The following is a 288358-nucleotide window of genomic DNA, read 5'->3' on the forward strand; positions in this document are numbered from 1 at the left end:
AAAGGAAAGAAGTGATAAGGACAGGGACAAAAATAAAAATCGGAAGTAGGACACGGATAGAGAATACAAGGACAAAAGAAACGTAATGATAAAAAAGACACCGACAAAAATGAAGACAGGTTCACATAAAGGGGTGGGAGTGTTTGTGAAGGAGATATATAGAAATAAAGAGGGGCAGAGACACGGTTGGGCAGAGATGGAGAGAAATAAATAGAGAGTTATTCAGACAGAAGAGAAAAATAAAGGGAGAAAGAAAGCAGGTAAATATATATCTGTAGAGAGAGAGAGAGAGAGAGAGAGAGAATGCAAACATGGATGGAACGAGAGAGAGAGACATTGATAAAGAATTATAAAGTGATAGCAGCAGGGTGGTTAATAGACAGACGAAGTCAAACCAAATCAATTAAAGACTGAGGGATAGACAGAGCACGAGAGTTTCAGACATAATAAGACGGTAAGAGGATGAGAAAAAGAGGAATGGAAAGCAAGAAGAATAGAAAACAGCAGAGAGGAGAAGAAATACAAAGATTAAAGCCGAGATAGAAAGAAATGGAAGAAAATACAGAAACAAATGCAAAGGAAAGAGTGAGAAACAAACAGATTGAAACAAAGACATGTGAAAATGGGAGCGGGAAGAAACAAATAGAGAGAAAGAAACAGTCAAAGTAGATACACAGAGAGAAATAAAGAGTGAGATAGACAGGGGCAAACAAAAAGGGACAGGAGGAAGCGGAGACAGAGGTGAAAGAGAAAATGACAGATGAAGTCAGAGAGAGAGAGAGAGACAACGAGCGAGAGGGACATGGAGGCGGTCGTAAAAAAAAGACATAGGAGGCAGAGAGAGAAGACAGGCAGCGTCGTACAGACACAGAGAGAGGCAAATAGTAAAAAAAAAGCCAAGAGTATAGATAGGAAAAGATAGAGACAAAAACAGCGGCAGAGAATTAAAAATTAAAGTAGAAATAACAAGATAGGAAAACACACAGAAAATAAATGGAGATGAACGATATACACAGAAAACAGACACAATGAAAGACAGACCAATATATGAAATACAGGAGGTTCGAGTCAGGAGTGAGAATAAAACATAGAAAGTATTAAATATACAAACAAACTGTGTAATCAGCCTGGAGGATGAGTGCTGATTCGCAGAACAGCAGCAGATAAAGTCAGTGAGACAATTAATGTTTCCTTTTTTCTGGGTTAAACTCTTTTCAATTTAATTTTGACAGTTCTAAAGATGATGCCTGGAGGCTGCACAATAACGTCACTCAGCCTTGTGTAACTTACCCGGCCCATTATTTATTGCGGGAGTTTCCCAGATGCGCTGTGCAGTAAAAAAAATCATCTGTTAAACGAAATCCTGATACTAAATCGGCTTCAGCATGTCTGGAGGAAATGGTCTCTTCAAAGGTGGACGGGCTTTTAAAAGGATTGTTAATGGCCCATTGTAAAATACATACAGCAAAGGATAACAGCAAGAAGAACAATCCCAGGAGCGTTGGAGGTAGTTTGAACACCTGCCGACTTAACTTGGTTGCATTGTGGACCCTCAGAGAAAACAAGTGAAGTGCCAATCAATCGTGGCTCTATTCGTACGAACCTATTGTTGACAAATCACCGACCCAGCGGTTTGACTCTGTGTTAAAAAGGTCTTTAAAAGCTGACCAGAAGGTGAGTGCGGAGAGGCACAGATCCACCAAGACTGCCCCGACTTCACCTTTCGCTTCCTGCCCGCACCACCACAGCTGTACTATTCATGACTGTTCGCTACCACACAGCTTGGTGCCTCGATGCAGGTTTACAGATTGTCTGTGAAGCAGATGACCTGGCGACAAGAGAAAGACATGCGACTCTACAACGGTATCCCTCAAAATACCCAGAATCTTCCCGGCAAGCTTGAGCCAACCATCAGGATAGAACTTTCGTCCTGGGATTAATCGAAGATCGACATTTGATTTCCAAACGGTTATGCATTTTGGGAATTCAGAATGTATCGTTTTATTTTTGTTGAAGCGATTCTCAATCAGGCATAAACCCAAGATGTTGTTAACATTCGAATGTCAATTTTCCCAATGTATTAATAATAAATTATTGTTTTCTTTGAAAGCCTTTGTTTGTGCCTGAAGCTCTTTCGGGGAAAAAGCCCATTAAATTAAAAATAAAAATAAACCACGTGGAGATAAAAAACCATTGCCCCAAATTAAAGTGTAAAATCACATTGCAGCTTTTTGCTCCTCCCTAGTTTTGGTGGAGAATGCGGTCATCCTAATTTTTCACATCATAATGTTTTTGTTTCTTAACTAGAAATCTTAATTTTGATATCCTGAGATATCTTATTTTGTAATTAAGGATCAGGAGACGGAGAATACAATTTTGAGGCATTCTGTGACTTTTAGAAAAGCAATCAAACTGATTTGACTTCAAATGGCAGCTAAGACACTGCTAATTGAAGCTGAAAGTAAAGCTTTAATGTACAGATATGGCGACTTTAAAGAGGAATTTGAGATTTGGAAAGACTCTTTCCACAAATTGACAACAGAAGCGAAACATGGGCCCAACTCCAACGTAGAAAATGTTGAGGTTCCAGCAGAAATTTTGACCAACAAAAAAAAGGATTTGGTCGCATGAATTGCTAAATGGGGAGCGCTTTGAAATTTTATGAAGTGGTTATTAATATCCCAGACAATAGACCACGAATCGTTACCAGATGAAAAGGAGAAATTGGAAAAGGGAAATTGCTGGTTTAACAGTAGAAGTGTTTTCTCCCCTTCCATAGCAACACCTGCTGATAAGAGGAATAATGAATCTTTAACGTTCACTGTATTGAGAGTATTGGGACCTGTCTAGGAGATATAGACAAATCAAGAACACATTAGGTTCCAAATGAAAAGTTACATGAATCCAGGTCAAAGGGCGAGAAACATTTGTCCGAGTGCTGCAAGTTGAATAATTAAATACAATATTTAGAAAAACGGTTGTCCCATGAATCATTTATGGGGCAAACAGTCCGTATTTCAGAAGCAGAGAATAGTGACTAAGAGGAAAAAAGCGTTTGTTCTTCTGGAAGCTCCAGTGATAGATCTCTGCCCATATCTTCTTCTCGTTTCCGGGATCAGAAAATAAATGAGCGCACAGAATCAGTTGTGGTAATCCATGGGGTTAAGCATAGGAAGAGTGTAAGCACATTAACAGTAATGAATAAAATAATGGCACCAATGAGTGACAAGTCCCAGAGGACCAGGAGGTTGCCATCCCCGGGACTTAAAGGAAGTAATTGAGAATATTGCAGATGCCTTAAATATAATCTTGCAAAGTTCTCTCGATTCAGGAACCGTTCCTTTAGATTGGAAAATTGCACATTGCACTCCGCTGTTTCAGAAAGGTGAGCGAGGGAAACCTGGGAATGATAGATCAGTGAGCCTAACATCAGTTGTCAGGAAATGACGAGAGTCGCTAATTTAGGATGGAACTACTAAACATCTTTAAAATTTCCAGCTGATCCGAGAAAGACAGCAGAGATTTGTAAAGGATAGGTCATGCCTGACGAACCTGATTGAATTTTTGAAATTGTGACTAAAGTGTTGGACAGGGGAATGTCGATGGATGGTGTTTATATTGTCTTCGAGAAGGCATTCGATAAAGTCCCTCATAAGAGACTGTTCGCTAAAGTTAAAGCCCATGGAATTGAGGGCAAATTATTGACCTTGTTAGGGAATTGGCTGAGCGGCAGGAGACAGCGAGTAGGGATAACGGATAGTTTATAAAATTGGCAGGATGTGAGGAGTGCTTTACCGCGGGGACCTTTGTTGGGACCTCAACTGCTCACTGTATTTATTAACGAATTAGATGACGGGATAGAGAGCCACATATCCAAGTTTGCTGATGACACAAATATTGTAAGCAACGTAAATGGAAGTATAAAGTACTAAAGATATTAGTAGATTAAATGAATGGGCAAAACTGTTGCAAATGGGTTTCAATGTAGGCAAACGTCAGGTCATCCACTTTGGAACTAAACAGGATAGATCAGAATATTTTATAGATGATAAAAAGCTCGAAACAGTGGAGGTCCAAATATACTTCGGGATCCATGTACATCGATCATTAAAATGTCATGGTCAGGTACAGAAAATAATCGAATAGGCGAATGAAATGTTGGCCTTTATATCTAGAGGACCAGAATACAAGGGGGTAGAAGTTATACTGCAGCTATACAAAGGCTTGGTTAGACCACACCTGGAGTTCTGTCTTCAGTCCTGGACACTGCACCTTAGGATGGATATATTGACGTTGGAGGAAGTGCAGTGTAGATTTAAAAAATGATAGCTGGACTACAAGGGTTAAATTTCGAGGAGAGATTACACAAACTAGAGTTGTATTCCCTGGAATTTAAAAGATTAAGTGGTGATTTGATCGTAGATTTCAAGACATCATGGGGAACTGATAGGGTATATAGAGAGAACCGATTTCTGATGGTTGTTGAGTCTGGGAATAGGGGACATAGCCTGAAAATAGAGAAAGGACTTTCAGGAGTGAAGTTCAGAAGCATTTCTACTCGCAAAGGGTGATAGAAGTTTGGAACTCTCTTCCACAAACTGCAGTTGATGCGAACTCTGTTGTTCATTTTAAATCTGAGATTTATAGATTTTTGTGAACCAAAGGTATTAAGGGATATTGGGCTAAGGGGGCTATTTGGATTTAGGTCACAGATCAGCCACGATCTCATTGAATGGCCATGATGTGGAGATGCCTGTGATGGACTGGGGTTGACAATTGTAAACAATTTTACAACAACAAGTTATAGTCCAACAATTTTATTTGAAATTCACAAGCTTTCGGAGGCTTCCACCTTCCTCAGCTGAATGTTGTGGAAATGAAATCCTCGAACCCTTCGCATTTATAAATCACAGAACAATACCTGGTGATTACAGACAGTCTTTCCAACTGCCCGTTGCCAAGGCAATCACAGTGTGCAGACAGAGAGGTGTTACCTACAAGGCCACCGAATATACAAACAACCAAAAAAAAACAGAGAGAAAGGCAGAAACATAGAGACATCCGGAAGGAAGAGAAAGACAGCAAATGTCCCGTCACATTAAAAACAGATAACATTTGTTCGCTGGTGGGGATCCGTGTCGCGTGACATGAACCCAAGATCCCGGTTGAGGCCGTCCTCATGGGTGCGGAACTCGGCTATCAATTTCTGCTCGACGATTTTGAGTTGTCGTGTGTCTCGAAGGCCGCCTTGGAGTATGCTTACCCGAAGGTCGGTGGCTGAATGTCCTTGACTGCTGAAGTGTTCCCCGACTTTGAATGGCGGAAGAGGCTCGAAGGTCTAATTGGCCCACTTCTGTCAATATGTTTCTATTGGCACTTTAACCAACTACACCACGCAGCGAAATGACGCTCTCACAATCTCGTTGAGCTGCAGTCTGTGATTCTCCACCTGTTGTTTATGAATGAATGAATTCGTCAGTTTGTGTTTCTTTTTTCGTGAGCGGGAGAATTTTCGAAATGTTTTGAAGATTGCCCAGTAAATCATTCACATAGACTTCTCCCCAACTTTGTACGAGTGCATTAATGTGAGAATCACATCCATCGTTCCCCAAACTCGTCCGCTAAATTTTTAAATGCGACTGTGTTTATTGTGAGGCGGTTCGATTTATCCAGACACACATTTGGTATAAAGGTAACGGTGACCCCGACGTAATTTTAACGTGCAGCGTCCAGATCTGAATGTGCTACCTTATTGCCTCGAGGTCGTTGATGGTCAGTTCGCCCTTCCTGGCTATGGAGATATTTGAGGCACCGTTTCATAAATACTAGCTTTGTGATATATAAAGACTTTCAAATCTCCACCAGCTCTTGCAGGGTGTGATCCAGCCTTGGGAAGTAGAATTCTTTTTCAGCGCCCATATCGTGCTCGTTTCAGCCGCCTTCTGTTGTGAATAGGAGTAAAAGAATGCAATGGAAAAAATAACGAGACGAAAGACACACAAATCTCCATGTGGTTTCCAACCCAGGGTATTAAAAGAAACAGACGAGGGCATTGTAGATGCTTTAATCATGATCTTCTACATCTCTCTTGATTCAGGAAGTTTCGTCTTGGATTGGAAAATTGCCAATGTCACTCCATTATTTAGGAATGGTGAGAGAGATAAACTAGGAAATTATACTCTATTTGTCTACCACCTGTTATGGGGAAGTTAATTGAATCTGTTAGTAGAGACAGAGTGATTGAACATTTGGACGAACATGAACTGATCAGAGAGAGCAAGCATGACTTTTTAAAGGGTATGTCATGTTTAACGAATCTAGTTGAATCGTTTGAGTATGTAACCAACGTGGTAAATAAGGGAGTGTCTGTTGATGTTATTTATATGGCATTCCAGAAGGCATTCGTTAGAGTTCCTCAAAAGAGACTGTTAACAAAAATGAGAGTGCATGTAATTGGAAGGAAACTATTGACAGGGATAGCGAATTGGTTAAGATGTAGATGATATAGAGTAAGGATAATGAGTGTGCTTCAATTGGCAGGATGTGACTAGAGGTGGTACCCACAGATTTGAGAGGGGGGCCGCAGCATTTCACTATATTTATAAATAACTTAGATGAAGGAATGGAGAGCTAGACATCCAAGTTTGCTGACGATGCCAAGTCAGGTGGTACAGTAAATAGTGTAGATAGGAGCTGAAATGTGCAAAAGGATATTGGTAGATAATTACGTGGAAAAAACTGTTTTGGATGGAGTTCAACATGGAGAAGTATGAGGTCATCCACTTCGGAACTAAGATTGATAGATCGGAATATTATCTAAATGACGAGAAGCTAGGAACTGTGGATGAGCAGAGGGAATTGGGGGTCCGAGTACAGAAATCATTAAAACCTGGTGGACAGGGACAAAAGATAATAAAAAAGACTATTGGAATGTTGGCCCCTTTCTCAAGGGGGTTAAAATATAAAGGGGTGTAAGTGATGTTAAAGTTATATAAAACTCTGGATAGACCACATCTCGAGTACTGTGTTCAGTTCTGGACACCGCAAATCAGGAAGGACATACTGACCTTCGAAGGGGTGCAGAGCAGTTTCACCAAAATATTACTGGGGCTAATAGGGTTAAATTTTGAGGACAGAAAACACATACGATGCTTGCATTCCCTTAAATATTGTGGTGTTTAAGATGATTAAAGGAGTTGATCGTGTAGATAGAGAGACAATATTTCCTCTGGTGGAGAGTCAAGAACAAGGGGGCATAACCTTTAAATTAGAGCCAGGCAGTTCAGGGTTCATGTCAAGAAATAGTTCTTCACACATAGAGGACTAGAAATCTGAAACACTCTGCCCCAAAAAGCTGTTGAGGCTGGGCCAATTGAAAATTTCACGACTGAGATTGAGAGATTTTTGTTTGGCAAGCGTACGACGGGTTAGGGAACCAAGGTTGTAGATTGAGTTAAGATACAGGCCAGCCATGATCCAATAAAATGATGGAACAGGCTCGAGGGGCTGAATCACCTACTTCTGCTCCTACGTTGCTATAAACATTAGAGTTAAGGTTTGCGTTGGGGTGAACCTAACCGATTCACACACACCCACTCTTCAATATAAACCTCACACTCATTCATACCCATACTTCATTTATAAACGTCATACTCAAATGTATACTCCGATATTTTATAAAGCAAAAGCGCAGTCATATCCACATACACAGTTTAAAACTTCCCCGGGTCCTGTTTGGAGCTCTCACGAAAGTCTGCACACTGAACGGTTAACTGATTTCCAGACGCTGTCCGCAATGCTTTGTTTTGGATTTGCTGCCTTCCGCTGACGGCAGGCGATTAATTCGAGCGCGATATCGCCCCGAGCGGCGAAAGCTGCTTCTGACGGATGTCTCCGTCTCCAGGAGCTGGACGGGATTGGAAAGCTCTTGTGTCACACGAAGTGCCTGAAGAGCCCATAGAAACTTGAAGGTCATCAGTGCGCTGACTACAGCCTGAGGTTCAATAATAGCGTGTCTGGCATCAACTTAAAGGCGCTGTGTTGGAAATAGGTTGGGGGTCACAGTTTGTTTTTGGAGGAAACTGAACCGAAATCATTCAAGATGGCAGATTTTCTTTGCTGCATCATAATAAACAATATCTTGCTATAAATTTGTCACATTAGTTCCCCAGTGTCAGAAGGAGAATTCTCTGATCTCCTCATTTATTTCGTATAAGAAACAAACACAAGCAGGCGTCTTAAATTAGAATCAACTCACACATTGACACAGATAAACAGAGCGAGAGACACTGGCAGTATCGGGAAACCTGCCGGAAATAGGCAAGAGAAGCGATGAGGATACTCCTCAAACCAACCTTCTCTGCTGTGCGGTAGCTGATCGATCTCGGTGATTTGGCGCCGTGGTTTAGCTGGTCAAAGCACTTGTTTAATAAATAGGACATCCTGGGTTCGCTTTATCGCGGGGCCTTTTTTGACCTCAGTGATATTTATTCATTGTGAATTTAAGGAAAAAATATCCGAGGGCGCGATTTGTAATAGTTCGGGAGCCAACAAGGTAAGGATTCTGGAATTACTGTGTGTAAGCGCCCCTTCATTGTACAACAGGCATCTCATAGAATGTGTCCAGAACACATTTCACCGATACTGCTCTGAATGGCTGATTTTACAAACTTCTTTCGTTACAACCAGCAACCCATCTCCTACTCAAGGGTGCGAAGCGAAACTGGTTTCAAAGCCGTTTTCGATGTTCAGCTTTTATCTGCAACGTGCAATTGGTAGAAACTATTTTACAACATATCTTAGTATCAATGAGAATGTCAGGCACGGGACGTTAGGGATGGAACCGCCTCTTACAATAAATACAAAGGATAATCGATTACAAAGAGAAAAAGCCAATCCAATCTCTCAGTCTCTCTCTCTAGGTCACGTTCTCTATGAGTGGGCATAAACCAGCAGAAGATAACAGAACAGTTCAGTTTGTTTCATTTTCCTTCTGGTGAGTACAGTTGAAGAGAATGGTCGCTCTGTTCTGCTGGACAAATAACCGGAATGAGCAGTGTATCTGGTTCCCACGGTACCCAGTGAACCATCCACGTGTATATCTGATATTTACACTGATAGCTTCCTCCCGCACTAATTACAGGAAACTTTTGTCTCACGGTTCAACCACACTTCAGAAGTCCAGAAACACAAAGAATGGTAAACGCCTCCTGATGATGTCAAATAGAGATGAAAGAAGTTTGCAGGTTTAGAGAATCATAGAATGATACGTTCTTACAGAACAGAACGAGGCCCTTCGTCCCGTCGGGCCTGTGCCGGTTCTTTGAAAGAACTGTCCAATTTAATTCCACTTCCCAGCTTTTTCCACATTGTCCTGCAAATTAGTCCTGTTGAAGTACATGTCCAATTGCCTTTTGAAAGGTCCTATCGAGCCTGATAGGAACTTTCAGGTCATGCGTTCTCGATCTTCATAACCCTCCGTGTGAAAGAATCGCTTCATTTCCCCTCTCGTTCGTTGGCCAATTATTTTAAATCTATTACCTCTGGTTACCGATCCACTTGCCAAAGTGAACACTTTCTCCCTACTTGCTCTATCAAAACCCCTCATTATTTTGAATACCTCTATAGGTATCCCATAACCTTCTCTGCTCCAATGAGAACAATCCTAGCTTCTCCAATCTCTCCACATAACTGAAGTCCCTCATCGCTGGTATCATCCTGGAAAACCTCGACTGTGCCCTCTCCAAGACCTTGACATCCTTCCTAAAGAGTGGTGTCCAGAATTGTACGCAATACTCCAGCTGAGGCCTAACCGGTGTAAAATAAATGTTCAGCAAAACTTTCTTGCATTCATACTCTGTGCCTCCATTAATAAAGCCCAGGATCCCATATGTTTTTTACAGCCTTCTCAACTTGTCAACCTTCAAAGATGTGCACACATATACCCCCAAATCTTTCTGTTCCTGCTCGCCCTTTAAAATTGTACGATTTCATTTATATTGCCTCTCCTCATTCTTCCAGCAAATGTCTCACTGCACTTCTCTGTGTTAAATTACATCTGCCATGGTTCCACCCATTTCACCAGTCTCTCTGTGTCCTCCTAAAGACTATTACTGTTCGCCACATTGTTTACCACGTTTCTGAGTTTCTTGTCTGCTGAAAACTTTAAATTATATACTGTTTACCTAAGTTCAGGTCAATAACATACATCAGTCCTGGATCATAATGTGTCACTGTCTGTTTAATCTTGGTGTCCTGTCGTTCCGGATCATTCTGTATCTGTTGAAAATGGGTCTGCCGTCAGTGCCGGATCATTCTGTGTCTATGTCTGTTTAAAAGTGGTGTGCAGTCAGTGCCGGATCATTCTGTGTGTATGTTTTTTTTAAAAGGGATGTGCACTTAATCCCCCATCATTCTGTGTCGATGTCGATTTAAAAGGATTGTGCAGTCAATACCGGATCATTTTGTGTCGATGTCTTTTAAAAAGGTGCGTTCTCAGTCCCGGATCATTTTATGTTTCTATCCATTGGAAAGGGATGTGCAGTCAGTCCCGAATCATTCTGTGCCTGTTTAACGGTGGAAGAGCGATCAGGCTGGAAAATACTCAAGGGCACAGGGAGCAAGCAGGAGCGAGGGGCTCGATGCAGGCTTCATGCGGGGAGAATACTGTCTTTGGAGTTGATGGGTTAAATGCCCTGTTCGTCTACCTGGCACATCCTGTCAGCGGAACTCACATGTTAAGCCTTTCAGTTGGGTCCAAGTTCACAATCTTGTGATCTGAAAGATAAATAACTGACAGCTTAGTCCACCTGTCAACTGATCAGCAGTCATACAGGATGGAAGCAACTTTTCCCAGGATATTTTCAGAGACCGGTCAGTCCCCGTGTGTGTGATGATAAAATGCAGCAAACTCCTTGCCAAAACTGATGAAATCGCTGCTCTCGGCCCTTGGAGTCCTGGTGTTGAATTAATCCATCACTGCTTGAAGTGGGCTCGGTGGATTTGAGATCAATTTAAGTGGTATATTAAAGGGCACGAGGAGGGAACAGGAGAGAGGGGGCAGATTTAGAGCTCCTGTGGAAGCAATAGTGGGGGTGGAGTTAACCATTAAATGTCCTGCTTTTGTACCTGGTACAATCTGTCAGATGAGCTCATGTTTCAAACCCTGAAGTGGTGCCAAAAACACAACCTTGTGATCTGAAAGATAGAGAACTGCCAACTGAGGCAAGCTGCCAACTGATCCACCGTCATACAGAAGGGAAAGTCCTTTTACCAGGATCTTTTCAGAGAGTCACTCCCCTTTTATGTGATTATAAATACAGCAAACTCTCTAAGACCAGATACAAAATTTGTGAACTCCAGCCGTCTGATCCTGACTCTGAGGAACTCAGCGGAAGATGGCGAAAGTTCTAATTTTGGTATTTGTATTCCTGGTGCTGACTCAGTCCATCACTGCTCGACATCTGTTCAGTGGAAGTGTTACAGGTATCGGATCTTCTTTCTTTGAAAAAAGTAAGTTTATTTGATCTCTCAATACCAATTTTTGTTTAAACTATTTTATTCTCTGACTGAAGCTCACGGTTTGATTGCTTAAATGAACATTATTGTAATATTGTAACAATGAATGAAGAATTTAACCTGAACCAGTTCCACAGGAAAATCGTCCGATTGTTCAGTCGGTACCTGAGCGGGGAGTGGGAATGGTGGGTGTTGTGTGAGGATCCAAACAGACCAAGAATTACAGCACAAATTACTGGCCAGTGCCGAGTTACCGGATCTCAGCCGGAGAATTGACCTGTTTGGGAAAGTCTGAAATTGGCTTCAGTACCCAGGTACTGTGGAGGGGGAAACTCACAGTTCCTGCTCCCGATCAGTGTTCCCTGCTGTAAAATGTGAGTGTGCGGACGGGAGCTTCTTCAGTCCCTTTCCCCCACACTCGCTGCTCAGACCCACAGACAAAGAATCGTGAATTGGGATCGATACTGGAGGCGTCAGAGGAACCGATCCCCAGAGATGAGTCAGATTTTCATAACATGAGGGGAGGGGATTGGATCAAAAGGGTTTCAAAATAGGTTTCTGAATTCGAATAATTCTGCAGCCTTCATAGAGATCAGGATATGAGGACACTAAATACGTGGACGAGTCAAGCGGTGAAACTATCAATTTTCAGGAGCCGGGTGTCAGTTTACCTCAGTTGGGAGTTGAGTGAACAAGTTAAGGGTTGATGTCCCACTCCAGTACATACAGCCCAGCACTGGGGGAGTGCAGCACTGTTGGGGGTGTGATCTTTTGAATGAATCGTTAAACGGAGACCTTGTCTACCTGTTCATGGGGCAGGAAACACTTGGTCGCATTATTTGAAGAGCTGGGAGTTCTCCTGGTTTCTTGGACCAACATCACTCTCTCAACTAACATCACCAGAAACTCCCTACACTGTCAAATCTCATTTGCTGTTTGTGGGACTTTGCTGTGAGCAATTTGGTTACAAAACAGTGTCGGTACTTCAGAAATAATCCTTTGTCTGTGAAACTCTTCGGGCCCTTCTGTTAACGGGAAAGGCTCCATATAAATGTTAGATCATTCTTTTCTTTGTCTCTAGTCTCAGAAAGCGCGAACGGTGGGCTCCATTCTGTGGAAAAACTATTGGGCTGCCCTTGAGAACAAAGAGCGAGTTTCAACAGGTCGGGGAGGGCCAGTGTGAGGTTTAATGAAGTACAAATGAGCTGAGGTTCATGTGTGGTCCAGAGTCAGTCCCAGTAACACGGACAGACTAAGCTTCATGTTTTCTCATTGTTCTCCCTCCCTCTATGTCCAGAACGGTCAATTAATTAACTCTTCATTTTGGATTTTAGTTGCCAACGACAGATGCAGCCGTCTTGTAGGAATGTGTCGTATAGGATCCTGTCACACAAACGAGGAGACTCTGCCGAAATTCTGCGGCGATGGGTTACAATGTTGTAGACCGAACGAGAGAAAGATCCAGTGATGGATTCTCACCAGCCCGAGCTCTCCAATTTCTCACTGAATGAAACCTTCCTTCACGGGGAGCAGGCTCTATTTGATTGTGTAGATCCCACAACCCCTGACCCTGTATTACTGCTGTCTGAATAATGGGCTGTACTCAGAAATAAATCTCACTGCATTGATCACAGCTTCATATCCGTGTCTTGTTTCTCTTTAGGATCATTGTGTCCGAGGATGGGGTGTTCAGGGGTCTTATCAGGCTGCGGGAAGATGTTGGAATTGTAGGTAATGGGAAGAGGAGACCACAGCAGGGAATCTCTGAAAGTGCCTAATCACACATTCAGAAAGTTACTGAGATAAGACAGGTGTCCCAGAGTGTCAGCATTCTGACCGTTCAAGGTTCAAGATTGGAAGGAGACGCGCATTGCATCAGGCCCATCAGATTGTTTGATCGGACATTGAAGCGGGAGCTTTGCTCTGAATCCAACCCGTGCTGTTTCTGCCCTGGGAATGTTTGATGGGACAGTGTAGAGGGAGCTTTATTCTGTATCTAATCCATGCTGTTCCTGCCCTGGGAGTTTTTGATGGGGGCAGTGTAAATGGAGCTTTACTTTCCTTCTAACCCTTGCTATTACCTGCCCTGGGAGAGTTTGATGTGTCAATGCAGAGGGCGATTGACCAGAGACCCATGTGTCGCTGGCAGTATAACTCGATGCTGCTGGATGAACCTGCTCTGACATCAGTAACTCTCTCAAAATCAATACTTATTGAGCAAAATTTTATGGGTTCAAAATCTGTGATTATAATCCAACAGCGCTCTTATTATAGAAGAATAAATATATAAGAAATATTTAACTGTGCACGGAAGCAGGGATAAAATCTGTTCCACCTTCTGTCTCTCTCTCTCTGCCTCTGCCAAATCCCTCGGTCTCGTTTTATCTCACTCTTTCCCTCTTGGACTTATTTTATTTCTCTCCATGCTTTTCTTTCTCTGCCTCTGATTTCTCTGCCTCTGTTTATTTATCTCTGGCTCTGTCACTCCCTGCCTCGTTCTCCCTCTTTCATTCACCTTTACGGGGATTCTCTTTTTTTTCTCTCAATCCCTCTCTCTCTACCTCTCGCTTATTTCACTCTGCCTCGTCTCTCTTACACTTCCTGCCTTCCTCTCTTCTCCATCTCACGTTCCCTCTTCTTGCCTCGATCTCATTCCCCCTCACTCCATCTGTATCGTCCCTCTTTCTTCTCTCTGCCTCATTGTTTCTCGCCACTTCTGTCGCTTTCCTGTCTCTCATTCCTCTTTCTCTCTCTGCCTCATTCCCTTCCTTTCCATCTCTGCTGCTATACCTTCGCCCCTCCTTTCTATCTCTCTGCCTCATTCTCACTCTCCTACCCTCTCCTCTCTCTCTATCTCTCTCTAAGTCTCTCTCTCTCTCCCTCTCTCTCTTATTTTCACCTGTCACTGTTTCCTATCTGTCTTTCACTTACTCACTTTCTCTCTCTCTCCGTGTCTTCTTTCTCAGTTAAGAACCCGAATGCATCAGGACTATCCCAACACAAGCAATTTCACACTGATCCCAGCCTGTACTCTGAACACATTGCATGAGCTGATCACAGCTTCTGCACCCCTAGTTCGCAAATGAGCTGCTCAGGATGTGCAAGGCCCACCAGTGGCCTGGGGTCCTGCAAGATTTTGCCATTGCTCGAGAGGGAAGCCTGCTTTTGGTTCTAACTTCTGCTGCACCTCTGCCTCCACATCTCATCCAGCCTCGATTCCTGAACTAAATTTATTACCTTCCATCTTCAAGTGACATATACACACTCTTCTTTATCCAGGAAATATCGATGCCTCTGATTTGCTTCTCTCTAAATCTTCTGGACCTTGTTTTTCCTTATTTTTGACAGTCCGTCTCTGTAACTGAATCTGTTTGTGCTTTTTCTAATTTTGATCTGAAATTTTTGAATAGCTGGCAAGCAATACCTGCTATTCTGCGAAGCGTATTTCCACAAACAGAGATGAATCTAGGGAGCCGGAATCAACCTTGTGAACCTTCGCTGCACCTCCTCTCAGACAAGTATGTCTTTCCTTAGGTAAGGAGACCAAAACTGTACATAGTACTCCAGGTGTGATCTCACCAGTGCCCTGTACAATTGCAGCAAGTCCTCCTTACTATTTTAACCCAACCCCCTTGCAATGAAGGCTAACATACCATTTGCCTTCCCAATTCAATGTCATACCTGCATGCTAACTTTCTGTGATCCATCTACAAGGACACCCACATCCCCTTTAAATCCCGATATAAGCACACGAGGGAGAAATGAATCGAAGGGGATGCTGATAGGGTTAGATGAAGTAGTTTGGAGGAGAGATAGGACAGGATTTAAAGTTCAAAATTGGTTTAAGGCCAATTTTACTAAGCTGAGAAGTGATTTAGCAAAAGTGGAATCAAAACAGCTACTTTAAGGTAAGTCCGTTTCGAGCATTCGGAGCCATTAAAAGGGGAGATTCAAGGGTTTCAGAGTAAACGTGTTGCCACAAAGATAAAGGATGAGACTGCCAAATCTGGAGCCTCCTGGATGACAAGAAGGATACAGGGAAAGATAAAGCAAAAAACGGAAGCTTATGTCAGACACCAAGAGCTCAATACTGCAGAAAGCCTTGAGTGGTATAGAAAGTGAAATTAAATTAAATAGCTGAAATTAAAAAGGAAATTAGGAAAGAAAAGAAAAATACCGGCAACTAAAATTAAGGAAAACCTAAAAATGTTTTATAAATACTTCAAGAGCAAGAGGGCAACTTAGGAAAAATACGGCCTATTAGAGATCAAAAAGGTAACCTATGTGTGGAGGTGGAAAATGTGGGTATGTTTCTGAATGAATACTTGGCTTCTGTCTTCACAAAGGAGAGGAATGATGCAGGAATTGAAGTTAAGGAGGAGGAGTGTGAAATATTGGATGGGATAAACTTGGCGACATAGGAAATATTAAGAAGTTCTGCATTTCTGAAAGTAGATAAATCACTAGGCCCGGATGAAATGTATGCCAGGCTGTTAAGAGAAACAAGGGAGGCAATAGCGGAGTTTCTGACCATCATTTTGCAATCCTCCCTGGCTACAGGTGTGTGCCAGAGGATTGGAGGACTGCTAACGTTGTACCATTTGTTTGAAAATGGAGAAAGAGATAGATAGAGTAATACATCCAGTCAGTCTCACCTCGGTGGTGGGCAAATTATTGGAATCGATTCTGAGGGATAAAATGAACCGACATTTAGAAAGGCACGGGTTAATCAAGGAGAGTCAGCATGGATTTGTTAATGGAAGGTCGTGTCTGATTAACTTGATTGCATTTTTTGAGCAGGTCAGAAGGAGGGTCGATGAGGGTAAAGCGTTTGATCTCGTGTACATGGATTTAGCAAGGCTTTTGACAAGGTCCCACATGGCAGATTGGTCAAAAAGTACAAGCACATGTGATCCAAGGGAGAGTGATTGATTGGATCCAAAATTGGCTCAGTTGCAGGAAGTGAAGTGCAATGGTCGACGGGTGTTTTTGCGACTAGAAGGCTCAGTGCTCGGTTTGTTGCTTATTGTGGTATATATTAATGGTTTGAACTTGAATTTGGAGGGCTTGAACAAGAATTTTGCAGGTGATAGAAAACTTGGCCGTGTCGTTGTCAGTGAGGAGGAAAGCTGTAGACTGCAGGAAGATATTAATGGACTCGTCAGGTGGGCAAAAAAAGTGGCAAATGGAATTCCATGCAGAGAAATTTGAGATAATGCATTTGGGAAAGGCAAAAAAGGCAATGGAATAAATAATAAATGGGAGGATATTGAGAGATGTAGAGGAAGTGAGGGACCTTGGAGTGCATATCCACAGATCCCGGAAGGTAGCAGGATAGGTAGATTAGGTGGTTAAGAAGGCATATGGAATACATTCCTTCATTAGCCAAGGCATAGAATATAAGAGTAGGGAGGTTTTACTCGAACTGTATAAATCATTGGTTAGGCCGCAGCTTGAATACCGCGTACATTTCTGGTCACACATTACAGGAAAGATGTGATTGCACAAGAGAGGATACAGAGAAGATTTACAAGGATATTGCCAGGGCTGGAGAATTTTAGCTGTGAGAAAAGATTGGATAGGCTGGGGTTGTTTTCTTTGGAACAAAGGAGGCTGAGGGGAGTTTTAATTGAAGTATATAATATCATGATGGGACTAGATAGATTGGATAGAGATTACCTATTTCTCTTAGCAGAGATGTCAGTGCCAGGGGACATAGATTTAAAGTAATTGGTAGAAGGATTATAGGGGAGTTGAGGACAAAAGATTGCACCTGGAGGGTGGTGGGGGTCTGGAACTCACTGCCTGAAAGGGTGGTGGAGGCAGAAACTCTCAACTCATTTAAAAAGCACTTGGATGAGCGCTTGAAGTGCCGTAACCTACAGGGCTATGGACCAAGTTCTGGAAAGTGGGATTAAGCTGGATAGCTCATTATCGGCCGGCACCGGCACAATGGGCCAAATGATCTCCTTCTGTGCTTTAACTTTGTATGATTCCATACCTTTATATTTGTGTTTGTGTGTGTCTGTGTATGTGCCTTGATATATGTGCATGTGCCTCTATGTGTGTATATGTGTGCATGTGCCTTTATTTGTGTGCATTTGCCTGTTTGTGTATGTATGAGTATTTGTGTGTATGTGCCTTTATGTGTGTGTATGTGTATGTTTGTATGTGGCATTATGTGTGACGCCCATATTTGTCTGTATGTTCCAGTATGTGTGTGTATGTGCCTTTATTTGTTTGTGTGTGTCTGTATGAGTGTATTTGTATGTGCGTTTATGTCTGTGTGTGTATGTTTGTGTTTGTGCCGTATGTGTGTCTGTGCCTTTATATGTATGTATATGCGTGTATATGTGTGTATGCGCCTGTATGTATGTGTATGTGCGTCTGTGACTTTATGTGTGTGTATGTGCCTTTATGTGTATGTATGTGCCTGTATGTGTTCGTATTCGTGTGCATGTGACTGTATATGTTTGTGTATGACAAAAGTGCTGCTCTCGGTACTCAGAATCATGCTGCTGACTGCTTGAGAGGGGCGGGTGGAAGAGAGACCAGACTAGGTGAGATATTAAAGAATTGAGCAGCGAGCAGGAGAGAGAGATCAGATTTATTGCTGCATCAAGATCAGAGATGTTTCAGGCCTATGTTATTAGAACATAAGAACATATGAATTAGGAGCAGGAGTCCTGCCCGCTCCCTGTAACACCTAATTATAAGAACATAAGAAATTGAATTATACAATGTTTCAGAGTTTAGAGATGTTTCAGGCCTATGTTGTACAATGTTACAGAGTTGAGAGATGTTTCAGGCCTATGTTATACAATTTTACAGAGTTTAGAGATGTTTCAGGCCTATGTTACACAATGTTAGAGAGATTACAGATTTTTCAGGTCTGTGCTATACGTTGTTGCAGAGATTACAGATGTTTCAGGCCTATGTTGCACATCTTCATAAATTTCTACCCTCCAGCAGTTTCTTTGAGAGGCAGCTGCAGAGATTCGGTTCCCGTGGACGCCAACTTTGCAAATTGATCTGAAAGTGCCAGCAGCTCTTCTCGGAACTGGCCGGTTAGCTCAGTTGCTTACAGCACTGAAAAATCATTTTCACGTTGGTGCTGTGAGTCCCGGATCATTCTATGACTGTTTAAAAGGTTGGGGCTGTCAGTCCCGGATCATTCTGTCTCTGTTTAAAAGGGGTGTACAGTCAGCCCCGGATCATTCTGTGCCTGTTTGAAAGAGGTGCGTTGTCACTCCCGGATCATTCTGTGCCTGTTTGAAAGGGGTGTGTTGTCACTCCCGCATCATTTTGTCCATGTTTAAAAGAGGTGTGTTGTCACTCCCGGATCATTCTGTGCCTGTGTAAAATGGGTGTGTTGTCAGTCGCGGATCAGAGAATCAAATTGCTGTTCAGAGCCCGAACCCGTGGACGGCTCTATCACACTGGAAATCACAATCAACTGAGGTGAACTGGGGCATGAAAAACATTCAATTACTGAAACAAATACATTAAACAGGAAGTATTGATCCTGAACAGAAATACGGAGGTCAGAAGAGCCTGTCGCTAAGGCAAAGCAGTTATGAAGGGAGATTTTAATTTTCACATAGACTGGGACATAAGGGCAATACATTTCTAGAGTACATCTAGGACAGTTTTATGAAACAATATCATAGAACTGAGAGATGACACATGTCAGGAAAGAGAGAACAAGCTGGGGCTCTTTTCTCTAGAAAAGAGAAGACTGAGGAGTGACGTGATAGAGGTCTTTAAGATTAATGACGTGTTTGATAGGGTAGACGTAGAGATGTTTCCACCTGAAGGGGAGACCAGAACCAGGGGTCATTATTATAAGATCGTCACTAATAAATCGAATTGATTCGAATAATAAATGCAGGAGAAATTTATTTACCCAGATGGTGCTGAGAATGTCAAACTCGCTCCCACAAAGAGTAGTAGAGAGGAATAGCAAAGATGGATTTAAGGGGAAGCAAGATAAACACATGCGAGAGTAATATCATAAGAACATAAGAAATGGGAGCAGGATTAGGTCGTATGGCCCCTTGAGCCGGCTCCGCCATTCAATCAGATCTTGGCTGATCTTCTGCCTCAACTCCACTTTCCCGCCCGATCCCCAAATCCCTTGATTCACCTAAAGTCCAAAAATCGATCAGTCCCAGCCTTGAATATTCTCAACGACTGAGCATCCACAGCCCTCTAGGATAGAGAATTCCAAAGATTCGCAAACCTTTGAGTGAAGAAATTCCTCCTCATCTCAGTCGTAAATGGCTGACCTCTTATCCGAAGACTATTCCCCCTTGATCTACACTCGCCAGCCAGGGGAAGCAATATCTCAGCATCTATCCTGTCTAGCACTCTCAGGATCTTATATTCTATTTTATATGTTTCAGTGAGATGAGAAATTAATAGAAGGACATGTTGATAGGGTTAGATGAAGAAGGAGGGGAGGGGGCTCGTTTGGAGCATAAACACTGGAATGGACCTGTTGGGCCGATTGGCCTGTTTCTAAGCTGTATAGTCTGCGAAATCCTGGAATGTTAACATACATTCGGCCCTTCATACCTGTGCTGGCTCCTTGAAAGAACGGCCCAATTTAGTCCCACACCCCAGCTATTTCCCCACCACCCTGCAAATTGCCTTTTGAAAGTGCCGTTGGAATGTGGTTCCACCGCTCTTTCAGATGTTGCATTCGAGATCTTAATAAACCTCAGTGCAAAGTGTGTCCTCATTTTGCATCTAGATTTTTTGCCAATTAATTTATTATCACAGAGAGGTGAGGTACAGGGAGAGAGAATAGAGGGCAAGAGAAATAGGGAGAGTGGAGACAGACAGACAGAGTCGAGGTAGAGCGATGAGGAGAGAGAGACAGACAGACAGACATAGAGTAGGGTGAGAAAGAGAGATAGTAGAGAGAGAGAGAGAGATAGAGAGAGAGAAAAGAGGATGAGACATAGAGTAGAGGAAGAGAAGGAGAGCACAGAAATATAAAAAGAGACAGAGGGGAAGAAAGAGAAAGACAAGGGGGAGAGTGAGAGAGACCGACAGAGAGAAAAGAGAGAGAGATACAGGCACAGATAGAGAAACAGGGGAGAGATAGACAGAGAGAGCGATAGACGATGACAGAACGAGTGATAGAGACTGGTCAGAGAGAGAGTAGAATGACAGAGAGAGAGAGAGAGACAATCAGGATCACAGCATCACATCTGTGATCTCTGCGGAAGGCGCAGGCTACATTCCGGCCTCTGTTGGTAGATCTCATCGGGTGTGGGACTGACACCCACACACAGTTCATGGGAGTGTTGATGGAGCTTGACTCTGTCTCTAACCTCTGTTGTACCTGCTCTGGGAGTGTTGAAGGGGCGGTGTAGGAGGAGCTTTACTCTGTATCGAACCCGAGTTGTTCCTACCGTGGTTGACGGTTGTTTTTGCGACTGGAAGGCTGTTTCCTTTCGGGTCCAACAGGGCTCGATAGTAGGTGTCTTGCTTTTTGTGGTATATATTATTGATTTGGCCTTGAATGTGGGGAGCTTGAGCATGAAGTTTGCAGATGATACAAAAATTGGTCGTGTGGTTGATCGTGAGTTGGAACGCTGTGGAATTCAGAACGATATCAATGGACTGGTCAGTTGGGCAGAAAAGTGGCGAATGGAATTCAATGCAGAGAAGAGTGAGGGAATGCATTTGTGAAAGGCAAACAAGACAAGGGAGTACACAATAAATGGGGGGATACTGAGAGGAGTAGAGGAACCAACGGACATTGGCGTGCATGTCCACAGATCCCTGAAGGTAGCAGGACAGGTAGATCAGATGGTTCAAAAGGCACACGGGATACTTTCCTTTATCAGCGGAGGCATAGAATACAAGAGCAGGGAGGTTATGCGAGAACCGCATAAAACTTTGGTTAGGCCACAGCTTGAGTACTTGCTACAGTTCTGGTCACCACATTACAGTAAAGATGTGATTGCACTGGAGAGGGGACAGAAGAGAATTGCGAGGATGTTGCCAGAGCTGGAGAATTTTAGCCAATAGTAAAGATAGAAAATGCTATTTTTTTTCTTTGGAACAGATGTACAATAAAGCTCCGTGAACACTAACACAGACATCTTCAGAGTGGGGTCTGTGTTCAGAATGGGGTCAATGTTCAGAGTGGTGTTTGTTCAGAATGGGGTCTTTGATCAGATTGGGGTCTGTGTTCAGAGTGGGGTCTCTGTTCAGAATGGGGTCTTTGTTCAGATTGGGATCTATGTTCAGAGTGGAGTCTGTGTTCAGAATGAGGTTTGCGTTAAATGTTTGTCTGTGTTCAGAGTGGTGTCTGTGTTCAGAGTGGATCGGTGCTCAGAGTGATAAAGGAAAGTATCCCGTATGCCTTTTGAACCATCTGATCTACCTGTCCTGCTACCTTCAGGGATCTGTGGACAAGCACACCAAGGTCCGTTGGTTCCTCTTCTCCTCTCAGTATCCCCCCATTTATTTTGTACTGCCTTGCCTTGTTTGCCTTTCAATGGAGTGTTCCGAGTTTGGACAGTGTTCAGAGTGGGGTCTTTGATCAGAATGGGGTCTGTGTTCCGTGTCGGATCTGTGTTCAGTGTCAGGCTTTGTTTATAAATCGATACCTCAGACGAATTTATAAAGGATTCAACTGCTTGCAGAATGGGTGAGAGTGCGGCTTAAAAAGATAGATGGAGGCAAAGCTCTCTGAAGAAATTGGTTTTAAAGCAGCTTTTGAAGGCATTTGATCGTCACCTTAGAATCACTTTACCAATTTAGGGCTTATTAAGGATATATTTTCATTAATGGCTCTAAATATTTGAGGGTCTGAATTCTGCACAGCAATATTATCAGAGATATTTAGTTCTCAGCGGTTTCCCTCATGTGAAACAGGTACCTGTCTCACAGTTTGTTCCGGACACAATTTTGTGAGAATTGCGCCTTCAACAAAACAGAATTCTTCCTTCGCCCTGAACAATCTCTGTTCCGTATGAAGATATATTCAGTCGATGAGGTGGCTTTGTTGCTAGAAATCCGAATTAAGGAATTAAGTTGAAAACTGACCAAAGTGATATACTTACAGATAAAAGTAACTAAAATGGGGAAAGTAAAAAGCAGATTTACAGCATAGTTAGAGAAAGAAATAACGTGGAGGAGTGGAAGATTCGATGGCGAAGAGAAAGTGGGAAATGTAAATGACAAATGTAATGTAACAAAGGTAAGTGGAGCCATGGAGGGTGAAGGCGAAGTGAGGGGAGAGGAACAGCATCGTCCAGATGTACTATAAAGCCTCCTGTACACTAACAAAGACATCTTCAGAATGGTGTCTGTGTTCAGAGTGGATCCTGTATTCAGATTGGGGTTTGTGTTCAGAGAGGGGTTTGTGTGCAGAGTATGGTCCTTATGCAGTGGGAGTCGGTATTCAATGTTAGGTTTTGTTTATAAATCGATACCTCAGGATACTTTACAAAGACTGCACGCAAAAAGTGTGAGAGAGTGCAGAATAAAGAGAAGTTTGAGGAAATGCCCTTTGAAGAAATAGTTTTTAAACATTCCTTTGAGGGCACATGATCGGCAGCTCAGAGCAACTCCGCCAATTCAGGGAATTATAAAGGACAACGGTTCAAACAGCGAACTTGATTACAATTCCTCCCACCCCGCTTCCTGTGGGTTCTGTTTCCAGAATAGGGACACTGTTCAGAGTGGGGTCTGTGTTGAGAGTGGGGTCTGTGTTCATAGTGAGGTTTGTGTTCATAGTTTGCTCTGTGTTCATAGTGGGGTTTGTGTTCATATTTGGCTCTGTGTTCAGAGTGGGGTCTGTGTTCAGAGTGTGGTCTGTGTTCAGAATGGGGTCAATGTTCAGAGTGGTGTTTGTTCAGAATGGGGTCTTTGATCAGATTGGGGTCTGTGTTCAGAGTGGGGTCTCTGTTCAGAATGGGGTCTTTGTTCAGATTGGGATCTATGTTCAGAGTGGAGTCTGTGTTCAGAATGAGGTTTGCGTTAAATGTTTGTCTGTGTTCAGAGTGGTGTCTGTGTTCAGAGTGGATCGGTGCTCAGAGTGACAAAGGAAAGTATCCCGTATGCCTTTTGAACCATCTGATCTACCTGTCCTGCTACCTTCAGGGATCTGTGGACAAGCACACCAAGTTCCGTTGGTTCCTCTTCTCCTCTCAGTATCCCCCCATTTATTTTGTACTGCCTTGCCTTGTTTGCCTTTCAATGGAGTGTTCCGAGTTTGGACAGTGTTCAGAGTGGGGTCTTTGATCAGAATGGGGTCTGTGTTCCGTGTCGGATCTGTGTTCAGTGTCAGGCTTTGTTTATAAATCGATACCTCAGACGAATTTATAAAGGATTCAACTGCTTGCAGAATGGGTGAGAGTGCGGCTTAAAAAGATAGATGGAGGCAAAGCTCTCTGAAGAAATTGGTTTTAAAGCAGCTTTTGAAGGCATTTGATCGTCACCTTAGAATCACTTTACCAATTTAGGGCTTATTAAGGATATATTTTCATTAATGGCTCTAAATATTTGAGGGTCTGAATTCTGCACAGCAATATTATCAGAGATATTTAGTTCTCAGCGGTTTCCCTCATGTGAAACAGGTACCTGTCTCACAGTTTGTTCCGGACACAATTTTGTGAGAATTGCGCCTTCAACAAAACAGAATTCTTCCTTCGCCCTGAACAATCTCTGTTCCGTATGAAGATATATTCAGTCGATGAGGTGGCTTTGTTGCTAGAAATCCGAATTAAGGAATTAAGTTGAAAACTGACCAAAGTGATATACTTACAGATAAAAGTAACTAAAATGGGGAAAGTAAAAAGCAGATTTACAGCATAGTTAGAGAAAGAAATAACGTGGAGGAGTGGAAGATTCGATGGCGAAGAGAAAGTGGGAAATGTAAATGACAAATGTAATGTAACAAAGGTAAGTGGAGCCATGGAGGGTGAAGGCGAAGTGAGGGGAGAGGAACAGCATCGTCCAGATGTACTATAAAGCCTCCTGTACACTAACAAAGACATCTTCAGAATGGTGTCTGTGTTCAGAGTGGATCCTGTATTCAGATTGGGGTTTGTGTTCAGAGAGGGGTTTGTGTGCAGAGTATGGTCCTTATGCAGTGGGAGTCGGTATTCAATGTTAGGTTTTGTTTATAAATCGATACCTCAGGATACTTTACAAAGACTGCACGCAAAAAGTGTGAGAGAGTGCGGAATAAAGAGAAGTTTGAGGAAATGCCCTTTGAAGAAATAGTTTTTAAACATTCCTTTGAGGGCACATGATCGGCAGCTCAGAGCAACTCCGCCAATTCAGGGAATTATAAAGGACAACGGTTCAAACAGCGAACTTGATTACAATTCCTCCCACCCCGCTTCCTGTGGGTTCTGTTTCCAGAATAGGGACACTGTTCAGAGTGGGGTCTGTGTTGAGAGTGGGGTCTGTGTTCATAGTGAGGTTTGTGTTCATAGTTTGCTCTGTGTTCATAGTGGGGTTTGTGTTCATATTTGGCTCTGTGTTCAGAGTGGGGTCAGTGTTCATAGTTTGCTCTGTGTTCAGAGTGGGGTCTGTGTTCAGAGTGGAGTCTGTTTTCGGAGTGGAGTCTGTGTTCATAGTTGGCTCTGTGTTCGGAGTGGATTCTGTGTTCAGAATGGGGTCTGTGTTCCGGGTGGGGTCTGTGTTCAGGGTGGGGTCTTTGTTGAGCGTGGGGACAGTGTTCAGAGTGGGGACAGTGTTCAGATTGGGGAATGTGTTCAGAGTGGGGAATGTGTTCAGTCTCAGGCTTTGTTTGTAAATAGATATCTCAGATTGCTTTACAAAGAATTCAACTGCGTGCAGCATATGAGACAGAGAGAGTGCGGGTTAATGGCACGAAATATTTTAAAGCCTGAACTCCGCACAGTACTTTTATCTCAGGTATTTAGGTCCCAGGGTTGAATGTTCATAGTGTTCCCCTCATGTGACAGAGGGTAGTGTCTCTTTTTCTTCTGGACACAATTTTGTGAGAATTACGCCTTCAACAAAACACAATTCCTCCTTCCCCCTCAGCAATCTCTGTCCCTGATGAAAAATATATTCTGTCGATGAGGTGGCTTTGTGGTAGGAATCCAAAGTAAGGACTTAAGTTGAAAACTGACCAAAGTGTTATATTTACAGAGAAAAGCAAGTAAAATGGGGAAAATAACAATCAGATTTACAGCATACTTAGAGAAAGAAATGAAGTGGAGGAGAGGAAGATTCGATGACGGAGATGAGGGAGAAATGTAAATGAAATATGTAATATTACAATCGTGTGTGAAGCCATGGAGGGTGAAGGAGAAGTGAGGGGAGAGGAACAGCATCGTCCAGATGGACAATAAAGTTTCCTGCACACTAACAAAGACATCTTCGGAATGGAGTCTGTGCTCAGAGTCGGGTACATGTAGAGAGTGGGGTCTGTGTTCAGACTGGAGCCTGTATTCAGATTGTGGTCTGTGTTCAGAGAGGGGCCTCTATTCAGAGTATGGTCCTTATGCATTGGTGGTCGGTATTCAGTGTCAAACTTTGTTTATAAATAGATACCTCAGATTACTTTACAAAGGATTCGACTGCTCGCAGATTGTGTGAGAGAGTGCGGGTTAAAGAGAAAATGGAGGAAAAGCCTTTTGAAGAAATAGGTTTTCTTTTGCGTCCACATGATCGACACCACAGAGCAACGCTGCTAATTCAGGGACTTCTAAAAAATACCGGCTCTCACAGCTACATTGATAACACCGCCTCCCACCTCGCTTCCTGTGAGCTCTGTGTACTCAGGGTGGGGACAGTGTTCAGAGTGGGGACAATGTTCAGTTTCGAACTGTATTCAGTGTCAGGTTTAGTTTGTAAATAGATATCGGAGATTGCTTTACAAAGAATTCAACAGAGCGCAGTATATAAGGGACAGACAGTGCGGGGTAAGGAGATAGGTGGAGAAAATAACATTGAAGAAATAGATTTTAAATCGGTTTTTGACGGCACTTGAATGGCACCTTATAACAACTTTATCAGTTCAGGGACTATTGAGGATGTATTTCATTACTGGCACGAAATATGTTCGGGTCTGAGCAAAACATAACAATTCTACCTGAGATCTGTTGGTCCCAGGGGTGAGTGTTCGGAGTGTTTCTCCTCGTGCGACAAAAAGTCCTGTCTCACAGTTTGTTTTGGACAGAATAGTGGTTGAATTCGAACTTCAACAAAACAGATACCTCCGTTGCCCCTGAGCAATCTGTGTCCTTTATGAAAACGTATTCTGTTGATGAGGTGACTTTGTTCCTTTGTATGCAATTCCTTTGTATGCAATTCCTTTGTAAGCAATTCATTTGGAAAAAGACGAAACGATTTCAGTTACTGGGTCAGGCTGGTAAAATGGGGGGAAAAAGCAGATTTAAAGAAGATTTACAGAAAGAACTACAGTGGAGGAGAGGAGAATTCGGGGATGAAAAGGAGAGGGGAATGTAAATGAAATATTTAATTTTCCAAAGTGGGTGGAGCGACAGGGGTGAAGGAGACGTGAGGAGAGAGGAACAGCATCGTCCACACGTCCAATAAAGCTCTGTCTACACTAACACGGAAATCTTCAGAGTGGGGTCTTTGTTCAGAGTGGCTTCTGTCTCAGAGTGGGTTCTGTGTCAGAGTGCGTTTGTTTTCAGAATTTGTTCTGTGTCAGAGTGGATTCTGTGTCAAAGTGTGTTCTGTGTCAGAGTGTGTTCTGTGTCAGAGTGTGTTCTGTGTCAGAGTGGATTCTGTGTCAGAGTGTGTTCTGTGTCAGAGTGGATTCTGTTTCAGAGTGTGTTCTGTGTCAGAGTGTGTTCTGTGTCAGAGTGTGTCTGTTTTCAGAGTGGCTTTTGTGTCAGAGTGTGTTCTGTGTCAGAGTGGGTTCGATGTCAGAGTGGGTTTTGTGTCAGAGTGGGTTCGATGTCAGAGTGGGTTCTGAGTCAGAGTGGGTCTGTTTTCAGAGTGGGTTCGATGTCAGAGTGGGTTCTGTCTCAGAGTGTGTTCTGTGTCGGAGTGGGTTATGTCTCAGAGTGTGTTATGTCTCAGAGTGGGTTCTGTGTCAGAGTGGGTTCTGTGTCAGAGTGGGTTCTGCGTCAGAGTGGGTCTGTTTTCAGAGTGTGTTCTGTGTCAGAGTGGGGTCTGTCTCAGAGTAGGTTATGTCTCAGAGTGTGAACTGTGTCAGAGTGAGGTCTTTGTTCAGAGTGGGTTCTGTCTCAGAGTGGGTCTGTTTTCAGAGTGTGTTCTGTGTCAGAGTGGGTGCTATGTCAGAGTGGGTCTGTGTTCAGAGTGGGGACTGTGTTCAGTGTCAGGCTTTGTTTGTAAATAGATTACTCAGATTGCTTTACAAAGAATTCAAATGCGTGCAGAAGCTGAGAGAGAGAGAGTGCGGGTTAAAGAGATAGATGGAGGGAATAACTTGAAAGAAAATGGTTTGAACCGTTTTTTGAAGACACTTGAGTGGCACCTGAGAGCAACGTTACCATTTCCGGGGCGAATAAGGACATCTTTCAGTACTGGCACGAAACATGTTAGGCTCTGAACTAGAAAAAGCAATTTTTACCTGAGATCTTTAAGTCTCAGGGGTGAATGTTCAGAGTGTTTCTCCTCATGTGACACAAGGTCCTGCCTCACAGTTTGTTTCGGACAGAATATTGGTTCAATTCGAAATTCAACAAAACAGATCCCTCCGTTCCCATGAGCAATCTGTGTCCCTTACGAAAACGTATTCTGTTGACGAGGTGGCTTTGTTCCTTGGTATGCAATGTAAGCAATTCAGTTGGAAAAGGACCAAACTGTTTCAGTTACTGAGTTAGGCTGGTAAAATGGGGAAAATAACAAGCAGATTTAAAGAAGATTTGCAGAAACAACGAAAGTGGAGGAGAGGAGAATTCGAAATGAAGGGGAGGGGGAATTTAATTGATATATACAATGTTGCAAAGGTGGGTAGAGCCACGGGGGTGAAGGAGAAGTGAGAACAGAGGAACAGCATCGTCCAGATGTACAATAAAGTTCCGTCAACATTAAAACAGGTCTTCAGAGTGGGGTCTGTGTACACAGTGGGGTTTGTGTTCAGAGTTGGATCTTTGTTCAGAGTGGGTTCTTTGTTTAGAGTGGTGTCTTTGTTCAGAGTGGGGACTGTGTTCAGAGTGGTGCCTGTGTTCAGAGTGAGGTCTGTCTTCAGAATGGTGTCTGTGTTCAGAGTGGAGTCTGTGTTCAGAGTGGGGTCCATGTTCAGAGAGGGGTCTGTCTTCAGAGTGGTGCCTGTGTTCAGAGTGGGGTGTATGTGTTCAGAGTGAGGTCAGTGTTCAAAGTGGGGCCTGTGTTCAGAGTGGGGTCTGTGTTCAGAGTGGGGCCTGTGTTCATAGAGCCTGTGTGCAGAGTGGGGTGAATGTGTTCAGAATGGGGTTGGTGTTCAGAATGGGGATTGCGTTTAGAGTGGGGTCTGTGTTCAGAGCGGTGTCTGTGTTCAGAGTGAGGTCTGTGTTCAGAGTCGTGTCTGTGTTCTGAGTGTGCTCTGTGTTCAGAGATGGCCTGTGTTCAGTGTTGGGCCTGTGTTCAGAGTGGTGTCTTTGTTCAAAGTGGGGTCTGTGTACCGTCATTGGTCTCTGTTCACTGTGGGATCTGTGTTCAGTGTCAGGTTTTGTTTATCAATCAATAACTCAACATAATTTATAAAGGATTCAACTGCGTGCATACTGTGAGAGAGTGCAGCTTAAAGAGATAGATGGAGGCAAAGCTCTCTGAACAAATTTGTTTTAAAGCAGCTTTTGAAGGCACTTGCAGACACCTTGCAGCCTCTTTACAATTCAGGATATATTAAGGGCATCTTTACATTAATGGCACTAATTAGTTCAAGGCCTGAACTCCGCACAGTAATTTTATCTCGTGTATTTTGTACCCAGGGGTGAATGTTCATAGTGTTCCCCTCCTGTGACACAGGGCGGTGTCTCATAGTTTGTTCTCGATAAAATTTTGTGAGAATTACGCCTTTCACTCTGAAAAAAGACACCACTCTGAACACAGGTGCCACTCTGAACACAGACCCCACTTTGAATACAGACCTCACTCTTAACACCGACACCCCACTCTGAACACATGCTCCCAATTCTGAACACAGGCACCCTTCTGAACAAAGACACCACTCTGAACAAAGACAGCACTCTGATCACAGACACCACTCTGAAAACACATCTACCCCACTCTGAAAACATGTACCCCAATCTGAACAAAGACACCACAATGAACAGAGGCCCAACTCTGGACACAGACCCCATTCTGATGATTTCTGTGTTAGTGTGGGCAGAGCTTTATTGTACATCTGGACGATGCTGTTCCTCTCCCCCTGAGCAAGCTTTGTCCCGTATGAAAATATATTCTGTCGATGAGGTGGCTTTGTTGCGAAGAATCCAAAGTAAGGAATTATGTTGAAAACTGACCAGTGTTATATTTATAGAGAAAAGCAAATAAAATGGAGATAACAAAAAGCAGCTTTACCGCATCTTTCGAGATAGAAGTAAAGTGGAGGAGATGAAGATTCAATGACGAAGAGGAGGGGGAAATGTAAATGACATAAGTAATGATACAAAGATGGGTCGAGCCAAGGGGGTGGTGCGGGGTAAAGGAGAAGTGAGGGGAGAGGAACAGCACCGTCCAGATTTACAATAAAGTATCCTGTACACTAACAAAGACATCTTCAGAATGAAGTCTATGTTCAGAGAAGGGCCTCAATTCAGACCATGGCCCTTATGCAGTGGTGGTTGTAATTCAGTGTCAGACTTTGTTTATAAATAGATACCTCAGATTACTTTACAAAGAATTCGACTGCACGCAGAATGTGGGAGAGATTGCGGGTTAAAGAGAAAATGGAGGAAAAGCCTTTTGAAGAAATAGGTTTTCTTTTGCGTGCACGTGATCGGCACCACAGAGCAACGCTGCCAATTCACGGACTTATAAAGAATACCGGCTCTCACAGCTACATTGATTACACCGCCTCCCACCACGCTTTCTGTGGGCTTTGTGTTCCCAGAGCGGGGAAAGTTATCAGAGTGGGGACAATGTTTAGTTTCGATCTGTATTCAGGACCAGAATTTGTTTTTAAATAGATATCGGAGATTGGTTTGCAAAGAATTCAGCAGCGCGCAGAGTGTGTGGCAGGGATAGTGCGTGTTAAGGAGATAGGTGGAGAAAATAACATTGAAGAAACAGGTTTTAAATAGGTTTTTGACGGCACTTGAATGGAACCATAGAACAACTTTATCAGTTCAAGGACCATTGAGGATGTATTTCATTACTGGCACGAGACATGTTCGTGTCTGAGCAAAACATAACAATTCTAACTGAGATCTGTTGGTCACAGGTGTGAAAGTTCAGAGTTTTTCTCCTTATGTGACACAAGGTCCTGCCTCACAGTTTCGGACAGAATATTGATTGAATTCGAAATTGAACAAGACAGATAGCTCCGTTCCCCCTGAGCAATCTCTGTCCCGCATGAAAATATATTCTGTCGATGACGCGGCTTTGTTCCTTGGGATGCAAAGTAAAGAATTCAGTTAGAAAATGACCAAAATGTTACAGTTACTGAGTCAGGCAGGTAAAATGGGGGAAATAAAATGCAGATTTAAATAAGTTTTGCAGAAAGAATTAAAGTGAAGGAGAGGAGAATTCGGAATGAAGAGGTCTGGGGAATGTAAATGACATAAGTAATGTTCCAAACCTGGGTGGAGCCACGGGGTTTGAAGGAGAAGTGGGGAGAGGTGAAAGTATCGTCCAGATGTAAAATAAAGCTCTGTCTACACGAACACAGGAATCTTCAGAGTGGGGTCTGTGTTCAGAGTGGGTTTCTGTGTTCAGACTGGGATTTGCGTTCAGTCTGATGACGATGTGTTGATTAGACTATATGTTCAGAGTGGGGCCTGTGTTCAGAGTGGGCAGTATGCATTCAGAGTGGGGCCTGTGTTCAGATTGGTGTCTTTGTTCAGAGTGGTGTCTGTTTTCCGTGTCGGATCTGTGTTCAGTGTCAGGCTTTGTTTATAAATAGATACCTCAGACTAATTTAAAAAGGATTCGACTGCTTTTGAAGGCACTTGCAGACACTTTAGACCCTCTTTACAATTAAGGACATATTAAGGGCATATTTACATTCCTGGCACTAAATATGTTAAGTCCTGAACTCCGCACTGTAATTTGATCTCTTTATTTAGTTCCCAGGGGTGAATGTTAATATTGTTCCCCTCCTGTGACACAGGCCCGAGTCTCATAATTTGTTGTCAATACAATTTTATGAGAATTAAGCCTTTAACTGAACAGAATTCCTCCTTCCCCCTGAGCAATCTCTGTCCCGTATGAAAATATATTCTGTCCATGCGGTGGCTTTGTTGCTGGGAGTCCGAAGTATGGGATTAAGTTGAAAACTGACCAAAGTGTTATGTTTACAGAGGAAAGCAACTAAAATGGGGAAAATAAAAGCAGATTTACAGCATAATTAGAGAAAGAAGTAAAGTGGAGGAGAGGAAGATTCGATGAGGAAGAGGAAGCGGAAATGTAAATGACATAACTAATGTTACAAAGATGGGTCGAGCCAAGGCGGTGGGGCGGGGTGAAGGAGAAGTGAGGGGAGAGGAACAGCATCGTCCAGATGTGCAATAAAGTTTCCTGCACACTAACAAGAAATATCTTCAGACTGGGGCCTGTGTTCAGAATATGGCCCTTATGCAGTTTCGGTCTGTATTTAGTGCCAGGCTTTGTTTGTAAATAGATATCGGAGATTGCTTTAAAAAGAATTCAGCAGCGTGCAGAATGTGATGGACAAACAGTGCGGGGTAAGGAGATAGGTGGAGAAAATAATTTTGAAGAAACAGGATTTAAATAGGTTTTTGATGGCACTTGAATGGCATCTTAGTGCAACTTTATTTGTTCAGGGACTATTGAGGATTTATTTTTATTACTGGCACGAAATATGTTCGGGTTTGAGAAAAACATAACAATTCTACCTGAGATCTGTAGATCCCAGGGTAGAATGTTAGGAGCGTTTGTCCTTGTGTGACACAAAGCCCTGTCTCACAGTTTGTTTCGGACAGAATATTGGTTGAATTCGAACTTCAAAAAAACAGATACCTCCGTTGCCCCTGAGCAATCTGTGTCCCTTATGAAAACATATACTGTTGATGAGGTGGCTTTGTTCCATTGTATGCAAAGTAAGCAATTAATTTGGAAAATGACCAAAATATTTCAGTTGCTGTGTCAGGCTGGTGAAACGGGGAAAATGAAAAGCAGATTTAGAGAAGATTTACAGAAAGAACTAAAGTGGAGGAGAGGAGAATTCGGGGATGAAAAGGAGAGGAGAATGTAAATGAGATCTGTAATGTTCCAAAGGTGGCTGAAGCCACTGGGGTGAAGGAGAAGTGAGGAGAGAGGAACAGCATCGTCCAGATGTACTATAAAGCTCTGTCTGCACTAACACAGAAAATTTCAGAGTGGGGTCTGTGTCCAGAGTGGGGTCCGTGTTCAGAGAGGGGCCTGTGTTCAGAGAGGGCCTGTGTTCAGAGCGGGGCCTGTGTTCAGAGTGGTGTCTTTGTTCAGATTGGGGTGCATGTGTTCAGAGTGGGGTATATGTGTTCAGAGTGGGGTATCTGTGTTCAGATTGGTGTCTGTGTTCAGAGTGGGGTATATGTGTTCAGAGTGGGGTATATGTGTTCAGAGTGGGGTATCTGTGTTCAGATTGGGGTATCTGTGTTCAGAGTGGGGTATCTGTGTTCAGATTGGTGTCTGTGTTCAGAGTGCTGTCTTTGTTCAGAGTGAAGTCTTTGTTCAGTTTTTCTTCGTTCAGATTGTGGTGCCTGTGTTCAGAATGGGGTGAATGTGTTCAGAGTCGGGTGTATGTGTTCAGAGTGAGGTCTGTAATCAAAGTGAGGCCTCTGCTCCGAGTGAGCACTGTGTTCAGAGTCGGGTGTATGTGTTCAGAGTGAGGTCTGTAATCAAAGTGAGGCCTCTGCTCCGAGTGAGCACTGTGTTCAGAGTCGGGTGTATGTGTTCAGAGTGAGGTCTGTAATAAAAGTGAGGCCTCTGCTCCGAGTGAGCACTGTGTTCAGAGTCGGGTGTATGTGTTCAGAGTGAGGTCTGTAATCAAAGTGAGGCCTCTGCTCCGAGTGAGCACTGAGTTCAGAGTGGGGTGTATGGGTTCAAAGTGGGGTCTGTGTTCAGAGTGGTGTCTTTTTTCAGAGTGAGGTCTGTGTTCAGAGTGGCGTTTGCGTTCAGTGTGATGCCTGCATGTGGAGTGGGGTCTGTGTTCAGAGTGGGGTTTGTGTTCAGAGTTGGGCCTGTGTTCAGAGTGCTGTCTTTATTCAGAGTGGGGTCTGTGTTCAGAGTGTAGTCTGTATTCTGATAGGTGTCTGTGTTCCGTGTGAGATCTGTGTTCAGTGTCAGGTTTGTTTATCAATCGATAACACAGAATAATTTATAAAGGATTCAACTGCGTGCATACTGTGTGAGAGAGTGCAGCTTAAAGAGATAGATGGAGGCAATTCTCTCTGAAAAAAATGGTTTTAAAGCAGCTTTTGAAGGCACTTGCAGACACCTAACAGCCTCTTTACAATTCAGGATATAAAAAGGGCATCTTTTCATTACTGCCACTAAATATTTCAAGGCCTGAACACCGCACAGTAATTTTATCTCGGCTATTTAGTTCCCAGAGGTGAATGTTCACGGTGTTCCCCTCATTTGACACAGTGCGGTTTATTATAGTTTGTACTGGATACAATTTTGTGAGAATTCAGCATTTAACTAAACAGAGTTCCAACTTCCCCCTGACCAATCTCTGTCCCGTATGAAAATATATTCTGTCGATGAGGTGGCTTTGTTGCTTTGTTTCTTTGTATGCAAAGTAAGCAATTCATTTGGAAAATGACCAAAATTTTTCGTTTACTGAGTCAGGCTGGTAAAATGGGGAAAATAAAAAGCAGATTTAAAGAAGATTTACAGAAGGAACTTAAGTGGAGGAGAGGAGAATTCGGGGATGAAGAGGAGAGGAGAATTGAAATGACATATGTAATGTTCCAAAGGTGGGAGGAGCCACGGGGGTGAAGAAGACATGAGGAGAGAGGAACAGCGTCGTCGAGATGTACACTAAAGCTCTTTCTATAAGAACACAGAAATCTTCAGAGTGGGGTCTGTGTTCAGAGTGTGTCCGTGTTCAGAGTGGGGTCTGTGTTGTGTGTGAAGTCTGTGTTCTGAGTGTGGTCTGTGTTCAGAGTGGGATCTGCGTTCAGTCTTGGGTCTGTGTTCAGAATGGGCTTTGTGGTCAGTGTGGGGACTGTATTCAGAGTTGGTTCTGCTTCAGAGTGGCGCTGTGTTCAGAGTGGGGAATGTGTTCGCCTTGGGGTCTGTGTTTCGATTGGGGTCCGTGCTCATAGTGGATTCTGTGTTGAGAGGAGGGACTGTGTTCACAGTTGGATCTCTGTTCAGAGTGAGGTCCGGGCTCAGAGTTGGGTTCGTGCTCAGAGTGGGGTTCGTGCTCAGAGTGGGGTTCGTGCTCAGTGTGGGGTTCGTGCTCAGAGTGGGGTTCTTGCTCAGAGTGGGGTTCGTGCTCAGAGTGGGGTTCGTGCTCAGAGTTGCTCAGAGTGGGGTTCGTGCTCAGAGTGGGGTTCGTGCTCAGAGTGGGGTTCGTGCTCAGAGTGGGGTTCGTGCTCAGAGTGGGGTTCGTGCTCAGAGTGCGGTTCGTGCTCAGAGTTGGGTTCGTGCTCAGAGTGGGGTTTGTGCTCAGAGTGGGGTTCGTTTTCATTGTGGGGTCTGTGTTCTATGTGGTGACAGTGTTCAGAGTGGGGTGGATGTGTTCAAAGTGGGGCCTGTGTTCATGGTGGGGTCTGTGTTCATAATTGGCTCTGTGTTAAGAGTGGGGAATGTTTTCAGAGTTGGGTCTGTGTTCATTGTCGGTCTTTGTTCAGTGTCAGGCTTTGTTTGAGAATAGATCTATCAGATTGCTTTGGAAAGAATTCAACTGCGTGCGGACAGTGAGAGAGAGTGCGGGTTAAAGAGAAAGATGGAGGAAATACCTTGGAAGAAAAAAGGTTTTAAACAGTTTTTTGAAGGCACTTGATTGGCACCTCAGAGCAACTTTACCATTTCCGGGACTAATAAGGACATCTTTCATTAATTGCACGAAATACGTTAGGCTCTGAACTCCAAATAGCAATTTTACCTGAGATCTTTAATTCTCAGGGGTGAATGTTCAGAGTTCTTCTCCTCATGTGACACAAGGTCCTGCCTCACAGTTTGTTTCGGACAGAATATTGGTTGAATTCGAAATTCAACAAAACCGACAGCTCCGTTCCCCCTGAGCAATCTCTTTCCCAAATGAAAATATATTCTGTCGATGCGGTGGCTTTGTTCCTTGGTATGAAAAGTAATAAATGCAGTTGGAGAATGACCAATATGTTTCAGTTACTGAGTCAGGCAGGTAAAATGGGAAAAAATAAAACGCAGTTTTAAAGAAGATTTGCAGAAAGAACAAAAGTGGAGGAGAGGAGAAGTCGGACTGAAGAGGAGGGGGGAATGTAAATGACATCAGTATTGTAACAAAGGTGGGTGAAGCACGGGGGTTGAAGGAGAAATGAGGAGAGAAGAACAGCATTTTCCAGATGTACAATAAAGCTCCGTCAACATTAACACAGGAATATTCACAGTGAGGTCTGTGTCCAGAGTGGGGTCTGTGTCCAGAGTGGTGTCTGTGTCCATAGTGGGGCGAATGACCAAAATGTTTCAGTTACTGAGTCAGGCAGGTAAAATGGGAAAAACAAAAAAGTTAATTTGTAGATGATTTGCAGAAAGAACTGAAGTAGAGAAGAGGAGGTTTGGGGAATGAAGAGGTAGGGGGAACAGAAATGACATAAGTAATGTAACAAAGGTGGGTGGAGCCACGGGGGTGAAGGAGAAGTGAGGAGAGAGGAACAGCACCGAACAGATGCACAATAAAGCTCCGTCAATACTCACATAGAAATCTTCAGAGTGGTTTCTGTGTTCAGAGTGTGGTCTCTTCATAAATTCATGTGACACAGGGCGGTGTCTCATAGTTTGTTCTGGATACAATTTTGAGAATTGCGCCTTCAACAAAACAGAATTCCTCCTTCCCCCTGAGCAATCTCTGTCCCGTATGAAAATATATTCTGTCGATGAGGTGGCTTTGTTGCTCGGAATCCAAGTAAGGAATTGAGTTAAAAACTGACCAAAGTCTATTATTGACAGAGAAAAGCAACTGAAATCGAGAAAATATCAAGCAGGTTTGCAACATACTTAGAGAAAGTAATAAAGTGGAGGAGAGGAAGATTCGATGACGAAGATGACGGGGAAATGTAAATGAAATATGTAATATTACAATAGTGTGTGAAGCCATGGAGGGTGAAGGAGAAGTGAGGGGAGAGGAACATCATCGTCCAGATGTAAAATAAAGTTTCCTGTACACTAACAAAGACATCTTCAGAATGGAGTCTGTGCTCAGAGTCAGGTCCGTGTCGAGAGTGGAGTCTGTGCTCAGAGTGGAGCCTGTATTCAAATTGGGGTCTGTGTTCAGTGAGGGGTCTGTGTTCAGAGTGTGGTCCTTATGCAGAGGTGGTTGGTATTCAGTGTCAGGCTTTGTTTGTGAATAGAGACCACAGATTACTTTACAAAGAATTCGAATGCACGCAGATTGTGTGAGAGAGTGCGGGTTAAAGAGAAAATGGAGAAAAAGCCATTTGAAGAAATAGGTTTTCTTTTGCGTCCACATGATCGGCACCACACAGCAACGCTGCGAATTCACGGACTTACAAAGAACACCGGCTCTCTCAGCTACATTGATAACACCGCCGCCCACCCCGCTTCCAGTGGGCTGTGTGTTCCCAGAGTGGGGACAGTTATCAGAGTGGGGACAATGTTCAGTTTAGATCTGAATTCAGTGTCAGGCTTTGTTTGCAACCAGATATCGGAGATTGCTTTACAAGGAATTCAACAGCGTGCAGAATGTGAGGGAGAGACAGTGCGCGGTAAGGCGATAGGTGGAGAAAATAACATTGAAGAAAGAGGTTTTAAATAGGTTTTTGACGGCACTTGAATGGCACCTTAGAACCAATTTATCAGTTCAGGCACTTTTGAGGATTTATTTTGTTACTGGCACGAAATATGTTCGGGTGTGAGCAAAACATAACAATTCCAAATGAGATCTGTAGGTCCCAGGGGTGAGTGTTCAGAGTGTTTCTCCTCATGTGACACAAGGTCCTGCCTCACAATATGTTTCGGACGGAATATTGGTTGAAGTCGAACTTCAAAGAAACAGATACCTCCGTTTCACCTGAGCAATCTGTGTCCCTTATGAAAAGGTATTCTGTTGATGAGGTCACATTGTTCCTTTGTATGCAAAGTAAGCGATTCATTTGGAAAATGACCAAAATATTTCAGTTACTGGGTCCGGCTGGTAAAATGGGGAAAATAAAAAGCTGATTTAAAGAAGATTTACAGAAAGAACTAAAGTGGAGGAGAGGAGAATTCGGGGATGAAAAGGAGAGGAGAATATAAATGAAACATTTAATGTTCCAAAGGCGGGTGGAGCCACGGGGGTGAAGGAGGAATGCGGAGAGAGGAACAGCATCGTCCAGATGTACCATAAAGCTCTGTCCACACTAACACAGGAATCTTCAGAGTGGGGTCTTTGTTCAGAGTGTGTCAGATTGGTTCTGTATCAGACTGGGTTTTATGTCAGAGTGGGTCTGTGTTCAGATTGGGTTCTGTGTCAGAGTAGGTTCTGTCTCAGTGTGGGTTCTATGTCAGAGTGGGTCTGTGTTCAAAGTGGGGACTGTGTTCACAGTGGGGTCTGTGCCAGAGTATGTCCGTGTTCAAAGTGGGGACTGTGTTCACCCTGGAGTCGGTGTTCGGAGTGGAGTCCGTGCTCAGATTGGGTTCTGTTTTGAGAGCGGGGACTTTTTTCACAGTGGCATCTGTGTTCAGATTAGGCTCCATGCTCAGAGTGGCGTCTGTGCTCAGAGTGGTGTCCATGTTCTTAGTGGGGTCCGTGTTCAGTGTGGGGTCCGTGCACAGTGTGGCGTTCGTGCTCAGAGTGGGCTCCGTGTCCAGAGTGGGGTCCGAGTCCACAGTGGGGTCCGCGTTCAGAGTGGGGTCAGTGTTCAGAGTGGGGGCAGGGTTCAGAGGAGGGGCAGTATTCAGAGTGGTGTCTGTGATTTTTGCGGGGATTGTGTTCAGAGTGGGGTCTGTGTTCAGTGTCAGGCTTTTTTTGTAAATATATATCTCAGATTGTTTTTCAAAGAATTCAACTAGGTGCAGAAGGTGAGAGAGAGAGAGTGCGGGTGAAAGAGATAGATGGAGGGAATACCTTGGAAGAAAATGGTTTGAACCGTTTTTTGAAGGCACTTGAGTGGCACCTGAGAGCAACTTTACCATTTCCGGGACTAATCAGGACATCTTTCATTACTGGCACGAAACATGTTAGGCTCTGAACTTCAAATAGCAATTTAACCTGAGATCTTTAAGTCTCAGGGGTGAATGTTCAGTGTGTTTCTCCTCATTTGACACAAGGTCCTGCCTCACAGTTTCTTTCGGACAGAATATTGGTTGAATTCGAAATTCAACAAAACAGATACCTCCGTTGCCCCTGAGCAATCTGTGTCCCTCACGAAAACTTTTTCTGTTGACGAGGTGGCTTTGTTCCTTGGTATGCATTGTAAGCAATTCAGTTGGAAAAGAACCAAACTGTTTCAGTTACTGAGTCAGGCTGGTAAAATGGGGAAAATAACAAGCAGATTTAAAGAAGATTTGCAGAAACAACGAAAGTGGAGGAGGGGAGAATTCGGAATGAAGAGATGGGGGAATTTAATTGAAATACATAATGTTCCAAAGGTGGGTGGAGCCACGGGGGTGAAGGAGAAGTGAAAAAGAGGAACAACATCGTCAACATTAAAACAGGAGTCTTAAGAGTGGGGTCTGTGTCCAGAGTGGGGTCTGTGTCCAGAGTGGGTTCTGTGTTAAGAGTGGGGTCTTTTTTCAGTGTGGGTTCTTTGTTTAGAGTGGTGTCTTTCTTCATCGTGGGGTGTGTGTTCAGAGTGGGGTCTGTGTTCAGAGTGGGGTCTGTGTTCTGAGTGGTGTCTGTGTTCACAGTGGGGTCTGTGTTCACATTGGGGTGTATGTGTTCAGAGTGGGGTGTATGTGTTCAGAGTGGGGTCTGTGCTCAGAGTGGGGGTCTTGCTCAGATTGGGGTCCGTGCTCAGAGTGGGGTTCCTTCTCAGAATGGGGTCCGTGCTCAGTGTTGTGCTCGTGCACATAGTGGTGTCGTGCTTAGAGTGGGGTCCGTGCTCAGAGTGGGGTCCTTGCTCAGAGTGGGATCCGTGCACAGAGTGGGGTTCGCACTCAGTGTGGGCGTCGTGCTCAGAGTGGTGTCCCTGCTCAGAGTGGGGTCCGTGCTCAGAGTGGGGTCCGTGCTCAGAGTGGGGTTCGTACTAAGTGTGGGGGTCGTGCTTAGAATGGTGTCCGTGCTCAGAGTGGGGGTCTTGCTCAGAGTGGGGTTCGTGCTCAGAGTGTGGTCCGTGCTCAGAGTGGTGTCCGTGCTCAGAGTGGGTTCCGTGCTGAGAGTTGAGTTCGTGCACAGAGTGGGGACGTGTCCACAGTGGGGTCCGTGCTTATACTGGGTATGTGTTCAGAGTGTGGACAGTGTTCAGAGTGGGAACAGTGTTCAGAGTGGGGTCTGGGTTCAGAGTGGGGACAGTGATCGGAGTGGTGTCTGTGATCATAGTGGGGCCTGTGTTCAGGGTTGGGTGTCGGTTCAGAGTGGGGACAGTTTTCAGAGTGGGGGCAGTGATCGGAGTGGTGTCTGTGATCATAGTGGGGCCTGTGTTCAGAGTGAGATCTGTGTTCCGTGTCAGGCTTTGTTTGTGAATTTATATCTCTGATTGCTTTACAAAGAATTCAACTGCGTGCAGAAGGTGAGAGAGAGAGAAAGAGAGAGAGTGCGGGTTAAAGAGATAGATGGAGGGAATACCTTGGAGGTTTGAAACAGTTTTTTGAAGGCACTTAATTGGCACTTTAGAGCAACTTTACCATTTCCGGGACTAAAACGGGCATATTTCTTACTGGCACGAAATGTGTTACGCTCTGAACTCCAAATAGCAATTTTTACTGAGATCTTTAAGTCTCAGGGTTGAATGTTCAGAGTGTTTCTCCTCATGTGACACAAGTCCTGCCTCACATTTTCGGACAGAATATTGATTGAATACGAAATTCAACAAAACAGATAGCTCCGTCCCCCCTGAGCAATCCCTGTCACGCATGAAAATATATTCTTTCGATGACGTGGCTTTGTTCCTTGGCATGCAAAGTACGGAATTCAGTTAGAAAATGACCAAAATGTTTCAGTTGCTGAGTCAGGCAGGTACAATGGGGACAATAAAAAGCACATTTAAAGAAGTTTTGCAGAATGAATTAAAGTGGAGGAGAGGATAATTCGGAATGAAGAGGTCTGGGGAATGTAAATGACAAAAGTAATGTTCGAATCGTGGGTGGAGCCACGGGGGTTGAAGGAGAAGTGAGGAGAGATGAAAGTACCGTCCAGATGTAAAATAAAGCTCTGTCTACACGAACACATGAATCTTCTGAGTGGGGTCTGTGGTCAGAGTGGGTTTCTGTCTTCAGACTGGGATTTGCGTTCAGTCTGATGACTAGGTGTGGAGCAGAATCTATGTTCAGAGGGGGGTCGAAGTTCAGAGTGGGGCCTGTGTTCAGAGTGGGCAGTATGTATTCAGAGTGTGGCCTGTGTTCAGAGTGGCAGTATGTATTCAGAGTGGGGCCTGTGTTCAGATTGTTGTCTTTGTTCAGAGTGGGGTCTGTGTTCCGACTTTGGTCTGTGTAGAGAGTGGTGTCTTTGTTCTGAGAGGAGTCTGTCTTCCGTGTCGGATCTGTGTTCAGTGTCACGCTTTGTTTATAAATAGATACCTCAGACTCATTTATAAAGGACTCAACTGCTTGCATAAGGTGAGAAAAAGTGCGGCTTAAAGAGATAGATGGAGGCAAAGCTCTTTGAAGAAATGGGTTTTAAAACAGCTTTTGAAGGCGTTGCAGACACCTTAGACCCTCTTAACAATTAAGGACATATTAAGCGCATCTTTACATTAATGGCACTAAATATTTCAAGGCCTGAACTCCGCACTGTAACTTTATCTCAGGTATTTAGTTCCCAGGGGTGAATGTTAATAGTGTCCCCTCCTGTGTCACAGGGCGGTGTCTCATAATTTGTTCTCGATAAAATTTTCTGAGAATTACGCCTCAAACTAAACAGATTTCCTCCTTCCCCCTCATCAATCTATGTCCCATATGAAAATATATTCTGTCCATGAGGTGGCTTTGTTGCTAGGAATCCAAAGTATGGAATTAAGTTGAAAACTGACCAAAGTGTTATGTTTACAGAGGAAAGCAAATTAATGAGGAAAATAAAAGCAGATTTACAGCATACTTAGAGAAAGATGTAAAGTGGAGGAGAGGAAGATTCGATTCCGAAGAGGAGGGCAAATGTCAATGACATAACTAATGTTACAAAGATGGGTCGAGCCAAGGGGGTGGGGCGGGGTGAAGGAGAAGTGAGGGGAGAGGGACAGCATCGTCCAGATGTGCAATAAAGTTTCCTGTACACTAACAATAAACATCTTCAGACTTGGGCCTGTGTTCAGAATATGGCCCTGATGCAGTTTCGGTCTGTTTTCATTCCCAGGCTTTGTTTGCAAATAGATATCGGAGATTGCTTTACAATGAATTCAGCAGCGTGCAGAATGTGAGGGACAAACAGTGCGGGGTAAGGAGATAGGGGGAGAAAATAAGTTTGAAGAAACAGGATTTAAAAAAGGTTTTTGATTGCACTTGAATGGCACCTTAGTGCAAATTTATCAGTTCAGGGACTATTGAGGATTTATTTGTATTACTGGCACGAAATTTGATCGGGTCTGAGCAAAACATATCAATTCAACCTGAGATCTGTCGATCCCAGGGTTGAATGTTTGGAGGAACACATAGACCCCTTTCTCAACACAGGCACCCGTCTGAACAAAGACACCACTTTGTTTTCAACTTAATTCCATACTTTGGATTCCTAGCAACAAAGCCACCTCATAGACAGAATATATTTTCATAAGGGACTGAGATTGATGAGGGGGAAGGAGGAAATCTGTTTAGTTTGAGGCGTAATTCTCATAAAATATTATCGAGAACAAATTATGAGACACCGCCCTGTGACAGAGGAGGGGAACACTATTAATATTCACCACTGGGAACTAAATACCTGAGATAAAATTACAGTGCGGAGTTCAGGCCTTGAAATGTTTAGTGCCATTAATGTAAAGATGCCCTTAATATATCCTTAATTGTAAAGATGGTCTCAGGTGTCTGCAACGCCTTCAAAAGCTGTTTTAAAAACAATTACCTCAAAGAGCTTTGCCTCCATCTATCTCTTTAAGCCGCACCTTTTCTCACCTCATGCAAGCAGTTGAGTCCTTTTTAAATTAGTCTGAAGTATCTATTTATAAACAAAGCGTGACATTGAACACAGATCCGACACGGAACACAGACTCCTCATGTGACACAAAGTCCTGTCTCACAGTTTGTTATGGACAGAATATTGTTTGAATTGGAACTTCAAAAAAACAGATACCTCCGTTGCCCCTGAGCAATCTGTGTCCCTTATGAAAACGTATTCTGTTGATGACGTGGCTTTGTTCCATTGTATGCAAAGCAAGGAATTCATTTGGAAAAAGACCAAAATATTTCAGTTACTTGGTCAGGCTGGTAACATGGGGAAAATGAAAAGCAGATTTAAAGAAGATTTACAGAAAGAACTAAAGTGGAGGAGAGGAGAATTCGGGGATGAAAAGGAGAGGAGAATGTAAATGAGATCTGTAATGTTCCAAAGGTGGGTGGAGCCACGGGGGTGAAGGAGAAGTGAGGAGAGAGGAACAGCATCGTCCAGATGTACAATAAAGCTCTGTCGACACTAACACAGAAATCTTCAGAGTGGGGCCTGTGTTCAGAGTGGGGCCTTTGTTCAGATTGGGGTGCATGTTTTCAGGGTGGGTTAGATGTGTTTTCAGAGTGGTGTCTGTGATCAGACGGGTGCATGTGTTCAGAAAGGGGTGTATGTGTTCAGGGTGAGGTGTCGGTGTTCAGATTGAGGTCTGTACTCAGAGTGGGGTTTTTGTTCAGAGTCAGGTCTACGTTCAGAGTGGTGTCTATGTTCAGAGTGGTGTTTGCGTTCAGTGTGATGCCTGCGTGTGGAGTGGGGTCTGTGTTCAGAGTGGGGTCTGTGTTCAGAGTGGGTTCTGTGTTCAGAGTGGGGTCTGCGTTCAGAGTTTAGTCTGTGTTCTGAGAGGAGTCTGTGTTCCGTTGGGATCTGTGTTCAGTGTCAGGCTTTGTTTATCAATCGATAACTCAGAATAATTTATAAAGGATTCAATTGCGTGCATAATGTGTGAGAGAGTGCAGCTTAGAGAGAGATCGATGGAGGCAAAGCTCTCTGAACAAATTGGTTTTGAAGCATCTTTTGAAGGCACTTGCAGGCACCTTCCAGCCTCTTTACAATTCAGGATATAGTAAGGGCATCTTTTCATTACTGGCTCTAAATATTTCAAGGCCTGAACGCCGCACATTTATTTTATCTCCAGTATTTAGTTGCCACAGGTGAATGTTCACAGTGTTCCCCCATGTGAAACAGGGCGGAGTATTATAGTTTGTTCTGGATATAATTTTCTGAGAATTAAGCCTTCAACTAAACAGAATTCCTCCATCCCCTGAGCAATCTCTGTCCCTTATGAAAATATATTCTGTCCATGAGGTGGCTTTGTTGCTTTGTATGCAATGTCAGCAATTCATTTGGAAAATGACCAATTTTTTTTGGTTGGTGAGTGAGGCTGGTAAAATGGGGAAAATAAAAAGCAGATTTAAAGAAGATTTACAGAAAGAACGAAAGTGGAGGAGAGGAGAATTCGGGGATGAAGAGGAAGGGGGAATGTAACTGACATATGTAATGTTCCAAAGGTGGGTGGAGCCACGGGGGTGAAGGAGAAATGAGGAGAGAGGAACAGCGTCGTCCAGATGTAAAATAAAGCTCTTTCGAAACGAACACCGAAATCTTCAGAGTGGGGTATGTGTTCGGAGTGGGTCTGTGTTCAGAATGGGGTCTGTGTTCAGAGTGGGGTCTGTGTTCAAAGTGGGTCTGTGTTCAGAATTGGATCTGTGTTCAGAGTGGATTCTGTGTTCAGAGTGGAGTCTGTGCTCAGAGTGGGGTCTGTGTTGAGAGTGGGATCCGCGATCAGTGGCGGGTCTGTGTTCAGAATGGGGTTTGTGTTCAGTGTGGGGACTGCATTCAGAGTGGGTTCAGCTTCCGAGTGGCTCTGTGTTCAGAGTGGGGACTGTGTTCACCGTGGGTTCTGTGTTTAGGTTGGGGTCCCTGTTCAGAGTGAGTTCTGTGTTGAGAGGGGGGACTGTGTTCACAGTGGCATCTGTGTTCAGAGTGTGCTCCGTACTCAGTGTGTGGTTCGTGTCCAGAGTGGGGTCCGTGCTCAGAGTGGGGCCCGTGCTCAGATTGAGGTCTGTGTTCTGAGTGGCGAGAGTGTTCAGAGTGGGGTTTATGTGTTCAGAGCGGTGTCTGTTTTCAGAGTGGGGACTGTGTTCTGAGTGGGATTTGTGTTCAGAGTGCTGTCTTTCTGTGTTCAGGGTGATGTCAGTGTTTACAGTGGTTTCTGTGTTCACAGTGGGGTGTATGTGTTCAGTGTGAGGTCCATGTAAACAGTGGGGCCTGTGTTCAGCGTGGTGTCTGTGTTCAGAGTGGTGCCTGTGTTCAAAGTGGGGTCTGTGTTCAAAGTGGGGCCTGTGTTCAGAGTGGGGTCTGTGTTCAGAGTGGGGTCTGTGTTCAGAGTGTCGTCTGTGTGCAGAGTGGGGGCTGTGTTCAGAGTGGTGTCTGTGTTCAGAGTGAGGTCTGTGTTCAGAGTTGGGCCTGTGTACCGACTTTGGTCTGTGTTCAGAGTGGAGTCTGTGTTCTGAGAGGAGCCTGTTTTCCGAGTGGGATCTTTCTTCACTCTCAGGTTTTGTTTATCAGTCAATAACTCAGAATAATTTATAAAGGATTCAACTGCGTGCATACCGTGTTAGAGAGTGCAGCTTAAAGAGATGGATGGAGGCAAAGCTCTCGGAACAAATTGGTTTTAAAGCAGCTTTTGAAGGCACTTGCAGACACCTTACAGCCTCTTTACAATTCAGGATATATTAAGGGTATATTTTCATTGCTGCCACTAAATATTTCAAGGCCTGAACTCCACACAGTAATTTTATCTCGGTTATTTAGTTCCCAGGGGTGAATGTTCACGGTGTTCCCCTCATTTGACACAGGGCGGTTTATTGTAGTTTGTTCTGGATACAATTTTGTGAGAATTAAGCATTGAACTAAATAGAATTCCTCCTTCCCCCTGAGCAATCTCTGTGCCGTATGAAAATATATTCTGTCGATGAGGTGGCTTTGTTGTTTTGTATGCAAAGTAAGCAATTCATTTGGAAAATGACCAACTTTTTTCGGTTGCTGAGTCAGGCAGGTAAAATGGGGAAAATAAAAAGCAGATTTAAAGAAGATTTACAGAAAGAACTAAAGTGGAGGAGAGGAGAATTCGGGGATGAAGAGGAAGGGGGAATGTAACTGACATATGTAATGTTCCAAAGGTGGGTGGAGCCACCGGGGTGAAGGAGAAATGAGGAGAGAGGAACAGCGTCGTCGAGATGTACAATAAAGCTCTTTCTATACGAACACAGAAATCTTCAGAGCAGGGTCTGTGTTCAGAGTGGGACTGTGTTCAGAATTGGGTCTGTGTTCAGAGTGGATTCAACTGCGTGCATACTGTATGAGAGAGTGCAGCTTAAAGAGATAGATGGAGGCAAAGTTCTCTGAGCAAATTGGTTTTCAAGCAGCTTTTGAAGGCACTTGCAGACACCTTCCAGCCTCTTTACAATTCAGGATATAGTAAGGGCATCTTTTCATTACTGGCTCTAAATATTTCAAGGCCTGAACTCCGCACATTAATTTTATCTCGGCTATTTCGTTCCCACAGGTGAATGTTCACACTGTTCCCCCATGTGAAACTGGGCGGTGTTTTATAGTTTGTTCTGGAAACAATTTTGTGAGAATTAAGCCTTGAACTTAACAGAATTCCGCCATCCCCTGAGCAATCTATGTCCCGTATGAAAATATATTTTGTCCATGAGGTGGCTTTGTTGCTTTGTATGCAAAGTAAGCAATTCATTTGGAAAATGACCAAAATATTTTGGTTGCTGAGTGAGGCTGGTAAAATGTGGAAAATAAAAAGCAGATTTAAAGAAGAATCGCAGAAAGAACTAAAGTGGAGGAGAGGAGAATTCGGGGATGAAGAGGAAGGGCGAATGTAACTGACATATGGAAAGTTCCAAAGATGGCTGGAGCCACGGGGGTGACGGGGAAATGAGGAGAGAGGAACAGCGTCTTCCAGATGTGCAATAATGCTCTTTCGATACGAGCACCGAAATCTTCAGAGCTGGGTCTGTGTTCAGAGTCGGTCTGTGTTCAGAATTGGGTCTGTGTTCCGAGTGGGGTCTGTGTTCCGACTTTGGTCTGTGTTCAGAGTGGAGTCTGTGTTCTGAGAGGAGCCTGTTTTCCGTGTGGGATCTGTGTTCAGTGTCAGGCTTTGTTTATCAGTCAAAAACTCAGAATAATTCATAAAGGATTCAACTGCGTGCATAATGTATGAGAGAGTGCATTTTAAAGAGATAGATGGAGGCAAAGCTCTCTGAACAAATTGGTTTTAAAGCAGCTTTTGAAGGCACTTTCAGACACCGTACAACCTATTTACCAATTCAGGATACATTAAGTGCATCTTTACATTAATGGCACTAAATTGTTCCACGCCTGAACTCCGCACAGTAATTTTATATCGGGTATTTAGTTCTCAGGGGTGAATGTTCATAGTTTTCCCCTTCTGTGACACAGGGCGGTGTCTCACAGTTTGTTCTCGATACAATTTTGTGAGAATTACGCCTTTAACGAAACAGAATTACTCCCTCCTCCTGAGCAAGCTTTGTCCCGTATGGAAATATATTCTGTCGATGAGGTGGCTTTGTTGCTTGGAATCCAAAGTAAGGAATTAAGTTGAAAACTTACCAAAGTGTTATATTTACAGAGAAAAGCAACTAAAATGGAAAAAAAATAAAAAGCAGGTTTACCACATACTTGGAGAAAGAAGTAAAGTGGAGGACAGGAAGATTCAATGACGAAGAGGAGTGGGAAATGTAAATGACATAAGTAATGAAAGAAAGATGGGTCGAGCCAAGGGGGTGGTGCGGGGTGAAGGAGAAGTGGGGGGAGAGGAACAGCATCGTCCAGATTTACAATAAAATATCCTGTACACTAACAAAGACATCTTCAGAATGGAGTCTGTGTTCAGAGAAGGGCCTCTATTCAGAGCATGGCCCTTATGCAGTGGTGATCGGTATACAGTGTCAGAATTTGTTTATGAATAGATACCTCAGATTACTTTACAAAGAATTCGACTGCACGCAGAATGTCGGAGAGATTGCGGGTTCAAGAGAAAATGGAGGAAAAGCGTTTTGAAGAAATTGGTTTTCATTTGCGTCCACATGATCGGCAACACAGAGGAACGCTGCTAATTCAGGGACAGATAAAGAACACCGGCTCTCACAGCTACATTGATTACACCGACTCCCACCCCGCTTCCTGTGGGCTTCGTGTTCCCAAAGCGGGGATATTTATCAGAGTGGGGACAATGTTTAGTTTCGATCTGTATTCAGTGTCAGGCTTTGTTTGCAAATAGATATCGGAGATTGCTTTACAAACAATTCAACAGCGCGCAGAATGTGTGGCAGGTATAGTGCGTGTTAAGGAGACAGGTGGAGAAAATAACATTGAAAAAACATGTTTTAAATAGGTTTATGAGGGCACTTGAATGGCACCTTAGAACAAATTTATCATTTCAGGGACTATTGAGGATGTCTTTCATTCCTGGCACGAGACATGTTCGGGTCTGAGCAGAACATAACAATTCTACCTGAGATCTGTAGGTCTCAGGGGTGAATGTTCAGAGTGTTTCCCCTCATGTGACACAAGGTCCTGCCTCACAGTTTCGGACAGAATATTGATTGAATTCGAAATTGAACAAGACAGATAGCTCCGTTCCCCATGAGCAATCTCTGTCCCGCATGAAAATATATTCTGTCGATGACGTGGCTTTGTTCCTTGGTATGCAAAGTAAAGAATTCAGTTAGAAAATGACCAAAATGTTACAGTTACTGAGTCAGGCAGGTAAAATGGGGGAAATAAAAAGCAGATTTAAAGAAGTTTGGCCGAAAGAATTAAAGTGAAGGAGAGGAGAATTCGGAATGAAGAGGTCTGGGGAATGTAAATGACATAAGTAATGTTCCAAACGTGGGTGGAGCCACGGGGCTGAAGGAGAAGTGGGGAGAGATGAAAGTATCGTCCAGATGTAAAATAAAGCTCTGTCTGCACGAACACAGGAATCTTCAGAGCGGGGTCTGTGTTCAGAGTGGGTTTCTATGTTCAGACTGGGATTTGCGTTCAGTGTAATGACGATGTGTTGATCAGACTCTATGTTCAGAGTGGGGCCTGTGTTCAGATTGGTAGCTTTGTTCAGAGTGGGGTCTGTGCTCCGACTTTGGTCTGAGTAGAGAGTGGTGTCTTTGTTCTGGGAGGAGTCTGTGTTCTGTGTCGGATCTGTGTTCAGTGTCAGGCTTTGTTTATAAATAGATACCTCAGTCTAATTTGAAAAGGATTCGGCTGCTTGCAGAATGTGATCAAAAGTGCTGCTTAAAGAGATAGATGGAGGCAAAGCTCTTTGAAGAAATGGGTTTTAAAGGCACTTGCAGACACCTTAGACCCTCTTTACAATTAAGGACATATTAACAGCATATTTACATTCCTGGCACTAAATATGTAAAGGCCTGAACTCCGCACTGCAATTTGATCTATTTATTTAGTTCCCAGGGGTGAATGTTAATATTGTTCCCCTCCTGTGACACAGGCCCGAGTCTCATAATTTATTGTCAATACAATTTTATGAGAATTAAGCCTTTAACTGAACAGAATTCCTCCTTCCCCCTGAGCAATCTCTGTCCCGTATGAAAATATATTCTGTCCATGAGGTGGCTTTGTTGCTCGGTAATCCGAAGTATGGAATTAAGTTGAAAACTGACCAAAGTGTTATGTTTACAGAGGAAAGCAACTAAAATGGGGAACATAAAAGCAGATTTACAGCATACTTAGAGAAAGAAGTAAAGTGGATGAGAGGAAGATTCGATGAGGAGGAGGAAGGGGAAATATAAATGACATAACTAATGTTACAAAGATGGGTCGAGCCAAGGGGGTGGGGCGGGGTGAAGGAGAAGTGAGGGGAGAGGAACAGCATCGACCAGATGTGCAATAAAGTTTCCTGTACACTAACAAAAAACATCTTCAGACTGGGGACTCTGTTTAGAATATGGCCCTTATGCAATTTCGGTCTGAATTTAGTGCCAGGCTTTGTTTGTTAATAGATATCGGAGATTACTTTAAAAAGAATTCAGCAGCGTGCAGAATGTGAGGGACAAACAGTGCGGGGCATGGAGATAGGTGGAGAAAATAGGTTTGAAGAATCAGGATTTAAATAGGTTTTTGATGGCTCTTGAATGGCACCCGAGTGCAACTTTATCAGTTCAGTGACTATGAGGATGTATTTCATTACTGGCACGAAATATGTTCGGGTCTGAGCAAAACATAACAATTCTACCTGAGATATGTTGATCCCACGGTTGAATGTGAGGAGCGTTTGTCCTCGTGTGACACAAAGTCCTGTCTCACAGTTTGTTTTGGACACAATATTGTTTGAATTCGAACTTCAAAAAAACAGATACCTCCGTTTCCCCTCAGCAATCTGTGTCCCTTATGAAAACGCATCCTGTTGATAAGGTGGCATTGTCCCATTGTATGCAAAGCAATCAATTCATATGGAAAATGACCAAATATTTCAGTTACTGGGTCAGGCTGGTAACATGTGGAAAATTGAAAGCAGATTTAAAGAAGATTTACAGAAAGAACTAAAGTGGAGGAGAGGAGAATTCGGGGATGAAAAGGAGAGGGGAATGTAAATGAAATATGTAATGTTCCAAAGGTGGGTGGAGCCACTGGGGTGAAGGAGAAGTGAGGAGAGAGGAACAGCATCGTCCAGATGTACAATAAAGCTCTGTCCACACTAACACAGAAATCGTAAGAGTGGGGTCTGTGTCCAGAGTGGGGCCTGTGTTCAGAGTGGTGTCTTTGTTCAGATTGGGGTGCATGTTTTTAGAGTGGGTGAGATGTGTTTTCAGAGTGGTGTCTGTGATCTGAGTGCTGTCTTTGTTCAGAGTGGTGTCTTTGTCCGGAGCGAAGTCGATGTTCAGAGTGGTGTCTGCGTTCAGAGTGGTGTTTGCGTTCAGTCTGATACCTGCATGTGGAGTAAGGTCTGTGTTCAGAGTGGGGTCTGTGTTCAGACTTGGGCATGTGTTCAGAGTGCTGTCTTTTTTTAGAGTGATCTCTGTGTTCAGAGCGAGGTCTGTGTTCAGAGTGGTGTCTTTTTCCATAGCGAAGTCGATGTTCAGAGTGGTGTCTGCGTTCAGAGTGATGCCTGCATGTGGAGTGAGGTCTGTGTTCAGAGTTGGAAATGTGTTCAGAGTGGGGTCTGCGTTCAGAGTGGGGTCTGTGTTCAGAGTGGAGTCTGTGTTCTGAGAGGAGTCTGTGTTCCGTGTCGGATCTGTGTTCAGTGTCAGGCTTTGTTTATCAATCGATAACTCAGTATAATTTATAAAGGATTGAACTGCGTGCGTACTGTGTGAGAGAGTGCAGCTTAAAGAAATAGATGGACTCAAAGCTCTCTGAACAAATTGGTTTTAAAGCATCTTTTGAAGGCACTTGAAGACACCTTCCAGCCTCTTTACAATTCAGGATATATTGAGGGCATCTTTTCATTACTGGCACTAAATATTTCAAGGCCTGAACTCCGCACAGTAATTTTATCTCCAGTATTCAGTTCCCAAGTGTGAATGTTCACAGTGTTCCCCCCATGTGAAACAGGGTGGTGTATTATAGTTTGTTCTTGATACAATTTTGTGAGAACTAAGCTTTTAACTGAACAGAATTCCTCCATTCCCTGAGCAATCTCTGTCCCTTATGAAAATACATTCTGTCCATGAGGTGGCTTTGTTGCTTTGTATGCAAAGTAAGCAATTCATTTTGCAAACTGACCAATTTTCTTTGGTTACTGAGTCAGGCTGGTTAAATGGGTGGAACAAAAGCAGATTTAAAGAAGATTTACAGAAAGAACTAAAGTGGAGGAGAGGTGAATTCGGGGATGAAGAGGAAGGGGGAATGTAACTCACAAATGTCACGTTCGAAAGGTGGGTGGAGCCAAGGGGATGAAGGAGAAATGAGGAGAGAGGAACAGCGTCGTCCAGATGTAAAATAAAGCTCTTTCGATACGAACACAGAAATCTTCAGAGTCGGGTATGTGTTCGGAGTGGATCTGTGTTCAGAATTGGGTCTGTGTTCAGTGTGGATTCTGTGCTCAGAGTGGGGTCTGTGTTCAGAGTGTGGTCTCTGTTCTGAATGTGGTCTGTGTTCAGAGTGGGATCTGTGTTCTGTGTGGGATCTGTGTTCAGAATGGGTTTGTGTTCAGTGTGGGGACTGCATTCAGAGAGGGTTCTGCTTCAGAGTGGCTCTGTGTTCGGAGTGGGGACTGTGTTCGCCGTGGGTTCTGTGTTTAGATTGGGGTCCATGCTCAGAGTGGGTTCTGTGTTGAGAGCGGGGACTGTGTTCACATGTTGGATCTGTCTTCAGAGTTCACTCCGTGATCAGAGTGGGCCCCGTGCTCAGAGTGGGCCCCGTGCTCAGAGTGGAGTTTGTGCTCAGAGTGGGGCCCGTGCTCAGAGTGGGGTTCTTGCTCAGAGTGGTGTTCGTGTCCAGAGTGGGGTCCATGCTCATTCTGGGGAATGTGTTCTGAGTGGCGACAGTGTTCAGAGTGGGGTTTATGGTTTCTGAGTGGTGTCTGCGTTCAGTGTGTGGACTGTGTTCAGAGTTGGGCCTGTGTTCAGAGTTGGGCCTGTGTTCAGAGTTCTGTCTTCCTTCAGAGTTGTGTCTGTGTTCAGAGTGGAGTCTGTGTTCACAGTGGTTTCTGTGTTCACAGTGTGGTCTGTGATCACAGTGTGGTCTGTGTTCACAGTGGGGTGCTTGTGTTCAGAGTGTGGTCTGTGTTCAAAGTGGGGCCTGTGTTCTGAGTGGCTCCTGTGTTCAGAGTGGGGTCTATTTTTCAGAGTGATCTCTGTGTTCAGAGTGGGTTGTCTGTGTTCAGTGTGAGGTCTGTGTTCAGAGTGGGGTTTTTGTTCAGAGTGAGGTCTGTGTTCAGAGTGGTGTCTGTGTTCAAAGTGGTGCCTGTTTTCAGAGTGGGGTCTGTGTTCAAAGTGGGGTCTGTGTTCAAAGTGGGGCCTGTGTTCAGAGTGGGGTCTGTGTTCACAGTGTGTTCATTGTTCACAGTGAGGTGTATGTGTTCAGAGTGGGGTCCATGTGAACAGTGGGTCCTGTGTTCAGAATGGTGTCTGTCTTCAGAGTGGGTTCTGTGTTCAGAGTGAGATCTGTGTTCAGAGTGGGGTCTGTGTTCAGAGTGAGGTCTGTGCTCAGAGTGGGGTCTGTGTTCAGAGTGAGGTCTGTGCTCAGAGTGGGGTCTGTGTTTGGAGTGGGGTCGGTGTTCAGAGTTGGGCTGTGTTCCGACTTTGGTCTGTGTTCAGAGTGGAGTCTGTGTTCTGAGAGGAGTCTCTGTTCCGTGTGGGATCTGTGTTCACTCTCAGGTTTTGTTTATCAATCAATAACTCAGAATAATTTATGTAGGATTCAACTGCGTGCATATTGTGTGAGAGAGTGCAGTTCAAAGAGATAGATGGAGGCCAAGCTCTCTGAACAAATTGGTATTAAAGCCGCTTTTGAAGGCACTTGCAGACACCTTACAGCCTCTTTAAAAAATCAGGATGTATTAAATACATCTTTACATTAATGGCACGAAATAGTTCAAGGTCCGAAATCTGCACAGTAATTTTATCTCGGGTATTTAGTTCCCAGGGGTGAATGTTCATGGTGTTCCCCTCCTCTGACACAGGACGGTGTCTCACAGTTTGTTCTCGATTAAATTTTGTGAGAATTACGCCTTCAACTGAACAGAAATCCTCCCTCCCCCTGAGCAAGCGTTGTCCCGTATGGAAATGTATTCAGTCGATGAGGTGGCTTTGTTGCTCGTAATTCAATGTCAAGAATTAAGTTGAAAACTGACCAAAGTGTTATATTTACAGAGAAAAGCAACTAAAATGGAAAAAAAAAATAAAAAGCAGGTTTACCGCATACTTGGAGAAAGAAGTAAACTGGAGGAGAGGAAGATTCATTGACGAAGAGGAGGGGGAAATGTAAATGACATAAGTAATGACAGAAAGATGGGTCGAGCCAAGGGGGTGGTGCGGGGTGAAGGAGAAGTGAGGGGAGAGGAACAGCACTGTCCAGATTTACAATAAAGTATCCTGTACACTAACAAAGACATCTTCAGAATGGAGTCTGTGTTCAGAGAAGGGCCTCGATTCAGAGCATGGCCCTTATGCAGTGGTGGTCGGTATACAGTGTCAGAATTTGTTTATGAATAGATACCTCAGGTTACTTTACAAAGTATTCGACTGCGCGCAGAATGTGGGAGAGATTGCGGGTTAAAGAGAAAATGGAGGAAAAGCCTTTTGAAGAAATAGGTTTTCTATTGCGTGCACGTGATCGGCACCACAGAGCAAAGCTGCCAATTCATGGACTTATAAAGAATACCGGCTCTCACAGCTACATTGATTACACCGTCTCCCACACCGCTTCCTGTGGGCTTTGTGTTCGTATAGCGGGGACAGTTATCAGAGGGCGGACAATGTATAGTTTTGATCTGTATTCAGTGTCAGAATTTGTTTTTAAATAGATATCGGAGATTGCTTTGAAATAATTCAACAGCGCGCAGAGTGTGTGGCAGGGATAGTGCGTGTTAAGGAGATAGGTGGAAAACATAACATTGAAGAAACAGGTTTTAAATAGGTTTTTGACGGCACTTGAATGGCACCTTTGAACAACTTTTCAGTTCAGGGACTATTGAGGATGTCTTTCATTCCTGGCACGAGACATGTTCGGGTCTGAGCAAAACAGAACAATTCTACCTGAGATCTGTAGGTCTCAGGGGTGAATGTTCAGAGTGTTTCCCCACATGTGACACAAGGTCCTGCCTCACAGTTTAGGACAGAATATTGATTGAATTCGAAATTCAAGAAGACAGATAGCTCCCTTCCCCCTGAACAATCCATGTCACGCATGAAAATATCTTCTGTCGATGACGTGGCTTTGTTCCTTGGTATGCAAAGTAATTAATTCAGTTCCAAAATGACCAAAATGTTAGTTGCTGAGTCAGGCAGGTAAAATGGGGAAAATAAAAAGCAGATTTAATGAAGCTTTGCAGAAAGAATTAAAGTGGAGGAGAGGAGAATTCGGAATGAAGAGGTCTGGGGAATGTTAATGACATAAGTAATGTTCCAAACGTGGGTGGAACCACGGGGTTGAAGGAGAAGTGGGGAGAGATGAAAGTATCGTCCAGATGTAAAATAAAGCTCTGTCTACACGAACACAGGAATCTTCAGAGTGGGGTCTGTGTTCAGACTGGGATTTGCGTTCTGTCTGATGACGATGTGTTGATTAGACTCTATGTTCAGATTGGGGTCTAAGTTCAGAGTGGGGTCTGTGTTCAGAGTGGGGAGTGTGTATTAAGAGTGGGGCCTGTGTTCAGATTGGTGTCTTTGCTCAGAGTGGGGTCTGTGTTCCGAATTCTGTCTGTGTTGGGAGTGGTGCCTTTGTTCTGAGAGGAGTCTGTGTTCCGTGTCGGATCTGTGTTCAGTGCCAGGCTTTGTTTATAAATAGATACCTCAGACTAATTTATAAACGATTCAACTGATAGCAGAATGTGAGAAAAAGAGCGGCTTAAAGAGATTTATTTTAAGTCCTGAACTCCGCACTGTAATTTGATCTCTGGTATTTAGTTGCCAGGGGTGAATGTTAATTGTGTTCCCCTCCTGTGACACAGGCCCGAGTCTCATAATTTGTCGTCGATACAATGTTTTGAGATTTACGCCTGAAACTTAGCAGAATTCTTCCTTCCCCGTGAGCAATCTCTGTCCCTGATGAAAATATATTCTGTCCATGAGTTAGCTTTGTTGCTTCGAATCCAAACTATGGAATCAAGTTGAAAACTGACCAAAGTGTTATGTTTACAGAGGAAAGCAACTAAATGGGGAAAATAAAAGCAGATTTACAGCATACTTAGAGAAAGAAGTAAAGTGGAGGAGAGGAAGATTCGCTGACGAAGAGGAAGGGGAAATGTAAATGACACAACTAATGTTACAAAGATGGGTCGAGCCAAGGCGGTGGGGCGGGGTGAAGGAGAAGTGAGGGGAGAGGAACAGCATCGTCCAGATGTGCAATAAAGTTTCCTGTACACTAACAAAAAACATCTTCAGACTGGGGCCTGTGTTCAGAATATGGCCCTTATGCAGTTTCGGTCTGTATTCAGTGCCAGGCTTTGTTTGTTAATAGATATCGGAGATTGCTTTACAAAGAATTCAGCAGCGTGTTGAATGTGAGGGTCAAACAGTGCGGGGTAAGGAGATAGGTGGAGAAAATAAGTTTGAAGAAACAGGATTTAAATAGGTTTATGATGGCACTTGAATGGCACCTTAGAACAACTTTATCAGTTCAGGGACTATTTAGAATTTATTTTGTTATTGGCACGAAATATTTTCGGGTCTGTGCATAACATAACAATGATCGGAGCGTTTCTCCTCATGTGACACAAAGTCCTGTCTCACAGTTTGTTTTGGATAGAATATTGTTTGAATTCGAACTTCAACAAAACAGATACCTCCTTTGCCCCTGAGCAATCTCTGTCTCTCATGAAAACGTATTCTGTTGATGACGTGGCTTTGTTCCTTTGAATGCAAAGTAAGCAATTCATTTGGAAAATGACCAAAATATTTCAGTTGCTGTGTCAGGCTGGTGAAACGGGGAAAATGAAAAGCAGATTTAGAGAAGATTTACAGAATGAACTAAAGTGGAGGAGAGGAGAATTCGGGGATGAAAAGGAGAGGAGAATGCAAATGAGATCTGTCATGTTCCAAAGGTGGGTGGAGCCACGGGGGTGAAGGAGAAATGAGCAGAGAGGAACAGCATCGTCCAGATGTACAATAAAGCTCTGTCTACACTGACACAGAAATCTTCAGAGTGGGGTCTGTGTCCGGAGTGGGGCCTGTGTTCCGTGTGGGGCCTGTGTTCAGAGAGGGCCTGTATTCAGAGTGGGACCTGTTTTCAGAGTGGTGTCTTTGTTCAGATTGGGATGCATGTGTTCAGAGTGGGGTCTATGTGTTCAGAGTGTGGTATATGTGTTCAGAGTGGTGTCGGGTTCAGAGTGCTGTCTTTTTCAGAGTGAAGTCTTTGTTCAGATTATCTTTGTTCAGATTTTGGTGCCTGTGTTCAGAATGGGGTGTTTGTGTTCAGAGTCGGGTGTATGTGTTCAGAGTGAGGTCTGTATTCAAAGTGAGGCCTCTGCTCCGAGTGAGCACTGTGTTCAGAGTGGGGTGTATGGGTTCAGATTGAGGTATGTGTTCAGAGTGGGGTTTTTGTTCAGAGTATTGTCTGTGTTCAGAGTGAGGTCTGTGTTCAGAGTGGTATCTTTTTTCAGAGTGAGGTCTGTGTTCAGAGTAGCGTTTGCGTTCAGTGTGATGCCTGCATGTGGAGTGTGGTCTGTGTTCAGAGTGGGGTTTTAGTTCAGAGTTGGGCCTGTGTTCAGAGTGGTGTCTTTTTTCAGAGTGGAGTCTGTTTTCAGAGTGGGGTCTGTGTTCGGAGTGTTGTCTGTGTTCTGAGAGGTGTCTGTGTTCCGTGTGGGATCTGTGTTCAGTGTCAGGCTTTGTTTATCAATCGATAACTCAGAATAATTTATAAAGGATTCAACTGCTTGCATACTGTGTGAGAGAGTGCAGCTTAAATAGACAGATGGAGGCAAAGCTCTCTGAACAAATTGGTTTTAAAGCAGCTTTTGAAGGCACTTGCAGACACCTTACAGGCTCTTTACAAATTCAGGATAGATTAAGGGCATATTTTCATTACTGGCACTATATATTTCAAGGCCTGAACTCCGCACAGTAATTTTAACCCGGGTATTTAGTTCCCAGGGGTGAATGTTCACAGTGTTCCCCTCATGTGACACAGGGCGGTGTATTATAGTGTGTTCTGGATACAATTTTGTGAGAATTAAGCATTTAACTAAACAGAATTCCTCCTTCCCCCTGAGCAATCTCTGTCCCGTATGAAAATATTATTCTGTCGATGAGGTGGCTTTGTTCCTTTGAATGCAAAGTAAGCATTTCATTTGGAAAATGGCCAAAATTTTTCAGTTATTGAGTCAGGCTGGTAAAATGGGCAAAATAAAAAGCAGATTTAAAGACGATTTACAGAAAGAACTAAAGTGGAGGAGATGAGAATTCGGGGATGAAGAGGAAGGGGGAATGTAAATGACATATGTAATGTCCAAAGATGGGTGGAGTCACGAGGGTGAAGGAGAAGTGAGAAGAGAGGAACAGCGTCGTCCAGCTGTACAATAAAGCTCTTTCTATACGAACACAGAAATCTTCATGATGTGGAGATGTCGGTGATGGACTGGGGTGGACAAACGTAAGGAATCTTACAACACCAGGTTATAGTCCAACAAATTTATTTTAAAATCACAAGCTTTCGGAGATTATTCCCTTCGTCAGGTGAATGAGTGAAAGGTTCTCAAATCGCATATCTTATTTTAGGCTGGGACACCATCTCACCAATCAAAAGGTGTCGTTGGTGTTCAGGCAGATTAGCCACGGAGAACAATACGTCCCAGTACACTGAACATACATTGTTCAAAGTGTGGCCTGTGTTCAGAGTGTTGTCTGTGCAGAGAGTGAATTATTTCTTCTGAGAGGAGTCTGTGTTCCGTGTCGGATCTGTGTTCATTGTCAGGCTTTGTTTATAAATAGATAGCTCAGACTATTTTATAAAGTATTCATCAGCTTGCAGAATGTGAGAGAAAGTGCGTCTTAAAGAGATAGATGGAGGCAAAGCTCTTTGAAGAAATTGGTTTTAAAACAGATTTTGAAGGCACTTGTAAACACCTTCGAGCCACTTTACAATTCAGGACATTTTAAGGACATCTTTACATTACTGGCACTAAATATTTTTAGGCCTGAACTCCGCTCAATACTTTTATCTCAGGTATTTAGGCCCCAGGATTGAATGTCCATGTAACACAGGGCGGTGTCTCATAGATGGTTCTGGATGCAATTTTGTGAGAATTGCGCCTTCAACTAAACAGAATTCCTCCTTCCCCCTGAGCAATCTCGATATATTCTGTCGATGAGGTGGCTTTGTTGCTCGGAATCCAGATTAAGGAATTAAGTTAAAAACTGACCAAAGTGTCATATTTACAAGAAAATCAAATAAAATGGTGGAAATAACAAGCAGATTTACAGCATACTTAGAGAAAGAAATAAAATGGAGGAGAGGAAGGTTCGATGAAGAAGAGGAGGGGGAAATCTAAATGACACAAGTAATGATACAAAGCGGGGTGAAGCCACGGGGGATGAAGGAGAAATGAGGGGAGAGGAACAGCATCGTCCAGATGTACAATAAAATTTCCTGCACACGAACAAAAACATCTTCAGAATGGAGTCTGTGTTCAGAGAGGGGTCTGTGTTCAGATTATTGCCCTAATGCAGTGGTGGTCGGTCTTCAGTGTCAGGCTTTGTTTGTAAATAGATACATCAGATTACTTTACAAAGAATTCGATTTCACGCAGAATGTGGCAGAGAGAGAGAGAGAGTGCGGGTTCAACAGAAAATGGAGGAAAAGCCATTTGAAGAAATAGGCTTCTTTTTGCGTGCACATGATCGGCACCTCAGAGCAACGCTGCCAATTCAGGGACTTATTAAGAACACCGGCTCTCACAGCTACATTGATACCACCGCCTCCCACCCCGCTTCCTGTGGGCTCTGTGTTCCCAGCGTGGGGAGAGTTTTCAGAGTGGGGACAATGTTCAGTTTCGGTCTGTGTTCAGTGTCAGGCTTTGTTTGTAAATAGATATCGGAGATTACTTTACAAAGAATTCAACATCTCGCAAAATGTGATGCAGAGGCAGTGCGTGGTAAGGAGATAGGCGGAGAAAATAAATTTGAAGAAACAGGTTTTGAACAGGTTTTAAGCAGGTTTTTGAAGGCACTCGAAAGGCACCTTAGAGCAACTTTATCAGTTCAGGGACGATTAAGGATATCTCTCATTACTGGAACGAAATATATACGGGTCTGAGCTCCACACATCAATTATTTCTGAAACCTTTAGTCTCAGGATGAATGTTCCGTCGATGTGGTGGCTTTGTTGCTTGGTATGCAAAGTAAGGAATTCAGTTGGAAAATGACCAAAATGTTTCAGTTACTGGGACAGGCAGGTGAAATGGGGAAATTAAAAGCAGATTTAAAGAAGATTTATAGAAAGACGTAAAGAGGAGGAGAGAAGAATTCTGGAATGAAGAGGAGGGGGGAATGTAAATGACATTCGTAATGTTCCAAAGGTGGGAGGAACCAGGGGGGTGAAGGAGAAGTGAGGAGAGAGGAACAACATCGTCCAGATGTACAATAAAGCTCCATCAAGGCTAACACAGAAATCTTCAGATTGGGGTCTAAGTTCGGAGAGGGGTCTGTGTTCAGAGTGGGTCTGTGTTCGGAGTGGGGACTATGTTTACCGTGGGGTCATTCTTCAGAGTGAAGTCCGTGCTCAGTGTGGGCTTTGTGCTGGGGGAGGGGGGTCCGTTTTGAGAGTGGGGGCCGTGCTCAGAGTGGGTTCTGTGTAGAGAGTGGGGTCCGTGCTCAGAGTGGGTTCTGTGTTGAGAGTGGGGTCCGTGCTCAGATTGGGGTCCGTGCTCAGAGTGTGGTCCGTGCTCAGAGTGGGGCCCATGCTCAGAGTGGGGTCCGCGCTCAGATTGGAGTCCGTGCTCAGAGTGGGCCCCGTGTTCAGAGTGGGCTCCGTGCTCAGAGTGGGGTTCGTGTTGAAAGTGGGGTCCGTGTTGAGTGTGGGGTCCGTGTTGAGAGTGGGGTCCGTGTTGAGAGTGGGGTCCGTTTTGAGGGTGCGGCCCTGTTGAGAGTGGGGTCTGTGTGTTGAGAGTGGGATCCGTGTTGAGAGAGGGCTCCATGTTCATGGTACGTCCCTCTTGAGAGTGGGGGTTGTGTGTTGATAGTGCGGCCCATATTCAGAGTGCGGCCCTTGTTCAGAGTGCGGCCCTGTTTAAAAATGGATAACTCAGAGGACTACTCTGGAGAAAAAATGCTCAATTGGTGGATTGCGAATTTCCATGGGATGAGAACTGTTCTGCCTCGTTAAATTGGAATCAAAGATTGGCAGCCAAAACTGTAATTGAATAATGGGCAGCCTTTAAAGTGGGGATGAATCAGCTACAGTCTAGATACAGTCCCACGAGGGCGAAAGTTAGGGCAACTAAGGCCAGAACTCCCTGGATGACGAAGAAATAGTGAGGTAAATGAAGCAGGAGAAAAAGGGGGCGTATGACAGATGTCAGGTTGATAATACAAGTGAGAATCAAGCTGAATGTAAGAAGATCAGGGTGGAAGTGAAAAAGGAAATGAGAGGGGCAAAGAGAGACGATGAGAATAGACTGGCAGCGAACAAATAAAAAGGAATCCAAAAGTCTTCGATCGGCATATAAACAGCAAACGGGTAGTAAAGGGAGAGATCTGATCGATTCGGGACCATAAAGGTGATCATGCACATGGAGTCAGAGGGCATGGCTGAGATTCTAAGTGGGTACTTCGCTCCAGTCTTTACCAAGGAAGAAGATGCTGCCAAAGTCACAGTAACGGAAGATGTAGTTGAGATGCTGGATGGGTTAAAAATTGATAAATATTAGGTACGAGAAAGGCGAGCTGTGCTTAAAGTAGATAAATCACTCGGTCTGGATGGGATGCTGAGCGAATTCAGGAGGGAAATTTTGCAGATACTGGCCATAATCTTCCAATCATTCCTGCATACGGGAGTGGTGTCAGAGGACTGGAGAATTGGAAATGTTACACCGTTGTTCAGAAAATGGAGTAAGGATAATCTCAGCAATTAAAGGCCAGTCAGTTTAACCTCGGTGGTGGAGAAACTTTTAGAAACGTTAATCCGGGACGATATTAACCGTCACTTGATCAATTGGGGATTAATTAAGGAAAGCCAGCACGGAATTGTGAAAGGCCGATCGTGTTTAATGACTTGATTGAGTTATTTGATGAGGTAACCGAGAGGTTCGATAAGGGCAATGCGGTTGATGTTGTGTATATGGACTTCCAAAAGGCGTTTGATAAAGTGCTGCATAATAGGCTTGTCATCAATGTTGAAGCCACATGGGATAAAAGCGACAGCAGGGATTCATTAAGTAACATTAAGTAACATTAAGTAACATTAAGAATAATGGTGAACGATTTTTTTTCGGACTGGAGGGCTGTGCAGTGGTGTGCCCCAGTGGTCGCTACTGGGATCACAGCTTTTTTGATATATATTAATGACGTGGACTCGGGTGTCCAGGGCACAATTTCAAAATTTGCAGATGAAACAAAACTAGGAGGTGTAGTGAACAGCGTGGAGGATAGTAATATACTTCAAGAGGATATAGGCAGCGTGGTGCAACGGGCGGACACGTGACTGAAGAAATTTAACGCAGAAAAGTGCGAAGTCATACATTTTGGTAGAAAGAACGAAGAGAGGCAGTATGAACGAAAGGGCACAATTCTAAAAGGCGTTCAGGAACAGAGAGATATGGGAGTATATGTGCACAGATCGTTGAAGGTGGCAGGGAAGGTTGAGCTTGCGGTTTCAAAAGCATACGGGATCCTGGGATTTATAAATAGAGACATAGAGTACAAAGTATGGAAGTCATGATGTACCTTTATAAAACACTGGTTCGGCCACAACTGGAGTATTGTGTCCACTTCTGGGCACAGCACTTTAGTAAAGATGCAAAGGCCTTTGAGAGGATGCAGAAGAGACTTACTAGAATGGTTCCATACACCATGTTTCACTGTATTACTGTTCTGGTAATGTACCATCCCCTCATCACTGCTGTTGGTGCTTCTGATCCGTCTCTATATCCAGCTATTAATTGTATAACGCGTGTTTCAAAATTACTGTTCTTATCATTTACCATTCCCTCCTCCCTGCTATTGGTGTCCCTGATAATTCTCTATATCCAGCTTTTAGTTCTATAAATCATGAGTCACTTTATTACTTTTCTGGCATTTACTGTGCCCACCTAGCTGCTCTTGGTGTCCCTGGTAATTCTCTATATCTAGCTATTAGTTCTCTAAACCATGAGTCACTTTATTAGTATTTTAGTCATTTACTGTGCCCACCGAGCTGCTCTTGGTGTCCCTGGTAAGTCTATATATCTAGTTATTAGTTCTATAATCCATGAGTCATTTTATTACTGTTCTAGACATTTACTGTGCCCACCTAGCTGCTCTGGATGTCCCTGGAAATTCTCTATATCCAGCTATTAGTTCTATAAACCATGAGTCACGTTATTACTTTTCGAGCATTTGCTTTGCCCACCTCGCTGCTCCTGGTGTCCCTGGTAATTCTCTATATCTAGCTATTAGTTCTCTAAACCATGAGTCACTTTATCACCGTTCTCGTCATTTACTGTGCCTGCCCAGCTGCTCTCGGTGTCCCTGGTAAGTTTTATATCCAGTTATTAATTCAGTAGTTACTTTTTATATAACGATTAGTGATGGACACTCCTGCCTGGTGGTAATTTCAGTAGTTACTTTTTACATATAGAATAGAGATGGACTATCTTCCATGTTGATAATTTGTGTAGTTACTTTTCATGTAAAGACTACTGATGGGACCTCCTGGCTAATGGTAATTTCAGTAGTTACATTATTTGAAAAGATTAGTGATGAACCTTCCTACCGATATAAATTCAGTAGTTGATTTTTATATTAAGATTAGTGATGGACCCTCCTGCCCGTTCGTAATTTCAGTAGTTACTTTTTATTTTAAGATTAGTGATGGACACTCCTACCTGTTGGTAATTTCAGTCGTTTTTTTAGGTGAAGGTTCGTCATTGGACCTCCTGCCTGTTGGTAATTTCAGTTGTTACTTTTGTTATAAAGATTAGTGATCGACCCTCCTGCCTAGTGGTAATTTCGCAGTTAATTTTTATATAAAGATTAGTGATGGACACTCCTACCTAGTGGTAATTTCAGTGGTTGCTTTTTATATAATAATAAGTGATGGACCATCATCTCTGTTGTAATTTCAGTAGTTTTTTCTTCTACAAAGATTAGTGATGGACCCGCCTAGCTGTTGGTAATTCCAGTAGTTACTTTATTTAAAAAAGATTAATGATGGATAGTGCTACCTGTTGTAAATTCAGTCGTTGCTTTTTATATAAAGATTAGTGATGGACACTCCGGCCTGGTGGTAATTTCAGTGGTTTCGTTTTATTTAAAAATAAGTAATGGACCCACCCACCTGTTGGTAATTCCAATAATTACTTTATTTAAAAAGTTTAGTGATGGACCTTGCTACCTGTTGTAAATTCAGTAGCAGCTTTTTATATGAAGATTTGTGATTGACCCTCAGGCCTGTTGGTAATTTCAGTAGTTACTTTTTATATAAAGATTAGTGATAGACCCTCCTACATGTTGGTAATTTCAGTAATTTCTTTCCTTATAAAAAATAATGATGGACCCTCCTGCCTGTTGGTAATTTCAATAGCTGTTTTTGTATAAACAAATTAGTGATGGACCGGACTCCCTGGTGTTAATTTCAGTAATTACTTTTGATGTAAAGATTAATGATGAACACTCCTTCCTCGTGGTAATTTCAGTCGTTACCTTTCATGTGAGGATTGATGATGGACACTGCCAGCTTGTGGTAGCTTCAGTTAATTTTTAGGTCAGGATAAGGGATAGGACGTCTTGCCTGTTGATAATTTCAGGAGTTTATTTTTTTCTTTTATAAAGATGATTGATGGACATTACTTCCTGGTGGTGATTTCAGTGGTTAATTTTTATATTAATATTAGTGATCGACCCTCCTGCCTAGTGGTAATTTCGTAGTTACTTTTTATATAAAGATTGGTGATGGATAGTCCTGCCTGGTGTTATTTTCAGTATTTACATTTTATATAAAGATTCGCGATGGATCGTCCTACCTGGTGGTAATTTCAGTGGTTGCTTTTTATATAAAGATTAGTGATGGACACTCCTGCCTGCTGGTAATTTCAGTGGTTTCGTTTTATTTAAAAATAATTGATGGACCCACCCACCTGTTGGTAATTCCAATAATTACTTTATTTAAGAAGATTAGTGATGGACCTTGCTACCTGTTGGAAATTCAGTCGTAGCCTTTTATATAAATATTTGTGATTGACCCTCATGCCTGTTGGTAATTTCAGTAGTTACTTTTTATATAAAGATTAGTGATAGACCCTCCTACCTGTTGTAATTTCAGTAATGTATTTCCTTATAAAAAATAATGATGGACATTACCACCTGGTGGTGATTTCAGTAGATTCTTTTGTTATCTAAAGATTAGTGATGGACCCTCCTGCCTGTTGGTAATTTCAGTAGCTGTTTTTTTATTTACAAATTAGTGATGGACCGGACTCCCTGTTGTTAATTTCAGTAATTACTTTTGATATAAAGATTAATGATGGACACTCCCACCTGATGGTAATTTCAGTCGTTACCTTTCATGTCAGGATTTATGATGGACACTGCCATCTGATGGTAGTTTCAGTTATTTTTTAGGTAAGGATAAGTGATCGGACCTCTTGCCTGTTGATAATTTCAGGAGTTTATTTTTTTCTTTTATAAAGATGAGTGATGGACATTACTTCCTGGTGGTGATTTCAGTAGTTAATTTGTATGTAAAGATTAGTGATGGACCCTCCTACCTGTTGGTAATTTGGGCTGTTAGTTTTTCTGAAGAGATTAGTGATTGACCCTCCTCCCTGTTGGTAATTTCAGGAATTACATTTTGTGCAAAGATTGGTAATTTGGGTTGTTACTTTTTCGAAAGAGATTAGTGATTGACACTACTCCCTGTTGATAATTGCAGTAATTACTTGTTATACAAAGATTGGTAATGGACCCTCCCACCTGTTGGTAAGTTCAGTGCTTTCTTTTTTTATACAGATTAGTGATGGACACTCTGACCTGGTGGTAATTTGAATTATTACTCATTATATCAAGATTAACGACGGATCCTCCACCCATTTGGTAATTTCAGGAGATACTTTTCATATAATGATTAGTGATGTACCCTCCTACCTGCTGGTAATTTGAGTTATAACTTTTTGATAAAATATTAGTGATGGGGTGTCCTGACCGTTGGTAATTTCAGTGGTTACTTTTTACATAAAGATTAGTGATGGGCCCTCCTACCTGTTGTTAATTTCAGCAGTTAGTTTTTCATGTAAGGATCAGTGATGGACCCTCCTGCCTGTTGGTAATTTCAGTAGTTACTTTTTATATAAAGATTAGTGGACACTCTTAACTGGTGGTAATTTCAGTCGTTATTTTTTTAGGTAAAGATCAGTGATAGGGCCGACTGCCTGTGGGTAATTTCAGTGGTTACTTTTTTATGTACAGATTAGTGATGGGACCCTCATACCTGCTGGTAATTTCAATATTTACTTTTTGTATAAAGATTAGTGATGGACCATCCAACCTGGTGCTGATTTCAGTAGTTACATTCATTTGAAATTAGTGATAGGCCCTCCTGCCTGTTGGTAATTTCAGTGGTTTCATTTCATATAAAGTTTAATGATGGACCCTCCTACCTGTAGATAATTTCAGTCGTTACTTTTTTTTATATAAAATTAGTGATGGATCCTCCTCCCTGTTGGTAATTTCAGTGGTTACTTTTAACATAAATATTAGTGATGGACCCTTCTCCCTGTTGCCTATTTCTGTAGTTAATTTTCATGTAAAGATTAGTGATGGTCACTCCTACCTGTTGATTATTTCAGTAGTTACTTTTTATATCAATATTAGTGACCGACAATCCTACCTGGTGGTGATTTCAGTCGTTATTTTGATCGGTAAAGATTAGTGATGGGACCCTCATAATTACTGATAATTTCAGTAGTTACTTTTTGTATTATCATAAAGTGATGGACACTTCTACCTGGTGGTAATTTCAGTATTTACTTTTTATATAAAAATTAGTGATGGCCCCTCCTCTCTGTTGGTATTTTGAGTTGTTACTTTTTATATAAAGATTATTGACGGACCCTCAACCCTGTTGGTAATTTGTGTAGTTATTTTTATATAAAATTAGTGATGGGGACCCTGCCTGTTGATAATTATTAGTGATGGACCTACCTACTTCGTGTAGTTTTAGTAGTTTATTTTTAAATGAAGATTCGTGATGGATCCTCCCTGTTGGTTGTTTCATTAGTTACGTTTTTCTTAAAGATTATTAATGGAGCCCCTAACTGTTTGTAATTTCAGTAGTTTCTTTTTTTATATAAAGATTAGTGATGGACCCTCCTCCCTGTTGGTAATTTGAGCTCCAACTTTTTATGTAAAGATTAGTGCTTGGACCCTCAAACCTGCAGGTAATTTGGATTGTTACTTTTTGTATAAAGATCATTGATGGACCCTCCTGCCTTTTGGTAATTTCAGTAGTTACTCTTTGATGTAAACATTAGCGATGGGGTCTCCTGCCTGTTTGTAATTTGAGTTGTTACTTTTTTATGTAAAGATTAGTGATGGACCCTCCTAACTGTTTGTAATTTCAATAGTAACTTCTAATATAAAGATTAATGATGGGCCCTCCTTCCTGGTGGTATTTTCAGCATTTACTTTTTATATAAAAAATAGTGATTGACCCTCATACCTGTTGGTAATTTGAGCTCCAACTTTTTATGTAAAGATTAGTGCTTGGACCCTCAAACCTGCAGGTAATTTGGATTGTTACTTTTTGTATAAAGATCATTGATGGACCCTCCTGCCTTTTGGTAATTTCAGTAGTTACTCTTTGATGTAAACATTAGCGATGGGGTCTCCTGCCTGTTTGTAATTTGAGTTGTTATTTTTTTATGTAAAGATTAGTGATGGACCCTCCTAACTGTTTGTAATTTCAATAGTTACTTCTAATATAAAGATTAATGATGGGCCCTCCTTCCTGGTGGTATTTTCAGCATTTACTTTTTATATAAAAAATAGTGATTGACCCTCATACCTGTTGGTAATTTCAGTAGTTACTTTTTATATAAAGATTAGTGCTGGGGCCCTGCCAGTTTGTTGATGTTTCTCCACCTCTGTCATAGAACCATTTATTTATACTGGCGTCCTCTCTCCTCAAAATTTTACAACCAGGATCATTTCACTCTGTTCTGTGAAAACCCAAGCCCTGTTTTCTAGATAGTAGATCATATCTCTTATGATTCTGACTTTCCAAATGTTGACTAAATTCAGATCCAAATCCTTCTCAACAGTTTCTCGAAATATGGTCCCACATCCTCCTCTGGTAAAACAACATTTTAACATCTGCCGTCACTTTCAGAAACTAAAGGAAATATTTAGTTTCTCCCCAAAACTTCATCCATCACATCCCAGTCTTATAGATACTAGATCACATCTCTCATGATTCTGACTTTCCAAACGTGTTTAGAATGATTTGTAGATTCACAGATATAACACACAATCTGAACTCCAATTCATTGGAATGTTGACCCGTTCTCGTTTTCCATTTTTAATATAAAGTTACTTCTTCAAAACCTCCTTCCTTTTTCCTGCTAATAACTTTTCACTATTTCATAAATCTTCTGTTCCTGCTGCAACAGTTTTATTAATTCCACTCAGTGCTGGGACCCTCCGACCTGTTGATATTAAAAGTAACAACTCAAATTACCATGATTAACGGTCAGGAACCACCTATCGTGCGAAAGATGGTTTCCGCCCTGAACCGGTTTCCCCTTAAAACATTCCTGAAGTTTGTTTTTCTCGAAAGGTCGCGGCATTTCTTTAGTTGAGCCAGTTTAACAAACAACACCCGCTCAAACATACTTCAGCAAAAACAGAAGTCGCTGCTCCATTCTCCCACTTAATTCGCATTAAACTAATTAATTATAATTAATCAGGAACAAGTTTTGTCTCCGATTTTGCTCCAATCCTTTGATTGGATCGCTTTCAGTCCGGCCTCAGGTTTCCAGAGGCTGATTTCTCAGGTGCCCGGCAGATCGGGAGAATCGGCCATTGCGAATGTGTTAACCCTTTACTGAGCTGAACTGTGTGTTCGATCAGTCCTTGATCAGTTAAATACAAGTGTACCGGGAACAAAACGGTTCAGTGAGTGAAAAGAGCCAGTGTTACAGTTAAAAATAAAAGCATGTCGAGTGAGAAAGGACAGTTTCCCACCCGTGTTTACTGAATGTCAAATTCTAACATGGGGAGGAGACACCGCTGGACGAGGATGGTGGAAATCTCCAGAGTTCGTGTTCCTGCTTTCTGTCCTGTAACCGCTTTAAAATGTATCTGTGGGGAGATTGGTGGGGTCCATGAAGGGATAAGCCCTGAAATACCCGGTGGAAAGTAACCGGCCTTCAGTCAGTGTCTGAGCGAACAATTAGTGAATTGTTCCATCCGCGAGGAATAGAGAGCTCCATACGCCGGGGAACACATCTGACCTCAGGAAATCGGCTTTAGAAAAGAGGAAGGCGATGAAAATGTTAATTTAAAAACAAATTTCAACGACATTAATCTTACCTTGATCCCGCAAGGAATTTCCGTCTCTCAATGTCCGTGTGGATTTTACAAATTATATCCTTGTTATTTCATTACAATAAAGCGAGAACAAGTTCCTTGCTTTATTTTAGCGGTTCACAACTTGTGAATTTAATCCGATCCTACTTATGTGAGATTCAGAGCTCCGCCCTCTGTGAAAGCTGCTGCCAGACATCAGGATGGATTTCAACACAAACATTCCTCATTTCTTTCAGAACAGGGAGCGGCCTTTCTGGTGGAATCGAATCGAACCGGGTTGACAATTCGCTGCCACGTCAATTGTGAACAAAGTCATTCATAAATTTTACTTTTTATCATCTTGTTCCAGGGAGGTTCAGTAAAACAGATACTTGGTTCGAAATAAATTGTTACATTTGCATCAGGGACATTGTTTGCTGAAAGTCCCATCGGTTTTCTGATGTTTGCGCTTTCAACCCGGTGCCCAAGAGCCAGTGTTTCGTCAGAGAGCTGAGGACGGGCTGTTTCTGTAAGTGAGGACATTAACCATTTAACCGCCAAATGAAACTATCGCTGAGCATCAATCGCCTCAATCACTGTGCGAATGAGTACTGACTTTCCACAGTTACATTTATCAAAGTAAATATTCAGCAGATACACCAGTTGCATTGTTAAATCGGGAAAGGACCATTCCTGGTCTGTGCTTGGTATAAAGATTGGATTGCCCTCATTTTGAGGGGGTTCACAGACAGTTATAAATAGCGCCTCCCCGGGTTGGAAGTGTCCGAAGAGAGAAAGTGTTTGACGAAAGATTGTGGTGATAATTCCGAGGGACGGATTGTTGTGATCAACCCCAGGGATAGATTGTGGTGATAATCCCGAGGGACGGATTGCTGTGATCAATCCCAGGGATAGATTGTGGTGATAATCCCGAGGGACTGATTGTTGTGATCAATCCCAGGGACAGATTGTGGTGATAATTCCGAGGGACTGATTGTTGTGATCAATGCCAGGGATAGATTGTGGTGATAATTCCGAGGGACGGATTGTTGTGATGAATCCCAGGGACAGATTGTGATGATAATCCCGAGGGATAGATTGTTGTGATCAATGCCAGGGACAGATTGTGATGATCATCCCGAGGGACGGATTGTTGTGATCAATCCGAGGGATAGATTGTGGTGATAATCCCGAGGGACTGATTGTTGTGATCAATCCCAGGGACAGATTGTGGTGATAATTCCGCGGGACGGATTGTTGTGATCAATGCCAGGGATAGATTGTGGTGATAATTTCGAGGGACGGATTGTTGTGATCAATCCCAGGGACAGATTGTGGTGATAATCCCGAGGGACTGATTGTTGTGATCAATCCCAGGGATAGATTGTGGTGATAATTCCGAGGGACGGATTGTTGTGGTCAATGCCAGGGATAGATTGTGGTGATAATTCCGAGGGACAGATTGTTGTGATCAATCCCAAGGATAGATTGTGGTGATAATTCCGAGGGACAGATTGTTGTGATCAATCCCAGGGACAGATTCTTGTGATAATCCCGCGGGACGGATTGTTGTGATCAATCCCAGGGATAGATTGTGGTGATAATTCCGAGGGACGGATTGTTGTGATCAATCCCAGGGAAAGATTGTCGTGATAATTCCGAGGGACGGATTGTTGTGATCAATCCCAGGGACAGATTGCGATATTTCCCCTTTTCTCTCCAATTTCCCCCTTGTTTTTTGACCAGGATTGAGGATTCATTCGGGCCGGAGACACAACCTAAAGTGGCGGAACGAAACATTCCCCAATATTAGTATTCCTGTGAATTCTCCCTCGACAGAACTTCTCTTTCTTACTTCTTTCAATCTATCGCTGAGTTAAACGGAGTTTTATTCATTTTGTAAAAATATTCAAACGAACGATTCATATAATTAAATATACTGTTAAATGGACAGTGTGGGTAAATGGTGGCTTTATATGTCATTAAATGCACTGTTAAATGGACAGTGTGTGTAAATGATGGGTTTATATATCATTAAATACACTGTTAAATGGACAATGTGGGTAAATGGTGGGTTTATATATCATTAAATCCACTGTTCAATGTTCAGTCGGAGTAAATGGTGGGTTTATATGTCATTAAATACACTGTTAAATGTATAGTAGGAGTAAATGGTGTTTTTATCTGTCATTAAATACACTGTTAAATGGACAATGTGAGTAAATGGTGGGTTTATATGTCATTAAATACACTGTTAAATGGACAGTGTGGGTTAATGGTGGTTATATGTATCATTAAATACGGTGGTAAATGGACATTGTTTGTAAATGGTGGGTTTATATATCATTAAATACAAAGTTGAATGGATAGTGTGAGCAAATGATTTGTTTATATATCAATAATTTTACTGTTAAATGGACCGTGTGTAAATGGTGGGTTTGCATGTCGTCAGGGTACTTTAAATGACATTTCTAAAATGATAATAAGATTCGATAGAGAATTTCATAGAACGTACAGCACAGAAACAGACCATTCGGCCCAAATGGTCCATTCTCCACACTCACCTCCTCCCTTAATCTACCCCTATTAGCAAATTCCCTCAATTCCTTTCTCCTTCATGTGTTTAATTTGCTTCAATTAAATGCTACTCGCCTCTACTACTCCTTGTGGTAGTGAGTTCCACTTTCCAACCAATCTCTGGGTAAAGAAGTTCCTGCTGAATTCCCTATTGGATTTATCAGTGACTATCTGATATTTATGGTCCCTCGTTCTGGTTTCTCCCGCAAGTGGAAACATCTTCTCTACGTCCACCCTATCAAACCCTTACATAATCTTAAAGACATCTATCAGGCCACCCGTCCGTCTTCCTTTTGCCAGGGAATAGAGCCCCATGTTGCTCAATCTTCATTGATAGGTATAACTTCTCCCTTCTGGTATCATCCTAGTAAATCTTTTTGTACCTTCTCCAGTGCCTCTATATCCTTTTTATAATGTGGAGACCAGGACTATAAATAGTAATCAAAGTGTGGCCTAACCAAGGTTCTATACAAATTTAACTTCACTTCTCTGCTTTACATTTCTAGCCTTCTAGAAAGAACCGCATTGCTTGATTTGCTTTTTTATGGCCTTATTAACCTGCTTCGCTACATTTAGTGCTTTCTATATCTGTACCCCCCGAACCCCCCGCTCCTCTACCCTTTTTGGACAATTATTATCCAAGCAGTTTGTGGCCCCGCTATTTTTACAACCAAAATGTAATACCTCACACTCATTAAATACAGAGTAGACATTATCTTTGATGGAGGAATCCAGAACAAGGGGGCACAACATTAAAATTCGCGCTCGGCCCTTCAGGAGTGAAATCTGGACGCACCTTTTCGCACAAAGTTCACTGGAAATGTGGAATTCGCTCCTCCAAAAGGTTGTGGATTCTGGGTCAACTGAAACTTTGAAGACTAATAGCGGCAGATTTTTTGTGGTAAGGCTATCAAGCGAAATGAATCAAGGACAGGTAAATAGAATTCAGGTACAGAGCAACTATGATCTAATTAAAATCGAGAACAGATTCGAGGGGCTGAATGGCCTACTACTCTTCCTATGTTCCTATATTTAAACATGTGCTGGATTATCAATTCCGGCATTTGGTGAATGTGAAGGTTAACCAGAGTTTCTGTAAAATGACTTCAGCACTAGATGTCTACGTTCCCTTTATATGGATGCAACATAGTACCAATATAGGTACAGCACAGGAGGTGGCCATTCGGCCCATTACGCCTGTGCTGGCTCTTAGAAAGGGCTGTCCATTTAGTCCCTTTCCCCTGCTCTTTCCCCATAGCCCTACAAATTTCTCCCTTCAAGTTTTTATCCAATTCCCCTTTGAAATTTACTATTGAATCTCTCTTTTTGCCCCTCTTATTCCCTTTTTTTCGATCTCCTCTGTTCTTCCTGTATTCAGCCTGATTCTCTACTGTGTTATGAACCATACATTCGTCATAAGCCTCCGTTTTCTGTTTCATTTTAATCTCTATCTCTTTAGTCATCCAGTGAGCTCTAGCTTTGGGTGCCCTTCCTTTCCCCTCTCGTAGGGATGTTCTACACTATACCCGAACCAAATGCGCTTTGACTGGCTTTTTATATTTCATGCTGAGCTCCATCGATTCTGCACTTCGCAGAATTCTAGGGGAGCAAAGATCAGATATTCGGTGCAAGGGAATCGAAGGGAAACTTTGTTAAATATACTTTAGTAAACACACACATTGTTCCACCCTGTGTCCAGTCAGAATTAAACAGTTAAACCGTGAAACCAACCGGCGATTTTATTTCGGGGACGGTTAAAAGTTCAGTACAAGAGATTCTGTATCTGTAGATTTTAAATACCAAGGTCCTGAAATTGATGCTTTTTGTATCTGCCGAGATGCCATCCTGACGTGTCCAGGATTCTGGATTGCAATTCACCCCCCACCCAAACCCACGCTATCATAAGAATCTTGTTGTTCAGTCGATGAACAGTGAGACAGGTCAGAACATCGCACTCTCTGGCGCCGTTTCGGAGTCTCCGCCTCTGCCGGGCGAGTCCCAGCAGTTCTCCTGCACTCACCTGGCAGGACAAGGAAACACTTATTTTTTTTAATATGTGAGTTTGACAGTGCAGTCCTTCTAACTGATCTGCTTGAACCGCAGCAATAGAAAGATAAGTTGATAGGATGCGAAGAAGTAGTGTGGGGAACGATCGTGTCGAGCATAAATCCAGGCAAAGAACTTTTTGGCCAAGTGGGCTGTTCATGTGCTGTCAAATTCCATGTAATTCAATAAATATTTTTATTACACCAGCTCTTTCATCAATACAGATAATGTCAGAAATATCAGCCCCATATTGAGCAGGGATACGTCAGTAGTAACAGGGCTATATTGAACATAGATACTATCAGTACTATCAGCCCTATATTGAGCAGATATACAGTCAGTAATAACCGCGTCAGATTAGCAGAGATACTGTCAGTAACATCAGCGCTATAATCAAAAGGACACCGTCAGTATAACAACTCTTTCAGCATCACAAATATCCTCTCTGTTAAGCTCTGTAAAATCAGCACAGATAATGTCAGTTCTACCATCAATACAAGCACTGTCAGTTCCACAATCAGTACAGATACCGTCAGTAATTATAGCACTTTTTAGTTTCACAGGCTGAGAATTGAACTCACGATCCGAGCGCTGTTTTATAACCACGAGGCTTGCACTTTGAAACAGTCTCAAATCGCCAATACCTTGCCACATTCACTCGCCAAATTATATCAGGGACTCTGTGGTCGCTCTGATGCTCTGACTCGGGAAAACAACACCTCCCACCGCACCCCGGTTTTCGTGCCATTCGGGTGGTTTATTTCCCACATAAACCGGGTATGAAGAATCCAATCCCTTTGAACCCCAGATCCCCACTCCTCATAAAGAGCAGAGTGGGTTGAACCTCCTCCCTCACTGAGGGGCCAATCAGAGATTTAAGAATACATTCTCATCCCACACTGAGAGGACAATCGGAGACCTATATAGGTGCACTTTCCAGCAGTCACCGGATTCCCTGGGTGTTGTCACTCCCTAAACCCACGAATACTGAGTCCGATTATCAGCGTCTCACCGCAACCCAGACTGAGCACCACACTGAGCGTTTCCTGTCTATGCATTTACCCAGTGTCCCACTGCAGCCCAGACTGACCACGGCCCTGGGCTCTTCCTGTCTGTACATTTACCCAGTGTTCCACTTCAGCCCAGGCTGAACAAAAGAGACTGTCCACATGAACTGGGCAAATTTGTTAATGGTTAGAACTACTGATGATCAGTGGGAAATGTTTAAACAAACATTTAACGAGATACAGAACCGGTTTATACGCCTGAGGGGCAGGAACTCTACTTGCCATAAAAAAAACAGCCATGGACAACTAAAGACCTAAGGGACAGTATAAGACATAAGGAAAGGGAATTAAAAAAGGCAAAGAATGGCACAGATCCTGGCGAATGGGAAAGATACAAAGATCAACAAATGGTCACAAAACAGATCGTTAGAGCTACAAAAAAGAGTATAAAAAGAAACATGCAAGGGATATCAAAAACAATACGAAGTACATTTATAATTACATTAGGAAAAGGGGGATGGTCAGGAGCAGTTTTGGCCCCTTAAAAACTGAAAGTGGGGGTATTTCATTGACAATGGGGAAATGGCGGACATGTTGAATAATTACTTTGCGTCAGTATTTACAGTAGAAAAAGAAGATAGCATGCCGGAAATCCCATGAGAACTAATATTGAATCGGGGACAGGGACTCAATAAAATTAACATAAGTAAAGCAACAGTAATGAAGAAAATAATAGCACCAAAGAGTGAGAAATCCCGAGGACCGGATGGTTTCCATCCCAAGGTTTCAAAGGAAGTAAGTGAGCACATTGCAGATGCCCTAACTATAAACTTTCAAAGTTCTCTAGATTCAGGAACTGTCCATCCAGATTGGAAAATTGCACATGTCACTCCGCTTTTTAAGAAAGGAGAGAGAGAGGGAAAGCGGAGTATTATAAACCAGTTAGCCTAACATCTGTTGTGGGGAAAATGCTGGAGTCTATAATTAAGAATAGGGTGACTGAACACCTCTGAATTTTCAGTTGATCAGAGAGAGCCAGCATGGATTTGTGAAAGGTCGGTCGTGCCTGATAAATCAGATTGAATTTTTTGAAGAGGTGACTAAAGTATTGGACAGGGGAATGTCAATGGAAGTTATTTATATGGACTTCCAGAAGGCATTTGATAAGGGCCCACATAAGAGACTGTTAGCTAAGATAGAAGCCCATGGAATTGAGGGAAAAGTACGGACTTGATCAGGAAATTGGCTGAGCGAAAGGCGACAGAGAGTAGGGAGCATGGGTAAGTACTCACTTTGGCAGGATGTGACTCGTGGAGTCCCGCAGGGATCTGTCTTGGGGCCTGAATTATTCACAATATTTATTAACGACTTAGATGAAGGCATAGAAAGTCTCATATCTAAGTTTGCCGATGACACAAAGATTGGTGGCATTGTAAGCAGTGTAGATGAAAATAAAATTTCTAAGCGGTATTGATAGATTACGTGAATGGGCAAAACTGTGGCAAATGGAATTGAATGTGGACAAGTATGAGGTCATCCACTTTGGTCAAAAAAGGATGGAACAGGGTACGTTCTAAATGTTAAAAAGTTAAAAACAATTGATATCCAAAGGGACGTAGGGGTTCAGGTACATAGATCATAAAAGTGTCATTAACAGGTGCGGAAAATAATCATTAAGGCGAATGGCAGGCTGGCCTTTATATCAAGTGGACTAGAGGACATGGGGGCAGAAGTTATTCTGCAGCTGCACCAAACCCTGGTTAGACCGCACCTGGAGTACTGTGAGCAGTTATGGGCACCGCACCTTCGGAAGGACATATTGGATTTGGAGTGAGTGCAGCGTAGGTTTACTGAAATGATACCCGGACTTCAAGGATTAAGTTACGAGGAGAGATTACATAAATTGCGGTTGTATTCTCTGGAGTTTCGAATGTTAAGGAGTGATCTGATCGAAGTTTATAAGATATTAAGAGGAACTGATAGGGTGGATAGAGAGAAAATATTTCCGCTGGTTGGGGATTGCAGGAGTCGGGTCCACAGTGTAAAAATTAGAGCCAGACCTTTCAGGAGCGAGATTAGAAAACATTTCTACACACAAAGGGTGGTCGAATTTTGGAACTCTCTTCCGAAAATGGCAGTTGATACTAGCTCAATTGCTAAATTTAAATCTGTGATAGATAGCTTATTGGCAACCAAAGGTATCAAGGGATATGGGCAAAGGCGGGTCGATGGAGATAGATCACAGATAAGCCATGATCTTATCAAATGGCGGAACAGGCGGGAGGGGCTGAATGGCCTAATCCTGTTCCTATGTTTCCTATTTTTCCTAATGAGCATTTTATGAGGTGAGGAATTTTACACCGTTCAATAATATTAACGCTAATGTATAATGTTATCAATCGTGTAACTTTAAACTGGTGCTGCACATTTATCTTTGGATTATCTTTAGGGGTCTGACAATCTCAGAACACACGACAAATATATAAGTTGAAGATTTGACGGTGTTTTACAATTATAATTCTCCATTGTGTGTGTGCCACGCTGTGTTGTGCGCAAAGGCAATAGCGACTAATCAAACTATCAGTCCTGGTGCTTGCCTTTCCACACTGTGGGAATGTAAAAGCGATTGATCTTGGTCAGTAAATTTCTGCAAACTATAGTTGAAGTTATTCTCCAGCATAAATGTACAACCAAGTTCGAGACCTTGTAAGATGCAGTTATCTGTTGTTTCAGTGACGCTCACAACCAGTGCAATAAACGAACAAAAGCAACAAAAACTTACATTTACACCTACACTAATTACATTAGTGTAATCAAACACAAGATTCATTTGAGCAGTTACTTCCTTTTTTATATAAAGCCTACAGATCGGGCCCTAAAACCTGTTGGTAATTTGAATAGTTACTTTTTTATATAAAGATTAGTGATGGACCCTCCTACCTGTTGGTGATTTCAGTAGTTACTTTTTCTAAAGATTAGTGTTGGACAATCCTATCTGTTGGTAATTTGAGTTGTTACTTTTTTGTAAAAATTAGTGTTGAACACTTCCACCTGTTGGTAATTTCAGTGGTTAATTTCTTTATAAAGACTTGAGATGGACCCTCCTTCCTGATTGCAATTGGAGTTGTTACTTTTTAGATAAAATTAGTGGTGGGGCCCTGCTACCTGTTTGTAGTTTATGTGGTTAATTTTTATACAAAAAATACTGATGGACCATCCGACCTGTTTGTAATTTGATTTGTTATTTTTTAAAAAAAGTTTAGTGTGCATTCTTCTTCCTGTTGGTAATTTCACTGGTTGCTTTTTATATCAAGATTAGTGATGGACCCTCATACCTGTTGGTGATTTCAGTAGTTACTTTTTATGTCAAGATTAGTGATGGCTCTTCTTACCTGGTGGTATTTTTTATGTGGTTACTTTTTGTATGAAGATTAGTGATGGACCCTCCAACTGATGTTAATTTGTGTAGATACTTTTCATATAAAGTTGCGTGATGGACACTCCTACCTGTTGGTAAATACAGTCGTTTCTTTTTAAAAAAAGATTAGCGATGGACTCGCCTGGCTTCTGGTATTTTCAGTGGGTTTTCTTCATTTAAAGTTTAGTGATAGACCCTCCTCCCTGTTGGTAATTTCAGTAGTGACTTTTCATATAAGGATTAGTGATTGGCCCTCCTGCCTGTTGGTAATTTCAGTGTTGACTTTTTATATAAAGATTAGTGATGGAACCTCGAGCCTGTTGGTAATTTCAGTAGTGACTTTTGATATAAAGATAAGTAATGGACCGTCCGACCTGTTGATTTGAGAAGTAACTACTCAAATTACCAAAATTAACGATCAGGAACCTCCGTTCTCTTTGAAAGATAGTTTCAGCCCTGAACCGGTTTCCCTTTTGAAACATTCCTGAAATTTGTTTCTGTCCGAGGGAAGCGGCCTCTCTTTCTTCAGTTGAGCCAAATTAACAAATAACACCCTCAATAACATAATTTAGCAAAAACTGAAGTCCCTGCTCCATTCTCCCATCTAATTCGAATTAAACTAATTAAATATAATTAATCAGGAATAAGCTTTGTCTCCGATTTTGCTCCTGTCCTGTAATTGGATCGCGCTCAGTCCGGCCTCGTGTCACCATAGGCTGATTTTCCAGGTGCCCGGCAGAGAGCGATAATCGGCCATTGCGAAAGAGTTAACCCTTTACTGAGCTGAACTGAGTGTTCGATCAGTCTTTGATCAGTTCAATAAAAGTGTACCGGGCACAAAACGGTTGAGTGAGTAAAACGAGCCTGTGTTACAGTTAAAAATAAATGCATATAGAGTGCGAAAGGACAGTTTCCCAACCCTGTTTAATAACTATCAAATTCTAACATTGGGAGGAGGCACCGCTGGACGAGGATAGTGCAAATCTCCAGAGTTCATGTTCCTGCTTTCTGTCCCGTAACCGCTTTAAAACGTGTCTGTGGGGAGATTGGTGGGGTCCAGTGAAGGGATAAGCCCTGAAATTCCCGGTGTAAAATCGCCGGCCTTCAGTCAGTGTCTGAGCGAACAATTAGTGAATTGTTCAATCCCCGATGAATAGAGAGCTCCCTACGCTGGGGAACATATCCGACCGCGGGAAATCGGCTTTCGAAAAGAGGAAGGAGCAGGAAAAGTTAATTAAAAAACAAATTGACACTACGTTAACCTTACCTTGATCCCGCAAGTATTTTCCGTCTCTCAATGTCCGTGCAGATTTTGCAAATTATATCCTGGTTATTTCATTGTAATCAATCGATTGCAAGTTCTTTGCTTCATTTTAGCAATTCACAACTTGGGAATTTGATCTGATCCTTGTTGTGAGATTCAGAGTTCCGCCCACTGTGAAAGCTGCTGCCAGACATGAGGATGGATTTCAACACAAACATTCCTCATTTGTTTCAGAACAGGGAGCGGTCTTTCTGGTGGAATGTTATCGAGCCGCGTTCACAATTCGCTGCAAAGTCAATTGTGAACAAAGTTGGTTCTAAATGTTCTTTTTCTAATCTTATTTCTGGAAATTTCAGTCAAATAGATACTTGTTCAGAAATAAATTGTCACATTTGCATCAGGGACGTTGTTTACGAAAGTCCCATCGATTTTCTGATGTTTGCGCTTTCAACCATGCGACCAGGAGCCAGTGTCTCGTCAGTGAGCTGAGGAGAGGCTGTTTCTGCAAGTGAGGACATTAATCATTCAACCGCCGAATGAAACTATGGCTGAGCATCAATCAGCTCAAGCACTGGGGCAATGGACAGTGTGGGTAAATAGTGGGATTATATATCATTAAATGTACTGTTAAATGAACAGTGTGGGTATATGGTGGGTTTATATATGATTAAATGCACTGTTAAATGGACAGTGTGGGTAATTGCTGGGTATATATACAATAAAACGCACTGTTAAATTGATAGTTAGTAAATGGTGGGGTTATATATAATTAAATACACTGTTGAATGGACAGTGTGGGTAAATGGTGGGTTTATATATCATTAAATACACTGCTAAATGGATAGTGTGGGTAAATGGTGGGTTTATGTATCATTAAATACACTGCTAAATGGACAGTGTGGGTAAATGGTGGGTTTATGTATCATTAAATACACTGATAAATGGACAGTGTCGTTAAATGGTGGGTTTATATATCATTAAATACACTATTAAATGGACAGTGTGGGTAAATGGTGGGTTTATATATCATTAAATACACTGTTAAATGGACAGTGTGGGTAAATGGTGGGTTTATATATTGCTAAAAACTCAGTTAATTGGCATTGTGGGAAAATGGTCGATTAATTATCATTACACAAGTTGTTAAATGGACAGTGTGGGTCAATGGTGGGTTTATATATTGCTAAAAACTCAGTTAATTGGCATTGTGGGAAAATGGTCGATTAATTATCATGAAACAAGTAGTTAAATGGCTGTGTGGGTAAATGGTGGGTTTATATATTAATTAATACACTGTTAAATGGACAGTGTGTGTAAATGGTTGGTTTACATATCATTTAATACACTGTTAAATGGACAGTGCGGATAAATGGTGGGTTTATATATTATTAAATGCACTGTTAAATGGACAGTGTGGGTAAATGGTGGGTTTATATATCATTAAATACATTGTTAAATTGACAGTGTGGGTAAATGGTGGGTTTATATATCATTAAATACACTGTTAAATGGACAGTGTGGGCAAATGGTGGGTTTCGATATAATTAAATACAATGTTAAATGGACTGACGGTCCCTGTACTGATTATCGAGCTGATACTGCTGACAGTATAAGTTTTGCTGAAAGAGCTTATGCTTCTGAGATTACCTGTATTGATCATAGAGCTGATATTACTGACAGTATTTGTAGTAATTGTAGAGCTGATATTATGAACAGTATCTGTTCTGAATATAGAGCTGGTATTACTGGCTTTATCTGTGCTGATTTTACATGTGATATTACTGAACGTACCTGTAATGATTATAGAGCCGATATTACTGACAGTACTTGTATTTATTATAGAGCTGATATTACTGATCATATCTGCACTGATTATCGAGCCGATATTACTGACAGTACTTGTATTTATTATTGAGCTGATATTACTGATCATAGCTGCACTGAATATAGAACTGATATTAATGACAGTACTTCTATTGATTGTCGAGCTGATATTACTGAAAGTATCTGTGCTGATTTTATAGAGCTTAATAGTGAGAGTATTTTGACGCTTATAGGGTTGTTATACTGAAACTGTCTGTTTTGATTATGGAGCTGATATTACTGACTGTATCTGTGCTAATATGACGCTGTTATTACTGACTGTATCTCTGCTTAATATAGCGCTGATATTACTGACAGTATCTGCGCTAATATCCTTCTATTCCTTTATCCGTCGTGTGTTTATTTCGCTTCCCTTAAATGCGTCGATGCGAGTCGCCTCAATTATGCCTTGTGGTACTGAGTTCCACATTCCAACCACTCCCTGGGTAAACAAATTTCTGCTCAATGCCCCATTGGATTTACCCCCAGAACCCTCTGCTCATCTACCCTATTTAGACACTTATTATCCAAGCATTATGTGACCCCCTTATTTTTCTTACTAAAATCTAATACCTCACATTCATTAGGTACAGAGGAGGCATTTCCTCTTATGGCGGAATCCAGAACAAGGGGACACAATCTTAAAATTAGCTCGAGGCCGTTCAGGAGTGAAATCTGGACGCACGTTTTCACACAACGTTTACTGGAAATGTGGAATTCCCTCTTCCAAAAGGTTGTGGATTCTGGGTCAACTGAAATTTTCACGGTTGACAGCGGCAGTTTTTTTTTAGTTCAGGGTATGAGCGAAATGGGTCAAGGGCAGGTAAATAGAGTTCAGGTACAGAGCGGCCATGATCTAATTAAATGGGGGAACAGATTCGAGGGGCTGAATGGCCTACTCCTGGTCCTACGTTCTTATATTTAAACATGTGCTGGATTCCGGCATTTGGCGAATGTGAAGTTTAATTCGAGTTTCTGTACAATGACTTCAGCAACGGAAGGATTGTCTGTTCCCTTTAAATGGTTGCAACGTAGTATCATAGCAGGTCCAGCACAGGAGTCCATTCAGCCCATGACGCATGTGCTGGCACTTTTAAAGACCTTTCCAATTATTCCCTCTTCCATGCTCTTTCCCCAAAGCCCTGTAAATTTTTCCTTCAAGTTTTTATTTCCCTTCAAATTCCCTTTTGAAATTTACAATTGGTTCTCTTTTTTTGCCCCTCTTATTTCCACCTTTTTTTTAGATCTCCTCTGTTCTTTCTGTATTCAGCCTGGTTCTCTACTGTATTATAAATCTTACATTCGTCATTAGCCTCCATTTTCATTTTTCTAAATATCTCCATCTCTTTCGTCATTTAGGGTGATATAGTTTTGGATGCCTTTCCTTTCCCCCTCGTAGGGATATGTCCACACCGTACCCGAACCAAATGGGCTCTGACTGGCTGTTTGTATTTCAGGTTGAGCTCCATCGGTTCTGCAATTCGCAGAATTCCAGGGGAGTAAAGATCAGATATTCGGTGCAAGGGAATCGAAGGTAAACTTTGTTAAATATACTTAAGTAAACACACCCATTGTTCCACCCTGTGTCCAGTCAGAAATAAGCAGTGAAACCCTGAAACCAACCTGCGATTTTATTTCGGGGACGGTTAAAAGTTCAGTACAAGAGATTCTGTATCTGTAGATTTTAAATACTCTGGCCCTGAAATTGATGCTTTTTGTATCTGCCGAGATGCTGACCTGATGTGTCCAGGATTCTGGATCGGAATTCACCCCCCAACCAAACGCACGCTATCATAAGAATCTTGTTGTTCAGTCGATAAACAGTGAGACAGGTCAGAACATCGCACTCTCTGGCGCCGTTTTGGAGTCTCCGCCTCTGCCGGGCGAGTCCCAGCAGTTCTCCCGCACCCACCTGGCAGGACAAGACAACACTTGCACCAAAGGTTGTTTTTTTAATATGTGAGTTTGACAGTGCAGTCCTTCTAACTGATCTGCTTCAACCACAGCAATGCACAAACACAGCCTGCCGGCTCCGGGTATTTTATTGGTGCAGTTTTAAGTACCCCTTCTACCGTGCTCTGGATTGTGCCGAGGTTGCCTGAATTTACCCGCTCCCATGGGAGAAGATTGTGGCCTGGGTGTTCCTTACTGGCATTACTTTCTTTTAATTCCTGGCGTCACTTGTTCAATGCATTATTTACCATCAATATCAGGAAAGATTTAACAGGCTGTGTCTCTTTTCTCCATTCAGTTGAAGACGGTGAGGTGAACTGATAGAGGTCTTTCATATTCCGAAGGGGTTCCATAGGCTCGAACTGGAGAGCATGTTTCCCCTTAAGGGCAGTCCAAAAATAGAGGCCATGAATATAAGAAAGTTACTAATGAAACCAAGATGTAATTCAGGAGAGACATCTTACTCAGAGAGTGGTGAGAATGTGCAATTCTCCAGCACATGGAACGGTTGAGGCGAAAAGTTAAGATGCATTTAAGGGGAAGGTAGATAAATACACGAGGGTGCTAGAAATAGAAAGATAAATTGATAGGGTGCGATAAAATCGTGCGGGAGGACGCTCGTGTGGAGCATAAATCCAGGCAAAGACATGTGGGGAAAATGGGCTGTTCTTGAGCTAGACAATTCTAAGTCATTCAATGAATGTTTTTATTACACCAGCTCTTTCATCAACACAGATACAGTCAGTAGTAACAGCTCAATATTGAGCAGGGATACTGTCAGAATAATCAGCCCTATATTGAACAGGGATACAGTCAGTAAAGCAGGGCTATTTTGAGCACAGATACATTCAGTAATATCAGTGCGATATTGAGCCGAGATACAGTTAGTAACCGCGACATATTAGCGCAGATACTGTCAGTAATATCAGCGCTATATTGAGCAGAGATACAGTCAGTAATAACAGCGTCATATTAGCACAAATACAGTCAGTAATATCAGCTCCATAATCAAAACAGACATTTTCAGCACAACAACCCTATAAGCGTCAAAATACTCTCACTGTTAAGCTCTATAAAATCAGCACAGATACTTTCAGTAATATCAGCTCGACAATCAATAAAAGTACTGTCATTAATATCAGTTCTATAATCAGTGCAGATATAATCAGTAATATCATCTCGATAATAAATACAAGTACTGTCAGTAATATCGGCTCTATCATCAGTACAGGTACGTTCAGTAATATCACATGTAAAATCAGCAGAGATAAGGCCAGTAATAGCAGCTCTATATTCCGAGCAGATACTGTTCATAATATCAGCTCTACAATTAATACAGATACTGTCAGTAATATCAGCTCTATGATCAATACAGGTAATCTCAGAAGCATAAGCTCGATAAGCAAAACTTATACTGTCAGCAGTATCAGCTCGATAATCAGTACAGGGACTGTCGGTCCATTTAACATTGTATTTAATTGTATCGAAACCCACCATTCCCCCACACTGTCTATTTAACAGTGTATTTAATGATATATAAACCCATCATTTAACCACACTGTACATTTAACAGTGTATTTAATGATATATAAACCCACCATTTACACACACTGTCCATTAACAGTGTATTTAATGATATATAAACCCACCATTTACAAACAATGTCAATTTAACAGTGTATTTAATGATATATAAAACCACCATTTATCCATACTTTCCATTTAACACTGTATTTAATCATAGATAAACTCACCAATTACTCACACTGTCCATTTAACAGTGCATTTAATGATATAAAAACCCATTATTTACCCACACTATCCATTTCACAGTGTATTTAATGATATATAATCCCACCATTTACCAGTACTGTCTATTGAAAATTGTAATTGATGATATATTAACTGAATATTTACCCACACTGTCCATTTAACAGTGTACTTAATGATATATAAACCCACCATTTACCCAAACTGTCCACTTAACAGAGTATTTAATTATCACCACAATCTGTCCCTTGGATTGATCACAACAATCCGTCCCTCGGAATTATCACCACAATCTGTCCCTAGGATTGATCACAACAATCCGTCCCTCGGGATTATCACAACAATCTGTCCCTGGGATTGATCACAACAATCCGTCCCTCGGAATTATCACCACAATCTGTCCCTGGGATTGATCACAACAATCCGTCCATCGGAATTATCACCACAATCTATCCCTGGGATTGATCACAACAATCCGTCCCTCGGAATTATCACCACAATCTGTGCTCAAATACTTTCTCTCTTTGGACACTTCCAACCCGTGGAGTTGTTTTTGTATTCTGTCTGTGAACCCTCTGAAAATGGGGGAAATCCAATCCTTATACCAATCACAGTCCAGGAATGGTCCTTTCCGGAATTAACAATGTAACTGGTGTATCTGCTGAATATTTACTCTGATAAATGTAACTGTGGAATGTCAGTACTCGTTCCCCCAGTGATTGAGGTGATTGATGCTCAACAAGAGTTTAATTCGGAGGTTAAACGGTTAATGTCCTCATTTACAGAAACAGCCTGTCCTCAGCTCACTGACGAAACACTGGCTCTTGGCCCCAGTGTTGAAAGCGCAAACATCCGAAAATCGATGGGATTTTCAGCAAACAATGTCCCTGATGCAAATGTAACAATTTATTTCGAACCATGTATCTGCTTTACTGAACTTCCCAGGAACCAAATTTGAAAAAGTAAAATTTATAACTGACTTTGTTCACAATTGACGTTGCAGCGAATTGTTAACCCGCTTCGATTTGATTCCACCAGAAAGGCCGCTCCCTGTTCTGAAACAAATGAGGAATGTTTGTGTTGAAATCCATCCTGATGTCTGGCAGCAGCTTTCACAGAGTGTGGAGCTCTGAATCTCACATACCAAGGTTCAGATCAAATTCCCAAGTTTTGAACTGCTAAAATAAAGCAAGGAACTTGTGCTCGATTGGGTGTAATGAAATAACAAGGGAATAATTTGTAAAATCTACACGGACATTGAGAGACGGGATCAAGGTAATGTTAATGTAATGTCAATTTGCATTTTAATTAAGTTCTTCTGCCCCTTCCTCTTTTCTAAAGTCGATTTCCCGCGGTCAGATATGTTCCCCGGCGGCGGTAGCTCTCCATTCCTCGCGGATTGAACAATTCACTCATTGTTCGTTCAGACACTGACTGAAGGGTGGCTACTTTACACCTAGAATTTCAGGGCTTATACCTTCTTGGACCCCACCAATCTCCGCTCAGACACATTTTAAAGCGGATACAGGACAGATAGCAGGAACACGAACTCTGGAGATTTACACCATCCTCGTCCAGCGGTGTTTCCTCCCCATGTTAGAATTTGATATTCAGTAAACAGGAGTGGGAAACTGGCCTTTCTCACTCTATGTGCATTTATTTGTAACTGTCACACTGGCTCTTCTTACTCACTGAACCGTTATGTGCCCGGTACACTTTTATTTAACTGATCAAAGACTGATCGAAAACACAGTTCAGCTCAGTAAAGGGTTAACACATTCGCAATGGCCGATGATCGCTCTCTGCCGGACACCTGGGAAATCAGCCTCAGCTGACCCGAGGCCGGACTGAACGCCATCCAATCACAGGACAGGAACAAAATCGGAGACAAAACTTGCTCCTGATTAATTATAATTAATTAGTTTAATACGAATTAGTTGGGAGAATGGAGCAAGGACTTCACGTTTTTTCGAAAAATAAGTTATTGAGGATGTTGCTTGTTAGATTTGCTCAACTGAAGAAAAAGAGGCCTCTCCCTTCAGGCAGAAGTAAACTGCAGGACTGTTTTAAAGAGAAACAGCTTCAGGGCTGAAACCATCTTTCACAGAGAAAGAAGGTTCCTGATCGTTAATTTTGATAATTTGAGTAGTTACTTCCAATATATACAGTTTGGAGGCCTCATCACTAGTCCTCATAAAAAAACTTACCAAAAGGCAGGAGTGTCCATCACTAATCTTTATATAAAAAGTCACTACTGTAATTAGCAACAGGCACGAAGATCCATCACTAATCTTTATATAAAAAGTAACAATCTAAATTACCAACAGGTAGGAGGGTCCATCAGTATTTTTTGTGTAAAAAGTAACGACATAAATTACAAATAGGTAGCAGGGCCTCACCACTAATTTTTATCGAAAAGGTAACAATTACAATTGCAATCAGGAAGGAGGGTCCATCTCAAGTCTTTATAAAGAAATTAACCACTGAAATTACCAACAGGTGGGAGTGTCCAACACTCATCTTTAAATAAAACTAACAACTCAAATTACCAACAGGTTGGTGGGCCCATCACTAATCTTCAGAAAAAGTAGCGACTGAAATTCCCAACAGGTCGGAGGGTCCATCACTAATCTTTACATAAAAAGTAACCATTCAAATTACCAACAGGTTTTAGGGCCCGATCTCTAGGCTTTATATAAAAAAGGAAGTAACTGCTCAAATGAATCTTGTATTTGATTAAACTAATGTAATTAGTGTAGGTGTAAATGTAAGTTTTTGTTGCTGTTGTCCGTTTATTACACTAGTGTGAGCGTGACTGAAACAACAGATAACTGCATCTTACAAGGTCTCAATCTTGGCTGCACATTTATGCTGGAGAAAACTTCAACTATAGTTTATAGAAATTTACTGACCGAGATGAATCGCTTTTACATTCCGACAGTGTGGAAAGGCAAGCACCGGGACTGATAGTTTAATTTGTTGCTCTTGCCTTTGTGCACACACAGAGAGACACACACACAATGGAGAATTGTGATTGTAAAACAGCCCTCAAATCGACAACTTATATATTTGTGATGGTTTTTGAGATTGTAAGACCCCTAAAGATAATCCAAAGATAACTGTGCAGCACCAGTTTAAGATTACACGATTGATAACATTATACATTAGTGTTAATTTTATTGAACGGTGTAAAATTCGGAAACATAGGAAAAACAGGAACAGGAGTAGGCCATTCAGCCCCTCGTGACTGCTCCGCCATTTGATAATACCATGGCTGATCTGTGATCCAACTCCATATAACCACCTTTGGCCCATATCCCTTAATACTTTTGATTGCCAAAAAGCTATATATCTCACATTTAAATTTAGCAATTGAGCTAGTGTCAATTGCCGTTTGCAGAAGAGAGTTCCAATCTTCTACCACCCTTTGTGTGTAGAAACGTTTTCTAATCTCGCTCCTGAAAGGTCTGGCTCTAATTTTTAGACTGTGCCCTCACCTCCAAGATTCCCCAACCAGCAGAAATAGTTTCTCTCCATCCACCCCATCCGTTCCCCTTAATATCTGATAAACTTCGAACTGATCACCCCTTAATCTTCGAAACTCTAGAGAATACAACCCCAATTTGTATAATCTCTCCTCGTAACTTAACCCTTGAAGTCTGGGTTTCATTCCAGTAAACCTACGCTGCACTCCCTCCAAAGCCAACATGTCCTTCCGAAGGTGCGGTGCCCAGAACTGTTCACAGTACTCCAGGTGCGGTCTGACCAGAGTTTTGTATAGCTGCAGCATGACCTCTGCCCCCTTGTACTCCAGTCCTCGACATATAAAGGCCAGCATTCCATTAGCCTTATTGATTATTTTCTGCACCTGATCATGACACTGCAATGGTCTATGCACCTGAACCCCGAGGTCCCTTTGGGCATCCACTGTTTTTAACATTTTACCATTTAGAAAGTACCCTCTTCTATCCATTCTTGATCCAAAGTAAATGATCTCACATTTGTCTACATTGAATTCCATTTGCCACAGTTTTGCCCATTCACCTATTCTATCAATATCGCTTTGTAATTTCATGTTTTCATCTACACTGCTTACAATGCCACCAATCTTTGTGTCATCGGTCAACGTTGGCCAGGTGCTGATACCGTGAGAGATATGGTAAATGTATTCAAATAGAAGCACCAACCAAAACACATCTCCATGAACACACGGACAACGTCACTACCCATAGAGAGCAGAGAAATCACACCCAGCTCCGTATTGTGTATGTAGGTAGATATCAGGTTCATAAAATGCCAGAATTTAATATCAAAACTCAACAAATCAAAAAATTGAAACAAATCTGTGAATAAAATAATACAATAGCGCCAGACTGGGTAACACCGAGTGAAGAATCATTGAACTCATCACCTCGCTCCATATTGCTCTTCAGAATATTCACCAGCTCAGGGATAAGTCTGGTGCTGTCCTGCACGGAGACTAAATCTTACCAATGGGTGCTCCCAGTGCAGAATCTCGGCCGTCTAGAACTGGTTGTGGAGGTCTGCGGGACTCATTGGTTTTCCCTGGCCAGCTGTCTGTGCCGCACCTGATGTGGAGAATTGTTGGTAACAGTCGGGAAATGCTCGATCCCAGAGCTAACAATTGTTGTGCTGATGGGGGAGTAGGGACTTCATATCGCGACAAGGCGACGTTTTATCCTTCTCATCTTAATATTTCCGTCTAACCCTCCTATTAATATATTTATTACAGAGCAGCAGAATCTTGGAACGCCTGTTACCACCATGGCTGAAAGTCCAAACAGGGGAGAAGATCCAACTTCATCACCAAGAATGAGAATAGTCACCGGTAGGTTCAGATCAACCTTTACAATATCAATTATATCCTGATAAAGGGTACTGATCACGAGCAAGAACCTACAGCTCACTCAGGAAGAGGAAACCGAGCAGATACAGTGTAGATAGGGGGAAGTGAGTGAACATCTAGTGGGCCAGTGCAGTCATAGGTGGAGGGATCTCAGTGCTGGAACTGTCCAATAGATATCTGGTGTTTCGACTGTAAGGTGGATAGCGACAGCGACGTAGGATGGTCCTTCTGAATAATAGTGTGAAACCAGGGAGTAGGGGCATGTGTGAGAGGCAAGTTGGGCACATGAATAGGAGAGCGATAGTCAGGCGAATAAACAAATTCATCGGCAGCTCTATGCAGTCCCAATTAGTAAGTTACCTTCCTGGTGTCAGAGCGAAGAACTTCCTGGAACAGGTGGGACACTCTCTGGGAAGGAAAGCAGAGCGGAACATAGTCATGGCCGGAACCAATAACAAGGAAAGAGCTCCGTTGAGAGAGGGAATATTAACATTTGAGCTCTAGACTGAAAAACTAGGCCTTAACGTGGTGATCTCTGGAATGTTTTGCACTGGGCTGCTAAAGGAGGACAATATGAGGCAGGTCAATGTCCGGCTGCAGGGATGGAACTGGAGGGAAGTGTTCATGTTTTTGAGACCACAGGGTTAGTTCAGGACGAAGTGGAGGGACGGTTACGAACTGAACCGACAAACTACAACGGTTTAACAGACTGGGTATATAGAGCAGTGGGAGGGTTTCACCTGATAGGACTGGATCGTGTGAAATATCCGGATCTGAGACGAGAGAGTGGAAATAATAAAACTGTTGGAGCAGGAACAGAAGATTTGTGAAATAGTGAAAATTTATGAGCAGGAAAAAGGAAGGAGGTTTTGAAGTCGTGACAGAAGACGTAACTTAATATTAAAAGCAAAGAAAAACGAGAACAGATCAACAGTCCAATGAATTGGAGATCAGATTGTGTGTTATGTCTGTGAATCTACAAATCATTCCAAACACATTTGGAAAGTTAGATTGATGAGAGATGTGATCTAGTATCTATAAGATTGGGCTGTGATGGATGAGGTTTTGGGGAGAAACAACACATTTCCTTTAGTTTCTAAAAGTGATGGCAGATGTGAAAATGTTGTTGTAACAGTGGAGCATGTGGGACCATATTTCGAGATAACTGTAGAAAAGGATTTGGATCTGAATTTAATAGCCGAGGTGGATAAGTCACTGAACTGAGAAATAACGCACCCGAGGCTGTTAAATGAAGTCAGAGAGGAGATAGGAGGGGATTTGATCACAATTCAAAAAATCTATCGATCTCAGCCTTGAATATATTCAATGACTCATCATCCACAGCCCTCTGGGGTAGAGGTCCAAAGATTCAAAACACTCTGCGTGAAGAAATTTATCCTCATCTCAGTCTTGAATGGCCGACCCCTTATCCTGAGACTATGCAACCTAGTTTTAGAATCTCCATTTAGGGGAATCAATCTCTCAGCATCTAACCTGTCAAGCCCCATCATAATCTTATATGTTTCAATTAGATCACTATCATTCTTCTAAACTCCAGAGAGTACAGGCCCAATCTGCTCAATATCTTCTCATAGGACAACCTTCTCATCCCAGGAATTAAACTAGTGAACCCTCGTTGCACCGCCTCCAAGGCAAGCATACCCGTCCTTAGATAAGGAGACCAGAACTGGACGCAATACTTCAGGTGAGGTCTCACTAAAGCCGTGTACAGTTGTAGTAATTCTTCCCTCCTCTTGTACTCGAACCCCCTTGCAATAAAGGCCAACATGCCATTTGCTTTCCGAATTACCTGCTCTAGCTGCATACTACATTTTTGAGTTTCTTATACAAGGACACCCAATTATCTGTGAACACCAACATTTAATAGTCTCCCACCATTTTAAAATATTCTGTTTTTCTATCCTTCCTTCCAAAGTGAATATCCTCACATTTCCACACATTATGCCACAACTATCACCGTCTTGTCCACTCACTTAATCTGTCTATATCCTTTCACAGACTCTTTGTGTCCTCCTCACAAATTACTTTCCAACCTAGCTTTGTATCGTAAGCGAACTTGGACATTTTACACTGTCCCTTCAACTAATTCATCAATATAGATTGTAAATCGCTGAGGCCCAAGCACTGACCCCTGCGACACCCCACAAGTGACACCCTGCCAACCTGACAATGACCCGTTTATCCCGACTTTCTGTTTCTTTCCTTTAACCAATCCCGGGTCATTCTCTGTCTGTTCAAAAGGGGTGTGCTGTCAGTCCCGGTTCATTCTGTGTCTCTTTAAGAGGGCCGTGCTGTCACTCCCGGATCATGCTGTCCCTGTTTAAAAGGGATGTGCTGTCAGTCCCGGATCATTCTGTCCCTGTTTAAAAGGGGTGAGCGATCAGTCCCGGATCATTCTGTCCCTGTTTAAAAGGGGTGAGCGATCAGTCCCGGATCATTCTGTCCCTGTTTAAAAGGGGTGAGCGATCAGTCCCGGATCATTCTGTCCCTGTTTAAAAGGGGTGAGCGATCAGTCCCGGATCATGCTGTCCCTGTTTAAAAGGGGTGTGCTGTCAGTCCCGGATCACACTGTCCCTGTTTAAAAGGGGTGAGCGATCAGTCCCGGATCATTCTGTCCCTGTTTAAAAGGGGTGAGCGATCAGTCCCGGATCATTCTGTCCCTGTTTAAAAGGGGTGAGCGATCACTCCCGGATCATTCTGTCTCTGTTTAAAAGGGATGAGCGATCAGTCCCGGATCATTCTGTCCCTGTTTAAAAGGGGTGAGCGATCAGTCCCGGATCATTCTGTCCCTGTTTAAAAGGGGTGAGCGATCAGTCCCGGATCATTCTGTCCCTGTTTAAAAGGGGTGAGCGATCAGTCCCGGATCATTCTGTCCATGTTTAAAAGGGATGAGCTATCAGTCCCGGATCATTCTGTCTCTGTTTAAAAGGGGTGAGCGATCAGTCCCGGATCATTCTGTCCCTGTTTAAAAGGGGTGAGCGATCAGTCCCGGATCATTCTGTGTCTGTTTAAAAGGGGTGAGCGATCAGTCCCGGATCATTCTGTCTCTGTTTAAAAGGGATGAGCGATCAGTCCCGGATCATTCTGTCCCTTTTTAAAAGGGGTGAGCGATCAGTCCCGGATCATTCTGTCCCTGTTTAAAAGGGGTGAGCGATCAGTCCCGGATCATTCTGTCCCTGTTTAAAAGGGGTGAGCGATCAGTCCCGGATCATTCTGTCCCTGTTTAAAAGGGGTGAGCGATCAGTCCCGGATCATTCTGTCCCTGTTTAAAAGGGGTGAGCGATCAGTCCCGGATCATTCTGTGTCAGTTTAAAAGGGGTGAGCGATCAGTCCCGGATCATTCTGTCTCTGTTTAAAAGGGGTGAGCGATCAGTCCCGGATCATTCTGTCCCTGTTTAAAAGGGGTGAGCGATCAGTCCCGGATCATTCTGTCTCTGTTTAAAAGGGGTGAGCGATCAGTCCCGGATCATTCTGTGTCTGTTTAAAAGGGGTGAGCGATCAGTCCCGGATCATTCTGTCCCTGTTTAAAAGGGGTGAGCGATCAGTCCCGGATCATTCTGTGTCTGTTTAAAAGGGGTGAGCGATCAGTCCCGGATCATTCTGTCCCTGTTTAAAAGGGGTGAGCGATCAGTCCCGGATCATTCTGTGTCTGTTTAAAAGGGGTGAGCGATCAGTCCCGGATCATTCTGTCTCTGTTTAAAAGGGGTGAGCGATCAGTCCCGGATCATTCTGTCCCTGTTTAAAAGGGGTGAGCGATCAGTCCCGGATCATTCTGTCTCTGTTTAAAAGGGGTGAGCGATCAGTCCCGGATCATTCTGTCCCTGTTTAAAAGGGGTGAGCGATCAGTCCCGGATCATTCTGTCCCTGTTTAAAAGGGGTGAGCGATCAGTCCCGGATCATTCTGTCCCTGTTTAAAAGGGATGAGCGATCAGTCCCGGATCATTCTGTGTCTGTTTAAAAGGGATGAGCGATCAGTCCCGGATCATTCTGTCTCTGTTTAAAAGGGGTGAGCGATCAGTCCTGGATCATTCTGTCCCTGTTTAAAAGGGGTGAGCGATCAGTCCGGGATCATTCTGTGTCTGTTTAAAAGGGGTGAGCGATCAGTCCCGGATCATTCTGTCCCTGTTTAAAAGGGGTGAGCGATCAGTCCCGGATCATTCTGTCCCTGTTTAAAAGGGGTGAGCGATCAGTCCCGGATCATTCTGTCCCTGTTTAAAAGGGGTGAGCGATCAGTCCCGGATGATTCTGTGTCTGTTTAAAAGGGGTGAGCGATCAGTCCCGGATCATTCTGTCCCTGTTTAGAAGGGGTGAGCGATCAGTCCCGGATCATTCTGTCCCTGTTTAAAAGGGGTGAGCGATCAGTCCCGGATCATTCTGTCCCTGTTTAAAAGGGGTGAGCGATCAGTCCCGGATCATTCTGTGTCTGTTTAAAAGGGGTGAGCGATCAGTCCCGGATCATTCTGTCTCTGTTTAAAAGGGGTGAGCGATCAGTCCCGGATCATTCTGTCTCTGTTTAAAAGGGGTGAGCGATCAGTCCCGGATCATTCTGTCCCTGTTTAAAAGGGGTGAGCGATCAGTCCCGGATCACACTGTCCCTGTTTAAAAGGGGTGAGCGATCAGTCCCGGATCATTCTGTGTCTGTTTAAAAGGGGTGAGCGATCAGTCCCGGATCATTCTGTCCCTGTTTAAAAGGGGTGAGCGATCAGTCCCGGATCATTCTGTCCCTGTTTAAAAGGGGTGAGCGATCAGTCCCGGATCATTCTGTCTCTGTTTAAAAGGGGTGAGCGATCAGTCCCGGATCATTCTGTGTCTGTTTAAAAGGGGTGAGCGATCAGTCCCGGATCATTCTGTCTCTGTTTAAAAGGGGTGAGCGATCAGTCCCGGATCATTCTGTGTCTGTTTAAAAGGGATGTGCTGTCAGTCCCGGATCATTCTGTCCCTGTTTAAAAGGGATGAGCGATCAATCCCGGATCATTCTGTGTCTGTTTAAAAGGGGTGAGCGATCAGTCCCGGATCATTCTGTCCCTGTTTAAAAGGGATGTGCTGTCTGTCCCGGATCATTCTGTCCCTGTTTAAAAGGGATGAGCGATCAATCCCGGATCATTCTGTGTCTGTTTAAAAGGGGTGAGCGATCAGTCCCGGATCATTCTGTGTCTGTTTCAAAGGGGTGAGCGATCAGTCCCGGATCATTCTGTCCCTGTTTAAAAGGGGTGAGCGATCAGTCCCGGATCATTCTGTGTCTGTTTAAAAGGGGTGAGCGATCAGTCCCGGATCATTCTGTCTCTGTTTAAAAGGGGTGAGCGATCAGTCCCGGATCATTCTGTCTCTGTTTAAAAGGGATGAGCGATCAGTCCCGGATCATTCTGTCCCTGTTTAAAAGGGGTGAGCGATCAGTCCCGGATCATTCTGTCTCTGTTTAAAAGGGGTGAGCGATCAGTCCCGGATCATTCTGTCTCTGTTTAAAAGGGGTGAGCGATCAGTCCCGGATCTTTCTGTCCCTGTTTAAAAGGGATGAGCGATCAGTCCCGGATCATTCTGTGTCTGTTTAAAAGGGGTGAGCGATCAGTCCCGGATCATTCTGTCCCTGTTTAAAAGGGGTGAGCGATCAGTCCCGGATCATTCTGTGTCTGTTTAAAAGGGGTGAGCGATCAGTCCCGGATCATTCTGTCTCTGTTTAAAAGGGGTGAGCGATCAGTCCCGGATCATTCTGTCCCTGTTTAAAAGGGGTGAGCGATCAGTCCCGGATCATTCTGTCTCTGTTTAAAAGGGGTGAGCGATCAGTCCCGGATCATTCTGTCCCTGTTTAAAAGGGGTGAGCGATCAGTCCCGGATCATTCTGTCCCTGTTTAAAAGGGGTGAGCGATCAGTCCCGGATCATTCTGTCCCTGTTTAAAAGGGATGAGCGATCAGTCCCGGATCATTCTGTGTCTGTTTAAAAGGGATGAGCGATCAGTCCCGGATCATTCTGTCTCTGTTTAAAAGGGGTGAGCGATCAGTCCTGGATCATTCTGTCCCTGTTTAAAAGGGGTGAGCGATCAGTCCGGGATCATTCTGTGTCTGTTTAAAAGGGGTGAGCGATCAGTCCTGGATCATTCTGTCCCTGTTTAAAAGGGGTGAGCGATCAGTCCCGGATCATTCTGTCCCTGTTTAAAAGGGGTGAGCGATCAGTCCCGGATCATTCTGTCCCTGTTTAAAAGGGGTGAGCGATCAGTCCCGGATCATTCTGTCCCTGTTTAAAAGGGGTGAGCGATCAGTCCCGGATCATTCTGTGTCTGTTTAAAAGGGGTGAGCGATCAGTCCCGGATCATTCTGTCCCTGTTTAGAAGGGGTGAGCGATCAGTCCCGGATCATTCTGTCCCTGTTTAAAAGGGGTGAGCGATCAGTCCCGGATCATTCTGTCCCTGTTTAAAAGGGGTGAGCGATCAGTCCCGGATCATTCTGTGTCTGTTTAAAAGGGGTGAGCGATCAGTCCCGGATCATTCTGTCTCTGTTTAAAAGGGGTGAGCGATCAGTCCCGGATCATTCTGTCTCTGTTTAAAAGGGGTGAGCGATCAGTCCCGGATCATTCTGTCCCTGTTTAAAAGGGGTGAGCGATCAGTCCCGGATCACACTGTCCCTGTTTAAAAGGGGTGAGCGATCAGTCCCGGATCATTCTGTGTCTGTTTAAAAGGGGTGAGCGATCAGTCCCGGATCATTCTGTCCCTGTTTAAAAGGGGTGAGCGATCAGTCCCGGATCATTCTGTCCCTGTTTAAAAGGGGTGAGCGATCAGTCCCGGATCATTCTGTCTCTGTTTAAAAGGGGTGAGCGATCAGTCCCGGATCATTCTGTGTCTGTTTAAAAGGGGTGAGCGATCAGTCCCGGATCATTCTGTCTCTGTTTAAAAGGGGTGAGCGATCAGTCCCGGATCATTCTGTCCCTGTTTAAAAGGGATGAGCGATCAATCCCGGATCATTCTGTGTCTGTTTAAAAGGGGTGAGCGATCAGTCCCGGATCATTCTGTCCCTGTTTAAAAGGGATGTGCTGTCAGTCCCGGATCATTCTGTCCCTGTTTAAAAGGGATGAGCGATCAATCCCGGATCATTCTGTGTCTGTTTAAAAGGGGTGAGCGATCAGTCCCGGATCATTCTGTGTCTGTTTCAAAGGGGTGAGCGATCAGTCCCGGATCATTCTGTCCCTGTTTAAAAGGGGTGAGCGATCAGTCCCGGATCATTCTGTGTCTGTTTAAAAGGGGTGAGCGATCAGTCCCGGATCATTCTGTCTCTGTTTAAAAGGGGTGAGCGATCAGTCCCGGATCATTCTGTCTCTGTTTAAAAGGGATGAGCGATCAGTCCCGGATCATTCTGTCCCTGTTTAAAAGGGGTGAGCGATCAGTCCCGGATCATTCTGTCTCTGTTTAAAAGGGGTGAGCGATCAGTCCCGGATCATTCTGTCTCTGTTTAAAAGGGGTGAGCGATCAGTCCCGGATCATTCTGTCCCTGTTTAAAAGGGTTGAGCGATCAGTCCCGGATCATTCTGTCCCTGTTTAAAAGGGATGAGCGATCAGTCCCGGATCATTCTGTCTCTGTTTAAAAGGGATGAGCGATCAGTCCCGGATCATTCTGTCTCTGTTTAAAAGGGGTGAGCGATCAGTCCCGGATCATTCTGTCCCTGTTTAAAAGGGGTGAGCGATCAGTCCCGGATCATTCTGTGTCTGTTTTGAAAGGGGTGAGCGATCAGTCCCGGATCATTCTGTCTCTGTTTAAAAGGGGTGAGCGATCAGTCCCGGATCATTCTGTCTCTGTTTAAAAGGGGTGAGCGATCAGTCCCGGGTCATTCTGTCCCTGTTTAAAAGGGGTGAGCGATCAGTCCCGGATCATTCTGTCTCTGTTTAAAAGGGGTGAGCGATCAGTCCCGGATCATTCTGTCTCTGTTTAAAAGGGGTGAGCGATCAGTCCCGGATCATTCTGTCCCTGTTTAAAAGGGGTGAGCGATCAGTCCCGGATCATTCTGTCCCTGTTTAAAAGGGATGAGCGATCAGTCCCGGATCATTCTGTCTCTGTTTAAAAGGGGTGAGCGATCAGTCCCGGATCATTCTGTCCCTGTTTAAAAGGGGTGAGCGATCAGTCCCGGATCATTCTGTCCCTGTTTAAAAGGGGTGAGCGATCAGTCCCGGATCATTCTGTCCCTGTTTAAAAGGGGTGAGCGATCAGTCCCGGATCATTCTGTCCCTGTTTAAAAGGTGTGAGCGATCAGTCCCGGATCATTCTGTCTCTGTTTAAAAGGGGTGAGCGATCAGTCCCGGATCATTCTGTCCCTGTTTAAAAGGGGTGAGCGATCAGTCCCGGATCATTCTGTGTCTGTTTAAAAGGGATGAGCGATCAGTCCCGGATCATTCTGTCCCTGTTTAAAAGGGGTGAGCGATCAGTCCCGGATCATTCTGTCTCTGTTTAAAAGGGGTGAGCGATCAGTCCCGGATCATTCTGTCCCTGTTTCAAAGGGGTGAGCGATCAGTCCCGGATCATTCTGTCCCTGTTTAAAAGGGGTGAGCGATCAGTCCCGGATCATTCTGTCCCTGTTTAAAAGGGGTGAGCGATCAGTCCCGGATCATTCTGTCCCTGTTTAAAAGGGGTGAGCGATCAGTCCCGGATCATTCTGTCCCTGTTTAAAAGCGGTGAGCGATCAGTCCCGGATCATTCTGTCCCAGTTTAAAAGGGGTGAGCGATCAGTCCCGGATCATTCTGTCCCTGTTTAAAAGGGGTGAGCGATCAGTCCCGGATCATTCTGTCCCTGTTTAAAAGGGGTGAGCGATCAGTCCCGGATCATTCTGTCCCTGTTTAAAAGGGGTGAGCGATCAGTCCCGGATCATTCTGTCCCTGTTTAAAAGGGGTGAGCGATCAGTCCCGGATCATTCTGTCTCTGTTTAAAAGGGATGAGCGATCAGTCCCGGATCATGCTGTCCCTGTTTAAAAGGGGTGAGCGATCAGTCCCGGATCATTCTGTCCCTGTTTAAAAGCGGTGAGCGATCAGTCCCGGATCATTCTGTCCCAGTTTAAAAGGGGTGAGCGATCAGTCCCGGATCATTCTGTCCCTGTTTAAAAGGGGTGAGCGATCAGTCCCGGATCATTCTGTCCCTGTTTAAAAGGGGTGAGAGATCAGTCCCGGATCATTCTGTCCCTGTTTAAAAGGGGTGTGCGATCAGTCCCGGATCATTCTGTCCCTGTTTAAAAGGGGTGAGCGATCAGTCCCGGATCATTCTGTCCCTGTTTAAAAGGGATGAGCGATCAATCCCGGATCATTCTGTCTCTGTTTAAAAGGGGTGAGCGATCAGTCCCGGATCATTCTGTGTCTGTTTAAAAGGGGTGAGCGATCAGTCCCGGATCATTCTGTCCCTGTTTAAAAGGGGTGAGCGATCAGTCCCGGATCATTCTGTCCCTGTTTAAAAGGGGTGAGCGATCAGTCCCGGATCATTCTGTCTCTGTTTAAAAGGGGTGAGCGATCAGTCCCGGATCATTCTGTCCCTGTTTAAAAGGGGTGAGCGATCAGTCCCGGATCATTCTGTCCCTGTTTAAAAGGTGTGAGCGATCAGTCCCGGATCATTCTGTCTCTGTTTAAAAGGGGTGAGCGATCAGTCCCGGATCATTCTGTCCCTGTTTAAAAGGGGTGAGCGATCAGTCCCGGATCATTCTGTGTCTGTTTAAAAGGGATGAGCGATCAGTCCCGGATCATTCTGTCCCTGTTTAAAAGGGGTGAGCGATCAGTCCCGGATCATTCTGTCTCTGTTTAAAAGGGGTGAGCGATCAGTCCCGGATCATTCTGTCCCTGTTTCAAAGGGGTGAGCGATCAGTCCCGGATCATTCTGTCCCTGTTTAAAAGGGGTGAGCGATCAGTCCCGGATCATTCTGTCCCTGTTTAAAAGGGGTGAGCGATCAGTCCCGGATCATTCTGTCCCTGTTTAAAAGGGGTGAGCGATCAGTCCCGGATCATTCTGTCCCTGTTTAAAAGCGGTGAGCGATCAGTCCCGGATCATTCTGTCCCAGTTTAAAAGGGGTGAGCGATCAGTCCCGGATCATTCTGTCCCTGTTTAAAAGGGGTGAGCGATCAGTCCCGGATCATTCTGTCCCTGTTTAAAAGGGGTGAGCGATCAGTCCCGGATCATTCTGTCCCTGTTTAAAAGGGGTGAGCGATCAGTCCCGGATCATTCTGTCCCTGTTTAAAAGGGGTGAGCGATCAGTCCCGGATCATTCTGTCTCTGTTTAAAAGGGATGAGCGATCAGTCCCGGATCATGCTGTCCCTGTTTAAAAGGGGTGAGCGATCAGTCCCGGATCATTCTGTCCCTGTTTAAAAGCGGTGAGCGATCAGTCCCGGATCATTCTGTCCCAGTTTAAAAGGGGTGAGCGATCAGTCCCGGATCATTCTGTCCCTGTTTAAAAGGGGTGAGCGATCAGTCCCGGATCATTCTGTCCCTGTTTAAAAGGGGTGAGAGATCAGTCCCGGATCATTCTGTCCCTGTTTAAAAGGGGTGTGCGATCAGTCCCGGATCATTCTGTCCCTGTTTAAAAGGGGTGAGCGATCAGTCCCGGATCATTCTGTCCCTGTTTAAAAGGGATGAGCGATCAATCCCGGATCATTCTGTCTCTGTTTAAAAGGGGTGAGCGATCAGTCCCGGATCATTCTGTGTCTGTTTAAAAGGGGTGAGCGATCAGTCCCGGATCATTCTGTCCCTGTTTAAAAGGGGTGAGCGATCAGTCCCGGATCATTCTGTCCCTGTTTAAAAGGGATGAGCGATCAGTCCCGGATCATTCTGTCTCTGTTTAAAAGGGGTGAGCGATCAGTCCCGGATCATTCTGTGTCTGTTTAAAAGGGGTGAGCGATCAGTCCCGGATCATTCTGTCCCTGTTTAAAAGGGGTGAGCGATCAGTCCCGGATCATTCTGTCCCTGTTTAAAAGGGGTGAGCGATCAATCCCGGATCATTCTGTCTCTGTTTAAAAGGGGTGAGCGATCAGTCCCGGATCATTTTGTGTCTGTTTAAAAGGGGTGAGCGATCAGTCCCGGATCATTCTGTCTCTGTTTAAAAGGGGTGAGCGATCAGTCCCGGATCATTCTGTCCCTGTTTAAAAGGGGTGAGCGATCAGTCCCGGATCATTCTGTCTCTGTTTAAAAGGGGTGAGCGATCAGTCCCGGATCATTCTGTCTCTGTTTAAAAGGGGTGAGCGATCAGTCCCGGATCATTCTGTCCCTGTTTAAAAGGGGTGAGCGATCAGTCCCGGATCATTCTGTCCCTGTTTAAAAGGGATGAGCGATCAGTCCCGGATCATTCTGTCTCTGTTTAAAAGGGGTGAGCGATCAGTCCCGGATCATTCTGTGTCTGTTTAAAAGGGGTGAGCGATCAGTCCCGGATCATTCTGTCCCTGTTTAAAAGGGGTGAGCGATCAGTCCCGGATCATTCTGTCCCTGTTTAAAAGGGGTGAGCGATCAGTCCCGGATCATTCTGTCCCTGTTTAAAAGGGGTGAGCGATCAGTCCCGGATCATTCTGTCCCTGTTTAAAAGGGGTGAGCGATCAGTCCCGGATCATTCTGTCTCTGTTTAAAAGGGGTGAGCGATCAGTCCCGGATCATTCTGTCCCTGTTTAAAAGGGGTGAGCGATCAGTCCCGGATCATTCTGTCCCTGTTTAAAAGGTGTGAGCGATCAGTCCCGGATCATTCTGTCTCTGTTTAAAAGGGGTGAGCGATCAGTCCCGGATCATTCTGTCCCTGTTTAAAAGGGGTGAGCGATCAGTCCCGGATCATTCTGTGTCTGTTTAAAAGGGATGAGCGATCAGTCCCGGATCATTCTGTCCCTGTTTAAAAGGGGTGAGCGATCAGTCCCGGATCATTCTGTCTCTGTTTAAAAGGGGTGAGCGATCAGTCCCGGATCATTCTGTCCCTGTTTCAAAGGGGTGAGCGATCAGTCCCGGATCATTCTGTCCCTGTTTAAAAGGGGTGAGCGATCAGTCCCGGATCATTCTGTCCCTGTTTAAAAGGGGTGAGCGATCAGTCCCGGATCATTCTGTCCCTGTTTAAAAGGGGTGAGCGATCAGTCCCGGATCATTCTGTCCCTGTTTAAAAGCGGTGAGCGATCAGTCCCGGATCATTCTGTCCCAGTTTAAAAGGGGTGAGCGATCAGTCCCGGATCATTCTGTCCCTGTTTAAAAGGGGTGAGCGATCAGTCCCGGATCATTCTGTCCCTGTTTAAAAGGGGTGAGCGATCAGTCCCGGATCATTCTGTCCCTGTTTAAAAGGGGTGAGCGATCAGTCCCGGATCATTCTGTCCCTGTTTAAAAGGGGTGAGCGATCAGTCCCGGATCATTCTGTCTCTGTTTAAAAGGGATGAGCGATCAGTCCCGGATCATGCTGTCCCTGTTTAAAAGGGGTGAGCGATCAGTCCCGGATCATTCTGTCCCTGTTTAAAAGCGGTGAGCGATCAGTCCCGGATCATTCTGTCCCAGTTTAAAAGGGGTGAGCGATCAGTCCCGGATCATTCTGTCCCTGTTTAAAAGGGGTGAGCGATCAGTCCCGGATCATTCTGTCCCTGTTTAAAAGGGGTGAGAGATCAGTCCCGGATCATTCTGTCCCTGTTTAAAAGGGGTGTGCGATCAGTCCCGGATCATTCTTTCCCTGTTTAAAAGGGGTGAGCGATCAGTCCCGGATCATTCTGTCCCTGTTTAAAAGGGATGAGCGATCAATCCCGGATCATTCTGTCTCTGTTTAAAAGGGGTGAGCGATCAGTCCCGGATCATTCTGTGTCTGTTTAAAAGGGGTGAGCGATCAGTCCCGGATCATTCTGTCCCTGTTTAAAAGGGGTGAGCGATCAGTCCCGGATCATTCTGTCCCTGTTTAAAAGGGGTGAGCGATCAGTCCCGGATCATTCTGTCTCTGTTTAAAAGGGGTGAGCGATCAGTCCCGGATCATTCTGTCCCTGTTTAAAAGGGGTGAGCGATCAGTCCCGGATCATTCTGTCCCTGTTTAAAAGGTGTGAGCGATCAGTCCCGGATCATTCTGTCTCTGTTTAAAAGGGGTGAGCGATCAGTCCCGGATCATTCTGTCCCTGTTTAAAAGGGGTGAGCGATCAGTCCCGGATCATTCTGTGTCTGTTTAAAAGGGATGAGCGATCAGTCCCGGATCATTCTGTCCCTGTTTAAAAGGGGTGAGCGATCAGTCCCGGATCATTCTGTCTCTGTTTAAAAGGGGTGAGCGATCAGTCCCGGATCATTCTGTCCCTGTTTCAAAGGGGTGAGCGATCAGTCCCGGATCATTCTGTCCCTGTTTAAAAGGGGTGAGCGATCAGTCCCGGATCATTCTGTCCCTGTTTAAAAGGGGTGAGCGATCAGTCCCGGATCATTCTGTCCCTGTTTAAAAGGGGTGAGCGATCAGTCCCGGATCATTCTGTCCCTGTTTAAAAGCGGTGAGCGATCAGTCCCGGATCATTCTGTCCCAGTTTAAAAGGGGTGAGCGATCAGTCCCGGATCATTCTGTCCCTGTTTAAAAGGGGTGAGCGATCAGTCCCGGATCATTCTGTCCCTGTTTAAAAGGGGTGAGCGATCAGTCCCGGATCATTCTGTCCCTGTTTAAAAGGGGTGAGCGATCAGTCCCGGATCATTCTGTCCCTGTTTAAAAGGGGTGAGCGATCAGTCCCGGATCATTCTGTCTCTGTTTAAAAGGGATGAGCGATCAGTCCCGGATCATGCTGTCCCTGTTTAAAAGGGGTGAGCGATCAGTCCCGGATCATTCTGTCCCTGTTTAAAAGCGGTGAGCGATCAGTCCCGGATCATTCTGTCCCAGTTTAAAAGGGGTGAGCGATCAGTCCCGGATCATTCTGTCCCTGTTTAAAAGGGGTGAGCGATCAGTCCCGGATCATTCTGTCCCTGTTTAAAAGGGGTGAGAGATCAGTCCCGGATCATTCTGTCCCTGTTTAAAAGGGGTGTTCGATCAGTCCCGGATCATTCTGTCCCTGTTTAAAAGGGGTGAGCGATCAGTCCCGGATCATTCTGTCCCTGTTTAAAAGGGATGAGCGATCAATCCCGGATCATTCTGTCTCTGTTTAAAAGGGGTGAGCGATCAGTCCCGGATCATTCTGTGTCTGTTTAAAAGGGGTGAGCGATCAGTCCCGGATCATTCTGTCCCTGTTTAAAAGGGGTGAGCGATCAGTCCCGGATCATTCTGTCCCTGTTTAAAAGGGATGAGCGATCAGTCCCGGATCATTCTGTCTCTGTTTAAAAGGGGTGAGCGATCAGTCCCGGATCATTCTGTGTCTGTTTAAAAGGGGTGAGCGATCAGTCCCGGATCATTCTGTCCCTGTTTAAAAGGGGTGAGCGATCAGTCCCGGATCATTCTGTCCCTGTTTAAAAGGGGTGAGCGATCAATCCCGGATCATTCTGTCTCTGTTTAAAAGGGGTGAGCGATCAGTCCCGGATCATTTTGTGTCTGTTTAAAAGGGGTGAGCGATCAGTCCCGGATCATTCTGTGTCTGTTTAAAAGGGGTGAGCGATCAGTCCCGGATCATTCTGTCCCTGTTTAAAAGGGGTGAGCGATCAGTCCCGGATCATTCTGTCTCTGTTTAAAAGGGGTGAGCGATCAGTCCCGGATCATTCTGTCTCTGTTTAAAAGGGGTGAGCGATCAGTCCCGGATCATTCTGTCCCTGTTTAAAAGGGGTGAGCGATCAGTCCCGGATCATTCTGTCCCTGTTTAAAAGGGATGAGCGATCAGTCCCGGATCATTCTGTCTCTGTTTAAAAGGGGTGAGCGATCAGTCCCGGATCATTCTGTGTCTGTTTAAAAGGGGTGAGCGATCAGTCCCGGATCATTCTGTCCCTGTTTAAAAGGGGTGAGCGATCAGTCCCGGATCATTCTGTCCCTGTTTAAAAGGGGTGAGCGATCAGTCCCGGATCATTCTGTCCCTGTTTAAAAGGGGTGAGCGATCAGTCCCGGATCATTCTGTCCCTGTTTAAAAGGGGTGAGCGATCAGTCCCGGATCATTCTGTCTCTGTTTAAAAGGGGTGAGCGATCAGTCCCGGATCATTCTGTCCCTGTTTAAAAGCGATGTGCTCTCAGTCCTTGATCATTTTGCCCGATTCTCTGTCCCTCCCCATTCACGGGCCGCGCTCCAGGTTTTAAGCCCGAGCTGAGCGAGAGTTGTCTCCCATTGTGAAGTCAGAGGCGCAGCGACAGGATCCCGAGACTCAGTCACCCGGTCCCACAGCGCTGATTCTGCAGGATATCCGGGGCTCCATATTCCCTAATGGGGATTTTGTCAATCTACAGACAGGATGGGATCAGGGCAGGATTCAGTCTGGGCTGCAATGAGACACTGGGTCAATGTACATACAGGAAGGGACCAGGGTAGGACTCAGCCTGGTCTTCATTGGGACACTGGGTCAATGAACAGAAAAAAAGTGTCCATGGCGGTTTTCGGTCTGGGCTGCAATGGGACACTCAATGTACAGAAGGGCCCAGGGTGGGGCTAAGTCTGGACTGCAGTGGGACACTGAGTAAATGTACAGACAGGAAGGCCTCATGGTGGGGCTCAGTCTGGGCTGCAGTGGGACAGTGGACAAATGTACAGACAGGAAGGTCCCAGAGTGGGTCTCAGTCTGGGCTGCAGTGAGACGCTGACAATCGGACTCAGTGTTATAGAAGTTTACAACATGGAAACAGGCCCTTCGGCCCAACATGTCCATGTCGCCCAGTTTATACCACTAAGCTAGTCCCAATTGCCTGCACTTGGCCCATATCACTCTATACCCATCTTACACATGTAACTGTCCAAACGCTTTTTAAAAGACAAAATTGTACCCGCCTCTACTACTGCCTCTGGCAGCTCGTTCCAGACACTCACCACACTTTGAGTGAAAGAATTGCCCCTCTGGACCCTTTTGTATCTCTCCGCTCTCACCTTAAATCTATGTCCCCTCGTTATATACTCCCCTACCTTTGGGAAAAGATTTTGACTATCTACCTTATCTGTGCCCCTCATTATTTTATAGACTTCGATAAGATCACCCCTTAACCTCCTACTCTCCAGGGGAAAAAGTCCCAGTCTATCTAACCTCTCCCTACAAGTCAAACCATCAAGTCCCGGTAGCATCCTAGTAAATCTTTTCTGCACTCTTTCTAGTTTAATAATATCCTTTCTATAATAGGCTGACCAGAACTGTACACAGTATTCCAAGTGTGGCCTTACTAATGTCTTTTACAACTTCAACAAGACATCCCAACTCCTGTATTCAATGTTCTGACCAATGAAACCAAGCATGCCGAATGCCTTCTTCACCACCCTATCCGCCTGTGACTCCATTTTCAAGGAGCTATGAACCTGTACTCCTAGATCCCTTTGTTCTATAACTCTCCCCAACGCCCTACCATGAACGGAGCAGGTCCTGGTCTGATTTGATCTACCAAAATGCATCACCTCACATTTATCTAAATTAAACTCCATCTGCCATTCATCGGCCCACTGGCCCAATTTATCAAGATCCCGTTGCAATCCTAGATAACCTTCTTCACTGTCCACAATGCCACCAATCTTGGTGTCATCTGCAAACTTACTAACCATGCCTCCTAAATTCTCATCCAAATCATTAATATAAATAACAAATAACAGCGGACCCAGCACCGATCCCTGAGGCACACCGCTGGTAGGCCTCCAGTCTGAAAAACAAACCTCTACAACCAATCTCTGTCTTCTGTCGTCAAGCCAATTTTGTATCCAATTGGCTACCTCACCTTGGATCCCGTGAGATTTAACCTTACGTAACAACCTACCATGCGGTACCTTGTCAAAGGCTTTGCTAAAGTCCATGTAGACCACGTCTACTGCACAGCCCTCATCTATCTTCTTGATGACCCCTTCAAAAAACTCAATCAAATTCGTGAGACATGATTTTCCTCTCTCAAAACCATGCTGACTGTTTCTATTCAGTCCCTGCCTCTCCAAATGCCTGTAGATCCTATCTCTCAGAATACCCTCTAACAACTTACCCACAACAGATGTCAGGCTCACCGGTCTGTAGTTCCCAGGCTTTTCCCTGCCGCCCTTCTGAAGCAAAGGCACAACATTTGCTCCCCTGCAATTTTCAGGCACCTCACCTGTAGTTGTCGATGATTCAACTATCTCTGCTTGGGTACCCGCAATTTCCTCCCTAACCTCCCATAACGTCCTGGGATACATTTCATCAGGTCCTGGAGATTTATCTACCTTGGTGCGCGTTAAGACTTCCAGCACCTCCCTCTCTGTAATATTTACACTCCTCAAGACATCACTATTTATTTCCCCAAGTTCCCTAACATCCATGCCTTTCTCAACCGTAAATACCGATGTGAAATATTCATTCAGGATCTCACCTATCTCTTGTTGATCCTTAAGAGGACCTACTCTCTCCCTCGTTACTCTTTTGCCCTTTATGTATTTGTAGAAGCTCTTTGGATTCTCCTTTGCCTTATCTGCCAAAGCAATCTCATGTCCCCTTTTTGCCCTCCTGATTTCTCTCTTAACTCTGCTCCGGCAATCTCTATACTCTTCAAGGGATCCACTTGATCCCAGCTGCCTATGCATGTCATATGCCTCCTTCTTCTTTTTGACCAGGGCCTCAATCTCCCGAGTCATCCAAGGTTCTCTACTTCTACCAGCCTTGCCCTTCACTTTATAAGGAATGTGCTTACCCTGAACCCTGGTTAACACACTTTTGAAAGCCTCCCACTTACCAGACGTCCCTTTGCCTGACAACAGACTCTCCCAATCAACTTCTGAAAGTTCCTGTCTAATACCAATAAAATTGGCCTTTCCCCAATTTAGAACTTTAACTTTTGGGCCAGACCTATCATTCTCCATAGCTATCTTAAAACTAATGGAATTATGATCACTGGTCCCAAAGTGATCCCTCACTAACACTTCTGTCACCTGCCCTTCCTTATTTCCCAAGAGGTGGTCAAGTTTTGCCCCCTCTCTATTCGGGCAATCCACATCCTGAATGAGAAATTCCTCCTGAATACACTCAACAAATTTCTCTCCATCCAAGCCCCTAATGCTATGGCTGTCCCACTCAATGTTGGGAAAGTTAAAGTTCCCTACTATTACCAACCTATTTTTCTTGCAGCTGTCTGTAATCTCCTTACATATTTGCTCCCCAATTTCCCGTTGACTATTTGGGAGTCTGTCGTACAATCCTATCAAAGTGATCTCTCCCTTCTTATTTTTCATTTCTACCCATATCGACTCAGTGGGCGAACGCTCGGATATATCCCCTCTCACTACTGCCGTGATGTTCTCGCTAATCAAGAACGCACCTCCCCCTCCTCTCTTACCTCCTGCTCTATCTTTCCTATAGCATCTCTACCCTGGAACATTGAGCTGCCAGTCCTGCCCCTCCCTTAGCCATGTTTCAGTAATAGCTATAACATCCCAGTCCCATGTACCCATCCATGCCCTGAGTTCATCTGCCTTGCCCATCAGACTTCTTGCATTGAAATAAATGCTGTTTAATTTAGACTTCCATTGGTCTTTGCCCTGCTTTCTTAGACCATCTGTCCGGTCATGTTTCGTACACTCTCCCTTATTGCCTTTTGTTTCTGTCACCACTTTACTTCCCACTGACTTCCTGCATCGGCTCCCATCCCCCTGCCACATTAGTTTAAACCCTCCCCAACAGCACTAGCAAACACTCCCCCTAGGACATTGGTTCCAGTCATGCCCAGATGCAGACCATCCAATTTGTACTGGTCCCACCTCCCCCAGAACCGGTTGCAATGGCCCAGGAATTTGAATTCCTCCCTCTTGCACCATCTCTCAAGCCACGTATTCATCCTAGCTATCCTGTCTTTCCTACTCTGACTAGCCCGTGGCACTGGGAGCAGTCCTGAGATTGCTACCTTTGAGGTCCTACTTTTTACTTTAACTCCTAACTCCCTAAATTCAGCTTGTAGTACCTCATCCCGTGTTTTACCTATATCATTGGTAACTATATGCACCACGACAACTGGCTGTTCACCCTCCCCCTCCAGAATGTCCTGCCGCCGCTCCGAGACATCCCTGACCCTTGCTCCAGGGAGGCAACATACCATCCAGGAGTCTCGGTTGCCTGTCTATTCCCCTTACAATCGAGTCCCCTATCACTATAGCTCTGCCACTTTTTTTCCTGCCCTCCAGTGCAGCAGAGCCAGCCACAGTGCCATGAACCTGGCCGCTGTCACCTTCTCCTGGTGAGCCATCTCTCCCAACAGTATCCAAAACGGTATACCTGTTTTGGAGGGAGATGACCGCAGGGGACCCCTGCACTGCCTTCCTACGTCTGTTGGTCAACCATTCACTATCTCCCTCAGTAATTTTTATCTGTGGTGTGACCAACTCACTGAACGTGCTATCCACGTCTTCCTCAGCATCGTGGATTCCCCAAAGTGAGTCCATCCGCAGCTCCAGAGCCGTCAAGCGGTCAAACAGTAGCTGCAGCTGGACACACTTCCCGCAGGTGAAGGAACCAGGGACACAGGAAGGATCCCTGAATTCCCACATCCCACAAGAGGAACATGACACGGGTCTGGGATCTCCTGCCATGACGTAAACCTTAAATTAGCTTAACAACAACTACAATGTCAAATAAAAAAGGAAAGAAAAACAGCTTACCAGTCACCAGCCAATCATTTACCTGTTGGCTGTGACTTCGTGCCTCCAGCAGCTGCAGTAGCTCGATCCTCCTCCTAGTCAACTTGCTTGCCCTCCTCACAGTGCCTCTTTTTTTTGGTTGGAGGAGGAGGGAGGGAAACACAAGTGTTGTGTTTCAGGTTTAACTGCTCCTCGATACCAGTTCTTCTGCTACCCACTGTTCAGTGGAGGTGACTGAGCCCTCTTCTCCCAGAATGCCCCTCTGTCTCCTTTGCTGGATGCTTTTCCTCCTGGTAGTCACTGAAGGGCTTCTTCTGCTACCCACTGTTCAGTTGAGGTGACTGAGCTGACTTCTCCCAGAATGCCCCTCTGTCTCCTCTGCTTCTGCGTTTGGGGGAGTGACAACACCCAGGGTTCCCGGTTGCTGCTGGAAAGTGCGGGTCTCTGATTGGCCTCCAAGTGTGGGATGAGAATGGATTCATAAATCTCTGATTGGCCCCTCAGTGCGGGAGGAGGTTTAATCCACTCTACTCTTTATGAGGAGTGGGGATCTGGGGTTCAAATGGATTGGATTCTTCTTACCCGGTTTATGTGGGAAAGAAACCACCCGAATGCACGAAAACCGGGGTGTGGGGGGAGGTGTTGTTATCCCGAGTCTGAGCATCAGAGCGAACTCAGAGTCCCTGATATACTGTGGCGAATGAATGTGGCATGTTGGCGATTCGAGACTGTTTCAAAGTGCAAGCCTATTGGTAATAGAACAGCGCTCGGATCGTGAGTTCATATCTCAGCATAGCAATTGTGAAACTAAAAAGTGCTGATATTACTGACAGTATCGGTATTAATTATAGAGCCGATATTACGGACATGTGTTGATTACAGATCTGATATTAATGTCAGTATCTCTACTGATTATAGAGCTGATATTAATGAGAGTATCGGTATTGATTACAACGATGATATTACTGACAGTATCTGTACTCATTTTAGAACTGCTCTTAATGACAGTAAGGATGATATTGCTGACAGTGTATGTACTGATTACAGGGCTGATATTAATGACAGTATTTGTACTGATTATAGAGATGATATTGATGACAGTGTCTGTACTGATTATAGAGCTGATATTACTGAGAGTATCTATATTGATTATAGAGCTGATATACTGACAGGATCTGTATTGATTATAGAACTGAATTTACTGACAGTATCTGTGTTGATTATAGAGATGATACAACTGACAGTATACAGCTTATACTTCTGAGATTACCTGTATTGATCATAGAGCTGATATTACTGACTGTACCTGTGCTCAATATAGCTCTGATATTACTGACTGTATCTGTGCTCAATATAGCGCTGTTATTACTGAGAGTATCCCTGCTCTATATTGGGCTGTTATTACTGACAGTATCCCTACTCATTATAGGGCAGTTATTACTGAGAGTATCCCTGCTCATTATAGGGCTGATAATTCTGACAGTATCCCTGCTCATTATAGGCCTGTTTTTACTGAGAGTATCCCTGCTCATTATAGGGCTGATAATTCTTACAGTATCCCTGCTCATTATAGGGCTGTCTTTACTGACAGTATCCCTGCTCATTATAGGGCTGATAATTCTGACAGTATCCCTGCTCAATATAGGGTTGTTATTACTGACTGCATCTGTGTTGATGAAAGAGCTGGTGTAATAAAAATATTAATTGAATTACATAGCATTTTACAGCTCAGGAACAGCCCATTTGTCCCAACAGATCTTTGACTGTATTTATGCTCAACACTAGCGTTGTCCCACACTATTGCATCGCACCCTATCAACTTATCTTTCTATTTCTAGCCCCCTCGTGTATTTATCTACCTTCCCCTTAAATGCATCTGCACTTTTCGCCTCAACCATTCCACGTGGTAGCGAATTGCACATTCTCGCTATTCTATAAGATGTCTCTCCTGAATTATATCTTGGTGTCATTAGTAACTATCTTATATTCATGGCCTCTAGTTTTGGACTGCCCTCAATTGGTAGCATCCTCTCTCGGTCGGACCTATGGAACTCCTTCCGTATATTAAAGACCTCAATCAGGTCACCTCTCCGTCTTCAACTTAAAAGAGAACAGAGCCACAGCCTGTTAAATCTTTCCTGATAATGTTGGTAAATAATGCATTGAACAAGTGACGACAGGAATTAAAGGAAAGTAATGACGGACAGGAACAACCCAGTACATAATCTTGTCCCCGAGTAGCGGGTAAATTCAGGCAATCTCGGCACAATCCAGAACACGGTAGAAGGGGTACTTCAAAATGCACCAATAAAATGCCCGGAGCCGGCAGGCTGTGTTTGTGCATTGCTGCGGTTAAAGCAGATGAGTTAGAAGGACTGCACTGTCAAACACACATATTGAAAAACAATCTTCTGTGCAAGTATTGCCTTGTCCTGCCAGGTGGGTGCGGGAGAACTGCTGGGACTCGCCCGGCAGAGGCGGAGACTCCCAAACGGCGCGAGAGAGTGCGATGTCCTGACCTGTCTCTCTGTTTATCGACTGCACAAGATTCTTATGATAACGTGGGTTTGGGGGTGGGGGGAGGTGAATTGCGATCCAGAATCCTGGACACATCAGTTCAGCATCTCGGCAGATACAAAAAGCATCAATTTCAGGAACTTAGTATTTAAAATCTACAGATACAGAATCTCTTGTACTGAACTTTTAACCGGCCACGTAATAAAATCGCAGGTTGGTTTCGGGGTTTCACTGTTTAATTCTGACTGGACACAGGGTGGAACAATGGGAGTGTTTACAAAACTATATTTAACAACGTTTACCTTCGATTCTCTTGCACCGATTATCTGATCTTTACTCCCCTGGAATTCTGCGAAGTTCAGAACCGATGGAGCTCTGCCTTAAATAAAAACAGCCAGTCAGAGCCTACCTGGTTCGGGCACAGTGCAGACCCATCCTAACGAGGGGGAAAGGAAGGGAATCCAAAGCTGGAGCTCACTGGATGACTAAAGAGAGAGATATTAAAATGAAACAGAAAACTGAGGCTTATGACGAATGTAAGGTTTATAATACAGGAGTGAACCAGGCTGAATACAGAAGGAACAGAGGAGATCTATAAAAAAAAGGTGGAAATAAGAGGGGCAAAAAGAGAGATTCAACAGTAAATTTCAAAGGGGAATTGGATAAAAACTTGAAGGAAAAATTAACAGGGCTTTGGGGAAAGAGCATGGAAAAGGGACTAATTGGAAAGCTCTTTCAAAGAGCCAGCACAGGCATCATGGGCCGAAAGGACTCCTGTGATGTACCTATTATGATACATCGTTTCACACCGTGAACAAAAAAAATCTGCCGCTATCAACCGTGAAAATTTCAGTTGACCCAGAATCCACAACCTTTTGGAGGAGGGAATTCCACATTTCCAGTAAACTTTGTGAGAAAAAAAAGTGCGTCCAGATTTCACTCCTCAACGGCCGAGTGCTAATTTTAATATTGTGTCCCCTTGTTCTGGACTCCTCCATCAGACGAAATGCATTATCTGTACCTAATGAGTGTGAGGTATTACATTTTAGTAGGAAAAATAAGGGGGCCACAAACTGCTTGGATAATAAGTGTCTCAATCGGGTAGAGGAGCAGAGGGTTCTGGGGGTAAATCCAATAGGGAATTCAGCAGAAATTTTTCACCCAGAGAATGGTTGAAGCGACGAGCATAGATGCATTTACGAAACTTAGATAAACAAGCGACGGATAAAGGAATATAAGGATATGGTGGTAGGGATAGAAGAAGTAGGGGGTGGAGTCTCGTGTGTCGTATGGACATGTTGGGCCGAATGGCCTGTTACAATGCCATATGTTCTATGTAATTCTATGTAATTCTCTATTGAATCCTTTTATCATTTTAGAAATTTCAATTAACACACCCTGACTCCACGCAAACCCACCATTTACCAAAACCGTCCATTTAACAGTGTATTAAACGCTTTATCAACCGAACATTTACCCACACTGTCCATTTAATCGTGTATTTAATGTGAAAATTCACAGCATTGACCTAAACTGCCCATTTAACACTGCATTTAATGATAAATAATCCCACTATTTACCCACACTGTCCATTTAACAGTGTATTTAATATGATATAAACCCACCATTTACCCACAATGTGTATTAAACAGTGGATTTAATGATATATAAACCCACCATTTACCCACAATGTCCATTTAACATTGTATTTAATGATATATAAACCCACCATTTACCCACAATGTCCATTTAACATTGTATTTAATGATATATAAACCCACCATTTACCCACACTGTCCATTTAACAGTGTATTTAATGATACATAAGACAACCATTTACACACAGTGTCCATTTATCAGTGTATTTAATGATATATAAACCCAACATTTACCCACACTCTCCATTTAACATTGTATTAAATGATATATATACCCACCATTTAAGAAAATGTCCATTTAGCAGCGTATTTAACAATATATAAATCCACCACTTACCACACTGCCCATTTAACAGAGGATTTAATGAAATATAAACCCATCATTTACCTCACTGTCCATTTAACAGTGTATTTAATGATATATAAACTCAGCATTTACCCACACTGTCCATTTGGCCGTGTATCTAATGATATATAAACCCACCATTCAACCACGCTGTTCATGTAACTATGTATTTAATGATATATAAACCCAGCATTTACCCATACTGTCCATTCCCCCAGTGATTGATCTGATTGATGCTTCGCAATAGTTTAATTCGGCGGTTTAATGGTTAATATCCTCACTTGCAGAAATCGCCTCTCCTCTGCTCACTGACGAAACACTGGCTCTTGGCCACAGGATTGAAAGCGCCAACATCAGAAAATCGATGGGACTTCAGTGAACAATGTCCCTGATGCAAATGTAACTATTTATTTCTCACCAAATATCTGTTTTACTGAACTTCTCTTTAACAAGAAGAGAAAAAGTAAAATTTATCACCATCTTTGTTCACAATTGATGTGGCAGCGAATTGTCAACCCGGTTCGATTTGATTCCACCAGAAAGGCCGCTCCCTGTTCTGAAACACATGAGGAATGTTTGTGTTGAAATCCATCCTGATGTCTGGCAGCAGCTTTCACAGGGGGCGGAGCTCTGAATCTTACATAACAAGGATCAGATCAAATTCTGAAGTTGTGAACTGCTAAAATAAAGCAAAGAACTTGCAGTCGATTGATTACATTGAAATAACAAGGATATAATTTGTCAAATCTACACGGACATTGCGAGGCGGAAAATACTTGCGGGATCAAGGTAAGGTTCAAGTCGTGTCAATTTGATTTAAATTAACTTTTTCTGCCCCTTCCTCTTTTCTAAAGCCGATTTCCCGCTGTCAGATATGTTCTCCGGCGGAGGGAGCTCTCCATTCCTCGCGGATGGAACAATTCACTAATTGTTCGCTCAGGCACTGACTGAAGGCCGGGTATTTTACACTGGGAATTTCAGTGCTTATCCCTTCATGGACCCCACCAATCTCCCCACAGGCACATTTTAAAGCGATTACGGGAGAGAAAGCAGGAACACGAACTCTGGAGATTTGCACCATCTTAGTCCAGATGTGCCTCCTCCTCATGTTAGAATTTGATATTCAGTAAACAGGGGTGGGAAACTGGCCTTTCTCACTCTATTTGCATTTTTAATACTATGAAACTGGCTCTTTTTAATTACTGAACCGTTTGGTTCCCGGTACACTGATCAAAGACTGATCGAACACAAAGTTCAGCTCGGTAAAGGGTTAACAGATTCGCAATGTCCGATTATCGCTCTCTGCCGGGCACCTGGAAAATCAGCCTATGGTTACACGAGGCTGGACTGAACGCCATCCAATCACAGGACAGGAGCAAAATCGGAGCCAAAACTTGTTCCTGATCAATTATAATTGATTAGTTTAATGCGAATTAGGTGGGAGAATGGAGCAGGGACTTCTGTTTTTGCTGAAATATGTTCGTGACGGTGTTGAACTGGCTCAACTAAATAAAGAGAGGCCGCTCCCTTTGGAGAGAATCAAACTTCCAGAATGTTTTAAAGGGAAAACGGTTCAGGCGAAACCATCTTTCACACAGATCGGTCGTTCCTGACCGTTAATCTTGGTAATTTGAGTAGTTACTTTTAATATCAACAGGTAGGAGGGCCACAGCACTGAGTGGAATTAATAAAACTGTTGGAGCAGGAACAGAAGATTTATGAAACAGTGAAAAGTTATTAGCAGGAAAATGGAAGGAGGTTTTGAAGAGTAACTTGATCTTAAAAAGTAAAACGAGAACGGGTCAACATTCCATTGAATTGACATTCAGATTGTGTGTTACGTCTGTCAATCTCGAAATCATTCCAAACACGTTTGGAAAGTCAGAATCATGAGAAATGTGATCAGGTATCTTTAAAACAGGGCCTGGGTTTTCACAGAACACAGAGAAATGTTCCTGATTACAACATATTGAGGACATCAGTATGAATAAATGGTTCTGTGCGAGAGGTGGAAAAACGTCAATAAACTTGCAGGGCCCCAGCACTAATCTTTATACAAAAATTAACGACTGAAATTACCAACCTGTAGGAGGGTCAATCACTAACCTTTATAGAAAAAGTAAATACTGAAATTATCAACAGGGAGGAGAGTCCATCAATACACGTTATATAAAAAATAACAACTCAAATTACCTACAGTTAGGAGGGCGCATCACAGATCTTTTTTCAAAAAATAACAACTCAAATTAGCAACAGGTAGGAGGGTCCATCACGAATATTTATATAAAAGGTAACTACTGAAATAATCAACAGGTAGGAGGGTTAATCACTAACCTTTACATGAAAAGTGACTACTGAAATTACCAACAGGGAGGAGTGTCCATCACTTATCTTTATATTAAAAGTAACTACTGAAATTACCACCAGGTTGGAGGTCCCATCACAAATCTGTTTAAAAAAAAGTAACAACTGAAATTACCAACAGGTAGGAGGGTCCATCACTAATCTTCATGTAAAAATAACTAGTGAAATTACCACCAGGTCGGAGGGTCCATCACTATTTTTTATACAAAAAGTAAATCCTGAAATTACCACCAGGTAGGCGGGTCCATCACGAATCTTTATATAAAAAAGTAACAAGTCAATTTACCAGCAGGTATGAGGGTCCCAGCACTAATCTTTATATGAAAGTAACTATTGAATTTACAACCAGGTTGGAGGGTCCATCACTCATCTCCACATACAAACGTTAGTACTGAAATTACCAACAGGTAGGAATCCGATCACTAATCTTTACCTAAACAAATAACTACTGAAAATACCACCAGGTAGGAGTGTACATCACTAATCTTTTCATGAAAATTAACTACAAAAATTACCAACAGAGAGAAGGGGCCATTACTAATCTTTATATAAAAAGTAACAACTCAAATTACGAACAGTTCGGAGGGCCCATCACTAATTTAATAGTGATGGGCCCTCCTAACTGTTGATAATTTGAGTTGTTACTTTTTATACAAAAAATAAACTACTGAAATTACCAAACAGGTATGAGGGTTCAGTAATCTTTATATAAAAAGTTACAACTCAAATTACGAAAAAGGAGGTGGGTCAATCACGAATCTTTATAAAAAAGAAACGACTGAAATTACTAACAGGTAGGAGCGTCCATTACTAAATTTTATATAAAAAAGTAACTACTGAAATTACCACCAGGTAGGAGGGTCCATCACTAATCTTTATGTAAAAAGTAACTCCTGAATTTATCGACAGGGAGGAGGGTCAATCACTAATCGTTAAAGAAGAAGTCACTACTGAAATTACCAACGGGCAGGAGGGTCCATCACTAATATTAGAAAAGATTAACGACACAAATTACCACCAGGTAGGAGGGTCCATCACTAATCTTTTTTATAAAAAGTAACAAGTCAAATTACCAACAGGTAACCTTTTTATAAAAATTATCGAAAGAAATTAACGACAGCTAGGAGGGTCCATCACTCATCTTTATGTAAAAAGTAATAACTGAAATTACCAACAGATTGGAGGTTCCATCACCAACCTTTTTAAAAAAAATAACTACTGAATTTACAAAAAGGCAGGAGGATCAATCGGTAATATTTATACTAAAAGTAACAACATAAATTACTGATAGGCAGGAGGTCCCATCACTAATCCTTATAAAAAAAAATAACTGCTCAAATTACCAACAGGTAGGAGGGTCCATCACTAAATTTACATAAAAAATAACGACTGAAATTACCACCAGGTAGGAGTGTCCATCATTAAACTTTACAGAAAAAGATACTACTGAAATTAACAACATGTCGGAGGGTCCATCACTCATCTTTATATAAAAAGTAATTACTGAAATTACCAAGAGATTGGAGATTCCATCACCAACCAATTTTTAAAAACTGACTACTGAAATTACAAAAAGGCAGGAGGATGAATAACTAATATTTATACTAAAAGTAACAACATAAATTACGAATAGGCATGAGATCCCATCACTAATCTTTATAAAAAAGTAACTACTCAAATTACCAACGGGTAGGAGGGACCATCACTAAACTTTACATACAAAATTAACTATTGAAATTACCAGCAGGTAGGAGAGTACATCACGAATCTTTATATAAAAAACAACTACTGTAATTATCAACAGGAAGGAGGGTCCAGCACAAATCTTTATATTAAAAGTAACAAGTCAATTTTCCAACAGGTAGGAGGGTCCATCACGAATCTTTAGATAACAAAAGTAACTAGTGACATCACCAACAGGCAGAAGGGTCCATCACTAATCTTCAGATAACAACAGTAACTACTGAAATTACCAACAGGTAGGAGTGCCGATCACTAATCTTTGTATAAAAAGTAACCACTGAAATTACCAACAGGAAGGAGTTTCCATCACTAATCTTTACATACAAAATAACTACTGAAATTACCAACAGGCAGGAGGTCCCATCACTAACCTTTTTTAAGAACAAAGCTAACCACTGAAATTACAAAAAGGCAGTAACAATTCAATTTTCCATCAGGTAGGAGGGTCCATCACGAATCATTATGATAAAAGAAACTACAGAAATTACTAAAATGCAAGAGGGTCCATCACTAATCTATATATAAAAAGCAACTACTGAAATTCTAACAGGTAGGAAGGTCCATCATTATTCTTTATATAAAAAGTAACGACAGAAATTAACAACAGGTACCAGTGTCCATCACTAATCTTTAAAAAAAACACTGAAATTACCAACAGGGACGAGTTTCCTCACTAATCTTTATATAAAATTAACTAATGAAATTACAAACAGGCAGTAGGGTCCATCATTAATCTTCATCAAAAAGAAACTACTGAAATTACCAACAGGGATGAGTGTCCATCACTAATCTTTATTTAAAAAGTAACTACTGAAATTGCCAAGAGGCTGGAGGGTCCATCACTTATCTTTAGATAAAAGAGTAAGGACTGAAATTTCCACCAGGTAGGATTGTCCATCACTAATACTTTTATATAAAAAGTAACTACTGAAATTACCACCAGGCAGGAGGCAAAATCACTAATCTTTATAATGAAAGTAACAACTGAAATTACACCACGGAGGAGGGTGCAACACGAATCTTTGCATAAAATAGTAACTACTGAAATTACCAACAGGCAGGTGGTCACATCACAAACCTTTTTAAAAACTAACTACTGAAATTACAAAAAAGCAGGAGTTCCCATCACTAATCTTTATAAAAGAAGTAACAACTGAATTTACCAGCAGGTAGGAGGGTCCATCACTAATCTTTATATAAAAAGTAACTACTGAAATTACCAAAAGGCAGGAGGGTCCATCATGAATCGTTAGATAACCGAAGTAACTACTGAAATCTGCAACAGTTGGTCTGGTCCATCACGAATCATTATTAAAAAAGAAACTATAGAAATTACCAAAAGGCAGGAGGGTCCATCACTAATCTTTAAATAAAAAGCAACGACTGAAATTATAACAGGTAGGAAGGTCCATCTGAAATTATAACAGGTTGTAAGTTCCATCGGTGATCTGTTTAAAGAAAGTAACTCCTGGAATTACCCACTTGTAGGCGGGTCCATCTCTAATATTTGTAAAAGAATAAACTACTGAAATGTCCAACAGGGAGGAGGATCCATCACTTATCTTTATATAAAAAGTAACCACTGAAATTACCACCAGGTAGGAGTGTCTATCACTAATCTTTATATAAAAAGTAACTACTGAAATTACAAACAGGCTGGAGGATCCATCGCTCATCTTTATATAAAAAGTAACAAGTCAAATTAACAACAGGGAGGAGTGTCCATCAATTATTTTTGTATAAATAGTAACCACTGAAATTAACAACGGGTAGAGGGGTTCATCACTAATGTTTATATAAAAAGTAACAACTCAAATTACCAACAGGTAGGAGGGCCCATCACTAATCTTTATGTAAAAAGAAACTACTGAAATTACCACCAGGGATGAAGGTCCCATTAGTAATCTTTATATATAAAATGTAACGACTGAAATTACCAAGATGCATGAGGGCCCATCACTAATCTTTATATAAAAAGTAACCCTTGAAATTACCAACAGGGAGGAGTGTCCATCAGTAATCTTTATATAAATAGTCACTACTCGAATTACCAACAAGCTGGACGGTCCATCACTAGATAACAAAAGTAAGTACTGACATTACCAACAGGGCGGAGTGTCCATCACTAATCTTTATATATAAAGTAACTACTTAAATTGCCAACTGGCAGGAGGGGCCATCACTAATCTTTAGATTAAAAAAATAACGACAGAAATTACCACCAGGTGGGAGGGTCCATCACTAACCTTTACAGAAAAAGTAACGACTGAAAATACAACAGGCAGAAGGGTCCGTCAATAATCTATAGATAAAAAAAATAACTACTGAGATGACCACCAGGTGTTCGGGTCCATCAGTAATCTTTACATAAAAAGAGTAACTACACATATTACCACCAGGTAGTCGGGTCCATCACTAATATTTATATAAAGTAACAACTTAAATTAGCAACAGGTAGGAGTGTCCCTCACTAATCTTTGTATGAAAAGTAACGATTGAAATTACCAACAGGCAGGAGAGTTCATCACTAATCTTTCGAATACAAAAATAACTTCTCAAATTACCAACACGCAGGAGGGTCCATCACGAATCTTTAGATAACAATAGTAATGCTGAAATTACCAACAGGGAGGAGTGTCCATCAGTAATCTTTATATAAAAAGTAACTACTGAAATTACCAACAGGGAGGAGTGTCCATCAGTAATCTTTATATAAAAAGTAACTACTGAAATTACCAACAGGGAGGAGTGTCCATCAGTAATCTTTATATAAAAAGTAACGACTGAAAACACCAACAGGCAGGAAGGTCCATCACTAATCTTTAGATAAAAAGTAAGCACTGAATTTACCACCAGGGAGTATTGTCCATCACAAATCGTTATATAAAAAGTAAATACTGAAATTGAAAACAGGCTTTGGTGTGCATCACTAATGTTCAGATTAAAAAAATGAACGACTGTGATTACCAACAGGCAGGATGTCACATCGCTAATATTTATAAAAAAGTAAATGCTGAAATTACCAACAGGTAGGAGGGTCCATCACTAACCTTTGCATAAAAAAGTAACCACTGAAATTAACAACAAGCAGGCGGACCCATCACGAATCATTACCTAAAAAAACGACTGAAACTACCACCAGGTAGCAGTGTACACCACTAATCTTTATATAGAAAGTAACTGCTGAAATTACAACAGGTAGGAGGGCCCATCACTGATCTTTATATCAAAAATAAGAACTGAAATTACCACCAGGTCGGAGGGTCCATCAGTAATCGTTATAAAAAATAAACCACTGAAATTACCAACAAGCAGGACGTCCCATCACTCATCTTTACCTCAAAAATAACTACCGAAACTACCACCAGGTAGCAGTGTACATCAATAATCTTTATATAAAAATTAACAACTGAAATCAGCAACAAGTAGAAGTGTCCGTCACTAATCTTTATATAAAAAGTAACAAATGAAATTACCAACAGGTATGTGGGTCTATCATTAATCTATATATTAAAAGTAAATACTGAAATTATCAACAGGCAGCAGGGTCCATCAATAATCTTTAGATAAAAAAAGTAACTACTGAAATTACCATCACGAAGCTTTAGATAACCGAAGTAACTACTGAAATCTGCAACAGGTAGTCGGGTCCATCACGAATCATTATTAAAAAAGAAACTACAGAAATTACCAAAAGGCAGGAGTGTCCATCACTAATCTTTAAATAAAAAGCAACGATTGAAATTATAACAGGTAGGAAGGTCCATCAGTAATCTGTTTAAACAAAGTAACTCCTGGAATCACCCACTGATAGGCGGGTCCATCTCTAATATTAGTAAAATAATAAACTACTGAAATGACCAACAGGGAGGAGGATCCATCACTTATCTTTATTTAAAAAGTAACCACTGAAATTACCAGCAGGTAGAAGGGTCCATCACATAAAAAAGTAACTATTGAGATTAAAAACAGGCAGGAGGTCTCATCACTAATATTTTCATAAAAAATAACTGCTGAATTTACCGCCAAGTACGAGTATCAATCACTAATCTTTATATAAAACGTAACAACTGAAATTAAAAATAGGCAGGAGGACCTATCACTAATCTTCATATAAAAAGTAACGACACAAGTTAATCTTGTGTTTGATTGCACGAATGCAATTAGTGTAGGTGTAAATATATTTTTTATTGCTCATGTCCGTTTATTACACAATTGTCAGCAAATGACTTCAACTATTGATTGAAGAAATTACGGACCGAGACTAATCTCTTTTACATTTCCACAGTGTGGAAAGGAAAGGACGGTGACTGATAGTTTGATTATTTGCTCTTGCCTGTGCGTGCACACACAGAGCGAGACAGACACACAATGGGGAATTATGATTGTAAAACAGCCGTCAAATCTTCAACTTATATAGTTGTGATGTTTTTTTGAGATTGTGAGACACCTAAAAATAATCCAAAAATAAATGTGCAGCATCTGTTTAAAGTTATGCAATTCATAATATTAAACATGAGTGTTCATATTATTGAACAGTGGTCATTAATCAGGAGCTGATACTATGAGGGATAAGGTAAATATATTCAAATAGAAGCACCAACCAAAACACATCTCCATGAACACACGAACAATGTCACTACCAAAGAGAGCAGAGAAATCACACCAAGCTAAATATTGTGTATGTAGAAAGATATCAGTCTCATAAACATCAGAATTTAATATCAAAACTTAACAAATCAAAAATATTAAAAACAAATCTGTGAATAAAATAATACAACAGCGCCAGACTGGGTAACAACGAGTGAAGGAACATTTAATTCATCACCTCGTTCCATATTGCCCTCCAGAATATTCACTACCTCAGGAATAAGTCTGGTGCTGGCCTGCACTGTGACTAAATCTTACCAATTGGTGCTCCGAGTGCAGAATCTCGGCCGACTCTCACTGGGTTGTGAAGATCAGAGGGACCCATTGGGTTTCACTGGGCAGCTGTCTGTGCCGCACCTCATGTGGAGAGTTGATCGTAAAAGTCGGTAAATGCTGGATCCCAGATCTAACAGCTGTTGTCCTGATGGGGGAGAAGGGACTTGATATCACATTCAACAAGACGCTGTTTTATCATTCTCATCATAATATTTCAGTCTAACCTTCCTATTAATATATTTATTACAGAGCGTCAGAATCTTGGAACGCCTCTTACCACCATGGCTGAAGGTCCAAACAGGGGAGAAGATCCAACATCATCAACAAGAAAGGGAATAGACACCGGTAGGTTCAGAACAATCTTTAATATTTCAAATGTGTCCTGATAAAGGGTCAAGATCACGAACAAGATCCTGTTGCTCACACAGGAAGAAGAAACCGAGCATATGGTGTGTAGATAGAAGAAAGTGAGTGACCATCTCGTGGGGCAGTGCAGTCACAGGTGGAGGGATCTCAGTCGTGGAACTGGCAATAGACACCTGATGTTATGGACTGTAAGGTGGATAGAAACAGTGACTCAGATTGGTCTTCCTGAGTAACAATGTGAAACCAGGGATCATTGGGGGAGGGGTGAGAGGCAGGTAAGGCACAGGAATAGGAGAGCGAGAGTGGTGGGAGAATCTATGGTCAGGGGAATAGACAGACTCTTCTGCAGCCCTGAGCAGGTCCAAATTGTAAGTTGCCTCCCTGGTGCCACAAGGAAGTACTTCCTGCAACAGGTGTGACCATCTCTGGGAAGGAAAGGAGAGCGGTAAATATTCATGGTCGGAGCCAATAACACGGTTATACAGAGAATATTAGAATTTGAGCACGAGACTGAAAAACAAGGCCTCAAGTTGGTGATCTCCGAATTGTTTTGCACTGGGCCGCTTACTGAGGACAATATGAGGCAGGTCAATGTGCGGCTGCAGGGCTGGAGCAGGAGGGAAGGGTTCATGCTCTTGGGACACTCGGGTGAGTTCAGGACGAAGGGTAGGGACGGTTACGATCTGAACCAACCAGCCAAAACGGATTGACAGAATGGGTATAGGGAGCAGTGGGAGTGTTTCACCTGAAAAGACTGGAGCGTGTGAAATATCCGGATCTGAGACTAGAGAGTGGAAATAATAAAACTGTTGGAGCAGGAACAGAAGATTGATGAAATAGTGAAAAGTTATTCGCAGGAAAAAAGGAAGGAGGTTTTTGAAGTAGTGACAGAAGAAGTAACTTGATATTAAAAAAAGAGAAAAAAACGAGAACTGGTCAACAGTCCAATGAATTGGAGTTCAGATTGTGTGTTATGTCTGTGAATCTACAAATCATTCCAAGCACGTTTGGAAAGTCAGAATCATGAGAGATGTGTTCTCGTGTCGCAAAGACAGGGTTGGAGTGGATGAACTTTTGGGGAGATACAAAATATTTCAGTCAGTTTCTAAAAATGATGGCAGATGTGCAAATGTTGGTTTCAAAGCATCAAAGTATCACAGTATCAAACTGTCTACAGTAAAATTATTCAATACAAAGGCGTCGATACAGCATCTTCAGCGAGCCATATTTCGAGACAATTTTAGGGAAGGATTTGGTTGTGAATTTAATTGCCGAGCTGGATATGCCACTGAGCTCAGAGATAACGCAACCGAGGCTTTTAAAGGAATTCAGAGAGCAGATAGGAGGGACTATGACCACAATTTTTCAAAACTCACAATTTTTGATAACACAATTGTTGATGAAAATATCCAGGTGTACTGAAAGAGACCAAGTCATGTCTGTGTTAAAATAAGGAGACTGTGTCAATCAGATAGCAGTGGTTATTGGTGGCCGATCATCTCAGCCCCAGGACATTGCTGCAGGAGTTCCTCGGAGCAGTGTCCTGGGCCAAGCATCTTCAGCGGCTTCATCAATAAACTTCCCTCCATCATAAGGTCAGAAATGTGGACGTTCGCTGATGATTGCACAGTGTTCAGTTCCATTCGCAACCCTTCAAATAATGAAGCAGTCCGAGCCCGCATGCAGCAAGACCTGGACAACATCCAGGCTTGGGCTGACAAGTGGCAAGTAACATTCGCGCCAGACAAGTGCCAGGCAATGACCATCTCCAACAAGAGACCGTCTAACCACCTCCCGTTGACATTCAACGGCATTACCATCGCCGAATCCCCCACCATCAACATCCTGGGGGTCACTATTGACCAGAAACTGAACTGGACCAGCCATATAAATACTGTGGCTGCAAGAGCAGGTCAGAGGCTGGGTGTTCTGCGGCGAGTGACTCACCTCCTGACTCCCCAAAGCCTTTCCACCATCTACAAGGCACAAGTCAGGAGTGTGATGGAACACTCCACACTTCCCTGGATGAGTGCAGCTCCAACAACACTCAAGAAGCTCGACACCATCCAGCACAAAGCAGCCCGCTTGATTGGCACCCCATCCACCACCCGAAACATTCACTCCCTTCACAACCGGCGCACAGTGGCTGCAGTGGCTCCATTCACAGGATGCACTGCAGCAACTCGCCAAGGCTTCTTCGACAGCACCTCCCAAACCCGCGACCTCTACCACCTAGAAGGTCAAGAGCCGCAGGTACATGGGAACAACACCACCTGCACTTTCCCCTCCAAGTCATACACCATCCCGACTTGGAAATATATCGCCTTTCCTTCATCGTCGCTGGGTCAAAATCCGGGAACTCCCTTCCTAACAGCACTGTGGGAGAACCTTCACCACACGGACTGCAGCGGTTAAAGAAGGCGTCTCACCACCACCTTCTCAAGGGCAATTAGGGATGGGCAATAAATGCCGGCTCGCCAGCGACGTCCACGTCCCAAGAAGGAATAAAAAAAAAGATAACTCGAGACTAATTAGTCCACGTCATTTGTGGACAAACCCCTCGAATCTGAAATTTCACGTCGAATTATTCAGCATTTAAGATTCAGTGAAGGCTGCAACGGCTAACTGTAGCATTTGACATTGTACTTGACAAATTTGATACAGCCGTGTTGAGACGAAAATATATCGGTCAATGGATTGTAACACATGCGGCATATATGGGTTTTCAGAAGGTATTTGATAACATGGCTCACAGGAGGCGTCAGCCGTTTGGTATCAGAGGAAATGACGCCGCCCGGATGGAAGGTCGATAATGTTATAATTTTCTCCAATGTTGTTCACAGACCGAACACTGCGATCACTGAGTTCTTGACAAAGTCTGAAGGTTACCAACTGATCCAGTTGACGAAATTCTACCGGGACAGACTGGAACAGGAAGTTGAAGAAGGGGTGGAAGGAGTCAGTTCGTTGTCAACATCCGAGAGGCATTTCAGTGGACAAGAACATCAGGTAAGTGGGAGGGACATGGGATGAATTTGGATGATTTAAACATCACAAAACCAACAGACGATCAGATCTTAGAATCATAGAAGGTAACAGAAGAGAAACAGACCAAACTGGAAAAAAATGGTTCAAACTGCAATTATTGTGAATCTGAAACAATGAAAGAAAGAGGTGAAAATACCCAACGGATCGGTCAGTATCTGGACAAAGGACAGGGTGACGGTTCAGGTATAACTCTAGTGTGGACTGAAAACAAAGTGAAACAGTTTTCGTGGAACTGGGAAAAGGACAGAACAGAGGCGACAAACAGGAGTTCGTGGGAATGTCATTCTTTCACTGACCTGGAATCTATTTCAGGATATCAAGGAATTGAGAGATGACAAAAAATATCTGCGGAGTAAATGAGAGACATTTCAAGAACAAAAATGTTAAAATGATTGAATGCATAAAAACCCGAACAGGGAAATTGATCAAACAAACTGTGGAGAGCGCGAAACCGAGGCCGTGCGGGGTTTTGTTCTCCCCCATTAATCACCGGGGGTGAATTCTGCCTTCAGCGGACTCACAATCCGGGCAGTGGAACTTGCGGTGAAGCGTCAATCCCCGGGAGAGCACTTTCGGAAATTGCAGGCAATCAGCCCATAATATTCTGTCAATTACTTTTAATAGTATCGAAGTAAATGGAAGTGAAAATGGAGGACGGTGTGTAATGGACGGTCGATCTGACACCACCTGCTGAAGGTGGAAATCTTGGCAACCGAGTCATCGAATCATAGAAAAGAGGAGCAGGAGTAGGCCATTCGGCCCTTCGAGCCTGCTCTGCCTTTCAATATGATCATGGCTGATCGTCTATCTCAATACCATATTCCCGTTTGTCGAAGTTTTTACAGTCCGCTTTTATGTTCCTTGCAAGTTCACTCTCATTCTCTATTTTTCCCTCTTAATCAATCTCTTGGCCCTTTTTTGCTCCGTTCAAAACTGCTCCCAATCCTCATGCTTGCTGCATTTTCTGGCAAATTGATATGACTCCACTTTGCATCGCATCCTAGCCTTAACTTCTTTTGTTAGCCATGGTTGCGGCTCTTGTCCTTCTGTGTTTTTGTGCCAGAATGGAATGTATAACTGTTGCGATTCATGCATTCGTTCCTAAAATGTCAGCCATTGCCTATCCACCGTCATGCCTTTTAATGAAGGTCCCAAATCTATCAGAGCCAACTCACTCCTCATACCTTCGATTTAGTACCCTAGTTTCGGATTGCACTCCTTCACTTTCTATCTTAATGAAGAATTCTATCATGTTACAGTTACTCTCCTTCAAAGGACCCCGCACAACAATGTTATCAATTAACTGCTTCTCAATGCACCATACCCAATCTAGAATAGCCTGATCCCGAATTGGCTGCTCAACATATTGGTTTGAAAAACCATCTCGTACACACTCCAATAATTAATGCCCCGCAGTATTATTGCTAATTTGGTTTGGCCAGTATATATGTAGGTGAAAGTCAGCCATGATTAAGTTGGGATTCAGGGATATGGCGGAAAGATGTCTTCAGGTGATTGAGGGATATGGGAGGTCGTTGTGGATTGAGGATTTTTTTTTTGATGTGTGTAGTTGGGGTTGAGTGACAAGGGGAGAAGGTGTATAGGTAGGATTGAGGGATATGACGATAATGTGGGTAGGTGGGGTTGACGGATATGGTGAGGGGGTGGGTAAGTGGTAATAATGGATATAGTGAGAAGGTGGTTGGGTGTGTTTGAGTGATCTGTGGAGATGGTGCGTCGGTGAGTTTGTGGGATACGGAGAGAAGGTAGTTAGGTGGGCTTTGAGGGCTATGCTGAGAAGTTGCGTAGGTGGAATTGAGGGATATAGGGAGAAGTTGGGTAAGTATGAGTGAGGAATATGAAGAGAAGGCGGTTAGGTGGGGATTGAGGTATATGGTGCGAAGAAGTGTAGGTGGTGATTGAGGGATGTTGTGAGAATGTGGGTAGGTGGGGTTGAGTGTTATGGGGATAAGTTGTGTAGCTCTGGTTTGATGAACATGGGGAGGTGTTTAGGTGGTATTGAGAGATATGGTGGGAAGTTGTTTAGGTGGGATTGAGGAATAAGGTGATAATGTGGGGAGGTGGGGATTGAGGTATTTGGGGGTAAGAAAGGAAGGTGGGGATTGAGGGATATGGGGGATGATTGGTAGTTGGGAATTGAGGGATTTTGACTGAAGGTGGGTAGGTGTAGTTGAGTGAAATGGGGAGAAGATGGATAGGTGGGGTGGACGGATATGGTGAGGAGTTGGTTAAGTGTGATTTTGGGAAATATTAATGAAGGGGGTAGGTTATGATTGAGAGATATTGTGAGAAGGTGGTTCGGTGGGTTAGAGTGATCTTGGGAAATGGATGGTAGGAGGGAGTGAGAGATATGGGGAGAAGATGGGTAGCCGTGTGTCAGGTATATGTGGAGAAGGTGATTAGGTGGAGTTTGAGTGAAATGTGGAGAATGTGTTTAAGTGGAGATTGATGGATATTGTGTGAATGTGTGTCGGTGGGGTTGAGTGATATGGGGAGTATTTCGGTAGGTGGGGTTGATGGATATGGTGAGAAGGTGGTAAGTTTTGTTGAGGGATATTGTGAGAAGGTTTGGGTGGTTGTGTTGAATGAAAAGGGTAGATAATTGTTGGTGGGAGTCTCTCTCTCTTTCCCTGTCCCTCTCCCTATACCCCTCACTCTCTCTCTCTCTGTCACCCTCCTCGCTCTCTCTCCCTCTGCTCTCTATCTCACCCCTTCCTCTCTCCCTCTCTCTCCTTCTCTCGGCCTCTCTCTCTCTTTGTCTGTCGCACTCTCCTCGCTCTCTACTCGCTCTCACCCTTTACTCCATATCTCTCCCCCTTCTCCTCCCTCTCTCTCTCTTTCTCTCTCTTCCCCATCTCTCAATATTTCTCTTCCGTTTTTCTGTCTCCATTGTTTCTCTCTCTTTCTGTCTTTTTCTCCATCTGTCTGTCTCTTTCTTTCTCCCTCACCCCCACTATCTCTCTGTCTGTATTATTCAGATTCTCACAGTCTGTCTGCCTGTCTCTCTGTCACACTCACCACCCCCTCCTCATTCTCCCTCTCGGTGTCTCTCTGCCTCTGCACTGTGTCTCCCTCTTTCGTTCTTCACTCTCTCCTCTCATTCTCTCGCTCTACTCTCCATATCTCTCCCTCTCCACCACTAATCTCCACCTCTCTCAGTCAGTAACTCTATCCCTTTCTATATATCTCACCTTCAATTTCAAGCTTCCCTTTTACTCGTTCTCTTTGTCTCTGCCACGACACTCTGTGCCACTACACTCTGTGCACTACAGTCTGTGCCACTACACTCTCTGACCCATCCACATCTCTCTGTCTCTCTCTCTGTCTCGTTCCCTAAACTCTTTAACTCTGTCCCTTTCTCTCCCTCTGACTCTCCCACTCTGAATCTTTCCGTCTGATTTTCTCTCTTTCCCAGTCACTCAAACTCCACTCTCTTTCTCACTCTCTTTCTTTCTCCGTCTCTCTACATCTACCCTACTCTCTCTGTCTCGACTCGCTCTCTCTCTGTCTCCCTCCATCTACACTCTCTGATCCATCCCCGTCTCTCCCTCTCTTTCTTCCTCCCTCCGCCCTCTCTGTTTGTCTGTTTCTCCCTCTGTTTGTGTCTTTCATTCTTTCGCCCCCACCATCTCTCTCTCTCTATAATTCTCTCTCTCTCTCTCCATGTGTCTCTCTCTCTGCTGATTCTCTGCCTTTCTATCACTATCTCTCTGTGTCCCTCTCCATCGCTCTCTCTCTCTCCCACAATTCGTCTCTCTCTTTCTCTCTTTCCATCTCCCTCTGAGTCTCACTCTCTTTCCCTCAGCTATTTCTCCCTCTATACTCGTCTCTCCCTCTATCCTCGTCTCTCCCTCTCTGTCTGTCTCCCTTTCGGCCTCTCCTATTTATCTCTATTTATTGCTCTCTCCTCTCTGTTTCTATCTCTCTTTGTCACATGTCTGTCTCTCTCGTTCTCTCTCACGAACTATATCTCTATGTCTTCATTTATCTCTCTCCCTCCCTCAACCTTTTTGCTGATGTCACCCTTTCTCTTGCCCCTTTCTCTTTCTCTCTTTGCTCTGACACTGCTGGTCAGCAGTGCCGCCTGCTGAAGATTGTGGTTGGTGATGACATTGACCAGGAACGTCGGAACAGGAGTCGTCATTTTGATCCCTGGAGACTGTTGCGCCATTCAATGGCATCATGGCGGAACTCTGACCGAACTTAATTTACCCGCCTTAACCCCAATATTAACAGAGTTAAGAAAAATCTATCAACCTCAGAACTATAATTAACAATTGAGCTAACACCAACTTCAGTTTGCAGAAGAGAGTTCCAAATATCTCCCACCCTTTGCGTGTACAAGTGTTTCATAACTTCACTCCTGAAAGTTCTGGCTCTAATTTTTAGGCTGAGACCACTGGTGCTGGACTCCTCAACCAGCGGACATAGTTTCTCTCTGTCTTCCCTATCAGTTCCCCTTAATAGCTTGAAATATTCGAACAAATCAACCCTTAATCTTCCAAATTCCAGAGAATGCAACCCTAGTTTGTGTAATCTATCATCATTATTTAACCCTTGATATCCAGGTATCATTCCATTAAATACAAAGTCCAAAATGAGTTTTAACAGCTCGGTAAGTTTTAATTACTGCCAATCAAGTGAAGATGAACTTTTAATAACGAGGACTCTCATATCACTCCTTATTGTATTAGTTTTTTGGTTATTGAAGAAGAATGAAAATTACAATATTAATTTTTAAACGTTTTCCTTCTGTCTCATTAATTTAATTCAATTATTTCTTTGGTTTTTGATTTTAGAAAAAAATTACAACACCATACAGAATGCAAACTTTAAAGGAATGAAGTCTGCTTGATTGTTTGAGCAATGCAGCCTAATTCTGTGGGCGGGACGTCTCGTCCTCACCGAATTTGTGTTCGTGTCTTCTCCTCACACACCTTTCCAGCTACGCGGCAAATCACGCTGCTCAGAGGCTGGGTTGATAGAGCACAATTTTTGTAAAGTTGAAATTCAAGCAATTCATCGCCACAGAGCCTAGAGTCAGTATTTTTGTTAATTTAACTCGCAGTAGCTGCAGTGAGCGTTGCCTCGCCGCTCGCAGCGACTTCAGGCCCAATGTCTCCTGCCGCTCTGCCAATTTCCGAACCAGGTCAATCATTTTCCCTCAATTCCATCAGCTTCAACTTTAGCTAACAGTCTCTATTGAGGGACTTTATCGAATGCCTTTTGGAAGTCCATAGAAACAAACTCCATAGACATTCCCCTGTCCACTACTTTAGTCACCTCTTCAAAACAAAATCCATGCTGGCTCTTTCGATCAGCTGAAAATGTTCAATGTGTTCAGTCATTATCCTTAATTGGAGACTCGAGTAATTTCTCGAAAACAGATGTTTTGCGAACTGGTCTATAATTCCCTGGTTTCCTTCTATCACCTTTCTTAAATAGTGGATTGACATGTACAGTTTTCCAATTCAGATCAATGTTCGTACACCGTTAGGCTGTTAATTAAATCTGGCCCATTGCTCATTATTAATTCTACTGTGGCCTGCCTCCTTCTTTCTCCTCGGTCATATTGTTGCAGAAAGTTTTCCTGAACATACTCAAGAAATTCGTTACCTTTCTGACATGAGCTCGTCTGTTTATCCCAATCTATATGAAAGTTAAAATCGATCCCCATATAAACCACTCTGCCTTTGCTACATGCTTGTCTAATCTCCCCATTTATACATTCTGCCGCTTCACAGCTGCTACAGGGGTTCTATACACAACTCCCACTTTGGGCTTAAATCATTTTCTATTTCCTAATTCTACGCATAAAGTTCCCACTGACTGCCTACCTCTCGTGATATCATCTCTTATCAATGAATAAATTTCATCCTTAATCACTCACTATACTCCTCCCCCTCTACCAGTTCTCCTATCCTTCCTATAGACCTTATAACCTGGTATATTCAGTTCCCATTCCTGACTGTTGTACAGCCATGCCTCACTAATGGCTACCATTTCATACCCTGTAGGTTGAATTTGTGCCCGCATTTCATTCAATTTGTTGCTTATACTTCATGCGTTTGTATAAAGAACGCTTATTTGGGCCACTCACCCTGCCCATATTGTAATATTGTATTTCTCACACATTCCTTATTTCTCTCTCCAGATTTAATTACTTTTCATCAATCAGTATTGTATTTCATACATATTCCTTATTTCTCTCTCCAGATATAATTACTTTTCATCAATCAGTATTGTATTTCACACAAATTCCTTATTTCTCTCTCCAGATTTAATTACTTTTCATCTTTCAGTTTTTCCTTTAAATGTAGTGCTGAAAGCATAATTTCTGACTATCACTCTACGCTCTTCCTTTTTGTTCCAGAATTGTTATTTATATTAGTTTTCCAACTGAGCTCCAGACCCAATTACAAATTTAAAGCCGTATTTATTCTTAACGCTGGAACCCTGGTGCCAGCCCGGGTCACGTGGAGCCGGTCCCAACGGTACAATTCCATCGTGTCCTAGTACAGGTGCCAGTGTCCCACGAAGTGGAACCTCTCCTTCCTACACCACACCTTCATCCATGTGTTCTCCTCCCTAATCTGCTTATCCCTACGACTATTTGCACGTGTCTTAGGTAATAATACAGAGATTATAACCCTTGTGTGTCTGTTCTTTTTAAAATTTTGCTCTTGAAACGCTCACTTTATGGACTGTCATCACCTCTCTCATGGCTGGAATGTGATCTCCTCTCTCAGTGTCTGGACTTTGATCTCTCTCAGTGTCTGGACTGTAATACCCTCTCAGCAATTGGACTGTGATCACCTCTCTCAGTGTTGGGACTCTGATCTCCTCTCTCACTGTCCGGACTGAGATCGCCTCTCTCCGTGTCTGGACTGTGATCTCCTCTCTCAGTGCTTGGATTGTGAGCACATCTCTCAGATTCTGGACTGTGATCACCACTCTCAGTGTCTGGACGGTGATCCCCTCTCACTGTCTGGACACTGATCTCCACTCTCAGTGTCTGGACTGTGATCACCACTCTCAGTGTCTGGACTGTGATCTCCTCTCTCAGTGTCTGGACTGATCTCCTCTCTCAGTGTCTGGACTGTGATCACCACTCTCAGTGTCTGGACTGTGATCTCCTCTCTCAGTGTCTGGACTGTGATCTCCTCTCTCAATGTCTGGACTCTGATCTCCTCTCTCAGTGTCTGGACTGTGATCTCCTCTCTCAATGTCTGGACTGATCTCCTCTCTCAGTGTCTGGACTGTGTTTTGATCTCTCATTGAATGGACAACGATCAACTCTCTCTGTGTCTGCACGATGGTGGGCCCTGGGAATGATGCCCCCCCCCCCCCGACCATGATACAATTGCCACACTCAACACTGACCTGTGAAGGAATTGCTCGAGGAACCGAACACCAGTGAAGAAACAGAACCTTCCGGTGTGAACAGCAAGATTTTTGTAATAACAGGGCTCACCAACAGAAATACAGTCACGGACTTAATGCATTGCAACATGAGGCATGGGAAATACCAACCACCCTCGTTTAAACTGTTCCGAAGGACAGGAATAAAATGGGTCAGATATAGAGTAAAGCTCCCTCTAAAATGTCACAACAAACACTCCCAGGGCAGGTGAAATGGGGGTTAGAAACAGAGTAATGCTGCATCTACACTGTCCCGTCAAACAGTCCCAGTTCAGGTACAGGGTTAGAAACAGAGTAAAGCTCCCTCTACACTGTCCCATCAAACACTCCGAGGCCAGTTACAACACAGGTGAGATACAGAGTAAAAGTCCCTCTGCACTCTCCCATGCTCTGTGTGTGGGTCTCAATCTCACTCCGGGTGATATCTACTAACGGACACCGGGATGGAGTCTGGGCCTTTTCCTGAGATCACTGCCTTCCCCCATTCTCGTTCATTCTCCCTTTCTTCGATGCTCTGCTCCAGTTTCTCAGTCCGATTGGTGTTAAAATACAAATTGCTGTTATTGTCAACATTCTTCCTGGAAAAAATCCATTGAAGCAGCAACAAGTGGCTATTTTTTTGCTGCCAACAGCTCACAGGCATTTCCAAAACATCTCCTCCGGTCTCTATTTACTTATCCCTCCTCTGTTTCTCGATTTTCAGTTCCTCAAACTCTTTGTCTTTCTCTGTATGTCTCTCTCTCTGTCTCTATCGTGCTCTCTTTCTCCCTCTACTCTCTCTTTCTCCCTTTGCTCTCTCCGTCTCTCTTTATCTTACCCCCAACATACACCGTTCAGACATTCGTCCCAAAGAGTCCATGCCGTTGTCTTCTGCTCCACATGGTCCTCCTTTCGCCCTGCTTCATCATGACCCAATCAACATATCCGTCTATTCCCTCATCCCTCGTGTGCTTATCGAGCTTAATCTTAACAGCATCTTTGCTCGTCGCCTCAACTCACTTGTGGTAGCGAGTTGCTCACTCTCACCACTCCCTGGGTAAACGAGTTTCTCCTGAGTTAATATGGGATTTATCATTGACTAGCTTCGATTTTTAACCCCGAGTTCTGCTCTCACCCGCGGGTGGAATCATCTTCTCTCCGTCTACCGTATCAAACCCGTCATTAAACTTAAAGACTTCTATCAGGTCACTCCTCAGTCTTCTCTTTTCCAGAGAAAAGACATCCAGCTTGTTCTCTCTTTCATGATAGTTATATCCTCCCCGTTCTATGATATTGTTTCAGTAAACTGTCCGTGATGCACTCGGGAAATGTATTGCCATTATAACGCAGTCAATGGGAAAATTAAAATCTCCGTTCATAACTGCTTTGCCTTAGCTACAGGCTCCTCTGATCTCCGTATTTCTGTGTGGGCTCAATACTTCCAGTTTGAAGTATTTGTTTCATAAATTGAAAGCTTTTCATGTCCCAGTTCCCCTTAGTGGGTTGTGATCTCCAGTGTGTTCTTTCAAAGAGCCAGCACAGGCATGACGGGCCCAATGTATGCTAAGATTCCAGAAATACTTAGATTTGCACAGCTGAGAAACAGGCCATTCGGCACAATAGATACATGCCGTGGTTTATGTTCCACACGAGCAACAGACCACCCTTCTTCATCTAACCCCATCAAAATATCCTATTCCTTTCTCATCTCATAGAAACATATAGTATTCTGAGGGGACTTGACAGGATAGATGGTGATTACACTTACTGGTGAATCTAGACCAGTCATTCCCCAGATAAGGGGTCGGCCATTAAAGACTGAGATGAGCGCACTCGGTTGAACATCTCATCCAAATGACGACACTTCAAAGGGTACAGCCCTCCCTCAGTACTGACCTTCCGACAGTGCAGCACTCCCTCAGTACTGACCTTCCGACAGTGCAGCACTCCCTCATTACTGACCTTCCGACAGTGCAGCACTCCCTCAGTACTGACCTTCCGACAGTGCAGCACTCCCTCAGCACTGACCTTCCGACAGTGCAGCACTCCCTCAGTACTGAACCTCCGACAGTGCAGCACTCCCTCTTTACTGACCCTCCGAAAGTGCAACACTCTCTCAATACTGACCCTCCGACCGTGCGGCGCTTCCTCAGTGCTGCTCCTCTGACAGTGCAGCATTCCATCAGTCCTGATCCTCTGAGCGTGCAGCGCTCCCACAGTACTGGCACAGGAAATTGTCGGCCAGGATTACGATGCTCAAGACTCTGGTGTGTGTGGGGTTCGAGCGCACGACCTTCTGACTCTGAGGCCAGATGCTACCCACTGAGCCCCGGCTCATAATGACTATGTCAGGTTATTGCTTGACGAGTCCGTGGGACAGATCTCCAAACTTTGGCACCAGTTCACAGACGTTAGTGAGAAGGACTTTGCAGGCCCGTCTGGGCTGGGTGCGCCTGTCTGATACCGAGGCCATATTTCAGAGGGCAGTTAAGTCAACCAGGTTAGTGTGAGAGTTGATTCAGAGTTGGAGGGAAAGATTGAGTATCAGGAACAAAATAGCTCTTTATACCCCTTCAGAAACTGGAATACTCCTGGGAGTGATTCTGAGTCCAAACTCACCTTAATGAGAGGAGTATGTTCTGAACTCTTGAGAAGGTGGGTAGTTGGGAATTACGGATAAGGGGAGAAGGTTGCTTGGTGAGAATGAGCAATATGGAGAGAAGATGGATTGGTGAGATGAAGGAATATGGGGAGAAAGTGGGTAGGTTGGATTGAGGGATATGGGGAGAAGGCGGGTAGGTGGGGATTGAGGGATATGGTGGGAAGACGGGTAGGTGGGGATTGAGGGATATCGTGGGAAGACGGGTAGGTGGGGATTGAGGGATATCGTGGGAAGACGGGTAGGTGGGGATTGAGGGATATGGTGGGAAGACGGGTAGGTGGGGATTGAGGGATATCGTGGGAAGACGGGTAGGTGGGGATTGAGGGATATCGTGGGAAGACGGGTAGGTGGGGATTGAGGGATATGGTGGGAAGACGGGTAGGTGGGGATTGAGGGATATCGTGGGAAGACGGGTAGGTGGGAATTGAGGGATATCGTGGGAAGACGGGTAGGTGGGAATTGAGGGATATCGTGGGAAGACTGGTAGGTGGGGATTGAGGGATATGGTGGGAAGACGGGTAGGTGGGCATTGAGGGATATGGTGGGAAGGTGGGTAGGTGGGGATTGAGGGATATCGTGGGAAGGTGGGTAGATCGCGTTGAGCGATAGGGAGAGATGGTTTTCAGTTGGGGATTAAGGGATATGTGGAGAAGGCGAGTCGGTAGGCTTTGGTGATGTGGGGAGAAGGTGGGCAGGTGTGGATTGAGGGTTATTGTGAGAAGGTGCATTTCAAGGAGCTTCATAAAGGAGGAGAGTGAACTCGATAGTTTACGGAGGGAATTCCAGAGGCTGGTGACCAGGCAGCTGAAGGCACGGCCGCCAATGGTGGAGTGCAAGAAATCGGGGATGCGCAAGAGGCCAGAATGAGGATCGCAGAGAACTCAGTGGGGGAGGATGGGGTTGAATTCTTGGGGGAGGTTACAGAGATAGGGGGATCGATGGCCGTGGAAGGATTTGAACACAACGATGAGAATTTTAAAATCGAGGCGTTGCCGAACAGGGAGCCAATTTACGTGATGATTGAAAAGGACTTTGTGCGAATTCGGATACGGGCAGCTGAGTTTTGGATGAGCTGAAGTTAATGAAGGGTGGAAGATGGGAGGTTGGCCAGAAGAGCATTGGAATAATCCAGTTTCGCGGTAACAAAGGCACGGACAAGAGTTTCAGCAACAGATGAGATGAGACACAAGCAGAGACGGGCGAGTAACAGAGATGGAAGTAGGCGGACTTGGTGATGGAGAGAATATGTGGTCGGAATCTCAGCTCAGGGTCAAATTGGACGTCAATGGTTGTGAATGGTCTGTTTCAGCATCAGACGGTGTCAAGGGAGAGGGATGGAGTCGGTGGGTTGGGCTTGTTACGGGAGCACACGACGTGGACTGGCAGTGATACACCCCATGGTACAATAACCACACTCAGCGCTGACCCGTGCGGCAACTGCCGGTGGAACACGGATCCATGCGAGAGGCAGAACCATCGGAGGTGAACAGAAAGAGTTTTATAATAACAGGGTAGAGCAAAATAAAACATTGTCACAGTGTTTAATGCTTAGGAATGTGAGGCATGATGAATATCAACCACCTCAGTCTGAACTGTTCACAAGTTCGAAAGAGAACGGGTTAGATAGAGAGTAAAGCCCCCTCTACACAGTCCCATCAAACACTCCCAGGACAGGTACAGCACGGATTAGATACGGAGTGAAAATCCCTCCAGAGTGTCCCGGCAAATACATCCAGGGCAGGTACAGCATGGTGAGATACAGAGTAAATCTAGCTCCACACTGTCCCATCAAACACTCCCATGCATATACAGCATGGGTTAGATAGAGAGTACAGATCCCTCTACAGTGTCCCATTGAATATTTCCAGGGCAGGTAGAGCACGAGTTAGATAGAGAGTCAAGCTCCCTGTACACTATCCATTCAAACACTCTCAGGGCAGGAACATCACTGTTTAGATACAGAGTAAAGCTCCCTCTACCTTCTCCCATGCTCTGTATGTGGGCGTCAGCCGCACACCGTGTGAGATCTACCAATAGAGACTGGGATGAAGCCTGCTCCTTCCCCAAAGATCAATAACTTCCCCCCTTCTCGGTGATTCCAACGCCCTCTGATGCTTTGATCCTGATTGTTTCTCTCTATCTCTCGCTCTCTCTCTCTCTCACTCTACTCTCTCTCTCTGACCAGTCTCAATCACTCGCTCTGTCCCTGTCTCTCCCTCTCTCGGTCCGTCACTCCCCTGTTACTCTCTCTGTCTGTTTCTCTTCCTCTCTCTGTCCCTCTGTCGTTCTCTATCACTCTCCTCGTGGTCTTTATCTGTCTTCCCCTTTTGTCTCTTTTTCTCTTCTTGTGCTCTCCTTATCTCCCTCTTGTCTCTGTCTCATCCTCTCTACCCTCTATCCATTTACCCTCTCTGTCTTCTTCTACTCTCTCTCATTCTCTCTTTCTCACCCGAATCTCCTCTCTCTCTCTATCTCTGTCTCTCGTTCTCTCTCTGTATGTACTCTCTCTGTCTCCTTCTACTTTCTCTCTATCTCTCTTCCTCACATTACTCTCCTCTTTCTCCTACTCTCTTTGTCTGTACCCTCTCTGTCACCTTCTACTCTGTCTTTCTCGCGCACTCCACTTTCTCTCTCTCTCTCTCTCCACCGCTCCCCTCTGAGATAAAAAATACTTGGCAATATATCTCAATGGGAAATGAAGAAATATTTTTTCATCGAGGTTTGTTATTATGTGGAATGCAATACCTAAAAGAGCGGTGGAACCACATTCCATCGGCACTTTCAAACGGCAATTGGACATGTCATTGAAGAGGAATAATTTGCAGGGTGATGAGGAAATCGCTGGGTTGTAGGACTAAATTGGGCAGTTCTTTCAAAAAGCTAGCACAAGCATGGCGGGCCGAATGTAGGCTGAGATTACAGAATTTCGTGGACTGCTCAGCTCAGAAACAGGCCATACAGCCCAATAGGTCCATGCCGGTGCTTATGCTATAAACCACCCCACGCCTATCCTTCTCCATCTAACCCCATCAATATGTCCATCTATTCCTCTGCCATCTCATTGAAACATCTAAAATAGAACATAAGATTCTGAGGGGACTTGTCAGGATAGATCCGGAGAGATTGTTTCCCTTGGCTGTCGAGTCGAGAACAATGGGAAATTGTCTTCAGATAAGGGGTCGGCCATGAAAGACTGAGATGAGGAGGAATTTATTCATTCAGAGGGATGTGAATCAATGGAATTCTCTACCCACAGGGCTGTGGATGCTGAGTCGTTGACTATATTCAAGGCTGGAATTCATAGAATTTTGTGCTCGAGGGGAATCAAGGGATTTGGGGATCGGGCGGGAAGGTGGAGTTTAGGTAGAAGATCAAGCATGATCTGATTGAATGGTGGAGCAGGCTCGAGGGCCCGGATGGCCTACTCCTGCTCACATTTGTTATGTTCTTATGTTCTTTCTCTCTCATCTGTTTATCAAGATTCCCCTTAAATGCATCTTTGCGATTCTTCTCAACTACACTTCGTGGGCGCGAGTTTCACATTCTCACCAGTCTCTGGGTTAAGACGTTTTTACTGAATTCATTATTCGATTCAATTCGATTTATTAGTGACGATCTGATAATAATGGCCCTTGGTTCGAGTCTTCCCTTCAAGTGGAAACATCTTCTTCAGGTATAAACTATCATACACATCATTAATCTTATAAACCTCTATCACGTCACTCCTAAGTCTTCTCTTTTCTGGAGAAAAAAGCCTCAGCTTGTTCTCTCTTTCCTGACACGTGTAACCTCTCAGTTCTATGATATTGTTTCAGAAAACTGTCCTGGATGCATTCTGGAAATGTATTGCCTTTGTGTCTCAGTCTATGTGAAAATTAAAATCTCCCTTCATAACTCCTTTGCCTGAGCTACATGCTCCTCTGATCTCCGTATTTCTGTGTAGGGTCAATACATCCTGTTTGAAGTATTTGTTTCATTAATTGAAAGCTTTTCATGCCCCAGTTCATCTCATTTGGTTGTGATCTCCAGTGTGATCGAGCCGTCTATGGGTTCAGGCTCTGAACAGCAACTTGATTCTCTGATCCGGGACTGACAGCACACCCATTTGAAACAGACACAGAATGATGCGGGACTGACAGTACACCCATTTTAAACAGACACAGAATGATCCGGGACTGACAGCATATGCCTTTTAAAAAGACATGTAATTAGTGAGCATTTCAGATTCGGGGAAGGTTCGAACGGATTAACTGTGGACATTTGACATCGTATTTGACAAATTGTACACAGCCTTTTTGAGACGTGACTATATAGGTCAATGGATTGTAACACATGCGGCATATATGGGTTTTCGGAAGGTATTTGATAACATGGCTCAGAGGAGGAGTCAGCCGTTTGGTGTCAGAGGAAATGTCGCCGCCCCGATGGAAGGTCGATAATGTGTTTGGTTTTCTCCATTGTTGTTCACAGACCGAACACTGCGATCACTGAGTTCTTGATCAAGTCTGACGGTTACCATCTGGTCCAGTTCACGAAATTCTACCGGGACAGATTGGAACAGGAAGTTGAAGAAGGGGTGGACGGAGTCAGCTTGTTGTCAACATACGAGAGGCATTTCAGTGGACAAGAACATCGGGTAAGTGGGAGGGGAACAGGATGAGTTTGGATTATTTAAACATCACAAAACTAACAAGATATCAGAGCGTAGAATCAGAGAAAGTAACAGAAGAGAAACAGACCAAACTGGAAAGAAATGGTTCAAACTGCATTTATTGTGAATCTGAAACAATGAAAGGAAGAGGTGAAAATACTCAGCGGATCGGTCAGTATCTGTACAAAAGACAGGGTAACGGTTCAGGTATAACTCTAGTGTGGACTGAAAACAAAGTGAAACAATTTTAGTGGAACTGGGAAAAAGGACAGAACGGAGGCGACAAACGGGAGTTAGATGGAATTTCATGCGTTGACTGACCTGGAATCTACTTCAGGATATTAAGGAATTGAGAGATGACAAAACATACCTGCGGAGTAAATGAGAGACATTTCAAGAACAAAAATGTTAAAATGGTTAAAATGTGCAAGACCCGAAAAGGGAAACTAATCAAACAAACTGTGGAGAGCGCGAAACCGAGGCCGTGCAGGGTTTTGTTCTCCCCCAGTTATCACCGGGGGTTAATTCGACCTTCAGCGGACTCACAATCCGGGCAGTGGAACTTGCGGTGGAGCGTCACTCCCCGGGAGAGCACTTTAGGAAATTGCAGGCAATCAGCCCATAATATTCTGTCAATTACTTTTAATGGAATCGATGTGAAAATGTGGCATGGTGTGTAATGGACGGTCGATCTGACACCACCTGCTGAAAGTGGAAATCTAGGCAACCGAGTCATCGAATCATAGAAAATAGGAGCAGGAGTAGGCCATTCGGCCCTTCGAGCCTGCCTTACCATTAAATATGATCATGGCTGATCCTCTATCTCAATATCATATTCCCTCTTGTGAAGTTCTGGCAATCCGCTTTTATGTTCCTTGCAAGTTCACACTCATACTCTATTTTTCCCTCTCAATCAATCTCTTGGCTCTTTTTTTGCTCAATTCTAAACAGCTCCCAATCCTCAGGCTTGCTACATTTTCTGGCAAATTTCTATGACTCCTCTTTGGATCTCATCCTATCCATAATTTCTTTTGTTTGCCATGTTTGGGACTCGTTTCGTTTTGTCTTTTTGTGCCAGATTGGAATGTATAACTGTTGCAATTCATGCATTTTTCTTTAAATGTCAGCCATTGCCTATCCACCGTCATGCCTTTTAATGAAGGTTCCAAATCTATCATAGCCAACTCACTCCTCATACCTTCCTCGTTTCCTTTGTTTAGATTTAGTACCCTAGTTTCGGATTGCACGACTTCACTTTCTATCTTAATGAAGAATTATATCATGTTACGGTCACTCTTCCTGAAAGCACCCCGCACAACAAGGTTATGAATTAACCGCTTCTCAATGCTCAATACCCAATCTCGGATAGCCTGTTCCCAAATTAGCTCCTCAACATACTGGTCTAAAATATCATCTCGGACACACTTCACAATTTAATGCTAAGTCACCCATGATGAAGTGGGAATTGAAGGATATGGCGGAAATACGTCAATAGGGGGTTCAGGGATATGAGAGGTAGTTGTGGATTGCGGGATTTTTGTGAATGCGGGTCGGTGGGGTTCAGTGATTATGGGGAGAAGGTATGTAGGTGGGGATTGAGGGATATGGGTAGAATGTTTGTTGGTGCGGTAGACGGATATGGTGAGAGGGTGGTTAAGTGGTAATTAATGCATATAGTTAGAAGGTGGTTGGGTGTGTTTGAATGATCTGCTGAGATGGTGCTTTTGTGGGATACGGAAGGAAAGTATTTTGGTGGGGATTGAGGACTATGCTGAGAAGTTGGGTTGGTGGGATTGAGGGATATGGGGTTAAGGTGCATGGATGTTGATTGAGGGATCTGGGAATGTGGTTAGTTGGGATTGACTGACATGGTTAGAAGTTGGTAGATGGGATTGAGGTATATGTTGGGAAGGTGTGTTGGTGGGGAATGAGGGATGTTGTGAGAATATGGGCAGGTGGGGTTGATTGTTATGGGGAGAAGGTGTGTAGCTGTGATTTGAGTGTTATTGGGAGTTGGTTAGGTTGTACTGAGGGATATGGTGAGAATTTGGGTCTCTGGGGTTTGAGGGATAGGTTGAGAAGTTGTGTCGGTGGATTTGAGGAATAAGGAGAGAATGTGGGTAGGTTGGGATCGAGGGATATGAGGGGGTGATTTGTAGTTGGGAATTGAGGGATTTTGTGTGAAGGTGGGATGGTGTGGTTGAGTGACATGGGGAGAAGGTGTGTCGGTTGGGATTGAGGAATATGTGGAGAAGGTGGTAGGTGGGGTGGACGGATATGGTGAGGAGTTGGTTAGGCGTGATTGTGGGAAATATTAATACAGGTGGTTGGTTATGATTGAGAGATATTGTGAGAAGGTGGTTCGGTGGGTTAGAGTGATCTTTGGAGATGGATGGTAAGAGGGAGTGCGAGATATGGGGAGAAGTTGGGTAGCCGTGTGTCAGTTATATGTGGAGAAGGTGATTAGATGCAGTTTGAGTGAAATGTGGAGAATGTGTGCAGGTGGGTATTGATGGACATTGTGTAAATGTGTGGAGGTGGGGTTGAGTGATGTTGGGAGAAATTCGGTCGTTGGGGTTGATGGATATGGTGAGAAGGTGGTAAGATTTGTTGAGGGATATTGTGAGAAGGTTGGGTGATTGTGTTGAGTGAAATTGGTAGAAGATCGGTCGGTGGGAATCTCTCTCTCTTTCCCTGTCCCCCTCCCGAAACCCCTCACTCTCTCTCTGTGTCTCACCCTCATCGCTCTCTGCTCGTGCTCTCCCTCTGCTCGCTATCTCACCCCTTCCTCCCTCCCTTTCTCTCTCACGGCCTCTATCTCTGTTTCTGTCGCACTCTCCTCGCTCTTTACGAGCTCTCACCCTCTCCTCCATGTCTCTCCCCCTTTCTCTCTCTCTCTCTCTCTTTGTCTCTGACTCATCCCCATCTCTCATTAATTCTCTTCCGTTTCTCTGTCTCCAATGTTTCTTTCTCTTTCTGTCTGTTTCTCCATCTGTCTGTCTCTTTCTTTCTCCCTCAACCCCACTATCTCTGTCCGTATTTTTCAGATTCTCAAAGTCTGTCTGCCTGTCTCTCTGTCACTGCCCCGCCTCGTCATTGCCTCTCTCGGTGTCTCTCTGCCTCTGCACTGTGTCATCGTCTTTCGTTCTTCACTCTCTCCCCTCACTCTCTCCCTCCACTCTCCATCTCTCTCCCTCTCCACCTCTCGTCTTCACCTCTCTCAGTCACTAACTCTCTCCCTTTCTATATATCTCACCTTCAATTTCAAGCTTCCCTTTTATACGTTCTCTTTCTCTCTGCCACGACACTCTGTGCCACTACACTCTGTGCACTACAGTCTGTGCCACTACACTCTCTGTCCCATCCCCATCTCTCTGTCTCTCTCTCTGTCTCTCGCCCTGTACTGTGTAACTCTGTCCCTTTATCTCCCTCTCACTCTCTCCCTCTGAATATTTCCCTCTAATTCTCTCTTTTCCAGGCACTCACCCTCCACTTTCTTTCTCTATCTCTTTCTTTCCCCGTCTCTCCATATCTACCCTCGTCTATCTGTCTCTACTCGCACTCTCTCTCTCTGTCTCCCTCCATCTAGACTCATTGATCCATCTCAGTCTCTCCCTCTCTTTCTTCCTCCCTCCGCCCTCTCTCTCTGTCTGTTTCTCCCTCTGTTTGTGTCTTTGATTCTTTCTCCCCCACCATATCTCTGTCTCTATAATTCTGTCTCTCTCTCCATGTCTCTCTCTCTCTGCTGATTCTCTGCCGTTCAATCACGATCTCTCTGTCTCCCTCTCCATCGTTATCACTCTCCCCCCACCCCACCTCCATTCGTCTCTCTCTCTCTCTCTCTTTCTCCGTTTCCTTCTGCGTCTCTCTCTCTTTACCTCAGCTATCTCTCCCCCTATCCTCGTCTCTCCCTCTATCCTCGTCTCTCACTCTCTGTCTGTCTCTCTTTCGGCCTCTCCTACTTCTCTCTATTTCTTGCTCTCTCCTCTCTTTTTCAATCTCTCTTTGTCACCTCTCTGTCTCTCTCGTTCACTCTCCCGAACTCTATGTCGATGTCTTCATTTTTCTCTCTCACTTCCTCTCCCCATTTCTCAACCTTTTTGCTTCTGTCTCTGTTCCTCTTGCCGCTTTCTCTGTCTCTCTTTGATCTGTCACTGCTGGTCACCAGCGCCGCCTGCTGAAGATTGGGGTGGGTGATGACATTGACCAGGAACGTCGGAACAGGGGTAAGCCATTTGATCCCTCGAGCCTGTTACGCCATTCATTGGGATCATGGCAGATCTCTGACTGAACTTCATTCACCCGCCTTAAATCCAATATTAACAGAGTTAACAAAAATCTAACAACCTCAGATTTTAAATTATCAATTGAGCTAACATCAACTTCCGTTTGCAGAAGAGAGTTCCAAACATCTCCCACCCTTTGCGTGTAGAAGTGTTTCATAACTTCACTCCTGAAAGTTCTGGCTCTATTTTATGTTCTCAGACCCCGAGTGCTGGACTCCCCAACCAGCGGATCTAGTTTCTCTCTATCTACCCTATCATTTCACCTTAATATCTTGAAAACTTCGAAAAAATTACCCCTTAATCTTCTAAATTCCAGAGAATGCAACCCTAGTTTGTGAAATCTCACTTCATTATTTAACCCTTGAAGTCCACTTCTCATTCTAGTTAATACAAAGTCCAAACTGAATTTTAACTGTTCGGTAAGTTTTAATGACTGCCAAACAAGTAAAGATTAACTTTTATAAACGAGGACTCTCATGTTACACTTTAGTTTATTAGTTTTTGGTTATTGAAGAAGAATGAAAATTACAACATTATTTTTTAAACATTTCCCTTCTGTCTCTTTAATTTAATTCAATTATTTCTTTGTTTTTTGATTTAAAAAAAAAATTAGAATGCCATACAGCATGCTAACTTTAAAGGAATTAAGTCTGCTTGATTGTTTGAGCAATGCAGCCTGATTCTGTGGGCAGGTATTCTCATCCTTACCGATTTTTGTGGTCTTGTCTTCTCCTCACACACCTTTCCAGCTGCGCGGCAAATCACGCTGCTCAGAGGCTGGGTTGATAGAGCACAATTTTTGTAAAGTTCAAATTCAAGCAATTCATCGCCACAGAGCCTACAGTCAGTATTTTTGTTAATTTAATTCGCAATAGCTGCAGTGAGCGTTGCCTCGCCGCTCGTAGCGATTTCTGGCCCAATGTCTCCTGCCGCTCTGCCAATTTCCTAACCAGGTCAATCATTTTCCCTCAATTCCATCAGCTTCAACTTTAGCAAACAGCCTCTTCTGAGGGACTTTATCGAATGCCTTTTGGAAGTCCATAGAATCAAACTCCATAGACATTCCCCTGTCCACGACTTCAGTCACCTCTTCAAAACAAAATCCATGCTGGTTCTCACTGATCAGCTGAAAATGTTCAAGGTGTTCAGTCACTATCCTTAATTAGAGACTCGAGTAATTTCTCGAAAACAGGTGTTTGGCGAACTGGTCCAAAATTCCCTGGTTTCCGTCTGTCACCTTTCTTAATTAGTGGAGTGACATGTACAGTTTTCCAATTCAGATCAATGTTCGTGCACCGTTAGGCAATTAACTAATCAGCCCCATTACTCATTATTAATTCTAGTATGGCCCGCCCCCTTGTTGGTCCTCGGATATATTGTTGCAGAAATCTTTCCTGAACCTCCTCCAGAAATTCGTTACCTTTCTGACATGAGCTCGTCTGTTTATCCCAATCTATAAGAAAGATAAAATATATCCCCTTTACAAACACACTGCTTGTCTAATCTCCGCATTTATACATTCTGCAGCTGCTGCAAGAGGGTCCATACACAACTCCCACTTTGTTCTTAATTACTTTTCTATTTCCTAATTCTTCCAATAAAGTTTCCACTGCCTGCTTACCTATCGTTGTATCCTCTCTAATCAATGAAGTATTTTCATCCTTAATCACTCAGGATACTCCTCCCCCTCTCCCAGTTCTCCTATCCTTCCGATAGACATTATAACCTGCGATATTCAGTTCCCATTCCTGACTGTTGTGCAGCCATGCCTCAGTAATGGCTACGATTTCGTACCCTGTCGGTTGAATTTGTGCCCGCATTTCATTCAATTCGTTGCTTTTGCTCCATGCGTTTGGATAAAGAACTCTTATTTGGGCCACACACCCTACCCATATTGTAATATTGTATTTCTCACACTTTCCTTGTTTCTCCCTCCCGATTTAATTACTTTACATCTTTCATTTTTTCCTTTGCCTTCAGTGCTTAAAGCAAAATTTCTGACGATAGTCTCTTCCCTTTTGTTCTGGAATTGTTATTTATATTCCTTTCCAACTGAGCCCTACACCCCATTTACTCGCTTAAAGCCCGATTTATCCTTAGCGCTGGGATCCTGGTCCCCGCCCGGGTCAGGTGGAGCCGCTCCCAACGGTACAGTTCCATCCTGTCTTAGAACAGGTGCCAGTGTCCCACGAAATGGAACCACTCCTTCATCCATGTGTTCTCCTCCCAAATCTGCTTATCCCTCCGACTATTTGCACCTGGCTCAGGTAATAATCCAGAGATTATAACCCCGAGTGCATTTTTTTAAAATTTTGCTCCTGATATTCTCAGTGTCTGTACTGTGAACTCCTCTCTCATGGCTGGACTGTGATCCACTCTCTCAGTGTCTGGACTGTAATACCCTCGCAGTATTTGGACTGTGATCACCTCTCTCAGTGTCTGGACTCTGATCGCCTCTCTCAGTGTCTGGACTGTGATCGCCTCTCTCACTGTATGGACTGTGATCTCCTCTCAATGTCTGGACTGTTTACTCCTCTTTCAATGTCTGGTTTGATCTCAATTCTCAGTGTCTGGACTGCGATCTACTTTCTCTGCGTCTGCACGATGGTGGGCCTGGGAATGATGCCCCCACCACCATGATACAATTGCCACACTCAGCACTGACCTGTGAATGAACTGCTCGAGTAACAGAACACAAGTAAGAGACAGAACCTTCCGGTGTGAACAGAAAGATTCTTGTAATAACAGGGCTCACCAACAGAGACACTGTCACGGAATTAATGCTTTGGAATATGAGGCATGGGAAATACCAACCACCTTAGTTTAAACTGTGCCCAGGACAGGTATAAAATGGGTCAGATATAGAGTAAAGCTCCCTCTACAATGTCACATCAAGCACTCCTCGGGCAGGTGAAGTTGGGGTTCGTAACAGATGACTGCAGTCTTCCATCAAACCGTCCCATGGCAGGTCCAACAACGGATAGATACAGAGTAAAGCTCCTTTAACACTGTCCCATCAAACACTCCCGGGGGAGTTACAACACAGGTTAGATACAGAGTAAAAGTCCCTCTGCACTCTCCCATGCTCTGTGTGTGGGTCTCAATCCCACACCAGGTGATATCTACGAACGGAGAACGGGATGGAGCCTGGGCCTTTCCCAGAGATCAATGCCTTCCCCCATTCTCGGTCATTCTCCCTTCCTTCTATGTCTGCTCCACTCTCGCAATCCGATTGATGTTAAGATACAAATTGCTGTTTTTGTCGAAATTCTTCCTGGAACAAATCCATTGAAGCAGCAACAAGTGGCTATTGTTCAGCTGCCAACAGCTCACAGGCATTTCCAAAACATCTTCTTCTGTCTCTATTTACTTATCCCTCCTATCTTTCTCGATATTCTGTTCCTCAAACTCCATCTCTTTCTCTGTCTGTCTCTGTCTGTCTCTCTCGTGTTCTCTCTCTCTCCCTCTAATCTCTCTTTCTCCCTTCACTCTCCCTCTTTCTCTTACCCCCTACATACACTGTACAGCACAGAAACAAGCCATTCGTCCCAAAGAGTCCATGCCGTTGCTTATGCTGCAGATGATCCTCCTTTCACCCTTCTTCATCGAACCCAATCAACATATCCTTCTATTCCCTTTTCCCTCGTGTGTTTATCTAGCTTAATCTTAGCAGCATCTTTGCTCGTCGCCTCAACTCACTTGTGGTAACGAGTTGCTCACGCTCACCACTCCTTGGGCAAAGGAGTGTCTCCTGAATTAATATTGGATTTATCAGTGATCAGCTTCGATTTGTAACCCCTTGGTCTGCTCTCACTCGCGGATGACATCATTTTCTCTCCGTCTACCCTATCGAACCTATCATTAAACTTAAAGTTTTCTATCAGGTCACTCCACAGTATTTTCCTTTCAAGCTTGTTCTCCGTTTCGTGATAGTTATATCCTCCCCGTTCTATGATATTGTTTCAGTAAACTGTCCGAAATGCACTATAACGCAGACAATGGGAAAATTGAAATCTCCGTTCATAACTGCTTTGCCTTAGCTGCAGGCTCCTCTGATCTCCGTATTTCTGTGGGGGCTCAATTCTTCCTGTTTGAAGTATTTGTTTCATTAATTGAAAGCTTTTCATGCCCCAGTTCCCCTCAGTGGGTTGTGATCTCCAGTGTGATCGAGCCGTCAACGGTTTCAGGCTCTGAACAGTAACTTGAGTCTGTGATCCAGGACTGACAGCACACCCCTTTAAAACAGACACAGGATGATCCTGGACTGACAGCACACCCCTTTAAAACAGTCACATAATGATCCGGGACTGACAGCACATCCCAGTAAAACAGACACAGAATGATTCTGGACTGACAGCTCACCCCTTTAAAACAGACACAGAATGATCCGGGACTGACAGCTCACCCCTTTAAAACAGACACAGGATGATCCTGGACTGACAGCTCACCCCTTTAAAACAGACACAGGATGATCCTGGACTGACAGCTCACCCCTTTTAAACAGACACAGAATGATCCGGGACTGACAGCACCAACATGAAAATGCTTCTCCGATGCTCTGTTCTGAGTGAATTTCCTTCCAAACTTTGCATTTATAATTCGCTCGCAGTCTAAATTAAAGAGTGGAAACTGCGCTCTTCATAAAAAGAACGTTCATGGTCCTTACAGGGATCAAACCTGAGCCCATTGTGGCATTAATATCACGCTCTCACCACCTGAGCTCATCGTCACTCTCTCTGTTTGTCTTCCCTGTTTTTTTTTCTCTCTCTGATTTATTTTTTCTCTCTCTGGCCCTGTGTCGGTCTCTCTCCTTATCCCCCTTATCTTTCTCTGTCTTCCCCGCTGTCTCTGTTTCTCTTCTTGTGCTCACCTTCTCTCTCTCTTACCCTGTCTCATCCCCTCTCACTCTGTCTCTCCTTCTCACCTTAATCTCCAGATGTTTCTCTCTCTCTCCTGCTCTCTCTCTGACTATACTCGTTCTGTCTCTCTATACACTCTCCCTCTTTCTTCAGCTCTATATTCTTTCTTCAGCTCTCCTCTCTGTGATAACAAAATAATTGGCCAAAGATCTCGGGTAAATTTGAAAACATTTTTTCACTGAGGTTCATTATGATTTGGAATGCATTTCCTGAAAGAGCGGTGGAACCACATTCCACAGGCTCTTTTTAAAGGCAAGTGGGCATATCATTGAAGAGGACTAGTTTGCAGGGTTATGGGGCAAAATCTGGTGTGTTGGACTAAATTGGGGAGTTCTTTCAAAGAACGAGCACAGGCATGACGGGCACAATATATGCTAATTTTCCAGAAAAACTTAGACTGTACAGCTGAGAAACAGGCCATTCGGCACAATAGATACATGCCGGGGTTTATGTTCCACACGAGCCTCCCACCACTCTTCTTCATCTAACCCCATCAACATATCATATTCCTTTCTCATCTCATAGAAACATATAGTATTCTGAGGGGACTTGACAGGATAGATGGTGACACCACTGACTGGCGAATCTAGAACATTGGGGAATATTCATTCCCCATTCCCCAGATAAGGGGTCGGCCATTTAAGACTGAGACGAGTGCACTCGGTTTAACATTTCATCCAAATGACGACACTTCAAAGAGTACAGCCCTCCCTCAGTACTGACCTTCCAACACTGCAGCGCTCTCTCAGTAGTGACCTTCCGACAGTGCACCGCTCTCACAGTACTGACCTTCCGACAGTGCAGCACTCCCACTTTACTGACCCTCCGAAGGTGCAACACTCCCGCATTACTGATTCTCCGGCCGTGCGGCGCTTCCTCAGTATTGCTCCTCTGACAGTGCAGCATTCCCTCAGTACTGACCCTCTGAGCATGCGGCGCTCCCACAGTACTGGCATAGGAAATTGTCGACCTGGATTAAGATGCTCAAGTCTCTGGTGTGTGTGGGGTCCGAGCGCAGGGCCTTCTTACTATGAGGCCAAATGCTGCCTACTGAGCCTCGGCTCATAATGACGATGTCAGCTTATTGCTTGACGAGTCTGTTGTACAGATCTCCCAACTTTGGCACCAGTTCCCAGTCGTGAGTGAGAAGGACTTTGCAGGCCCGTCTGGGCTCGGTGCGCCTGTCTGATACCGAGGCCATAGTTCAGAGGGCAGTTACGGAAACCAGGTTCGTGTGGGAGCTGATTCAGAGTTGGAGGGAAAGTTTGAGTATCAGGAACAAAATAGCTCTTTTTACCCATTCAGAAACTGGAATACTCCTGGGAGTGATTCTGAGTCTCCAAACTCACCTTAATTAGGGGAGTACGTTCTGAACTCTTGAGAAGGTGGGTCGGTGGGACTGAGGGATAAGGGGAGAAGGTTGGTACGTGAGAGGGAGGAATATGGGCTGACGATGGATCGGTGAGATCAAGGAAAATGGGTAGAAAGTGGGTAGGTTGGAATTAGTGATATGGGGATAAGGTTGCTAGTTGGGGATTGAGGGATATGGTTGGATGGTGGGATTGAGGGTTATTTTGAGACGGTGGGTAGGTCGGGTTTAGCGATTGGGAGAGAAGGTTTGCAGTTGGCGATTAAGGGATATGAGGAGAAGGCATGTAGGTGGTGTTTAGTGATATGAGGAGAAGGTGGGCAGTTGTGGATTGCGGGATATCGTGAGAAGGTGAATTTTCAGTAGCGTCATAAAGGAGGAGAGTGAATCAGAGGAAGGAAATTCCAGAGCTAAGGGACCAGGCAGCTGAAGACACGGCTGCCAATGGTGCAGTGCAGGAAATCGGGGATGCGCAGTGGACCAGAATGGGAGGAGCGCCGAGACCTCAGTGGGGGACGATGGGGTTGTAGTCTTGTTGGAGGTCACAGAGATAGGGGGAGCGATGGCCGTGGAAGGTTTTGAACACAACGATCAGAATTTTCAAATCGAGGCGTTGCCGGACCGTGAGCCAATGCGAACACAGGGGGTGATGATTGAACCAAACTTTGTGCGAATTAGGATACGGGCAGCTGAGTTTTGGATGAGCTGAAGTTAATGAAGGGTGGATGATGGAGGTTGGCAGAAGAGCATTGGAATAGTCCAGTCTCGAAGTAACGAAGGCACGGATAAGGGTTTCAGCAATAGATGAGAAGAGGCAGGAGCGGAGACGGGCGAATTACAGAGATGGAAGTCAGCTGACTTGGTGATGGAGAGAATATGTGGTCGGAATCTCAGCTCAGGGTCAAATCGGACGTCAAGGATTGTGAATGGTCTGTTTCAGCATCAGGGAGAGGGATGGAGTCGGTGGGTTCGGCCTGTTTCGGGAGGACATGACGTGGACTGGCAGTGATAAACCCCATGGTACAATAACCAGACACAGCACTGACCTGTGGGGCATCTGCCGGTGGAACACGGATCCATGCGGGAGGCAGAACATTCTGAGGTGATCAGAGAGAGTTTTACAATAACAGGGCGGAGCAAAATAAAACACTGTCACGGTGTTTAATGCTTAGGAATGTGAGGCATGAGGAATATCAACCACCTCAGTCTAAACTGTTCAAACGTTGGAAACAGCACGGCTTAGATACAGAGTAAAGCTCCCTCTACACTGTCCCATCAAACACTCTTCTGGCAGGTACAGCATAGGTTAGATACAGAGTAAAACCCCCACTACAATGTCCCATCAAACACTCCCAGGGCAGGTCCAGCACGAGTTAGATACAGAGTAAAACTCCCTCTACACTGTCCCATCAAACACTCCCAGGGCATGTACAGCACGGGTTAGATACAGAGTGAAAACCCCTCCAGAGTGTCCCGTCAACTACTTCCAGGATAGGTGCAGCACCGGTTCGATACAGATTAACTCCCCCTCGAAACTGTCCCATCAAAAACTCACAAGACAGGTACAGAACGGATTAGATAAGGAGTGAAAACCCCTCCAGAGTGTCCCGTCAAATACTCCCAGGGCAGGTAGAGCACAAGTTAGACAGAGAGTTACGCTCCATCTACACTATCCCTTCAAACACTCTCAGGGCATGAATAACAGAGTTTGGATACAGAGTAAAGCTCCCTCTACACTCTCCCATTCTCTGTGTGTGGGTGTGAGCCGCACACTGGGTGAGATCTACCAACAGAGACTGGGATGAAGCCTGGGCCTTCCACACAGATCATTGTCTTCCCCCATTTTCGGTTATTCCAACGCCCTGTGATGCTGTGATCCTGATTGTTTCTCTCTCTCTCTCGATCTCTCTCTCTCTACTCTCTCTCTCCCCGACCAGTCTCTGTCACTCGCTCTGTCCTTGTCTCTCACACTCTCCGTCCGTCTCTCCCCTGTTTCACTCTGTCTGTTTCTCACCCTCTATCTGTCCATCTGTCGGTCTCCCTCACTCTCCTTTGGTCGTTCTCTGCCTTCCCCATTGTCTCTTTTATCTTCTCGTGTTCTCCTGATCTTCCTCTTGTCTCTGTCTCATCCTCTCTTCCCCTCTATCCCTCTACCCTCTGTGTCTTCTTCTACTCTCTCTCTTTCTGTCTTTCTCACCCGACTCTCCTCTCTCTATCTCTGTCTCTCGTACACTCTCTGTCTGTACTCTCTCTGTCTCCTTCTGCTCTCTCTCTCTCTATCTCTCTTCCACACCTTACTCTCCTGCATCTCCCACTCTCTCTGTCTGTACTCTCTCTGTCTCCTTCTACTCTGTCTTTCTCACGCACTCTCCTCTCTCTCTCTCTCTCTCCCGCGCCTCTGTGAGATAAAATTAATTGGCAATATATCTCGATGGGAAAAGAAGAAACATTTTTTTCAGCGTGATTTGATATGATATGGAATGCAATACCTAAAAGAGCGGTGGAACCACATTCCATAGGCACTTTCAAAAGGCAATTGAACATGTCATTGAAGAGGAATAATTTGCAGGGTGATGGAGAAATCGCTGGGGTGTCGGACTAAATTGGGCAGTTCTTTCAAAAAGCTAGCACAGGCATGACGGGCCGAATGTAGGCTAAGATTCCAGAATTACGTGGACTGCACAGCTCAGAAACAGGCCATACAGCCCAATAGGTCCATGCCGGTGCTGAAGCTCTCAACGACCCCAGGCCTATCCTTCTCCATCTAACCCCATCAACATGTCCATCTGTTCCTCTGCCATCACATTGAAACATATAAAATAGAACATAAGATTCTGTGGGGGCTTGACAGGATAGATCCGGAGAGATTGTTTCCCTTGGCTGTCGAGTCTAGGACAAGGGGAAATTGTCTTCAAATAAGGGGTCGGCCATGTAAGACTGAGATGAGGAGGAATTTATTCACTTAGAGGGATGTGAATCATTGGAATTCTCTACCCAGAGGACTGTGGATGCTGATTCGTTGAGTATATTCAAGGCTGGAATTGATAGAATCTTGGGCTCGAGGGGATTCAAGGGATTTGGGGACCGGGCGGGAAAGTGGAGTTGAGGTAGAAGATCAAGCATGATCTGATTGAATGGTGGAGCAGGATCGAGGGGCTGGATGGCGTACTCCTGCTCCCACTTTTTATGTTCTTATGTTCTTTCTCTCTCATCTGTTTATCCAGATTCCCCTTAAATGCATCTTTGCGATCCTTCTCAACTGCACTTCGTGGGAGCGAGTTTTACATTCTCACCAGTCACTGGGTTAAGAAGTTTTTACTGAATTCATTATTCGATTCAATTCGATTTATTGGTGACTATCTTATAATAATGACCCTTGGTTCTGGTCTCCCCTTCAAGTGGAAACATCTTCTCCAGGTCTAAACTATCAAACAGATCATTAATCTTAAAAAACTCTATCACGTAACTCCTCAGTCTTCTCTTTTCCAGAGAAAAGAGCCCCAGGTTTTCTCTCTTTCCTGACATGTGTAACCTCTCAGTTCTATGATATTGTTTCAGAAAACTGTCCTGGATGCATTCTAGAAATGTATTGCCTTTGTGTCTCAGTCTATGTGAAAATTAAAATCTCCCATCATAACTGCTTTGCTCCTATGATCTCCGTATTTCTGTGCAGGGTCAATACTTCCTGTTTGAAGAATTTTTCATTAAGTGAAAGCTTTTCATGCCCCAGTTCGTTTCAGTTGGTTGTGATCTCCAGTGTGATCGAGCCGTCTCTGGGTTCAGCTCTGAACAGCAACTTGATTCTCTGATCCGGGACTGACAGCACACCCATTTCAAACCGGCACAGAATGATCCGGGACTGATAGCACAACCCTTTAAAAACGACACAGAATGATCCGGGACTGACAGTACACGCCTTTCAAACAGACACAGAATGATCAGGGACTGACATTACACCCTTTTTTGAATAGACACGTAATTAGTAAGCATTTCAGATTCGGGGAAGTTTAGAACGGATTAACTGTGGACATTTGACATTGTATTTGACAAATTTGACACAGCTTTTGTTGGGACGTGATTATATCGGTCAATGGATTTTAACACATGCGGCATATATGGGTTTTCAGAAGTTATTTGATAACGTGGCTCACAGGAGGCTTCAGCCGTTTGGTGTCAGAGGAATTGTAGCCGCCTGGATGGAAGGTCGATAACGTGTTTAGTTTTCTCCATTGTTGTTCACAGACCGAACACCGCGATCACTGAGTTCTTGATCAAGTCTGACGGTTCCCAACTGGTCCAGTTCACGAAATTCTACCGGGACAGACTGGAACAGGAAGTTGAAGAAGTGGTGGACGGAGTCAGCTTGTTGTCAACATACGAGAGGCATTTCAGTGGACAAGAACATCGGGTAAGTGGGAGGGGAACAGGATGAGTTTGGATTATTTAAACATCACAAAACTAACAGGATATCAGATCTTAGGATCATAGAAGGTAACAGAAGAGAAGCAGACCAAACTGGAAAGAAATGGTTCAAACTGCAATTATTGTGAATCTGAAACAATGAAAGGAAGGGGTGAAAATACCCAGCGGATCGGTCAGTATCTGGACAAAGGACAGGGTAACTGTTCAGGTCTAACTCTGGTGTGGACTGAAAAAAAGTGAAACAGTTTTAGTGGAACTGGGAAAAGGACAGAACGGAGGCGACAAACAGGAGTTAGTGGGAATTTCATGAGTTGACTGACCTGGAATTTACTTCAGGATATTAAGAAATTGAGAGATGACAAAAATATCTGCGGAGTAAATGAGAGCCATTTCAAGAACAAAAAATTTAAAATGGTCAAAATGTGTAAGACCCGAACAGGGAAACTAATCAAACAAACTGTGGAGAGCGCGAAACCGAGGCCGTGCAGGGTTTTGTTCTCCCCCATTAATCACCGGGGGTTAATTCGACCTTCAGCGGACTCACAATCCGGGCAGTGGAACTTGCGGTGGAGCGTCACTCCCCGGGAGAGCACTTTAGGAAATTGCAGGCAATCAGCCCATAATATTCTGTCAATTACTTTCAATGGAATCGAAGTGAAAATGTGGCAGGGTGTGTAATGGACGGTCGATCTGACACCACCTGCTGAAGGTGGAAATCTTGGCAACCGAGTCATCGAATCATAGATAATAGGAGCAGAAGTCGGCCATTCGGCCCTCCGAGCCTGCTCCACCATTCAATATGATCATGGCTGATCCTCAATCTCAATATCATATTCCCTCTTGTGAAGTTCTTACAACCCGCTTTTATGTTCCTTGCAAGTTCACACTCATACTCTATTTTTCCCTCTTAATCAATCTCTTGGCTCGTTTTTGCTCAATTCTGAACAGATCCCAATCCTCAGGCTTGCTACATTTTCTGGCAAATTTATATGACTCCTGTTTTGGTCTGATCCTATCCATAATTTATTTTGTTTGCCGTGTTTGGACCTCGTTTCCTTTTGTCTTTTTGTGCCAGATTGGAAGGTATAACTGTTGCAATTCATGCATTCGTTCATTAAATGTCAGCTATTGCCTATCCACCATCGTACCTTTTAATGAAGGTTCCCAATCTATCATAGCCAACTCACTCCTCATAACTTCCTCGTTTCCTTTGTTTCGATTTAGTACCCTAGTTTCGGATTGCACGACTTCACTTTTTATCTGAATGAATAATTTTATCATGTTACGGTCACTCTTCCCGAAAGCACCCCGCACAACAAGGTTATTAATTAACCGCTTCTCAATGCACAACACCCAATCTTGGATAGACTGTTCCCACATGAGCTCCTCAACAGACTGGTCTAAAATATCATCTCGTACACACTACATAATTTAATGCTCCAAAGCAATGTTGCTGATTTGGTTTGGCCAGTATATATGGAAATTAAAGTCACCCATGATTAAGTGGGAATTGAAGGATATGGCGAAAAGACGTCAATCGGGGGTTCAGGGATAAGAAAGGTAGTTGTGGATTGAGGGATTTTTGTGAATGCGGGTCGGTAGGATTCAGTGATATGGGGAGAAGGTGTGTAGGTGGGGATTGAGGGATATGGGTAGAATGTTTGTAGGTGCGGTTGACCGATATGGTGAGAGGGTGGTTAAGTGGTAATTAATGGTTATAGTGAGAAGGTGGTTGGGTGTGTTTGAATGATCTGCTGAGATGGTGCTTTTGTGGGATACGGAAGGAAGGTATTTTGGTGGGGATTGAGGACTATGCTGAGAAGTTGGGTTGGTGGGATTGAGGTATATGGGGTTAAGGTGCATGGATGTTGATTGAGGGATCTGGGAATGTGGTTAGTTGGGATTGACTGACATGGTTAGAAGTTGGTAGATGGGATTGAGGGATATGTTGGGAAGGTGTGTTGGTGGGGATTGAGTGATGTTGTAAGAATGTGGGCAGGTGGGGTTGAGTGTTATGGGGAGAAGGTGTGTAGCTGTGATTTGAGTGTTATTGGGAGTTGGTTAGGTTGCACTGAGGGATATGGTGAGAATTTGGGTCTCTGGGGTTTGAGGGATAGGTTGAGAAGTTGTGTCGGTGGATTTGAGGAATAAGGAGAGAATGTGGGTCGGTTGGGATCGAGGGATATGAGGGGATGATTTGTATTTGGGAATTGAGGGATTTTGTGTGAAGGTGGGATGGTGTGGTTGAGTGACATGGGGAGAAGGTGTGTCGGTTGGGATTGAGGAATATGTGGAGAAGGTGGTAGGTGGGGTGGATGGATATGGTGAGGAGTTGGTTAGGTGTGATTGTGGGAAATATTAATAAAGGTGGTTGGTTATGATTGAGAGATATTGTGAGAAGGTGGTTCGGTGGGTTAGAGTGATCTTGGGAGAAGGATGGTAAGAGGGATTGCGAGAAATGGGGAGAAGTTGGGTCGCCGTGTGTCAGTTATATGTGGAGAAGGTGATTAGGTGCAGTTTGAGTGAAATGTGGAGAATGTGTGCAGGTGGGTATTGATGGATATTGTGTAAATGTGTGTAGGTGGGGTTGAGTGATGTTGGGAGAAATTCGGTCGGTGGGGTTGATGGATATGGTGAAAAGGTGGTAAGTTTTGTTGAGGGATATTGTGAGAAGGTTGGGTGATTGTGTTGAGTGAAAATGGGAGAAGATCGGTCGGTGGGAATCTCTCTCTCTTTCCCTGTCCCCCTCCCTATACCCCTCACTCTCTCTCTGTGTCTCACCCTCATCGCTCTCTGCTCGTGCTCTCCCTCTGCTCGCAATCTCACCCCTTCCTCTCTCCCTCTCTCTCTCACGGCCTCTATCTCTATTTCTGTCGCACTCTCCTCGCTCTTTACTAGCTATCACCCTCTACTCCATGTCTCTCCCCCTTTCTCTCTCTCTCTCTCTCTGTCTCTGACTCATCCCCATCTCTCATTATTTCTCTTCCGTTTCTCTGTCTCCAATGTTTCTTTCTCCTTCTGTCTGTTTCTCCATCTGTCTGTCTCTTTCTTTCTCCCTCAACCCCACTATCTCTCTGTCCGTATTTTTCAGATTCTCACAGTCTGTCTGCCTGTCTCTCTGTCACTCCCCCGCCTCGTCATTGCCACTCTTGGTGTCTCTCTGCCTCTGCACTGTGTCATCCTCTTTCGTTCTTCACTCTCTCCCCTCACTCTCTGCCTCTACTCTGCATCTCTCTCCCTCTCCACCTCTGGTCTCCACCTCTCTCAGTCACTAACTCTCTCCCTTTCCATATATCTCACCTTCAATTTCAAGCTTCCCTTTTACTCGTTCTCTTTCTCTCTGCCACGACACTCTGCCACTACAGTCTGTGCACTACAGTCTGTGCCACTACACTCTCTGTCCCATCCCCATCTCTCTGTCTCTCTCTCTGTCTCTCGCCCTGTACTGTGTAACTCTGTCCCTTTATCTCCCTCTCACTCTCTCCCTCTGAATATTTCCCTCTGATTCTCTCTTTTCCAGGCACTCACCCTCCACTTTCTTTCACCATCTCTTTCTTTCCCCGTCTCTCTATATCTACCCTCCTCTCTCTGTCTCTACTCGCACTCTCTCTCTCTGTCTCCCTCCATCTACACTCATTGATCCATCTCAGTCTCTCCCTCTATTTCTTCCTCCCTCCGCCCTCTCTCTCTGTCTGTTTCTCCCTCTGTTTGTGTCTTTCATTCTTTCTCCCCCACCATCTCTCTGTCTCTATAATTCTGTCTCTCTATGTCTCTCTCTCTCTGCTGATTCTCTGCCTTTCTATCACGATCTCTCTGTCTCCCTCTCCATCGTTATAACTCTCCCCCCGCCACCTCCATTCGTCTCTCTCTCTCTCTCTTTCTCCGTCTCCTTCTGCGTCTCTCTCTCTTTCCCTCAGCTATCTCTCCCCCTATCCTCGTCTCTCCCTCTATCCTCTTCTCTCACTCTCTGTCTGTCTCTCTTTCGGCCTCTCCGACTTCTCTCTATTTCTTGCTCTCTCCTCTCTTTTTCAATCTCTCTTTGTCACCTCTCTGTCTCTCTCGTTCACTCTCCCGAACTATATGTCGATGTCTTCATTTTTCGCTCTCACTCCCTCTCCCAATTTCTCAACCTTTCTGCTTATGTCTCTGTTCCTCTTGCCGCTTTCTCTGTCTCTCTTTGATCTGTCACTGCTGGTCACCAGCGCCGCCTGCTGAAGATTGGGGTGGGTGATGACATTGACCAGGAACGTCGGAACAGGGGTAAGCCATTTGATCCCTCGAGCCTGTTACGCCATTCACTGGGATCATGGCGGATCTCTGACTGAACTTCATTCACCCGCCTTAAACCCAATATTAACAGAGTTAACAAAAATCTAACAACCTCAGATTTAAAATTATCAATTGAGCTAACATCAACTTCCGTTTGCAGAAGAGAGTTCCAAACATCTCCCACCCTTTGCGTGTAGAAGTGTTTCATAACTTCACTCCTGAAAGTTCTGCCTCCAATTTTTGTTCTCAGACCCCGAGTGCTGGACTCCCCAACCAGCGGATCTAATTTCTCTCTATCCACCCTATCATTTCACCTAAATATCTTGAAAACTTCGAACAAATTACCCCTTAATCTTCTAAATTCCAGAGAATGCAACCCTAGTTTGTGAAATCTCACTTCATTATTTAACCCTTGAAGTCCACGTCTCATTCTAGTTAATACAAAGTCCAAAATGAATTTTAACAGCTCGGTAAGTTTTAATGACTGCCAAACAAGTAAAGATTAACTTTTATAAACGAGGACTCTCATGTTCCTCTTTATTTTATTAGTTTTTCGTCATTGAAGAACAATTAAAATTACAACATTATTTTTCAAACATTTCCCTTCTGTCTCTTTAATTTAATTCAATTATTTCTTTGGTTTTTGATTTTTTTTAAATTTAGAATGCCATACAGAATGCTACCTTTAAAGGAATTAAGTCTGCTTGATTGTTTGAGCAATGCAGCCTGATTCTGTGGGCAGGTATTCTCGTCCTTACCGATTTTTGTGGTCGTGTCTTCTCCTCACACACCTATCCAGCTGCGCAGCAAATCACGCTGCTCAGAGGCTGGGTTGATAGAGCACAATTTTTGTAAAGTTCAAATTCAAGCAATTGATCGCCAGAGAGCCTACAGTCAGTATTTTTGTTAATTTAATTCGCAGTAGCTGCAGTGAGCGTTGCCTCGCCGCTCGTAGCGATTTCTGGCCCAATGTCTCCTGCCGCTCTGCCAATTTCCTATCCAGGTCAATCATTTCCCCTAAATTCCATCAGCTTCAACTTTAGCGAACAGTCTCTTCTGAGGGACTTTATCGAATGCCTTTTGGAAGTCCATTTAAACAAACTCCATTGACAATCCCCTGTCCACTACTTTAGTCACCTCTTCAAAACAAAATCCATAAAGGTTCTTACTGATCAGCTGAAAATGTTCAAGGTGTTCAGTCACTATCCGTCATTAGAGACTCGAGTGATTTCTCGAAAACAGGTGTTTGGCGAACTGGTCTATAATTCCCTGCTTTCCTTCTGTCACCTTTCTTCATTAGTGGAGTGACATGTGCAGTTTTCAAATTTAATAAATGTTCAGGCACCGTGAGGCTATTAACTAATCTGCCCCATCACTCATTATTAATTCTAGTATGGCCCGCCCCCTTGTTGGTCCTCGGATATATTGTTGCAGAAATCTTTCCTGAACTTACTCAAGAAATTCGTTACCTTTCTGACATGAGCTCGTCTGTTTATCGCAATCTATAAGAAAGTTAAAATCTATACCCTTTACAAACACACTGCTTGTCTAATCTCCGCATTTATACATTCTGCCGCTTCACAGCTGCTACAAGAGGGTATATACACAACTCCCACTTTGTTCTTAATTCCTTTTCTATTTCCTAATTCTTCCAATAAAGTTTCCACTGCCTGCTTACCTATCGTTGTATCCTCTCTTATCAATGAAGAATTTTCATCCTTAATCACTCAGGATACTCCTCCCCCTCCACCAGTTCTCCTATCCTTCCTATAGACATTATAACCTGGTATATTCAGTTCCCATTCCTGACTGTTGTGCAGCCATGCCTCAGTCATGGCTACCATTTCGTACCCTGCAGGTTGAATTTGTGCCCGCGTTTCATTCAATTCGTTGCTTATACTCCATGCGTTTGTATAAAGAACTCTTATTTGGGCCACACACCCTACCCATATTGTAATATTGTATTTCTCACACTTTCCTTGTTTCTCCCTCCCGATTTAATTACTTTACATCTTTCAATTTTTCCTTTACCTTCAGTGCTCAAAGCAAAATTTCTGACGATAGTCTCTTCCCTTTTGTTCTACAATTGTTAATTATATTACTTTCCAACTGAGCCCCACACCCCATTTACTCGTTTAAAGCCCGATATATCCTTCGCGCTGGGATCCTGGCCCCCGCCCGGGTCAGGTGGAGCCGCTCCCAACGGTACAGTTCCATCCTGTCTTATTATAGGTGCCAGTGTACCACGAAATGGAACCACTCTTTCATCCATGTGTTCTCCTCCCACATCTGCTTATCCCTCCGACTATTTGCACCTGGCTCAGGTAATAATCCAGAGATTATAACCCTTGAGTGCATTTTTTTTAAATTTTGCTCCTGATATTCTCAGTGTCTGTACTGTGAACTCCTCTCTCATGGCTGGACTGTGATCCACTCTCTCAGTGTCGGGACTCTGATCTCCTCTCTCAGTGTCTGGACTGTGATCGCCTCTCTCACTGTCTGGACTGTGATCGCCTCTCTCACTGTCTGGACTGTGATCTCCTCTCTCAATGTCTGGTCAGTGATCGCCTCTCTCAGTGTCTGGACTGTGATCTCCTCTCTGAATGTCTGGTTGATCTCAATTCTCAGTGTCTGGACTACGATCTACTTTCTCTGTGTCTGCACGATGGTGGGCCTGGGAATGATGCCCCCCCACCATGATACAATTGCCACACTCAGCACTGACCTGTGAATGAACTGCTCGAGTAACAGAACACAAGTGAGAGACAGAACCTTCCGGTGTGAACAGAAAGATGCTTGTAATAACAGGGCTCACCAACAGAGACACTGTCAATGAATTAATGCTTTGGAATATGAGGCATGGGAAATACCAACCACCTTAGTTTAAACTGTGCCCAGGACAGGTATAAAATGGGTCAGATATAGAGTAAAGCACCCTCTACAATGTCACATCAAGCACTCCTAGGGCAGGTGAAGTTGGGGTTCGTAACAGATGACTGCAGTCTTCCATCAAACCGTCCCAGGGCAGGTCCAACAACGGAAAGATACAGAGTAAAGCTCCTTTAACACTGTCCCATCAAACACTCCCGGGGGAGTTACAACACAGGTTAGATACAGAGTAAAAGTCCCTCTGCACTCTCCCATGCTCTGTGTGTGGGTCTCAATCCCACACCAGGCGATATCTACGAACGGAGACCGGGATGGAGCCTGGGCCTTTCCCAGAGATCAATGCCTTCCCCCATTCTCGGTCATTCTCCCTTCATTCTATGTCTGCTCCACTCTCTCAGTCCGATTGATGTTAAGATACAAATTGCTGTTTTTGTCGAAATTCTTCGTGGAACAAATCCATTGAAGCAGCAACAAGTGGCTTTTGTTTAGCTGCCAATAGCCCACAGGCATTTCCAAAACATTTCCTTCTGTATCAATTTACTTATTCCTCCTATCTTTCTCGATATTCTGTTCCTCAAACTCCATCTCTTTCTCTGTCTGTCTCTGTCTGTCTCTCTCGTGTTCTCTCTCTCTCTCCCTCTACTCTCTCTTTCTCCCTTTACTCTCCCTCTTTCTCTTACCCCCTACATACACTGTACGGCACAGAAACAAGCCATTCGTCCCAAAGAGTCCATGCCGTTGCTCATGCTGCAGATGATCCTCCTTTCACCCTTCTTCATCGAACCCAATCAACATATCCTTCTATTCCCTTTTTCCCTCGTGTGTTTATCTCGCTTAATCTTAGCAGCATCTTTGCTCGTCGCCTCAACTCACTTGTAGTCGCGAGTTGCTCACTCTCACCACTCCTTGGGTAAAGGAGTGTCTCCTGAATTAATGTTGGATTTATCAGTGACCAGCTTCGATTTGTAACCCCTTGGTCTGCTCTCACTCGCGGATGAAATAATTTTCTCTCCGTCCACCCTGTCGAACCTGTCATTAAACTTAAAGATTTCTATCAGGTCACTCCTCAGTCTTTTCTTTTCAAGCTTGTTCTCCGTTTCGTGATAGTTATATCCTCCCCGTTCTATGATATTGTTTCAGTAAACTGTCCGAAATGCACGATAACGCAGACAATGGGAAAATTGAAATCTCCGTTCATAACTGCTTTGCCTTAGCGACAGGCTCCTCTGATCTCCGTATTTCTGTGGGGGCTCAATTCTTCCTGTTTGAAGTATTTGTTTCATTCATTAAACCTTTTCATGCCCCAGTTCCGCTCAGTGGGTTGTGATCTCCAGTGTGATCGAGCCGTCGACGGTTTCAGGCTCTCAACAGTAACTTGAGTCTGTGATCCAGGACTGACAGCACACCCCTTTAAAACAGACACAGGATGATCCTGGACTGACAGCACACCCCTCATAAACAGTCACATAATGATGCGGGACTGACAGCGCACCACTTTAAAACAGACACAGGATGATCCTGGACTGACAGCTCACCCCTTTAAAACAGACGCAGAATGATCCGGGACTGACAGCACATCCCAGTAAAACAGACACAGAATGATCCTGGACTGACAGCTCACCCCTTTTAAACAGACACAGAATGATCCGGGACTCACAGCACCAACATGAAAATGCTTCTCCGATGCTCTGTTCTGAGTGAATTTCCTTCCAAACTTTGCATTTATAATTCGCTCGCAGTCTAAAATAAAGAGTGGAAACTGCGCTCTTCATAAAAAGAACGTTCATGGTCCTTACAGGGATCAAACCTGCGCCCTTTGTGGCATTAATATCACGCTCTCACCACCTGAGCTAATCGTCACTCTCTCTGTTTGTCTTCCCTGTTTTTTTTTCTCTCTCTGATTTATTTTTTCTCTCTCTGGCCCTGTGTCGGTCTCTCTCCTTATCCCACTTATCTTTCTCTGTCTTCCCCTCTGTCTCTGTTTCTCTTCTTGTGCTCACCTTCTCTCTCTCTTACCCCATCTCATCCCCTCTCACTCTCTCTCTCTTTCTCACCTGATTCTCCCGATGTTTCTCTCTCTCTCCTGCTCTCTCTCTGACTATACTAGTTCTGTCTCTCGATAAACTCTCCCTCTTTCTTCAGCTCTATATTCTTTCTTCAGCTCTCCTCTCTGTGATAACAAAATAATTAGCCAAAGATCTCGGGTAAATTTGAAAACATTTTTTCACTGAGGTTTATTATGATTTAGAATGCATTTCCTGAAAGAGCGGTCGAATCACATTCCACAGGCTCTTTTTAAAGGCAAGTGGGCATATCATTGAAGAGGACTAATTTGCAGGGTTATGGGGCAAAATCTGGTGTGTTGGACTAAATTGGGGAGTTCTTTCAAAGAACGAGCACAGGCATGATGGGCCCAATATATGCTAAGTTTCCAGAAAAAACTTAGACTGTACAGCTGAGAAACAGGCCATTCGGCACAATAGATACATGCCGGGGTTTATGTTCCACACGAGCCTCCCACCACCCTTCTTCATCTAACCCCATCAATATATCATATTCCTTTCTCATCTCATAGAAACATATAGTATTCTGAGGGGACTTGACAGGATAGATGGTGACACCACTGACTGGCGAATCTAGAACATTGGGGAATATTCATTCCCCATTCCCCAGATAAGGGGTCGGCCATTGAAGACTGAGATGAGCGCACTCGGTTTAACATCTCATCCAAATGACGACACTTCAAAGAGTACAGCCCTCCCTCAGTACTGACCTTCCAACACTGCAGCGCTCTCTCAGTACTGACCTTCCGACAGTGCAACACTCCCTCAGTACTGACCTTCCGACAGTGCAGCACTCCCTCAGTCCTGACCATCCGACAGTGCAGCACTCCCACTTTACTGTCCCTCCGAAAGTGCAACACTCCCTCATTACTGATTCTCCGACCGTGCGGCGCTTCCTCAGTATTGCTCCTCTGACAGTGCAGCATTCCCTCAGTACTGACCCTCTGAGCATGCGGCGCTCCCACAGTACTGGCATAGGAAATTGTCGACCTGGATTAAGATGCTCAAGTCTCTGGTGTATGTGGGGTCCGAGCCCAGGGCCTTCTTACTATGAGGCCAAATGCTGCCTACTGAGCCTCGGCTCATAATGACGATGTCAGCTTATTGCTTGACGAGTCTGTTGGACAGATCTCCCAACTTTGGCACCAGTTCCCAGTCGTTAGTGAGAAGGACTTTGCAGGCCCGTCTGGGCTCGGTGCGCCTGTCTGATACCGAGGCCATAGTTCAGAGGGCAGTTACGGAAACCAGGTTCGTGTGGGAGCTGATTCAGAGTTGGAGGGAAAGTTTGAGTATCAGGAACAAAATAGCTCTTTTTACCCATTCAGAAACTGGAATACTCCTGGGAGTGATTCTGAGTCTCCAAACTCACCTTTATCAGGGGAGAACGTTCTGAACTCTTGAGAAGGTGGGTCGGTGGGACTGAGGGATAAGGGGAGAAGGTTGGTAGGTGAGAGGGAGGAATATGGTCAGACGATGGATCGGTGAGATTAAGGAAAATGGGTAGAAATTGGGTAGGTTGGAATTAGTGATATGGGGATAAGGTTGCTCGTTGGGGATTGAAGGATATGGTTGGAAGGTAGGAAGGTGGGTAGGTAGGGATTGAGGGATATTTTGAGACGGTGGATAGGTCGGGTTTAGGGATTGGGAGAGAAGGTTTGCAATTAGCGATTAAGGGATATGAGGAGAAGGCATGTATGTGGTGTTTAGTGATATGAGGAGAAGGTGGGCAGTTGTGGATTGAGGGATATCGTGAGAAGGTGCATTTTAAGTAGCGTCATAAAGGAGGAGAGTGAATCAGAGGCAGGAAATAGCAGAGCTTATGGACCAGGCAACTGAAGACACGGCCGCCAATGGTGCAGTGCAGGAAATCGGGGATGCGCGATGGACCTGAATGGGAGGAGCGCCGAGACCTCAGTGGGGGACGATGGGGTTGTAGTCTTGTTGGAGGTTACAGAGATAGGGGGAGCGATGGCCGTGGAAGGTTTTGAACACAACGATGAGAATTTTCAAATCGAGGCGTTGCCGGACCGTGAGCCAATGCGAACACAGGGGGTGATGATTGAACCAAACTTTGTGCGAATTAGGATACGGGCAGCTGAGTTTTGGATGAGCTGAAGTTAATGAAGGGTGTATGATGGAGGTTGGCAGAAGAGCATTGGTATAGTCCAGTCTCGAGGTAACTGAGGCACGGATAAGGGTTTCAGCAATAGATGAGAAGAGGCAGGAGCGGAGACGGGCGAATTACAGAGATGGAATTCAGCGGACTTGGTGATGGAGAGAATATGTGGTCGGAATCTCAGCTCAGGTTCAAATCGGACGTCAAAGATTGATAATGGTCTGTTTCAGCATCAGACGGTGTCCAGGGAGAGGGATGGAGTCGGTGGGTTCGGCCTGTGACGGGAGGACATGACGTGGACTGGCAGTGATAAACCCCATGGTACAATAACCAGACTCAGCACTGACCTGTGGGGCATCTGCAGGTGGAACACGGATCCATGCGAGAGGCAGAACATTCTGAGGTGATCAGAGAGAATTTTACAGTAACAGGGCGGAGCAAAGTAAAACACTGTCACAGTGTTTAATGCTTAGGAATGTGAGGCATGAGGAATATGAACCACCTCAGTCTAAACTGTTCAAACGTTGGAAACAGCACGGGTTAGATACAGAGTACAGCCCCTCTACACTGTCCCATCAAACACTCCCCTGGCAGGTACAGCACAGGTTAGATACAGAGTAAAGCCCCCACTACACTGTCCCATCAAACACTCCCAGGGCAGGTCCAGCACGAGTTACATACAGAGTAAAGCTCCCTCTACACTGTCCCATCAAACACTCCCAGGGCAGGTACAGCACGGGTTAGATACAGAGCGAAAACCCCCCCAGAGTGTCCCGTCAACTACTTCCAGGATAGGTGCAGCACCGGTTAGATACAGAGTAAATCCCCCTAGACACTGTCCCATCAAAAACTCACAAGACATGTACAGCACGGATTAGATAAGGAGTGAAAACCCCTCCAGAGTGTCCCGTCAAATACTCCCAGGGCAGGTAGAGCACAAGTTAGATAGAGAGTTACGCTCCATCTACACTATCCCTTCAAACACTCTCAGGACATGAATAACAGAGTTTGGATACAGAGTAAAGCTCCCTCTACACTCTCCCATTCTGTGTGTGTGTGTGTCAGTCACACACCGGGTGAGATCTACCAACAGAGACTGGGATGAAGCCTGGGCCTTCCCCACAAATCATTGTCTTCCCCCATTCTCGGTGATTCCAACGCCCTGTGATGCTGTGATCCTGATTGTTTCTCTCTCTCTCTCGATCTCTCTCTCTCTGCTCTCTCTCTCCGTGACCAGTCTCTGTCACTCGCTCTGTCCCTGTCTCTCACACTCTCCGTCCGTCTCTCCCCTGTTTCACTCTCTGTCTGTTTCTCTCCCTCTCTCTGTCCCTCTGTCGGTCTCTCTCACTCTCGTGTGATCGTTCTCTGCCTTCCCCATTGTCTCCTTTATCTTCTTGTGTTCTCCTGATCTTCCTCTTGTCTCTGTCTCATCCTCTCTTCCCCTCTATCCCTCTACCCTCTCTGTCTTCTTCTACTCTCTCTCTTTATCACTTTCTCACCCCACTCTCCTCTCTCTATCTCTGTCTCTCGTACACTCTCTGTCTGTACTCACTCTGTCTCCTTCCACTCTCTCTCTCTCTATCTCTCTTCCACACCTTACTCTCCTGTATCTCCCACTCTCTCTGTCTGTACCCTCTCTGTCTCCTTCTACTCTGTCTTTCTCACGCACTCGACTCTCTCTCTCTCTCTATCTCTCCCGCGCCTCTGTGAGATAAAATTAATTGGCAATATATCTCGATGGGAAATGAAGAAACATTTTTTTCAGCGTGATTTGATATGATATGGAATGCAATACCTAAAAGAGCGGTGGAACCACATTCCATAGGCACTTTCAAAAGGCAATTGAACATGTCATTGAAGAGGAATAATTTGCAGGGTGATGGGGGAATCGCTGGGGTGTAAGACTAAATTGGGCAGTACTTTCAAAAAGCTAGCACAGGCATGACGGGCCGAATGTAGGCTAAGATTCCAGAATTACGTGGACTGCACAGCTCAGAAAAAGGCCATACAGCCCAATAGGTCCATGCCGGTGCTGAAGCTCTCAACGACCCCAGGCCAATCCTTCTCCATCTAACCCCATCAATATGTCCATCTATTCCTCTGCCATCTCATTGAAACATAAAATAGAACATAAGATTCTGAGGGGGCTTGACAGGATAGATCCGGAGAGATTGTTTCCCTTGGCTGTCGAGTCTAGGACAAGGGGAAATTGTCTTCAAATAAGGGGTCGGCCATGTAAGACTGAGATGAGGAGGAATTTATTCACTCAGAGGGATGTGAATCATTGGAATTCTCTACCCAGAGGACTGTGGATACTGAGTCGTTGAGTATATTCAAGGCTGGAATTGATAGAATTTTGGGCTCGAGGGGATTCAAGGGATTTGGGGATCGGGCGGGAAAGTGGAGTTGAGGTAGAAGATGAAGCATGATCTGATTGAATGGTGGAGCAGGATCGAGGGGCTGGATGGCGTACTCCTGCTCCCACTTTTTATGTTCTTATGTTCTTTCTCTCTCATCTGTTTATCCAGATTCCCCTTGAATGCATCTTTGCGATCCTTCTCAACTGCACTTCGTGGGAGCGAGTTTTACATTCTCACCAGTCACTGGGTTAAGAAGTTTTTACTGAATTCATTATTCGATTCAATTCGATTTATTAGTGACTATCTTATAATAATGACCCGTGGTTCTGGTCTCCCCTTCAAGTGGAAACATCTTCTCCAGGTCTAAACTATCAAACAGATAATTAATCTTAAAAAACTCTATCACGTAACTCCTCAGTCTTCTCTTTTCCAGAGAAAAGAGCCCCAGCTTTTTCTCTCTTTCCTGACATGTGTAACCTCTCAGTTCTATGATATTGCTTCAGAAAACTGTCCTGGATGCATTCTAGAAATGTATTGCCTTTGTGTTTCAGTCTATGTGAAAATTAAAATCTCCCATCATAACTGCTTTGCCTTAGCTACAGGCTCCTCTGTTCTCCGTATTTCTGTGTCGGGTCAATACTTCCTGTTTGAAGAATTTTTTCATTAAGTGAAAGATTTTCATGCCCCAGTTCGTTTCAGTTGGTTGTGATCTCCAGTGTGATCGAGCCGTCTCTGGGTTCAGCTCTGAACAGCAACTTGATTCTCTGATCCGGGACGGACAGCACACCCATTTCAAACCGGCACAGAATGATCCGGGACTGATAGCACAACCCTTTAAAAACGACACAGAATGATCCGGGACTGACAGTACACGCCTTTCAAACAGACACAGAATGATCAGGGACTGACAGCACACCCCTTTTGAACAGACACGTAATTAGTGAGCATTTCAGATTCGGGGAAGTTTAGAACGGATTAACTGTGGACATTTGACTTTATATTTGACAAATTTGACACAGCTTTTGTTGAGACGTGACTATATCGGTCAATGAATTTTAACACATGCGGCATATATGGGTTTTCAGAAGTTATTTGATAACGTGGCTCACAGGAGGCTTCAGCCGTTTGGTGTCAGAGGAATTGTAGCCGCCTGGATGGAAGGTCGATAATGTGTTTAGTTTTCTCCATTGTTGTTCACAGACCGAACACCGCGATCACTGAGTTCTTGACAAAGTCTGACGGTTACCAACTGATCCAGTCAGTAAACGAAATTCTACCGGGACAGACTGGAACAGGAAGTTGAAGAAGGGGTGGACGGAGTCAGCTTGTTGTCAACATACGAGAGGCATTTCAGTGGACAAGAACATCGGGTAAGTGGGAGGGGAACAGGATGAGTTTGGATTATTTAAACATCACAAAACTAACAGGATATCAGATCTTAGGATCATAGAAGGTAACAGAAGAGAAGCAGACCAAACTGGAAAGAAATGGTTCAAACTGCATTTATTGTGAATCTGAAACAATGAAAGGAAGAGGTGAAAATACCCAACGGATCGGTCAGTATCTGGACAAAGGACAGGGTAACGGTTCAGGTCTAACTCTAGTGTGGACTGAAAAAAAAGTGAAACAGTTTTAGTGGAACTGGGAAAAGGACAGAACGGAGGCGACAAACAGGAGTTAGTGGGAATTTCATGAGTTGACTGACCTGGAATCTACTTCAGGATATTAAGAAATTGAGAGATGATAAAAATATCTGCGGAGTAAATGAGAGACATTTCAAGAACAAAAATTTTAAAATGGTCAAAATGTGTAAGACCCGAACAGGGAAGCTAATCAAACAAACTGTGGAGAGCGCGAAACCGAGGCCGTGCAGGGTTTTGTTCTCCCCCATTAATCACCGGGGGACTCACAATCCGGGCAGTGGAACTTGCGGTGGAGCGTCACTCCCCGGGAGAGCACTTTAGGAAATTGCAGGCAATCAGCCCATAATATTCTGTCAATTATTTTCAATGGAATTGAAGTGAAAATGTGGCAGGGTGTATAATGGACGGTCGATCTGACACCACCTGCTGAAGGTGGAAATCTCGGCAACCGAGTCATCGAATCATAGATAATCGGAGCAGGAGTAGGCCATTCGGCTCTTCGAGCCTGCTCCACCATTCAATATGATCATGGATGATCCTCTATCTCAATATCATATTCCGTCTTGTGAAGTTCTGACAACCCGCTTTAATGTTCCTTGCAAGTTCACACTCATACTCTATTTTTCCCTCTTAATCAATCTCTTGGCTCGTTTTTGCTCAATTCTAAACAGCTCCCAATCCTCAGGCTTGCTACATTTTCTGGCAAATTTATATGACTCCTCTTTGGGTCTCATCCTATCCATAATTTCTTTTGTTTGCCGTGTTTGGACCTCGTTTCCTTTTGTCTTTTTGTGCCAGATTGGAATGTATAACTGTTGCAATTCATGCATTCGTTCTTTAGATGTCAGCCATTGCCTATTCACCGTCATACCTTTTAATGAAGGTTCCCAATCTATCATAGCCAACTCACTCCTCATAACTTTTAAGTTTCCTTTGTTGAGATTTAGTACCCTAGTTTCGGATTGCACGACTTCACTTTCGATCTTAATGAATAATTTTATCATGTTGCGGTCACTCTTCCCGAAAGCACCCAGCACAACAAGGTTATTAATTAACCGCTTCTCAATGCACAACACCCAATCTTGGATAGCCTGTTCCCAAATTAGCTCCTCAACATACTGGTCTAAAATATCATCTCGTACACACTCTATAATTTAATGCTCTCTTCCATCAAACCGTCCCAGGGCAGGTCCAACAACGGTCAGATACAGAGTAAAGCTCCCTTTACACTGTCCCATCAAACACTCCAGGGGCAGTTACAACACAGGTTAGATACAGAGTAAAAGTCCCTCTGCACTCTCCCATACTCTGTGTGTGGGTCTCAATCCCACACCGGGTGATATCTTCGAACGGAGAACGGGATGGAGCCTGGGACTTTCCCAGAGATCAATGCGTTCCCCCATTCTCGGTCATTCTCCCTTCCTTCTCTGTCTGCTCCACTCTCTCAGTCCGATTGATGTTAAGATACAAATTGCTGTTTTTGTCGAAATTCTTCCTGGAACAAATCCATTGAAGCAGCAACAAGTGGCTATTGTTCAGCTGTCAACAGCTCACAGGCATTTCCAAAACATCTTCTTCTGTCTCTATTTACTTATCCCTCCTCTCTTTCTCGATATTCTGTTCCTCAAACTCCATCTCTTTCTCTGTCTGTCTCTGCCTGTCTCTCTCGTGTTCTCTCTCTCTCCCTCTACTCTCTCTTTCTCCATTTGCTCTCTCTCTTTCTCTTACCCCCTACATACACTGTACAGCACAGAAACAAGCCATTCGTCCCAACGAGTCCATGCCGTTGCTTATGCTGCAGATGATCCTCCTTTCATCCTTCTTCATCGAACCCAATCAACATATCCTTCTATTCCATTTTCCCTCGTGTGTTTATCTCGCTTAATCTTAGCAGCATCTTTGCTCGTCGCCTCAACTCACTTGTGGTAGCGAGTTGCTCACTCTCACCACTCCCTGGGTAAAGGAGTTTCTCCTGAATTAATATTGGATTTATCAGTGACCAGCTTGGATTTGTAACCCCTTGGTCTGCTCTCACTCGCGGATGACATCATTTTCTCTCCGTCGACCCTTTCGAACCTGTCATTAAACTTAAAGATTTCTATCAGGTCACTCCTCAGTCTTTTCTTTTCAAGCTTGTTCTCCGTTTCGTGATAGTTATATCCTCCCCGTTCTATGATATTGTTTCAGTAAACTGTCCGAAATGCACTATAACGCAGACAATGGGAAAATTGAAATCTCCGTTCATAACTGCTTTGCCTTAGCGACAGGCTCCTCTGATCTCCGTATTTCTGTGGGGGCTCAATTCTTCCTGTTTGAAGTATTTGTTTCATTAATTGAAAGCTTTTCATGCCCCAGTTCCGCTCAGTGGGTTGTGATCTCCAGTGTGATCGAGCCGTCGACGGTTTCAGGCTCTGAACAGTAACTTGAGTCTGTGATCCAGGACAGACAGCACACCCCTTTAAAACAGACACCGGATGATCCTGGACTGACAGCACACCCCTCATAAACAGTCACATAATGATGCGGGACTGACAGCACATCCCTTTAAAACAGACGCAGAATGATCCGGGAGTGACAGCACACCCCTTCAAAACAGACACAGGATGATCCTGGACTGACAGCTCACCCCTTTTAAACAGACACAGAATGATCCGGGACTGACAGCACCAACATGAAAATGCTTCTCCGATGTTCTGTTCTGAGTGAATTTCCTTCCAAACTTTGCATTTATAATTCGCTCGCAGTCTAAAATTAAGAGTGGAAACTGCGCTCTTCATAAAAAGAACGTTCATGGTCCTTACAGGGATCAAACCTGAGCCCATTGTGGCATTAATATCACGCTCTCACCACCTGAGCTAATCGTCACTCTCTCTGTTTGTCTTCCCTGTATTTTTTTCTCTCTCTGATTTATTTTTTTTCTCTCTCTGGCCCTGTGTCGGTCTCTCTCCTTCTCCCCCTTATCTTTCTCTATCTTCCCCTCTGTCTCTGTTTCTCTTCTTGTGCTCACCTTCTCTCTCTCTTACCCCATCTCATCCCCTCTCACTCTCTCTCTCTTTCTCACCTGATTCTCCCGATGTTTCTCTCTCTCTCCTGCTCTCTCTCTCACTATACTAGTTCTGTCTCTCGATAAACTCTCCCTCTTTCTTCAGCTCTATATTCTTTCTTCAGCTCTCCTCTCTGTGATAACAAAATAATTAGCCAAAGATCTCGGGTAAATTTGAAAACATTTTTTCACTGAGGTTTATTATGATTTAGAATGCATTTCCTGAAAGAGCGGTCGAATCACATTCCACAGGCTCTTTTTAAAGGCAAGTGGGCATATCATTGAAGAGGACTAATTTGCAGGGTTATGGGGCAAAATCTGGTGTGTTGGACTAAATTGGGGAGTTCTTTCAAAGAACGAGCACAGGCATGATGGGCCCAATATATGCTAAGTTTCCAGAAAAAACTTAGACTGTACAGCTGAGAAACAGGCCATTCGGCACAATAGATACATGCCGGGGTTTATGTTCCACACGAGCCTCCCACCACCCTTCTTCATCTAACCCCATCAATATATCATATTCCTTTCTCATCTCATAGAAACATATAGTATTCTGAGGGGACTTGACAGGATAGATGGTGACACCACTGACTGGCGAATCTAGAACATTGGGGAATATTCATTCCCCATTCCCCAGATAAGGGGTCGGCCATTGAAGACTGAGATGAGCGCACTCGGTTTAACATCTCATCCAAATGACGACACTTCAAAGAGTACAGCCCTCCCTCAGTACTGACCTTCCAACACTGCAGCGCTCTCTCAGTACTGACCTTCCGACAGTGCAACACTCCCTCAGTACTGACCTTCCGACAGTGCAGCACTCCCTCAGTCCTGACCATCCGACAGTGCAGCACTCCCACTTTACTGTCCCTCCGAAAGTGCAACACTCCCTCATTACTGATTCTCCGACCGTGCGGCGCTTCCTCAGTATTGCTCCTCTGACAGTGCAGCATTCCCTCAGTACTGACCCTCTGAGCATGCGGCGCTCCCACAGTACTGGCATAGGAAATTGTCGACCTGGATTAAGATGCTCAAGTCTCTGGTGTATGTGGGGTCCGAGCCCAGGGCCTTCTTACTATGAGGCCAAATGCTGCCTACTGAGCCTCGGCTCATAATGACGATGTCAGCTTATTGCTTGACGAGTCTGTTGGACAGATCTCCCAACTTTGGCACCAGTTCCCAGTCGTTAGTGAGAAGGACTTTGCAGGCCCGTCTGGGCTCGGTGCGCCTGTCTGATACCGAGGCCATAGTTCAGAGGGCAGTTACGGAAACCAGGTTCGTGTGGGAGCTGATTCAGAGTTGGAGGGAAAGTTTGAGTATCAGGAACAAAATAGCTCTTTTTACCCATTCAGAAACTGGAATACTCCTGGGAGTGATTCTGAGTCTCCAAACTCACCTTTATCAGGGGAGAACGTTCTGAACTCTTGAGAAGGTGGGTCGGTGGGACTGAGGGATAAGGGGAGAAGGTTGGTAGGTGAGAGGGAGGAATATGGGCAGACGATGGATCGGTGAGATTAAGGAAAATGAGTAGAAATTGGGTAGGTTGGAATTAGTGATATGGGGATAAGGTTGCTCGTTGGGGATTGAAGGATATGGTTGGAAGGTAGGAAGGTGGGTAGGTAGGGATTGAGGGATATTTTGAGACGGTGGATAGGTCGGGTTTAGGGATTGGGAGAGAAGGTTTGCAATTAGCGATTAAGGGATATGAGGAGAAGGCATGTATGTGGTGTTTAGTGATATGAGGAGAAGGTGGGCAGTTGTGGATTGAGGGATATCGTGAGAAGGTGCATTTTAAGTAGCGTCATAAAGGAGGAGAGTGAATCAGAGGCAGGAAATAGCAGAGCTTATGGACCAGGCAACTGAAGACACGGCCGCCAATGGTGCAGTGCAGGAAATCGGGGATGCGCGATGGACCTGAATGGGAGGAGCGCAGAGACCTCAGTGGGGGACGATGGGGTTGTAGTCTTGTTGGAGGTTACAGAAATAGGGGGAGCGATGGCCGTGGAAGGTTTTGAACACAACGATTAGAATTTTCAAATCGAGGCGTTGCCGGACCGTGAGCCAATGCGAACACAGGGGGTGATGATTGAACCAAACTTTGTGCGAATTAGGATACGGGCAGCTGAGTTTTGGATGAGCTGAAGTTAATGAATGGTGTATGATGGAGGTTGGCAGAAGAGCATTGGTATAGTCCAGTCTCGAGGTAACTGAGGCACGGATAAGGGTTTCAGCAATAGATGAGAAGAGGCAGGAGCGGAGACGGGCGAATTACAGAGATGGAATTCAGCGGACTTGGTGATGGAGAGAATATGTGGTCGGAATCTCAGCTCAGGTTCAAATCGGACGTCAAAGATTGATAATGGTCTGTTTCAGCATCAGACGGTGTCCAGGGAGAGGGATGGAGTCGGTGGGTTCGGCCTGTGACGGGAGGACATGACGTGGACTGGCAGTGATAAACCCCATGGTACAATAACCAGACTCAGCACTGACCTGTGGGGCATCTGCAGGTGGAACACGGATCCATGCGAGAGGCAGAACATTCTGAGGTGATCAGAGAGAATTTTACAGTAACAGGGCGGAGCAAAGTAAAACACTGTCACAGTGTTTAATGCTTAGGAATGTGAGGCATGAGGAATATGAACCACCTCAGTCTAAACTGTTCAAACGTTGGAAACAGCACGGGTTAGATACAGAGTACAGCCCCTCTACACTGTCCCATCAAACACTCCCCTGGCAGGTACAGCACAGGTTAGATACAGAGTAAAGCCCCCACTACACTGTCCCATCAAACACTCCCAGGGCAGGTCCAGCACGAGTTACATACAGAGTAAAGCTCCCTCTACACTGTCCCATCAAACACTCCCAGGGCAGGTACAGCACGGGTTAGATACAGAGCGAAAACCCCCCCAGAGTGTCCCGTCAACTACTTCCAGGATAGGTGCAGCACCGGTTAGATACAGAGTAAATCCCCCTAGACACTGTCCCATCAAAAACTCACAAGACATGTACAGCACGGATTAGATAAGGAGTGAAAACCCCTCCAGAGTGTCCCGTCAAATACTCCCAGGGCAGGTGGAGCACAAGTTAGATAGAGAGTTGCGCTCCATCTACACTATCCCTTCAAACACTCTCAGGACATGAATAACAGAGTTTGGATACAGAGTAAAGCTCCCTCTACACTCTCCCATTCTGTGTGTGTGTGTGTCAGTCACTCACCGGGTGAGATCTACCAACAGAGACTGGGATGAAGCCTGGGCCTTCCCCACAAATCATTGTCTTCCCCCATTCTCGGTGATTCCAACGCCCTGTGATGCTGTGATCCTGATTGTTTCTCTCTCTCTCTCGATCTCTCTCTCTCTACTCTCTCTCTCCGTGACCAGTCTCTGTCACTCGCTCTGTCCCTGTCTCTCACACTCTCCGTCCGTCTCTCCCCTGTTTCACTCTCTGTCTGTTTCTCTCCCTCTCTCTGTCCCTCTGTCGGTCTCTCTCACTCTCGTGTGATCGTTCTCTGCCTTCCCCATTGTCTCCTTTATCTTCTTGTGTTCTCCTGATCTTCCTCTTGTCTCTGTCTCATCCTCTCTTCCCCTCTATCCCTCTACCCTCTCTGTCTTCTTCTACTCTCTCTCTTTATCACTTTCTCACCCCACTCTCCTCTCTCTATCTCTGTCTCTCGTACACTCTCTGTCTGTACTCTCTCTGTCTCCTTCCACTCTCTCTCTCTCTATCTCTCTTCCACAACTTACTCTCCTGTATCTCCCACTCTCTCTGTCTGTACCCTCTCTGTCTCCTTCTACTCTGTCTTTCTCACGCATTCGACTCTCTCTCTCTCTCTCTCTCCCTCTCCCGCGCCTCTGTGAGATAAAATTAATTGGCAATATATCTCGATGGGAAATGAAGAAACATTTTTTTCAGCATGATTTGATATGATATGGAATGCAATACCTAAAAGAGCGGTGGAACCACATTCCATAGGCACTTTCAAAAGGCAATTGAACATGTCATTGAAGAGGAATAATTTGCAGGGTGATGGGGGAATCGCTGGGGTGTAAGACTAAATTGGGCAGTACTTTCAAAAAGCTAGCACAGGCATGACGGGCCGAATGTAGGCTAAGATTCCAGAATTACGTGGACTGCACAGCTCAGAAAAAGGCCATACAGCCCAATAGGTCCATGCCGGTGCTGAAGCTCTCAACGACCCCAGGCCTATCCTTCTCCATCTAACCCCATCAATATGTCCATCTATTCCTCTGCCATCTCATTGAAACATAAAATAGAACATAAGATTCTGAGGGGGCTTGACAGGATAGATCCGGAGAGATTGTTTCCCTTGGCTGTCGAGTCTAGGACAAGGGGAAATTGTCTTCAAATAAGGGGTCGGCCATGTAAGACTGAGATGAGGAGGAATTTATTCACTCAGAGGGATGTGAATCATTGGAATTCTCTACCCAGAGGACTGTGGATACTGAGTCGTTGAGTATATTCAAGGCTGGAATTGATAGAATTTTGGGCTCGAGGGGATTCAAGGGATTTGGGGATCGGGCGGGAAAGTGGAGTTGAGGTAGAAGATGAAGCATGATCTGATTGAATGGTGGAGCAGGATCGAGGGGCTGGATGGCGTACTCCTGCTCCCACTTTTTATGTTCTTATGTTCTTTCTCTCTCATCTGTTTATCCAGATTCCCCTTGAATGCATCTTTGCGATCCTTCTCAACTGCACTTCGTGGGAGCGAGTTTTACATTCTCACCAGTCACTGGGTTAAGAAGTTTTTACTGAATTCATTATTCGATTCAATTCGATTTATTAGTGACTATCTTATAATAATGACCCGTGGTTCTGGTCTCCCCTTCAAGTGGAAACATCTTCTCCAGGTCTAAACTATCAAACAGATAATTAATCTTAAAAAACTCTATCACGTAACTCCTCAGTCTTCTCTTTTCCAGAGAAAAGAGCCCCAGCTTTTTCTCTCTTTCCTGACATGTGTAACCTCTCAGTTCTATGATATTGCTTCAGAAAACTGTCCTGGATGCATTCTAGAAATGTATTGCCTTTGTGTTTCAGTCTATGTGAAAATTAAAATCTCCCATCATAACTGCTTTGCCTTAGCTACAGGCTCCTCTGTTCTCCGTATTTCTGTGTCGGGTCAATACTTCCTGTTTGAAGAATTTTTTCATTAAGTGAAAGATTTTCATGCCCCAGTTCGTTTCAGTTGGTTGTGATCTCCAGTGTGATCGAGCCGTCTCTGGGTTCAGCTCTGAACAGCAACTTGATTCTCTGATCCGGGACGGACAGCACACCCATTTCAAACCGGCACAGAATGATCCGGGACTGATAGCACAACCCTTTAAAAACGACACAGAATGATCCGGGACTGACAGTACACGCCTTTCAAACAGACACAGAATGATCAGGGACTGACAGCACACCCCTTTTGAACAGACACGTAATTAGTGAGCATTTCAGATTCGGGGAAGTTTAGAACGGATTAACTGTGGACATTTGACTTTATATTTGACAAATTTGACACAGCTTTTGTTGAGACGTGACTATATCGGTCAATGAATTTTAACACATGCGGCATATATGGGTTTTCAGAAGTTATTTGATAACGTGGCTCACAGGAGGCTTCAGCCGTTTGGTGTCAGAGGAATTGTAGCCGCCTGGATGGAAGGTCGATAATGTGTTTAGTTTTCTCCATTGTTGTTCACAGACCGAACACCGCGATCACTGAGTTCTTGACAAAGTCTGACGGTTACCAACTGATCCAGTCAGTAAACGAAATTCTACCGGGACAGACTGGAACAGGAAGTTGAAGAAGGGGTGGACGGAGTCAGCTTGTTGTCAACATACGAGAGGCATTTCAGTGGACAAGAACATCGGGTAAGTGGGAGGGGAACAGGATGAGTTTGGATTATTTAAACATCACAAAACTAACAGGATATCAGATCTTAGGATCATAGAAGGTAACAGAAGAGAAGCAGACCAAACTGGAAAGAAATGGTTCAAACTGCATTTATTGTGAATCTGAAACAATGAAAGGAAGAGGTGAAAATACCCAACGGATCGGTCAGTATCTGGACAAAGGACAGGGTAACGGTTCAGGTCTAACTCTAGTGTGGACTGAAAAAAAAGTGAAACAGTTTTAGTGGAACTGGGAAAAGGACAGAACGGAGGCGACAAACAGGAGTTAGTGGGAATTTCATGAGTTGACTGACCTGGAATCTACTTCAGGATATTAAGAAATTGAGAGATGACAAAAATATCTGCGGAGTAAATGAGAGACATTTCAAGAACAAAAATTTTAAAATGGTCAAAATGTGTAAGACCCGAACAGGGAAGCTAATCAAACAAACTGTGGAGAGCGCGAAACCGAGGCCGTGCAGGGTTTTGTTCTCCCCCATTAATCACCGGGGGACTCACAATCCGGGCAGTGGAACTTGCGGTGGAGCGTCACTCCCCGGGAGAGCACTTTAGGAAATTGCAGGCAATCAGCCCATAATATTCTGTCAATTATTTTCAATGGAATTGAAGTGAAAATGTGGCAGGGTGTATAATGGACGGTCGATCTGACACCACCTGCTGAAGGTGGAAATCTCGGCAACCGAGTCATCGAATCATAGATAATCGGAGCAGGAGTAGGCCATTCGGCTCTTCGAGCCTGCTCCACCATTCAATATGATCATGGATGATCCTCTATCTCAATATCATATTCCGTCTTGTGAAGTTCTGACAACCCGCTTTAATGTTCCTTGCAAGTTCACACTCATACTCTATTTTTCCCTCTTAATCAATCTCTTGGCTCGTTTTTGCTCAATTCTAAACAGCTCCCAATCCTCAGGCTTGCTACATTTTCTGGCAAATTTATATGACTCCTCTTTGGGTCTCATCCTATCCATAATTTCTTTTGTTTGCCGTGTTTGGACCTCGTTTCCTTTTGTCTTTTTGTGCCAGATTGGAATGTATAACTGTTGCAATTCATGCATTCGTTCTTTAGATGTCAGCCATTGCCTATTCACCGTCATACCTTTTAATGAAGGTTCCCAATCTATCATAGCCAACTCACTCCTCATAACTTTTAAGTTTCCTTTGTTGAGATTTAGTACCCTAGTTTCGGATTGCACGACTTCACTTTCGATCTTAATGAATAATTTTATCATGTTGCGGTCACTCTTCCCGAAAGCACCCAGCACAACAAGGTTATTAATTAACCGCTTCTCAATGCACAACACCCAATCTTGGATAGCCTGTTCCCAAATTAGCTCCTCAACATACTGGTCTAAAATATCATCTCGTACACACTCTATAATTTAATGCTCTCTTCCATCAAACCGTCCCAGGGCAGGTCCAACAACGGTCAGATACAGAGTAAAGCTCCCTTTACACTGTCCCATCAAACACTCCAGGGGCAGTTACAACACAGGTTAGATACAGAGTAAAAGTCCCTCTGCACTCTCCCATACTCTGTGTGTGGGTCTCAATCCCACACCGGGTGATATCTTCGAACGGAGAACGGGATGGAGCCTGGGACTTTCCCAGAGATCAATGCGTTCCCCCATTCTCGGTCATTCTCCCTTCCTTCTCTGTCTGCTCCACTCTCTCAGTCCGATTGATGTTAAGATACAAATTGCTGTTTTTGTCGAAATTCTTCCTGGAACAAATCCATTGAAGCAGCAACAAGTGGCTATTGTTCAGCTGTCAACAGCTCACAGGCATTTCCAAAACATCTTCTTCTGTCTCTATTTACTTATCCCTCCTCTCTTTCTCGATATTCTGTTCCTCAAACTCCATCTCTTTCTCTGTCTGTCTCTGCCTGTCTCTCTCGTGTTCTCTCTCTCTCCCTCTACTCTCTCTTTCTCCATTTGCTCTCTCTCTTTCTCTTACCCCCTGCATACACTGTACAGCACTGAAACAAGCCATTCGTCCCAACGAGTCCATGCCGTTGCTTATGCTGCAGATGATCCTCCTTTCATCCTTCTTCATCGAACCCAATCAACATATCCTTCTATTCCATTTTCCCTCGTGTGTTTATCTCGCTTAATCTTAGCAGCATCTTTGCTCGTCGCCTCAACTCACTTGTGGTAGCGAGTTGCTCACTCTCACCACTCCCAGGGTAAAGGAGTTTCTCCTGAATTAATATTGGATTTATCAGTGACCAGCTTGGATTTGTAACCCCTTGGTCTGCTCTCACTCGCGGATGACATCATTTTCTCTCCGTCGACCCTTTCGAACCTGTCATTAAACTTAAAGATTTCTATCAGGTCACTCCTCAGTCTTTTCTTTTCAAGCTTGTTCTCCGTTTCGTGATAGTTATATCCTCCCCGTTCTATGATATTGTTTCAGTAAACTGTCCGAAATGCACTATAACGCAGACAATGGGAAAATTGAAATCTCCGTTCATAACTGCTTTGCCTTAGCGACAGGCTCCTCTGATCTCCGTATTTCTGTGGGGGCTCAATTCTTCCTGTTTGAAGTATTTGTTTCATTAATTGAAAGCTTTTCATGCTCCAGTTCCGCTCAGTGGGTTGTGATCTCCAGTATGATCGAGCCGTCGACGGTTTCAGGCTCTGAACAGTAACTTGAGTCTGTGATCCAGGACAGACAGCACACCCCTTTAAAACAGACACCGGATGATCCTGGACTGACAGCACACCCCTCATAAACAGTCACATAATGATGCGGGACTGACAGCACATCCCTTTAAAACAGACGCAGAATGATCCGGGAGTGACAGCACACCCCTTCAAAACAGACACAGGATGATCCTGGACTGACAGCTCACCCCTTTTAAACAGACACAGAATGATCCGGGACTGACAGCACCAACATGAAAATGCTTCTCCAATGTTCTGTTCTGAGTGAATTTCCTTCCAAACTTTGCATTTATAATTCGCTCGCAGTCTAAAATTAAGAGTGGAAACTGCGCTCTTCATAAAAAGAACGTTCATGGTCCTTACAGGGATCAAACCTGAGCCCATTGTGGCATTAATATCACGCTCTCACCACCTGAGCTAATCGTCACTCTCTCTGTTTGTCTTCCCTGTATTTTTTTCTCTCTCTGATTTATTTTTTTTCTCTCTCTGGCCCTGTGTCGGTCTCTCTCCTTCTCCCCCTTATCTTTCTCTATCTTCCCCTCTGTCTCTGTTTCTCTTCTTGTGCTCACCTTCTCTCTCTCTTACCCTATCTCATCCCCTCTCACTCTCTCTCTCTTTCTCACCTGATTCTCCGGATGTTTCTCTCTCTCTCCTGCTCTCTCTCTGACCATACTCGTTCTGTCTCTCTATACACTCTCCCTCTTTCTTCAGCTCGATATTCTTTCTTCAGCTCTCCTCTCTTTGATAACAAAACAATTGGCCAAAGATATCGGGTAAATTTGAAAACATTTTTTCACTGAGGTTTATTATGATTTGGAATGCATTTCCTGAAAGAGCGGTGGAACCACATTCCACAGGCTCTTTTTGAAGGCAAGTGGGCATATCATTGAAGAGGACTAGTTTGAAGGGTTATGGGGCAAAATCTGGTGTGTTGGACTAAATTGGGGAGTTCTTTCAAAGAACGAGCACAGGCATGACGGGCCCAATATATGCTAAGTTTCCAGAAATACTTAGACTGTACAGCTGAGAAACAGGCCATTCGGCACAATAGATACATGCCGGGGTTTATGTTCCACTCGAGCCTCCCACCACCCTTCTTCATCTCACCCCATCAACATATCCTATTCCTTTCTCATCTCATAGAAACATATAGTATTCTGAGGGGACTTGACAGGATAGATGGTGACTCCACTGACTGGCGAATCTAGAACATTGGGGAATATTCATTCCCCATTCCCTAGATAAGGGGTCGGCCATTTAAGACTGAGATGAGCGCACTCTGTTTAACATCTCATCCAAATGACGAAACTTCAAAGAGTACAGCCCTCCCTCGGTACCTACCTTCCAACACTGCAGCGCTCTCTCAGTACTGACCTTCCGACAGTGCAACACTCCCTCATTACTGACCTTCCGACAGTGCAGCACTCCCTCAGTACTGACCCTCCGACAGTGCAGCACTCCCACTTTACTGACCCTCCGAAAGTGCAACACTCCCTCATTACTGATTCTCCGACCGTGCGGCGCTTCCTCAGTATTGATCCTCTGACAGTGCAGCATTCCCTCAGTACTGACCCTCTGAGCGTGCGGCGCTCCCACAGTACTGGCATAGGAAATTGTCGACCTGGATTAAGATGCTTAAGTCTCTGGTGTGGAGATGCCGGTGATGGACTGGGGTTGACAATTGTAAACAATTTTACAACACCAAGTTATAGTCCAGCAATTTTATTTTAAATTCACAAGCTTTCGGATGCTTCCTCCTTCGTCAGGTGAACTTCGTTCACCTGACGAAGGAGGAAGCCTCCGAAAGCTTGTGAATTTAAAATAAAATTGCTGGACTATAACGAAGTCTCTGCTGTGTGTTGGGCCCGAGCGCAGGGCCTTCTTACTATGAGGCCAGATGCTGCCTACTGAGCCTCGGCTCATAATGACTATGTCAGGTTATTGCTTGACGAGTCTGTTGGACAGATCTCCCAACTTTGGCACCAGTTCTCAGTCGTGAGTGAGAAGGACTTTGCAGGCCCGTCTGGGCTCGGTGCACCTGTCTGAGACCGAGGCCATATTTCAGAGGGCAGTTACGTCAACCAGGTTAGTGTGGGAGCTGATTCAGAGTTTGAGGGAAAGTTTGAGTATCAGGAACAAAATAGCTCTTTTTACCCATTCAGAAACTGGAATACTCCTGGGAGTGAATCTGAGTCTCCAAACTCACCTTAATTAGGGGAGTACGTTCTGAACTCTTGAGAAGGTGGGTCGGTGGGACTGAGGGATAAGGGGAGAAGGTTGGTACGTGAGAGGGAGGAATATGGGCAGACGATGGATCGGTGAGATTAAGGAAAATGGGTAGAAAGTGGGTAGGTTGGAATTAGTGATATGGGGATAAGGTTGCTCGTTGGGGATTGAGGGATATGGTTGGATGGTGGGATTGAGGGTTATTTTGAGACGGTGGGTAGGTCGGGTTTAGCGATTGGGAGAGAAGGTTTGCAGTTGGCGATTAAGGGATATGAGGAGAAGGCATGTAGGTGGTGTTTAGTGATATGAGGAGAAGGTGGGCAGTTGTGGATTGAGGGATATCGTGAGAAGTTGAATTTTAAGTAGCGTCATAAAGGAGGAGAGTGAATCAGAGGAAGGAAATTCCAGAGCTGAGGGACCAGGCAGCTGAAGACACGGCTGCCAATTTGCAGTGCAGGAAATCGGGGATGCGCGGTGGACCAGAATGGGAGGAGCGCCGAGACCTCAGTGGGGGACGATGGGGTTGTAGTCTTGTTGGAGGTCACAGAGATAGGGGGAGCGATGGCCGTGGAAGGTTTTGAACACAACGATGAGAATTTTCAAATCGAGGCGTTGCCGGACCGTGAGCCAATGCGAACACAGGGGGTGATGATTGAACCAAACTTTGTGCGAATTAGGATACGGGCAGCTGAGTTTTGGATGAGCTGAAGTTAATGAAGGGTGGATGATGGAGGTTGGCAGAAGAGCATTGGAATAGTCCAGTCTCGAAGTAACGAAGGCACGGATAAGGGTTTCAGCAATAGATGAGAAGAGGCAGGAGCGGAGACGGGCGAATTACAGAGATGGAAGTCAGCTGACTTGGTGATGGAGAGAATATGTGGTCGGAATCTCAGCTCAGGGTCAAATCGGACGTCAAGGATTGTGAATGGTCTGTTTCAGCATCAGGGAGAGGGATGGAGTCGGTGGGTTCGGCCTGTTTCGGGAGGACATGACGTGGACTGGCAGTGATAAACCCCATGGTACAATAACCAGACACAGCACTGACCTGTGGGGCATCTGCCGGTGGAACACGGATCCATGCGGGAGGCAGAACATTCTGAGGTGATCAGAGAGAGTTTTACAATAACAGGGCGGAGCAAAATAAAACACTGTCACGGTGTTTAATGCTTAGGAATGTGAGGCATGAGGAATATCAACCACCTCAGTCTAAACTGTTCAAACGTTGGAAACAGCACGGCTTAGATACAGAGTAAAGCTCCCTCTACACTGTCCCATCAAACACTCTTCTGGCAGGTACAGCATAGGTTAGATACAGAGTAAAACCCCCACTACAATGTCCCATCAAACACTCCCAGGGCAGGTCCAGCACGAGTTAGATACAGAGTAAAACTTCCTCTACACTGTCCCATCAAACACTCCCAGGGCATGTACAGCACGGGTTAGATACAGAGTGAAAACCCCTCCAGAGTGTCCCGTCAACTACTGCCAGGATAGGTGCAGCACCGGTTCGATACAGATTAACTCCCCCTCGAAACTGTCCCATCAAAAACTCACAAGACAGGTACAGAACGGATTAGATAAGGAGTGAAAACCCCTCCAGAGTGTCCCGTCAAATACTCCCAGGGCAGGTAGAGCACAAGTTAGACAGAGAGTTACGCTCCATCTACACTATCCCTTCAAACACTCTCAGGGCATGAATAACAGAGTTTGGATACAGAGTAAAGCTCCCTCTGCACTCTCCCATTCTCTGTGTGTGGGTGTGAGACGCACACTGGGTGAGATCTACCAACAGAGACTGGGATGAAGCCTGGGCCTTCCCCACAGATCATTGTCTTCCCCCATTTTCGGTGATTCCAACGCCCTGTGATGCTGTGATCCTGATTGTTTCTCTCTCTCTCTCGATCTCTCTCTCTCTACTCTCTCTCTCCCTGACCAGTCTCTGTCACTCGCTCTGTCCTTGTCTCTCACACTCTCCGTCCGTCTCTCCCCTGTTTCACTCTCTGTCTGTTTCTCACCCTCTCTCTGTCCCTCTATCGGTCTCTCTCACTCTCCTGTGTTCGTTCTCTGCCTTCCCCATTGTCTCTTTTATCTTCTTATGTTCTCCTGATCTTCTTCTTGTCTCTGTCTCATCCTCTCTTCCCCTCTATCCCTCTACCCTCTCTGTCTTCTTCTATTCTCTCTTTTTCTCTCTTTCTCACCCCACTCTCCTCTCTCTATCTCTGTCTCTCGTACACTCTCTGTCTGTACTGTCTCTGTCTCCTTCTACTCTCTCTCTCTCGATCTCTCTTCCACACCTTACTCTCCTGTATCTCCCACTCTCTCTGTCTGTACCCTCTCTGTCTCCTTCTACTCTGTCTTTCTCACGCAATCTACTCTCTCTCTCTCTCTCCCGCGCCTCTGTGAGATAAAATTAATTGGCAATATATCTCGATGGGAAATGAAGAAACATTTTTTCAGCGTGATTAGATATGATATGGAATGCAATACCTAAAAGAGCGGTGGAACCACATTCCATGGGCACGTTCAAAAGGCAATTGAACATGTCATTGAAGAGGAATAATTTGCAGGGTGATGGGGAAATCGCTGGGGTATAGGACTAAATTGGGCAGTTCTTTCAAAAAGCTAGCACAGGCACGACGGGCCGAATGTAGGCTAAGATTCCAGAATTAAGTGGACTGCACAGCTCAGAAACAGGCCATACAGCCCAATAGGTCCATGCCGGTGCTGAAGTTCTCAACGACCCCAGGCCTATCCTTCTCCATCTAACCCCATCAATATGTCCATCTGTTCCTCTGCCATCTCATTGAAAAATCGAAAATAGAACATAAGATTCTGAGGGGGCTTGACAGGATAGATCCGGAGAGATTGTTTCCCTTGGCTGTCGAGTCGAGAACAAGGGGAAATAGACTTCAGATTAGGGGTCGGCCATGTCAGACTGAGATGAGGAGGAATTTATTCACTCAGAGGGATGTGAATCATTGGAATTCTCTACCCAGAGGACAGAGGATTCTGAGTCATTGAATATCTTCAAGGCTGGAATTGATAGAATTTTGGGCTCCAGGGGATTCAAGGGATTTGGGGATCGGGCGGGAAATTGGAGTTGAGGTAGAAGATCAAGCATGAACTGATTGAATAGTGGAGCAGGATCGAGGGGCTGGATGGCGTACACCTGCTCCCACTTTTTATGTTCTTATGTTCTTTCTCTCTCATCTGTTTATCCAGATTCCCCTTAAACGCATCTTTGCGATCCTTCTCAACTGCACTTCGTGGAAGCGAGTTTTACATTCTCACCAGTCACTGGGTTAAGAAGTTTTTACTGAATTCATTATTCGATTCAATTCGATTTATTAGTCATTAACTTATAATAATGGCCCTTGGTTCTGGTCTCCCATTCAAGTGGAAACATCTTCTCCAGCTCTAACCTATCAAACAGATCATTGATCTTAAAACCTCTATCACGTAACTCCTCAGTCTTCTCTTTTCCAGAGAAAAGAGGCCCAGCTTTTTCTCTCTTTCCTGATATGTGTAACCTCTCAGTTCTATGATATTGTTTCAGAAAACTGTCCTGGATGCATTCTAGAAATGTATTGCCTTTGTGTCTCAGTCCATGTGAAAATTGAAATCTCCCATCATAACTGCTTTGCCTTAGCAACATGCTCCTCTGATCTCCGTATTTATGTGTCCGGTCAATACTTCCTGTTTGAAGAAATTTTTCATTAATTGAAAGCTTTTCATGCCCCAGTTCGTTTCAGTTGGTTGTGATCTCCAGTGTGATCGAGCCGTCTCTGGGTTCAGCTCTGAACAGCAACTTGATTCTCTGATCCGGGACTGACAGCACACCCATTTCAAACCGGCACAGAATGATCCGGGACTGACAGCACAACCCTTTAAAAACGACACAGAATGATCCGGGACTGACAGTACACGCCTTTCAAACAGACACAGAATGATCCGGGACTGACAGTACACCCCTTTTAAACAGACGCTTAATGATCCGGGACTGACAGCACACCCCTTTTAAAAAGACACGTAATTCGTTAGCATTTCAGATTCGGGGAAGGTGAGAACGGATTAACTGTGGACATTTGACATTGTATTTGACAAATTTGACTCAGCTTTTGTTGAGACGTGACTATATCGGTCAATGGATTTTGACACATGCGGCATATATGGGTTTTCAGAAGTTATTTGATAACGTGGCTCACAGGAGGCTTCAGCCGTTTGGTGTCAGAGGAATTGCAGCCGCCTGGATGGAAGGTCGATAATGTGTTTAGTTTTCTCCATTGTTGTTCACAGACCGAACACCGCGATCACTGAGTTCTTGATCAAGTCTGACGGTTACCAACTGGTCCAGTTCACGAAATTCTACAGGGACAGATTGGAACAGGAAGTTGAAGAAGGGGTGGACGGAGTCAGCTTGTTATCAACATACGAGAGGCATTTCAGTGGACAAGAACATCAGGTAAGTGGGAGGGGAACAGGATGAGTTTGGATTATTTAAACATCACAAAACTAATAGGGTATCAGATCTTAGGATCAGAGAAGGTAACAGAAGAGAAGCAGACCAAACTGGAAAGAAATGGTTCAAACTGCAATTATTGTGAATCTGAAACAATGAAAGGAAGAGGTGACAATACCCAGCGGATGGGTCAGTATCTGGACAAAGGACAGGGTAACGGTTCAGGTATAACTCGAGTGTGGACTGAAAACAAAGTGAAACAGTTTTAGTGGAATTGGGAAAAGGACAGAACGGAGGCGACAAACGGGAGTTAGATGGAATTTCATGAGTTGACTGACCTGGAATCTACTTCAGGATATTAAGAAATTGAGAGATGACAAAAATATCTGCGGAGTAAATGAGAGACATTTCAAGAACAAAAATTTTAAAATGGTCAAAATGTGTAAGACCCGAATAGGGAAACTAATCAAACAAACTGTGGAGAGCGCGAAACCGAGGCCGTGCAGGGTTTTGTTCTCCCCCATGAAACACCGGGGGTTTATTCGACCTTCAGCGGACTCACAATCCGGCAGTGGAACTTGCGGTGGAGCGTCACTCCCCGGGAGAGCACTTTAGGAAATTGCAGGCAATCAGCCCATAATATTCTGTCAATTATTTTTAATGGAATCGAAGTGAAAATGTGGCAGGGTGTGCAATGGACGGTCGATCTGACACCACCTGCTGAAAGTGGAAATCGAGGCAACCGAGTCACCGAATCATAGATAATCGGAGCAGGAGTAGGCCATTCGGCCCTTCGAGCCTGCTCCACCATTCAATATGATCATGGCTGATCCTCTATCTCAATATCATGTTCCCTCTTGTGAAGTTCTTACAACCCGCTTTTATGTTCCTTCCAAGTTCACACTCATACTTTATTTTTCCCTCTTAATCAATCTCTTGGCTCGTTTTTGCTCAATTCTCAACAGCTCCCAATCCTCAGGCTTGCTACATTTTCTTGCAAATTTTTATGACTCCTCTTTGGGTTTCATCCTATCCATAATTTCTTTTGTTTGCCGTGTTTGGACCTCGTTTCCTTTTGTCTTTTTGTGCCAGATTGGAATGTATAACTGTTGCAATTCATGCATTCGTTCTTTAAATGTCAGCCATTGCCTATTCACCGTCATACCTTGTAATGAAGGTTCCCAATCTATCATAGCCAACTCACTCCTCATAACTTCCTAGTTTCCTTTGTTTAGATTTAGTACCCTAGTTTCGGATTGCACGACTTCACTTTCGATCTTAATGAATAATTTTATCATGTTACGGTCACTCTTCCCGTAAGCATCCCGCACGACAAGGTTATTAATTAATCGCTTCTCAATGCACATCACCCAATCTTGGATAGCCTGTTCCCAAATTAGCTCGTCAACATACTGGTCTAAAATATCATCTCGTACACACTCCATAATTTAATGCTCCAAAGTAATATTGCTAATTTGGTTTGGCCAGTATATCTTTAAATTAAAGTCACCCATGATGAAGTGGGAATTGAAGGATATGGCGGAAATACGTCAATGGGGGATTCATGGATAAGAGAGGTAGTTGTGGATTGAGGGATTTTTGTGAATGCGCGTCGGTGGGATTCAGTGATATGGGGAGAAGATGTGTCGGTGGGGATTGAGGGATATGGGTAGAATGTTTGTAGGTGCGGTTGACGGATATGGTGAGAGGGTGGTTAAGTGGTAATTAATGGATATGGTGAGAAGGTGGTTGGGTGTGTTTGAGTGATCTGCTGAGATGGTGCGTTTGTGGGATACGGAAGGAAGGTGGTTCGGTGGGGATTGAGGACTCTGCTGAGAAGTTGGTTTGGTGGGATTGAGGGTTATGGGGTTAAGGTGGATGGATGTTGATTGAGGCATCTCGGAATGTGGTTAGTTGGGATTGAATGACATGGTGAGAAGTAGTGTAGATGGGATTGAGGGATATGTTGGGATGGTGTGTTGGTGGGGATTGAGTGATGTTGTGAGAATGTGGGCAGTTGGGGTTGAGTGTTACGGGGAGAGTTGTGTAGCTGTGATTTGAGTGTTATTGGGAGTTGGTTAGGTTGTCCTGAGGGATATGGTGAGTATTTGGGTATCTGGGGTTTGAGGGATAGGGTGAGAAGGTGTGTAGGTGGGATTGAGGAATAAGGAGAGAATGTGGGTAGGTTGGGATTTAGGGATATGGGAGTAAGATAGGTCGGTGGGAAATGAGGGATATGGGGGGAAGATTGGTCGTTGGGAATTGTGAGATTTTGTATGACGGTGGTTAGGTGTGGTTGAGTGATATGTGGAGAAGGTGTGTAGGTGGGGATTGAGAAATATGGGGAGAAATTGGTCGGTGTGGTGGACGGATATGGTGAGGAGATGGTTAAGTGTGATTGTGGGAAATATGAATAAAGGGGGTAGGTTATGATTGAGAGATATTGTGAGAAACTGGTTAGGTGGTTTACAGTGATCTTGGGAGAAGGATGTAGGAAAGAATGCGGGATATGGAGAGAAGTTGGGTAGCCGTGTGTCAGGTGTATGTGGAGAAGGTGATGAGTTGGAGTTTGAGGGAAATGTGGAGAATGTGAGTTGGTGGGTATTGATGGATATTGTGTGAATGTGTGTTGGTCGGGTTGAGTGATGTGGGCAGAAATTCGGTAGGTGGGGTTGATGGATATGGTGAGAAGGTGATACGTTTTGTTGAGGGATATTGTGCGAAGGTTTGGGTGGTTGTGTTGAGTGAAATGGGGAGAAGATCGGTCGGTGGGAGTCTCTCTCTCTTTCCCTGTCCCTCTCCCTAGACACCTCACTCTCTCTCTGCGTCTCACCCTCCTCGCTCTCTGCTCGTACTCTCCCTCTGCTCGCTTCCTCACCCCTTCCTCTCTCCCTCTCTCTCTCTCGGCCTCTCTCTCTCTGTATGTCGCACTCTCCTCGCTCTGTACTCGCTCTCACGCTCTCACCCACTCCATGTCTCTCCCCATTCCTCTCTCTCTCTCTCTGTCTCTCTCACTCACTCTCTCTGTCTCTGACTCATCCCCATCTCTCACTATTTCTCTTCCGTTTCTCTGTCTCCACTTTTTCTTTCTCTTCCTGTCTGTTTCTCCATCTGCCTGTCTCTTTCTTTCTCCCTCGCCCCCACTATCTCTATGTCTGTCTTATTCAGATTTTCACAGTCTGTCTGCCTTTCTCTCTGTGACTCCGCCACCTCCTCATTGTCTCTCTCGGTGTCTCTCTGCCTCTGCACTGTGTCATCCTCTTTCGTTATTCACTCTCCCCCACTCTCTGCCTCGACTCTCCATCTCTCTCCCTCTCCACCTCTAGTCTCCACCTCTCTCAGTCACTAACTCTCTCCCTTTCTATATATCTCAACTTCAATTTCAAGCTTCTCTTTTACTCGTTCTCTTTGTCTCTGCCACGACACTCTGTGCCACTACACTCTGTGCACTACAGTCTGTGCCACTACACTTTCTGCCACTGCACCCTCTATCCCATCCCCATCCCTCTGACTCTTTCCCTCAGGTTCTCTCTTTCCCAGTCACTCAGCCTCCACTTTCTTTCATTCCCCGTCTCTCTACAAGCACCGTCCTCTCTCTGTCTCTGCTCTCTCTCTCTCTCTGTCTCCCTCCATTTACACTCATTGATCCATCTCCGTCTCTCCCTCTCTTTCTTCCTCCCTCCGCCCTCTCTCTCTGACCGTTTCTCCCTCTGTTTGTATCTTTCATTCTTTCTCCCCCACCATCTCTCTGTCTCTATAATTCTGTCTCTCTCTCTATGTCTCTCTCTCTCTCTGCTGATTCTCTGCCTTTCTATCACTATCTCTCTGTCTCCCTCTCCATCGCTCTCCCCCCGCCATTCGTCTCTCTCTCTCTCTCCGTCTCCCTCTGCGTCTCTCTCTCTCTTTCCCTCAGCTATCTCTCCCTTTGTCCTCGTCTCTCCCTCTATCCTCGTCGCTACCTCTCTGTCTGTCTCTCTTTCGGGCTCTCCTATTTCTCTCTATCTCTTGCTCTCTGCTCTCTGTTTCTATCTCTCTTTGTCACCAGTCTGTATCTCTCGTTCACTCTCCCGAACTATATGTCGATGTCTTCATTTTTTCTCTCCCTCCCTCTCCCCATTTATCAACCGTTTTGCTAATGTCTCTCTTTCTCTTGCCGCTTTCTCTGTATCTGTTTGCTCTGTCACTGCTGGTCAGCAGCGCCGACTGTTGAAGATTGTGGTGGGTGATGACATTGACCAGGTACGTCGGAACAGGAGTCGGTCATTTGATCCCTCGAACCTGTTACGCCATTCATTGGCATCATGGCGGATGTCTGACTGAACGTCATTCGCCCGCCTTAAACACAATATTAACAGAGTTAACAAAAATCTAACAACCTCAGATTTAAAATTAACAATTGAGCGAACATCGACTTCTGTTTGCAGAAGAGAGTTCCAAACATCTCCCACCCTTTGCGTGTAGAAGTGTTTCATAACTTCACTCCTGAAAGTTCTGGCTCTAATTTTCAGGCTGAGACCACGAGTGCTGGACTCCCCAACCAGCGGACATAGTTTATCTCTATCTACCCTATCAGTTCCCCTTAATGTCTTGAAAACTTCGAACAAATCTCCCCTTAATCTTCTAAATTCCAGAGAATGCAAACCTAGTTTGTGTAATCTCACTTCATTGTCTAACCCTTGATGTCCAGGTATCATTCTGGTAAATACAATGTCCAAACTGAGTTTTAACAGCTCGGTAAGTTTTAATGACTGCGAAACAAGTGAAGATTAACTTTTAAAAACGAGGACTCTCATGTTACTCTTTATTTTATTCGTTTTTGGTTATTGAATAACAATTAAAACTACAATATTATTTTTTAAAACTTTTCCCTTCTGTCTCTTTAATTTAATTCGATTATTTCTTTGTTTTTTGATTCTTTTAAAATTTACAATGCCACACAGAATGCTAACTTTGAAGGAATGAAGTCTGCTTGATTGTTTCAGCAATGCAGCCTGATTCTGTTGGCGGGACTGCTCGTCCTTACCGATTTTGTGGGCGTGTCTTCTCCTCACACACCATTCCAGCTGCGCAGCAAATCACGCTGCTCAGAGGCTGGGTTGATCGTGCACAATTTTTGTGAAGTTCGAATTCTAGCAATTGATCGCCACAGAGCCTACAGTCAGTAGTTTTGTTAATTTAATTCGCAGCAGCTGCAGTGAGCGTTGCCTCGCCGCTCGTTGCGATTTCTGTCCCAATGTCTCCTGCCGCTCTGCCAATTTCCTATCCAGGTCAATCATTTCACCTCAATTCGACCAGCTTCAACTTTAGCCAACAGTCTCTTCTGAGGCATTTGATCGAATGACTTTTGGAAGTCCATTGAAACAAACTCCATAGGCATTCCCCTGTCCACTACTTTAGTCACCTCTTCAAAACAAAATCCATGCTGGCTCTTTCGATCAGCTGAAAATGTTCAAGTAGTTCAGTCACTATCCTTAATTAGATACTCGAGTAATTTCTCGAAACAGATGTTTGGCGAACTGGTCCATAATTCCCTGGTTTCCTTCTGTCACCTTTCTTAAACAGTGGAGTGACATGTGCAGTTTTCCAATTTAGATAAATGTTCATGCACCTTTAGGCTATTAACTAATCTGCCCCATTATTCATTGATAATTCTAGTATGGCCTGCCCCCTTGTTGGACCTCGGATATATTGTTGCAGAAATCTTTCCTGAACTTACTCCAGAAATTCGTTACCTTTCTGACATGAGCTCGTCTGTTTATCCCAATCAATAAGAAAGTTAAAATCTGTCCCCTTTACAAACACACTGGTTGTCTAATCTCCGCATTTATACATTCTGCCGCTTCACAGCTGCTACAGGAGGGTCCATACACAACTCCCACTTTGGTATTAATTCCTTTTCTATTTCCTAATTCATCCAATAAAGCTCCACTGCCTGCTTACCTCTCGTTACATCCTCTCTTATCAATGAAGTAAATTCATACTTAATCACTCAGGATACTCCTCCCCCTCTACCAGTTCTCCTATCCTTCCTCGAGACATTAAAACCTGGTATATTCAGTTCCTATTCCTGACTGTTGTGCAGCCATGCCTCAGCAATGGCGACCATTTCGTACCCTGTCGGTTGAATTTGTGCCCGCATTTCATTCAATTTGTTGCTTATACTCCAAGCGTTTCTATAATGAACGCTTATTTGGGCCACACACCCTACCCATATTGTAATATTTTATTTCTCACACTTTCCTTGTTTCTCCCTCCCGATTTAATTACTTTACATATTTCAATTTTTCCTTTACCTGCAGTGCCTAAAGCATAATTTCTGACGATAGTCTCTTCCCTTTTGTTCTAGAATTGTTATTTCTATTACTTTCCAACTGAGCCCTAACCCCCATTTACTCGTTTAAAGCCCGAGTTATCCTTGGCGCTGGGATCCTGGCCCCCGCCCGGGTCAGGTGGTGCCGCTCCCAACGGTACAGTTCCATCCTGTCCTCGTACAGGTGAATGTGTCCCACGAAATGGAACCACTCCTTCATCCATGTGTTCTCCTCCCAAATCTGCTTATCCCTCCGACTATTTGCACCTGGCTCAGGTAATAATCCAGAGATTATAACCCTTGAGTGCATTTTAAAAAAAAAATTGCTCCTGATATTCTCAGTGTCTGTACTGTGATCTCCTCTCTCATGGCTGGACTGTGATCCACTCTCTCAGTGTCGGGACTTTGATCTCTCTCAGTGTCTGGACTGTAATACCCTCGCAGTATTTGGACTGTGATCACCTCTCTCAGTGTCTAGACTCTGATCGCCTCTTTCAATATCTGTTCTGATCTGCATTCTCAGTGTCTGGACTACGATCTACTTTCTCTGTGTCTGCACAATAGTGGGCCATGGGAATGATGCCCCCGTCCCCCCACCATGATCCAATTGCCACATTCAGCACTGAACTGTGAAGGAACTGCTCGAGTAACCGAACACCAGTGAGAGACAGAACCTTCCGGTGTGATCAGAAGGATTTTTGTAATAACAGGGCTCAGCAACAGAGACACTGTCACGGAATTAATGCTTTGGAAAATGAGGCATGGGAAATGCCAACCACCTTAGTTTAAAGTGTTCCCAGGACAGGTATAAAATGGGTCAGATATAGAGTAAAGCTCCATCTACAATGTCACATCAAGCACCCCAAGGGCAGGTGAAGTTGGAGTTAGTAACAGATTCAATCTCCCTCTGCACTTTTCCATCAAACCGTCCCAGGGCAGGTCCAACAACGGTGAGATACAGAGTAAAGCTCCCTTTACACTGTGCCATCAAACACTCCCGCGGCTGTTACAACACAGGTTAGATACAGAGTTAAAGTCCCACTGCACTCTCCCATGCTCTGTGTGTGGGTCTCAATCCCACACCGGGTGTTATCAACGAAAGGAGACCGGGATGGAGCCTGGGCCTTTCCCAGAGATCAATGGCTTCACCCATTCTCGCTCATTCTCCATTCCTTCGATGTCTGTTCCAGTCTCTCAGTCCGATTGATGTTAAGATACAAATTGCTGTTTTTGTCGAAATTCTTCTTGGAGCAAATCCATTGAAGCAGCAACAAGTGGCTATTGTTCAGCTGCCAAGAGCTCACAGGCATTTCCAAAACATATTCTTCTGTCTCTATTTACTTATCCCTCCTCTCTTTCTCGATATTCTGTTCCTCAAACTCTCTCTCTTTCTCTGTCTGTCTCTGCCTGTCTCTCTCGTTTTCTCTCTCTCTCCCTCTACTCTCTCTTTCTCCCTTTACTCTCTCTCTTTCTCTTACCCCCTACATACACTGTACAGCACAGAAACAAGCCATTCGTCCCAAAGAGTCCATGCCGTTGCTTATGCTGCAGATGATCCACCTTTCATCCTTCTTCATCGAACCCAATCAACATATCCTTCTATTCCCTTTTCCCTCGTGTGTTTATCAAGCTTACTCTTAACAGCATCTTTGCTCGTCGCCTCAGCTCACTTGTGGTAGCCAGTTTCTCACTCTCACCACTCTCTGGGTAAAGGAGTTTCTCCTGAATTAATATTGGATTTATCAGTGACTAGCTTCGTTTTATAACCCCGAGGTCTGCTCTCACTCGCTGGTGAAATCATCTTCTCTCCGTCTGCCCTATCAAACCTGTCATTACACTTAAAGTCTTCTATCAGGTCACTCCTCAGTCTTTTCTTTTCAAGCTTGTTCTCTCTTTCGTGATAGTTATATGCTCCCCGTTCTATGATATTGTTTCAGTAAACTGTCCGAGATGCACTATAACGCAGACAATGGGAAAATTCAAATCTCCGATTATGACTGCTTTGCCTTAGCTCCAGGCTCCTCTGACCTCCGTATTTCTGTGGGGGCTCAATTCTTCCTGTTTGAAGTATTTGTTTCATTAATTGAAAGCTTTTCATGCCCCAGTTCCCCTCAGTGGGTTGTGATCTCCAGTATGATCGAGCCGTCTACGATTTCATTCTCTGAACAGTAACTTGAGTCTATGATCCAGGACAGACAGAACACCCCTTTAAAACAGACACAGACTGATCCTGGACTGACAGCACTCCCCTTATAAACAGACGCAGAATGATCCGGGACTGACAGCACACCCCTTATAAACAGACACAGACTGATCCGGGACTGACAGCACACCCCTTATAAACAGACGCAGAATGATCCAGGACTGACAGCACACCCCTTATAAACAGACACAGACTGATCCGGGACTGACAGCACACCCCTTATAAACAGACGCAGAATGATCCAGGACTGACAGCACACCCCTTTAAAACAGACACAGAATGATCCAGGACTGACAGCACACCCCTTTAAAACAGACACAGAATGATCCTGGACTGACAGCACACCCCTTTAAAACTGGCACAGGATGATCCTGGACTGACAGCACACCCCTTATAAACAGACACAGGATGATCCTGGATTGAGAGCATACTCATTTTAAACAGGCACGGAATGATCCAGGACTGACAGCACCAACATGAAAATGCTTCTCCGATGCTCTGTTCTGAGTGAATTTCCTTCCGAACTTTGCATTTATAATTCGCTCACAGTCTAAAATAAAGAGAAGATACTGCGCCTCAATATAAAAACGTTCGTGGCCCTTACATGGATCAAACCTTCGCCCTTTGTGGTATTAATATCTAACCAACTGAGCTAATTTTCACTCTCTCTGTTTGTCTCCCCTGTTTTTTTTCACTCTCTCTGACTTTTTTTTATCTCTCTGGCCCAGTGTCGGTCTCTCTCCTTATCCCCCTTATCGTTCTCTGTCTTCCCCTCTGTCTCAGTTTCTCTTCTTGTGCTCACCTTCTCTCTCTCTTACCCTGTCTCATCCTGTCCTCTGCCTCTGCCTCTCTACTCTCTCTCTCTCTTTCTCACCTTATTTTCTCTATCTCTCTCTCTCTCTCTCTCTCCTGCTTTCTCTCTCACTATACTCGTTCTGTCACTCTCTGCATTCTCTCTTTCTCCAGCCCAATATTCTCTCTCTCTATTTCTCCTCTGTGATAATAACATAATTGGCAAAAGATCTCGGGGAAATTTGGACACATTTTATTCACTGAGGTTTGTTATGATTTGGAATGCATTTCCTGAAAGAGCGGTGGAACCACATTCCATCGGCACTTTCAAAAGGAAAGTGGGCATATCATTGAAGAGGACTAATTTGCAGGGTTATGGGGCAAAATCTGGGGTGTAGGACTAAATTGGGGAGTTCTTTCAAAGAACCAGCACGGGAATGACGGGCCCAATGTATACTTAGATTCCAGAAATACTTAGACTGTACAGCTGAGAAACGGGCCATTCGGCACAATAGATACATGCCGGGGTTTGTGTTCCACACGAGCCTCCCACTACCCTTCTTCATCTAACCCCATCTATATATCCTATTCCTTTCTCATCTCATAGAAACATATAGTATTCTGAGGGACTTGACAGGATAGATGGTGACTCCACTGACTGGCGAATCTAGTCCAATGGGGAATAGGCATTCCCCATTCCCCAGATAAGGGGTCGGCCATTTAAGACTGAGAGGAGCGCACTCGGTTTAACATCTCATCCAAATGACGAAACTTCAAAGAGTTCAGACCTCCCTCAGTACTGACCTTCCAAAACTGCAGCGCTCTCTCAGTCGTGACCTTCCGACAGTGCAGCGCTCTCTCAGTCCTGACCCTCCGAAAGTGCAACACTCCCTCAATACTGACCCTCCGACCGTGCGGCGCTTCCTCAGTACTGCTCCTCTGACAATGCATCATTCCCTCAGTCCTGACCCTCTGAGCGTGCAGCGCTCCCACAGTACTGGCACAGGAAATTGTCGGCCTGGATTAAGATGCACAAGTCTCTGGTGTGTGTGGGGTCCGAGCGCAGGACCTTCTGACTCTGAGGAGAGATGCTACCGACTGAGCCTCGGCTCATAATGATTATGTCAGGTTATTGCTTGACGAGTCTGTGGGGCAGATCTCCCAACTTTGGCACCAGTTCACAGACGTTAGTGAGAAGGACTTTCAGGCCCGTCTGGGCTGGGTGCGCCTGTCTGATCCAGAGGCCATATTTCAGAGCGCATTTATGTCAACCAGGTGAGTGTGGGAGTTGATTCAAAGTTTGAATGAAAGTTTGAGTATCATGAACAAATTAGCTCTTTTCCCCCTTCAGAAACTGGAATACTCCTGGGAGTGATTCTCAGTCTCCAAACTCACCTCAATGAAAGGAGTATGTTCTGAACTCTTGAGAAGGTGGGTAGGTGGGAATGAGGGATAAGGGGAGAAGGTTGGTAGGTGAGAGTGAGCAATATGGGGAGAAGATGGATAGGTGAGATTAAGGAATATGGGCAGAAAGTGGGTCGGTTGGAATGAGGAAAACTGGGGAGCAGGTTGCTAGTTTTGGATTGAGGGATATGGTTGGAAGGTGGGAAGCTGGGTAGGTAGGGATTGAGGGATATGTTGAGACGGTGGGTAGGTCGGGTTCAGCGATTGGGAGAGAAGGTTCGCAGTTGGGGATTAAGGTAATGGGGACAATGCGAGTAGGTGGGGTTTAGTGATATGGGGAGAAGGTTGGAAGTTGTGGATTGAGGGATATCGTGAGAAGCTGCTTTTTAAGTAGCGTCACAAAGGAGGAGAGTGAATCAGAGGCAGGAAATTCCAGAGCTTATGGACCAGGCAGCTGAAGTCACAGCCACCAATGGTGCAGTGCAGGAATTCGGGAATGCGCGAGAGGCCAGAATGGGAGGAGTGCAGAAACCTCAGTGGTGGAGGATGGGGTTGTCGTCTTGGGGGAGATTACAGAGATAGGGGGATCGTTGGCCGTGGAAGGATTTGAACACAACGATGAGAATTTTAAAATCGAGGCGTTGCCGGACCGGGAGCCAATGCGAACACAGGGGGTGATGATTGAACAGGACTTTGTGCGAATTTGGATACGGGCAGCTGAATTTTGGATGAGCTGATGTTAATGAAGGGTGGATGATGGGAGTTTGGCCAGAAGAGCATTGGAATAGTCCAGTCTCGAGGTAACAAAGGCACGGACAAGGGTTTCAGCAATAGGTGAGAAGAGACGTGAGCGAGACCGTCGAGATACAGAGATGGAAGTAGGCGGACTTGGTGATGGATAGAATATGTGGTCGGAATTTCAGCTCAGGTTCAAATCGGAAGTCGAGAGTTGTGCATCGTCTGTTTCTGCACCAGACGTTCGCCAGGGAGAGGGATAGATTCGGTGGGTTGGGCCTGTTACGCGAGCATATGATGTGGACTGGCAGTAATACACCCCATGGTACACAAACCACACTCAGCACTGACCCGTGGGGCATCTGCCGGTGGAACACGGATCCATGCGAGAGGCATAACCTTCTGAGGTGAACAGAGAGAGTTTTATAATAACAGGGCGGAGCAAAATAAAACACTGTCACAGTGTTTAATGCTTCGGAATGTGAGGCATGAGGAATATCAACCACTTCAGTCTGAACTGTTCACAAGTTAGAAAGAGCACGGGTTAGATACAGAGTGCAGCCCCCTCTACATTCTCCCATCAAACACTCCCCTGGCAGGCACAGCACAGTTTAGATACAGAGTAAATCCCCACTGCACTGTCCCATCAAACACTCCCAGGGCAGGTACAACACGAGTTAGATACAGAGTATAACCCCCTCTACACTGTCCCATCAAACACTCCCAGGGCAGGTACAGCACAGGTTAGATACAGAGAAATCCCCCCTCTACACTGTCCCATTAAACACACCCAGCACAGGTACAGCACGGATTAGATAGCGAGTGAAAACCCTTCCAGAGTGTCCCGTCAACTACTCCCAGTGGAGGTGCAGCACCGGTTAGATCCAGAGTAAAGGCCCCAAGACACTGTCCCATCAAAAACTCGCAGGACAGGTACAGCACGGATTAGATAGGGAGTGAAAGCCCCTCCAGAGTGTCCCTTTAAACACTCCCAAGGCAGGTACCGCACGCGTGAGATGGAGAGTTAAGCTCTCTCTTCTCTCTACCATTCTCTGTGTGTGGGTGTCAGTCGCACACCTGGTGAGATCTACCAACAGAGACTGGGATGAAGCCTGGGCCTTCTCCAGAGATCACTGCCTTCCCCCATTCTCAGTGATTCCAACGCCCTGTGATGCTGTGATCCTTGTTCTCTCTCTCTCTCTCTCTCTCTCACACACACACTCGACTCTCTCTCTCTCTGACCAGTCTCTATCACTCGCTCGGTCCCTGTCTCTCCCTCTCTTCGTCCGTCTCTACCATGTTTCTCTGTCTGTTTCTCTCCCTCTCCATGTCCCTCTGTCGTTCTCTCACTCTCTCCGTGGTCATTCACTGTCTTCCCCTTTGACTCTTTTTCTCTTTTTGTGTTCTCCTTATCTTCCTCCTGTCTCTGTCTCATCCTCTCTTCCTCTCTTCGCCGCTACCCTCTCTGTCTTTTTCTATTCTCTCTGTTTCTCTCTTTCTCTCCTCTCTCTCTATCTCTGTCTCTCGTGCTCTCTCTGTACTCTCTCTGTCTCCTTCCACTCTCTCTCTATCTCCCTTCCACACCTTACTCTCCTCTTTCTCCTACTCTCTCTGTCTGTAACCTCTCTTTCTCATTCTACTCTGTCTTTCTCACGCCCTCTACTCTCTCTCTCTCTCTCTCCCTACCGCTCCTCTGTGAGATAAAAAATAATTGGCAATATATCTCGATGGGAAATTAAGAAACATTTTTTCACCGAGGTTTGTTATGGGATTGAGTGCAATACCTAAAAGAACGGTGAAACCACATTCCATGTGCACTTGCAAAAGGCAATTGGACATGTCATTGAAGAGGAATAATTTGCAGGGTGATGGGGAAATCGCTGGGATGTAGGACTAAATTGGGCAGTTCTTTCAAAAAGCTAGCACAGGCATGACGGGCCGAATGTAGGCTAAGGTTCCAGAATTACGTGGACTGCACAGCTCAGAAACAGACCATTCACACCACAAGGTCCATGCCGGTGCTTATGCTATAAAACACCCCACGCCTATCCATCTTCCTCCAACACCATCAACGTGTCCATCAATTCCTCTGCCATCTCATTGAAACATATAAAACAGAATATAAGATTCTGAGGGGGCTTGACAGGATAGATCCGGAGAGATTGTTTCCCCTGGCTGTCGAGTCTAGAACAAGAGGAAATAGTCTTCAGATCAGGGGTGGGCCATGTAAGACTGAGATGAGGAGGAATTTATTCACTCAGAGGGATGTGAATCTTTGGAATTCTCCATCCAGAGGTCTGGGGATGCTCAGTCGTTGATTATATTCAAGGCTGGAATTGATAGATTTTTGGGCTTAGGGGAATCAAGGGATTTGTGGGTCGGGCGGGAATGTGGAGTTGAGGTAGAAGATCAGCCAAGATCTGATTGAATGGTGGAGCCGGATCGAGGGGCCGGATGGCCTCCTCCTGCTCCCATTTTTTATGTTCTTATGTTCTTTCTCTCTCATGTGTTTATCCAGATTCCCCTTAAATGCATCTGTGCGATTCTTCTCAACTACCCTTTGTGGTAGCGAGTTAAACATTCTCACCAGTCTCTGGGAAAAGACGTTTTCACTGAATTCATTATTCGATTCAATTCGATTTATCAGTGACTATCTTATAATAATGACCCTTGGTTCTGGTCTCCCCTTCAAGTGGAAACATCTTCTCCAGATCTACCCTAACAAACACATCATTAATCTTAAAAACCTCCATCACGTCACTCCTCATTCTTCTCTTTTCGAGAGAAAAGAGCCTCAGCTTGTTCTCTCTTTCCTGACATGTGTAACCTCTCAGTTCCATGACATTGTTTCAGAAAACTGTCCAAGATGCATTCCAGAAATGTATTGCCTCCGTGTCCCAGTCTGTATGAAAATTAAAATCTCCCTTCATAACTGCTTTGCCTTAGCTACAGGCTCCACTGATCTCCGTATTTCTGTATTGGGTCAATACTTCCTGTTTGAACTATTTTTTTCATTCATTGAAAGCTTTTTATGCCCCAGTTCATCTCAGTTGGTTGTGATCTCCAGTGTGATCGAGACGTCTATGGGTTCAGGCTCTGCACAGCAACTTGATTCTCTGATCTGAGACTGACAGCACACCCATTTTAATCAGGCACAGAATGATCCGGGACTGACAGCACACCCATTTCAAACAGGCACAGAGTGATCCGAGACTGACAGCACAGCCCTTTTAAACAGACACAGAAAGATCCGGGACTGACAGCAGACCCCTTTCAAACAAACACAGAATGATCAGGGAATGAAAGCACATCCCTTTGAAACAGACACGTAATTAGTGAGCATTTCAAATTCGGAGAAGGTGAGAACGGATTAACTGTAGACATTTGACATTGTATTTGACAAATTTGAGACAGCCTTGTTGAGACGTGACGATATAGGTCAATGTATTGTAACACATGCGACATATATGGTTTTTCAGAAGGTATTTGATAACGTGGCTCACAGGAGGCGTCAGTCGTTTCGTTTAAGGGCAAATGTAGCCGCGCGGATGGAAGGTCGATAATGTGTATTTTTCTCCATTGTTGTTCACAGACCGAACACTGCGATCACTGAGTTCTGGACAAAGTCTGCCGGTTACCAACTGATCCAGTTTAAGAAATTCTACCGGGACAGACTAGAACAGGAAGTTGACGAAGGGGTGGACGGAGTCAGTTCGTTGACAACATACGAGAGGCATTTCAGTGGACAAGAACATCGGGTAAGTGGGAGGGGACAGGATGAGTTTGGATTATTTAAACATCACAAAACTAACAAGATATCAGATCTTAGAATCAGAGAAGGGAACAGAAGAGAAACAGACCAAACTGGAAAGAAATGGGTCAAACTGCAATTATTGTGAATCTGAAACAATGAAAGGAAGAGGTGAAACACCCAGCGGATCGGTCAGTATCTGGACAAAGGACAGGGTAACGGTTCAGGTATAACTCTAGTGTGGACTGAAAACAAAGTGAAACAGTTTTAGTGGAACTGGGAAAAGGACAGAACGGAGGCGACAAACAGGAGTTAGAGGGAATTTCATGCTTTCACTGACGTGGAATCTATTTCAGGATATTGAGGAATTGAGAGATGACAAAAATTTCCGCGGAGTAAATGAGAGACATTTCAAGAACAAAAATGTTAAAATGGTTGAAATGCCTAAGACCGAACACGGAAAATAATCAAACAAACAGTGGGTAGCGCGAAACCGAGGCCGTGCGGGGTTTTGTTCTCCCCCATTCATCACCGGGGGTTAATTCTGCCTTCAGCGGACTCACAATCCGGGCAGTGGAGCTTGCGCTGGAGCGTCACTCCCCGGGAGAGCACTTTAGGAAATTGCATGCAATCAGCCCATAATATTCTGTCAATTACTTTTAATGGTATCGAAGTAAATGGAAGTGAAAATGTGACAGGGTGTGTCATGGACGGTCGTTCTGACACCACCTGCTGAAGGTGGAAATCTAGGCCTCCGAGTCATAGAAACATGGAAAAGATGAGCAGGAGTAAGCCATTCGGCCCTTCGAGCCTGCTCCACCATTCAATATGATCATGGCTGATCGTCTATCTCAATACAATATTCCCGTTTGTCGAAGTTTTTACAGTCCGCTTTTATGTTCCCAGATAGTTCACTCTCATTCTCTATTTTCCCTCTTAATCAAACTCTTGACCATTTTTTGCTCCGTTCAAAACTGTTCCCAATCCTCTGGCTTGCTGCATTTTCTGGCAAAATGTTATGATTCCACTTTGCATCGCATCCTAGCCTTAACTTCTTCTGTTCGCCATGGTTGGGCCTTTTGTCCTTTTGTCTTTTTGTGCCAGAATGGAACGTATAACTGATGCAATTCATGCATTCGTTCCTCAAATGTTAGACATTACCTCTTCACCGTCATGCCTTTTAATGAAGGTCTCAAATCTATCACAGCCAACTCACTCCTCATACCTTCGATTTAGTACCCTAGTTTCTGATTGCACTCCTTCACTTTCCATCTTAATGAAGAATTATATCATGTTCCGGTCACTCTCCTCTAAAGGACCCCGCACAACAATTTAATGAATTAACCGCTTCTCGATGCACCATACCCAATCTAGGATAGCCTGTTCCCGAAATGGCTGCTCAACATATTGGTTTGAAAAACCATCTCCTGCACACTCCAGGAAATAATGCTCCACAGTATTATTGCTAATTTGATTTGGCTAGTATATATGCAGATAAAAGTCACCCATGATTAAGTGGGGATTGAGGGATATGGCGGAAAGATGTGTACAGGTGATTGAGGGATATGGGAGGTAGTTGTGGATCGAGGATTTTTTTTTAATGTGGGTAGTTGGGGTTGAGTGATACGGGGAAAAGGTGTCTCGGTCGTGATTGAGGGCTATGAAGATAATGTGGGTAGGTGGTGTTGACGGATATGGTGAGAGGGTGGGTAAGTGGTAATACTGGATATAGTGAGAAGGCGGTTGGGTGTGTTTGAGTGATCTGTGGAGATGGTGCGTCGGTGAATTTGTGGGATACGGAGGGAAGGTAGTTTGGTGGGGATTGAGGGCATTGCTGAGAAGTTTGCGGAGGTGGGATTGAGGGATAGGAGGCTAAGGTGCGTATGTGTTGATTGAGGTATATGGGGATGTGGTTCGTTGGGATTGACTGACATGGTGAGAAGTTGGGTAGATGGGTTTGAGGGATTGGGACAACGTGAGTAGTTGGGGATTGAATTATATGGCGTGAAGGTTGTTATGAGGGATATGGTCGAAGGTTGGAAGGTGGGGTTGAGAGATTTGTTGAAAAACTGCGTAGGTGAGTTTAAGCATTTGGTGAGTCGATGGATATGTGTAGATTGAGGAATATTTGGAGAAGATGGGTAAGTATGAGTGAGGGACATGAAGAGAAAGCGGTTAGGTGGGGATTGAGGGATATGGTGCGAAGAAGTGTAGGTGGTGATTGAGAGATGTTGTGAGAATGCGGGTAGGTGGGTTTGAGTGTTATGGGGAGAAGGTGTGTAGCTGTGAATTGAGGGATATGGGTAGGTGTGTCGGCCCGATTGAGGGATATGGTGAGAAGTTGGGTTGTTGTGGATTGAGGGATATGGTGAGAAGTTGATTAGGTGGAATTGAGGTATAAGGAGCTAATATGGGTTGGTGGGGATTGAAGGAATTGTTGTGAAGGTCGGTAGGTGGGGATTGAGGGATAAGTGGGGAAGGTGGGTATGTGGGCATTGACGGATGAGATGAGAATGTGAGTAGGTGGGGTTGAGCGATATGTGTAGAAGGTGCTTCAGTGGAGATTTAGTTAAATGAAGGGATGGTGGGTAAGTGGGGGTTGTGGGATATTGTGAGAAGGTGGGTAGGTGGGGTTGAGGGATATGGCGAGAGGTTGGGTGGGTGAGGATTGTGGTCTTTGGGGATGTGGATAGGAGTGTCGGAGGAATCTGGTCTGAAGATGGCAGGTGTGGATTGAGGAATATGGGGAGAAGATAGATAGGTGTGAGTGAGGGATATGAGGAGAAGGTGGTTAGTTTGGGATTGAAGGATATGGTGGGAATGTGTGTTGGTCGGGATTGAGGGGTCTTATGAGAATGTGGGTAGCTGGGGATGAGTGTTATGGGGAGAAGGTGTGTAGTTCTGGTTTGAGGGATATGGGAGGTGTTTACGTGGTATTGAGAGATAAGGTGGGATGTTATGTCCGTGGGATTGAGGAATAAGGTCATAATGTTGGTAGGTGGGGATTGAGGTATTTGGGGGTAAGATAGGTAGGTGGGGATTGAGGGACACGGGGGATGATGGGTAGTTTGGAGTTGAGGGATTTTGTATGAAGATGGGTAGGTGTAGTTGAGTGAAATGGGGAGAAGGTGTGTCGGTGCGGTCGACCGATATGGTGAGGAGTTGGGTAAGTGTGATTGTGGGAAATGTTAATAAGGCGGGTAGGTTACGATTGAGAGATATTGTGAGATGGTGGTTATGTGGGGTTGAGTGATCTTGGGAGAAGGTGGGTAGGAGGTAGTGAGAGATATGGAGGTGAAGTTGGTTAGCCGTTTGTGAGGTATATGTGGAGAATGTGTTTCAGTGGGGATTGATGGATATTGTGTGAATGTGTGTAGGTGGGGTTGAGTGATATGGGGAGTAATTCGGTCGGTGGGGTTGATGGATATGGTGAGAAGGTGGTAAGTTTAGTTGAGGGATATTGTGAGAAGGTTTGGGTGGTTGTGTTGAGTGATATGAGGAGCAGATCGGTAGTTGGGATTCCCTCCCACTTTCCCTGTCCCCCTCCCTCTACCCCTCTCTCCATCTCTGTGTCTCACTCTTCTCGCTCTCTACTCGTGCTCTCCCTCTACTCGCTCTCCAGACCCTCTCTCTCTCCCCCTGTCTCTCTCGGCCTCTCTCTCTCTGTCTGTCACACTCTCCTCACTCTCTGCACGCTCTCACGCTCGACTCCATGTCTCTCCCACTTCCTCTCTCTCTCTCTCTCTCTGCCTCTCTCTCTACGCTCCTTGTCTCATCCCCATCTATTACTCTTTGTCTTCCGCTTCTCTGTCTCCCCTGTTTCTCTCTCTTTCTTTATCTGTCTGTCTCTTTCTTTCTCCCTCACCACCACCATCTCTATCTCTCTGTATTATTCAGACTCTCACAGTCTGTCCGCCTCTCTCTCTGTCAATCCCCCCCGCCCCCCCCACATCCTCATCATCCCTCTCGGTGTCTCTCTGCCTCTCCACTGTGTCTCCATCATTCGTTCTTCACTCTTTCCCATCACTCTCTCCCCCTACTCTCAAACTCTCTCCCTCTCCACGTCTACTCTCCACCTCTCTCAATCACGAACTCTCTCCCTTTCTCTATATCTCACCTTCAATTTCAAGCTTCCCCTTTACTCTTCCTCTTTGCCTCTGCCACTTTACTCTGTGCGACTGCACTCTGTGCGACTACAAACTCTGACCCAGCCCCATCTCTCTTTCTCTCTTTCTCCCTATCTCTCGCCCTCTGACCATCCCCGTCTCATCCTCTCTCTATCTGTCCCTCCCTCTGTCTCTCTCCCTATACTCTCTAACTCTGTCCCTTTCTCTCTCCCTCTGACTCTTTCCCTCTGGTTCTCTCTCTTTTCCGGTCACTTACCCACCACTCCCTTTATCTCTCCCTTTCTGTCCGAGTATATCTGCACCTACACTTCTATCTCTGTCTCTCATCGCTCTCTCTCTCTCTGTCTCCCTCAATCTACACTCTCTGATCCATCCCCGTCTCTCACTCTATGTCTATCTTGTTTCTCTGCCTCCCCTGTTTCTCTCTCTCTGTCTGTATGTTTCTCCCCCTGTCTGTCCCTTTCTTCTCCCTCGCCCGTACAATTTATCTGTCTCGATTATGCTTACCCTTACAATCTGCCTGTCTCTCTGCCACTCTCAAAGTCGTCATTCTCCCTCTCTCTGTTTCAGTCTCCCGGTCTCTCTCCCTCTAATCTGTCTCTCCTTCTCCACTTTCCGTCTCAAATCCATTGAAGCAGCAACAAGTGGCTATTGTTCAGCTGCCAACAGCTCACAGGCATTTCCAAAACATCTCCTTCTGTCTCTATTTACTTATCGCTCCTCTCTTTCTCGATATACTGTTCCTCTAACTCTATCTCTTTCTCTGTCTGTCTCTGCCTGTCTCTCTCGTGTTCACTCTCTCTCCCTCTACTCTCTCTTTCTCCCTTTACTCTCTCTCTTTCTCTTACCCCCTGCATACACTATACAGCACAGAAACAAGCCATTCGTCCCGAAGAGTCCATGCCTTTGCTTATGCTGCAGATGATCCTCCTTTCACGCTTGTTCATCGAACCCAATCAACATATCGTTCTATTCCCTTTTCCTTCGTGTGTTTGTCTAGCTTAATCTTAACAGCATCTTTGCTCGTCGCCTCAACTCACTTGTGGTAGCGAGTTGCTCACACTAACCACTCCCTGGATAAAGGAGTTTCTCCTGAATTAATATTGGATTTATCAGTGACCAGCTTCGATTTATAACCCCGAGGTCTGCTCTCACTCGCGGGTGAAATCATCTTCTCTCCGTCTACCCTATCAAACCTGTCATTAAACTTAAAGACTTCTATCAGGTCACTCCTCAGTCTTTTCTTTTCAAGCTTGTTCTCCGTTTCGTGATAGTTATATCCTCCCCGTTCTGTGATATTGTTTCAGTAAACTGTCCGAAATGCACTATAACGCAGACAATGGGAAAATTGAAATCTCCGTTCATAACTGCTTTGCCTTAGCGACAGACTCCTCTGATCTCCGTATTTCTATGGGGTCTCAATTCTTCCTGTTTGAAGTATTTGTTACATTAATTGAAAGCTTTTCATGCCCCAGTTCCCCTCAGTGGGTTGTGATCTCCAGTATGATCGAGCCGTCTACGGTTTCAGGCTCAGAACAGCAACTTGAGTCTGTGATCCAGGACTGACAGCACACCACTTATAAACAGACGCAGAATGATCCGGGACTGACAGCACACCCCTTTAAAACAGGCACAGGATGATCCTGGATTGACAACACACCCCTTTTAAACAGGCACGGAATGATCCAGGACATACAGCACACCCCTTTTAAACAGACACAGAATGATCCGGGACTGACAGCACCAACATGAAAATGCTTCTCCGATGCTCTGTTCTGAGTGAATTTCCTTCCAAACTTTGCATTTATAATTCGCTCACAGTCTAAAATAAAGAGAGGAAACTGCGCCCTCAATAAAAAGAACGTTCGTGGTCCTTGCAGGGATGAAACCTGCGCCCTTTGTGGCATTAATATCACGCTCGAACAACCTGAGCTAAATGTCACTCTCTCTGTTTGTCTCCCCTGTTTATTTCATGTCTCCCTGACTTTTATTTTCTCTCTCTGGCCCTGTGTCGTTCTCTCTCCTTATCACCCTTATCTTTCTCTGTCTTCCCCTCTGTCTCTGTTTCTCTTCTTGTGCGCACCTTCTCTCTCTCTTACCCTGTCTCATCCTGTCCTCTGCCTCTGCCTCTACTCTCTCTCTCTCTTTCTCACCTAATTCTCTCTCTGTCTCTCTCTCTCTCCTGCTCTCTCTCTCACTATACTCGTTCTGTCTCTGTCTACACTCTCTCTCTTTCTTCAGCCCAATATTGTCTCACTCTCTATTTCTCCTCTCTGTGATAATAAAATAATTGTCAAAAGATCTAGGGGAAATTTGAACACATTTTTTCACTGACGTTTCTTATGATTTGGAATGCATTTCCTGAAAGAGCGGTGGAACCACATTCCACAGGCACTTTCAAAAGGCAAGTGGGCATATCATTGTAGAGGACTAGTTTGCTGGGTTATGGGGCAAAATCTGGGGTGTAGGACTAAATTGGGGAGGTCTTTCAAAGAACCAGCACAGGCATGACGGGTCCAATATATGCTAAGTTTCCAGAAATACTTAGACTGTACAGCTGAGAAACAGGCCATTCGGCACAATAGATACATGCTGGTGTTTTTGTTCCACACGAGCCTCCCACCACCCTTCATCATCTAACCCCATCAACATATCCGATTCCTTTCTCATCTCATAGAAACATATAGTATTCTGAGGGGACTTGACAGGATTGATGGACTTGACAGGATAAATGCACTGACTGGCGAATCTGGAACAATGGGGAATAGTCATTCCCCATTCCCCAGATAAGGGGTCGGCCATTTCAGACTGAGATGAGCGCACTCGGTTCAACATCTCATCCAAATGACGACACTTCAAATAGTTCAGGCCTCCCTCAGTACTGACCTTCCAAAACTGCAGCGCTCTCTCAGTAGTGACCTTCCGACAGTGCAGCACTCCCTCAGTACTGACCATCCGACAGTGCAGCACTCCCTCAGTACTGAGCCTCCGACAGTGCAGCGCTATCTCAGTACTGACCCTCCGAAAGTGCGACACTCCCTCAACACTGACCCACCGACCGTGCGGCGCTTCCTCAGTACTGCTCCTCTGACAGTGCAGCATTCCCTCAGTACTGCTCCTCTGACAGTGCAGCATTCCCTCAGTACTGGCACAGGAAATTGTCGGCCTGGATTAAGATGCTCAAGTCTCTGGTGTGTGTGGGATCCGCGGCAACGACCTTCTGACTCTGAGGACAGATGCTACCTACTGAGCCTCGGATCATAATGACTATGTCAGGTTATTGCTTGACGAGTCTGTGGGACAGATCTCCCAACTTTGGCACCAGTTCACAATGGTTAGTGAGAAGGCCTTTGCTGGCCCGACTGGGCTCGGTGCGCCTGTCTGTTACCGAGGCCATATTTCAGAGGGCAGTTAAGTCAACGAGGTTAGTGTGGGAGTTGATTCAGAGTTTGAAGGAAAGTTTGAGTATCAGGAACAAAATAGCTCTTTATACCCCTTCAGAAACTGGAATACTCCTCGGAGTGATTCTCAGTCTCCAAACTCACCGTAATGAAAGGAGTATGTTCTGTACTCTTGAGAAGGTGGGTAGGGCGGAATGATGTATAAGGGTATAATGTTGGTAGGTGAGAGTGAGCAATATGGGGAGAAGATGGATAGTTGAGATTAAGGAATATGGGCAGAAAGTGGGTAGGTTGGAATTAGGGATGTGGGGAGAAGGTTGCTAGTTGGGGATTGAGGGATATGGTTGGAAGGTGGGATGGTGGGTAGGTAGGGATTGAAGGATATGTTGAGACGGTGGGTAGGTCGGGATTAGCGATTGGGAGTGAAGGCTTGCAGTTGGGGATTAAGGGATATGGGGGGAGGCGGGTAGGTGGGGCTTAGTGATATGGGGAGAAGGTGGGCAGTTGTGGATTGAGGGATATCGTGAGAAGGTGCCTTTTAAGGAGCGTCATGAGGGAGGAGAGTGAATCAGAGACAGGAAATTCCAGAGCTTAGGGATCAGGCAGCTGAAGTCACAGCCACCAATGGTGCAGTGCAGGAATTCGGGAATGCGCGAGAGGCCAGAATGGGAGGAGTGCAGAAACCTCAGTGGGGGAGGATGGGGTTGTAGTCTTGGGGGAGATTACAGAGATAGGGGGATCGGTGGCCGTGGAAGAATTTGAACACAACGATGAGAATTTTAAAATCGAGGCGTTGCCGGACCGGGAGCCAATGCGAACACAGGGGGTGATGATTGAACAGGACTTTGTGCGAATTTGGATACGGGCAGCTGAATTTTGGATGAGCTGATGTTAATGAAGGGTGGAAGATGGGAGTTTGGCCAGAAGAGCATTGGAATAGTCCAGTCTCGAGGTAACAAAGGCACGGACAAGGGTTTCAGCAATAGGTGAGAAGAGACGTGAGCGAGACCGTCGAGATACAGAGATGGAAGTAGGCGGACTTGGTGATGGATAGAATATGTGGTCCGAGTTTCAGCTCAGGGTCAAATCGGAAGTCGAGGGTTATGCATCGTCTGTTTCTGCACCAGACGTTCGCCAGGGAGAGGGATAGAGTCGGTGGGTTGGGCCTGTTACGCGAGCACATGATGTGGACTGGCAGTGATAGACCCCATGGTACAATAACCACACTCAGCACTGACCCGTGGGGCATCTACCGGTGGAACACGGATCCATGCGAGAGGCAGAACCTTCTGAGGTGAACAGAGAGAGTTTTATAATAACAGGGCGGAGCAAAATAAAACACTGTCACAGTGTTTAATGCTTCGGAATGTGAGGCATGAGGAATATCAACCACTTCAGTCTGAACTGTTCACAAGTTAGAAAGAGCACGGGTTAGATACAGAGTGCAGCCCGCTCTACATTCTCCCATCAAACACTCCCCTGGCAGGCACAGCACAGGTTAGATACATAGTAAATCCCCCACCACACTGTCCCATCAAACACTCCCAGGGCAGGTACAGCTCGAGTTAGATACAGAGTATAACCCCCTCTACACTGTCCCATCAAACACTCCCATGGCAGGCACAGCACAGTTTAGATACAGAGTAAATCCCCCACTGCACTGTCCCATCAAACACTCCCAGGGCAGGTACAGCACGGATTAGATAGGGAGTGAAAACCCTTCCAGAGTGTCCCGTCAACTACTCCCAGTGGAGGTGCAGCACCGGTTAGATACAGAGTAAAGGCCCCAAGACACTGTCCCATCAAAAACTCGCAGGACAGGTACAGCACGGATTAGATAGGGAGTGAAAGCCCCTCCAGAGTGTCCCGTTAAACACTCCCAAGGCAGGTACCGCACGCGTGAGATGGAGAGTTAAGCTCTCTCTTCTCTCTCCCATTCTCTGTGTGTGGGTGTCAGTCGCACACCGGGTGAGATCTACCAACAGAGACTGGGATGAAGCCTGGGCCTTCTACAGAGATCACTGCCTTCCCACATTCTCAGTGATTCCAACGCCCTGTGATGCTGTGATCCTTGTTCTCTCTCTCTCTCACACACACACTCGACTCTCTCTCTCTCTGACCAGTCTCTATCACTCGCTCTGTCCCTGTCTCTCCCTCTCTCCGTCCGTCTCTACCCTGTTTCTCTTTCTGTCTGTTTCCCTCCCTCTCTCTGTCGGTCTGTCGTTCTCTCTCACTCTCTCCGTGGTCATTCACTGTCTTCCCCTTTGTCTCTATTTCTCTTTTTGTGTTCTCCTTATCTTCCTCTTGTCTCTGTCTCATCCTCTCTTCCTCTCTACCCCTCTACCCTCTCTGTCTTTTTCTATTCTCTCTGTTTCTCTCTTTCTCACCCTACTCTCCTCTCTCTCTATCTCTGTCTCTCGTGCGCTCTCTGTACTCTCTCTGTCTCCTTCCACTCTCTCTATATCTCTCTTCCTCACCTTACTCTCCTCTTTCTCCTACTCTCTCTGTCTCGTTCTACTCTGTCTTTCTCACGCCCTCTACTCTCTCTCTCTCTCTCTCTCTCCCCACCGCTCCTCTGTGAGATAAAAAATAATTGGCAATACATCTCGATTGGAAATGAAGAAACATTTTTTCACCGAGGTTTGTTATGAGATGGAGTGCAATACCTAAAAGAACGGTGAAACCACATTCCATAGGCACTTTCAAAAGGCAATTGGACATGTCATTGAAGAGGAATAATTTGCAGGGTGATGGGGAAATCGCTGGGGTGTAGGACTAAATTGGGCATTTCTTTCAAAAAGCTAGCGCGGGCATGACGGTCCGAATATAGGCTAAGGTTCCAGAATTATGTGGACTGCACAGCTCAGAAACAGACCATTCACCCCACAAGGTCCATGCCGGTGTTTATTCTATAAAACACCCCGCGCCTATCCATCTTCATCTAACACCATCAACATGTCCATCAATTCCTCTGACATCTCTTTGAAACATATAAAATAGAATATAAGATTCTGAGGGGGCTTGACAGGATAGATCCGGAGAGATTGTTCCCCTGGCTGTCGAGTCTAGAAAAAGAAGAAATAGTCTTCAGATAAGGGGTGGGCCATGTAAGACTGAGATGAGGAGGAATTTATTCACTCAGAGGGATGTGAATCTTTGGAATTCTCCACCCAGAGGTCTGGGGATGCTCAGTCGTTGAGTATATTCAAGGCTGGAATTTATAGAATTTTGGGCTATCGGTGAATCAAGCGATTTGTGGGTCGGGCGGGAAAGTGGAGTTGAGGTAGAAGATCAAGCATGATCTGATTGAATGGTGGACCAGGATCGAGGGACCGGATGGCCTACTCCTGCTCCCATTTTTTATGTTCATATGTTCTTTCTCTCTCATGTGTTTATCCATATTCCCCTTAAATGCATCTGTGCGATTCTTCTCAACTACCCTTTGTGGTAGCGAGTTTCACATTCTCACCAGTCTCTGGGTAAAGACGTTTTCACTGAATTCATTTTTCGATTCAATTCGATTAATCAGTGACTATCTTATAATAATGGCCCTTGGTTCTGGTCTCCCCTTCAAGTGGAAACATCTTCTCCAGATCCACCTGAACAAACACACCATTAATCTTAAAAACCTCTGTCACGTCACTCCTCAGTCTTCTCTTTTTGAGAGAAAAGAGCCCCAGCTTGTTCTCTATTTCCTGACATGTGTAACCTCTCAGTTCCATGATATTGTTTGAGAGAACTGTCCAAGCTGCATTCGAGAAATGTATTGCCTACGTGTCCCATTCTATGTGAAAATTAAAATCTCCGTTCATAACTACTTTGCCTTAGGTACGGGCTCCTCTGATCTCCGTATTTCTGTATTGGGTCAATACTTCCTGTTTGAAGTACTTTTTTCATTAATTGAAAGCTTTTTATGCCCCAGTTTATCTCAGTTGGTTGTGATCTCCAGTGTGATCGAGCCGTCTATGGGTTCAGGCTCTGCACAGCAACTTGATTCTCTGATCTGGGACTGACAGCACACCCATTTTAATCAGGCACAGAATGATCCGGGACTGACAGCACACCCATTTCAAACAGGCACAGAATGATCCGGGACTGACAGCACAGCCCTTTTAAACAGACACAGAATGATCAGGGACAGAAAGCACATCCTTTTTAAACAGACACGTAATTGGTGAGCATTTCAAATTCGTCGAAGGTGAGAACGGATTAACTGTAGACATTTGACATTGTATTTGACAAATTTGAGACAGCCTTGTTGAGACGTGACTATATAGGTCAATGTATTGTAACACATGCGGCATATATGGGTTTTCAGAAGGAATTTGATAACGTGGCTCACAGGAGGCGTCAGCCGTTTGGTGTAAAAGCAAATATAGCCACCCGGATGGAATGTCGATAATGTGTATTTTTCTCCATTGTTGTTCACAGACCGAACACTGCGATCACTGAGTTCTGGACAAAGTCTGACGGTTACCAACTGATCCAGTTGACGAAATTCTACCGGGACAGACTAGAACCGGCAGTTGAAGAAGGGGTGGACGGAGTCAGTTCGTTGACAACATACGAGAGGCATTTCAGTGGACAAGAACATCGGGTAAGTGGGAGGGGAACAGGACGAGTTTGGATTATTTAAACATCACAAAACCAACAAGAAATCAGATCTTAGAATCAGAGAAGGTAACAGAAGAGAAACAGACCAAACTGGAAAAAAATGGGTCAAACTGCAATTATTGTGAATTTGAAACAATGAAAGGAAGAGGTGAAAATACCCAGCGGATCGGTCACTATCTGGACAAAGGACAGGGTGACGATTCAGGTACAACTCTAGTGTGGACTGAAAACAAAGTGAAACAGTTTTAGTGGAACTGGGAAAAGGACAGAACGGAGGCGACAAACAGGAGTTAGAGGAAATTTCATGCGTTGACTGACCTGGAATCTATTTCAGGATATTGAGGAATTGAGAGATGACAAAAATTTCTGCGGAGTAAATAAGAGACATTTCAAGAACAAAAATATTAAAATGGTTAAAATGTCTAAGACCGAACACGGAAACTAATCAAACAAATAGTGGAGAGCGCGAAACCGAGGCCGTGCCTGGTTTTGTTCTCCCCCATTCATCACCGGGGGTTAATTCGACCTTCAGCGGACTCACAATCCGGGCAGTGGAACTTGCGGTGGAGCGTCACTCCCCGGCAGAGCACTTTAGGAAATTGCATGCAATCAGCCCATAATATTCTGTCAATTACTTTTAATGGTATCGAAGTAAATGGAAGTGAAAATGTGACAGGGTGTGTAATGGACGGTCGATCTGACACCACCTGCTGAAGGTGGAAATCTAGTCCACCGAGTCATAGAAACATGGAAAAGATGCCCTTCGAGCCTGCTCCACCATTCAATATGATCATGGCTGATCGTCTATCTCAATACAATATTCCCGTTTGTCGAAGATTTAACAGTCCGCTTTTATGTTCCTTGCAAGTTCACTCTCATTCTCTATTTTCCCTCTTAATCAATCTCTTGACCCTTTTTTGCTCCGTTCTGAACGGTTCCCAATCCTCTGGCTTGCTGCATTTTCTGGCAAAATGTTATGATTCCACTTTGCATCGCATCCTAGCCTTAACTTCTTCTGTTAGCCATGGTTGGGCCTCTTGTCCTTTTGTCTTTTTGTGCCAGAATGGAACATATAACTGTTGCAATTCATGCATTCGTTCCTCAAATGTTAGACATTGCCTATTCACCGTCATGCCTTTTAATGAAGGTCTCAAATCTATCATAGCCAACCCACTCCTCATACCTTCGATTTAGTACCCTAGTTTCGGAATGCACTCCTTCACTTTCGATCTTAATGAAGAATTGTATCATGTTACGGTCACTCTCCTCTAAAGGACCCCGCACAACAATTTAATTAATTAACCCCTTCTCAATGCACCATACCCAATCTAGAATAGCCTGTTCCCGAATTGGCTTCTCAACATATTGGTTTCAAAAACCATCTCGTGCACACTCCAGGAAATAATGCTCCACAGTATTATTGCTAATTTGGTTTGGCCAGTATATATGCAGATGAAAGTCACCCATGTTTAAGTGGGGATTGAGGGATATGGCGGAAAGATGTGTACAGGTGATTGAGGGATGTGGGAGGTAGTTGTGGATAGAGGTTCTTTTTTAATGTTGGTAGTTGGGGTTGTGTGATACGGGGAGAAGTTGTACAGGTCGGGATTGAGGGATATGAGGATAATGTGGGTAGGTGGTGTTGACGGATATGGTGAGAGGGTGGGTAAGTGGTAATAATGGATATAGTGAGATGGCGGTTTGGTGTGTTTGAGTGATCTGTGGAGATGGTGCGTCGATGAGTTTGTGGGATACTGAGGGAAGGTAGTTACCTGGGGATTGTGGGCAATGCTGAGAAGTTGCGGAGGTGGGATTGAGAGATATGAGGCGAAGGTGCGGAGGTGTTGATTGAGGTATATTGTGATGTGGTTAGTTGGGATTGACTGACATGATGAGAAGTTGGGTAGATGGTTTTGAGGGATTGGGACAACGTGAGTAGTTGGGGATTGAATGATATGGCGTGAAGGTGGTTGGGAGGGATATGGGTCGAAGCTTGGAAGGTGGGGTTTAGAGATTTGTTGAAAAGGTGCGTAGGTGAGTTTAGTCATTTGGTGAGTCGATGGATATGTGCAGATTGAGGAATATTTGGAGAAGATGGGTAAGCATGAGTGAGGGACATTATTGAGAAGGCGGTTAGGTGGGGATTGAGCGTTATGGTGCACAGAAGTTTCGGTGGTGATTGAGAGATGTTTTGAGAATGTGGGTAGGTGGGGTTGAGTGTTATTGGGAGAAGGTGTCTAGCTGTGAATTGAGGGATATGGGTAGGTGTGTCGGCCCGATTGAGGGATATGGTGAGAAGTTGGGTGGTTGTGGATTGAGGGATATGGTGAGAAGTTGATTAGTGGGATTGAGGTATAAGGAGCTAATATGGGTTGGTGGGGATTGAAGGAATTGTTGTGAAGGTCGGTAGTTGGGGATTGAGGGATAAGTGGGGAAGGTGGGTCGGTGTGGATTGACGGATGAGATGAGAATGTGAGTAGGTGGGGTTGATGGATATGTGTAGAAGGTGCTTAAGTAGGGATTTAGTGAAATGATGGGATGGTGGGTGGTGGGGATTGTGGGATATTGTGAGAAGGTGGGTAGGTGGGGTTGAGGCATGTGGAGAGAAGGTGTGTAGGTGGGTAGGTGCGATTGAGGGATATGGCGAGAGGTTGGGTGGGTGAGGATTGTGGTCTTTGGGGATGTGGATAGGAGTGTCGGATGAATCTGGTCTGAAGATGGTAGGTGTGGATTGAGGAATATGGGGAGAAGATAGGTAGGTGTGAGTGAGGTATATGAGGAGAAGCTGGTTAGTTTGGGTTTGAGGGATATGGTGGGAATGTGTCTTGGTTGGGATTGAGGGGTCTTATGAGAATGTGAGTAGGTAGGGTTGAGTGTTATGGGGGTAAGTTGTGTAGCTCTGGTTTGAGGGATATGCGAGGTGTTTAGGTGGTATTGAGAGATATGGTGGGAAGTTGTGTCGGTGGGATTGAGGAATAAGGTGATAATGTTGGTAGGTGGCGATTGAGGTATTTGGGGGTAAGATCGGTCGGTGGCGATTGAGGGATACGGGGGATGATGGGTAGTTTGGAATTGAGGGATTTTGTATGAAGATGGGTAGGTGTAATTGAGTGAAATGGGGAGAAGGTGGGTAGGTGTGGCCGACGGATGTGGTGAGGAGTTGTGTAAGTGTGATTGTGGGAAATGTTAATAAGGTGGGTAGGTTGTGATTGAGAGATATTGTGAGAAGGTGGTTAGGTGGGGTTGAGTGATCTTGGTAGAAGGTGAGTCGGAGGTAGTGAGAGGTATGGAGGTGAACTTTGGTAGCCGTTTGTGGGGTATATGTGGAGAAAGTGATTATGTGGAGTTTGAGTGAAATGTGGAGAATGTGTTTAAGTGGGGATTGATGGATATTGTGTGAATGTGTGTCGGTGGGGTTGAGTGATATGGGGAGAAATTCGGTCGGTGGGGTTGCTGGATATGGTGAGAAGGTGGTAAGTTTTGTTGAGGGATATTTTGAGAAGGTTTCGGTTGTTGTGTTGACTGATATGAGGAGAAGATCGGTAGGTGGGAGTCTCTCCCACTTTCCCTGTCCCCCTCCCTCTACCCCTCTCTCCATTTGTGTGTCTCACTCTTCTCGCTTTCTACTCGTGCTCTCTCTCTACTCGCTCTCCCGACCCTCTCTCTCTCTCGGCTTCTCTCTCTCTCTGTCTGTCACACTCTCCTCACTCTCTACTCGCTCTCACCCTCTACTCCATGTCTCTCCCACTTCCTCTCTCTCTCTCTCTCTCTGTTCACTCTTTGACACATCCCCATCCATTACTCTTTGTCTTCCGTTTCTCTGTCTCCCCTGTTTCTCTCTGTTTCTTTATCTGTCTGTCTCTTTCTTTCTCCCTCACCACCACCATCTCTCTGTCTGTATTATTCAGACTCTCACAGTCTGTCCGCCTCTCTCGCTGACAACCCCCGCCCCCCCTCACCCACACGCATATCCTCATATTCCCTCTCGGTGTCTCTCTGCCTCTCCACTGTGACTCCATCTTTCGTTCTTCACTCTTTCCCCTCACTCTCACCATCTACTCTCCAACTCTCTCCCTCTCCACCTCTCTCAATCACGAACTATCTCCCTTTCTCTATATCTCACCTTCAATTTCACGCTTCCCCTTTACTCTTTCTCGTTGCCTCTGCCACTTTACTCTGTGAGACTACACTCTGTGCGAATACACTCTCTGACCCAGCCCCATCTCTCTGTCTCTCTTTCTCCCTATCACTCACCCTCTGACCATCCCCGTCTCATCCTCTCTCTATCTGTCCCTCCCTCTGTCTCTCTCCATATACTCTTTAACTCTGTCTCTTTCTCTCTCCCTCTAACTCTTTCCCTCTGATTCTCTTTCTTTCCCGGTACTTACCCTCCACTCTCTTTCTCTCTCTTTTTCTGTCCGAGTCTCTCTGCGTCTACACTTCTATCTCTGTCTCTAATCGCTGTCTCTCTCTCTGTCTCCCTCAATCTACACTCTCTGATCCATCCCCGTCTCTCACTCTCTGTCTTCCTTTTTTCTCTGCCTCCCCTGTTTCTCTCTCTCTGTCTGTCTGTTTCTCCCTCTGTCTGTCCCTTTCTTCTCCCTCACCCGTCCTATTTCTCTGTCTCGATTATGCTTACCCTTACAATCTGCCTGTCTCTCTGCCACTCTCAATGTCGTCATTCTCCCTCTCTCTGTTTCTGTCTCCCGGTCTCTCTCCCTCTAATCTGTCTCTCATTCTCCACTCTCCGTCTCAACTCTCCATCTCCACTCTCCGTCTCCACTCTTCTTCTCCAACCTATGCCCGTCTCTCCCTTTATCTCTTCCTCCCTCCGCCCTCTCTGTCTGTCTGTTTGTTCCTCTGTTTCTGTCTTTCATTCTTGCTCCCCCACCATCTCTCTGTCTCTATAATTCTGTCTCTCTCTCTGTCTCTCTCTCTCTTCTGATTCTCTGCCTCTCTATGCTATCTCTCTGTCACCCACTCCATCGCTCTCTCCCCACCCCCCCCCCCCCCTCTGCGTCTCTCTCTCTGTCTCTCTCTCTTCCCCTCATCAATCTCCCCCTTTACCCGCGTCTCTCCCTCTCCGTCTGTCTCTGTTTCTGTCTCCCCAGTTTCTCTCATTCTCTTGCTCTCTCCTCTCTGTTTCTCTTTCTCTTTGTCCGCTGTCTGTTTCTCTTGTTCACTCTCCCCAACTATCTGTCTATGTCTTTATTTTTCTCTCTCCCTCCCACTCCCCATTTCTCACTCGTTTTGCGTATGTCTCTCTTTCTCTTGCCCATTTCTCTGTCTCTCTGCTCCGTCACGGCTGATCAGCAGCGCCGCCTGCTTGAGGTTGTGGTCTGTGGTGACATTGACCAGGAACGTCGGAACAGGAGTTGGCCATTTCGCCCTTTTGGACTGTTACGCCATTCAATGGGATCATGGCGGATCTCTGACCGAACTTCATTTACCCGCCTTAATCCCATAGTCCCTGAACACATGGTTAACAAAAATCTATCTATAAAATTAACAACTGAGCGAACATCAACTTCCGTTTGCAGAACAGAGTTCGAACATGTACCACCCTTTGCGGGTAGAAATGTTTCATAACTTCACTCCTCGAAGTTCTGGCTCTAATTTTTAGGCGATGTCTCCTGGTCCTCGATTCCCCAACCAGCGGATATAGTTTCTCTCTATCTACCCTATCAGTTCCCCTTAATATCTTGAAAAATTAAAACAAATCACCCCTTAATCTTCTAAATTCCAGAGAATGCATCCCTAGTTTGTGTAATCTCTCTTCAAAATTTAACCCTTGATGTCCAGGTAGCATTCTAGTAAATAAAGACAAACAGAGTTTTAACAGCTCGGTAAGTTTTAATGACTGCCAAACAAGTAAAGATTATCTTTTAAAAACGAGGGCTCTCATATCACTACTTATTTTGTTAGTTTTTGGTTATTGAAGAATAATTAAAATTACAATATTATTTTTTAAACTTTTCTCTTCTGTCTCTTTAACTTAATTCAATTATTTCATTGGTTTTTGATTTTTTAAATTTACAATGCCACACAGAATGCCAACTTGAAAGGAATGAATTCTGCTTGATTGTTTGAGCAATGCAGCCTGATTCTGTGGGCGGGACTTCTCGTCCTCACGAATTTTGTGGGCGTGTCTTCTCCTCACACACATTTCCAGCTGCGCAGCAAATCACGCTGCTCAGAGGCTGGGTTGATGATGCAAAATTTTTGTGAAGTTCGAAATCAAGGAATTCATCGCCACAGAGCCTACAGTCAGTATTTTTGTTAATTTAATTCGCAAGAGCTGCAGTGAGTGTTGCCTCGCCGCTCGCAGCGATTTCTGGCCCAATGTCTCCTGCCGCTCTGCCAATTTCCTAACCAGGTCAATCATTTCCCCTCAATTCCATCAGCTTCAACTTTAGCTAACAGTCTCTTCTGAGGGACTTTATCGAATGCCTTTTGGAAGGCCATATGAACAACATCTATAGACATTCCGCTGTCCACTACTTTAGTCACCTCTTCAAAACAAAATCCATGCTGGCTCTTACTGATCAGCTGAAAATGTTCAAGGTGTTCAGTCACTATCCTTAATGAGAGACTCGAGTAATTTCTCGAAAACGGATGTTTGGCGAACTGGTCTATAATTCCCTGGTTTGCTACTGGCACCTTTCTTAAATAGTGGAGTGACATGTGCAGTTTTCCAATTTAGATAAATGTTCATGCACCGTTAGGCTGTTAATTAAATCTGCCTCATTACTCATTATTAATTCGAGTAAAGCCTGCACCCTTGTTGGTCCCAGGACATATTGTTGCAGAAAGCTTTCCTGAACCTACTCAAGAAATTCGTTACCTTTCTGACATGAGCTCGTCTGTTTATCCCATTCCATATGAAGGTTAAAATCTATCCCCATTAAAACCACACTGCATTTGCTACATGCGTGTCTAATCTCCGCATTTATACATTGTGCCGCTTCACAGCTACTACAAGGGGGTCGATACACAACCCCCACTTTGGTCTTAAATCCTTTTCTATTTCCTAATTCTACCCATAAAGTTTCCACTGCCTGCCTCCCTCTCGTTATGTCCTCTCTTATCATGAAGTAATTACATCCTTAATCACTTAGGATAGTCCTCCCCCTTTACCCATTTTTTCTATCATTCCTATGACCTTATAACCTGATATATTCAGTTCCCATTCCTGACTGTTGAGCAGCCATGCCTCAGTAATGGCCAACATGTCGTGCCCTGTCGGTTGAAATTGTGCCCGAATTTCTTTCAATTTGTTACTTATACTCCATGCGTTTGTATAAAGAACGCTTATTTGGGCCACACACCCTACCCATATTGTAATATTGTATTTCTCACACTTTCCTTATTTCTATCTCCAGATTTAATTACTTTACATCTTTCAGTTTTTCATTTACCTGTAGTACCTAAAGCATAATTTCTGACTATCACTCTACTCTCTTCCTTTATATTCTGGATTTTTTATTTATATTACTTTTCCAATGAGCCCTACCCCCATTTACTAGTTTATGGCCTTATTTATCCATGGCGCTGTGACCCTGTTCCCACCGAGGTCAGGTGGAGCCGGTCCCAACGGTACAATTCCTTCCTGTCCCAGTACAGGTGCAAGTGTCCCACGAAATGGAACCTCTCCTTCCCACACCACTCCTTCATCAATGTGTTCACCTCTCTAATCTGCTAATCCCAACGACTATTTGCACGTGGCTCAGGTAATAATCCAGAGATTATAACCCTTGAGTGCCTGTTTTTTAAAAAAAAATGCTCCTGATACTCTCAGTGTCTGGACTGTGATCACCTCTCTCAGTGTCTGGACTGTGCTCTCTTTTCTCAGTGTCTAGACCGTAACCTCCTCTCTCAGTGTCTGGACTGTGATCCTCTCTCTCAGTGTCTAGACCGTAACCTCCTCTCTCAGTGACTGGACTGTGATATCCTTTTAGTGTTAGAACTGTGATCATCTCGCTCAGATTCTGGACTGTAATCACCACTCTCACTGTCTGGTCTGTGATCTCATCTCTCAGTGTATGGACTGCGATCTCCTCATTCAATGCCTGGTCTGTGATCTCCTCTATCAGTTTCTGGACTGTGATCTCCTTTTTCAGTGTATGGACTGTGATCCTCTCTCTCAGTGTCTAGACCGTGACCTCCTCTCTCAGTGACTGGAATGTGATATCCTTTTAGTGTTTGGACTGTGATCACCTCTCTCAGATTCTGGGCTGTGATCACCACTCTCTGTGTCCGGGCTGTGATCTCCTCTCTCACTGTCTGGACTGTGATCCTCTCTCTCAGTGTCTAGACCGTGACCTCCTCTCTCAGTGACTGGAATGTGATATCCTTTTAGTGTTTGGTCTGTGATCACCTCTCTCAGATTCTGGGCTGTGATCACCACTCTCTGTGTCCGGGCTGTGATCTCCTCTCTCACTGTCTGGACTGTGATCCTCTCTCTCAGTGTCTAGACCGTGACCTCCTCTCTCAGTGACTGGAATGTGATATCCTTTTAGTGTTTGGACTGTGATCACCTCTCTCAGATTCTGGGCTGTGATCACCTCTCTCTGTGTGCGGGCTGTGATCTCCTCTCTCAGTGTCTGGACTGTGATCTCCTCTCTCAGTGTCTGGTCTGTGATCTCCTCTCTCAGTGTCTGGACTGTGATCCTCTCTCTCAGTGTCTAGACCGTGACCTCCTCTCTCAGTGACTAGACTGTGATATCGTTTTCGTATTTGGACTGTGATCACCTCTCTCAGATTCTGGACTGTGATCACCACTCCCAGTGTCTGGACTGTAATCTCCTCTCTCAGCGTCTGGACTCTATTCTCCTCTCTCAGTGTATGGACTGTGATCTCCTCTCTCAATGCCCGGTCTGATCTTTTCTCTCAGTGTCTGGACTGTGTTTTCATCTCTCATTGTCTGGACTACGATCTACTCTCTCTGTGTCTGCACGATGGTGGGCACTGGGATTGATGCCCCCAATGATACAATTGCCACACTGAGCACTGACATGTGAAGGAACTGCTCGAGTAACTGAACACCAGTGAGAGACAGAACCTTCCGTTGTGAACAGAAAGATTTTTGTAATAACAGCGCTCACCAACATAAACACTGTCACGAACTTAATGCTTTGGAATATGAGGCATGGCAAATATCAACCACCTTCGTTTAAACTGTTCCCAGGACAGGTATAAAATGGGTCAGATATAAATGGATCACTGTCACATCAAACACTCCCAGCGCAGGTGAAGTAGGGGTTAGATATAGAGTAAAGCTCCCTCTACACTGTCCCGTCAAACACTCCCAGGGCAGGTACAGGGTTAGAAACAGAGTAAAGCTCCCTCTATACTGTCCCAACAAACACTCCCAGGGCAGTAACAGGGTTAGAAACAGAGTAAAGCTCCCTCTACACTCTCCCATCAAACACTCCTAGCGCAGGTGAAGTTGGGGTTATATATAGAGTGAAGCACCCTCTACGCTGTTCCATCAAACAATCCAAGAGCAGGTACAACACAGGTTAGATACAGAGTTAAGCTCCCTTCACACTGTCCCATCAAACACTCCCAGGGCTGTTATAACACAGGTGAGATACAGGGTAAAAGTCCCTCTGCACTCTCCCATGCTCTGTGTGTGGGTCTCAATCCCACACCGGGTGATATCTACTGACGGAGACCGGGATGGAGCCTGTGCCTTTCCCTGAGATCAATGCCTTCCCCCATTCTCGCTCATTCTCCCTTCCATCGATGCTCTGCTCCAGTCTTTCAGTCCGATTGATGTTAAGATACAATTTGCTGTTATGGTCGACATTCTTCCTGGAACAAATCCATTGAAGCAGCAACAAGTGGCTATTGTTCAGCTGCCAACAGCCCACAGGCATTTCCAAAACATCTCCTTCTGCCTCTATTTACTTATCCCTCCTCTCTTTCTCGATATTCTGTTCCTAAAACTCAATCTCTTTCTCTGTCTGTCTCTCTCGTGCTCTCTCTCTCTCCCTCTACTCTCTGTTTCTCCCTTTACTCTCTCTCTTTTTCTTACCACTACATAGACTGTACAGCACAGAAACAAGCCACTCGTCCCAAAGAGTCCATGCCGTTGTTTATGCTGCACATGATCTTCCTTTCACCCTTGTTCATCGAACCCAATCAACATATCCTTCGATTCCCTTTTCCCTCGTGTATTTATCTAGCTTCCCCTTAAAAGCATCTTTGCTCGTCGCCTCAACTCGTTTGTGGTAGCCAGTTGCTCACTCTCTCCACTCCCTGGGGAAAGGAGTGTCTCCTGAATTAATATTGGATTTATTAGTGACTATCTTAGATTTATAACCCCTAGTTCTGCTCCCTTCCGCGGGTGGAATCATCTTCTCTCCGTCTACCCGATCAAACCCTTCATTAAACTTAAAGTCTTCTATGACGTCACTCCTCAGTCTTCTCATTTCCAGAGAAAAGACATCCAGCTTGTTCTCTCCTCTGATCTCCGTATTTCTGTGCAGGGTCAATACTTCCTGTTTGAAGTATTTGTTTCATTAATTGAAAGCTTTTCATGCCCCAGTTCCCCTCAGTGGGTTGTGATCTCCAGTGTGAACGAGCCGTCTACGGGTTTAGGCTCTGAACAGTAAATTGAGTCTTCGACCCAGGACTGACAGGACACTCTTTTTAAACAGGCGAAGAATGACCCGGGACTGACAGAACACCCCTTTTAAACTGGGGCAGATTGATCCGGGACTGACAGCGCACCCCTTTTAAACAGACTCAGAATGATCCGGGACTTACAGCACATCCCTTTTAAACAGATACCGAATGATTTGGGACTGACAGCACACCCCTTTTAAACAGGCACGGAATGATCCCGGGCTGACAGGACACCCCTTTTAAACAGGGACAGAATGATCCGGGACTGACAGCACATCCTTTTAAACAGGGACAGAATGATCCGGGACTGACAGCACCAACGTGAAAATGCTTCTCTGATGCTCTGTTCTGAGTGAATTTCCTTCCAAACTTTGCATTTATAATTCGCTCAAAAACAAAGAGCAGAAACTGCGCTCTTAATAAAAAAAGGTTCACTACCTTAACAGGTATCGAACCCGCCATCTTTGTAATATCAATAGCACGCTTTAAACAACGGAGCTAATCGACCATGGCCGAACGGTGGCTGTTGTGCTTTCATTTTACTTTGCATTGATGGCGTTCCCGGGAAACAAATCCTCTGCAGCTGCCAATCAAACAAACCGTTGGAGGGAACTTCCTGCATGCAACCAACCACAAGCAGTCTGCAGCTGTCAATCAACCCACATTTCCCCAGGGAGACTGCCTGCAGTCTGCAGTCTGCAGCTGTCAATCAATCCCCTGTCTTGCCCAGGGAGACTGCCTGAGTCGACAGTCTGCAGCTGTCAATCAATCCCCTGTCTTCCCCAGGGAGACTGACTGCAGTCTGCAGTCTGCAGCTGTCAATCATCCAGTCACCTCAATCCACTCTATCTACTCCCGTCATAATTTCATGCACCTCAATTAAATCTCGTCTCAGCCTCCTTTGTTCCGAAGAAAACCAATTCTGTCCCACAGATAAAATTATCCAGCCCTGGCGATATCCTCGTCAATTTCACCTGCCTCCCCTCTTGTGCAATCACACCTTTCCGGTAATGTGGTGATTTCCCCTCCCTGTGATGCTCTGATCCTTATTCTCTCTCGGACTCTCTCTCTCTCTCATTCTACTCTCTCTCTCTGTCATGTTTTTTATCATTCGTTTTGTCGCCGTCTCACCCTCTCTCTGTTTGTCTCCCATGTTTCTCTCTCTCTCTCTCTCTCTGTTTCTCTCTCTGTCTGGCACTCTGTCAGTTTCTCTCCCTCTCCCCAATGTCTTTCTCTGTCTTCCCCTCTGTCTCTGTTTCTCTTCTTGTGCTCACCTTCTCTCTCTCATTTGCGAACTAGGGGTGCAGAAGCTGTGATCAGCTCATTCAATGTGTTCAGAGTACAGGCTGGGGTCAGTGTGAAATTGTTTGTGTTTGGATAGTCCTGTTGCATCAGTGTGAAATTGTTTGTGTTTGGATATTCCTGTTGCACCCCTAGTTCGCAAATGAGCTGCTCAGGATGTGCAAGGCCCACCAGTGGCCTGTGGTCCTGGAAGACTTTGCCATTGCTCGAGAGGGAAGCCTGCTTTTGGTTCTAAGTTGTGCCGCACCTCTGCCCCCACTTCTCATCCAACCTCGATTCCTGAACTAATTTTATTACCTTCCATCTTCAAGTGACATATACACCCTCTTCTTTATCCAGGAATTATACATGCCTCTGATTTGCTTCTCTCTGTAAATCTTCTGGACCTTGTTTTTCATCATTTTTACAGTAGGTCTCTGTAACTGAATCTGTTTGTTCATTTTCTAATTTGATCTGAAATGTTTGAATAGCTGGCAAGCAATACCTGCTATTCTGCCAAGCGTATTTCCACAAACAAAGATGAATCTAGGGAGCCGGAATTAACCTTGTGAACCTTCGTTTCACCTCCTTTCAGGCAACTTCTTAACTTAGAAAGAAGACAAGGACAGAGAGAGAAAGTGAGTAAGTGAAAGGCAGCTAGGAAACAGTGTCAGGTGGAAATAAGAGAGAAAGAGACTTAGAGAGAGCGTGAGAGAGAAGAGAGGGTAGGAGAGAGAGAATGAGGCAGAGAGATAGAAAGGAGGGAGGGAAGATACAGCAGCAGAGATGGAAAGGAAGAGAATGAGGCAGAGATAGAAAGAGGAGAGAGAGACAGGAAATCGACAGAAGTGGCGAGAAACAACGAGGCAGAGAGAAGAAAGAGGGACGATACAGATGCAGTGAGGGGGAATTAGTGCGAGGCAAGAAGAGGGAACGTGAGATAGAGAAGAGAGGAAGGCAGGAAGTGTAAGAGAGACGAGGCAGAGTGAAATAAGCGAGAGGTAGAGAGAGAGGAATTGAGAGAAAGAAAAAAGAATCCCCGTAAAGGTGAATGAAAGAGGGAGAACGAGGCAGGGAGTGACAGGGCGAGAGATAAATAAACAGAGGCAGAGAAATCAGAGGCAGAGAAAGAAAATCATAGAGAGAAATAAAATAAGTCAAAGAGGGAAAGAGTGAGATAAAACGAGACCGAGGGATTTGGTAAGGCAGGGAGAGAGAGACAGAAGGTGGAACAGATTTTGTCCCTGCTTCCGTGCACAGTTAAATATTTCTTATATTTTTTATTCTTCTATGATAAGAGCGCTGTTGGATTATAATCACAGATTTTGAACCCATAAAATTTTGCTCAAGAAGTATTGATTTTGAGACAGTTACTGATGTCAGAGCAGGTTCATCCAGCAGCATCGAGTTATACTGCCAGCGACACATGGGTCTCTGGTCAATCGCCCTCTGCGTTGACACGTCAAACTCTCCCAGGGCAGGTACAGCAAGGGTTAGAAGCAGAGTAAAGCTCCATTTACACTGCCCCCATCAAATACTCCCAGGGCAGGAACAGCACGGATTAGATACAGAATGAAGCTCCCTCTACACTGTCCCATCAAACATTCCCAGGGCAGGTACAGCACGGGTTAGATTCAGAGTAAAGCTCCCGCTTCAATGTCCGATCAAACAATCTGATGGGCCTGATGCAATGCGCGTCTCCTTCCAATCTTGAACCTTGAACGGTCAGAGAGCTGACACTCTGGGACACCTATCTTATCTCAGTAACTTTCTGAATGTGTGATTAGGCACTTTCAGAGATTCCCTGCTGTGGTCTCCTCTTCCCATTACCTACAATTCCCACATCTTCCCGCAGCCTCATAAGACCCCTGAACACCTCGGACACAATGATCCAAAAGAGAAACAAGACACGGATATGAAGCTGTGATCAATGCAGTGAGATTTATTTCTGAGTACAGCCCATTATTCAGACAGCAGTAATACAGGGTCAGGGGTTGTGGGATTTACACAATCAAACAGAGCCTGCTCCCCGTGAAGGAAGGTTTCATTCAGTGAGAACTTGGAGAGCTCGGGCTGGTGAGAATCCATCACTGGATCTTTCACTCTTTCGGTCCACAACATTGTAACCCATCGCCGCAGAATTTCGGCAGAGTCTCCTCGTTTGTGTGACAGGATCCGAAACGACACATTCCTACAAGAGGGCGGCATATATCGTTGCCATCTAAAATCCAAAATGAAGAGTTAATTAATTGACCGTTCTGGACATAGAGGGAGGGAGAACAATGAGAAAACATGAAGCTGAGTCTGTCCGTGTTACTGGGACTGACTCTGGACCACACATGAACCTCAGCTCATTTGTACTTCATTAAACCTCACACTGACCCCTCCCCGACCGGTAGAGACTCACTCTTTGTTCTCAAGGGCAGCCCAATAGTTTTTCCGCAGAATGGAGCCCACCGTTCGCGCTTTCTGAGACTAGAGTCAAAGAAAAGAATGATCTCACATTTATATGGAGCCTTTCCCGTTAACAGAAGGGCCCGAAGAGTTTCACAGACAAAGGATTATTTCTGAAGTACCGACACTGTTTTGTAACCAAATTGCTCACAGCAAAGTCCCACAAACAGCAAATGAGATTTGACAGTGTGGGGAGTTTCTGGTGATGTTAGTTGAGAGAGTGATGTTGTTCCAAGAAACCAGGAGAACTCCCAGCTCTTCAAATAATGCGACCAAGTGTTTCCAGCCCCATGAACAGGTAGACAAGGTCTCCGTTTAACGATTCATTCAAAAGATGACACCTCCAACAGTGCTGCACTCCCCCAGTGCTGGGCTGTATGTACTGGAGTGGGACATCAACCCTTAACTTGTTCACTCAACTCCCAACTGAGGTAAACTGACACCCGGCTCCTGAAAATTGATAGTTTCACCGCTTGACTCCTCCACTTATTTAGTGTCCTCATATCCTGATCTCTATGAAGGCTGCAGAATTATTCGAATTCAGAAACCTATTTTGAAACCCTTTTGATCCAATCCCCTCCCCTCATGTTATGAAAATCTGACTCATCTCTGGGGATCGGTTCCTCAGACGCCTCCAGTATCGATCCCAATTCACTATTCTTTGTCTGTGGGTCTGAGCAGCGAGTGTGGGGGAAAGGGACTGAAGGAGCTCCCGTCCGCACACTCACATTTTACAGCAGGTAACACTGATCGGGAGCAGGAACTGTGAGTTTCCCCCTCCACAGTACCTGGGTACTGAAGCCAATTTCAGACTTTCCCAAACAGGTCAATTCTCCGGCTGAGATCCGGTAACTCGGCACTGGCCAGTAATTTGTGCTTTAATTCTTGGTCTGTTTGGATCCTCACACAACACCCACCATTCCCACTCCCCGCTCAGGTACCGACTAAACAATCGGACGATTTTCCTGTGGAACTGGTTCAGGTTAAATTCTTCATTCATTCTTACAATATTACAATAATGTTCATTTAAGCAATCAAACCGTGAGCTTCAGTCAGAGAATAAAATAGTTTAAACAAAAATTGGTGTTGAGAGATCAAAGAAACTTACTTCTTGCAAAGAATGATATTCCGCCACCTCCAACACCTCCACCGAACACATTTCGAGCAGTGATGGACTGAGTCAGCACCAGGAATACAAATACCAAAATTAGAACTTTCGCCATCTTCCGCTAAGTACCTCAGAGTCAGGATCAGACGGCTGGAGTTCACAAATTTTGTATCTGGACTTGGAGAGTTTGCTGTATTTATAATCACATAAAAGGGGAGTGACTCTCTGAAAATATCCTGGGAACAGGACTTTCCCTTCCGTGTGACGGTGGATCAGTTGGCAGCTTGCCTCAGTTGGCAGTTCTCTATCTTTCAGATTACAAGTTTGTGTTTTTGGCCACACTTCAGGGTTTGAAACATGAGCTCATCTGACAGATTGTGCCAGGTGCAAAAGCAGGACATTTAATGGTTAACTCCACCCCCACTATTGCTTCCACAGGAGCTCTAAATCTGCCCCCTCTCTCCTGTTCCCTCCTCGTGCCCTTTAATATACCACTTAAATTGATCTCTCTTCCACCGAGCCCACTTCAAGCAGTGATGGACTAATTCAACACCAGGACTCCAAGGACCGAGAGCAGCGATTTCATCAGTTTTGGCAAAGAGTTTGCTGCATTTTATCATCACACACACGGGGACTGACCGGTCTCTGAAAATATCCTGGGAAAAGTTGCTTCCGTCCTGTATGACTGCTGATCAGTTGACAGGTGGACTAAGCTGTCAGTTCTTTATCTTTCAGATCACAAGATTGTGAAATTGGACCCAACTTAAAGGCTTAACATGTGAGTTCCGCTGACAGGATGTGCCAGGTAGACGAGCAGAGCATTTAACCCATCAACTCCAACTAAAGTATTCTCCCCACATGAAGCCTGTATCTAACCCCTCGCTCCTGCTTGCTCCCTGTGCCCGAGAGTATTTTCCAGCCTGATCGCTCTTCCACCGTTAAACAGGCACAGAATGATTCGGGACTGACTGCACATCCCTTTCAAATGGATACAAACATAAAATGATCTGGGACTGAGAACGCACCTTTGTAAAAGACATCGACACAAAATGATCCGGTATTGACTGCACACTCCTTTTAAATAGACATCGACACAGAATGATGCGGGATTGAGTGCACATCCCATTTAAACAGACATAGACACAGAATGATCCGACACTGACGGCAGACCCATTTTAAACAGACATAGACACAGAATGATCCGGCACTGACGGCAGACCCATTCTCAACAGATACAGAATGATCCGGAACGACAGGACACCACGATTAAACAGACAGTGACACAGTATGATCTAGGACTGGTGCATATAAATGACCTGAACTTAGGTAAACAGTATATAATTTAAAGTTTTCAGCAGACACGAAACTCAGAAACGTGGTAAACAATGTGGCGAATAGTAACAGTCTTCAGGAGGACACAGAGAGACTAGTAAAATGGGTAGACCCATGGCAGATGTAATTTAACGCAGAGAAGTGCAGTGATACATTTGCTGGAAGAATGAGGAGAGGCAATATAAATGAAATCGTACAATTTTAAAGTGCGAGCAGGAACAGAAAGATCTGGGGGTACATGTGCACACATCTTTGAAGGTGGCAAGACAAGTTGAGAAGGCTGTAAAAAACATATGGGATCCTGGGCTTTATGAATGGAGGCATAGAGTATGAATGCAATAAAGTTTTGCGAAACATTTATTATACACCGGTTAGGCCTCAGCTGGAGTATTGCGTACAATTCTGGACACCACTCATTAGGAAGGATGTCAAGGTCTTGGAGAGGGCACAGTCGAGGTTTTCCAGGATGATACCAGCGAAGTTGGACTTCAGTTATGTGGAGAGATTGGAGAAGCGAGGATTGTTCTCATTAGAGCAGAGAAGGTTATGGGATACCTATGGAGGTATTCAAAATAATGAGGGGTTTTGATTGAGCATGTAGGGAGAAAGTGTTCACTTTGGCAAGTGGGTCGGTAACCAGAGGTAATAGATTTAAAATAATTGGCCAACGAACTAGAGGGGAAATGAAGAGATTTTTTCACACGGAGGGTTATGAAGATCTGGAACGCATTACCTGAAAGTGCCTATCAGGCTCGATAGGACCTTTCAAAAGGCAATTGGACATGTACTTGAACAGGACTAATTTGCAGGACAATGTGGTAAAAGCTGGGAAGTGGGATTAAATTGGACAGTTCTTTCAAAGAACCGGCACAGGCCCGACGGGACGAAGGGCCTCGTTCTGTTCTGTAAGAACGTATCATTCTATGATTCTCTAAACCTGCAAACTTCTTTCATCTCTATTTGACATCATCAGGAGGCGTTTACCATTCTTTGTGTTTCTGGACTTCTGAAGTGTGGTTGAACCGTGAGGCAAACGTTTCCTGTAATTAGTGCGGGAGGAAGCTATCAGTGCAAATATCAGATATACACGTGGATGGTTCACTGGGTACCGTGGGAACCAGATACACTGCTCATTCCGGTTATTTGTCCAGCAGAACAGAGCGATCATTCTCTTCAACTGTACTCAACAGAAGGAAAATGAAACAAACTAAACTGTTCTGTCATTTTCTGCTGGTTTATGCCCACTCATAGAGAACGTGACCTAGAGAGAGAGACTGAGAGATTGGATTGGATTTTTCACTTTGTAATCGATTATCCTTTGTATTTATTGTAAGAGGCGGTTCCATCCCTAACGTCCTGTGCCTGACATTCTCATTGATACTAAGATATGTTGTAAAAGAGTTTCTACCAATTGCACGTTGCAGATAAAAGCTGAACATCGAAAACGGCTTTGAAACCAGTTTCGCTTCGCACCCTTGAGTACGAGATGGGTTGCTGGTTGTAAGGAAAGAAGTTTGTAAAATCAGCCCTTCAGAGCAGTATCGGTGAAATGTGTTCTGGACACATTCTATGAGATGCCTGTTGTACAATGAAGGGGCGCTTGCACACAGTAATTCCAGAATCCTTACCTTGTTGGCTCCCGAACTGTTACAAATCGCGCCCTCGGATATTTTTTCATTAAATTCACAATGAGTAAATATCACTGAGGTAATAAAAAGGCCCCGCGATAAAGCGAACCCAGGATGTCCTATTTATTAAACAAGTGCTTTGACCAGCTAAACCACGGCGCTTAATCACTAAGATCGATCAGCTACCGCACAGCAGAGAAGGTTGGTTTGAGGAGTATCCTCATCGCTTCTCTTGCCTATTTCCCGCAGGTTTACCGATACTGCCAGTGTCTCTCGCTCTGTTTATCTGTGTCAATTTGTGAGTTGATTCTGATTTAAGACGTCTGTTTGTGTTTGTTTCTTATACGAAATAAATGAGGAGATCAGAGAATTCTCCTTCTGACACTGGGGAACTAATGAGACAAATTTATAGCAAGATATTGTTTATTATGATGCAGCAAAGAAAATCTGCCATCTTGAATGATTTCGGTTCAGTTTCCTCCAAAAACAAACTGTGACCCCCAACCTATTTCGAACACAGCGTCTTTAAGTTGATGCCAGACACGCTATTATTGAACCTCAGGCTGCAGGCAGCGCACTGATGACCTTCAAGATTCTATGGGCTCTTCAGGCACTTCGTGTGACACAAGAGCTTTCCAATCCCGACCAGCTCCTGGAGACGGAGACATCCGTCAGAAGCAGCTTTCGCCGCGAGGGGCGATATCGCGCTCGAATTAATCGCCTGCCGTCAGCAGAAGGCAGCAAATCCAAAACAAAGCATTGCGGACAGCGTCTGGAAAACAGTTAACCGTTCAGTGTGCAGACTTTCGTGAGAGCTCCAAACAGGACCCGCGGAAGTTTTAAACTGGGTATGTGGATATGACTGCGCTTTTGCTTTATAAAATATCGGAGTATACATTTGAGTATGACGTTTAAAAATGAAGTATGGGTATGAATGAGTGTGAGATTTATATTGAAGAATGGGTGTGTGTGAATGGGTTAGGGTCACCCTAACGCAAACCCTAACTTTAATGTTTATAGCAACGTAGGAGCAGAAGTAGGTGATTCAGACCCTCGAGCCTGTTCCATCATTTTATTGGATCATGGCTGGCCTGTGTCTTAACTCAATCTACAACCTTGGTTGCCTCACCCGTCGTACGCTTGCCAAACAAAAATCTCTCAATCTCAGTCGTGAAATTTTCAATTGGCCCAGCCTCAACAGCTTTTTGGGGCAGAGTGTTTCAGATTTCTAGTCCTCTCTGTGTGAAGAACTATTTCTTGACATGAACCCTGAACTGCCTGGCTCTAATTTAAAGGTTATGCCCCCTTGTTCTTGACTCTCCCACCAGAGGAAATATTTTCTCTCTAACTACACGAACAACTCCTTTAATCATCTTAAACACCAAAATATTTAAAGGAATGCAAGCATCGTATGTGGATTCTGTCCTCAAAATTTAACCCTATTGGCCCCAGTGATATTTTGGTGAAACTGCTCTGCACCCCTTCGAAGGTCAATATGTCCTTCCTGATTTGCGGTGTCCAGAACTGAACACAGTACTCGAGATGTGGTCTATCCAGAGTTTTATATAACTTTAACATCACTTACACCCCTTTATATTTTAACCCCCTTGAGAAAGAGGCCAACATTCCATTCGTCTTTTTTATTATCTTTTGTACCTGTCTACCAGGTTTTAATGATTTCTGTACTCGGACCCCCAATTCCCTCTGCTCATCCACAGTTCCTAGCTTCTCGTCATTTAGAAAACATTCCGATCTATCAATCTTAGTTCCGAAGTGGATGACCTCATACTTCTCCACGTTGAACTCCATCCAAAACAGTTTTTTCCACGTAATTATCTACCAATATCCTTTTGCACATTTCTGCTCCAATCTACACTATTTACTGTACCACCTGACTTGGCATCGTCAGCAAACTTGGATGTCTAGCTCTCCATTCCTTCATCTAAGTTATTTATAAATATAGTGAAAAGCTGCGGCCCCCTCTCAAATCTGTGGGTGCCACCTCTAGTCACATCCTGCCAATTGAAGCACACTCATTATCCTTACTCTATATCATCTACATCTTAACCAATTCGCTATCCCTGTCAATAGTTTCCTTCCAATTACATGCACTCTCATTTTTGTTAACAGTCTCTTTTGAGGAACTCTAACGAATGCCTTCTGGAATGCCATATAAATAACATCAACAGACACTCCCTTATTTACCACGTTGGTTACATACTCAAACGATTCAACTAGATTCGTTAAACATGACATACCCTTTAAAAAGTCATGCTTGCTGTCTCTGATCAGTTCATGTTCGTCCAAATGTTCAGTCACTCTGTCTCTACTAACACATTCAATTAACTTCCCCATATCAGGTGGTAGACAAATAGAATATAATTTCCTAGTTTATCTCTCTCACCATTCCTAAATAATGGAGTGACATTGGCAATTTTCCAATCCAAGGCGAAACTTCCTGAATCAAGAGAGATTGAGAAGATCATGATTAAAGCATGTACAATGCCCTCGTCTATTTATTTTAATACCCTGGGTTGGAAACCACATGGAGATTTGTGTGTCTTTAGTCTCGTTATTTTTTCCATGGCATTCTTTTGCTCCTATTCACTACAGAAGGCGGCTGAAACGAGTACGATATGGGCGCTGAGAAGTAATTCTACTTCCCAAGGCTGGATCACACCCTGCAGGAGCTGGTGGAGATTTGAAAGTCTTTATGTATCACAAAGCTAGTATTTATGAAACGGTGCCTCAAATTTCTCCATAGCCAGGAAGGGCGAACTGACCATCAACGACCTCGAGGCAATAAGGTAGCACATTCAGATCTGGAGGCTGCACATTAAAATCACGTCGGGGTCACCGTTACCTTTATACCAGATGTGTGTCTGGATAAATCGAACCGCCTCACAATAAACACAGTCGCCTTTAAAACTTTAGCGGACGAGTTTGCGGAACGATGTATGTGATCCTCACATTAATGCACTCGTACAAAGTTCGGGAGAACTCTGTGTGAATGATTTACTGGGAAATCTTCAAAACATTTCGAAAATTCTCCCGCTCACTAACAAAGAAACACAAACTGACGAATTCATTCATTCAGAAACAACAGGTGGAGAATCATAGACTGCAGCTCAACGAGATTGTGAGAGCGTCATTTCGCTGTGTGGTGTAGTTGGTTAAAGTGCCAATAGAAACACAGGGACAGAAGTGGGCCAATTAGACCTTCGAGCCTCTTCCGCCATTCAAAGTCGGTGAACACTTCAGCAGTCAAGGACATTCAGCCACCGACCTTCGGGTAAGCATACTCCAAGGCGGCCTTCGAGACACACGACAACGCAAAATCGTCGAGCAGAAATTGATAGCCAAGTTCCGCACCCATGAGGACGGCCTCAACCGGGATCTTGGGTTCATGTCACGCTGCACGTATCCCCACCAGCGAACAAATGTTATCTGTTTTTAATGTAACGGGACATTTGCTGTCTTTCTCTTCCTTCTGGATGTCTCTATGTTTCTGCCTCTCTCTCACTCTGTTTTTTTTTTGGTTGTTTGTGTATTCGGTGGCCTTGTAGGTAACACCTCTCTGTCTGCACACTTTGATTGCTTTGGCAACGGGCAGTTGGAAAGACTGTCTTTAATCACCAGGTATTGTTCTGTGATTTATAAATGCGAAGGGTTCGAGGATTTCATTTCCACAACATTCACCTGAGGAAGGAGGAAGCCTCCGAAAGCTTGTGAATTTCAAGTAAAATTGTTGGACTATAACATGTTGTTGTAAAATTGTTTACAATTGTCAACCCCAGTCGATCACAGGCATCTCCACATCATGGCCATTCAATGAGATCGTGGCTGATCTGTGACCTAAATGCAAATAGCCCCCTTAGCCCAATATCCCTTAATACCTTTGGTTCACAAAAATCGACCAATCTCAGATTTAAAAAGAACAATAGAGTTCGCATCAACTGCAGTTTGTGGAAGAGAGTTCCAAACTTCTATCACCCTTTGCGAGTAGAAATGCTTCTGAACTTCACTCCTGAAAGTTCTTTCTCTATTTTTAGGCTGTGTCCCCTATTCCCAGACTCAACAACCATCAGAAATAGGTTCTCTCTATCTAACCTATCAGTTCCCATGATGTCTTGAAATCTACGATCAAATCACCACTTAATCTTTTAAATTCCATGGAATACAACTCTAGTTTGTGTAATCTCTCCTCGAAATGTAACCCTTGTAGTGCAGCTATCATTTTTTAAATCTACACTGCACTTCCTCCAACGTCAATATATCCATCCTAAGGTGCAGTGTCCAGGACTGAAGACAGAACTCCAGGTGTGGTCTAACCTAGCCTTTGTATAGCTGCAGTATAACTTCTACCCCTTTGTATTGTGGTCCTCGAGATATAAAGGCCAGCATTTCATTCGCCTATTCGATTATTTTCTGTACCTGACCATGACATTTTAATGATCGATGTACATGGATCCCGAAGTATATTTGGACCTCCACTGTTTCGAGCTTTTTATCATTTATAAAATATTCTGATCTATCCTGTTTTGTTCCAAAGTGGATGACCTGACGTTTGCCTACATTGAAACCCATTTGCAACAGTTTTGCCCATTCATTTAATCTACTAATATCTTTATTACTTTATACTCCCATTTACGTTGCTTACATTGCTTTGTGTCATCAGCAAACTTGGATATGTGGCTCTCTATCCCGTCATCTAATTCGTTAATAAATACAGTGAGCAGTTGAGGTCCCAACAAAGGTCCCCGCGGGAAACCACTCCTCACATCCTGCCAATTTTATAAACTATCCGTTATCCCTACTCGCTGTCTCCTGCCGCTCAGCCAATTCCCTAACAAGGTCAATAATTTGCCCTCAATTCCATGGGCTTTAACTTTAGCCAACAGTCTCTTATGAGGGACTTTATCGAATGCCTTCTCGAAGACTATATAAACAACATCCATCGACATTCCCCTGTTCAACACTTTAGTCACAATTTCAAAAATTCAATCAGGTTCGTCAGGCATGACCTATCCTTTACAAATCTCTGCTGTCTCTCTCGGATCAGCTGGAAATTTTAAAGATATTTAGTAGCTCCATCCTTAATTAGAGAGTCTAGTCATTTCCTGACAACAGATGTTAGGCTAACTGGTCTATCATTCCCAGGTTTCCCTCGCTCAACTTTCTTAAACAGCGGAGTGCAATGTGCAATTTTCCAATCTAAAGGAACGGTTCCTGAATCGAGAGAACTTTGTAAGATTATAGTTAAGGCATCTGCAATATTCTCAACTACTTCCTTTAAGTCCCGGGGATGGCAATCATCTGGTCCTCTCGGACTTGTCACTTATTCGTGCCGTTATTTTATTCATTACTGTTAATGTGCTTACACTCTTCCTATGCTTAACCCCATGGATTACCACAACTTATTCTGTACGCTCATTTCTTTTCTGATCCCGGAAACGAGAAGGAGATATGGGCAGAGATCTATCACTGTGGCTTCCAGAAGAACAAAGGCTTTTTTTCTCTGAGTCACTATTCTCGGCTTCTGAAATACGGACTATTTGCCCTATAAATGATTCAGAGTATAACTGTATTTCTAACTATTGTATTTAATTATTCAACTTGCAGCACTCGGACAAATGTGTCTCGCCCTTTGTCCTGGATTCATGTAACTTTTCATTTGGAACCTAATGTGTTCTGGATTTGTCTATATCTCCTAGACAGGTCCCAATACTCTTAATACGGTGAACGTTAAAGATTCATTATTACTCTGATCAGCAGGTGTTGCTATGGTAGTGGAGAAAACACTTCTACTGTTAAACCAGCAATTTCCCTTTTCCAATTTCTCCTTTTCATCTGGTAACGATTCGTGGTCTATTGTCTGGGATATTAAAAACCGCTTCATAAAATCTCAAAGCGCTCCCCATTTAGCAATTCCTTCGACCAGAGCCTTCTTTTTGTTAGTCAAATTTTCTACTGGAACCTCAACATATTCTACGTTGGAGTTGGGCCCATGTTTCGCTTCTGTTGTCAATTTGTGGAAAGAGTCTTTCCAAGTCTCAAATTCCTCTTTAAAGTCGCCATATCTGTACATTAAAGCTTTAATTTCAGCTTCAATTCGCAGTGTCTTAGCTGCCATTTGAAGTCAAATCAGTTCGATTGCTTTTCTAAAAATCACAGAATGCCTGAAAATTGTATTCTCCATCTCCTGATCCTTAATTACAAAATAAGATATCTCAGGATATCAAAATTAAGATTTCTAGTTAAGAATCAAAAACATTATGATGTGAAAAATTAGGATGACCGCATTCTCCACCAAAACGAGGGAGGAGCAAAAAGCTGCAATGTGATTTTACACTTTAATTTGGGGCAATGATTTTTTATCTCCACGTGGTTTATTTTTATTTTTAATTTAATGGGCTTTTTTCCGTAAAGAGCTTCAGGCACAAACAACGGCTTTCAGAGAAAACAATAATTTATTATTAATACATTGGGAAAATTGACATTCGAATGTTAACATCATCTTGGGTTTATGCCTGATTGAGAATCGCTTCAACAAAAATAAAAGGATACATTCTGAATTCCCAAAATGCATAACCGTTTGGAAATCAAATGTCGATCTTAGATTAATCCCAGAACGAAAGTTATATACTGATGGTTGCCTCTCTCTGTGTCTGTACGACGCTGCCTGTCTTCTCTCTCTGCCTCCTATGTCTTTTTTTACGACCGCCTCCCTGTCCCTCTCGCTCGTTGTCTCTCTCTCTCTGACTTCATCTGTCATTTACTCTTTCACCTCTGTCTCCGCTTCCTCCTGTCCCTTTCTATTTGCCCCTGTCTATCTCACTCTTTATTTCTCCCTGTGTATCTACTTTGACATTTTCTTTCTCTCTATTTGTTTCTTCCCGCTCCCATTTTCACATGTCTTTGTTTCAATCTGTTTGTTTCTCAATCTTTCCTTTGCATTTCTTTCTGTATTTTCTTCCATGTCTTTCTATCTCGGCTTTAATTTTTGTATTTCTCCTCCTCTCTCCTGTTTTCTGTTCTTCTTGCTTTCCATTCCTCTTTTTCTCTTCCTCTTACCGTCTTATTATGTCTGAAACTCTCGTGCTCTGCCTATCCCTCAGTCTGTAATTGATTTGGTTTGACTTCTTCTGTCGATTAACCACCCTCCTGCTGTCACTTTATAATTCTTCGTCAGTGTCTCTCTCTCTCGTTCCATCCATGTTTGCACTCTCTCTCTCTCTCTCTCTCTTTCGACATATGTTGATTTACCTGCTTTCTTTCTCCATTTATTTTTCTCTTCTGTCTGAATAACTCTCTATTTATTTCTCTCCATCTCTGCCCAACCGTGTCTCTGCCCCTCTTTATTTCTATATATCTCCCTCACATACACTCCCACCCCTTTATGTGCACCTGTCTTCATTTTCGGTGTCTTTTTATCATTACGTTTCTATTGTCCTTGTATTCTCCATCCGTGTCCTACTTCCGATTTTTATTTTTGTCCCTGTCCATATCACGTCTTACCTTTGGCCCATTTCTTGCCTTCTCCCTATCTCTTTCCTAATTTATTTTCCTTTTCTGTCTTTTGTTTGACTATCTCTGTTTATTTCTCTGACTATATCTCTATCCGTCTTCATGTCTTTCTAATCGCCTCTCATGTGTTTTTTTCTTTATCTTTTCTTTTCTCCTCCTCAATCACTGTCTTATTATTTTCCTTTTCCTACCGTTTCATTTCTATCTTTCTCTCCCCTGATCTCTTTCTGTCTTTAACTCTATATCTGTTTCTGAATTTGAGTCTGCCATTCTCTCAATCTCCATTTCTGTCTGCCTTCATTTGTATCTTCCTGTGCAACTGTACCTCCTCCTTTCCACACCTCCCTCTCTTTCTATGTTCTCTCTCTCACACACACAAACACATGCACAAACACACACACCACAGACACACACTCGCTCTCCGGAAGCAGCATTGAAAATCTTACAGGGATAGTTCTACACAATGTAATTACAGTATAGTAGCAGATCTCAGCAAGACATAGACAGACGGGTGTAATGGGCAGGGAATTGTGAAGTGATGCAGTTTGGATGAAAGGGTGAGGAGGTGCAACATAAACTAAATGGCACAATTTTAAATGATATGCAGGAATAGAAAGGACTGCGGGTTTAAGTGCACAAATCTTTGAACGTGGCAGGACAGATTAATAAGTGTGACAAAAAGCATACCGGTTCATTGCCTTGACAAATGGAGTCATAATGCATAAAAGCAAGGAATACAAGCTGAACCGTTGTAAATCAGTGATTACGTGTCAGCTGGAGTATTGCGTCCAATTCTGGGCACTGCACTTCAGGAAGGATGTCAAAGCCCTGGAGATGGTGCAGAGGATATTTACTGAAATGGTACAAAGGAGGAGGGACTTCATTGATGTGGTCCCTCTTTGCCTTGATCTCTATCTCCAACTATCTTTCTGTCTCTCTCCCTCTCGCCCTCTGCCTGTGTCTCTCTCGCTGTCTCTTTCTCTCTCTCTCCCTCTGTCTGACCATTTATCTCGACCTCTCTCTCCCTCGATCTGCATGTCCGTCTCTCTCTATCCCTGTCTTTTCTTCTGCCTGTCTTTCTGTCTCTCTCTCTCTCTCTCCATTTATGTGGACGGCATCCATTCTGATCAGGCCCAAGGGAGCTATTTTGATTGCCAGGTTTGCCTATTTTGCGGGGCAGCCATTTCGTTGAAGTCCAGCTGAGATCTTTAGTGCGGCCATTTTGACCAACCATTCAAGTGTTGTTTGAAAAGCAAGCCCCGCCTCAATAAAACATAATCTCAGAATCCGATTTAAGATCATGTCATGGCCCTGTGCTGCTGATATAAAATGTACTTTCCGTCCCCTGATAAGTGTTGGGGTGTATTATAAAATGGGAATTGGTTCCAATGCTTGAAACCCATCAGCTCCTTCTATGATCTCACTAATTTGACAATTAGATGGAATGGATATTTCACCGCGTTCTTCAGCTCCTCTCTGAATTTAGTCTGGGTCAGGACATAAATACACGTGTTTGTGCAGGAACTGAAAAGCTGCAGCATCTTTGCTGTGTGTTCTGCGATATAAACAGGGTCAGTGGCAGAGTTATAAGACTGAATGTTTATAATTCGCGCAAAAATGTAAAATATAACCTGTGTTACCCATAACAATATAAAACTGCCCGATATGCTGAAGAGTATAATGATGGATTTCTTTCGGTTCTCCATCTCTGCATCCTTGTGATTCTCACCATTGCTGTGGCCCCGGAGTCCACTGCGGGCTCGACTGGCCACCAAAACACTTCTGACCGTCAGAACATTGAGTATCAAAATCAGACAGAACGTGACACACGGGGTTAATATGAGGTGAAGCAAGTCAAATACGGACCATGCGGGGGATGGACGGAAGCTCCGTGTTATCACACAAAACCAGGGAACATTATCAATGATATAGTCAGGTTTAAGTGTAAAGTACCAGGGGAGACTCTCCAAACAGCCCAGCACACTCAATGTTGCCAGAACCACAGCCGCTGTTTTCTCGGTGCAATATTTAGTTTTCAGCTCCTCGCAACAAATGGCCACAAATCGATCAAAGGTGAAAGCGACTCTGAGCCAAACTGAAACCACAGCGGTTGCATAACTCATGAAGATAATAAAACTACACACGGGAGTAATGTCCAAGAATCACCGTGGGAGATAAATCTGACCGATCCATCTCAATATCGGATCAGTGATAACGACCAGGAGATCGGCCACTGCCATTCCCATCAGATAGCGACTGATGCATTTGGATAGACCGCACTTTCCTCCGGACAGGACCACAATCGCCACCAATTTAACTGTAAGAGAGAGAAAAGGAAGCAGAGAAATTACTGATCAGACCTGGAGCCACAGCAGCACTTTGAGAGGATCTGGCGTGAAATTTCCAGCTTTGTTGCTGCATCGAACGGTGGAAAGTGATTCATTGACCTGGGCAGCGCTTTCGGGCAGATAATTGTTTTTAAACACAATGATCAATAATGAATTGGGAGATCGATAAAGAAAGTGAGTAAAATGAGCATCTGATCCATTGGAATGGCTGAGTGAGGGCACAGTTCCGGTTTGGAAAGGAGACGTGGCGTCACCGAGCTGGAATCCAGCGGATTAAAGCCGGATTTGGGCTCCTGACAAACGGGGAAAGAGAGCGAAGCGTCGGGAAGGCGAGGGGACAGGGGGAGATGCTGTTGATTTGTTGCCCAGTGTTAAGAGAGTCGACAGGGGCTGGCACTAAACGGGTAAATCAGGTGGAGACGGAGCCAGTGAGTGACATTCGGAGGGAGATTCGGAAATGGACATGAGTAGCTGAAGGGGAGTCCGGAGCAGATAGTTTGAGAAAGCGGATCAACTGAAGCAATCAATGAGGAGACAGATGATTCAATACAGTGGGAGGAGAGGCTGCGATTCACAGGGAGAGACTGGAGCAGATTGTTAGAGGAAATCTAATCTATATGTCCCACTAACACAATCCAACTCATAAATTCAACAGTTCTTTTCTGTGGTTATTGGTGTCAGGCGATAAAATGTGATCATCAAATTTACTTTGTACATTCTATAAAAATTAAACTGAAAATGTTAATTAAACCAGCCTCGTTCTTTATTGAATTCAGCCGAGCTTTAAAGATAGAATATTCAAATAATTTCTAACGATCGAGAAATGACTGATTCTACTATTTAAGTAAGGTTTAATTTTGTTTAGATTTAATTTGGGAAACAAGGAGAATTCACAAAACAGATTGAGGACCTGACAGGGATATAAAAGAGCAGCGAATCCCTCAAAAAAAGCTCACTCAATCTGACCACATCATAATTATAACTTCAATCACATTTTCTATGATTAATTGTACTAGACGTTTCAGCAATTCATTCTGATGAATTATTCACACCACAGCCTTCTATCTCAGTCACCCTCTCTAACATTCGATCTCATGTCTTTCTCAAGTGGATTTTCATTCCCGATTAAATCCTATCATCGGAAACAGCATTCATTTCACCATCCACGTGTTCCACCGATCCTATTCTCAGTGTCAGTTTGTTAAATGCTAAAGTCTCCAAGGCACAGTTCACTGTATCTACCGATCATTCACCTCACCACCTGTTCACATACACTGCCAAGACTTCGAACCTCGACGTCGGGGAGACTAAACACAGATTGGGTAACCGCTTTGCCTGACCGTCACCTTCTGGTCGCTTGCCATTTTAATTCTCTATCCCACTGCCTATTTGTCCCCTGTGCCCTCGGCCCCTTACACTGTTCCAATGAAACTCAGCGGAAGCTCGATGAACAGCAGCTCATCTTTCCATTAGTTACTTTACAACCTTCCGGACTCAACAGTGATTTCAATTACTTCAGATCATAAACACTGCTCTCATTTTTTCGGACTGTAGGTGCTGGTAATGGTTCTGCTTTTGCCATTTACAGTTCCTCGAGACCAATCTTTTATTTATTTATTTGTCCCATTGCCACCCGACTTATCTTGCATCATTTTGTCATTTAATCACTCCCACCTTCCACCCTATCACAGATCTCCCCTTTGTTCTTCCCCCCCCCCAACCCACCCAACCCCCACCTGCCTTCCTCCCCACTTTGTCGGGCTCTGTACTTGCTTAAAAACTGTTAGATTTTAAACTTCCCGTTCTGAGGAAAGATCATCAACCCGAAGGGTTAACTCTGTCTCTTTCTCGTCAGATGCTGCCTGATCTGCTGATACTTTCAGGAACGTCTGCTTATTTCACCTAACAGTTAACTTCATCTGCAAATCATAGAATCAGCAAAATCGAACACCTCTTCCAGACAGGTCTCAAAATAATTGAGATTCCTTCTCCTGCAATTATGAAGAAAAGCGATAGATGGCGCGATTGTTCAATTAACAAAACGGCAACATTATACTAATAATCCACAGATAAATGGCCTCCTGATTCTAACAATGCAAACTGACACAACATAACTACAAACATTGCATTTTACAATGATTGTCAGTAAATTCATCCACAGTGCAGCAGAGAAGAAGAGGTGAAAGAATCACAAGCAAACTCAGTTCAGTTGCCAGACATCGAAAGTGGCGTCAGATACACACATGATGAAATAATATTACATAACAGTGATTCTAAATACATTGAAGTGCGAGTGAAACCGAAGCATATTTTAGGGGCAGGAGGACTTTGCGCTGCCTCCTTGTAACACTGAGACCCTGGGCTGTCTCATTATCAATCACCGAAAACAGATTGATGAAAAAATATTCCAGGACAGGGTAGTTCCCCGTCATGAATCGGTTAACAGCTCCTGGAGGTCTGATATCAGCTCTTAACAAAGACACCTGGTTCTAGTACATTCAGCACAGAGAATAATCCAGTAACAATGCTAGGTTTCGATACACAATATATGCAACTTCTACAAGACCGAACGGTTAGAAGCTAAGGGCATCCCATTATCCAACAATACATTCAGTACATAGACTAATCCAGTGATAATCCAAGGACATAAAAAAGGTCTTTAAAGATATCAGGTAATTGTTATATGATCGAACATATCGGTGTGAAGGACATACCATCATTCGACAATATATGAAGTACTGAGAACAATCCAACAACAATGCCAGGGCTGGATATAAAAATATCATCAAGGATATAATGTAACTTGACAATTGAGAACGTTTAGAATTTAAGGACATTCCATTACTCAACATAGAGTAAGTACAGAGAATAATCCCGCAAGCAAGGCCAGGGTTGGACATAAAAACTTAATTATAGCTATAATGCATTTGCTACAGGATAGAAAGAGCAGAGACTTAACACATTCCATCATTCAGCCAGTGGAGCGGAACAGGCCACTGTGTAAAACATGCAGGGAGAAAAAATAATTTGCCAAGTATAGCAGCAGAGTTAACACCAACAACGGCTTACCTGGAACACCAACGGCTGCAAGAACAGGATAGTAAATGTCCTGTACCTGATATATTACTGGATAATGCATTTCTGCGAGAAGCACTGACTTCTGTTGGCCTGGAAACCTTAGCTCCGGTAGGCACTCTGAGCTGGTCCGTTCCAAAAAGCCCTGATTTATACAGTCAATTGAACAAACACGTTACATCAGCAGCACCTTCTCAAGGGCAATTAGGGATGGGCAACAAATGCCGGCCTCGCCAGCGACGCCCAAATCCGATGAACGAATAAAAAAAAACGAATAATGTGGTGGATAGAACACAAACATCTCAAAGTCCAGAATATTATCTCAATCAGACCTCTCTCAGGAATAAAGTTAAAAACTGTACTCATACAGGACTGATCCAAGAATAATGAGCGGCTTCATTTACAGTTTTTCTATAGTTGAAATTGTATTGATCATGTTCACTGCTGGCGATTCATTTATAAATGTTACCGATTTCTCTGCAGTGTAAACTGAATCCAGGAACACAAGAATACCGGTTTCACTCTGTTCCCGCAGTTTCCCAGTTAAAATATGAACTTTGAATGTCTGACACAAGGTCATTAAAGGGTAGGTTGAGGACTACAGCCTAGAAATGACTGTGGGTGATATTAGGGGACAGACATTGAACGTACCCCGTTGACATCCCTCTCTCCGCTATTTCAGTGCAGAATTACCTGTTTATGCTTCATTGGTTAACAAATCCAAGAACATTGGCCCCGTGTAATACCGAGCTGAGCTCATGACCCGATTTGACCTCCATCACAAAGGCCCCGTGATGCCCTCACCAGCCTCAATTCCTTCCTTCACCCATTTCCATAGAAACCCCCATCCATGCCACTGTTCCCTCTAGTCTCCATTCCTCCAATGCACTCCTGTAGACACCATAACTCTAGCTTCCGACGCGCACCAGGTCCTGCTGATTCTCAAATTATCTTCCTTGGCTCCCAGTTCCCCATCGCCTTAAATTTAAAATTATCATTGTTGGGTTAAATCACTCCATGGCCCCCCACTCCCTATCCCCCTCCCCTCCTCCACACATAATATCAAAGAAGCATATAGCCCACAGCAGAGAAGAAGGCCATTCGATCCCTCATGCTGGCGCTTTGAAAGAGCTATCTACACTTAGCGCAGAGCCTTGTAAATTTCCCCATACACCAACAACAAACCTACCCCTGACCCCCTTATTGAATGGACACTGTCCTCCTTTGTTGGGACTACCCTCGCTTGGTTCCACTCACCTATCTGATCACAGCCAGGAGAAGCTCCTCTTCACAACCTATCACGGATTATCTCTGATGTTTCTGAAGGTTGAATCCATGGCTCCCTTCTTTTCCTCATCGACAGGCTGCCATTTGGTGACATAGTCCGCAGTCACAAACTGATTTTCAGATGTACGCTTATAAAACCTCGGCTTCTCTGGACGCTTCCAATATCTTTGTGTTTTTCAGACCGACATCGTGTTTTAGATGAGCCACGATTTCCTCCAGTTACAATTGGAGAATCATGCTCTTTGGTCCCACAACCTCCACATCGTTGTCATTGATTCCAACCCCATGCCTGGCCTTCGTCTGAGGCTGATCCTGACTGTTCATAACTGCAGCGTCCTATTCGACCACAAGCGAAACTTCTGACTCCATATCCTCTCCATCCCAAAGACAGCCTACTTCTAAATCCGTAATAACATCCCACCCGTCGAGCTCATGTGCTACTAAAACCCTCAGCCATGCCTTTGTAACGTCTTTGGTCTTTGATCTCCTCTCCGGCCTCTCCACAAACTTAAGCTCATCCAAAACTCTGCTGTCCGTGTCCTATCCCGCACAATGTCCGTCACCAATCATCCAAGTCCTTATTGGATGCAATGGTTTCCTGTCTCCTGAGCCTGCAGTTTAATTTTTCTTTCGTCTATGGGAACAGAAGAAATAGGAGCAGGAAGAGGCCATTCATCGTCTCGAGCCTGCTTCCGTATTCAATAATATCATGGCTTATCTTCGACCTTAAATACATAAGAGCCTCACGCCTCCCAATCTCTATAATCTCCTTCAGCTCGACAGCCCCTCCCACTGCTCTTCAAACTTTGGCCGCTTGTGCATCTGCAGTTCATTTGCCCTAATTTTGGCAGACGCGGCTTAAGCCATATCCACGCTCCAAAATACCCGCCCTAAGCCCCGCTACCTTTCATCTCCGTCTCCCCCTTTCAGACCTTGCAAGAAACCAATCTCATGCTCCAAGCTTTTGACACGCCTCCTAATATCTCCTCCTTTGGCTGGGGGTCTATTTTTGTCTGATATATACTCCTGTGAAGCACCTAGTGATCTTTATCAATGTTAAAGGCGCTACAAGTTATTCTTGTTACATTTAACCGACCTCCACTCTCTCCGTCCCACCATTGGTGGCCACGCCTTCAGTCAGCTTAGTCTCCCACTCTTCCTTTTACATCCTCCTTAAACCTACTCTTTGACCAAGCTTTTCATTACTCCTCTCGGTATCTTCTTATTTCTGTTGTGACCGTGTTTTCTCATTTGTTGTTCACTATATGAGCAAATGTAGTTTCTGGGCGAAAATTCTTGTACCAGACAGAGATTTATACAACAGATGGGCTTGTTGAGATGAATTAACATTGAAAACTATTCGTCGACACAGCTTTGTTAGAACAACATAAATTGGTTTATGTGCAGACATTGCATTGAAATAGATTTGTACAACTCGAAGGAAGCTTTTACTGATCTCTTTAACTGATGACGAGCATGACGCTTTATTAGGAACATAGGAACATAGGAACAGGAGGAGGCCATTCAGCCCCTCATGCCTGCTCCGCCATTTGATAAGATCATAGCTGATCTGTGATCTCGCTCCATATACCTGCCTTTGGCCCATATCCCTTCACACCTTTGGCTGCCAAAAACCTATCGATCTCACATTTAAATTCAGCAATTGAGCTAGTATCAATTACCGTTTGCGGAAGAGAGTTCCAAACTTCTACCACACTTTGTGTGTAGAAATTTTTTCTAATCTCGCTCCTGAATGGTCTGGCTCTATTTTTTAGACTGTGCCCCCTACTCCTAGAATCCCCAACAAGCGGAAATAAATTGTCTCTATCCATCCTATCCGTTCCCCTTAATATCTTATAAACTTCGATCAGATCACCCCTTAACCTTCGAAACTCTGGAGAATACAACCCCAATTTGTGTAATCTCTCATCGTAACTTAACCCTTGAAGTCCGGGTATCATTCTGGTAAACCTACGATCCATTACCTCCAAGGCCAATATGTCCTTCCGAAGGTGCGGTGCCCAGAAATGCTCATAGTACGCCAGGTGCGGTCTAACAAGGGTTTTGTACACCTGCAGCATAACTTGTGCCTCCTTGTACTCTCGTCCTCTAGATATAAAGGCCAGCATTCCATTCGCCTTCTTGATTATTTTCTGCACCCATTCATGACACTTCAATGATCTATATAGTTGAACCAATAAGTCCCTTTGGATATCCACATTTTTCAACTTTTTACCATTTAGAAAGTACCCTGTTCGATCCTTTTTTGACCAAAGTGGATGACCTCACATTTGTCTACATTGAATTCCATTTGCCACAGTTTTGCCCATTCACCTAATCTATCAATATCCCTTTGTAATGTTATGTTTTCATCTACACTGCTTACAATGCCACCAATCTTAGTGTCATTACAAACTTAGATACGAGACTTCTATGCCTTTATCTCAGTCGTCAATAAATATTGTGAATAATTGAGGCCCCAAGACAGATCCCTGCTGGACTCCACTAGTCACATCCTGCTAATGTGAGTACCTTCCCATTATCCCTACTCTCTGTCGCCTTTCGCTCAGCCAATTTCCGAACCAAGTCAGTACTTTTCCTTCGATTCCATGGGCTTCTAACTTAGCTAACAATCTCTTTCGTGGAACTTATCAAATGCCTTCTGGAAGTCCATATAAATAACATCCAGTGACATTCCCATGTCCATTACTTGAGTCACCTCTTCAAAAAATTCAATCAGGTGAATCAGTGCGACAGGACGGTGTGCGGACAACACAGTGAACTGCTGAGTGTTTGGTAAGTGTGGGAGTTTTCGGGTTAATCTCGTTAAAATCTAGTGCATAATGCTTTCAACTGTTCAAGTTCAATTGCTATCAACTGTTTAAGTTCAATTTTGAAGTTAATTTTTTCTCCTTTGTTTCAGGCTTCAGCAGAGAGAGCTGCTGTAGGAAGTTAATTGTTGAGCTAGATTAAACTGGTACCTGAAGGTGGGGCAGGCCTGACTCATCTGAGTCACAAACTGTAGAAATACTGGGGCCTATCAGTGCGACAGGACGGTGTGCGGACAACATAGTGAACTGCTGAGAGTTTGGTATGTGTGGGAGTTTAAGGGTTAATCTCTTTAAAATCTAGTGTATATTGCTTTAAACTGTTTAAGTTCAATTTTAAATTTGACATTTTTAAGTTTTTGCCAGGCTTCAGCAGAGAGAGCTGCTGTCGGAAGTAAATTGGTTAGTTGGATTAAACTAGTACCTGAAGGTGGGGCAGGCCTGACTCATCTAAGTCACAAACTGTAGAAATACAGGGGCCTGTCAGTGCGACAGAACGGTATGCGGACAACACAGTGAACTGCTGAGAGTTTGGTAAGTGTGGGAGTTCGGTGAAGTGGGGGAAGGAGGTGCTGCTTTGCCTTGCTTTTCCTCACGTTTTCCACAGAGCGGCAGTGGACCTGAGCGTTGAAGACTGAGATTGGGGAATAAAAGCAGCAGCAGACCTGCAACAAGAGAAAACTACTGTGCGACGTCACAGGTGAGGCAGGAGAGTCCGAGAGGTGAGCACAGTATAACAGGAGAAAACTAGGGCGGGAGGAGAGTCTGAGAGTCTAAGGCAATCATGGCAGGACAGCTCGCACACGTGATATGCTCCTCCTGCAATGTGTGGGAAGTCATGGACACGACCAGTGTCTCTGGCGACCATGTGTGCAGGAAGTGTGTCCAGCTGCAACTACTGGCTAACCGTATTTCGGAGCTCGAGCTGCGGGTGGATTCACTGTGGAGCATCCGCGATGCTGAGACTATCGTGGATAGCACGTTCAGTGAGGTGGTCACAACGCGGGTAAAGATTACGCAGGCAGAAAGGAAATGGGTGACCGCCAGGCAGAGTAAAAGGACTAGGCAGGTAGAGCAGGAGTTCTCTCGGGCCATCTCCCTCTCAAATAGATATTCTGCTTTGGATACTGTTGGGGGAGATGGCTTATCAGGGGAACGCAGCAAGAGCCAAGTTCGGGGCACCACGGGTAGCTCCGCTGCACAGGAGGGGAGGAAGAAGAGTGGCAGGGCTATAGTGATCGGGGATTCAATTGTAAGGGGAACAGATAGGCGATTCTGCTGCCGCAAACGTGATTCCAGAATGGTATGTTGCCTCCCTGGTGCTAGGGTCAAGGATGTCACGGAGCGGATGCAGGGCATTCTGGAGGGGGAGGGTGAACAGCCAGTAGTCATGCTCCATATTGGTACCAACGACATAGGTAAAAAAGCGATGAGGTCCTGCAAGGTGAATTTAATGAGTTAGGAGATAAATTGAAAAGCAGGACGTCAAAGGTAATGATCTCAGGATTACTACCAGTGCCACGTGCTAGTGAGTATAGGAACAGGAGAATAGACAGGATGAATGCGGGGCTGCAGGGATGGTGTAGGAAGGAGGGATTTAGATTCCTGGGGCATTGGGACCGGTTCTGGGGAAGGTGGGACCTGTACAAACTGGACGGATTACACCCGAGCAGGACCGGGACCAATGTCCCCTCCTGGGTGTTTGCTCCTGCTGTTGGGAAAGTTTTAAATTCGAGTGGCAGGGGGATGGGAACCTGAGCGGGGAGTCAGAAGTGTATAAATTTGAGAGCAGCAAGAGAGGGGAAGACCCAGGGGAAATTTACAATTCAAATAGTACAAACAGTTGTTCAAGAACAAGTGAAAGGGAATAGCGTAGAGCAGCGGAAAGAAAGTGTACTTTCGGCACGACAGATAAAATAAAAACTAGATGGCGTAAGGCGATTAACCCAGCATCAAAGATGAAGGTCAGGCGAGGGTGTGTGGCCCAACTAAGATTTCTATATACAAATGCACGGAGTATAAGGAATAAATTAAATGAACTACAGGTTCAAATTCAAATTGGAGGGTATGATATTGTAGATATTACTGAGACTTGGCTGCATTGATGGCCAGGAATGGGAACTAATTATACAAGGTTATCAGGTCTACAGGAGAGATAGGGTAAATTGAAGAGGGGGAGGAGTAGCCTTAATGATTAGAGATGAAATTACTTCAATGATAAAGGAGGATATAACGAGAGGTAAGCAGTCAACAGAGACCTTATGCTTTGAATTGAGAAATAGGAAAGGATCTAAGACTATAGTGGGGGTTGTATATAGGAGCCCTGGCAGCAGCTCTGAAGTGCTAGATTGTATAAATGCAGAGATTCGACAAGCTTGTAAGAAAGGCATTGTGGTCTTAATGGGGGACTTCAACCTTCACATAGATTGGGAAAAGCAGACTAGCAACTGTCAGAAACGTAGTGAATTTCTTGAGTGTGTCCGGGATAGTTTTCTACAGCAGTATGTCCTAGAGGCAACAAGGGGGCAAGCCATACTAGATTTGGTAATGAGTAATGAACCAGATTTAGTTAACAGCTTAACTGTGCGTGAACATCTATCCAATAGTGATCATAACATGATCGAGTTCAATGCAGTGTTTAAAACGGAAAAAAACGAATCAGCTGCTAAGATTCTAGACTCGGGCAAGGCCGACTTCAATGGGATGAGACAGAGACTGTCCACAGTAAACTGAGCAAATCTGTTAATGGGTAAAACGACTGATGATCAGTGTTAAATGTTCAAAGAAACATTTAACGTGATACAGAATCGGTTTATACCGCTGAGGGGCAAGAACTCTACTTGGCAAAAAAAAACAGCCATGGACAACTAAAGAGGTAAGGGAAACTATAAGACATAAGGAAAGGGCATACAAAAAGACAAAAAATGGCACAGATCCTGGCGAATGAGAAAGATACAAAGATCAACAAAGGGAAAACTTCAAGGGAAAAATACAAGGCTATGGCGAAAGAGCAGGGGAATCGGACTAATTGGATAGGTCTTTCACAGAGCTGGCACTGGAACGAAACAGCTATAACCTCTGCAACAATGTGCAACATCGGCCTCGAAATGTTCGAATATATTCAACAATCGGTAAAGTAGGGCTGAAACATCTCTAATGTAAGCAGAAATGTGTAACATGGGCCTGAAACATTTCTAATGTAAACAACAATGTGTAACATCGGCCTGAATTATCACTAATATATACAACAATGGGTTACATAGGTCTGAAACATCTCTAATGTACACAACAATGTTATAACACAGGCCTGAAACATCTCTAATGTAAACAAAAATGGATAACGTAGCCTGAAAAATCACTTATTTTAACAACAATATGTAACATAGGCCTGAAACATCTCTAATTACACAGCAATGTGTAACATAGGCCTGAATCATCTCTAATGTATACAACAATGTGTAACAGAGGCCTGAATCATCTCTAATGCATACAACAATGTGTAACACAGGCCTGAATCATCTATAAAATATCCAAAAATGTGTAACATACGCCTGAAATATCTCTAATATATAAAACAATGTGTAATATCCGCCTAAATAATCTCTATTGTAAACAATAATGTGTAAATTGGGCCTGAAACATCTCGAATGTATACAACATTGTGCAACATCGGCCTGAAGCAGCTCTAATGTAAACAACAATGTGTAAAATGGGCCTGAATCATCTCTAATGTATATAAAAATGTGTAACTTTGGCCTGAATCAGCTCTAATTTAAATAACAATGTGAACATGGGCCTGAATCATCTCTAATGCATACAAAAATGTGTAACATAGGCCTGAATCATCTCTAATGTATACAAAAATGTGTAACTTAGGCCTGAATCATTTCTAATGTATAAAACAACGTGTAACATCGAACTGAAACATTTCTAATAAATACAAAAATGTGTAACATAGACCGGGAACATCTCTAATCTTTACATCAATGTATAAAAAAGGCCTAAAGCATCTCTATTCTCAATAACAATGTGTTGCGTAAGCCAGCAAAGTCTTTATTCCGTGCAACAACGCCAATCTCAACAATAATGTACAACATTGGCTGGAATCTTCTCTAATATCTGCACAATATATAAAATAGCCCTCAAACATCTCTTACCTGCAACAATTTGTAACATAAGCCTGAAAAATCTGTAATTGTTGCGAAAATGTACAGCATAGATAGCTTTTTGCAACCAAAGGTATTAAGGGATATGGGCCAAAGGCAGGTATATGGAGTTAGATCACAGATCAGTCATGATCTTATCAAATGGCGGAGCATGCACGAGGGGCTGAATGGCCTACACCTGTTCCTATGTTCCTATGAAGCATCAATAATCTTTATAACAATGTTCAACATAGGCGTGAAACATCTGTAAGGACTACATAAATGTTTAACAAGGGACGGAAACATCTGCAGTTGCTCCAACGATGTCTAACATAGGACTGAAACATCTCTAATCTCTAAAACAACTTGTAACATAGGCCTAAAACTTTGCTCATCTCTGCAACAATTTAAAACCTAGGGATGAAACATCACCAATCTGTACAACAAACTGTAACATTTGCCTGAAGTATCGGCAATCTTTGCAATAATGTATAACATGGACCTGAAACACCTGTCATCTCGACAACAATGTGTACGAATTGGCCTGTGGTATCTGCAATCACCATAACAACGTGCAACATTGTCCTGAAACACCAATAAATACTGCAACAATGTATAAAATAGACCCGAAACACCTCTAATCTCGGCAACAGTTCATAACATAGGGCTGGAACATCTCTAATCTCTGCAACAATGTGTAACATCAATCTGAAACATCGCTAATCTCTACAACAATGTATAACTTCGTCTCGAAACATCTTTGATCTCCACAACGATCTGTTACATCGGCCTGAATCATCTGTAATCTTTGCAGCAATATGTAACAAAGGTATTAAACCTCTCTAATCTTTGAATCATTGTGCAAGGTAGGTCTGAAATATTTGTAATCTTTGCATCAATATGTAACATAGGTTTGAAACATCTGTAAGCTTTGAATCAATGTGTAACGCAGGTCTGAAACCTCTATAATCTTTGAATCAATGTGTAATGCAGGTCTGAAACATCTATAATCTTTGAATCAATGTGTAACATGGGCCTTAAATATTGCTATCAATTGCAAAAATTTGCACCACTGTCGGAAGAACGAGGAGAGGCAATATTATCGAAAGGTTACAATTGTAAATGGGGTGCAACAATAGAGAGACCTGGGGGTTTATGTGCACAGGTCGTTGAAGGTGGCAGGTCAGGCTGAGAAGGCGGTGAAAAAACGAAAGAGATCCTCGGTTTTATAAATATGGGCATGGAGTACAAAAGCAAGGAGGTTATGACCAACCTTTATGAAACACTGGTTCAGCAACTACTGGTGCATTGTGTCCCGTTCCAGGCACTGCACATTAGGAAGGATGTGAAACTCTTAGAGAGGATGTGGAAACGATTTACTGGAATTGTTCCAGGGATGAGGGACTTCAGTTATGTGGATAGACTGAAGAAACTGGGATTGTTCTCCTTAGAGCACAGAAGATTGAGAGGAGATTTGATAGAGGTGTACAAAATCATGAGGGCGCTCGGCAGAGTGGATATAGAGAAACTCTTCCCAATGGCGAAAGGGTCGAGAAGCAATGGACACAGATTTTCGGTGATTGGCAAAAGAACTAAAGGCGAAATGAGGACATTTTTTTAGCGAGCGGTTATGATCTGAAATGCAATGCCTGAAAGGTTGGTGGAGGCAGATTCAATCTTGGCTTTGCAAAGGGTATTGGACAATTGCTTGAAGGGAAACATCTGCAGGGCTACGCGGAAAGAGCGGGTAGTGGGGTTAACTGGATTGTGCTTCCAGAGAGCCGACACATGCTCAATGGCCTCCTTCTGAGCTGTAACCATTCTGTGAATATACGATTCTACGTGGGCCTGAAACATCTGTCATCGTTGCAACCATGTATAAAACAAGCTTGAAAAGAATGCAATCTTTGCAACAACAAGTAACACAGGCCTGGAACATCGCTTATCTCTACAAAAATATTTAACATACGTCTGGAACATCTGTAATCTCTGCAACAACCTGGAGCATAGGCATGAAACATCTGTGATCTTTTTAACAGTGTATAACGTGGGATTATAACTTGTCTATGTTGTAGGGCTTTGTTGTTGAGAATGGAGATGTTTCAGACCTGTGTTACACATTATTTTAATGATTAAAGTGGTTTCAGGACATTGTTACAAGTTGTACAGATTGCAAATGTTTTAGGCCTATGTCACACATTGTTGTAGAGATTAGAGATGCACCAGCCCCACGTTACACATTATTGTAGAGATTAAAGAAGCTCCAGGGCTAGGTTAAACATTGTGGGAGAGATTAGAGAAGCTCCAGGCCTATGTTACACATTGTTTTAGAGATTAGGGATGCTTCAGGCCGATGTTAAACATTGTTTTAGCGATTTGAGAAGCTCCAGGCCTATGTTACACGTTGTTGTGGAGATTAGAGATGCTCCAGGTCTATGTTGTACAATCTTTTAGAGATTAGAAATGTTTCAAGCCTATGTTACACGTTGTTGTAGAGATTAGAGATGCTCCGGGTCTATGATATGTATTATTATAGGTTGAAACCGTTTTTAATACAACGGGTCATTGACTGTCTTCTTTCTCCCTCTCTCTCTTTTTTTTTTTTTTGGGGGGGGGGGGTTTGTATATTCGGTGGCCTTTTAGGTGACACCTCTCTGTATGCACACTGTGATTGCCTTGGCAACGGGCAGTAATCACCAGGCATTGTTCTGTGATTTTCAAATGCGAAGGATTCGAAAATTTCATTTCCACACCACTCACCTGAGGAAGGAGGAAGCCTCCGAAAGCTTGTGGAATTTAAAATAAATTTGTTGGACTGTAAATTGGTGTTGTAAAATTGTTTACAACTGTCAACCCCAGTCCATCACCGGCATCTCCACATCATGGCTACCATCGACACGACAAACTGCCGGCTCACATTGGAAAGGATATCCAAGAAGATCGCGCGTTTAGACACAGACATCAAGTTTTTACAGAGCTGCAAGAAAGCAGACAAGATCCCGAAAGGGCGACAGATCACGAACCCAATCAATTCCACATGCAACTCGGATTACGCTGAGAGACTCTGCCGTCGTACCTCTCGCACACTCCGCAACCATCTCGTACACCAACTCCACAGCAGACGCCGCAACCTCGAAACTAAGATGGAGTCCATACTCTCAAACTGTACTCAGGACATAGCAGACCAGCTACGATATACCGCCAAACAGACGAGGCAACGGAACTACGCTGCCTACATGAAAACCAAGAGCAGGAAGCTTGAGAAACTCAGCATCACCACCAGCATCGACCAAGCTTCCCCTGGTACCACGGTTGCAACCACAGGGAAGTCCATCGTCAATTTGTCCGACCACACCCTTTAACCAGACGAAATTGAAGTTCTCAGCCGAGCGCTCAATTTCTACCCCACTACCAAAATGGACCCCACTAGTCTCGCGGCAGACACAGAGGAATTCATCAGGAGAATGAGGCTCCGGGAATTCTAACACAAACCCCAAGATTTCAGCAGCGAACCCAATGAGACAATCAACGATCCGTAACAGCAGACAGAGGGCTCCGCGGTACAGCAACCGAAGATGAAAGAGTCACACTGGACTCCTCCAGAGGGTCGCTGCCCTCAGCTTGACATGTATGCTCAAGCTGTCAGGAAATGCGTCTATGCCAGATTCATCAGCCGCAGTCAGAAGACAGTCCAGAATGCCACCCGAGCACAACTCAACGCCATCAAACCTCTCAAGACCAACCGCAACATCGTCATCAAACCAGCGGACAAAGGAGGAGCCATCGTCATACAGAACAGAACGGACTATTGCAAAGAAGCATACCGACAACTGGACAACCAGGAACACTGCAGACGGTTAACCACAGACCCGACCAAAGAACACACCCATCAGCTGAACAAACTGATCAAGACCTTGGATCCAGACCTTCAAAACATCCTACGCACTCTCATCCCACGTACTCCCTGCGTGGGAGACATCTACTGCCTCCCAAAGATGCACAAAGCCAACACACCCGGACGTCCTATCGTATCAGGCATCGGAACCCTGTGTGAGAACCTTTCTGGATCCATCGAGGGCATCCTGAAACCCATCGTGCAGGGAACCCCCAGCTTCTGTCGCGACACTACAGACTTTCTACAAAAACTCAGTACCCACGGACCTGCTGAACCAGGAACACTTCTCACCACGATGGACGTCTCGGCACTCGACACCAGTATCCCCCACGATGACGGCATCGCTGCGACAGCATCAATACACAACACCAACAACAGCCAATCTCCAGACGCCATCCTACAACTCATCCGCTTCACCTTCAATAACCAGTTCTTTACCCAAACACACGGAACAGCCATGGGGACCAGATTCGCACCCCAATACGCCAACATTTTCATGCACAAGTTTGAGCACGACTTCTTCACTGCACAGGACCTCCAACCAACACTGTACATCAGATACATCGACGACATTTTCTTTCTATGGACCCACAGTGAGGAATCACTAAAGAGACTGCACGATAACATCAACAAGTTCCATCCCACCATTAAGCTCACCATGGACTACTCCTCAGAAACAGTTTCTTTCTTGGACACACGAATCTCCATCAAACACGGGCACCTCAGCACCTCACTCTACCGCAAGCCCACGGACAACCCCACGATGCTCCACTTTTCCAGTTTCCACCCTAACCACGTCAAAGAGGCCATCCCCTATGGACAGGCCCTGCGAACACACAGGGTCTGCTCAGACGAGGAGGAACGCGATAGACACCTACAGACGCTGAAAGACGCCTTAGTAAGAACAAGATATGATGCTCGACTCATCGATCGACAGTTCCGACGGGCCACAGCGAAAAATCGCGTCGACCTCCTCAGAAGACTAACACTGGACGCAACCAACAGAGTACCCTTCGTCGTCCAGTACTTCCCCGGAGCGGAGAAACTACGCCATGATCTCCGCAGCCTTCAACATGTCATCAATGAGGACAAACACCTCGCTATGGCCATCCCCACACCTCCACTACTCGCCTTTAAACAGCCACCAAACCTCAAACAAACCATCGTTCGCAGCAAATTACCCAGCTTTCAGGAGAACAGCGTCTACGACACCACACAACCCTGCCACGGTAACCTCTGCAAGACATGCCAGGTCATCGGCACAGATACCACCATCACACGAGAGGACACCACCCACCAGATGCACGGTTCATACACCTGTGACTCGGCCACCGTTGTCTACCTCATACGTTGCAGGAAAGGATGCCCCGGAGCATGGTACATTGGCGAGACCATGCAGACGCTGCGACAACGGATGAACGGACACCGCGCAACAATCGCCAAACAGGAGGGTTCTCTCCCTGTCGGTGAACACTTCAGCAGTCATGGACATTCAGCCACCGACCTTCGGGTAAGCATACTCCAAGGCGGCCTTCGAGACACACGACAACGCAAAATCGTCGAGCAGAAATTGATAGCCAAGTTCCGCAACCATGAGGACGGCCTCAACCGGGATCTTGGGTTCATGTCACACTAAACGTAACCCCACCAGCGAACAAATGTTATCTGTTTTTAATATAACGGGTCTTTGACTGTCTTCCTTCTCTCTCTCTCTCTTTTTTTTGATGGGGTTTGTATATTCAGTGGCCTTTTAGATGACACCTTTCTGTCTGCTCACTGTGATTGCCTTGGCAACGGGCAGTAATCACCAGGCATTATTCTATGTTTTACAAATGCGAAGGATTCGAACATATCATTTCCACCATCCACCCGACGAAGGAGGAAGCCTCCGAAAGCTTGTGGAATTTAATTTAAAATAAATTTGTTGGAATATAACTTGGTGTTGTAAAATTGTTTACAATTGTCAACCCCAGTCCATCACCGGCATCTCCATATCAAACTTTCCATAGACACGGAGGGATTGGAGGCTGCTATTACATAAATATCACAGTCAAATAAACACACTCACACTTTGTATATACACACTTGAGGTTGTTAAATAGTGGGGGGGCACTAGTTAAGGTTCTTTAAATGAGGCAGCACTAGTTGGGGTTGTATGATCGAGTGGGGCAAGAGTTACCGTTGTGTTTTAGTGAGGTGGGAAATTTAACAAAGGCTGCACCAGATTCCTGGTGTCATAAGCACTGAACATTTTTAACCCAGTCCTAAAATGCCGTTTGTAAAATGAGCACGGAAGACAATTCAACACAGGCAAAACACAAAAACTTATTAAAGTTTTGACTGTCTCGGTAACCATGTTAGGATTTCCTTCAGTCTGAAACAGAAAGTCATCGGTTGATTCATGGTGATTGGAACAATTATTCATCTTTTTTTTTACAGATTTTAACGTGTTTTGCGTAATTAACATGGTAAAATGTTTCGTAAAGATTAATTCCATGATTGGGAATCGAATGCATTTCCCGCACTACAAGCATTTATAGAACCCAATTCTCTTCTTTGAGTTGTTCCTATAACGGTTCATAGAGCTGAGTTTCCGTAGCGGTTATTACATTTCGCCTCATATAAAGAACGCTCCCGTTTCAATGTCGGGTGGAATCATTTTGAAGACATTCTTCATTAAACATGAATAATTACAAACAATACAATATTTCATATTGAGGGTAAAATAAAAATAATACAATATCTCTCATCCCCGGTGTATTCTTTCTTTCTTTGTAGTTCTACACATGGTTAAACAGCACACAGATAACGGCAGTGTCTCTCCCTCACTCACGTTTCCTGCTCTGACGATGCAGAAAGCCCCACTCAAAGCTACACATTCCGAATAGTTTCAGTTGATTTGTGAGAGATCATTAAAGGATCCTGCAGCGCTTTTTCGCTGCACCCCAGCTCCCGGAGTAAGTGAGGCCGCGACAAGCAGCAAAATTGAGGCCGCCTTTCTGGCCCCGCTTTTTCCATTCATCTGCTGCCGGTGGAAAGCAGTGAATGCAGCCTCAGACATCGCATTACTGCTCCTCCCTGGGGAAAAAAAGATACCATGACCCGATCAAAGCTCCCCATACACCGAGCACATGGGTAGGAAAAAGTGGGGAGATTGTATCCCAGTCACTCAGACCTCCTGAAACATTTAACGAAGTCCAGAATGAGTAAAAATGTCTTTGGCTTTTAATCTGGAAATGAGAGAATGTACCACTGCACCCACGAGTCGGAAGTCTCGGGCACTGCGTTCAGCTCGCGTGCAGACGTGGATTTGAATCTCAGTCCTGACATTCAGTCTTTTACAAAGACAGAACAATTTTGGTGCCTTCGGCTGGAGGTGTTTTTTCGGCCGAGTTGATTTGCTCCTTCCAGAAAACCAACCTGACCTGCATCCGAATCCTAACCACCAGGGAACCAGCTGCAATTTTCCTGCAAGCAAACCGACCAACGCTGCTTTTCCGACTCGTCCCCTTGAAAATCAGGTCACTTTGGCCCCAGACAAGCTGCTCGTACAAAATGAAATTTACTGGAAGAACACGAAAGACTTCTTCAAAGAATGAAAGCACCAAGTGCGGGTCGGCATGAACATGAAGTGGACAGTGAGGGGAAATACTATTACAAGCTGCTGGTGTAACTGTTTCCATTTCCAAAACAAACCTACCTGATCAACGCATCTCCTCGGAAAGGTGCAAGGCAACGCCGGCCTCTCAGGCCTCATTTGAAGCAAGTGACGCTCACATTTTCTGCCAGTTTCACCTGCCATCTCCGTCTGCTTCTGTCTTTTATTTTCCTCCAGCACCCTCTGCTTCACCAAATGTCGGGGGAATTAGATGTTGGAAGCAAATGAAACGACTGAAAAAAACACATTACCAGGAAAGGAAGGAGAGGGTAAGAAAGATGTTGGTCACTGAGAGAGGATGGATTTTGCAGATGCCAGGATAACTGACATAAATATCTCATCTCCCTGTCTCTTTCAGATATTGAATATCTTAATGCCCAAGATGTGTTCTCACTGCCCCAGGCCAATTATCCCGAGTCGCACTGTCCCTCCGATCCTGCACACGGTGCTCAGCTTTGAAACTGGCCATCACACCTGTGCTCGCTCACCGACTTTGGCTCCCGTTCCGCCAATGCCTCGATTTAAAAAATCTCATCCATGTGTTCAGATCCCTCCTTTGCCTCGCGTCTCCCTATCGCTGTAACCTCCCCCAGCCTCACAACCCCCCGAGATAACTGCGTTCCTCAAATAATGATCTCTTGTGCACTCCTGATTTTAATCGATCCACCATTGGCGGTCTTGGCTTCAGCTACCTGGGCCCAAATTTCTGGAATGCCCGACTTAAACCCCTCCTCCTCTCTCTCCTCCTGTATGACGCTCATTAAAACCGCCCTTTTTTCACTAAGTTTTCGTTCACCTGTCCGAATATCTCCTTTTGTGGATCTGTGTGAAATTTTATCTAATTGCGCTCCTGTGTAGCGTCTTGGGACATTTTAGTATGTTAAATGCGCTATGTAAATGTAAGTTGTTGTTAATTATAAGGTCTCCCACCATTTAAAGAAGTAAGGATATGACAGTAAGCTTGGTAACTCCGAAGCGTCTATTGCTGTACCTGATTCACCGTTTCCATCACCAGCCCAGATGCACCCTCTCGAGAGGATGTATATCGTGAGACTGAGGGTATCTCATAGAGTGAAGGACCGAGCACCAGTGAGCAGGAGGAGCTGGAAATAATTATGATAATTACTATTACACAAACTTTGAAAAGCCGATACCTTAAACAATGACCCAATATAAAACTAATCGCCAGTCCCCGAGTCGATGTACTCGGGTCTGGATTTGCACACGGTTCTGACGCGCTCCAGTCTACAGTAAAGAGTTGGAGCCGGATCCAGAAGAGAGAAGAGTACCCAGAGTGTGGGAGCAGGAGCAGCCAGAGCGGTTTCTGAACCAGCCATTGATGCAGGAGTGAATCGAGTCCCATTCCGAGCTGGGTCTGCCAGCCGCCTGCCGGGCCGCTTCACACTGAAGGGGACCGATTCAGGCCTAACTCCCACACGCAGATTTCAGTCAGGAAGGTAGTCTCCAGTGTAGGCTCTTGTGATCAGGCTGGTGAAGTGTTTAGTGTTATGATCGCTTCTGTAGACCGGGGTTCACTAACGGAGTTATTTCTGTGCATTCGGTTGAAGGTCCCTTTTCCTGCCAAGTGAGATTTGCCCCTTCCATAAAATCAACCCGTCCTCCATCCACGGGAGGTTTTGACGTCCATCGGTTCATCGTAAAACTGAGCTTTAAACAAACAACATAAATTACAAAAACTCACGGCGGGCCATTCAATATAAGCGGGGAGAAGAGATAATCGTAATTTAGGCTTGTAAATAGCAAAGGAAGTGGCAGAACTGGGGAAAAGTGACATTGCTAACTGACCCTCCTACCTTCAGATCTACTCAATAACTACTTCTTCGCCCATTTCATCAGTAACTCCCCTTCCTTTCGTCAGTCTGAGGCTGTGATGGACTTGGGGAACAAACAGGTCCCCTCGGCCATTTGGCCCTTTGCTCCCTGCACAAGCACAGTCTATCCAATAAACCCGGATGTACCAATGCGCTCCTCCCTCCAGCAGGATGTGATCAATAAATAAAAAGGGTTGAAAGTCTGTGTGAAAGTTCATTATCAAATGTATGTTAGAATGTGCAATATTAATGAATGTAGGGAAATCTTCAGCACATTTCTAAACATCTCCCGCTCTCTCGCAAAGAATCACAAGCTGACGGATTTATTCAGGTGCAGCCCGGAGATGGAGATTGAAATGCGAGAATCTCCAATTACAGATGAGCATTTGGTTCAAATACCAAACGAGCGCCCTCTGTGTCACTATTTTAGTCCATAATCACCAGTTGGTTTCTCACATCGTTTCAGCGTTGAGGATGGCAGAATTGATTTTTAATGAGAGCATGTTTGAGAACCAAAAGACAAAATGCAAAGGGTTTGTCGACACAACATACGGGCAGAACAAAAAATGTCTCAGAATGGTGTGTAGACTGAATCTGAATGTGAATTGATCCGAATTCAGGAAATCTCATGGGTGCACAATGCAAAAAGTTTCTGTAATGGCCGGGAATCGAATGCAACTAACTTGCAAAAGAAGCGAGATTTCTCCTGCTTAACCAACAATGCCATGAACGGCAACAAATTACATATGTCGCTTTGGACACCTGTCTGAACGAATTTACAGTTTGCCAGATCGCCTCTGATAACCGTACGCATTCTAATGTACACTCGTACAGCAATGGCTGAATGGTTAAGCCGTGGGACTTGTTATCTAATGGGGTTTTCCTCGGGATTATCGCATTTTTCTTGCATCGCACCTGCTTGAGTTCAAACTAAATGATCAATTTTCCAACTCGAGTGCCCGATGGTCTCTTGCAAGATTTCAAAATACATGAAGGAATTGTTCCCAGCTCCATCTTAAATTCTGCTAATTCACACAAGTTGAAATTTATACTCTTTGTTCCTGTACTTTAATCTCTCCATCTCTCCCTGTCTCAGTCTCTTGTCTCTTTGTATTTTCCCCTGATGGACTTCTCAGGCTGCCTTGAACGGCCAAGTTTGATCGAGCCTGCAAAACCAACAGAGAAGGGTAAAGAAAGAAAGACTGAGACGGTTGGAAAAGCAAAGGTTCAACCCAGCTGATGAATTCGGAGCTAATGTCTCCAAACGTATCGCTCTTCGCCCTCACAGTGAAAAAATAGCATTTTTATTATACTTATGGTACAGTGTATAACCTGCGGATGGCGAGACAGATGACAATGTAGCTTTGGAGCAATAAATTCTGCAAAGTTTTACTTGATAATGCAAGTGGTAAATTCAAAACGAATGTGGTAAAGAGAGCCAGATATTGGTGACTTGAAATAGTTAGTGCTCAACTTGAACATTGCTGTACATCGGAATAGAAAACGCGATTGGATGGTCAGAAGTGGTCTGCAAGGCTGGGTGGTCGGCTGTGGGTGGTTGCGAATTGTGCACTGGCTGCACGGCCCAATTCATGGCGGTTGGTATGTCGAGGGGAATAATTCTCAATGCAGGCGGTTTTGCTGATTGTATGTGCGACACGTCCCAGGTTCAAATCCCAATCGAGCAGTGTTCTGTCTCCAGTTTTGCTGAAAATTCACTCATTTGTTTCTCACATCGTTTCAGCGATGCAGAAGGCAGGATTGACTTAATTCTCGACCTGTTTCAGCTCTGGAGGACCGAATGCCGAGCTTTCGTCAACGCAACACAAATGGAGAAAAAAACATATCTCAAGATGTTGTGCAGATTGAAGCTGTATATGAATTTATCCCAATTCACGCGGTGTCATGAAAGCAGAATGAAAATGCTCCTGCATTTGGCGGTAATCGAACCCCCGCTTCCTGTGTGGCAGGCAAGAATTTGACCACGAAAATATCAATGGCCGAACGGCAGTTGGCTGCATGTGTCCACTTGGAAATAAACTGGAAGAACAGACAGTCTCACCGGCCGCAAATGCGGTTGTTGGCTGGGCGCTTTAAACACGTGCGGCTCCAGTGGCGCAATCAGTTTGCGCGCGGTACTTATATAACAGTATTAGGCTTAAGAAATGCCGAGGTTGTGAGTTCGAGCCTCACCTGGAGCAGTTTAACCTTTTGCTTCTGAACATTTCCACCCGAGTTCAAGGTGCAGCGAGAATGTTCCATGAAGCATCTCCTTCTTCGTGTTTTCATGTGGGCATTTGGGGTCCTCTGGCCAGCATTATTGCAATATCAGGTGTGAGTTTATTTGTTAATAGGCGGGAGAGGGGGCGATTGGCTCCAGCATGAAATGGGAAATCAGGCGGTACGAGATCTTTCAATCTAAAGAACTGAACACACAATTCTTCTTTTCGTGAAACAGACATTCTTCTGTTTGAAGTGTCGTGTAGGAAAATTCGGAAGGTCAATGTGTTTCCCTGAGTCACTGAGTAACGGGTGGAATTATTCCGCTTTCAGTTTTTGATCCGCTGACAGGTCGAGAGACCTTTTCCAGCTCACGTGTGGGACAAATCTGGCTTTTGAGCCACTGGGTAAAGTGATTCTTTTTAATTGCTGCTAACGAATGACAGGACATTTGGCACAAACAACAAGAATTGTAAACTCACGAATTTCCTCTCCATGTTTCTTACATCAGATTCTCCTCAAAACGGTACTGAGAATTTTATAAATCGGATCCTCACCCGAGGTCGACGGCCACAAGGGATAATTCAGAGACCGACCATGAATTTAGCTGTATGTATTCCAAGTTGATTATGTGCTTGCAGCTTCATTTATTATAAGGTTTAACATATTTCTTTGTGCACTAAATATCATAATTTGCACTAAATTTGATTTTGATTTTATATCATGTTCTTCAGTGCCAAGAAACAGATATATAATTGATATTATCAGATCAATAACAATTTTTTAAAAATGAGTACATAAAATAGTTAAATTGAAAATATTCAGATCTTAGCAGAGAGAAATTTTAACTTTATCTAAAAGTATAATAGAAATGAATTCTAAAATATTAAGTTCCAGTAGCTATATTATATATCTCTTGGGTAAGAAATTCTTAATCCTTTTTTCAGAAGTGTATCTTTTGAATCAGATACATTAAATCTATAAACGAATGCAAACATATCTCAAAGCTGACCAAACTGTAAAAAAATTACAAATTAGAAGTCAAGAATGAATTTAAAGAGGGATGTTAATATCGGATGAAGCTTTTTAACTGTAAAGTGCTTGCCCTCCCCAAAGTGTCCCATGGTGTTAATTATGAGCAGCCTTTTTCTGTTGGAGAATAATCAATGGTTGAAGAGCTCCTTTGAAGAGCCACTGCAGGTTGAATTTCATTGAAGAATATGAATTCTGCCAACAGCAGGCAATGGCCATCCTCAAGATACACATTCTGTTGCTGGCATCGAGTCCCACTAAAACGATTGGAAACTCTTGCAGTCACTGACAAGTTTTATCTTGTACTCTGCTGAAAGGAAAATTTGGCAGGAAACTGCTTTAGGTGGCTTCTGATCCGTTTACAAAACAGACCAACTATACAGTACATGGTCGTAGCCGGTGGACATGATCTATGTGGATTTCTTGGCACTGAAGAACATGATATAAAATCATGAGGGTCAATGAAGGTAGCGCGTTTGATGTAGTCGACATGGATTTTAGCAAGGCTTTTGACAATGTCCCACATGGCAGACTGGTAAGAAAAGTAAGAGTCCATTGGATTCAAGGGAAAGTGGCAAGTTTTCTTTGGAGCAGAGGAGGCTGAAGGGAGATTTAATTGAGGTGTATAAAATTATGAGGGGCCGAGATAGAGTGTATAGGAAGGGCATAAGTCCCTTCGCAGAGAAGTCAATAACCAGGGGGCATAGATTTATGTAATTGGTAGGAGAATTAGAGGGGAGTTGAGGATAATTCTTTTCACCAAGAGGGTGGTGGGGATTTGGAACTCACTGCCTGAAAGGGTGGTAGAGGCAGAAACTCTCATCACATTTAAACAGCACTTGGATATGCACTTGAAGTGCCGTAACCTACAAGGTTACGGACCAAGAGTTGGAAAGTGGGAATAGGATGGATAGCTCTTTTTCGGCCGGCACAGACACGATGGGCCAAATAGCCTACTTCTGTGCCGTAAATTTCTGATTCTATTTATATGAATCTGAATGATGGAAACAGCTATAACCACGCGCCTGGATAGCTCAGTCGGTAGACCATCAGACCTTTAGGTGAAGAAGTGATTTGAGTGTCCAGCGTTCAAAGTCCCTTTTCATGCGAGCAATTTTAGAACAGCTGTCAAGTTCTGCCAGTCCACTGGAGCAACAACTACTGAAGAGACGATGCCTGCGATGTGTTGTCAATATGTTGACCTTTGGTGAGCATTCTCAAAAAAGGACTTTGATCTTCTCTGATCACCATTTTTACCAGAAACATTTGGACAGTAGATGATCTGTTAGAAAGACCACTGATTGCCCGTTCACACCACCCGTCCCTTGTTTGGACAGAGATTGCTTAGTGTCTAAACTGCTTCAAACTGAGTCTTTTCCATAGTTACCTGGATATGTTTGGATTAGTGCAGTTATCTGCAGCTTGTCAATTGGATGGTTAACACTGAGTTTAGTTGGGCTGATCTGATTTCTTTGTTCGAATAAATTAGATAGCTTATAACCGCCATCCACTCCTTGCAGACACTTCCAGCATCATCTCCGTGGGCGGTAGAATGCAGAGACATTCAGCGCTACAAATCAATCCGTGCTGCCTCTTACCGAAACTCGGGAACAATGTTCACCATTTCAGCTTCTCAGATGCCGATGTCGCCAATTTCAGCCTGTGCAGCCAGAACCCGTGGTGATTTTACAGTCACCGAAGTTCGCTGCACTTTCCCCAAAGTTCACTCTAAGAGAGAACAACGAAAAATGAAGGAAAAGTGCGCGTTTCTTCATTGATGGCGACGCAAACTCGCTTCATTCATTCCTTCCACCGTTGATCTTCCAGCGGGCTATGAACCTTCTGCACGCCGCTATTTTTATCACATGACCAGGAAGTGAAACAAGTTGAATGTGAAAGTTGGAGCAACAAATTGGGTCAAGCGGATCGGCGGGTCGGGTTATTGCAAAACAAACAGCCAAGCCACGAGGAGCGGGTCAGCTGTTCCATCAGAACATAAGAAATAGAAGCAGGAGCAGGCCTTACGGCCCCTCGAGCCTACTCCGCCATTCAATAAGACCATGGCTGATTTTAGACCTCGAATCTATTTCCAGCCCGATCCCCATATTCCTATATGACACTTCAAACAGAAGAATGCCTGTTTCACGAAAAGAAAAATTGTGTGTTCGGTTATTTAGACTTAAAGATCTGGTGGCGCCTCCTTTCCCATTTCATGCTGTCGCCAATCGCCCACTCTCCAGCCGATTAACAACTAAACTCACAGCTGCTGTTGCAATACGGCCGGCCAGAGCACCTTTTGTTCCCACATAAGAACACGAAGAAGGAGATGGTTCATGGAACAAACCAGCTGTACCTTGAACTCCGGTGGAAATATTCAGATGCAAAAGGTTTAACTGCTCGAGCTCATAACCTCAGCATTGATTGAGCCTGATGTCGTTCTCTAATACCGCGCGCTAACCGATTGCGCCACTTGAGCCACCGGGTCGTGATGTTGTCATCAAACAGCCTCATTTTTGGCCTGTAAGATTGTATGTTCTCTCAGACAGATTTCCATGTGAACACATGAAGCCAACTGCTGCTTGGGCTTTGGTGTAAAATTGGTCGAATTCTTACCTGCCCCACAGGAAGTTGGGGTTCGATTACCGCCCAATGCAGGAGCATTTTCATTCTGCATTCATGACATCGCGTGAATTGGGATAAATTCATATTCAGCTTCAATCTGCTAAACACCTTGAGACATTTTCTTTTCTCCAGGTGTGTTGCATCCACAAAACCTCGGCTTCTACACGGAAAGTTTGGGGGACGTTTGGAACGCCCTTCTGCAGTCGGCAGTTGATGCTAGCTCACTTGAGAATGTTAAATCTGAGATTGACAGATGTCTGTGAACCAAGATTATTTGTGGATATGTGTCAAAGACGGGTATATGGAGTGACGTCACAGCTCAACCATGATCTCACTGAAAGGTGGAACAGGCTTGTCGGGCTAAATGTCACTTCCACTTGCGGCCTCCTGTTATGCGCCATCTTCGGATTGTGTGCCTGTGTGATGTGCCTCTCATGGTTTAAGAGCTGCCAGTGTGTGTGACCTGCGAGTTATGGGTGTGCGGTTTGCAACAGTGGTAATGTATAAGGGTGAGAGGAAGTCCCTGGTTAAAAGAGTTGAGCACTGATGTGAAGAGTTTGTTCGCATGTGGCGGATTGGATGGTATCGGGCGTGTTGCAGGTTGTAGGAGACGTCACTTGAGAGTTGACCGAACTCACCTTGACGACTCATTCTCAAAGCATTGAAATTCTTCCTGCACTGCATCCAAGTCCATGTTGCTGTTCCCCTGGCATTAACTTCGTCAACGGCTGCCTCCCGCTGCCTTTTGGATTGATGACGCCTCTTGCGCCCGGCACCCACTCACCTCACCCAAACTCTGTGGATATAGGATGTCCCTCCTTCTGTCCACCTCTTGCAGTAAGGTCTCTCAGCATCAGCAGAGAACATTGGTGGATGCACTCTCCAGGCCTGGTACCAACTCAGATCGGCAGATTGCTGAGGTTTGGCGTGCAGATTGGGGGATGAGGGATTCAGTTGCGTGCAACATTTATTCAATGTTTCAACATAACTCATCAGTGTCCAAACATAGGGATGGAACCTGCGTCTGTGTTTTACGTGTGCGATGTTTGATCTCCGTTCAGACTCCGTGCAGACAGTAGACTGTTATTTTCAGCAAATAACAGGTACCAGCTCCCTTGAAGAGATTTCGAAGAAACATCCTCCCTTGAAGAGATTGAGCTCCCACTGGTGGTGGGAAGTGCGAATAGCATCCATTCAACTTGCAAGGCCCGGAATGGAACGCTGATTGCAGGTGAGTCATCGGGCCAGCCGAAACTTGCGGCCTGTCTGCACATGGGTCATTGGGCAAGGGAAACAGCGCATCACGCGACCTATGCCGAAAAATGGCTCTTTTCTAATTTTTCCCCCAAAGTTCGCCGCGTGCGCATGTCGACACGATTCCATTATGGTACCTAGCACAAGGGCCAGAGGAAGAAAGATTGCATTTCGATAGCGCCCTTCACCACTCAGACATCGAAAAGCGCTTCACAGAAAATGAAGCAATTTTTGAATGGTGGTCACTTCTGACATGTCGCAAACGAGGCAGCCAATTTGCGCAAAGCAAGGTCCCAAAAACAGCGATGTAACAATGACCAGATAATATATTATAGTGATGTGGCTGAAGGGATAAATATTGAACGGGCTCCAGGGAGAACGAATCACCTTTAAAAACGGAGTCAAGGTGATTGTATCAGTTCTACTTTTGACCTTTGTAATGTTTTTTCTTTCCTTATTTTTTATCTTCTTCAGATTCCAACTTATCTTAAAACTGACAACTGAACTCTCAATGGATTTTCGATCAATCTGTCACTCAAAATAACCAATGTTATAAATAAAGAAATAAACCGGATTGAGACGGTTCACTTCACTTCACTGAAACGTCTAATTCCGGTTCAACCGGCGCGGCGGAGTCACAGCAGCTCATCGCTGATCTGCACCTCAACTCCATTTAGCGAAATAGAAACTGGAAATCTCATGTTTCGAGACGAGTTTACAAATTTCCTGAAAAATGAATATCACTAAACCAGCAAAACATTCCCTGCCCTGATTAAACACACAGCAAGGGGATGTGTCGAATATATAGCAAGAAACCCGTGATTTTGTTATTACACGGATAGAATCCCGTGCTCAATATTAACATTAACACTGAGCGCCAGGTCTGGATCTGACCCGTTTACCCCGTGGTGCGGGACCCCGTCCGCGTTTATATTAACCAAACACAGAAAATCAGAAAATAATAATCTCACCCAGCAGAATTGGGGATTGTTCGTATTTTACAGGACAGGATGAGGCCGCTCGGCCCGTCGGGCTTGGATAGTAAATTATGTTCACATTCTCCGCTCGGTGTTGTTCTCCGTGTACATTTTTAAGTTACCGATTTGTCTTTTCTTTTATTTTCCTTCTCTCTATTTTGCAGACTGAGTGGGAAAGAGATTCGCTTTGGAGGAGAAACATTGCGATCAAAGATTTGAATATTGTTTATTCTGATTGTAGGTTGCTCGGAGACCCAGCGCGAGTTCAGTTATTATTTTCCTGATTAGTAGGAAACAGTAGAGCCAGCTTGCTGCAAGACAGAAAACAATAAATGAACAACATCAACAAATTGAAAGTAAGAGAAAGATACAAGCAGAGCCTAAACCACCCCTGGCCCGGGTTTGGTAAAGCCTTGCAATCGCGGCCTCGTGGCGTAATGGATAAGGCGTCTGACTTCGGTATTAATTGACGATGTTATCAGAAGATTGCAGGTTCGAGTCCTGCCGCGGTCGTTTTTACATTTGTTCTAACGTGCGCCAGAACTGTTTTGCACCGACCGTTTCTCACAGGAACTGACCGAATGGAACGGAAAATGTAAATTCCTTTGCTTACAGAAACTGACTCTGCATTTTCAATATTGTCGATCTGTGTGCACAGGCAGTACATAGTGTAAAAGTGACTTTATTTCTACTGTTTGGATTCAGAAATGATCGGCTAATCCATTGTGCTCTGTCCGAATGGGTCCGAATACCATCCGCGTCGTTATTGTATTGCACTTTTGATAAGGCCCGACATAAGTTTTGTACAATCAAAACGGATTTGAATGCTATGATTATCAATCCGACACCGGTGTTTTAAGTCTCAGTCTCTGGATTGTTTATATTGTGTTTAAATGGAGAGGGATAATTGGAATTTTTCACATGCTCTAATCGGATAAAGGTCGAGTAGAGAGGACTGATCGGAGATAGATCATTCTGTCCTTCCTTGCTGCCTCTGGGGTTTACAGCTAATGAAAGATTAACGGGAATAGCAAATGATAAGGGAGCTGGAACATAAAGGGTTAACTTTATCCATTAGGAAGAAATCTAATTTCAAAACTTTTAACAATCTTGAACCAGTCCAGTTATTAGATTTACACCAAGTCTGTACATGTTTTTCTGTTCCGTGTGATCTGCACACTTTGAAATTCTGCCCTGTCCATTCAAGTCCATGTTGTACACTATCTATTTCAAGCCGAAGCTATCAGGCCTTCTTTACCAAAATCGTTTTCAATGTGCGCCTTGCATAATCAAGCAGGGCTTTGCAGAATGTATAAGGTAAGACACTAGGTTGCCATCTGTATGTGCAACGTAATAAAGTGCTTCCTGATTTCACCAGTGAAAATCCGAGCTCTAATTTTATGCCCCGCCCCACCCCCACCACCAGAGGAAATAACTTCTCTGTATCTACTCTTCCGAATCGTTTTATCATTTTGAATACCTCAATCAGATCAACCTTTCAAACAGAAGGGAATAGAATCCAAGTTTATGCAACTTGTCCTCGTAATTTAACCTTTTAAGACCAGGGATGATTCTGGTGAATCTGCGCTGCACCCCCTCCAAGGCCAATATATCCTTCCTGAGGGGCGGTGCCCAGAACTGAACGCAGTTCAACAGATGTCGTCTGACCAAGGCCTTTCAAATGAAGCATAACTTCCTCCTCTTTGTATTCCAGTCCCCTGAAGTTAAAGGTCAACTTCCCTTGAACCTTTTTGATTGCCTTTTGTGTTGTCCAATAGTTTTTAGTGATGTGTGTACATGGACACACAGATCCCTTTGCTCCTCCACTGTTCCTAATTTCTCTACATTAAGAACATTTTCCGATTGATTGGATCCAAAGCGAATTACCTCACACTTCCCCGCATTGAACTCCATTTAACACAGTTTGGCGAGTCACTTAATCTGTCTCTGTCCCTTCGTAACTTCGTGATCCCATCCACACAGGTAACTGTGCCCCCGATCTTACTGTCATCTCCAAACTTGGAAACACAACTCTCTATTCCTTCATCCAAGTCACTGAGAAATATTGGGAGCACATTCCTGAGTGTTCACTGAAATCTGGTTCCTTAATATTTTGAGGAATCCTTGAAATCCAACGGTGTTTCCCCACAGAGGTTTCAGTGAGCGCTGCAGTAAATCTCGTGGTCGGGATTTAATTGAAAACCCTCAGTTTTATTGTTCAATCAGAATTGTCTTTGCTTCCCGTGCTGGCGAGTCAGGGAGTAGTGTTCCAAGAATCAGGAATAGGATCTGGAACCAAATCTTGCCGACTGCGCTACTGGAGAAATAAGAGTTCGATTTTTGTTTTTGATCCGCTGGATCAGATTGAATTTGATCCAGAAACAGGAAGCGGTTTTGGTGAAACTGATCCGAGGGGGAAGCGCGAAGGTGGTTGAAGCGATGAGCTGCTCAATGATTGGATCCAGCCCGTGTGGCTCGGGATCCCGGTCTGGTCTCGGTCGCCGACACTGTTTTCTCCCTGATCGGTTTCCCTCTACTTTCAACAATTGCCCCAGGGACCACCGTTTATATCTGGATTCAGCACCGGGCAGAGAGATAGAAACAACTGTCTCGTGTTTATTGACCTGATCGGGAGGTTAATGTCACCGACGGCTGATTCACTGAGATCTCCAGGCCTGTGCTCGGCCACCATTTGGTTTTGTTGCCTGTTCAACGCTTGTTCTCGCCGGATGAAGAAGACAGATTTTCTCTTCCACCAAGTTTTTACAATACTGGACCGGCCTCAATTTCTGTGTGAATAACTGGGTTAAGTCGACAGAGCAGGGACAGAGAAGTTTGTTGGAACAAGGTCCAACTGTTGTTGGACCAGAGTTATTTCACTATCTTTATAATCCTGCAATTGCTGGGACCTCGAGCCATGATGATGCATTCACGGCGTGCGCCATTATCGAAAGGTGAATGTTGAACCAAGTGAGATACGGGATGGAAACCGATTTTACCATGATTTCTGAAACCGTTGCGCCGCTCCTCCGAAAGGATCGGTTAAAGTTGTACAAGACATTAGTGAGGCCACACTTGGAATACTGTGTACAGTTCTGGTCACCCTATTATAGAAAGGCTATTATTAAACTAGAAAGAGTGCAGAAAAGATTTACTAGGATGCTACCGGGACTTGATGGTTTGACTTATAGGGAGAGGTTAGGTAGATTGGGACTTTTTTCCCTGGAGAGTAGGAGGTTAAGGGGTGATCTTATAGAAGTCTATTAAATAATGAGGGGCATAGATAAGTTGATAGTCAAAATCATTCCCCAAAGGTAGGGGAGTCTATAACGAGGGGACATAGATTTCAGGTGAGAGGGGAGAGATACAAAAGGTTCCAGAGGGGCAATTTTTTCACTCAAAAGGTGGTGAGTGTCTGGAACGAGATGCCAGAGGCAGTAGTAGAGGCGGGTACAATTTTGTCTTTTATAAAGCATTTGGACAGTGACATGGGTAAGATGGGTATAGAGGGATATGGGCCAAGTGCAGGCAATTGGGACTAGCTTAGTGGTATAAACTGGGCGACATGGACATGTTGGGCCGAAGGGCCTGTTTCCATGTTGTAACTTCTATGCTTCTATGAAAGGTTTTCTTCGCTCAGCGCTCCGTTGCCGTGAACGGCGATCGCCAATTCTCTGTACTAAGTCATTAATCGCGCCGCAGCCACTTAAAATTGGACAATAAAGGCAAATGAAGTATGAGGCAGCAAGAAATCACTGAGAAATGTCAGAGTGCAGCTTCTCAGATTCTCGCTCTCAGGCTCTACTTTCAGTCGTTTTTGTTTCTTCTCCCTCCTGTCTTCCTTCTTTCTATCCATCACTGCCTTCTTTCTTGGAAAAAGGCGCCCCTGTTATCTGCAAATCTGAAAGAAGCGATTTGGTGATATTGCACTGAGAACAAAAGCATAAGGAAACTTATGAAGGATTCGAAAGCCGGAATTCTCACCTATCAATCAGTGAAAGCCCCAAAGCCAGAATCGCACCCGTAGAACAACGAACCGCTGGCAAGTGAACCGCACATCCGCTGTAAAATTTCGCTGCCACCGGAATTGCACGTTTCAGTGAAGTGAAGTGAACCGTCTCAATCCGGTTTATTTCTTTATCTATAACCGTGTTTATTTTGAGTGACAGATTTCTGATCAGTTGGAATCTGACGATGATAAAAATAAGGAAAGAAAAACATTTCAAAGGTCAAAACTCGGACTGATCCAATCACCTTGTCTCGGTCTTTAAAGGTGATTCGTTCTCCCCGGATCCCTGTTCAATATTCATCCCTTGAGCCACGTCACTATAACACATTATTTGATCATTATCAGTTCGTTGTGTTTGGGATCTTGCTGTTCGCAAATTGGCTGCCTCTTTTCCGTCATTGTCTGTAAAGCGCTTTGGGACCTCTGAGGTGGCGAAGTGGGCTATCGAAATGCAATCTTTCTTCCTGTGGCCTCATATGCCAGGAATCCTGTCAACTGGCGCACGCAGGATACGTTGAGGGAAAAATTGGATTAGGGCTGTTTATGGGCGTAGGTAGCGTGATGCGCTGTTTCCCCTCGCCCAGTGACCCTTGTGCAGGCTGGACGCAAGATTCGGATTGCCCGATGAACCTCTTCCACCATTCAATGCGATCATGGTGGAGCTGTGACCTAACTCCATATATGCATTTTAGTCTTAGTCCCATATCCCTTAATACCCTTGGTTCACAGAAATCATTCAAAAGTGAGGATGCTACAACTACCATCTGCAGAGGAATAATCCCAACTTCTCCCACTCTATCCGGGTAGATGCCGAGGTTAAGTGGATGCAACACAGCCGGAGAAAAGAAAATGTCTCACGACTTTGTGCAGATTGAAGGTGAATATGAATTTATCCCAATTCACGCGATGTCATGAATGCAGAATGAAATTGGTTCTGAATTGGGCTGCAATGGAACCCCAGCTTCCTGTGTGGCAGGCAAGAATTCGACCGCCAAAACATCAAAGCCCAAGCGGAAGTTGGCTGCATGTGTGCACTGGGAAACCTGTGTGAAAGAACATACAAGCTTACAGGCCGAAATTGAGGCTGTTTGATAACAGCACCATCACTAGCTGGCTGTAGTGGTGCAATCGGTTAGCGCACGGTAATTACTTATATCACAATATCAAGCTCGAAAATGCCGAAATTGTGAATTTGAGTTTTAACTAGACCAGTTTATCCTATTGCATCTGAATATTACCACCGGAGTTTAAGGTGTAGTTGGTCTTTTGCAAACAACATCTCATTCTTCGTGTTCTCATGTGGGCACTTTGGTTCCTCTGATCGGCCGTATTGCAATAGCAGGTGTGAGTTTAGTTGTTAATGGACGGGAGAGAGGGCGATTGGCGACAGCATGAAATGGGAAAGTCGGCAGCACGAGATCTTTAAATCTAAAGAACCGAACACGCAATTCTTCTTTTCGTGAAACAGACATTCTTCTGTTTGAAGTGTCGTGTTGGAATATGGGGATCGGGCGAGAAAATAGAGGCGAGGTCGAAGATCAGCCACGAACGTATTGAATGGCGGAGGATGCTCCACGGGCCGTGAGGCCGACTCCTGCTCCTATTTCACATATTCTTATGTAACAGCTGACCCGCTCATAGTTGCTTGGCTGTTTGTTTTGCAATTTCCCGCCCCGCCTATCTGCTTGATCCAGTTTGTTGCTCCCACTTTCACATTCAACTTGTTTCACTTCCTGGTCATGTGATAGAAATAGCGGAGTGCAGAAGGTTCACAGCCCGCAGGAAGATCAACGGTTGAAGCAATGAAAGCAGTGATTTTCCTTCGCCACCATTCGCGGCGGAATCACAGCAGCTCATCGCTGATCTGCACCTCAACTCCATTTAGTGAAATAGAAACTGGAAAACTCATGTTTCGAGACGAGTTTACTAATTTCCTGAAAACGGAAGATCACGAAACCAGCAAAACATCCCCTGCCCTGATTAAATACACAGCAAGGGGACGTGTCGAATATATTGCAAGAAACCCGCGATGTGAAAATTACACGGATAGAATCCCGTGCTCAATATTAACATTAACAATGAGCGCCAGGACTGGATCTGACCCGTTTACCCCGTGGTGCGGGATCCCGTCCGCGTTTATATTTACCAAAAAAATGAAAATCAGAAAATAATAATCACACCCAGCAGAATTGGGGATTGTTCGTATTTTACAGGATAGGTTGAGACCACTCGTCTCGTCAGGCTTGGATAGTAAACTCTGTTCACCTTGTCCGTTCGGTGTTGTTCTCCGTGTACATTTTTAGTTTACCGAGTTGACTTTTTTTGTATTTCCCCTCTCTCTATTGTGCAGACTGAGTGCGAAAGAGATTCGCTTTGGAGGCGAAACATTTTGATCAAAGATTTGAACATTGTTTATTCTGATTGTAGGTTTCTCAGAGACCCAGCGGGAGTTCAGTTCTCAGTTTCCTGATAAGTCGGAAACAGTAGAACTAACTTTCTAAAGTATAGAAAACAGTAAATGAACAACATCAACAAAGTGAAAGGAAGTGAAAGATACAAGCAGATTCTTAACCAACCCTGCCCCGTGTTCAAGATCATTTGGCGAAGTAATTCGCTATTGGCCGCGTGGCCTAATTGATCAGGCGTCTGACTCCGGGGGTAATTGTGATGCTATCAGAAGATTGGAGATTTCAATCCGACCACAGTCATTTTACTCGCTGGCTTTAAATGAGTCCACGCGGCCAATAGCGAAGTACTTCTCCAAATGGACAGACAAATCCCTTTGCTCCTCCACTGTTCCTAAGCTCTCGACATTGAGAACATTTTCCGATTGATTGGATCCAAAGTGAATTACCTCACACTTCCCCACATTGAACTACATTCAACACAGTTTGGCGAGTCTCTGTCCCTTTGTAACTTCCTGATCCCATCCACACAGGTAACTGTGCCCCCGATCTTACTGTCATCTGCAAACTTGGATATGCAACTTTCCATTCCTTCATCCAAGTGACTGAGAAATATTGGGAGCACATTCCCGAGTGTTGACTGAAATCCGGGTCCTTAATATTTTGAGGAATCCTTGAAACCCCACGGTGTTTCCCCACAGAGGTTTCAGTGAGCGCTGCAGTAAATCTCGTCCTCGGGACTTTATTGGAAATCGTCAGTTTTTGCTGTTCAATCAGAATTGTCTTTGCATCCCGTGCTTTCGAGTCAGGGATTAGTGTTCCAAGAATCAGGAATAGGATCTGGAACCAGATCTTGCCGACTGCGCGAATGGAGAAATATGAGTGAGATTTTTGTTTTTGATCCGCTCGATCAGATTGAATTTGACCCAGAAACAGGAAGCGGTTTTGGTGAAACTGATCCGAGGGTGAAGCGCGAAGGTGGTTGAAGTGATGAGCTGCTCAGTTTACACCTGCCACCGTTTATATCCGGATTCAGCACCAGGCAGAGAGGTTGAAACAACTGTCTGGTGTTTATTGACCTGATGGGGAGATTAATATCACCGACGGCTGATTCACTGAAATCTCCAGGCCTGTGCTCAGCTACCATTTGGTTTGGTTCCCGGTTCGACGCTTGTTCTTGTCGGGTGAATGAGACAGATTTTTGCTCTCCCCAAGTTTTTACAATACTGGACCGGCGTCATTTTCTGTGTGAATAACTGGGATAAGTGGACAGAGCAGGGACAGAAAAGTTTTTTGTATCAGCAGTGGAACAAGGTCTAACCAGAATTATTTCACTATCTTTATAATCCTTCAATTGCTGGGACCTCGAGCCATAATGATGCATTCACGGCGTGCGCCATTACCGATAGCTAAATATTGCAGCAAGTGAGATATGGGATGGCGTGATTTGCCCATAATTTCTGGAACATTTGTGCCGCTCCTCCGAAAGGTTGAATTAAACGATAAAAGTTGTTTTCGTCGCTCAGCCCAACGTTCCCTTGAACGGCGATCGCCAAATCGCTGTGTTTACGTCATTAATCGCGCCGCAGCTCCTTACGATTGGACAAAAACAGCAAATGAAGTATGAGGCAGCAAGAAATGACTGAGAAAAGTCACAGACTTCAGCCTCTCAGCTTCTCACTCTTTCTCTCAGGCTCAGTCCTTTGTTCCTTTTCAGTGGTTCTTCCTTCTTCTCCTTCTTGTCTTCCTTACTTCTATCCATCACTGCCGTCTTTCTTTGAAAAATGGCGCTCCTGTCATCTGCAACAAGCGGTTTGATGATTTTTGACGAAGAACAAAAGTCTAATGACGCCTAACTGAGATTCGCAACCCGGATTTCTCATGTAGTAATCAGTGAAAGTCCCAAAGCGAGATTCACACCCGGAGATCAACGAACCGCTGGCAATAGATCCACGCGGCCACGAGAGAATTTCGCTGCCACCCACAGCCGATCAGCCATCCTTTCAAACGGTTCCTATCCATCCAATCTCGCTTTCTATTCCATGTACAGCACCATCGATTTGTGCACTAATTATTCCAAGTGAACAATATCACCAAATATTGAATGTACAACTTGTCTTGTCCAGTAAGACTGCCTAAAATTTAAATACTCTGAAGCCACATTGTCGTTCGTGTGAGAATAGGTACTCCAGGTAGACTAGCGCTAATACACATTTCCTAATGTAAAACACACACACATTAAACTATTCTGCAGTAGTTGTGGGAGGTCACCCACAGGAGGAGGTCAAGGCCTGGTGCATCACAGACATTACTCACCAGCATTTCGTGGGAAGAGATGAGAAATGTAATAGGATAAGACCAGATAGTGTGGAGAGAGTGTGGGAATACAACAGGATGAAAAGGGCTAGATATAAGATCTACTGCCAGGGGATAAGGAACAGAGGGTCATGACTGATATCCATGGTTTCTCAAGCAGAGACCGATGAACACATGATTGATGTTGTTGCGCAGACGCAATGAAGGGGAAGCAGCAATACAGTCGCTTGCAAAAGGATCAATACGATAACTTTGGAAAAAAACGATATTCATGTGGGCGCCGTGGCTCAGTGTTTAAAGCACTTGTCTTTTCAACAGGGGAGCCTGGGTTCAAATCCCCGCCGTGCCTTTACCTCGTTTTGTTTCTTTGCTCCCATTTTCCAACCGTTGTGTTCCAGAGAGCAGCGAGAGCAACGTTTCCTCTTCCACATTTGCTGGTTGCAGAAGCCCTTGGTTTGCTTCACAGCCTCTCTGTGTTGACTGCCGAGTTAAATTAGTTCCAGAGGTTCCCATCCACGGGTTTACAAATGAGGTTAAAGTGCCCCCTGCTACTTTTAGATTTCCATTAAATAATATCAATCAATTGCCGAATAAAAATTCAGCTGTTCGCTGATATTCTGTATTTTCCCATATCCAGTAGACAGGAGGGAATGAATTTTTCTGAGGGGACGTTGGACAAACTGATTCTAGGGTAAAGCTAAACATTCATGGTGGAGATTAAACACAGACCAACACCGCGGGTCCGCTTCTGGTCAACGACTTTAATTCTTAAACCAGAGCTGTTTTAGCGAAAAGGTTGAAGAGCTGGATTCTCAATCTAAAGGGATTCCGACCCGCCTGTTTAACCGGATTTACACGGTTCACTTCACTTCAATAGGAAAACATTCGACAATTTCAAAAGATTCATACCCTCATTCTCGAGACCGGAAAGAAAGTGAAACTTCAAATTGTTTCTTGCAGAAATAGCAACAAAGATTCGTATCAGGATTGACTTACATTCAGAGCATGTGTGAGCACCAGAGGACAGAATGTACACGGTTTATTGACGCAACGCACGTGGAGAAAATGTTGGAATGTTTCAAGATGATGTGCAGATAGAAGCTGAATGTTTATTTATCCAAATTCAGTTGATCTCATTGATGCAGAATGCAAAATGTGAAAACACAGACAAAAAACACCGGAGTGATACGAATAGATTTCAAGCCAATTACATAATGTAAAAAACAATAGAACATTTATCGGTAGGGCTGCATCCAACTTGTAATACAATAGCGAGGAGAATGGGATTCGGACCCTGCGAGCGCACTGCATTAGCATCGCCTCATGATTTCGGCCACCTCGTCGCACCGGTAGCTTCAAAAGCCGTTTTATTTCCTTCTTTCTGAATCCAAACAGTAGAAATAAAGTCAACGTTACAACATGTCCTGCCCGTGCACCCAGAACGACAATGTTGAAATCGTACAGTCAGTAAGACAATGAATGTGTGTATTTACGTCAGGTCTGTCCTGAGTCTGTTAGAAATGGTCGGGTGTAAAACAGTTCCGGCCCATGTAGACTGTCGAGTCCGAGGGTCAATTGCAGTTATCAACACTGAGATAGATAGATTTCTGTTAGTTAAGGGTATCAAGGGATAGGGAGCAAAGTTGGGAAAATGGATTTAAGGCGAAGATCAGCCATGATCTAACCGAATGGTAGAACAGGCCCGACGGGTTGAATGGCCTCCTCCTGTTCCTAATGTTCATGTTGTCCTTGGCGTGAACTATTATAATACCACAGAAAACATCAAAGTGAAACTCTCTGGAATGGATAATAATTGAAATTAATGAACGGAGCAGAAACTGGAATCCCCACCGCAGCCCACAGACTCCTGGGGATGTGGATTTCCGTAGAGCTTCTGCTTCATACTTGTCACAACCTATTCCAATATCGTCCAGGTCCCGATACCTCGGGTAGCGCTCTTCAAATAGAAAGGTGTCAGTTTCATCATCATCTGTAACCGTTAAAGTTCTTCATTTCAATGCCCTTGTCTATGGTTACATTAGTCCACCTGAGGTGTTCGAGCAAAGCCTTATGTCTTCCCGCCGGAAAGACATAAATTCCTAATTGAATAAAGAGCCTGAACGGCCACATTCAAGCAGATGGATAAATGGTGCAAGAGGGAGGGCTTCAGATTCCTGGGACATTGGGATCAGTTCTGGGGCAGGAGGGATTTTTTCAAAATGGACGTGTTGCACCTCAACAGAGCTGGGACTAATGTCCTCGCGGGGAGGCTAACTAGTGAAGTGGTGGAGCGTTTGAACCAAATTGGCAGGGGCATGAGCATCAGAAGGAAACAATGCAGGGGAGAAGCAAAGAACACAGAGGATTGGGAAGGTCAAATAACACTAGTTTAAAAGAGAGTTCAGAAACAGGAGATATCAGACAAGGTCAAATCCAAAGCAGTCTAAGATGAGTTTGGAGTGCATGTGCCTAAATGTACGTAGCGTGGCAAAACAGGTTGGTGAGCTGCAGGCTCAAGTCGCTTAATGGTTCTATGATTTTGTGGCAATAACAGACACCTTGCTCAATGAAGGGGAGGACAGTGTACTTAATATTCCCGGCCACAAGGCATTCAGGAAAGATAGGGAAGTGAAGGAAAGAGAGGCAGTATTGATCGAATGCACTAATATAGCACTGGAAAGGGATGATGTAGTCAAGAGTTCAAAGACAGAAACTATTTGTTTAAAATTAAGATACAATAGAGAAGCTATTACGCAACTGGATGTAAACTGTAGACCACCAAATAGTGGGAAGGAGATGGAGGAGCAAATTTGGGGGCAAATTACAGAACGATGCAAGAACTATAGAGTTCTGATAACGGGGGATTCAATTGTCCCAATATAGAATGGGACAGAAAAGATTGTAAAGGGCAAAGTGGGGAAGGAGTTCCTGAAATGTGTACAAGATAACGTTAAGGGACAGGGTGTTTCCAGCCCACCGAGTAAGAATACAATGCAGGGTCTAGTTCTGGGGAATGAAGTTGGGCAGGTGGAGCATGTTACAGTGGGGCAGAATTTGGCGAACACTGATCATAATATCATTAGGTTTACAATAATTACGGGGAAGGTCAAGGAGGAGTTGGTTTCCGGTACAGACTGGACACATCACTGAGAGGTAGAAAGGAAGGGCATGGAAAGCGAGAGATCCACGCATGACTAAAGATACGGAGACTAAAATGAAACAGAAAAAGAAGGCTTATGACAAATGTAAGGATCATAAAACAGTAGAGAACTAGGCTGAATACAGAAAGTACAGAGGAGATCTAAAAAAGGGAATAAGAGGGGTAAAGAGAATATGAGAATAGATTAGTGGCTCACATAAAAGGGAAGACAAAAGTCTCATAATTGTATAAATATGAGAAGTCAAAGGAAGGGTGGGACCGATCAGGGACAATAAAAGGAGATGTTCTTGTGGAGGCAGATAGCATGGCTGAGGAACGAAAGGAAAACGTTACATCTGTCACACGTCTGATCAAAAAGGGGGATAAGAAGGCAATTACAGGTCAGTCAGCCTAACGTCGGCGATGGGGCAACATTTAGGGACAATAATCTGGGACAAACTTAATTATTACTTGGAAAAGGTTAATAAGATAAAGTCAGCACGGATTTGTTGAAGGAAATCGTGTTTGACTAACTTGATTAAGTTCTTTCATGAAATAGTGAAGAGGGTTGACGAGGTTGGTGCAATTGTTGTTGTGTAAATGGACTTTCAAAGGGAATTTGATAAAGTAACACATAATATACTTATTACCAAAATTAAAGCCCGTGCGATTAATGGGACACTTGCAGCGTGAATACAAAATTGGCTAAGAGACAGAAAGCAGAAAGTAGTGGTGAACGCTAGTTTTTCAGACTGGTGGGAAGAATACAGTGGTGTTCCCCAGTGGTCAGTATTAGGACCACAGTTCTTTTTGATATATGTTAATGACCTGGACATCGGTATGGATGTTATAATTTTAAAGTTTGCAGATGACAGGGAAATGTAGCAAACAATGTGGAGGATAGCAGCAGACTTCAGGAGGACATAGACAGACTGGTGAAATGGGCAGACTCATGGCAGATGAAATTTAACACAGAGAAGTGCAAGGGGATATATTTTGGTTGGAAGAATGAGGAGAGGTAATAAAAACTAAATGGTACAATTTCAAAGAGGTGCAGGAACAGAGAGAGCTAGATGTGCACATACACAAATATTTGAAAGTGGCAGGACAAGTTAAGAAGGCTATTAAAAGGCATAGGGGATCCTGAGCTTTATTATTAGAGGCATCAAGTTCGAAATTAAGGAAGTTATACCAAACCATTAGAAAACTCCCGTAATGCCGCAACTGCAATATTGTTTTCAATTCTGGGAGCCACACTTTAGGAAAGATGTCAATGCTTTAGAGAGGGCTCTGAAGAGATTTCATAGATACTAGGGATGATGCATTTCAGTTATGTGTAGAGATTGGAGAAGCCGGGGTTTTTCTCCTTTGAACAAAAAAGGCTAAGGGGAGATATCATAAAGGTGTTCAAAATCATGAACGGTCATGAGGAAACATTTTTTTTACACAGCGAGTTTTAGTGGCCTTAACAGCAGTGCTTGAAAGGGTGGTGGAAGCAGGTTCAATCGTAACTATAAAAAGGGGAATTGGATGAATACTTGAAATGAAAACATATAGAAATGTACGGGGAAAGAATAGGGGAATGGGACGAAATGGATAGCTTTTTCAAAGAACCGGCAAAGGAACAATGGGCCGAATGGCCTCCTCCAGTGCTGAAACATAATATGACAATATGATACCACGTGTTTTCATCGCGGGGAGCAATGCAAACCCGTGAAGCATGTTTGAGAATTCTTGGTATTGAGTCGGTGCATCGACAGGAGTGAACCGTGTCACAAAACAGGAGGGAA

General features: G+C 44.2%; 4 long non-coding RNA genes and 1 other non-coding gene across 10 annotated transcripts; 4 read left to right on the forward strand and 1 right to left on the reverse strand.

Moving 5' to 3' along the window:
• Positions 1 to 11319: 11319 nt before the first annotated feature.
• On the forward strand, positions 11320 to 13150 carry LOC137312960 (uncharacterized). The gene is made up of 2 exons (XR_010960965.1): positions 11320 to 11511; positions 12852 to 13150. It is a non-coding gene; the product is annotated as an uncharacterized lncRNA (long non-coding RNA).
• Positions 13151 to 18268: 5118 nt separating this feature from the next.
• LOC137312870 (uncharacterized) lies at positions 18269 to 79873 on the reverse strand. Of its 2 annotated transcripts, XR_010960895.1 has the most exons (5): positions 79790 to 79873; positions 69499 to 70001; positions 36511 to 36749; positions 26615 to 26835; positions 18269 to 18983 (listed from the first exon to the last, which is right to left on the reverse strand). It is a non-coding gene; the product is annotated as an uncharacterized lncRNA (long non-coding RNA). The 2 variants fall into 2 exon arrangements; XR_010960894.1 differs by lacking the exons at positions 26615 to 26835; positions 36511 to 36749.
• LOC137312871 (uncharacterized) lies at positions 69902 to 115024 on the forward strand. 4 transcript variants are annotated; one of them, XR_010960897.1, is made up of 5 exons: positions 69902 to 70003; positions 83107 to 83183; positions 86410 to 86646; positions 90125 to 90220; positions 114681 to 115024. It is a non-coding gene; the product is annotated as an uncharacterized lncRNA (long non-coding RNA). The 4 variants fall into 4 exon arrangements; XR_010960898.1 differs by lacking the exon at positions 69902 to 70003 and adding an exon at positions 80025 to 80374; XR_010960896.1 differs by lacking the exon at positions 69902 to 70003 and adding an exon at positions 80025 to 80294.
• Positions 115025 to 115051: 27 nt separating this feature from the next.
• On the forward strand, positions 115052 to 140550 carry LOC137312872 (uncharacterized). Of its 2 annotated transcripts, XR_010960900.1 has the most exons (4): positions 115052 to 115182; positions 123676 to 123771; positions 126636 to 126801; positions 140405 to 140550. It is a non-coding gene; the product is annotated as an uncharacterized lncRNA (long non-coding RNA). The 2 variants fall into 2 exon arrangements; XR_010960901.1 differs by lacking the exon at positions 126636 to 126801.
• A 128150-nt stretch (positions 140551 to 268700) lies between these two features.
• Positions 268701 to 268795, forward strand: trnai-uau (transfer RNA isoleucine (anticodon UAU)). The gene is made up of 2 exons: positions 268701 to 268738; positions 268760 to 268795. It is a non-coding gene; the product is annotated as a tRNA-Ile (tRNA).
• The last annotated feature ends 19563 nt before the right edge of the window (positions 268796 to 288358 follow it).

The sequence above is a fragment of the Heptranchias perlo genome, unplaced genomic scaffold (genome assembly GCF_035084215.1).
Source record: "Heptranchias perlo isolate sHepPer1 unplaced genomic scaffold, sHepPer1.hap1 HAP1_SCAFFOLD_44, whole genome shotgun sequence".
NCBI lineage: Eukaryota > Metazoa > Chordata > Chondrichthyes > Hexanchiformes > Hexanchidae > Heptranchias > Heptranchias perlo.